At 44.2% G+C, this 288,358-nt stretch overlaps 1 protein-coding gene across 1 annotated transcript; it reads right to left on the minus strand.

Moving 5' to 3' along the window:
* Positions 1-32,899: 32,899 nt before the first annotated feature.
* Positions 32,900-211,243, minus strand: ITGA1 (integrin subunit alpha 1). The gene is made up of 30 exons (XM_068271771.1): positions 211,027-211,243; positions 156,231-156,351; positions 152,520-152,626; positions 145,255-145,343; positions 141,964-142,078; positions 139,834-139,961; positions 135,929-136,077; positions 133,467-133,617; positions 131,211-131,376; positions 113,441-113,514; positions 111,683-111,827; positions 85,098-85,240; positions 84,112-84,255; positions 77,107-77,337; positions 76,690-76,820; positions 74,101-74,267; positions 73,871-74,004; positions 68,507-68,617; positions 66,298-66,383; positions 65,654-65,789; positions 63,682-63,765; positions 62,557-62,633; positions 58,150-58,239; positions 56,000-56,102; positions 53,430-53,543; positions 53,183-53,287; positions 45,414-45,518; positions 43,024-43,116; positions 39,803-39,919; positions 32,900-33,889 (listed from the first exon to the last, which is right to left on the minus strand). Exons 1-30 carry the CDS (start codon positions 211,064-211,066, stop codon positions 33,845-33,847), a joined length of 3,501 nt encoding a protein of 1,166 aa, XP_068127872.1. The 5' UTR covers positions 211,067-211,243; the 3' UTR covers positions 32,900-33,844.
* Positions 211,244-288,358: the final 77,115 nt, after the last annotated feature.

The following is a 288,358-nucleotide window of genomic DNA, read 5'->3' on the forward strand; positions in this document are numbered from 1 at the left end:
ATCTGTGAGGAAACAAAGAAACGACAAGAACAAAAACAACAAATGTAAAACCACAAAAAAAAACTTCTTTTACAGGTGCAATGTGCACAAGTCACGTAGTGTGAAGTTATTCAATAAACTCAAATGCCAGCAAAAGAGAAGGAGAGATGGGCACAGCTGCATAAAATACCCTTTATTGTGGCTGGGTAGACACAATGGTTACAGCAGTGGGGAGAAAGGTGATGTCTGACAGCTGTTTTGAAGGGATTAACTCTGCTTCATCCCTGCAAAACGGCTGTCAGACATCACCTTTCTCCCCACTGCTGTAACCATTGTGTCTACCCAGCCACAATAAAGGGTATTTTATGCAGCTGTGCCCATCTCTCCTTCTCTTTTGTTGGAATTTGTAGACTTTTATTGGAGCACGCTGCAGGTAAGCCCAATGTGGTTATAATACTGCAGTTTAGTATTAAAGCAGGTGACCGGCTGCAGAGAGGCACTCTTCTCTTCTGCTTCCTGTGACGGCTGGCTTCAACCCTTTACTTTTATTTATGTCTTGTCATCTTATCTAACTGTATGCTGTATATATGTAGTCTAGATGTAACTTAGTATAGATAGACAGAAGATAAAGACTGGTTATCATTCACCAGTAATGTAGCCAAGAGCTATAACGCAAAGGACTTACTACACAACCATCTGCTTCGCTAAGATGTAACCACATGTACTGTATATCTGTTGACTGAATAAACTCCTAAACTTTGAGGACGCCTAAGAAGTTCTATCTCCTATGCTGTTGCTGTGCTGAGAGTCGAGTTCTCACACTTCCTGTGAGTTGCAACTCTAAGGAGTAGCTGGTGCCGGAACAAAGGTGTAGTGTTATTGCCAATAGCAACCAATGCATAGTTTCTTACATGCTACACATACAATTAATTATATCATAAGTTAATTTTCACTTCAGATTCCCTTTAAAGATGATAGTAACTGCTATAACTGCGTTTACATATGCATGTTTTTCCCCTTCAACATTCTATAAGGTGAATGAATCACACAAATCTGTGTATAGTACCAAATCTCAGTGAATCTTTGTTGAGTTACAAATCTTAGTGTACCTGTAGAGTACATTTTCTCTGGAGAGTGCCAAGTTTCTGTCAATCTTTGTGGTTGGCCAGCTGAACAGTTTGGGGAAGGAGTTCCTGTGTCTGGAAGTCCTGGTGGAGATAACCCTGTAGCGATGGCACGATGGGAGTAGATTGAGGTCGGATTTGCTGGGGTGGGTGGAGTCATAAACTATCCTGACAGCCCTAGATCACAGTCTGAAGGAGTAATGGAGGTGGGGGTTCCTGATAATACTATAATAAATACGACACTGTTTGCAAATTGGGGTGTCTATTTTTTTATGAAGGTATCTACTGAATATGAAACTGGTATGGTTGTGTAGTATTGTGTTTGTGCTCATGTGTGCTGCAAAAATCCTCATTCTTTCTTTCATATATTTTGAGATATTCAAGTTTTTATGAAGGTCAAAAGTTCACTCAGTCTCACTCAGTGTTTGGGATGTTGTAAGAGGGGCTGAGTAAATGTTTGACCTTTATAAAAACTGGAATATCTCAAAAACTATCAAGGATTGAACCAGGGCAGTTTCTTTGCTAAATTTCACACAGGACGAGGGTGTAAAAATTGCGCCCTCTTCCCCCCCCCACCCCTGTGGACTCGCGAACCCTTACTCTTTAGGGACAGTTACACAGCCACAGGTCACAAGTAGATCTGCCTATATACTAGTGACCATCCAGGAGGAAGCAGGGACCAGGAAAACACACAGGCGAAGAGAGCCCGGAAAGCCGACTCCTCCATAGGTGCCACGCACTGACAGTCTGCAGTACCGCAATAGAACATCAGGTGTCATCACACGTTGGTGACGTGATGATGATTTGCCATCTGACGCAGGTAGCCTAGAAGAAGTCAAGGAAGGTGATCGCGCTGGTAATCTTTCTTTTTCCATTTGGCTGCACCGCGCATCACCAGCTCCCTAGCGGTTATATCCTTCTGCCTGCGCCCCCCCCTTCTTCTACTTGCCGGTCCACGCCCAGGGCAGTCACCCTGCCCAAGAAATGGCCCTGGATAGAATAATGATTTTTGCAGCACAAATGAGCAGAAGCACAGAACTATGAATTTATATATTTATATATATATATATATATATATATATATATATATATATATATATATATATATATATATATATATATATATCCTTATTTATTTAATATATATGGATTTCCTTTTTACAATATTTCTTCAAATATTCACAAGCACAGTGCAGGTGGTTTACCACATATAAGTAAAAATCGGTGCGCATCTGGACCTTTTTTTCCCCTCAAGATCTCCACTGTATTATATACCTAATTATAGCAGATGCATTTATATTTTATGAAAAGACATTTTCATTAGCAGTGCCAAGAGCACGGAGGCCATATCAGTTTACATCCTCTTCATCCGTCACCTTTCAGTGTAAATGATCCATAATATACTGGGAGGCTGCAATTACAATGACCACTCTAACCACATAACTTATCCTCATAGTCGTGAGGAGGTGTTTATGAAAAATGATTAGTATTTAGAGTTTATATAGTGCCAACATATTTCGCAGGGCTGTACAGAGTATATTGTCCAGGGGTAGGGAACCTATGGCTCGGGAGCCAGATGTGATTATTTTGATGGCTACGTCTGGCTCACAGTTAGGGGTTGATTCACTAAGCTACACTGCTCAAGCATCGCAGTTTAGTATGACAGCGCAAGTAAAATTTTCAAAGTAGGCACGCTACTGCTGTAGCATGCACTACTAACTTTACTAACTTACTCGCGCTTCCCCCAAAACTAACGACTGCTCCAATTGTCCCACTTTGGACCCTGTCAGGTCCAGAGACTTTGTAGGATGAGATCCCTGCTCTTTGATTGGCCCAATAGGCTGCCTGTCACAGGATTTTTTCACTATCCGACATCGTGATCAGAATCCGTGATTGGGAATTGAATCACAGATGCGGTCGTTATTTCCTGTATTTGGCCCGTGATCACGGTCGAGTACATAGAAAAAATAGCCGCGGTTATAAGCTGAAAAGCCGCCGACTTCAGTGGTTAATAGCAAAGCCCAGGGCTGGATTTACCATAAGGCTCTGTAGGCACATGCCTACAGGCGCCTGATGATGAAAAGGTGGCTCCCTCCCCGAGTGCCTCCCTCCGGCCTTACCAAAGCAGAGTCCTGAACGAAGTGTAAATTAGAGGTTACTCACCTGGGTCTTGGCATTCCACTGACCCGATCTTCCTTCAGTCAGGGGCACCTCTAGCTACCTAATAGTGAGGATAGCTCTGGCTACCTAATATTAAGGGGCACCTGTAGCTACCTAATAGTGAGGATAGCTCTGGCTACCTAATATTAAGGGGCACCTGTAGCTACCTATAACCGGCTGGGGAAGTGAAGAAGTAACAGCTGGGCTAGCCAGCACACTTGGGGTGCAGTTTGGCGGGAGTTTGTAGGTACATGGCGGGTGAAAACTAAGGTGCCAGGACATCTGTGCCTATAGGCTCCGGTGGGGTAAATCTGGGCCTGGCAAAGCCCCCTTACACGAAATAAATACCAAATTTGCAGGATATGTTAAGTAGAACAGTGGAAACAAGGGAAAAAAATTCCAAAAAGACCTTATAGTTTTTGAGATAATTGATTTTAAAGGTTCAAAGGAAAATAGAATACATTTAAATGTGGTAATGACAGTTAATGTATTTACCACATTTACATGTATACTTTTTTCCTTTGAAATTTCCTTTGAACCTTTAAATTAGATTATCTCAAAAACGATAAGGTCTTTTTGGATTTGTTTTCCCTTGTTCTCACTGTTCTACTTAACATATCCTGCAAATGTGATATTTACAGTATACCATGTAAGGGGGCTTTGCTGTTAACCGCTAAAGTCGGCGGATTTTGGCAGGATTTAATCACGAATAGTTTTTAATTGGAAACTTCAAATTAGATGTTCTCAAAAACTATAAGGTCTTTTTGAAAAAAAAATTTAAGTTGTAGCCACTGATTACCTTTATAATCCATGCAATTCTGGGGATTGGGGAATGTATGGGTCTGTGCTATTAACAATAAAGTTAAGGATTTTAGAGGAGATCACAATGAAAATCAATCGACTCAAATCCGGAAGCCCACATAAAATCTGGCCATGATCACAGCATAGCCGGATTTGGATCCCCGCCGTGGCCAGATTCGTTTGAATCCGTGATCGGGGTGCATCTGAGCATCACTATTGTGAAGTACAAACAAAACAAGTTGACAGAAAAATCCCGGACACTTACTGAAGGTAAACCATCTTGGTGGTTTACATACTTGCTGCAGCCAAGTATTGTATCTGACAGAGCTTTTGTATCTGTACAGCGGTTAGTGAGAAAACATTCAAAACCTTGCGCAATCTGCGTCCTGGATACCTAAAGGGTTTCTTGCAACTGCATCACACCTCCCACAATCTTTGATCAAAAGGATCTAATAGCTTGGTCACCTCAAAATCTTTGGAGACAAAGCCTTCTGTCATGCTGCCCCTACACTTTGGAACTCCCTGCCACACCCAAACAGGAGATCTCCATCCCTGGAAGCATTTAAGTCCAAACTGAAACAGAAAACCACATGTTTAGTCTGGCATAGTGGCATTTACAAACACTTGTCTATTTCTTCTGTAACACAGTTCAATCTGCAACTACAGTATGTATTTATTCAAGACATATCTATGCACTTTGAGTCCTATGGGAAGAAAGTGGTTTACAAATGTTATTTTATTGTATATTACTGTATAGTACAAACAAGGTCAAACCAGAGGTCAGCAGAATAAGAATTAATTTTATTTACTTAAAAAGTTAATGTTAGCATCAATTTTGCTTTACTGTACCGGGTAAGGTTAACATTATAGTTACTGTAGGGTAGAACAATTTTGGGTAACGAGTAAAGTGTCCAGACCTAAGGGATTAGTTCAAAATGGCATGGGCCACATGATTTATTTGTAGTTATGCTTCTGCTCTGATGCATCTACAGTAGTCATACCAAGCAAGCAAAGCTCTGTTCCTTGCTCCGTTTCTGTTTACTGTTTTTAGGAAAAGGAGCAGGAAGTAGAAATTGAGCTGCAGTGCTTTTTATTCAAAAGGAGAAGGAAGTAGAAACTGAGGTGCAGCGCTTTTTATTCAAAAGGAGCAGGAAGTAGAAAAGAAGCAGGGAGTAGAAACTGAAGTGTAGTGCTTTTTAGTCAAAGCAAGGAAAAGGCAAATGATTGCATACCTAAAGTGGTTACTTCAAGAGGAACTGCAGGGAAAGAAACATAATGAAAAAATTGCTTATTTTTTACAATATTAATTAATAGATTAGATTAAATCACTTGTGCGGGTGGGTGAGGGTGGGGGTAATCTTACCTATCTGACGTCTTATTTGAATCGTCGTCCCACAGCGCCTCCCACGATGTGTTCCAAGCGTGTCACGTGACTACAAACACTTCCTCCTTTAACCCGAAAGGAGGAAGTGTTTGTAATCACATGAACGCGCGTTGGAACGCATCGTGGGAGGCGCCGAGGGACGGATCTAAGAAGACGTTTGATGGGTAAGATTAACCCCCCCACACACACACACACACCCTTGCCCACCCGCACCCTTGCCCACCCGCACAAGTGATTTAATTAGCAGGATGAAATCCGAATTCGTTTTTTTTTGAGCATCCCTGCTGTACGGAGTGTTCATAGATAATAATCAGTGATATACTGAAGACATAGGAAACCAAAAATTGCAAAAATACTTTTTCTTTTTAATTTTCAAAAAAGTGCAGAATTTTGTATACAAAAACTTTAATCACGTAAAAAAGTGCATATAACTGGTTGACAAAGGCAACAACATCGATTTGTTTCGGGTTGATGACCCTTCTTCAGGCCTATATAGAATGAACATCTGCACTATTGAATTACACAGTAGAATCTCATCTGGACAAGTATAAAGCCAGGACAGACCACCACAAGAGGCAGGGCCCCCAACCGCCCCGTTTTCGGCGGGACGGTCCCGATTTTGGGGGGCCGTCCCGCTGTCCCGCGCTGCCCCCCCCCCCCTGGTCCCGGCCGCTGGGGAGTGAGGGGGGAAAAAGCCGATCAAGGCACCAGCCCGCCCGGTATGCGGCATGGATGGCCGCCGCCGCCATCATTATCCTTCTCCCTCCTCCTAATATGTCCCCCAGTGTCCCCTTCCCCCCGCACAGTAATATGGGCAGCGGAGCGGGCAGTAAGTCTTACCACTGCCTCTCCGCTGCGTACCGGGATCTCCTCTGATCTTCCTGCTTCCTGTGATGTCACAGGAAGCAGGAAGATCAGAGGAGATCCCGGTACGCAGCGGAGAGGCAGTGGTAAGACTTACTGCCCGCTCCGCTGCCCATATTACTGTGCGGGGGGAAGGGGGCACTGGGGGACATATTAGGAGGAGGGAGAAGGATAATGATGGCGGCGGCGGCGGCGGCCATCCATGCCGCATACCGGGCGGGCTGGTGCCTCGATCGGCTTTTTCCCCCTCTCTCTGCCTGGCCACCCTCCTCCTCCTTCTCCTCACCACCACCACCCCGGCACCCTCCCATTTGGGAGTAATTTAACAATTATTAAAAAAAAAAACTTTTTTTTTTCCTGGGGTGGGCATGGCCAGGGGTGTGGCCTAATTGTCCCGTTTTGGGACATTGAAATGTTGGGAGGTATGCAAGAGGATTCAAACGAAGAGCCGCATGGAAGCAGGACATCCAAACAGGGTGGTGTTCATTACTGAGAGTTCTATGCACAGAGGGAGATATTGGCTTGGCAGTTGGAAAAAGCTGTTATTTCTCACATTGCATTGAGTTACAGACAACAAACTGTCAGGGACATGGTCATGACATCACACTGTGGGTAGGGTTGCCACCCAGCCGGTATCATCTAAAAAGCCGGCACCGGAATTTAATTATTTCCCGCATGTCATTTGCCGGTACAATTAGCCCCAGGGCCCAGGCTGAGCTCCCTGGCAACACAATTCCCTCCTCTGTCCTCGGATTGGCTGGCCAGGTACTTCCAGCCAATCACCAGCGTGGCTGTGTTTTTCCCGGCTGCAGAGGAGTGTGGGAGAAGAAGAAGGAGCTGACTGAGTGTGTGACATTATTGTGCCCCAAATATGGAGGTGTTGGAGTGCCCACGGCAGTGCCCCGAATGTTGGGAGACACTAGAGCTGCCTGCGTCTCCACTGTTGTCATGGCGCTGTGTCGCCACCATCACAGGCCTACTCTCTCCTGCCAGACCACAGAGTGACAGGAGCAGAACTACACAACCCCCTCTGCTTCCCAGTGTAACTCTGTCGCACGCTGCAACCTCACGCTTCCCGGCTCCCACAACACCACTGTCTCTTTACTGCTGGTGCAAAGTTGTCATTGCACCAGCAGACATGTATTGTGCACTGTGTAGCCCGGCTTTTCCTGCAGTCACAGTGCTGTGTAGTGCAGAGACCCATCCGGCTCCACCCCCGTCCCCTCATTCATCGGACTGGCAGCATCACAGAGTTTGGATGGGGCTGATGCTGTGTGACACACAGTGCATGCTGGAGGCCCAGGCAGACAGAGAAAGGACAGAGCTCTCTCCAGCTGTGTTGTGCAGTCTTTATGCATATAAAGGCAGATGTGTATTCATGTGCAGCAGTGCCATCGTATAACATTAACTTGTCAGCACTTGCTCCGATGGCCTAATATAACTAATGTAATAAAAGATTGATGTTTATTTTTATAAGTCCTCAATGGCCTGATTTGATTTGCTTTAAGGGTACCCAAGGCAAGGTTTTTGTCTAATATGGTGCATATAAATATGTGTGAATTGGAAGTGTGCTGATCCTTATCGCACCTCTCATTTGCTGCCGTCCCCCTCCATTATTCTTGTAAAAGGTCCCCTTTGCTTCTCCAAATCGTACAGTACTATGTATGCACCAGCCTGGCGGTGTGCATTGATCACACTTCCTTGGCCAGGAGCGCTCTGGGCATGTGCACTATGTTAAGCCTCAAAGCCACACATGCGCAGAACACTCCTGGCTATGGGAGCGCAATGAAGGACGCACGACGCAGGGCCCGGGGCATGTGCAGTTTTTCACAACTTGGCCGACTTGGAGAAGCGAACAGGCCCTTTTACAAAGATATGGAGGGGACAACAGCAAACGAGCGGTGTGGTAAAGATCAGCACAGATGAAGTAAAGAGGAGGATGTGGCGGCGGCTTCCTTTGGACAGTGGGCTCAAAACTACACCTGTGATGTGACACACTGTCTGGCTGTAATTATAAGTGTGCTGTTTTCTCCGGCCTGTCACTGTGAGCTGTAGCATGTCAGGACTGCGTCCTTTTCTTCAATCAGGCCTGCTGTCCCCTTGTGTGCTGTGTGGGGTCTATACGCTCTGTATGGTGTTAGGCCTGTTGCGCAGTGGGGTGTCTGGCCTATGCGCGCTGTGTGGTGTCGGGTCTGTACACGCTGTGTGGTGTTTATTATTATTAATATTATTTAGTATTTATATAGCGCCAGCATATAGTGTCGGCATCTTTAGTGATGTACAGGGTATTTTGTCTTGCCACTTAAAAGGAAACGAAAGGAGAGAGGGATATGGAAGTTGCCATATTTATTTCATTTTAAACAATAGCAGGTGCCTGGCAGGCCTCCTGATCCTGTGTCTCTAATAATGTTAGCCATAGACCCTGAACTAGCATGCAGAAGATCAGGTTCTCTGACTCAGCTGACTATATTTTTACTGGATTAGTCATATGCTTGTTCCATGGTTTGGACTCAGGCACTACTTATGGCAGAAGATCAACAGGGATGCCAGGTAAATGGCATTGTTTACAAGGGAATAAATATGGCAGCCTCCATATCCCTCTCATGTCAGCGGTTGTTTAAAAGGTCTGCAACAAACCACGCCCACTTTTAGGCCACACCCCTCAGGTCACACAAGCCGGTATTTTTTCACCCTAAAGGTGGCAACCCTAACTGTGAGAAGGGCTGCACCACAATATCAGCCATACAGACCCCCCTGGTGATCTATTCTGGAAAAGGTAAAGATTTATCATGGGAATGGGGGTATAAGCTACTGATTGGAATGAAGTTCAAACCATGGTTTAAAGCAGAATATAACCCAGCATTTCAACTTTGCTCTAAAACATTATTTACAGCATATTATATGCAACCAGCATTTTTTTTACTAGACAAGCATTGAAAGGGTTACACACAGAGCTTTAAAGTTCAGTGGAGACAAATGCTGCCGCATCCGAAGTTTAGATAGATACATTTAAGTAAACACAATGTAACAAGTGTGGAATGTGACTCACTCTGACTGTGCAGTAGCTCCCGGACACACAAAGAGAGAGAGAGAGAGTGAGTCACATTCCTCACTTGTTACATTGTGTTTACTTAAATGTATCTATCTAAACTTCAGTTGCTGCAGCATTTCTCTCCACGGAACTTTAAAGCTCTGTGTGTAACCCTTCCAATGCTGGTCTAGTAAAAAAAAAAATGCTGGTTGCATATAATATACTGTAAATAATGTTTTAGAGCAAAGTTGAAAAGCAGGGTTATATTCCGCTTTAAGTTCCTCTTTAAGGGCCAGTGCACACCAAAAACCTTTAGCAGAGGTTTTTGAAGCAGATTTTCAAAGCGCTTCTAGGCATGTTTACAGAGATTTTCTAAACATGCCTAGCATATTTTGGAGCGTTTTTGTGTTACAGATTTCATATATTGTTACAGTAAAGCTGTTACTGAACAGCTTCTGTAACAAAAACGCCCTGATATAGCGTTTTTCAGAGCAGTTTTCCACTTTCCTATACTTTAACGTTGAGGCAGAAATGCCTCAGAAATCTAAAAAATGCTGCAGCCCCAGAGTTTGCATTTGTGGAAAAAACAAACCGCTCTGGTGTGCACCAGTCCATTGACATACATTACCCAAGCACTTTTCAAACAGCTAGCATTTTTAAAAATGCTCCAGAACCACTCTGGTGTGCACCAGCCCTTTCTCAGTACAGAGAAGCCTATGGATAGTCTAGAAGCTTTCCCAATTGTCCTGTGGCCCACCCTTTCAGTGCTGTGAACCTCTAAGCATATGTGAAAGGGCTTGTCAAGTATGCTGTCGCAGCAATGCTCATATTCATGTATGAACATGATAATACTGGGCGTGCGCAAGTATGGTCCAAGCATGCCCAAGCATGCCCAGTGACACAAAGTCACTCATGCACAAAGGAAAAAGCTGTGCACAAGGCACTTTGTGCCACTGCACATGCGTGGACTGTACTTGCACCAGAGGTGTAGCTAGGGTTTTCAGCGCCCGGGGACAAAGACCCGGGGACATGTTTTTGCGCCCCCCTCTGGACAAAATGGGAGTGGCCACACATTAAAATGTTGTCATGGTCATGGGTGGTGTCAAAAGTTATTTAGATAGCTATATGTGCCCCCTCACTCCATTCAGATAGCCAGATGTGCCCTCCTTTAAATAGCCAATTTGTGCCCCTTTAGTTAGCCAGATGTGCCCCCTTTCACCCTGTTTAGTTAGCCAGATGTGCCCCCTTTCACCCTGTTCAGATAGCCAGATGTGCCCCCTTTAGATAGCCTTATTCTGCTGCTGTTAACTCTTCTGCAGAGGGAAGAAGAAAAGCAGGGGCCCTTCGGGCAGCCAGCTAGCCACCTCTCATGCACGTGGGGGTGCAATGGCTGTGCTGGGCGCCCTCACAGTGCTGCGCCCGGGGACATATGTTCCCTCTTGCCCACCCAAAGCTTCTCCATTAACTTGCACATGTGCAGTACAGTCACACTTGTAGACAAAATGGGAGCATGACCACGGAGATGAAGTGGGTCCTGGGCAGCAGCGGTGGGCTTGGGGAAGATCTGGGTAGCCTCTAAGTTTCTCTCCTCACAGGTTTGCTTTAAAGGGAATCCGAAGTGAGAGGAATATTATTATTATTTAGTATTTATATAGCGCTGACATCTTCCGCAGCGCTGTACAGAGTATATTGTCTTGTCACTAACTGTCCCTCAGAGGGGCTCACAATCTAATCCCTACCATAGTCCTATGTCTATGTATGTATTGTGTAGTGCACGTATCATAGTCTAAGGCCAGTTTAGGGGGAAGTCAATTAACTTATCTGTATGTTGTTGAGATGTGGGAGGAAACCGGAGTACTCGGAGGAAACCCACGCAGACATGAAGAGAGACACATACAAACTCCTTATACAATCTCAGAGGCTGGCGCTCACAGTCTCCAGCAAACCCCCACGTGTCTGCTGCGCTAAAACCCCCTGGTATAATTCACATATGTCTATATTGCATAGGTAAAGTCCATCATCTGGTCAAGTCACACTGTTTTTCACTCAAGGTGACATCTTCATATAACAGTCCCCATATGCTTCTCAATGCTTGCTGATTGTCCAAATGCTCCTCAATGCTGATCACACTTTGGATAGATAAAGCCACCACCACACCCCAGTGAGATACACTCACCGTGTGCTGAGACCCACAATCAGGTCTAATGACACCTTGGGACTGTTCTCAGGTCGTCCCCCACCACTCAGGCAATATACAGCTCCCCTCCAGCAAGTTTTCTCTCCAGCAGAATTACCTCAATAAAACAAACGCCTCACATAGCGTAATACAGTTTCTTTAATAAAAAGGTTTAAAATTCTATTACACTTACAATCTCCTTGACAAGTATAGGGCATAGAGTGTTTCCACGGGCTCCCCCCCGTTTGTTGGCCAGCTGGCAAGCTCGTCCCCCGCCGCGCGCTCGGTCACCCACGTCCTCCTCCGCCCGGGATCACGCCACTTCCCACGTGCGTATACTGTAGCGTCTTCCACGTCTAGGCCCCGCCTGACATGTTTCATCACTCTTGACTCATCAGAAGCTTCTGATTGCCCCCCTCCCTCCCCCCCCCAGCACTCTATACATGACAATTGATACGGCGCACCAAAACCTGCCAATGGCAACCACAGTGTCAGAGGTGCAAGAAGGGGATGGGGAGCAGTTTGTTAATGATTACCACTATTCAAAGCATCTATAGAAGTGATTATTATGAGCACAGGACCAATAGAGAGCTAATACTACAATTGAGGGAGGGACCCTCAGGGCCCCTCTGGTCCAAGGGCCCGATGCAGTTCCTACCTCTGCTCTCCCTATTGCTACGCCCCTGCAGTCAGACCAGAGTGAAAGCACCTGATCTGCATGCTCATTCTGGGCCAGTGACTGATAATATGGGGCAGAGCATCAGCACAAGTCATGCTACTAGTACTGTTTATTAGGGAGTGAAGATGGCAGCCAGATTATTATTATTGATTTATAATGCTGCAACATATTCTGTGGCGCTGTACAAAGTAAGAAACAAAACATGCGATACAAATAATACAGACAATGGTATACACCAATATACAAAATACAGAATCGGTACAAAATACAGAATTGGTAATTACAGTGACATAAGTAACATGAATAAATGTGTAACAAATTCCAAGACACGAAAGGTGAGAGATCCCTGCCCTTGTGAGCTTACAATCTAAAGGAATGGGAGGAAACAAGCGGTGGGGTAGTATACAGTAGCTGTACCTAGAGGAAGTGTGTTTTAGGTTATGAATAAAAATGAGACCTGGTAATCCTGCCATGTGTCCGATTCATTAATTCTGTATGCCAGGACTTCCCAGAAACGGCTCATTTGTGCTTCTCTGCTGTTGATGAGGTCACAGGACTGCAGCCCTGTACAGCCCCCTCATTATAATTCTCTTAGCAGAGGAGAAGTGAAGTCTGTCAGTGGGGCAGGCAGCAGACACTAGGTGCATTATGTGCTTATTAATAGACCATCACAAAGAGGGAATAGCTGCCTTCCAATGTCACAAAAAAATTCTCAGACAACTTCCTTTCCATGGAGAATTCCAAGCCCATGAGAATCCCAGCAGCATATGTGCATTTACATTTCTCTCATCACTGCTGTATGTATGAATCCATAAATATTACACAGTCAATCTCTCAGGGCACGTACTAGAGGACTGTGGGAAAAAGCACAACCTGTTCACTTGCAAAGCTGCTGGGCTTTCCACACTGCAGGGATCTTAGCAAATATTTTGCATACAGACCCTTGTGGTGATCTGAGTTTTTCAAAGCCATTGAAACACAGTATTATGCCGGTCATCATTGGTCCGCAGAAAAAAGCAGCAAAACCTGTTTTTCCCCCGCACTCAGAAAAACGCACATATCAAAACTCCGCTGCGAAGGTCTTATTTTTTACATTAACCACATCAGGACCACAGGCTTTACCCCCCCTAAAGACCAGGCTATTTTTCACAAAAATGGCCACTGCAGCTTTAAGAGCTCGCTGAAGGGCCGCACAGCTCAGCACACGAGTGATTCCCCCCCCCCCTTTTCTCCCCACCAACAGAGTGGGGTCAGATCGCCCCCCGGATGTTTGTTTTTGTTTGTTTATTTATTTATTAATGTTTATTTGTCAGTTTTTCAATACAATTATTATTTTTTTTTTTTTACTATTTATTTCTTCCCTTCCTCCCCCTGCCAGCCAATCAGCGTGATCGGCTGTCATAGGCTTCAGCCTATGCCCTTATGCTCTGCCCTATACTATGAGTCACTGTCAGGTCTCCCAGGGGGACAGCCGCGTGACGCGGTTGTGTAGTAGTTAATATGCGTTCTTTCCCGATTTCGCAATCACCTGTGATTCCCCCAAGTGTGATCCCTGCTTCAAGCTTCGAAGTCTACTTCAAATAGTCACAGGAAATAAAATACAGTAGAGGACTTTCTAATGAAAGGAGCTGCAGTCGCACAAACAAGAGGTAGGCATTTACTTTGATGATAAAACTTTTTTCTGGAGAAGAGTTTCATAAGTACAAATGCATATTGAAAGCTAACAAATATGCTAACAAAATGTATATAGGTTGTCATTATTTGATACTAGCTGATGGCCCGGCGTTGCCCGGATATGTATTTGGCTGGTGTTGGCTCCGTCTACTTTTTCTAACCCTAACACACCATTACTCAGTTACTCATTGACCAAGTTTGTGAGCCTTGCGGTCTTTGGCATCAATAATTTGCATTGAAATGAAACAAATCTGATTGGCTGTTTGTGGCTCCAACGTTTTCTGATTTTTAATCTAAGTCACCCAATGACCAACTGTACCAAGTTTGACACCTCTGCCATTAACAGTGCAAGAATAGCAGCGCTGACATATTCCTCTTGAAAATCAATAGGTGAATTTTGATTGGCTTTTGTAGGCTCCACCCATGTTTCTGACTATTAATCCCAGTCACCGAGTGACCAACTGTGCAAAGTTTGAGAACCCTGCCATTAACAGTATAAGAATGGCTGCAGCTTACATTTTCCCAGTGAAATTTGTATTGTTCTCCACCCACTTTTTGGTTATGGGGATAAAAAGTATCCTATACTTTATTCCAGGTAATGTACTATGTGTGTGCCAAATTTCATTCAAATCCGTTCAGCCATTTTTGTGTGATTGAGTAACAAACATCTAAACATCCAAATATCCAAACTTTCACATTTATAATATTAGTAAGATATTACGGCTGTAAAATGTAGACAAACAAGAACATACTTTAGTCTTGCACTTCTTTATACTCACTGTTACCTTTTGTGATCATTGTTTAATCTAGAGCTGTATCTTTTTGCTGTGACGTAGCAGTAGGGGATACACTTCTGTAGATCCTTTCAATACTGGTAATCAGTATTAAACTGTTCCCCTTCTTTGCTTACACCTCTCATACTGTTGATGTTGCGCCATATGAATTATTATGTATAGAATGCTTGGGGGGGGGGGGGCGCATGTAAAACTTGCACTGGGGCCCAAAGCTCCTTACCAACTCGACCGTCTTTTGGCTATACAATATATATTCCATTAAATGTATCATGGAAAAGATGATACTGTTATTACCAAAGCTGTGCCTGTTAAATTGGTTGTGGAAGTAAAGCAATAAGACTGCTCTGCTGCCATCTAGTGACAAGCATAGGATTTACAAATTGATTTTTTTTTCAATGTATTCTACAGTAGTTCTATACTGCCTGCTATTTGGTTACAATTTTGTGCAGAATATTTTTTGTGAGGGACAGAGGAGGTAGTGGAAAGATAAAGGGAGATGAATTTAGCAAAAGAAAAGATATGTACAGTATGTATACATGTATATAAAAAGTCTCACTTAGCAATTAAAGTAGCTACACCTCAATAAGGATCTACAGTTCAAACTATAACAACTACAGAGCCAGAGCTAGTTAAAAATGAAAACAAATTAAACTATTGCTGCTATTGAGCACTGCAGATTACACACACCTGCATCCAACAACCATCCACACCAAATGCACTGCCTTATCCGGCTAGACTATTAGTAGTTGGATATTGTCTATGGGGCGTTCTGTTTGTATGTTTTTCATACTATTTGATAGTTTTAATTTATAAAACATTTGACTAGCTCTGGGTCTGTGGTTCTTATAATGTTTGTGAAAAGATACGTATGTTGTCAGAACTGCAGGTCCTCTACCCTACCCTCCCGTATTACAACTTCAATAACAATGACACTATCAAACTCTGCTTATAGCGTGACTCATAGGCACTACTTGAGCAGGCCGAGACACGCAAAAGACATTATAACAGAAGTTTTTAAGCTGTCTACAATACAGGAATATGGTATAAGCAAAGAGGGATCCACAAGCCAGACCAGGTAGAAGAAAAAAGCTGAAGAAATCTTTATTTGCAAAATTCCACAAAACAGTGCAATAAAAGGAAGACAGAATAAGCTAACGCGTATTAGGCCTACAATCTGCCCTTAATCATCGCTAGTTCTTAGAAAATCTATAGGATTGCATAAGCAACTCCTATTTAACAATCTCTTGCAGCTATTTAGTTTGTCAAGCCTCCAAGTGGTGAGAATGATTGATACCACACTTTCAGACACTGTACAGAACACCTCGTGCATAGGCAAACGCAGGGGGGGATTACAGCTGCCCAGAATCACCCATCAGACCAGGGCCAGTGCAGTGTCTGGGGACAGGCACAAGGTGAGACATCGGAATAACTACAGGCATCCTGCAGCTCACAGCACCGCCCCCTTTCTTTCCTTGCTACAGTTGAATTTGGATGTAGCAGCAGCGTGTGTATAGAGCATGGAGCAGCAGCGTGTGTACAGAGCATGGAGCAGCTCTGGAGAAGTTACTTATACTGAGGAGAACCTCTCATTGCCTATACTGAGGGACTACTTATACTGGGGGGATACCTCTTACCACTTATGCTAAAGAAGGCTACTTATACTGGGGAGACATCTCTAACTACATATACTGGGAGGGCAACGTAACCATGGGTCTACTTATACTGGGTGAACTACCTCTTGCTACCTATACTATGGTGCTACCTCTGGTTACTTGTACTTGGGGATTAACTCTAGCAAGCAATACTGGGGAGACTTGTATCATTGCATTATGGGGCAAGGTGGGCTGATGGGGGGAGGGGGGGGGGCATTTTCAGTGTTTGCCATAGGCGCTATGTGTCACCCAGATACGCCCTATCTGTCCTCATTATTATCTGTATCCAAACTTCTCCTGATCGATCTCGTTGTCAGTCAGTCGGACAGGGAATTGCATTATGTGTACCCTGCATGATGTCCTACCATATTATTATACTGTGTTGTGCATGACTGAGGGAGACCTTTCAGGAATCTTCCCCTTGAAGATCCTGGGTTTGCCCCTGAAGCTGGGCTGGTTAAAGGTCCAATGGGGCCCTGGGGCAAAGGTAACCTGGGGGCCCCCTAAGCAAACTCAGCCCCCAGGCAGCCTCCTTCCAGCCTTCTTGGAAGATCTGTAGGAGGCACATATTTTCTGATAGTCTCCCTGCTGAACGTCACCCTACACCTGGTCACTAGGTTGGTTGGCGCCTTTGAGGGGATGCTATGTATTGCACTTTTTTTTTTAAACATGCACTCTTTATATTTGAATTTTTTTCTGTTGAATTTGGGTAAAATAACTGTTGTGAAACCAGTTGTGTGAATGCCAAGAACTTATTTGCACTGGAATTGGGAACTCCCATCATCGTTAAACACAAATATCCTGGAAAACTAATGGTCACAATTTTTGGAAGGGCCTTTTGTTTTCACACGGCACACAAATTATTTCATTGCAATTTGAAGTTCAGATTCAAAGGCTATCATTCATAAAGGAGCTGTCGGTAAGGGGAATCAATGCGGGAAAACACCGCTGCCGGTATTTTAGACTTCTGGGTGGGCATTCACAGAAAAGTATCCATGTGCGGTAGCAGTGCGGAGATTCCCTGAACTAAGCTGGCGGTAGGCAGGCGGTAGGCAGGCGGAGACACGGAAGCTGCTGAGTTGATACATTTCTCCGTGTTCTGCTCTGCTGCAGCTGCCTGGGAGGTCTGTGTGTCTCCATTCACTTACATTGGTATCGCCACATCAGAGGGAGCGGTACTTCCCGACCTCACACCGCTTGCGGTGTTCTTTATGAATTAACATTTTGCTACATTTGTTCCGATAATCACCGCACAAGGCGGTGATTTATCACTCTGCTCGGTAGTGTCATTTTTTCATGCGGAAAGAGCCTTTATGAATGCTGACTTTGCTAAGTGGTCGGTAAAGTCAGCTGTTTTAAGCATTTCCGCATGCGGAAATGCTTTATGAATGATAGCCAAAGAATCAAACATTTTTCAGAACCGAATATTCACCGGTCCATGCGGTTTACTACGTACAGCCGATCTACTTTGAGCAATGCCTGAAATAGGACATAGAGGCTTCTTAGTGCAAAAGCCACCATCTATCTGACCCATTTCTTCCTTACCCCTTCCACCTACCATGTGCCCTCTCCCCGCCACTGACCCATACTTTGGCCCAACCAAACTTGGGTTACGCTCCAACTTGATAGACTATGCAAGGTCCCATGTGTCCATGTCCTGCTGCTATCCCTTTGCATTGGGAGGGAGCACTATCGTAGTACTCAGCACTGCCACCACCTGGCTTTTCAATACCCCAAGTCCCACTCCTGTGTGGAGCTTCTGCTTACACAAAGGTTCAACAATTATCCAGGACATCCCCCTATATTTTTGGTTTCCACCATCAAGGAAAATTCTGAACATTGGTGTCTGACTTAGCTTACATGAGAATTTTTTATTTGCTTTTTTTCTGATTTACAATGACAGTAACCTAAAGTGAAGTCATTTCAGAATATTGGGGGGTTTGTTAATGTTTCTGTTTTGATCAGCAACTCCCACCTATTGTGTCAGCTCATAATTTTATTACAAGACAATAATATTAGTAAAAAATAAATAAATAAAGCCCAATTTGGATAAATGCTGCTGTTACAGACTACCCAGCAAGCTCATGGTGAACCAGAACTCCTAGGAGTGTGTAAGGAGCTACAAGTGATCAAAAAGTCCTCTTACTAAAATTTTAAGCAAAACAAACGTTTGCCTTCTTAAAACAGAAGGTATTTGCGATAATTCAGGTTGGAGTGAGCATAGGAGGTGTCCCAGTATGCATCACTGCTGAATATGCAAATCATCCTTTGTTGTCCTTGTAAGCTAACCACACCTCCAGAATGCAATGATGTGTCAGCTTGTTAATTGTACAGAGCCACATTAATCCAACATGCATACAGACTGTTTGGTTGATTCTCATCAGTGCATGGCATGGATTAATGCACTGAAGAGGATCGATCAATCCGAACCAGTCTGTATGCATGTTGGATTATTGTGACTCTGCAATATTAACAAGCTGACTGATCATTGCATTCCAGCGGTTCTGGAGGTGTGGTAAGCTTACAGGGATAACAAAGGATGATAAAATGATAAATGATGCTGAATTAAAGTTTTGACAGATTCATCCCACATTAGTAAAGACAGAGAAAACAATGTGGATTGATGATTATAATAATCCCAGAACCGGTTAGATTTCCTCCTGTACATTCTGTTGCCCTGTACATCTGCTAGCATCTCCTGTTTGAACACATTATTGGTAATTTGTCTGAACAGGTTCAGTTCTTTATGTAAAGATGATTATGAAACCTTTAAAAATGTGCTGCGAGTCCACTTAATACTTTTACTTTACATTAGTACTCAAGGCTAAAACACTATGGACTGTTTTATGCATATGGCAGCGCCTCATTAAACATTAACAGTTTCTAGGAAGTGACATAAGAGGCGTTTCAGCAAATTATTCAATTAGTTATTCAAATGCCTGCTCAGACAGTTCAGAGAATATTGGTAGTTTGCAAATAATGAAAAGTAAGACCTGACCATGCAGAAGTTTGTTGCATGCTAAAATGTTATATGATTGTTATGAAAAAGAAATGCAGAACTGTTATTGGATTCAATGTCATAGTTTTTTTTTTTTTATTGTAGAGCTAAAAGTAAAAAGTAATGGTGCCTAAGTAAAGAATTTATTTGGAAATTGTGCCAACTACATATGTTTTTGAGCCCGGATGACAGGCCAGGGATGCATGGAGAAGGGGATGTAGTAAAACTGCTCCACTCTGAAGAAGTCTACCACTATTGTGTAGACTAGACGGTCCCTGTTACCATGGCGATGTGTAGATGGTAGTAGGCTCTGCAGTACCATCATGGGGATAGTACAGGGGTCAGCCCTGCAGTAGTATGGCGGTAGCAGTTTTTAATGGCTGCAAGGCCAGATTTACCATATGGCACTGTAGGCTCGTGCCTACAGGCGCTTTATGTGGGAGAGGCGGCCCCCTCCTCGAAGGACGCCCTTCTCTACCCTCCCGATGTCTAGATGCTACTGCTGGGCTCCCTTCCCTGTGGTGTTACAGGCTCTGATCTGCACCTCTGATGCAGAGGTGCAAGAAGCAGCACTCACCCTCCATCTTGTATTTAGAAAAACTCTAAAACTACATAAAAATAGTGCAGAGTCTGGATAGTTGCACTGCTGCAGCATTTGATTTACTATCACGAGAGTAATTAGCAAAAAGTTCACGGTGCTTACAGAGACTCTGTAACAAAATTTTCAGCCTTATTTCTTCTATCCTATAAGTTCCTATAACTGTTCTAATGTGGTCTGTCTTACTGCAGCCTTTCCTAGTTGCACAGTGGCTGTATTATCTCTGTTATATAATCTAATCTTCTTTCCTTTGCCGGCTTTGTCTGCTCAGGCAGGAATGTGCTGCTCTGCTGTGATAGGATAGAAGTTATGCACACCCTCTCCACGCCCCCTGCAGGCTCTGTATGAGTCACAGACTGAGCTTCCCCTGAAACCTGCCATTGCATTTTATTCCAGCTGCTTTTTATTGTATATTAAAATCTTCCAGTGAGCTGTTCTGAACTGTGTGTGTGCCTGAAGTGGAGAGATCTTCACAGAGAGTGTTCCAGTTCTTTAAATACAATTGTAACAGAATGTAAACAAAGATACTGTTATCTCCAGTCTGGATGTGAATTTGAAGATGAATAGCCTTCCTATAGCAGGTCAAAGTGCTTTGTTTAACCGTTTCAATGATCTACTACAAAAAAAAATTCTGGGATAGCAGCTTTAAAGCTGTGAGGAATCTTTTAGAGCAAAGTAGAAGTGCTGACTTTCAGACCACTTTAAGATTACAAAAGGCAATTCCTTCTCATAATACAGACCCATGACTAGGAATAGAAATAGCACATTGTTCAATATAGCCAAGCACACAGACATAGAATATAGTTAGGTTATGTCTATTTTATTACTAGATTGTAGACCTGATTCACATTGACAGATACTATTACTGAAAAAATGTTTATTTTTTTTTTTATTATTCCATTTTTGAAGGCTTTACAATACTGAAACATTTCCTTATGTAAAGAGAACATATTAAAACAATTATCACCATTAGCTTTTATTTAGAAAATTGAAAGTGTCAAAACTAGTTGTGAATGTGTTGCAAATTGGCGAATATCAAAATGAATGGCAAAAATAAGTTACTAATTGTCTTAAAGGGAACCTCTGGGAAAGAGTGATAAGGTGGCTGCATAGTTCCTTTTAAACAATGCAAGTTGCCTGACTGTTCTGGCTTTTTTACCCATGTTTCTGCTCCCTAGTGCATGACACATGCTCTTCCAGCACACCAGCTAATCTCAATCTAGTCTACATCTAGTATCAGGGGGGCAGATTGGCCCAGGCAAACCAAGTGGCCGCTTAGGGCGTCATCATCACTCAAACACAGATATCAGATCAGCAGCAATGTGAAGAGGGAAGATTGGTGTAGTGACCATGGAATATACTTTGGATGTGGAAGTGAGGTCATAGCTCACTTCCTGTATTTTATGCCTGCTGCTCACTTACTGTGCACTGTTCTCCTCTCTCCCAGTGCTGGTCGTAATGGAGAAAGCTACGCTTACGGATTATTACGCGTAATTTTACGCTATTACGCATTACGAAATTACGCTTACGGCATAGACATTCAATTTCGGTACATGTCTATAATTACGCATAGCACTTACGCAATTACGCGTAAGTATACCGTAATTCAGGTTATTACGTTATAGGCTTACGCGTAAAATCTTACTAGCAATTAATGCGTAAGGTCATGCTGCCAAGCGGAAAAGTTGACGCATGGATCAATGTTAGGTAGCCGCCGACTTTAAGGGTTAATAGCAAAGCCCCCTTAAATGCTAAGAGCCTCAAATTTGGAGAATATATTAAGGAGATCAGAAGGAATAAGAGGAAAAAATTTTTTTTCAAAAAGACCTTATAGTTTTTGAGAAAATCGATGTTAAAGATTCAAAGGAAAAATATATACATTTAAAAACCCGCCGACTTTAACGGTTAATAGCAAAGCCTGCTTAAAATTTAGGAACACCAAATTCACAGGGTATATTAAGGGGATCAGTGGGAATAAGAGGAAAAATTTTTTTTTCAAAAAGACCTTATAGTTTTTGAGAAAATCGATTTTTAAGTTTCAAGGGCGAAAATGTCTTTTAAATGCGGAAAATGTCAGTTTTTTTTGCACAGGTAACAATAGTGTTTTATTTTCATAGATTCCCCCAAGTGGGAAGAGTTTTACTTACTTCGTTCTGAGTGTGGGAAATATAAAAAAAAAACGACGTGGGGTCCCCCCTCCCAGACCTCTTTAACCCCTTGTCCCCCATGCAGACTGGGATAGCCAGAATGCGGAGCACCGGCCGCGTGGGGCTCCGCACCCTGACTATACCAGCCCGCATGGTCCATGGATTGGGGGGTCTCGGAAGGGGAGGGGCAGCCAAGCTTTCCCCTCCCCCTCCGAGCCCTTGTCCAATCCAAGGACAAGGGGCTCTTCTCCACCTCCGATGGGCGGTGGAGGTGGAGGCCGCGATTTCCTGGGGAGGGGTTCATGGTGGCATCTGGGAGTCCCCTTTAAAAAGGGGTCCCCCAGATGCCCACCCCCCTCCCAGGAGAAATGAGTATAGAGGTACTTGTAGTACCCCTTACCCATTTCCTTTAAGAGTTAAAAGTAAATAAACACACAAACACATAGAAAAAGTATTTTAATTGAACAAAAAACATAACCACGAAAAAAGTCCTTTAATATTCTTAATTAACCATTAATACTTACCTGTCCCTTTAAAAGCCAGTTCCCACGCAATATCCTCGGAAATATACTAATCAGTTACAATGTAACAAAGTTATTACAATGTAACAACTTTGTTACTTTGTAACACCACCGCACCCGACGTCACTCGCCGCTCACCCGCCGGCCGCCGCATACACGCTAGTCCCCGCCGGCTCCCGCCGTCCACTCTGCCCACACCTGTCACTCATATACATGCTGGCACCCATGGGTGCCAGCATGTATATAGGTGACATGTGGGAGAGGCGGGGAGGGCAGCGGAGCCGGCGGGGACTTAGCGTCCCTTCACCCGACAGAGCTCTGAGCTATATTAGCTCAGAGCTCTCGAAAGCATCTTTGTATTTGGGCTCCAAGGAGCCCCATTGGTCCTTAGCAGACCAATGGGGTTCCTTCAAATCAGAAGGAACCCCATTGGTCTGCTAAGGACCAATGGGGCTCCTTGGAGCCCAAATACAAAGATGCTTAGAGAGCTCTGAGCTATAGCTCAGAGCTCTGTCGGGTCCTGCAGCACAGACGCGGCGGCGGCGGTGAGTGACGTCGGGTGCGGCGTAGTTACAATGTAACAAAGTTGTTACATTGTAATAACTTTGTTACATTGTAACTGATTAGTATATTTCCGAGGATATTGCGTGGGAACTGGCTTTTAAAGGGACAGGTAAGTATTAATGGTTAATTAAGAATATTAAAGGACTTTTTTCGTGGTTATGTTTTTTGTTCAATTAAAATACTTTTTCTATGTGTTTGTGTGTTTATTTACTTTTAACTCTTAAAGGAAATGGGTAAGGGGTACTACAAGTACCTCTATACTCATTTCTCCTGGGAGGGGGGTGGGCATCTGGGGGACCCCTTTTTAAAGGGGACTCCCAGATGCCACCATGAACCCCTCCCCAGGAAATCGCGGCCTCCACCTCCACCGCCCATCGGAGGTGGAGAAGAGCCCCTTGTCCTTGGATTGGACAAGGGCTCGGAGGGGGAGGGGAAAGCTTGGCTGCCCCTCCCCTTCCGAGACCCCCCCAATCCATGGACCATGCGGGCTGGTATAGTCAGGGTGCGGAGCCCCACGCGGCCGGTGCTCCGCATTCTGGCTATCCCAGTCTGCATGGGGGACAAGGGGTTAAAGAGGTCTGGAAGGGGGGACCCCACGTCGTTTTTTTTTTATATTTCCCACACTCAGAACGAAGTAAGTAAAACTCTTCCCACTTGGGGGAATCTATGAAAATAAAACACTATTGTTACCTGTGCAAAAAAAACTGACATTTTCCGCATTTAAAAGACATTTTCGCCCTTGAAACTTAAAAATCGATTTTCTCAAAAACTATGAGGTCTTTTTGAAAAAAAATGTTTTCCTCTTATTCCCACTGATCTCCTTAATATACCCTGTGAATTTGCTGTTCCTAAATTTTAAGCAGGCTTTGCTATTAACCGTTAAAGTCGGCGGGTTTTTAAATGTATATATTTTTCCTTTGAAACTTTAACATCGATTTTCTCAAAAACTATAAGGTCTTTTTGAAAAAAATTTTTTTCCTCTTATTCCTTCTGATCTCCTTAATATATTCTCCAAATGTGAGGCTCTTAGCACTTAAGGGGGCTTTGCTATTAACCCTTAAAGTCGGCGGCTTTTTTATATTATACGGGAGCGTAATATTACGCGATTACGGCAGACTGTCTAATTTCAATGGGAGTTTACTGTCTTACGCGTAATTTGTTACGCGTAAAACGTAACCCTACGGTCTACGCGTAATTAATTACGCGTAATAACGTAACCTTACACGTAACGCTTACGGTGCATTTGTAGTGAATTACGATACGTTATTACGCTAATGCGTAATTTCGGTCCAGCACTGCTCTCTCCCCACTGATCTGCAGGTCTGTGAGGGTTGTAGATAGGGAGGCAGCAGGAAGCTACATACCGCCACTGACAACAACGAGTTATATGGTTGATTTGTCCAGAAGCCACATGCGCCCCGATTTGCCTGATACCCCAAAAAATGGCTAATCACTTTCAGGTGGCTCCACACTGGCCTATCAGCAGGCTGGGGAGGAGCCTTGCCCATGCTGTGGTGGTCAGCTGCAGAGCAGAGACATGGGAAGTCACAGAGCTGCTCATGCTGGTCGTTCTTTGTTGCTGGGCTATCTGAATGACTGAACTAGACAGAATGACTGAACTAGAAATGTGTTCTGTTGACTGTATGACTATTAATCACATATTTAAATATGTGCCTTGGGTTCATTCTAGTAGTGTAAGTATGTCAGACCTGTTTGTTGTTATTATCCAGCAGATCATGTACACTACATTATCCTTGTGTGTTAGTAGAGTTAACATGAAGATAGTAATAAAGAACAACAACTTACAATATATAACAGTTTACTAAAATATAAAGTGCTTAAAAGTGACAAAATGTAACATGACAAAACTATGTATCGTATATACAGAAAAAACGAAAAAAAAAGTCCAATGCAGGTGAAAATTTTGTACAGTGTATTAGACCAATCACAATTTTTGCTAAATAAACATGACAGCTAACTTGAATGTACAGATAAAGCCAGCATTGTACCATTTCATGTGAGATATAATACCAAGCATGTAAGCCTTTACACAAAGCAGATTTGTGCAGATATAAGATGATGAAAAAGGGATGGGGGGTAGGGGGCTGCACATCCCAAAATCGGACATGCCATTTCTGAATGGTTAACCAATCAGGTGTGCACCACCTCTAACAGGGTAAATACACACTTTGCATACAAACAGATGCTACATTTATTTAAACTATGGAGGATGTTAGCTTCCATAAACAGTTTGCACACAAAATATTCAGTACTGGACCCTTCCACCACGCTGAGGCCATCCCCTTAGAAGCGGGGAGCTCTCCGAGCTTAATCACGAGTAATCACGAGTGATTACTCGTGATGCAAATGAGGTGTAATTACAGCAGGTGTGCGGCGGGGAATGAAAGGGTTATTTACCCATAATTCCGCCGTCCGCCCGGCCTGCGTCCTGAGAATCCGTGCTGTTAGATGGCTCGTGTTCCAAGTCTCGCTGTCGTCACTTCCTCCTTCAAGCCGGAAGAAGGAAGTGACAGCAGCGAGGCTTGGAACATGAGCCATTTAACAGCACGGACTCTTAGGACGCAGGGCGGACGTCGGAATTATGGGTAAATAACTCTTTCATTCCCCGCCGCACACCTGCTGCAATTACACCTCATTCGAATCACAAGTAATCACTCGTGATTAAGCTCGGAGAGCACCCCAGCTTAGAAGAGACCCTAACCGCTAGTTAAAATGACCTGGAAACATATGTATGAACCTGGGAGCAGCTAGGCATCAATGTGTAACTTACAGTACTGTAGCCGGCTCTCTCCTTACTATGTCGGACTATAGCAGGTGGCATCTGATTGACTACCATGATATAGGTATCACCTCTAAAAGGCTAACTGCAATACAATAGTCTGGTGTCCTTGCTAAAGATAAGCTAAATAGGCTTTCTTCTGCAGCATCTTACAATGTTGTCATTCTTGGTATATTCATCAAACTATTCATTTTGCCAGGTTTCTTTATGCTTGGGCTTGTTCACACTGGCAGTGGTGCTGTGTAAGGATGCTCAATGAGATACTAATTGTGCTAGGTTGGTGCAAATTTTATGCAAATACACACATCCTGGAAATGAACTAAATGCAGCAACTGCTTAAAGGGAACCACAGACAAACGCATTTTAAAAATGAAAAAAAAAGATGTTATACATACCTGCGGCTTCCTCCAGCCCCATAAGCCAAGATCGCTCCCACGCCGCCGTCCTCCTCTGCCTCTTTCACCCGTACTGGGTCCCGTCACTTCCGCCGGATGCGACCAGTTGTACGCAGGTGCTCCCTCCGGCTCTGTACGCATGCACCTGCGCAGTATGGAGGGAGCGCACTGCGCTTGCATTGACTGGCTCGACTGGCCAAAATGATGGGACCCGCTACCGGCAGACAGAGGCAGCAGAGAAAGGCGGCATGGGAGCGATCCAGGCTGATGGGGCTGGAGGAAGCCCCAGGTATGTATAAATATGTTATTTTATTGTCTCTGGTTCTCTTTAATTTCCAAGCAGTGCAAATTTGGAAAAAATTTGCGTTAACTCAGAATGAGTAGCATCTCACTGACCATTCCTACTACTGAGTGATGGACGTCATACATCATTGCCCCTGCATGGCCTCTAGTGATAGCTGGTGACCGCATTATACCTGCGACCGAAACAAGTGCACACGCCCGGCCCCATCTTCCCATTTCAATCATGCACCCGGCACCGGGACTCTGCGCACATGAGGGTAATTCTTTTGAGAACTGCGCATCTTGATCGCACTGCGGGTTGCGCTCCTGGCGATGGCAGCACGATCAAGACGGGTCTGCAGATGGTGCAACACGTTGGGCACTTGCCACAACTCAAGTTTGGGTTGCAGGTATAATGCGGTCGCCAGTGAGAGAACCGTGGTGGGTCAGAGGATGCCGAGGGACCCCACAGACTACAGGGGGCTGGAAGAAGCCCCACGTAAGAAAAAGTTCTGTTCAGATTCACTTTAAGATGAAGTTGGGGCTAGCCTCCACCAGGCCCCTAGAATCTCTTCAGGCCCTGGGCAATTGTGGATGATCCAGCACTGACTGTATGAATTTGTGAAGCAGGTCTCTACCTTTTTATTTGGTTAAATCAAAAGGTTTATTTAACATAATTGCTATAAAATACCATTCTGTTAAATGCACATTGGAAATTGGAGCTTTAAATATTTCCTATCAAGGCCTAAGTAAGCAAGACAAGCAATGGGTACTGCTTTATTTACTATGCTGATCATGTTATGTCCTCCTTAGCCAAAAAAATAAAAAAAAAGTGATGGAGTTACCCCAAGAATCCCCCTCAAAAAATAAAATAAATAAATCACAATTTAATGCATTGAGGATTCCTATATTGCATAAATGCAATTATCAAATGTTACTGATAGTGAGTCATCTTCACTGAATATTTGCACCTAAGATCAGTGTTTGCATCTAGCACCTATGCAAAATCCCATTCATTTTCTGTTTCTTTCAGTCTGTCTCCACAAAATAAAGGTAAAACAAATGTATATAATAATAATCTGATCATTTGTATAGCGCTTTTCTCCTATCGGCCTCAAAGCGCTCAAGAGCTGCACCCTCTGAGACGCACTCAAGAGGCCACCCTGCAGTGTTAGGGAGTCTTGCCTTGAACTCCTTACTGAATAGGCACTGACCCTAGCCAGGATTCAAACCCTGGTCTCCCATGTCAAAGGCAGTGCCCTTAACCAGTACACTATCCAGCCACTGCATCTATACATACACACACTATATACAAAAATAAAAATAATAAACAGAATGTATTCATTTAAGCCTGACCCCTGATTTTAGTCTGAATACCGGTATTACTTTGGAGCTGTCAATGATCCTCATTACCATTTTAAGAAGACACCTAAAGTTTATTTCTTATTGGTTGTTAGTAGATTAAAGCTGGACATATAATTCCCAATATGCCCATTGACCCCACTCCAAATAGGATTTGATCAGATAGTGACCGAATTCCTATACAGTACTAATAGCATTCAATTTCGGCAGATTTTAGCAGAAATCTTTTGAAAGAAAGCGTTGAACTGCTCGATGCCCTGCAACGTCATGTGGCCATCAATCGTCTGCCAATATCGCAACACTCAATATGCTGGGTGCAATAGATGTCCCTCAATTTCAGTCAGAATAATCACATTGGTCAGAAAAATCACTACGAGTAAGCTCAGCTTCAGACATATATTGCCAGAGACACATGGCTAAAAGCACCTCTATTATTCTAGCATTCTCTCCATAGTACATACAGTACATATGTACTGCATACATATACAGTGGGTTGCAAAAGTATTCGGACCCCTTGAAGTTTTCCACATTTTGTCACATTACTGCCACAAACATGCATCAATTTTATTGGAATTCCACATGAAAGACCAATACAAAGTGGTGTACATGTGAGAAGTGGATCGAAAATCATACATCATTCCAAACTTTTTTTTACAAATCAATAACTGCAAAGTGGGGTGTGCGTAATTATTTGCCCCCCTGAGTCAATATTTTGTAGAACCACCTTTTGCTGCAATTACAGCTGCCAGTCTTGTAGGGTATGTCTCTACCAGCATTGCACATCTAGAGACTGAAATCCTTGCCCATTCTTCTTTGCAAAACAGCTCCAGCTCAGTCAGATTAGATGGACAGTGTTTGTGAACAGCAGTTTTCAGATCTTGCCACAGATTCTCGATTGGATTTAGATCTGGACTTTGACTGGGCCATTCTAGCACATAGATATGTTTTATTTTCAACTATTCCATTGTTGCCCTGGCTTTATGTTTAGGGTCATTGTCCTGCTGGAAGGTAAACCTCCGCCCCATTTTCAAGTCTTTTGCAGTCTCCAAGAGGTTTTCTTCCAAGTTTGCCCTGTATTTGGCTCCATCCATCTTCCCATCAACTCTGACCAGCTTCCCTGTCCCTGCTGAAGAGATGCACCCCCCGAGCATGATTCTGCCACCACCATATTTGACAGTGGGGATGGTGTGTTCAGAGTGATGTGCAGTGTTATTTTTCTGCCACACATAGCATTTTGCATTTTGGCCAAAAAGTTAAATTTTGGTCTCATCTGACCAGAGCACCTTCTTCCACATGGTTGCTGTGTCCCCCACATGGCTTGTGGCAAACTGCAAACGGGACTTCTTATGCTTTCTGTTACCAATGCCTTTCTTCTTGCCACTCTTCCATAAAGGCCAACTTTGTACAGTGCATGACTAATAGTTGTCCTATGGACAGAGTCTCCTACCTGAGCTGTAGATCTCTGCAGCTCGTCCAGAGTCACCATGGGCCTCTTGACTGCATTTCTGATCAGCGCTTTCCTTGTTCGGCCTGTGAGTTTAGGTGGATGGCCTTGTCTTGGTAGGTTTACAGTTGTGCCATACTCCTTCCATTTCTGAATGATCGCTTGAACAGTGCTCCTTGGGATGTACAAGGCTTTGGAAATCTTTTGTAGCCTAAGCCTGCTTTACATTTCTCAATAACTTGATCCCTGACCTGTCTTGGACCTGTCTTGTGTGTTCTTTGGACTTCACGGTGTTGTTGCTCCCAATATTTTCTTAGACAACCTCTGAGGCCCTTACAGAGCAGCTGTATTTGTACTGACGTTAGATTACACACAGGTGCACTCTATTTAGTCATTAGCACTCATCAGGCAATGTCTATAGGCAACTGACTGCACTCAGATCAAAGGGGGGGCCGAATAATTATGCACTCCCCACTTTGCAGTTATTTATTTGTAAAAATGTTTGGAATCATGTATGATTTTAGTTCCACTTCTCATGTGTACACCACTTTGTGTTGGTCTTTCATGTGGAATTCCAATAAAATTGATTCATGTTTGTGGCAGTAATGTGACAAAATGTGGAAAACTTCAAGGGGGCCGAATACTTTTGCAGCCAACTGTATGTAGGGATTTGAAGGCTGCAGGGTCATGTAGTTGCTTTTAGCTCTAATTTTTCAAGGCATATTCAAATGGACACCTGTTCGTGTTCTAGAAAACATCATTTAAAGAGCAACTTCTATAGTTCTAAATACCAAGACACTTCTTGATGCATTTAATACCATAATTCCATCACTGCTGCACAGCAAGCTCTCCCAGCTACACATACCTGAATCCCTCTGCAAATGGATAACCAACTTCTTAACCGACAGAAGACAGCGTGTTAGACATGGTAAACTCGCATCAAGCTCTCTGACAGTCAGTACTGGTGCACCCCAGGGCTGTGTGCTTTCCCCACTGCTGTACTCACTTTACACCAATAACTGCAACTCCACAGATCCATCTGTTAAGGTTCTGAAGTTTGCAGACGACACAACAGTTGTTGGTCTCATTTAAAACGGGGATGAGTCCGCATACAGGCATGTGGTGGGACAGCTTTCCTCCTGGTGCAGCAGCAACAACATGGAACTAAATGCTCTCAAAACCATGGAGATGATAATAGACTTTAGGAGATCTCCCCCCCAGCACCTCCCCTTAACCATAAATGGATCCACAATAACCCAAGTAGAGTCATTCAAGTTTCTTGGGTCCACGATCTCAAACGACTTAAAATGGGACAACAACACCGCCACTATTGTCAAGAAAGCACAACAGAGAATGTACCATCTGCGGCAGCTGAAAAAGTTTGGCCTACCTCAAAATCTAATGGTGCAGTTCTACACTGCAATCATCGAATCCACCATAACATCATCCATGACTGTATGGTTCAGCTCCTGCTCAGCATTAGAAAAGGGGAGGCTGCAGCGCATCATCCGATCAGCGGAAAGGATAATTGGCTGTAGCTTATCTTCCCTGCAGGATCTTTACACTAGCAGGTGCAGAAAGAGAGCATCCAAAATTGCCTCTGACCCCTCTCACCCAGCTCACTCCATCTTCCAGCGCATGCCTTCAGGAGTAAGATTCTGGTCAATCGCTACCAAAACCTCTAGACACAGGAACAGTTTTTTTCCTCAAGCGGTAGCCATACTTAATGCTGAACCACGTTAGAGCTGCTAGGACTGAAAGTAATCAGCACAGAACTAAACATGAACAATTCTCACATTGCTTACTGCCACTATACTTATAATGTCCTTAACTTGTAATATTCACACTGTCTGTCCTTGTATTGTTTTTGTTTGTGTTTGTTAAGCAACTGCCAAGACAAATTCCTTGTAGGTGCAAACTTACTTGGCGAAAATAAATTGATTCTGATTCTGATTCTTCTATGTACATCTGGATAGTTTAAATATACATTAATCTGGACATATGGCTAGAGTAAGTGGATTACTTGAACATATAAGTATCTATAGCAACCCATTACAGCTGAAGAAGGTATTCAGTGATGAAATGTTTCCTTGAAAAGGAAAATGTGTCCAGTTAAAGCAACCTAAGCTGAGCATCTCAAAATTGCAATTACAGTTAACTTCTCTTCAGTGCTACAATGGATAATACATTCTAAGAACAAACCCTTTTACTTTCTTGAAGGAGTTAATAGGTTGAGGACCTGATTTACTAAAGCATCTCCAAGCATCACCAGTGGGGATGCAACAAGTAGTTTAGCAAACCTGGACTTGGATTAAAAGGCACTGTAATGACGTATAGTAGAATGCGGTGAATTCTTCAGGATACCCACTTTTACGTTGATTATCCTAGCTCCAACATCAGAAATTCAGAATTTTGGGCGCCACGGAAAATTTGGCCCAGGAAAACTGCTGATAGTAGAAAATCGGTACATTTACGGATATTCTACTTTTTAAAGTGTTAATTTTCGATAGGAAAATATCTGTGATTGTTATTAATATTTTACTATAGCTAAACCTAACCCTAGCTACCACCTCCCCCCCCCACCAACACACTTCATGATGCCTAACCCTAACCACCCCTCACCTGCACAAACCTCCTTCCCAACGCCTAACTGTAACGGCCCCAACCCTCCCACAAACACCTTTCCTGATGCCTAAATGTGCCCCCAGCACAAATCCCCTTCCCAACGCATGATCCTAACTGCCCCTCCCTACTCGCAAAAACACCATTCCTGACGCCTAACCCTAACCAATCCCCCTGCGCAAAAAAACATCAAAAAACAATAATAATCTGGTGCCGACTGATACCTAAATTTCTCCTTTGTTGCAGGCTTAAAGGGACTCCGAGCTCACGAAAAAAAGAAAAGTTGTACTCACCAGGGGCTTTCTCCAGCCCAGTGCTGGTCGGGAGGTCCCACGCCGGCGTCCTGGCTCCTCTCCTTCTCCCCGCTCCGGTATAGCTGACAGGCCGCAGCCCGGGCGACACTCGGTGGAGTGTCGGGCTGCAGCTTCCGCGTATGACGCGGATTACGTCACACGCCGGCCGCCTCGCGTCATCACGGCGGCCGGCGTGAAAGTACTGCGCATGCGCGATTAAAGCGCGCATGCGCAGTACTTTCACGCCGGCCGCCGTGATGACGCGAGGCGGCCGGCGTGTGACGTAATCCGCGTCATACGCGGAAGCTGCAGCCCGACACTCCACCGAGTGTCGCCCGGGCTGCGGCCTGTCAGCTATATCGGAGCGGGGAGAAGGAGAGGAGCCAGGACGCCGGCGTGGGACCTCCCGACCAGCACTGGGCTGGAGAAAGCCCCTGGTGAGTACAACTTTTCTTTTTTTCGTGAGCTCGGAGTCCCTTTAAAAACAAAGAAAAAAACCCACAAAAAACTATAATTATCCCGTGCCACCTGGCACTAAAGTAAAGCCTAACGACCTGTTGAAATAGATCTGCTTAATTCCCTGAATATTATGTCCTATACTACAAACTGAAATCCTTGTTGGTACATACTTGGATCCTCTACAAACCAAAATTACCTGTAATCTAGTCACCCGATCGACCGACCTCCTCAACCAGACTTATTTCATTTGCTTCTGAAACCTGGCACATTGGTGGGTACATTAAAGCCCCTCCCTAAATTCAAGTTTCATTTGTCCACTGCTTTTCTACCTCTTCCTATAATGCGCTAAGATATTTTTTAAAATAGCTGTTAATATCTTAAATTTTTTCGTTAGCAGGGGGGTCACCTGACCACTTCACTTTTGTTTCCATGCATGGAATGGCAGGACTCCAACCCTCTCTGCAGTCTAAATTACTCTTCCTCCATCCAGCCTAATGGGGAGGGGTTTTGAGTGGCAGCTTTGCCACACCTCTCTGCCATGCTTTGATTGGAAGGGTGTTTATTGGCCCAACCTCTTTTTCCTAGATGATACTGCATCTTTACGGAGCTACAGTGAGGTGTAATGAGTCATAGTGTTGGTCATGTGATCAAGCTGCTAACATTGAAAATTAAGGCGTCTTCTTCCCATAATTTGTAGAAATGTATTCTAATCTCAGAGCAGTTCAGGGAATAGGAAAAAAATCAGTGAGCAATTAACCTGTGAGCCTACACAAAGGACATTAACTGGGCTTAAATTGCATGCATAGTTTGGAAAAGGAATTTTGGTACTTTTGTCTCCTTGTTGACAGGCTACCAAACAAACTGTCCCATTCATTTTTATAACTGCTAAATTCAAGCAAGTCCATTAGTCAATAAGATTGTTTATAAAACCCTAAGAGCTAGAAGTACAAAAAATATGAACTTTGTTTTCAGTATTCCGACACAGATAAGCCTGAGACGATGTTCAAGTATTCACAGAATGCAGTTAACAAAGATTCCTTCTCATTTTTCCATCTTCTCTTTCAAAGGTCTTTTGAAAAAGCCGAGCTGAAAATAAAAATGTTAGATGTTAGTTTCTGGTAAGAAAAAGATGTACATTTAAAGGGACCCTGAACAGAACGTAAAAATGCCATACTAAACTTACCTGGGGCTTCCTCCAGCTCCACATAGTTCGTTTGGTCCCTTGCCGTCTTCTGGGCTCCCTCCGATTTCCCGCTGGCAGCTCCGTTAGCCACCGACTTGGCCAGAAGTAAAGCGCAATGGTGCATGTGTGGCCCATCCACCTGGCCCGTCATTCTTTTGAGAACCATGCATGCACAATGCGCGGACAGGCTGTGAATGACTCCCGGCCAAGTCGCGCACTAATGGAACCACCAGCAAGAGAACATAGGGAGCTCAGAGGACGCCGAGGGACCTCATGAACTACGGGGAGCTGGAGGAAGCCCCAGGTAACTTCAGTATGGCATTTTTACAGTGTGTTCAGAGTCCATTCAAGGATGAGTTTTATTTTTCAAGTCTCTGCTGTGTATGGGCCCTTTTCTACTAGTGGAATCTGCTTCGAAAAGCAGATTGCAACCGTTTTGCCGATTGTAATACCACCATGATTTACATGTAAATTGCGCTGCTTATTCTCCACTAGCACACGTTGGGGTTGAGTCATCAAATGAAATAGCGTGAGCAACCTCCTGTTGCTCGTGCTAATAAAGCAGTGTGACTTCATTTTATTTCCCTGCACGCTACATGCGCTAGGGGCAGCATAGCGTGCGTAACTAAACAACGGCCGCTGCTTACAAAAGCCATGCGGTAGTGATGTATTGCTACCGCCATACTGCACTGGTGCAGCTGCTACTATGTTAATTACCGCCCATTGCTCGCGCTATTTCATTTGATGGATCAACCCCCTTAGTTTTTTGCCTGAACACTATCACTGTCCTCTGTGATTCTCAGTGCAATCACTCTTAATTTCCAACGACTGCACAGCGTAATCTCGCCAAGTGGGAAAAGCAGCTTCCTCGATTGGAAGACCCGTGTGGGGGTATGTGTTTAAACATCAAAATGTTACCATGGTAGCTTTTTTTCTAGCACTGTTGTACCAGACAATTCACAAAAATAAGGAACTAATAATTTTAAAAAAGCAAAACAAGGGATTGAGGATCAGCAGCAGCAGACCTAAAAAATGATCAGGCATTATTGTTCAATCAACAAGTTGACAGGCATTGGAAGACACTAGTGAAAGCGATATGGAGGCTGCCATATTTATTTCCCTTTTAAATGATGCATTTATTTCCCTTTTAAATGATACAGATTGCCTGGCCGCCCTGCTGATACTCTTCCTCTAATACTTTTAGCCAGAGACCCTGAAAAAGCATCAGATGTTTCACTGAAGTTTGACTTGATTAGCTGCATGCTTGTTTCAGGGGTGTTATTTAGACATTACTGATGCATGAAAGTCAGATCAACAGGATACCAGCCAACGGGTATTGATTAAAAGTAAATATATATGGCTAAGGAAAGGTGGGGGGGGAAAGGCTGCGCATCCCTAAACACATGCTGCAATTGAATGGTTAATCGCACAGGCATACACCGCCTCTGCCAGACTGAAAAATGCATGCCCTGCATCCAAGACAAGTGCTAACATCTATTAAACTAGGAGGAACTTTAGCTTCCAATATGGTTTGCATGCAAAGTATATTATACTAGACACTTGCGCCACGGTGAGGCAGACCTTCTACCAAATGTAAGTTACACATTTTTTTCTGCTTAGCTGCTCCCGAGGTTTTAAATTTAGGTTAGGTCACTTGCCCGGAGGTTTGCCTCACCGTGGCGCAAGTGTCTAGTATAATATACTTTGCATGCAAACCCTATTGGAAGCTAAAGTTCCTCCTAGTTTAATAGATGTTAGCACTTGTCTTGGATGCAGGGCATGCATTTTTCAGTCTGGCAGAGGCGGTGTATGCCTGTGCGATTAACCATTCAATTGCAGCATGTGTTTAGGGATGCGCAGCCTTTCCCCCCCACCTTTCCTTAACTTTGTAACTATGTAACTGTCAGGTTAGCTGCTCCCAGCCCCTCCTCCTGAGTTTCCTGTTTGCATGATAAGTAGTAGCAGATTTGCATATGATTTGCATCTGAATTGAATGCGAAGTGTGTAGAAAGTCTATATAGGTGCTACACACTGAGCTGGTGGTCATTTCAGATGCAGCCTAAGTGGTATGCGCTGGCGTTCTCCTCGCTGTTCTACCAAATGTAAGTTACACATTTTTTTCTGCTTAGCTGCTCCCGAGGTTTTAAATTTAGGTTAGGTCACTTGCCCGGAGGTCTGCCTCACCGTGGCGGTGGCACAAGTGTCTAGTATAATATACTTTGCATGCAAACCATATTGGAAGCTAAAGTACCTCCTAGTTTAATAAATGTTAGCACTTGTCTTGGATGCAGAGCATGCACTTTTCAGTCTGGCAGAGGCGGTGTAAGCCTGTGCGATTAACCATTCAATTGCAGCATGTGTTTAGGGATGCGCAGCCTTTCCCCCCCAACTTTCCTTAACTTTGTAACTATGTAACTGTCAGGTTAGCTGCTCCCAGCCCCTCCTCCTGAGTTTCCTGTTTGCATGATAAGTAGTAGCAGATTTGCATATGATTTGCATCTGAATTGAATGCGAAGTGTGTAGAAATTCTATATAGGTGCTACACACTGAGCTGGTGGTCATTTCAGATGCAGCCTTAGTGGTATGCGCTGGCGTTCTCCTCGCTGTTCTACTAAATATGAATGGCAGCTTCCATATCCCTCTTAGTTCAGGTGTCTTTTAGCCTCTTGCCCTCCCCCGGAACTAGTATCTACGTCCCTGCAAAACACCACTAAATCCCGCAGGGACGTAGATACTCGTCTCTTTCCGCTGCACACTCCCGCTCACTCCTGCATGCATTCTTGCCACCGATTGTTAGAGGAGAGATGAATGAGAATGAAGTTCCCATTCATTAATCTAAGTCCCTGTGTCAATGATCGCCGGCAGATGCCTGCAGTCATTGTAACTAGCGGAAGTTACACATCCATGCATTACTTCCTGTTAGTGTACTAATAGTATGCCCAGGAAAGTAATGCATGAGGACATCTTGTGGCCAAATAGTAAAATTACACCTACACACATTTCTTTAAATAAAAAGTCCTACACATACATTTAAAATTAACTCCTTACCTCCCACACTCTCCCATAGTTACCCAAATAAAATACATAAATAGTTACGTTAGGGACTGAACTTTTTTTAATATGTGTGGCAAGAGGGTATACTACTGTTATTTTTTAAATGATAGGCTTGTCATTATTGAGGAACACAAAACTCAAAAAATGTACCTTTATTTCCATAAATGTCGCAAATGGGCAAATGAAATGTGTGGGTTTTATCCACAGTAAAACATTTTATTTTAAAACTATAATGGCCAAAAACTGAGAAATAATGATTTTTTAAAAAAATTATTATTCCCACTATAATCAGGGCCGGCCCGCCCATGAGGTGGGGTGAAACGTTTGCCTCAGGCGGCACTTCTGGGGGGGCGGCACCCGCCCGTCCGTGGGTGTGGAGGGCCACCCGAGCTGGAGGGGATAGCGGGCAGGAAGGGGGTATTGGGCCTAGCGGCGGGGAGTAGGGTCGGACCCCCCCTCCCTCGCCTGGGTCCCCCGTCCTCCGCTCCCCTCCAGCTTGTTACGTCGCTGGCTGCAGCTATAAGAGGCAACGGGCGGGGATCACTCACCTCTTCCTCGTTCCAGCCTGCGCTCCACTGACGTCACTTCCTGCAGCGTAGCAGGAAGTGACGTCAGTGGAGCGCAGGCTGGAATGAGGAAGAGGTGAGTGATCCCCGCCCGTTGCCTCTTATAGCTGCAGCCAGCCAGCGACCTAACAAGCTGGAGGGGAGCGGAGGACGGGGGACCCAGGCGAGGGAGGGGGGGTCTGACCCCCCTCCCCGCCGCTAGGTTCAATACCCCCTTCCTGCCTGCTATCCCCTCCAGCTTGGGCGGCCCCCCCACATCCACGGCTTGGGGGGGCGGCGGCGGCGATTTCTTTAAAGTTTGCCTCAGGCGGCAAATGGTCTAGGGCCGGGCCTGACTATAATGCACTTAGAACAAAATAATGCTTAGCAAAAAGTACCACCCAAAAAAATCCTAATAGGTGGCGAAAAAACAAGATATAGATCATATCAGTGTGATAAGTAGTGCTAAAGTTATTGGCAGATGAATGGACGCAGCGCTGAAATGTGAAAATTGCTCTGGTGTTTAAGGGGGAAACCCCCTTAGAGGTGAGGTGGTTAAATACTCTCTGTAAAGGTGCTTGAAACAATTACAAGTGGTTGAGATATGCAATCAAAGTTGAAAGTGTGGACAAGCTCTTAGTCTTTAATGTTTGAATTATGAGAAACTATTGTTGAATTACACTTATCTATAATGACTTTTTAAACTACAGCAAATAAATCAAATTAAATAAATTAAAACATTTAAATACATAATTATATTGATGCCTGACCTACCCAACACACTAAGAAGAGCCCCCAAACTCTCCCATACTCAGGAAGGCCCCTTGATGCATCAGCAATTGTCTCATATGGAGACAACCCGAAACACCATCTTACCATAATATTACCCCGGCCTCCATCTGGCATGGCCGTTCAATATGTACCTTTACCACTACTGGATGAAGTTATGGCTGTAACAACCATTACCAAGCTTCTAAAAACCTAGTCAATGAAGGGTCAATGGAAGGGTGCATTGCAGAAGTCATCATTTCCATTTAACTTTCTCCCTTTCGCCCCTATGGGGTATCTCATTCTAGTTTACATAACACCAGGGTCAATATGCAATTCACTTTTTCTGCTGAGTTTTCTCCTAGGTGATATTTTCAAACACTGTCAATAAGATGCCTTTTAAACTACCAGCGAGCAACAAAATACTCAAAATAACGTTGATAGTACTTTCTCACCTACATTTTCATACTTTTTCATTTGCAAAGTGTTGACAAGTTATTTTAAATAGAAGATGAAAAATTATCTCCTTGGAGAAAGCTTGCGAGAAAAGATCAATTGCATATGGGTCCAGGATCCTTATTCCATTCATTTTTTCTCCTTTGTTTTCTCGTAGGTGATATTTTCACACCTAATCAATAAAATGCCTTTTAAGTCACCAGCAAGCACGAAAATGCTATAATAATTTTGACAATACTGTTTCACCTACCTTATATACTCGCATATAAGCCTAATTTTTCAGCACAAAAAATGTGCTCAATAGTTATCTCCTCGGCTTATATACAAGTCAGTGGAGCAGAACGGATGGTGCAGCAGGTTTTGTTACTGGCAGAGGAGCATACGGATCTTGCACTAGTGATCCTGCTTTTGCCAGCTGGTTCCCTGCTATGTCCGTACCCCCCATTCCCTGCACCATGGTATGCATAGTGCGCTGTTCAAGACTACCTGTGTCCCCTGGCTTGTGGAGCGGAGCGTGCAAGCAATGTGTCAGCGGTGCAATGATCGGGGATTCTTCCTGTGTGACAATTGCTTTGTCTCATATTCATGACGCCATCCATCTAGTGGCGTCTTAAGACACAGCTGTATTATCCTTGGGGCACATCTGGCTATGGGAAGAGGGGATGACTTGTACTGGGGGCACATCTGGTTACTGTGGAGGGGGCTTATATGTGAGTCAATCACTTTTTTCCTGGTTTCTGAGGGAGAAGTTGGTACCTCGGCTTATACGCAGGTCAGCTTATATAATAATACGAGTATATACAGCACTGTTTGGTATGTTTTCAATTGTAGAGTGTTAAAAAGTTATTTTAAACAGAAGATAAAAAATGATCACCAGGGAGAAAGCTTAGGAGAAAAGAGGAATTGAATAAGGGGCATGGTCTTATGTAAATATATGTGGCTATAACCTGTAAATAAAAATATGACATATTATAGTGCTACAGATAAACTTACCTTCCACATTGCAAATATGATGAGTGCTAAAATAAGTAATCCTATAATTATGCTTAATGGAATGACCCAGATTGGCACCGTGCCATGCTCCAACTCTTTGGAAAGTTTAATCATTGTCTGCAAAGTACAATAAAAAAGGAGATTTAAAATACAAACATACTAAACTCTTAAGACATTTATATATCAAATGTTAATTGCTGGTTGATTACTACAAGTCTGGAGGTTGGGACCAGGTAACAGCTGACATCCTATATTAAACACTAATTCATTAGGCAGCATGGTGGCCTAGTGGATAGCACTCTCGCCTTGCAGGAGGAAACTAGAGAAAAGGGATAATATTGGGGCTTGCTGGTCTCTGGTTCAAATTCCAGCCAGGGTGCTACCTGCATCGAGTTTGTATTTTCTCCTCATGTCTGCGTTGGTTTTCTCCGGGCACTCCAGTTTCCTCCCACATCACAAAAACATACAGATAGATTAACTGGCCTCTTCCTAAATTGGCCCTAGACTTCAATGGACATATAAGTATGGTAGAGATTAGATTGTGAGCTTCTTTGAGGGACAGTTAGTGACAAGACTATTCTGGCCTCAATTCACTAAGATCATGCTGAAGATAATAAGGCAACCACCACACAATGAGAGCGTTATCTTATCTCTTCATTCCTTAAGTTACCACCTCTGTAGTTAAGTTACCTCCTCTGCAGTTAAGTTACCTCCTCTGTAGTTATTTTCACATGCAGTTAATTAACAGCCTGTCTAATTCTGTAGTTATTTTACCCACTTTGCATCCAGACCTTGTTTTCCCCTTATGGACCAGAGCCGTTTTGACATTTTAGCCATGACTAGTTAATCAGCAATAACTTTATCCCTACTCATGACACTTAAATGATCTATATACCGTTTTGTTTCTAGAGAAACTAGGCTTTCATTGGGGGGTATTTTGTACTAAGAAAATAGTTGTTTTCTATTCATTTTAATAGGAAAAAAAGAGGAAAAAAATAAAATGCATGATTTTTCAGTTTTTACCAGTTCCAGCTTAAAAATAAAAAGTGCTACTGTCATAAAAACCATGCCACTAGTATTATGTCCCCCAAAATAGATAGCCAGATGGGTCCACAGTATCAGCCCCCTCCCCCCCCCAAGATAGTCAGATATGACCCCAATATAAGCCCCTCCAGTATAGTCAGATGTGTCCCCCGCATTTGCCACCCCCAGTATAGATCGACAGATGCGCCCCTAAGAATAGTGCCCCTAATTATAGCCAGATGTGCCCCCCTGGGATCAGCATTCCCCCATTTTAGCCAGATATGCCCCCAGGATTAACACTAGCCCCCCATCATAGCCAAATGTGCCCCCGGTATTAGGTTATCCCCCCCAAGGTAACCAGATGTGCCTTACTATTAGACACCCCCCAGTTAGCCAGATGTCCCCCAGTGATCTTAACATCCCCCCTTTTAAATACCCCCTCCCTCCAGGATCGATAGCCAGATGCGCCCCCCCCCCGCCTCAGGCAGCCCCCTCCGTGCGCAAATCATTAAAAAAATCCTCCGGCAAGCAGCCTCACTCACCTTACCTTGTTCCTGTGACTATCCTGAAGCCCGATCCTCCGATCCCCGCTCTGCAGTCAGCCCTGCTATGCCATTATCAAGCCGGGACCCGGATATTCGGCATAGCGGGGCTGAATGCAGAGCGGGGATCGGAGGCTCGGGCTTCAGGATAGTCGCAGGAACGAGGTAAGGTGAGTGAGGCTGCTTGCTGGTGCATTTTTTAAATGATTTGTGCCCTAAGGGGGACAGATGAAGGATCGCTGCAGTTGACTACTGCAGCGATCGTTCATGGGAGGGCGATGGACTAATTGGCTACAAGGGAACATGTTCCCTTTCGCCAATTAGTAATGCAGCTGACAGTGTCGGGGGGTGCGCTCTGCAGCGCACCCGATCGTGCACAGCAGGGCTGCAAGCAAGTCAGTATATCTATGTCATGGTGGCTTGGAGGAAGCCACAGCTGACGTAGATATACTGAGCTGTGGAGTAAGTGGTTAAGGACTGAAACGTTAACCCATTCAGGTTCCGTGGTTTTCACGTGAGAAATGTTCACCTCCCATTCATTAGCCTATAACTTTATCACTACTTATCACAATGAACTGATCTATATCTTGTTTTTTCCGCCACCAATTAGGCTTTCTTTGGGGGGTACATTTTGCTAAGAGCCACTTTACTGTAAACGCATTTTAACAGGAAGAATACGAAAAAAATGGAAAAATTCATTATTTCTCAGTTTTCAGCCATTATAGTTTTAAAATAATACATGCCTCCATAATTAAAACTCACGTATTGTATTTGCCCATATGTCCCAGTTATTACACCGTTAAAATTATGTCCCTATCACAATGTATGGCGACAATATTTTATTTGGAAATAAAGGTGCATTTTTTCCATTTTGCATCTATCACTATTAACAAGTTTAAAATAAAAAAAAGATACAAATATTTCATCTTTACATTGATATTTAAAAAGTTTAGACCCTTAGGTAAATATTTACATGGTTTTTTTTTTTTATTGTAATGTTTTTGTTTTTTTTATAGTAAACATTTTATTTGGGTAGTTTTGGGAGGGTGGGAGGTAAACAATAGATTTATAATGTAAATGTGTGTTCATTTTAATTTATTTTTATTTTCAGTTGTAGTATTACTTTTTGGCCACAAGATGGCGGCCATGAGTTTGTTTACATGACGTCACTCTAAGCGTAACACACGCTTAGAGTGACGCATCGGGGAGGGAACGGCCAGAAAAGGCGCAGCTTCCGAGAGAAGCTGTCGCTTTTTCAGCGGGGGAGAGGAATCAGTGATCAGGCACCATAGCCCGATACATTGATTCCCTGGCTACCGAATCCGCGGCCGGGAGTGCGCGTGCACACGCGCGATCGGCCGCGGGAGCGCGCGGTAGCGTGCATGGTTCCTGGACGTAGTTTCTATGTCCAGGAACCAAAATAGGTTAAAGACAGAAGAGTTAACTTTAGGTTTGCCTGAGGTAAAATGTTTCCTGAATACTTCATGCCTTATCACTATGGTGACAGCTCTAGAGACAGGAGATAAGCTTAGTGAATTGAGGCCATTATATACTCTGTAAAGCGATGCGGAAGATGTCGGAGCTATATCAATACAAAATAATAATAAGACATACAGTACATATTTCTAGAGGATTTCCAGAGGGGCCTGTACTCACCTCATAATTTGCACTCTCACTTTGTAGGATTACTATGTCACTCTCACTTTTCAGCACAGCATTTAAAACTAGATTCAGACTATGAATACTGGCCTGTAAAAAAAAAAAAATAATAATGCAACGTTTCATATGCTTCAGGACATTATATCACTGTAATTTTTCTGACACATCATCCCAGCTGATTTTGTTTTGCTTTAGTCCACAATTGCTACATTCCATTGCAGTGTGATTATTTTACAATCGCACCGCAATGGTCAGGAAATGTCACGCTGCACTTGCTGCTACAGTATGACCACACAGTGAAGCATACATTACAATGAAAGTATGCCTCACTGACAATGTAAACACGCTTGTCATATTGTTAATGCCCTGCATGTGCTGCGTTACTGTGTCGAGTCCCACTGCACCGCAATCAATATGATACTCCCATAGTACAATGCGACACAGCAAGTGTAAAAGGAGCCTAAAAGGCCTCTGAGGAGAAGCTTATCTTATGCATAAACACCGTTTCTGATAACCATATGGCATGACTTATTACAAACACGTTTCCCGGTCACATGCGACACTTTAGGGCTCTTTATTTTACAAGAAAGATCATCTACAGTTTCAATGACAGTATGCTTATACTTAAAACAAACCTGAAGTAAAAATAACCCAATAAGATTATTATTATTATTATTATTTATTGTATTTATATAGCGCCAACATATTACGCAGCGCTGCACAATAGATAAAAGGGTTAACATACAGGTAGGACATACAGGAAACTCACAACAAAACAAGATCATGCAAATGATTTGATAATACAGTGTCATAGGGCAAAATAGAGACTGTTCTAGTCCACAAGAAGGGTGATTGTCAGTAAAATTGCATAATCAAGCTGGAAACACTAAAGGAGATGGCCCTGCCAGAGGCTTACAATCTAAAGGGTGGGGGTGGAGACAATAGGTGCATCTGTTGAGAGGGTGTCTAACAGAACAAGATAAAGATAAACAACTGTATCTAAACTTCTGCTCCTAAATAGGAATTTCATAATTATTTTGCATTTAAAGGGGCACTATGGCGAAAATTTTTAAAATTTAAAATATGTGCAAAAATATACAAATAAAAAGTATGTTTTTTTCCAGAGTAAAATGAGCCATAAATTAGATGGACTAGTCCAAAACCTGTCACTTCTGTAAGAAAAGTAATTTATGGTTCATTTTACTCTGGAAAAATACGTACTTCTTATTTGTCTATGTTTGCACATATTTAATTTTTTTCACCATAGTGCCCCTTTAAAGGTTAAAGGAAAGCTGATACCAACAAAAAGAAATATACCTGGGGCTTCCTCCAGCCTCCTTCAGGCCGTGGGCTTCCTCGTAGGAAATGCCAATTTACGATTTTGCTGAAAATCCGCATTCCGCCATTGCTAGTTACCGCTACTGCTACCGATTTCGCTTTCCCCTACCAATTTCCGCCGGAAATCGTGGACATTTCTGCCGACTTTAACATTGATTTTCTCAAAAACTATGAGGTCTTTTTGAAAACTTTTTTTTTATCTTATTCACAAGATTCTGTTTAATAAACCCTGAAAATTTGGTGTTTCTAGGACTTAGGGGAGCTTTGCTATTAACCGCTAAATTTGGCGGATTTTTACTGTAATGTAAAAAGCAGAAAATCCGCGTTATCCGATATGCAGTAATTTTAAGCCAATCAGAAAACTCAGAATGAATAGGCCAATCAGAGAATGCTGAAATTTCCACCTTAATCCCCATTCTCTGATTGGTTTATTCATTCCGAGTCTTCCGACTTAAAATTACCGCACATTACATTACAGTAAAAATCCGCCGACTTTAGCAGTTAATACCTACCGCACTTGTATTACCCATTTCCGCATTCTGATGCGGAAATGCAATTTCCGATTGGAAATGCAGAAATTGCATTTCTGCGGAATCCGAATGAGCAACCCTAGTGCTCCTGTGCTGCCTCGATCCGCCGCTTTCCATCTCAGTAAAACCTGCAGTCACCACTTACTGCGCATGGGTTGTATGAGCCTACTGGTGATGACTGGAGGACTTACCAAAACGGAAAGCTAAGGATTAATAGCAAGGATCTAACAAACAACTGATTCTTCATGACAATGGCAGCTGTATAATTATCTATGCTTGCATTATCTGCACAATGATAATAATGGGCAAAGGAGGGCATCTGCAGTTTGTTTCTCTGGAAGAGCAGGGGATAAAAGCAACTTCCTAGAAAAATCTGGCCAGGTTGGAGCCTGAGGAGATCCAATTTTGCCAATAGGCATGCAGTTGCTTCCCAACCAACCGGCTGAGGTCATGTGGGGATATCAAAGCATTTCGTATCATAGTAAAATGCCAAACTGAAATAAAAAAGAAAATAATTACCTTAATGAAAGTTGCTTTCCATACTCTTAGTGTCATGTTTATGTGGGTACTGTTAGATGGCTCAACCGTGCAGTTAAAGGAGGAACACTTCATTCTCTTGCAGTCCTGTTAAATAATTATAGTATTGTTAAATAGGTTTCAGTGTCACAGTAAATTCTATACACTGTAGTCGCATCACTGGAAGATCTAAAGCAGGACTGTCCAAATAGCGGCCCATGGGCCACATTCGGCCCGCGGGCCACCCCAAGAGCACTTGCTGAGGCCAGGCTGTTTGCTGTGTCGCCCCACTTCCTTTCACTACTTCTGCCATGCCCACTGCTTTCTCTCTGCCGCCCAAAGCCTGGACATTGCAACTCTACCCCTCCAAATAACATTTACCATGAATACCTTTACGAGGTACGAATTATGAATACAAGTTTTGTATAATTTGCAAAAATGTATGGTTTTGGCTATCATAATGCATCCAGCCAAGAGAGAGACCAGGGGCCACATGCAATTCACTTTTTCTCCTGAGTTTTCTCCTTGGAGATAATTTTTCATATTGTATTTAAAATAATTTTTCAGCGTTTTGCAATTAAAAAAGTACCAAAAACTGGAGGAAAAAGTACTATCAAAATTATCTTGAGTATTTTCTTGCTTGCTGGTGGTTTAAAAGGCATTTTTTGCCAAGTTGTGAACACATCACCTAGGAAAAAACTCAGGTGAAAATGTTAATTGCATATGAGCCCTGGGGCTATATGGAATTCACTTTTTTCACCTGAGTTTTCTCCTAGGTTATAGTTTCACAACCAGGGGCAGACTGATTATTCGGGCATAGACCGAGGCCCCGTGGTCAGGGAGGGGGGCCCGCCAGAACACCCTGAGCAGGAAGGGAGGCGACCAGTGAACGGGAGCGATAGGCACAGCGGCGGGGAAGTGGGGATGTCTCCCCCCCCTCCTTCACTTTGGGGCCCCCCTTCCTGGCTCTCCCCTCTGGAATGTTTAAGTGTCAGCGAAGCGGCTGACAGCGGGCGGAGACTTACTGCTGTTACAGCCTCCAGAGGGAGTTTGATCTGTGTGCCACTAGTCTGGTCTACTCAAGACCAGACTAGCGGCGCACATAGCAGAGCTCCCTCCGGCCGCTGGAAGAACAGCGCTAAGTCCCCGCCTGCTGTCAGCCACTGCGCCGACACTTAAACATTTCGAAAGGGACACCTACAGACCTGGCTACATATACTGGGGACACTTAAAGGCCTGGCTGCATATACTGGGGACACCTATTGATCTGGCTATACTGGGGACACCTATACACCTGGCTGCATATACTGGGGAAACCTGTACACCTGACTACATATACTGGGGACACTTATACACCTGGCTGCATATACTGGGGACACCTATAGATCTGGCTATACTGGGGACACCTATACACCTGGCTGCATATACTGGGGACACCTATAGACCTGGCTACATATACTAGGGACAGCTATACACCTGGCTACATATACTGGGGACATCTATACACCTAGGTGGATATACTGGGGACACCTATACACCTGGCTACATATACGGGGGACACCTATACAGCTGGCTACTTATACTGGGGATACAGTACCTATAGACCTGGCTACATATACTGGGGACACTTAACGGCCTGACTGCATATACTGGGGACACCTATACACCTGGCTGCATATACTGTGGACACCTATACACCTGGCTGCATATACTGGGGACACCTATACACCTGACTACATATACTGGGGACACCTATACACCTGACTACATATACTGGGGACACCTATACCTGGCTGCATATACTGGGGACACCTATAGATCTGGCTATACTGGGGACACCTATACACCTGGCTGCATATATTGGGGACACCTATACACCTGACTACATATACTGGGGACACCTATACACCTGGCTACATATACAGGGGACACCTATACAGCTGGCTACTTATACTGGGGATACAGTACCTATAGACCTGGCTACATATACTGGGGACACTTAACGGCCTGGCTGCATATACTGGGGACACCTATACACCTGGCTGCATATACTGTGGACACCTATACACCTGGCTGCATTTACTGGGGACACCTATACACCTGACTACATATACTGGGGACACCTATACCTGGCTGCATATACTGGGGACACCTATAGATCTGGCTATACTGGGGACACCTATACACCTGGCTGCATATATTGGGGACACCTATACACCTGACTACATATACTGGGGACACCTATACACCTGGCTACATATACAGGGGACACCTATACAGCTGGCTACTTATACTGGGGATACAGTACCTATAGACCTGGCTACATATACTGGGGACACCTATACCTGGCTGCATATACTGGGGACACCTATAGATCTGGCTATACTGGGGACACCTATACACCTGGCTGCATATATTGGGGACACCTATACACCTGACTACATATACTGGGGACAGCTATACACCTGGCTACATATGCTGGGAACACCTATACAGCTGGCTACATATACTGGGGACACCTATAGACCTTTTAATCCACCAGGAAGCAAACAAAAAATCTCAAAATAATTTTGACAGCACTTTTTCACCTACTTTTTTGTATTTTTTCTATTTAAAAGTGCTAAAAAGTTAATTCAAATTGACAATGAAAAATTATCTCCTAGAAGAAAATGCAGGTGAAAAAGCTAATTCCATTTGGGCCCAAGGCCCATAGGCAATTCAATGTTTCACCTGAGTTTTCTCCTAGGTGATATTTTCACAACTTGTCATAAAATACCCTTTAAGACAGCAGTAAGCAAGAAAATACCCACAATAAATGTATTAGTACTTTTACACCAACTTTTGGGTACTTTTTCAATTGTAAAATGCTAAAAGGAAGTATAAAGAGAAGATGAAAATTATCTCCTAGGAGATAACTCAGGTGAAAAAGTTAATTGCATATGGGCCCAGGGCCCAAATTCAATTAACTTTTTCTCCTGAGTTTTCTCCTAGGTGATATTTTTAAATTTGTCAATAAAATGCCTGCTAAGCCACCAGCAAGCAAGAAAATACTCAAAATTATTTTGATAGTACTTTTTTACTTACTTCTCTGTACTTTTTCAGTTGAAAAGTGCTCTAAAATTATTTTAAATAGAAGATGAAAAATTATCACCTAGGAGAACACGCAGGAGAAAAGTGGAATTGCATATGGGCCCAGGTGTCAGCAGATCAATCTCACCTAAAGCTACATGGGATACTTTAGTTATTTGATACACATTTTTTTGAATCACTTTGATTAGCTGTCTCTAATTGTGATGATTATGACTAATATTTCACCACTTATCTTGAGGTATTCCCAAGAGATGGAACAGGCCAAATGGAATTTTAAAAAGACCCTGGGCCATATGCAATTTATTTTTTCTCCTGAGTTTTCTCCTAGGTGATATTTATAAACTTGTCAATAAAATGCCTTTTAAGCCACCAGAAAGCAAGAAAATGCTCAAAAAAAATGTCATACTTTTGTACTTTTGACCTACTTTTTGGTACTTTTTAAGTTGAATAGTGCTGGAGAGTTATTTAAAATCGAAGATGAAAAATTATCACCTGGGAGAATTGCATATGGCCCCTTGTCTTAAAAGGCTTTTTAAACCACCAGCAAGCAAGACAATATTAAAAATAATTTTGATAGTGTAACAATTAGTGTCAGCAGGATAACAGAATTCTGATTATGTGGTGATCTGCAGTATCACCAATAATACAGATAGTATATCTGATTATATGGTGATCTGCAGAATCACCAATAATACAGATATAGTAAGCAAATGGAGTGTAAGACATGACAAAAGTCACTAGCTTTATTGCACAAAGTGTAGTGATTGGTGCAAACAGTAAGTTTCTGATAGATTCTCAGCGGTAACCTCACCAGTGGCAATGGAGGTTACAGATAGAACCACAGCGGTAACCTCACCAGTGGTGATGGAGGTTACAGATAGAACCACAGCGGTAACCTCACCAGTGGTGAGGGCCCACTGGTGAGAGAGAATAGTCAGACAGATCAGGTAGGCAACAGACGGGCAGATAAGGTACAGAATCGACAAGCAGAATCAGAGTGAAGTTCAAGCAACAGTCGGCAACAAGATCAGATGGGCAGAGGTACAGAATCACAAGGCAGAAAGAATAGTCAGAGCAGGCAAAGAGTCATACACAGATAAATACAATTGGTATGTTTTTCACTACTGATTACAGCTATCAAAGGTCTAAACGCGCACACGAAGTATTCACAACAACAGACAATGAGCAAGTGACATCTCCCAGCTTAAATACAGAAAGCAAATTCAAGCCGCCCGCCCAGAGGGCTGAACCAATCAGCCGCTTGTGATTGGCAGGCTGGTGTCAGCTGACCGCAAGATCAGCTGACCCGTCTCCTCAGATTATAAAGGTCCTGCCTCCCCGCCCGCGAGCGTGCTGACCTAATCTGATGTGCAGAGGAGAGACCTGTCCTGCCAGGGGCTGTGCAAGATGTCTGAGAGGATGCGGCCGCCGCCGGGATGATGTCAGACGCGGAAACGCCGGCCGCAGCACTCTCCGCTGGTGAGGTAATACTGCTATACCTGACAGATAGTATGTTTTACCAACTTTTGAAAAATGTTTAAAAAATTGAAACATTGCTTTTTCAATTGTAAAATGATTAAAAGTTATTTTAAAGAGTATAAGAAAATTATCTCCTAGGAGATAACTCAGAGAAAAAGTGATTTACATAAGGCCCCTTATATTCAAAGGAATGTGCAGCCTTCCATATTGTTCCCTTTTTAAGAAAACATTTTTCAGTGCTTTTTATATTAGTCTTTAAACTCAGTAGTAATTGAGTCACACCCAAATAAACATTCAGCCATTGGAAACAAAACACCTGACCTTACAAAATCCTCTCTAATAAACACCTATTTCCTGTCTAGTTCACCACTTCTCATCAACAGTAACCCCATTTACATCATATTTAAAGCAGTTTTAGTTTTGATGGTTTGCATAACTTTTTTTTTTTTTACAAATTGCTTCTCACCATATTATGGTAATTGCAGTACTGGGGCGTTAAATGAATGTAGGTATGCACACCTTCCAACACAGCAAAGAACAATGAACACGTGGGTGCTACAGTCAGTAAACCAGACCTACTTGAGGTCTTACAAAATCATGAATATACAAGAAATGACCGGCACACCAAGCTGTTGTATTGCTTAAATATTGTACTGTATAATATAATCACAAAAATCACAGATTTATCACAAAATGCAATGGGCTGTGGACAACAGATCACAGCCCAGCAAATGTATACAGTGATAGTGGTTACAATGATAATACAAAGCTGATCAACAAAGGCAAGTACAATCCGTGGATCATTACATGTAGAACATACAATCACTACATCAAACTAGCAGCAGCTAGAAAACGTGCAAAGAGCATGTGCAAAGAGCAAACACTGACTCTAATCTGACTAGTGACACATTGAGCTCTGGCAGCAATCAAACAATCATGCAGTGATTGTCAGAAGGAATGTCTATATTTACCCTGACAGCGCTGTTTAGATCTCTTTGTCAAAGGGTATAGGAAGAGTCCCCAGGTAGTGCTCCGCTCCATGAACTGGCAGGGAATGAACACGCATGCGCGCGGCCGTTCACTGGGAAACTGCAGCTCCAGAACTTGATGCCAATTGGCGTTAGGCAGTCCTGGGGCTCCCGCTGCGGTCACGCCCATGGGTGTGATGCAGTCGTTATGTAGTTAAATGTCTAAATGTAACTAGTGTTTGTCATGTTTTTTGAGCTGTTTGGAACCATCTTCCCGTAAGGGTGCATTTTCGAATTTGGAGATAAGCCCCAACCAGAGCCCGCTCATCCACAAGGCAACCCTAGGCAGTTGCCTAGGGCCTGGGGAATGTCTAGGGGCCCCCACTAAATCTTACTAAAAAAGCCAGGCGATCATCAGCGATGGGCAAAAAGTGCTATCTTGCCTAGGGCTCCATTTCATCTTAATCCTTTTCTGGCCCCAACACTATTGACCATATCTCCAGCCTATCTCAGTCTACTTCCTGTGTCTGAGTGAGTTCTGGTCCTGTCTTCAAGAATTGAAGTGGCCACACACCATACAATTTTTCACCAATTACGATCGGTTGTCGTGAAAAATCAAGAGCTTTTCTTTGTTTTCGATCGAGAAATCCAATTGGATTTCCCTTTTTTTCATTTTTTGGAGAAAGGACATGTTGGACATTTCAGATCAACTTTATCAAGAATTGTATGGTGTGTGATGGATTGAATTACTTGATGTACAGTTCCAATCCAATTTTTTTCTTAGCTTTAAATCATTTTATTCATGAGAAATGAAAATGAAAAATTGAAAATAGGTGTGTGGTACATTTGTCAGATTTTTTAATTGTTACAATCAGTCAGAAAAATTGAGTGCTATTTTTAAATTGAACAGATATTTAAAAAATTGTAAGGTGTGTGGCCACCTTTAGACTCTATGGCCTAAATTCACTAAGCATTACCGCATTCGGTAATGCAGAAAACCGCTGATTTTACCAATCATCTTCCCAAATTCCAATTCACTAAACCTATCACCGTACAGAAAATTAGAATCACCAACTAGTGAGGTAAATTACCAACTTGTGCGGTAAAAAAACCTCAAATGTAAAGAAATTGCAAAGACATTCACAAAGATTAACGCATTCGGCAAATCAAACAAAAGTGTTTGGCATTTCTCTCCAGCTCTTAGCAGCCGATAACTCACTCTCTCCATGCTCTCTCTGTGCGGTAACATTGACAGACTGCCAATAGGGAGAGCCACACAGCCCTGCTTCTCATTTTCATTTGGTCCGATACTCTGGGAGGCAGGACTTCACTGTAGCAGAGCAAGGGAAGGTGGCATTTTTTGAGGCTTTTCTGCATCTCTTTAAGCAGTAGGATTAGCCTTACTATGCCAGGGGAAAAACACACATACAAGTAGATAAATACTTGATCTACGTACATAACACATGTATTGTACTGTCCACATTTTGATTTCAGTGAATGCCATAAAGTAAATGAAGAGAATTCTGTTCCTGGTGGGGGCCATGTCTTTTTCTCTCAGTTTGAGGCTAAATCCTGATGCCATTTCTTCCCTTAACTTTTTTATTTTCTCCTCCAATCGCTGAGTCACCTCAGCCTTGCTTGTAAACACAAGTGAGCAGAGGATCATGTTTTAGCTAGGCAGCTTCACACTGCAGTCTGCTCAGCCAATCAATGGGAAGCAGGAAGTTGGAAGGGGAGAGGACAAGCCTCCCTTCTCTCACTGTGGTTGGCGATGGCACAGAAAAGAGCCTGGGGGACTGAGAGAATATAATACCAGCAGATAGATTCCTGAATAGATTGGAGAACGAGTACTGCAGGGTGAGATTTCTGGCAGCATTTTAAAAACACTGCAGTGTTTAAATAGAATTTGGTTTTGTGGCTGGCGATCCCTCTTTTACATGTGGATATCTGTATTCTGGCATACAGAAGAGCTCCCTCTTGTGGCTGCAGCACGTCTAAAGGGATGACATGATGCACTGCACAGAAAACTTCAACTCATACACACAGCATCCTGCCTCACCGCTGACCTGCTCCACAGCTGGTGAGACTTACCGAGCAGGGCTTAGTGAAATATACAAAATACAGAATGCAGTATTTTACCAAGCAAAATTATTTTACCAAACTACCCTTAGTGAATTGAGGCCTATGAGTCAACATTATTACACAGCTGCCAATTTCAGCAAGCAGAAAACTTACCAATATTGTATCTTTCATACTTTCGTGAAATTTGGGCAATACATAAGTGATTCCTGAATTAATTCTAAACGGATCCAAAAGTTGATCAGCTCTGCAGTTCACGTTCTGGAGAAAACAAAATGGCATATTAAATAATTGAGTATGTTTTCTGTATGATGCAGATCTGCTCTGTGATGGATTTGTTTCATGTTCATATTATGAATGTTTGTAGGACACTGAGTAGTGAAACAGGAATAGGAAAACCTACTTCAGAAACTGACATGTTGGTCAGATAAAGAAGAACATTGCCATCTGGAGATGAATGGGGGATTGAAAGCTGAAATGTGACGGTTGGCATAGGAATATAATCAGTCTTTCTAATCTGTGAAGAAACAAACAAACAAAATAAATAAAAACAACAACAAAAAACAAAAGCGCATTTAAAAATAATTCATGAAGACAAATTGAATTTATTGTAACTGTTACTAATTTAAAAGATATCAAAATAATCTCTATCTTATTTGGTGGCTGTCTTGATACATTTGTCCCTGGAAATGCCTGTTTTAATGCACGGCAGATTGGACCAGTGGAGGTCCGACATTTTGCATAGAAATTCGCAATTACGCGTTGGAATCGTAAAGCAAAATTTCGGAGAAAATCGTAATTCATTTCATATTTAATACTAATATTTCATAATTTTGCATAATTTTCGCCAAAGTTTGCATAATTTTGTGCCGACTTTAGTGGTTAATAGCAAATCCCCCATACATGCTATTGCTATTAAATTTGCTACACATGTTAAAGCAGTATAAAACCCTGACATAATATTCAATAAAAACATGTTTTCCTACTTTTTATATGCCATTCGGTTAGCATATTTGCTTTTGTGCATAAGTATTATTATTCATTTAGAAATTATACGTTCCTAAAGTACACTTATTTTACTCTGAGAGCTGACTTTGCATTTTATTTATAACTGCTTTATTCATCCTCTAACTTAATCAGAAAGCATCAGAAAGTATTTATGCTTGTCTGACTTTGTTCAGGGGACCCGGCAGTGTGAGAGAAGGCTTTGTTTACATTTCTCACTTGATACCATTAAACACTAGATAACATTATGTAAAGTTCGGAAGCGGCCATCTCTGCTGGAAGGGAAGCTTCTAAAGCCTGTGTTAACCCTTTGAATGCAGTTCTAGTAAAAATAAAAAATGCTGGTTGTATATAATATGCTGTAAATAATCTATTAGAGCAAAGAAGAAATGCTGGGTTTCATTCCGCTTTAAGGAGAGTAGTGGGTACAAGTCAAAAAAAGGTCAAAAAGACCTTAGTTTTTGTTTTTTGTTTTTTTTAAATCAATTTTAAAAATGCAAAGAAAAATGGTTTTTAAACTGTCATTTTTCTGAGCTAAAAAAACATTTTTTCTTTGTATATTTAAAATTGATTTTCTCAAAAAGTTCTTTTTGTCAAATTCTTTTTTTAACTTATACCCACTATTCTCCTTAACATGTGCAGCAATTTTGGTGTCAATAGCATGTATGGGGGCTTTGCTATTCACTGCCAAAGTTGGCACAACATTACGCAAAAAATACTTGCAATTGTACTCGAAACGACTATATGAAATCAATTAAATGTACAAATCGTAATTATGTATAGGCGAAATTGCGAAAACGTGGGTAATCGTAATTAGCTGATTACGATCATCACTGGATTAGACCAAGAAACGGATCTCTTTCTGATCAAATCCAAGAGATCATTTGGCTCCCTATACAGCACAGGCCAATACCCAGTCAATTTCAGTATAAAATCTTTAGGGAATCAGCCTTGTGACTCCGCCTCGCCATACCTGGCTGTTCTCCCCCCAAACGTCAGATGTCCCCCGGTGCCCGTGCATGTAAATACTACGCTTGCCGTTGGCTCCGAACGTCCATCTGCCCTTGAATGTCCATTGTACATTTACATTGGTGCCCCACATGACTGCTGGCGTTATAACACGTCACACACACACACAGCCCACGTTCTTATATGCTGGTAGTCACGTGGGATGTGAATGCGGAAGTATGGTGGAGACTTGGGAGGGACACATCTAAAATTTGGGAGGACAGCGACCAGGGGCTCCCTCACATTCATAGAGATGTCGTACGCTGTAACCATTGTGCAATCATTGATCGGGCCTGCCTGTGGCAGCACTGATTCAGATGGTCATTTGGCTGCCGTAGCGGGAGATTTATGGCCTTTTTAAAGGGGCACTATGGCAAACATTTTTACAATTTTAAATATGTTCAAACATAAACAAATAAGAAGTCTGTTTTTCCAGAGTAAAATGAGCCATACAGTAAATGACTTTTCTCCTATGTTGCTGTCACTTACTGTGGGTAGTAGAAATCTGACAGAAGCGACAGGTTTTGGACTAGTCCATCTCTTCATAGGGGATTCTCAGGGATTTATTTATTTTGAAAAGCACTTAGTGAATGGTAGTTGTTCTGTTCAACTGCCAAAAAACTGTGTAGCAAGCAGGGAAGCTGGCCAGCATCATTGTTTAAATCATTTTTAGGGAATATCTTCATAAAGAATAAAAGCCTTGCTGAGAATCCCCTATAAAGAGATGGACTAGTCCAAAACCTGTCGCCTCTGTCAGATTTCTACTACCTACTGTAAGTGACAGCAACATAGGAGAAAAGTAGTTTATGGCTCATTTTACTTTGTACTTCTTATTTGTCTAGGTTTGCACATATTTTAAATTTTACAATTTTTTTGCCATAGTGCCCCTCTAAGATCTAATTTCCCTAAACTCATATACAGTATATCTGATAAAATAAACTGCAAACAGACAGAACTTACCAGATAACTCAGACTGACTTCTGGGCCAATCAAATCAGTGGAATTAATTGCAGTAGGTATGGAATCGTTAGCAGCAATAATTACGTGATATTCCTTTGCAGAGCTGTGGAAAACGTAACCACAGTGTTCAGTTAACAAACGCACAAAACATAGATATGCAAATGAAATTATTATGAGGTTGCGTTTCCATTGGGGTGCTGCATCCATTTCAGCATGGCTATGGGGATTTGGATGAGTTCTGCAAAAAGATGCAATATGCATTTTTTCAAGTGCATTTTTTTTTTTGCGATTTGGGTACTCAGGGAGAAAAGCGCTTTACAAATGTCTTGTTGTGTTTTGGATGCAGCCTATTGATTTCAATAAGCTGCATTTCTGCATTCGAAATAGTGTGTGGGAAATAGACATATGTAGTGGAAACGGGCCCTTGCTGTAAGATATTGAGTTAGCAGCAGGTAAAATATAAAAAGACAAACATTATGGATACAGGTATAACAGACAGACGTTATGGATACAGGTATAACAGACAGAAAATATGGATACAGGTATAACAGACAGACGTTATGGATACAGGTATAACAGACAGACGTTATGGATACAGGTATAACAGACAGAAGATATGGATACAGGTATAACAGACAGACGTTATGGATACAGGTATAACAGACAGATGATATGGATACAGGTATAACAGACAGACGTTATGGATACAGGTATAACAGACAGATGATATGGATACAGGTATAACAGACAGACGTTATGGATGGAGGTATAACAGACAGATGATATGGATACAGGTATAACAGACAGATGTTATGGATACAGGTATAACAGACAGACGTTATGGATACAGGTATAACAGACACACGTTATGGATGCAGGTATAACAGACACACGTTATGGATGCAGGTATAACAGACACACGTTATGGATGCAGGTATAACAGACAGATGATATGGATACAGGTATAACAGACAGACGTTATGGATACAGGTATAACAGACAGATGATATGGATACAGGTATAACAGACAGTCGTTATGGATGCAGGTATAACAGACAGATGATATGGATACAGGTATAACAGACAGACATTATGTATACAGGTATAACAGACAGACGTTATGGATACAGGTATAACAGACAGATGATATGGATACAGGTATAACAGACAGACGTTATGGATGCAAGTATAACAGACAGATGATATGGATACAGGTATAACAGACAGACGTTATGGATGCAGGTATAAAAGACAGAAGATATGGCTACAGGTATAACAGACAGACGTTATGGATGCAAGTATAACATACAGATGATATGGATACAGGTATAACAGACAGACGTTATGGATACAGGTATAACAGACAGACGTTATGGATGCAGGTATAAAAGACAGAAGATATGGATACAGGTATAACAGACAGACATTATGTATACAGGTATAACAGACAGACGTTATGTATACAGGTATAACAGACAGATGATTTGGATACAGGTATAACAGACAGACGTTATGGATACAGGTATAACAGACAGACGTTATGGATACAGTTATAACAGACAGACGTTATGGATGCAGGTATAACAGACAGACATTATGGATACAGGTATAACAGTCAGACGATATGGATGCAGGTATAACAGACAGAAGATATGGATACAGGTATAACAGACAGACATTATGTATGCAGGTATAACAGACAGAAGATATGGATACAGGTATAACAGACAGACGTTATGTATACAGGTATAACAGACAGATGATATGGATACAGGTATAACAGACAGATGATATGGATACAGGTATAACAGACAGATGTTATGGATACAGGTATAACAGACAGACGTTATGGATACAGGTATAACAGACAGACGATATGGATGCATGTATAACAGACAGAAGATATGGATACAGGTATAACAGACAGACGTTATGTATACAGGTATAACAGACAGATGATATGGATACAGGTATAACAGACAGACGTTATGTATACAGGTATAACAGACAGATGATATGGATACAGGTATAACAGACAGACGTTATGGATACAGGTATAACAGACAGACGTTATGAATGCAGGTATAACAGACAGACGTTATGGATACAGATTTAACAGACAGACTTTATGGATACAGGTATATTCTTACCCAGTAAAGGTCAGGCCAGTCTCATATTTCACTGGAAAGGTGAGGTGTTTTATGTTGTCGTGTAAGGTCGTGTTCTTTTCATCACTGTCACTACAACATGAAAAAATATTTTTTGTTTAATAAAAAAATATTTGTGCCACTTTTTGAATTTCCATAGAGGTACTGGAGGCCACTGTAGGCTGTTCTTCCCTTGTTCCTTAACATAAGGTCTTTTTCCATCCTTTGTACTCATATGACTATAAAGGAGGACCTATCTGTTCCCCCTCTACAAATCTCTTTCTTGATCATATTCAGGCTGGATTCTACTATCTTTGTGGGATCGCTCCGAGTAAAATTAAAAAATATCAACTGACTGCAAAACCTCCAGAAAAAAAACACTTTTTTGTTTCTTGTGAAACCTTTAACCCTTTATGGCAGCCCTGCCCAAGTTATCTTGTGTTAGAGAACTCAGGACAGTGCTGCCACAGCCGGTTATTCTTGTGTCATGCTGCCTTGCCAAGCCTAAATGCAGAGTAGCATAGGAAGCAATTTGAAATTTAACGGATCCAGACGCAGGATCCAGAGCCATGGCGGTTTATATGGGTGTCCTCCTTTGGGTCCCAATCACATGCCAAATCATATGATTAGGACCCAAAGGAGGATGCCCTCATAAAGCGCCCCTCCAGGGTGGAAGAAGAGACTTGATCCGGCATCAAGATCAGGTACCAAGATCAGAAGGGCTACCTGCACTACTCTGCTTTTAGACGGGAAGGCAGGACTATGCACTGCCACAGCGTATAGTGAAAAAAAAGGGGGCAGAGGAAAGGTTAGTATGCGTAGGGCTAGTATGCATGAGCTGAACATGAGCCAATATGAGCAGATCATAATTTCACTAAGTTTCTTTATTGTGATTCATTGGTCACAGCACCAAAACAGCATAAAAGGTGTGCTTGAAAAAAGGGCAGCGTGAAAAAAGGGCCCGGCTGGATAATGAAATCTGATAACGAAAAACATCGTTGTTAGACTTGGTTAACAATAAATACCATTGTAAAAACAGATGAGAAATAATAATGAAGAATCGTTACGTAATTCAACAATACAGCTTAACCCAACCCTACTCCCCCCCCGGTGGTGCCTAAAACTAACCACTCCCCTGGTGGCACCTAACCCTAACCACCCCCCCGGTGGTGCCTAACCCTAACCACTCCCCCTGGTGGTGCCTAACCCCCCTGGTGGTGCCTAACCCTAACCACTCCCCCTGGTGGTGCCTAACCCTAACCACTCCCTCTGCAGAAACACCCTTTTACACATAGAAACGATAATATCTTTGAACATGTAAAATCTGTACATACAAACAAAATAATATGACAAAAACTATAATGTTGCAAGCTTCTAAAATGATAACATACTTCAAAGGCTTAAATGTTCTAATGTTGTTAATGATATTTATCGCGGCACCCTTTTTTCTGCTTTTTTCGCCATATTAACAATAACTGCTTTTCGTCCACCCTCAGCCAGTGCCCTTTTTTTCCTGCTACCCACAAAAGTATGTTCCCTGAGGTTCCTGTTACATAGACCTTGGCACGTGTATACAGCAAAACGTGCACTGGGGACTGTCAAGATTTGCCAGAAAATCCAATTACTCAATGGCCAAAAGTTCACTTATTAGTTATTTTTATCAGACTGCGAGTAAATTCACTTCTGATGGATGAACAATGTGATCATATTGAACGTTTACCATTCACTTTAAGTGAATTCCCACACCATCTTCTGTCTTTGCACTCTGTTGGTGTACCATAAGGTTTTGATTTTGATTATCTTCTCTTTCTAAACAGTCTTGGCTCGGTGATTGGTTCATTTTGTATTGTTGATATTTCTGCTTTTTTTTTTACTTACTATCTTCTATTTCACCTGTCTTATCCTTTGAGTTTCCTAATGTTAAACTGAATAAAATGGGGCATGTTCTATTATCTTACCAATCCTAACCTGACATATTTACAATACAGTTTATGGTAACCCATAACTCTTAGTTTCCTTGTTTGGGGGGGGGGGGGGGGGAAGTAATACACATCATACCCTCCTGATGTCCTGATTATATTTTTGTAATTCTCTACAGTAAACATTACAAGTCAGAAAATATTAATTAAAGCAGGATTAAAATCTGACGTAATATTCAACCAAAATGTTTTCTTTCTTTTTGTTTCACATACAATTATCGTATTTGCTTTTTGTGAACAATTATTATTGTGCATTTACAAATTACAGTTTATCTACTCTGAAAGCTGCCATTGTTTTCTATTGCATAGCTGCTATGTTTATCTATATATATATAATAGAGTAAGTGCCTCAACCTTCAAGCAAGAAGAAGAAGTAGCGCCCTGCCCCCAGGGCCGGTCCAAGCAAGAAGAAGGGGCTGGTCCAAACAAGAAGATGAAGAAGTAGTCTATATATATAATAGAGTAAGTGCCTCAACCTTCAAGCAAGAAGAAGAAGTAGTGCCCTGCCCCCAGGGCCGGTCCAAGCAAGAAGAAGGGGCTGGTCCAAGCAAGAAGAAGAAGTAGTGTCATATCAAACCAAGGGCAAAGAGGGATAATTTGCATATTCAGTAGCAGTGCATTGTGGGTAACCACAAATGTTCACTTATAGCTGAATTATTGCAGATTTGCTTCTGTTTTAAGAAGGAAAATTACACCAAGCTTTGCTTTTTTTAGTAGGAGTACTTTTTTGGTCTCTTTTATCCTCCTATACATTCTTAGTAGTTTGGGTCACCCTGAGCTGCTTGGTTACTCTGTTGTACTGGTCCAAGCCCTATCTCATACAGCCATATCAATCCCTGCTATGTACTGATGAGGTCCAAACGTCTGAAATAGGCTGTCACGTGTGGGTTTGATATGACTGTGTAAAACTTAAAGCTATAGGCTTGCTATACACCAGTGGCTCTGGATCCTTGCTTGGCTTACCAAGGGGGAAAAGGGGTAATTTGCATAATTAGTAGCAGTACATTGTGGGTAACCACAAATGTTCACTTATAGCTGAATTATTGCAGATTTCCTTCTGTTTTAAAAAGGCAAATTACACCAATACAGTGTGCGGCATTGCAGGAAATGACGACAGTGGAACGCACGATGGAACACGGAAGAGGTGAGTCATCCCCGCCCGCTGCCTCTTACTAATAGTGGCGGCTGCTACTGTGCTTAAGCAGGAGAGGGAGCACACATGGGGACCAGGGGGGGGGGGCGTGTTCCTTGCAGAGCTTAAAGGGAAGGTTCAAGGACTATCCCAAAAAAATAAAAGTCCCCATCCACTTACCTGGGGCTTCCTCCAGCCCGTGGCAGGCAGGAGGTGCCCTCGGCGCCGCTCCACGGGCTCCCGGTGGTCTCCGGTGGCGCGCCCGACCTGGCCAGGCTGGGCTTCTTGTGTGCTCCAAAATGCGCCTCACGGCGGCTCGCTGGCGTCATCGGACATCCTCTGGGCTGTACTGCACAGGCTCAGAACTACTGAACTACAGTACAGCCCGGAGGACGTCCGATGACGTCAGCGAGCCACCTTGCGGCGCATTTTGGAGCACACAAGAAGCCCGACCTGGCCGCCGGCCTGGCCAGGTCGGCCGTCCACCGGAGACCACCGGGAGCCTGCGGAGCGGCGCCGAGGGCACCTCCTGCCTGCCACGGGCTGGAGGAAGCCCCAGGTAAGTGGATGGGGATTTTTATTTTTTTGGGATAGTCCCTGAACCTTCCCTTTAAGCTGAAGGGGGAGTGCACATGGGGGACCCAGGTGAGGGGGGGGGGTCCTGCTGAGCTTAAGGGGGAGGGGGGTCCTGCTGAGCTTAAGCTGGAGGGAGAGTGCACATGGGGGACCCAGGTGGGGGGGGGTTCCTGCTGAGCTTAAGCTGGAGGTAGAGCACACATGGGGGACCCAGTTGAGGGGGGGTCCAACCCCCCTCCCTACCGCTGTGCCCAATACCCCCTTCCTGCCCTCTACCCTCTTATGCGGAGTATGCTACACCGCGGGTCGGCTAGTATATTATAATGTTTCTAGTGAGATTTCTCTGCTGTTTTATCATCTCCTATCCATGCAATCTCAAGCACTGCCAGAGATGTTTACTAATTGTGGCTGATAAGGAAACATAAAAAAGATAATGTAATTACTTGATTTCTGATTTAAGCTTCCAACTTTGGATCTAAGCTTCTTACTGAAGAATTAAGTGCTATGTTTTAAATTTTTGAATGCTGTTCTGCTACATTTTATTTCCTGCTATAAATAATTTTTTACAGCAAAGAAGAAATGCTGAGTTTTATACTACTTTCATACCACTTAAAAAGCACTGTTTTTTGTTTTGTTTTTCAAAAGCTCTGTTTTTGTATCAATAAGTGACGCATGTCAGCCAGCCAAGTCAACCAGGCATTCAGACCAGCACACAGGCATTACCTTGCTGCTTGAATAAATATAGAAGCTGTATCCAGGAGGTTTGACACATTGAACTGGAAGGTTACTGCAAATGTAATCTAAAACAAATAATAACAATGTTGGTAAAAAGCAATTCAAAGGTATATTAAGAAGTGAAAAGCTCGATTTTAGACACAACGGGCCATATGCAATTCTCTTTTTCATCTGAGTTTTCACCTAGGAGATAATTTTTCATCTTCGATTTTAAATAACTTTCCAGCACTTTTCAACAAAAAAAAATACCCAAAAGTAGGTGAAAAAGTACTAATACAATTATTTTAAGTATTTTCTTGGTTTCTGGTGGCTTAAAAGGCATTTTATTGACAAGTTTAAAAATATCACCTAGGAGAAAACTCAGGAGAAAAAAATAATTGCATATGGGCCAACATGTAACTTTTTCACTCTCCAGTTAAAATGATTAGAATTCTGGATATGTTTTTTTTACTCTTGTCATTGTCACTTCTGTTTCCATAATAACTGTTGCCTATTTTTAAATCACTTCTTTGTAAGGTTGGACTCCCTTCATCTAGCTCTAATAGCACCCTATTCTAATGACCTATGTGGCTATATATCGTACATGTTATAAAGGCGTCTTAGTGTTCTCCATTGAGTGCTTAGTAGAACATTATCAAATCAACTCCAAACCATCATACAATTCTATACTTTGCACCAATTCTGTACTCATAGGACCATATGCAATTAACTTTTTCTCCTGAGTTATTTCCCAAGAGATTATTTTCATCTTCTCTTTAAAATAGCTTTTAAGCACTTTATATTTGAAAAAGTACCTAAAAGTTGGCGAAAAGTACTATCAAAATTATTTTGAGTATTTTCTTGCTTGCTGGTGGTTTAAAAAGAATTTTACTTACAAGTTTGAAAATATCACCCAGGAGAAAACTTAAGCGTAAAAGTGAATTGCATATGGGCCATAATCTGCTCGGTTGCCTTTACATTGTGAAAATCAGCTTTTGATTATATTGGAAAATGTTGCATCTGATAGCCACTGCTTCCCCAAGACACAGTCAGTATAATTTGGGTCCTAGTAGATATTTTTAGAACAGGTGAATAAGCCTTCATGAATGGGCATTTTATATGCAATGAATTTACCATTTCATTTTTCCTTAAGAACGGATATCCAACTCTACACACAAAGTCTTCACCAGAGTCATCACAGCTGACTTTCGGCTTATCCTGTGGAGTAAAAGCACAGGGTTGTAGTGGTGAAACGGGTCAATAAATTAAGGTTAAACAATAACTATTAAATATCCTTCAAACAGAGTTAATTGTTCGGCTGCAATAGATCTTATTATTAACCTGGGTAGCGTACTGGTCAAGGTTGCTGCCTTTGTTGCAGGGTTTAAGACTTTGACCAGGGTTTGAATCCTGGTCCAAGTCTTTGGGCATGGATCCTGGTTAATAGATTTCTAATAAATAAGTTAATATTCCATATTTATTTCATTCACTTGGGAGCCAGTTTATAAAACTTTGATAAGCAATAAATGAAAGCTGTAAGCTGTCGTGATGTTACCGCACTTCCTGCATTTATTGAGATATTGATGAAACCTGATATAGGAAAGTTCAGTGATGAAGCCTTGCAATCCAAGCAGGAAATTTGGGGCATCTGGCAGCCATCTGGTAATTTGGGCGCTGCATAAACTGCCCCCAACTATTAACCTTCCCTTCCTCCAATAAAAAGTTCATTCAGATCAGGCATTGTTTTTGGCTACACCTGATCTGGGTGTGGCCACAATTGTTTTATGACCCTTTGCAAGATGGACCCTCAGACTGTGATGGTCACCAGGGGTAGGGAAAGGGTAGGAACATTGAGGGGACCCCATCAAAATGTTGCTGGGAGGCCCCATGATTTGTAGTTATGCCTCTGCAGTGTACAGTACAATTTGGGCACCAAAAGCACAGCCCCAACCATGCACATCCTCCTCAATCACACTCCCATAGCCAGGAGCATTCTGCCCATGTGCAGTTTTTATAGATTTGTAACTGCACATGTGCAGAATGCTCCCTGTGTCAGGGGCAAAATGTAGGCAACCAGGAGGAACCTGTGGGACCTGATAAACTGCAGGGGGCTTTTTTAATCCCTTTGCTGTAGTAGCATCATCACACTCCTCACATGTGAGTGGAGAAATTGAGGGGTCCTTCATGTTAATGCTGCTGAACAAACAGTTACTGGTTTTGTGATGGGTCAGAGTTCCAGAAATATATGAATATATGAAATATATGCACTACAAGATACACACATAGACATATGACTATAGTAGGGACTGGATTGTGAGCCCCTCTGAAGAACAGTTCGAGACAAGAGAATATACTGAGTAATATGTCGGCACTATATAAATGCTTAAAGTGAACCTCCAGACTAAAAATATATACGGTACTCAGCAGCACTGAAAAGGCTTGGTGTTTCTTTAACAGTTTCACAGCATTAGAACTTTGTTTTTCTTACCCAAGCCTCATTTTTAGCTGCACAGAACCTTAGCTCCGCCCCATCAAAGAAATCTGCCCAGGCATTTTTCCCCTGATGCTGTGCAAAGCATGATGGGATTTCTGATGTTGTTGTTCTCATTCTGCTGTTTATGCGCAATTTTTTTTTTTTAATTTTTACTTTGAAGCCTAGAGGTGCAGCTGGGAGGGGCTATCAAAGGACAGTTGGAGCTGTGTCTCATGCTCCCTGTCACCTCCTTTCAATCAAAAAGATGGCTGCCCCCATGAAATCACAAACATTTGCCTGTTCTTTTAAAACAGGGTGGGTAAGAGATTATATTACCTATCTATTTTAATGAACATGTTTGTTTAGGCTGAAGTTCCTCTTTAAATAAGTAAATAAATAAAATAAAAATACATTTACTATTATTTATATTTAATTATTTCCTGCATTTATAGCACATTGAGATTTTACCAAAAATGTACATAGCAAATCTGCAATCAAACTTTATGTTTGATTGCAGAGGGTGTAGATCTCAACTTTCACCAGCAGGGGTCAGCAATGCTAAACAGGTAAAAGAGGAATAGTAGATTTCATTGGCATAAATGATGCTGGATATTTGGGGGAAAGGGCACTCACCTCGATTTTAGCTCGTATAACATTTGAAGAATATTTCATTGATATCCTGGCATTATAAGCACTGTCTCCGTCATTCCTCAACGTTATCATGACATTAAACTTGTCATTGTCATGCTGTACAATCATCTGTTCAAAGCTGTAAAATATGTATAGACAGTAACCAGGCTGGCATAATACAACACATTTCCTACTAAGGTTTTCTTTTCACAATATATGCTCCCTTTCTCCTTTCTGAATGATAGGAGATGAGAATATAATCATTTCGTCATGTAATTGTATAGGAATGGAGTAATACGGCACAATGCAAACCACACCACTAAGCTTCAGATGGGTGTATAATTTCACATATGAAAGAGGAGACTGAAAATGGGGAGTAACACATGAAAAAAGGAAACTGATGCCCAAGGGAGCTGTACATGGAAGAAAGGGCCACCAGTACATGGATGATACACATGGAATAGGACGCTGCACATGGAATGGGAGGAACGCTGTTGCACATTAAAGGGGAGCCACAACTTACTAGGGCCACACAAAGCATAAATCCGGGCATGCCAACCTAAGTAGGCACAAGTCTATTTTTTGTCAGGTGAGGGGTGTGGCTTTGAAACCTGCCTAGGATAGTTCTGCTCTTTAAAGAATGTTACCTTTGCTCTCCAACAGTTAACTGAGCATCCAGCACCAGGTCACTAATACATTTCTTATGAGCACCACAATCCATAGTGAAGGGGATCTGTGAAAAAAAATTAAAAACAACAAATGTTTACTATTTTAATTAGTACTTGTGTTTAGTACTAACCTGCATCTTCAAACAAAATCATGTTTAAATTAGGAATGGTCAATGAGATGAAAAGAATGTAGAGTTGATGCAGGATTATGCAAATTGTACTGTATATGTACATTATGCAGGTAAAAAAAATGCATTAAAGTCCCCCTTGATTTGATTGGTCAGTTTTCAAGCTGCATACATTTGCATACAAAATGTGCATACTCCACCACCAACTCTATTATCTATAATTGAATGAAATAATTAATATGCATTACATTTAAAGTGGATCCGAGATTAACTTTTACTCATTGCATAATTGTGTTCCTTTCCTATTGTTTATAGGGCATTCCTCAAGCCAAATACTTTTTTTTGTTTTAATACTCTAATTTCCTATAAACTAAATAAACCATGCCCACAGGCTTTCAGAGAGCCTTGGCAGTAGCAAGGGCTCATGGGAGCTCAGTCTGGGCAGGAGGAGGAGGGGGTGTTACTAGTCATTGATTTCAGAGGCAGAGGGAAGGAGGGAGGAGGAGGGATTAGGTTTTTTTCACAGACTGAGTGCTCAAGATACAGATAAGCCTGCCTCTGTGTAATGTTTACCAACAACACGGCTGCTGTCATTGTATCACAGGAAGAAATAATCATTTTCTATTAAAGCTGTTTGCAGCTATATTTGCTGTGACACTATCTAAACTTTAGATAAGATATATAGACAAGTGACTTGTTATAGTTAGTTTTTCATCTCGGATCCGCTTTAACCAGCATGTGTAGCTCCAAACAAACCCCAAATTAAAATAACAGCCTGTGTGTACCAGCGTTCAGCTCTAAAATCAGATGACACATTCTGCAGATTGAGGGGTTAAATTATCACGGCTGATGAACATTGGGGATTTTAAGTGAGCCAGAAAATGTGTAACCTCTGAAAAAAGTGAGAACACTATTTTCATCCCAAAATCAAGTAACGTGAAATCCCATTGACCAACCCCACATTTTAATTCCCTAACTGACCCAGGTAGGAAAAGTAATATGATCATTGATCAATTAACCCAAATTAACTTACCACAAGCTACAGGCTTTGATTTGCTAAATCTAGTGCCACCCCCCCCCCCAACCCCAGCTATGGAAATTGTTTGTTAGAAGACATTTTGCTCATCAATAGTTTTTGTTTAAATAGGTTTATTTAATAGTCCACAAATTACAAAAAATTATGGGGAAAGTAGAATCCTTTATAATATTAGCCCTGTCGCTGTATCCTCCGGTGTCCATGTGTTGTGCATGGCGCACATGCGTGACGTGCGGACGGACTTCAGACAACAAAGAAGACGGGCGCAGGACGACGGGCGGGCATGTGTGTTCGTGTACGGGGGAAGGTCATGGCCAAGGCCTAGTACCCATTTTTTAACGGGCAGGTCTTTTTAACTAGTACTGGTATAATTACCAGTTTTTTACTATCGGGGATAGTAGTACGGTATGTCTGTAAAATTAAAAATATTCTGCTCTCAGCCCATTTTCCCTTGCACTTTTTCTTTTCATGTATGCATTATCACATATATTGCCAGGATATTTTCAATGTAACACAAGTGACTGTGCTGAAGACCCCCAGCAGAATAGATATGTTGTGTGTGTGACATGGGGGAGGAGTAACCAATATCAGCTGCAACCACAGGTTCACAGACTGTGGCAGGCAGAGTTCTATGCAGCTCTTGTTTTCTAAGTGTGCATTCACACTATGGGCTTGATTTTGTGCGCGATCGCGAATTATTGATCGCGAAATATGAGTTATTACGGTTTAGTAAATCAAGCCCTATACATGCTGCAGTGTGTATAACAAAATGTTTAATCACACATCAATGCACTGCAATGGTCCCACAATTCACATTGGTGCTTTGGCTTTGCATTGCTTCAGGTTCTGGCATAATAGTATGAGCAGAGCTGTGTCCTACCGGACAATGCACACATTACGTTATTAATGAACGGTGAGGTCTGAGGTGTTGGGGTGCACGTGCTTCCGGAAGCAGCTAATTTTGAGATCCATTAGGCTATGCCACATGCACACCTGATTAAAATGTTACTCAGTCTATACTCACATAGCCATTTGCACTGTTTGGATGGTCACTGCTGAGAACCGGACCTTGTTCAGGGTCTTTAAATTTAAACTCTACTGAAACATTCACAGAGTTCAGAAAGTCTGGTTTTTCCTAGAATAAAGCAGAAGAACTACATTAATAACTCAAGTAGTAGTTTTGTAGTTAAAGTGCATCTAAATTCAGGAAGATTTTTACCTACTATTATGTATGGCTGGGTGGATTTATCGTGCAAAATGTGGACTTGCCCATCAAATTCACACTGGTCTCCACATTTGGATCAGAAACCTAAATTGATTGTATTGATTTCTCCTCTATGAAACATACTTGTGCTGTTTCATTTACCGGTAGTATAAATCTGTTATTCTGTCTCTGCTATACCTGTTATGACATTCCTAATCATTCCTAATCAAACCAATCTTTCTTCAGTGCTGCCAATCATTTTTTATGGAAGTAGACTATTTAGGCAGTTTTGAGAGGATTACATTTGCCCGTTACTGATCAGGACCATCTTGCCCATTATATTAACAAAATGCATTAGTCGTTGCAAATTGTGGCCTTTCATTGATACTTGAGTAAAAATAAACTGGTGAGTTAAATTGTATCTATCCTCCTATTCCTAAAAACGATTTTTAGACATCCAACATGTTTAAAAAAAACTCTATAAAAAAAAGCAGATTTATTGTTTTTTTTCTCAGCTCACTGATTGTCTGTCTTGTGTCTCAGAGAGCTCAATTATATGAACCATCGACCTATTTTATTTTACACCTGCATTCATAATCTTCCAGGAAAGTGTTTTATGGCTGAGATTCCTTATCAGTGAGGGATGCTATAGTCCTCAGGATCCCTAATGGAGAAAACTTGTCAGTTGCATAAATGGAAGATAGTGACATATTGCAGAAGGATCTGGATAGGATGACCATATGGGCACATAAATGGCAGATCAAATTCAATGTTGACAAATATAGTCATGCATTTTTGTCGTACCAATGGTCTAGCACCATATGAAATAAACGGGATGCAAATGGGGACATCAAACTTGGAGAAGGATTTTGGGATCCATCAAAAGATAAATAAAAACGTGGAATGCTAGCATAATATTGCCGCTGTTTATCTTTCTAGTAAGGCCACATCTGGAATATGGAATTCAGTTCTGGGCACCGCATAAGAGGAACGATATTGCAGTAATGTACGACCTTTTTTTTAAATGACATGTTTTTAATGCTTTTTTATCTGTGGTGTTGTGACATATGAGTCACAGCACCATCCTCCCCCTTCAGCGCCCCCTGTCAGCCTGTGTCCCCCATTCTACTCAGCCGTAATGCAGAGCTCAATGATGGGCAGGGAGGAAGTGTCAGTCCCTCGCCACCAATAGTTCCTACATGCACAGCGCACTAGGGAGCTGGGCTGTGTGTGGTCTTGAGGTAATTTAGCTCAAAACGATAGTGTACTAATACAGCTATTAGTGCACTATCGTTCCGAGCTAAATTACCACTAGACTGCACACAGCGCAACTCCCAAGCATGCTGTGTTTATAGGAACCATTAGCAACAAGTGGAGGGGGCATTCCTGAGCACGGGCAGAGGAGAGGGAGTCCAATTTTTTGGCTGAGCAGAGCGGGGCACAGGGGAGCACTGGATGGTGTTATAATTTAAGTAGGCCTCAGTTATTTGGACTGAGTTAGTCAAAAAGGCTTGGGGAGCAGACCTGCCCTTTAAGGGGATTTTCTCTTAGAGAGAAAATCTGCAGTTTTGTCAGCAGAACCAGAACATACCAAGAAGCTGTTCTATGGACAAGGCCACAGGTCTCCCTGACCTGTGCATGTACACCACTAGAACAATAAACATCAGCCATATTTACTAAACACCAAATTCCATGTATGTATGTCAAAAGCCTCATTAAATATTAATCGAGTAGGTGTGTATGATGACACCACGAGGGGGTCCACCAATAGTCTGATCTAGGGGATGGCGAAGATGAGATCACAATTAACTCTTTCCTAGTCGGTATTAATAGCCGGACGAGCTGAAAAAGGCTCTCTCTCTGATTCCTGCTATGCTTCAATACTGACTGGAGCCTCTAAGTATTTTTCATTCTATATGTAATCTGATATAATGTATGCTGTACATAGGTAGTCTGGTGTAACGTAGGTTAGAAAGAGGAAGTCTAATCAAGAAGCTTGTAACGCAACATGAAGATTGGCGTGGCTAGGATGGGATGAACTGTATCTATCTGTATTTCTGTTTCCTGAATAAATAACGTGAATATTGAGGAAGCCTGAGAAAGTCTATCTCCTGCTTGCTGTGTAGAGAGTCAAGTCATCTCACAGTCCGTGAGACGCAACTACAAGAAGTTGCTGGTGCCGGAAAAAGGTGATTAGAACAGATTATAACAGATGGGTAGGAAGGTGCTGTGACATTATGTCACAGCACCACAAATAAAAAATCATTAAAAGTATGTGATTTTAAAATGAGTTCAGGTGTACTTTAAAGGAGATCTAATTAACATGTATAAATACATCAGAGAGCAATATAAAAGTTGGGCAGATAAGCTTTTTGTCCCTAGGACCAGAACCAGAACATACCAAGAAGCTGTTCTATGGACAAGGCCACAGGTCTCCCTGACCTGTGCATGTACACCACTAGAACAATAAACATCAGCCATATTTACTAAACACCAAATTCCATGTATGTATGTCAAAAGCCTCATTAAATATTAATCGAGTAGGTGGGTATGATGACACCACGAGGGGGTCCACCAATAGTCTGATCTAGGGGATGGCGAAGATGAGATCACAATTAACTCTTTCCTAGTCGGTATTAATAGCCGGACGAGCTGAAAAAGGCTCTCTCTCTGATTCCTGCTATGCTTCAATACTGACTGGAGCCTCTAAGTATTTTTCATTCTATATGTAATCTGATATAATGTATGCTGTACATAGGTAGTCTAATGTATCGTAGGTTAGAAAGAGGAAGTCTAATCAAGAAGCTTGTAACGCAACATGAAGATTGGCGTGGCTAGGATGTGATGAACTGTATCTATCTGTATTTCTGTTTCCTGAATAAATAATGTGAATATTGAGGAAGCCTGAGAAAGTCTATCTCCTGCTTGCTGTGTAGAGAGTCAAGTCATCTCACAGTCCGTGAGACGCAACTACAAGAAGTTGCTGGTGCCGGAAAAAGGTGATTAGAACAGATTATAACAGATGGGTAGGAAGGTGCTGTGACATTATGTCACAGCACCACAAATAAAAAATCATTAAAAGTATGTGATTTTAAAATGAGTTCAGGTGTACTTTAAAGGAGATCTAATTAACATGTATAAATACATCAGAGAGCAATATAAAAGTTGGGCAGATAAGCTTTTTGTCCCTAGGCCTTCTCTAAGGACTAGAGGACATGATCTGCGCATGGAGGAAAACAATTTTAGCCATTTATTTAGGACCGTTTACAGTAAGAGTGATTAAAATGTTGAATGTATTACCACAGGAAGTAGTTATGGCAAATTCTATATCTGCGTTTAAGGATGGTTTAGAATGCTTTCCTTCCTTTGATAGACATCCTTGACTATAATTACTAGTTAATTCCCAGTGATGTTGATCCAGGGATTTTATCCGATTGCCATCTAGAGTCGGGAAGGGGTTTTTTGGACAATGAACAATGCCTTGTAAGGTTTTTTGTCTTGCTCTGGATCAACAACAGTGAGGGTGCAGGCGATTGTTGTACCTTTTTTTCTGATTGAACTCGATGGACCTAAGTCTTTTTTCAATCTAAATAACTATTTAACTATCAATATTAAGACTTTCAGACAGGGAAAGAAGAAAAGGAGCACAGCACAGATATTTGTATGCTTGCCACTGTACTTACACATGTCTATCTAATCTGATATCACATGTCACATAAGGTTTCTTTCAAAGTGGGAGGGATCCCTCAAGCAACACTGATATGACACCAAGACCGCACCTTCAGGAGCCCTACTGTTCTTATGCTGCTACTGTTTGCTTGCTAACCCACCTCCAGGTCTCCACTGTGATCTTCCTCACCACAATCCCTGGTACATCAAGGGCACAGAACATGCAATCAATGGGACCATGCAATCAATGGGACTATGGAGGACTCTCAGGTTTTGTTTTTTTTCTTTTCAAAAGCATTCCCTGAAAGGCATGCATTTCAGAAGGTTATCTCTACTGAATGTTTAAATTCAAGGAAATGTCATGGATTGCTCTTTAAAACACTAAGCAAAGATATTACTACAGGATCCTGACAGCATGGCCCTATGGGAAGGAACATGGAAGATGAAATGTAAGGTCATGTACCTTGGGCATGCCAACTGTAGAGCATCATATAGGAGAAATGGCATACAGCTGGGAACATCAGACTTGTAGAAGGACTTGGTAATACTGGATGATAAGTTAAGCAACTGTATTCAATGCCAAGTAGCAGCAACTAAAGCACCTCAAATTCTGGGATGCATAAAATTAGACATATAATCATGAAATGCTAATATACTACTCCATCTGTATAAATCACTTGAGGGGCCACATATTAGGTTTGGGATACAGTTTTGGGCACCACACTACAGGAAGGACATTGAATAGAGCAGGTACAAAGTTGGGCAACTGAATTAATTAAAGGGATGGAAGGTCTCACTAACCAGAAATTTTAGACAAACTGGCCTTATTTCCCGTGGGAAAAAACAACTGAGAGGTGACCTGATTAACATGTATAAATACATTAGAGGGCAATGCAAAGCTTCTTTTTTTTTCTCCTAGACTTGTACAAAAGACAAGGGGGCATGATCTGCACATGGAGGAAAAATGTTTGTGCCATCTATTTAGAAAGGGGTTCTCATTATGGCAAATTATGGTAATTATGGCAAATTCTTGGTGTTTGGATACTTTCCACCCATTGAAGGATTTCAATGACTATAATTCATTAATAGGTAATTCTAAGTGGTGTTGAATCAGGGATTTTATCTGATTTCCATCTGGAGTCAGAAAGGAGTTAGGAATTGGCCCAAGCCTTGTAAGGCCTGGAACCCACTAGCATCGCTTTCTAAGCACCAGTGATTTGAAAAAGTTCTTACTAATGCTATGCTATGGGAGATTTTTAAAAATCCCTCAAGTGGGATCACACACATAACATGAACAAGAGCCTTTTAAATTACAAGTGCTAAGAAAAGGCTTAGAAAAGCGCTGCTGGCGGGTTCCAGGCCTGAAGGTTTTTTTTTTCTGGTTAAACTGGAACATGAGAGGGTGCAGGACAATGTTGTTCTGGCTGAACTTGATAGGCAGATGTCTTTTTTTCACCCAAATTATATAACTGTCTAAGAAATGGCAGTAAAATTTCCCTGTAAAGTATTACTTGCCACCATATAGAAGTTGTGTTCAACGCATTGCTGACTTTTAGAGATTTGACCTTGTACACTCCTTCCATTGCTTTCAGTGAAAAGACTTCGGGATAGAAATCTGTGTGAGTCAAGTGTGATTTTATACTCTAGATCTGCAAAGAAAAACAAACAAAAAAAACCCTCTAAAATATGTTTTAGTTTCAAATAAAAGAAATTCAGTTTTATCTCAGTAGACATTGCCAACATACCAAATGTCTCCTGCTTGCTTTCACTGGGTTTAATGACGATCTCGAAGCAGTATGTCGCATTGATACACACTGTTTCTCTGTTATTGATTTTACAATTTCTCTTTTCCATATTTATTGTATCTGGCTCGAACGTCATTGCTACTGTCACTTCTGCAACATCCCGAGACCTAGAAGAAAGAAACCCCCGAAACACTTTATTAGATACCCATGGGAGTACGATTGTACAACATAACTGAAGACAATATTAGTAAATTGGGAGCAAGACCATGGTTAGTAAAGTTCAGGTTCATAAACCCATTTGGGCCTCACCACCTTGGTGTTTTTCCTACTTTGGTGGTACGTGGGTGCTGATTGGTTGGCACCCTGGCTCTATCCATCCCTTAAAGCAGGGCAGGGGGTGTGGCTATAGACTTGTGTGCTGATTGGTCAGCACTGGGTGGCACTGTTTTTGACTCTCGGAAAGGGTTCATTTGCATTTTACTTTTCAGACTTCCATCAGGTCCAGTGCTTGTTGCTTATTCTAAATCCATCCGCTGTTCAATGATGTGTATTATAATTGAGCGAACTTTATTATGCTGTAGTATATAAATAGCTAGGCTAACATCCTGCATTTATTTAGCTGTTAAGCTCGATAAAGGGTGTCTAGACTAAAACAGTGGGCTGTTGCTTCATGTCCAGCTGTTTACATTGGATCTAGCTGGCTTGCTTTTTTTTAATAGGTCTTGCATAAAATAAGTTTTTTTGTTGTTGTTGACCAAATCTACTACACTTTAGTCTTTGCTAGTCTGTGCCCCATGAAGTATTGAGGTATCGGTCTTGACACGCAACCATTGTTTCAAATTTCCTATTACAGGGGATCTAATACATTCTTCATTTAAGCTAAAATATACCCATGGAAGACAGCACCATGGGGCATAATGATGGCAGAGGTGTCTTATACTGAAGAATAAGCTAATCATATTTTATCAACTGTGGAGCTTCCTACAGAAGCCATATGTGAGACCCTTTGAATGGGCACTGGAAAAATCAACAGAAACCATATCAGTTTTGATCTACATGATAAACCCTAGCAGAATCCTGCAGTGTGACAAAGATCCCTAGGGTTGTACTTGCAAAGGTACACTTCATAATGTTTCCAAAGGATACAGCATTTTGCAATATTTGGGAGAAAATATGGAATAAAGTGACTTTTAATGCCATGTTGCATATGATAGTCAAAATCCTAAAATAATTGCTAGTTATGGAGAAGAAAATATAGAGATTGGAAAAACCAATACCAAAAATTCAATGAACAGGCTTTAGCCGAGATTCATACCCTAGCTGAAGGCTCAAATCCTACATCAAAGGCTTAACCGACATACACTCCAACTGTCCAGGAGTAGAGATGACACTATAAGAGCAAAGTCTGAGCTTAATGTTTCAGACTATATGTCGTAATATGTATATACCTCACAAAAACAAACTTTTGGCTTAATGAGAACACATATGGCAAACATTGAAAATTTAACAAGAAACAGAAGCCCGGAATAATGGCCCTACTACTGAAATAGAGCCTTCCATATCTCATTTTTTGGTCTTCATAAAGATAGACATCTCCCATGACAAAAAGCCAGCACAACCAGAGAGGAGAGACACTACAAACAAATGCAGCAAAAGTGGGCCTTGTGCCAGAGGAAGGAGACACCACACTATAAGTTGTTAACATTTCACAATTTACTTAGACTCCTGAGGCACAGGGGGTCTTGAACCTATCATTTTGCCCCACTCATGCTCCAGACTTTTATCAATTAGACTTGGAGACCTTCTGGCCAATATGCAATTAACTTTTTCTCCTTGGTGATATTTTATACCTTGTCAAAATAATGCCTTTTCAAACCACCAGCAAGCGTAAAAAAACTCAAAATAATTTTGATCGTACTTCTTCACCTACTTTCTGACACTTTTTCAGTTACAAAGTGCTAAAAAGGTATTTTAAAGAGAAGATGTAAAATTATCTCAATAACCTCTGCCTTTGTTGTGTGGACCTCTCCTCGCTTGTTTAGAAAGAAGATCTGCCACTTGGAACACCTGTTCCAATAACAGATGTCAAAATGACATGAGACATTTTTTTTTACTGGGCAGTAAGCGCACTGCGTGTCCAACCACTGAAACGTGTGTGGTTTATACAGTAAATGTTACTAATTGGTTTGGCTGCAATATATTGCAACCAGATGGCACCCACTCCCAGCACTTGGGCAGCTAGATGGCTTGTTAAACACATCTGAAAGAGGCCTAAATCAGAGCCTGAGGTTCCATCCATATGTACAGTGTAGGCTTTATATATGCTTTCTAATGTACCTAAAGTGCTTCTAGTGTGCATGAACTTATGTTTTCAAAATAAAAAAATACCCTTAAATAGATATAAAAATAAAAAATGTGCAATATAAAAATATTTTGCAGTGATTCTCCATTGAAATCTGATAATTTGAACATGAAAAGGAACTAAAGGGATGGATGTCTTTTTTCAACCAAACCAGCTATGTAATAACATAACATGCTAGAAGTTGCATCTAAAACAATCATCGTTCACTCTATTGGTTAAACACATACCAAAACGACAAGGCCCCTCCTAGCCCTCCAATGGTTACATCCGTCAGTCCATCTCCATTCAAATCCATTTTACCATCAATGGACTGACCAAAAAATTTTACTTTTTTCCCATCTCCACCTGATGGTATATGCTGTTAAGGAAAAAAAGAATAAAATAAAAATGTCAGGTACATGTATTTTTGTTAAAACAACCATTAGTGAAAAAAACAAAAAGCACAAGCACACCCATTCCAAAAATTGGCAAGCACAGGTATTACGAGACATGACTCACCTTTACCTTTGCTCTGTTTCTTCTCTGCCAGACCCAGAGGAACCTACCATAAATTGGGTGTGTCTGCATGTGAGCTGTGATCTGATCTGAGGCATAATCAACAGGCAGCTTACTAGGCTCTCTATGAAAAGAATTTTAACACCTACCTGAGCATAATCTTTCTTTATTGTTTTTCCACTTCCGTGATAAATATACACAGCCCCGCGATGATCGCCTTCTAAAGGAGCCCCTATGGCTACATCATTATAGCCATCCAGGTTGAGATCCGTCACTGCTGCAATGGCAGTGCCAAAGCGAGCTCCACATGGCTCATTCTCCGCATCTTCCTTGCAGGTTTGGTTAATTGGCTGGAGGGTCATCTCCTGTTTGAAGGTCTCCTGTGAGCATAATACATACAGTAAGACGATGCTTAACAGACTAGAACAAGGACATATTAGATCAGACAGGTTGTCGAGTAACAGGTCCTGATTTTCAATTTGAACAACTTTTCAATAAAAACTGACCACCAAGCAACAATCCATACCATATGCTTCTAAGGGGGTTTTCCTGGTGTTTCGATTTACAATATTCAGTTCCTGATGCTGATCACAAGGGCACCTTGATTAGCAGTAATCACAGTGCACTTTCCCCACTTGTACGATTTGAGCCTGAACATCAACCCATTAGATGTTACATTTTTCCTGCATTGGCATTTAGGTCAAGTCAATGGGACTGTAAGAAATTTCCATAGCAATTGTGGTGCTATACAATTTTCTTGTGAGCCAACAATTTACAATCGTTTACCATGATTTTTTTTCTCCTCCTCTGGCGGAAATCGCTGTACACCCATCCAAATGTGTGATAACCGGGTTGTACTGCATGCACCATCCACAAGCATAGATAAAATTGCAATTGCATCGCAATGCATTTGCAATCAGCATTTTAAAATGGTCTGTAAGTCAGCATTTCTACTTTGCTCTAAAAGATTCCTCACAGCTTTAAAGCTAATATGCCAGAAAATGTTTTTTGGCAGAACATCACTGAAATGGTTAAACAAAGCATTTTGTCCTGCTATTCAGCTTCAAATCTGCATCCAGACCGGAGATAACAGTATCTTTGTTTACATTCCGGTGTTGATACATGTGTCTGTAACAAGTAAAAAACACTGTCTCTGTTTCAGGCACACACAGAGCTCAGAACAGCTCATTAGAAGATTTTAATATATAATAAAAAGCAATTAGAATAAAATGCAATGGCAGATTTCAGGACAAGACAAACTACACTTTGGAAATGTGTAATTTGTAGACAGACAATACTACTTATGCACAAAAGCAAATATGATAATGGTATGAGTAATAACAAGCAGAAAAACACACTTTTATTGAATGTTATGTCAGAGTTTCAGACCACTTTAAGTGGAAATGTTAGCTCAGATCAGAGGCGGACATAGGTCCATGCAGGCCATACAGCCACACAGGGGCCCCATGCCCTCTAGGACCCATTTAGTTGCACCACAATTAAGGCGAGATTATTCTATAAGCTTTTCTGTGTGTATTTCTCTCTGAAACCCAAGAGGAACAGTGATATTTGCTTGTGGCACTGGCCCAGTCATACACAAGTATGCAATGTGTGCTACATTAACACAGTGCCTACAGAATGTAACCTAGATTCATGCACCTCTATGTTATTGACATTATTTGGATCCAACCATAATCTTTTATGATTATGACCACTCACACGGGCCCCTTCATTTCTTTTGCACTAAGGACCACTGTTGGCTTTGTCCACCACTAGCTCAGAGCTGAGTCCACCACAAAGGAAGCAGAGGAATAAGGGCATAACAGTAGACAATTTTTTAACTGATTTGATAAAGATATTGGATGCCATTGTTAACCACTTCAGGACCTTGGCCTGAAGTGTTAGGAGTAGACAGTCTGTAGGTTAGCATTAGGAGGGGGTTAGTGCTAGGAGTATACAGTCTGCAGGTTAGCATTAGGAGGGGGTTAGTGTTAGGAGTAGACAGTCAGTAGGCTAGCATTAGGAGGGGGTTAGTGCTAGGAGTAGACAGTCAGTAGGCTAGCATTAGAAGGGGGATGGTGTTAGGAGTAGACAGTCAGTAGGTTAGCATTAGGAGGGGGATAGTGTTAGGAGTAGACAGTCAGTAGGTTAGCATTAGGAGGGGGTTAGTGCTAGGAGTATACAGTCTGTAGGTTAGCATTAGGAGGGGGTTAGTGTTAGGAGTAGACAGTCAGTAGGTTAGCATTAGGAGGGGGTTAGTGTTAGGAGTAGACAGTCAGTAGATTAGCATTAGGAGGGGGATAGTGTTAGGAGCAGACAGTCAGTAGGTTAGCATTAGGAGGGGGTTAGTGTTAAGAGTAGACAGTCAGTAGGTTAGCATTAGGAGGGGGTTAGTGTTAGGAGTAGACAGTAAGTAGGTTAGCATTAGGAGGGGGATAGTGTTAGGAGTAGACAGTAAGTAGGTTAGCATTAGGAGGGGGTTAGTGTTAGGAGTAGACAGTCAGTAGGTTAGCATTAGGAGGGGGATAGTGTTAGGAGTATACAGTCAGTAGGTTAGCATTAGGAGGGGGTTAGTGTTAGGAGTAGACAGTCAGTAGGTTAGCATTAGGAGGGGGTTAGTGTTAGGAGTAGACAGTCAGTAGGTTAGCATTAGGAGGGGAATAGTGTTAGGAGCAGACAGTCAGTAGGTTAGCATTAGGAGGGGGTTAGTGTTAGGAGTAGACAGTCAGTAGGTTAGCATTAGGAGGGGGTTAGTGTTAGGAGTAGACAGTCAGTAGGTTAGCATTAGGAGGGGAATAGTGTTAGGAGCAGACAGTCAGTAGGTTAGCATTAGGAGGGGGATATTGTTAGGAGTAAACAGTCTGTAGGTTAGCATTAGGAGGGGAATAGTGTTAGGAGCAGACAGTCAGTAGGTTAGCATTAGGAGGGGGATATTGTTAGGAGTAAACAGTCTGTAGGTTAGCATTAGGAGGGGAATAGTGTTAGGAGCAGACAGTCAGTAGGTTAGCATTAGGAGGGGGATAGTGTTAGGAGTAAACAGTCTGTAGGTTAGCAGTAGGAGGTGGTTAGTGTTAGAAATAGACAGTCAAAAGGTTATCATTAGGAAGGGGATAGTGTTAGGAGTAGATAGTGAGTAGGTTAGCATTAGAAGGGAGTTAGTTTTAGGAGTAGACAGTCAGTAGATTAGCATTAGAAGGCGGCTAGTGTTAGGAGTAGACAGTCAGTAGGTTAGCATTAGAAGGGGGTTAGTGTTAGGAGTAGACAGTCAGTAGGTTAGCATTAGGAGGGGAATAGTGTTAGGAGTAGACAGTCAGTAGGTTAGCATTAGGAGGGGGTTAGTGTTAGAAGTAGTAGACAGTCAGTAGGTTAGCATTAGAAGGGGGTTAGTGTTAGGAGTAGACAGTTAGTAGGTTAGCATTAGGAGGGGGTTAGTGTTAGGAGTAGACAGTCAGTAGGTTAGCATTAGGAGGGGGTTAGTGTTAGGAGTAGACAGTCAGTAGATTAGCATTAGGAGGGGGATAGTGTTAGGAGCAGACAGTCAGTAGGTTAGCATTAGGAGGGGGTTAGTGTTAAGAGTAGACAGTCAGTAGGTTAGCATTAGGAGGGGGTTAGTGTTAGGAGTAGACAGTCAGTAGGTTAGCATTAGGAGGGGGATAGTGTTAGGAGTAGACAGTCAGTAGGTTAGCATTAGGAGGGGGTTAGTGTTAGGAGTAGACAGTCAGTAGGTTAGCATTAGGAGGGGGATAGTGTTAGGAGTAGACAGTCAGTAGGTTAGCATTAGGAGGGGGTTAGTGTTAGGAGTAGACAGTCAGTAGGTTAGCATTAGGAGGGGGTTAGTGTTAGGAGTAGACAGTCAGTAGGTTAGCATTAGGAGGGGGATAGTGTTAGGAGTAGACAGTCAGTAGGTTAGCATTAGGAGGGGGTTAGTGTTAGGAGTAGACAGTCAGTAGGTTAGCATTAGGAGGGGGTTAGTGTTAGGAGTAGACAGTCAGTAGGTTAGCATTAGGAGGGGAATAGTGTTAGGAGCAGACAGTCAAAAGGTTATCATTAGGAGGGGGATAGTGTTAGGAGTAGATAGTGAGTAGGTTAGCATTAGAAGGGAGTTAGTTTTAGGAGTAGACAGTCAGTAGATTAGCATTAGAAGGCGGCTAGTGTTAGGAGTAGACAGTCAGTAGGTTAGCATTAGAAGGGGGTTAGTGTTAGGAGTAGACAGTCAGTAGGTTAGCATTAGGAGGGGAATAGTGTTAGGAGTAGACAGTCAGTAGGTTAGCATTAGGAGGGGGTTAGTGTTAGAAGTAGTAGACAGTCAGTAGGTTAGCATTAGAAGGGGGTTAGTGTTAGGAGTAGACAGTCAGTAGGTTAGCATTAGGAGGGGGTTAGTGTTAGGAGTAGACAGTCAGTAGGTTAGCATTAGGAGGGGGTTAGTGTTAGGAGTAGACAGTCAGTAGGTTAGCATTAGGAGGGGGTTAGTGTTAGGAGTAGACAGTCAGTAGATTAGCATTAGGAGGGGGATAGTGTTAGGAGCAGACAGTCAGTAGGTTAGCATTAGGAGGGGGTTAGTGTTAAGAGTAGACAGTCAGTAGGTTAGCATTAGGAGGGGGTTAGTGTTAGGAGTAGACAGTCAGTAGGTTAGTATTAGGAGGGGGATAGTGTTAGGAGTAGACAGTCAGTAGGTTAGCATTAGGAGGGGGTTAGTGTTAGGAGTAGACAGTCAGTAGGTTAGCATTAGGAGGGGGATAGTGTTAGGAGTAGACAGTCAGTAGGTTAGCATTAGGAGGGGGTTAGTGTTAGGAGTAGACAGTCAGTAGGTTAGCATTAGGAGGGGGTTAGTGTTAGGAGTAGACAGTCAGTAGGTTAGCATTAGGAGGGGAATAGTGTTAGGAGCAGACAGTCAGTAGGTTAGCATTAGGAGGGGGATATTGTTAGGAGTAAACAGTCTGTAGGTTAGCATTAGGAGGGGAATAGTGTTAGGAGCAGACAGTCAGTAGGTTAGCATTAGGAGGGGGATATTGTTAGGAGTAAACAGTCTGTAGGTTAGCAGTAGAAGGTGGTTAGTGTTAGAAATAGACAGTCAAAAGGTTATCATTAGGAGGGGGATAGTGTTAGGAGTAGATAGTGAGTAGGTTAGCATTAGAAGGGAGTTAGTTTTAGGAGTAGACAGTCAGTAGGTTAGCATTAGAAGGCGGCTAGTGTTAGGAGTAGACAGTCAGTAGGTTAGCATTAGAAGGGGGTTAGTGTTAGGAGTAGACAGTCAGTAGGTTAGCATTAGGAGGGGAATAGTGTTAGGAGTAGACAGTCAGTAGGTTAGCATTAGGAGGGGGTTAGTGTTAGAAGTAGTAGACAGTCAGTAGGTTAGCATTAGGAGGGGGTTAGTGTTAGGAGTAGACAGTCAGTAGGTTAGCATTAGGAGGGGGTTAGTGTTAGGAGTAGACAGTTAGTAGGTTAGCATTAGGAGGGGGTTAGTGTTAGGAGTAGACAGTCAGTAGGTTAGCATTAGGAGGGGGTTAGTGTTAGGAGTAGACAGTCAGTAGGTTAGCATTAGGAGGGGGATAGTGTTAGGAGTAGACAGTCAGTAGGTTAGCATTAGGAGGGGGTTAGTGTTAGGAGTAGACAGTCAGTAGGTTAGCATTAGGAGGGGGATAGTGTTAGGAGTAGACAGTCAGTAGGTTAGCATTAGGAGGGGGTTAGTGTTAGGAGTAGACAGTCAGTAGGTTAGCATTAGGAAGAGCAGTAAAGTGTTGTACCGTGTTAGCCATGAGTAAAAGCAAGAAGTTTTGAATCAGGATGATACCATTTATTGGCTAACATAGAGATGGATAAACAGTGAGCTTTCGACTTATAAAAAGCCTTCGTCGGAGGGGGATAGTGTTAGGAGTAGACAGTCAGTAGGTTAGCATTAGGAGGGGGTTAGTGTTAGGAGTAGACAGTCAGTAGGTTAGCATTAGGAGGGGGTTAGTGTTAGAAGTAGTAGACAGTCAGTAGGTTAGCATTAGAAGGCGGCTAGTGTTAGGAGTAGACAGTCAGTAGGTTAGCAATAGAAGGGGGTTAGTGTTAGGAGTAGACAGTCAGTAGGTTAGCATTAGGAGGGGGTTAGTGTTAGAAGTAGTAGACAGCCAGTAGGTTAGCATTAGTAGGGGGTTAGTGTTAGAAGTAGTAGACAGTCAGTAGGTTAGAGTTAGGACTGTGTAAGGGGAGTTAGTGTTAGGCGTAGATTGTGGTAGGTTAGTGTTAGGAGTAGGTAGAGGGAGGGTCTGTGTAAGAGACAGGTTAGGTGAAGCAATAGTAGTGCATAAAATTAGCTATATTCTACAGTCGGCATTAGCCAGCGCCCAATAGTATTATATCAGTAATATTACAGATATTCTACTGGCAGCTTCACACGGCGCCCAAATGACCAGGCGCCATTTTTTAGGGTATGCCTCTTATTTGTTTAATTAACTTTAGTGTTATATTTAGTAGTACAAATGTGTTTTATTACCTTAATTATGAAAATATGAATACAGTACTAGCAGCTGCTATGATATGAACTTCCCAGTCTGAGTGTATCTATTAGCTTTAGCTGAGAGAGGTAATTGCTCATTAAATAGAACCTGAGGCGGCAGAATACTTACCTAGGTGGAGGAAAGCCTCAGGATAATCCAGAGGCTTCCGTGTCCTCCTTGCCCACCCTGTTGACAGGCATGACCCATGTGAACATATCCCACAAAAGCTTGTACTCTGCCTGCACAAATATGGCTGCACCTGCACAGTAAGCCGAGGAAGCTCATCCACAGGCAGCTGCGTGCTACTGTGCAGGTGCAGCTATACTTGCGCAAGTATGGTACGATCACACTTGTCCAACAAGGGGAGTAAGGCTTTGAGTTAAAAGAGGGTCCGTGGCAGTAAGGTTGACTAGGATGTGATACGCCTCTGGATGATCCATCTTTATAGATACTGTAAGTATATAACTTTTTGTTTTCAGCTGCCTTGGTGAAATAATCACAGATAACGGCAGTACAAACAAGACCAACCACTAGAGGGCACTTAAGCCATTTGAATTATCCTTCAAGATTTTACATAATGTGAGACCTGAAGCTAAAAAAAATAAAAAGACTCTTCTCTTTCTAAATCCTGTTGGGAATACATATAAGCAGCAGAAGCGTTCGACTTATTACCTCCTGAATGCTATAGACGTACACTTTTCCTTGCTCTTGTTTTTCACTTCCCATGAACATCGGGGCACCAACTAGAAGAATGTCACTGATGGAGTCCCCATCTACATCCACTGTGGTGAGGACACTTCCAAAATACGACCCAATCTAAAATGAAACGATACATAGAGAACATATACACCTTTTTTTTTTTTTTTTTTTTAGTAAAGATTGTCTTTTTGATCAGGTTATTCATTGCATTGCATGAAAACAGAGCAGCTGGTGGACCCAATCATTTCTGAACGATTGCAATATCAATTGTTTCCTTAAAGGGAACCTGGAGTGAAAGGGATATGGAGGCAGCCATATTTATTTCCTTTTAAACCTTTTTGTGTTTCCTTTTTGTGTTTTGGTTTTTTGTTGTAAAATCGGTTTTCATGATAGTGGTCCTTTAACCTTTAGATGCCACCAGACCTTTCGAACAGTTCTGCAGAGAAATGTGCGCAAGAAAGTATCTATATCGAGCAGCACGGTAGCATAGTGGGCAGCACCGTGGCGTAGTGGTTAGCATTCTCCCTTGCATCGCTGGGTCCCCGGTTCGAATCCCAGCCAGGTCAACATCTGCAAGGAGTTTGTATGTTTTTCCCCGTGTCTGTGTGGATTTCCTACAGGCACTCCAGTTTCCTCCCACATGCCAAAAACATACAGATAAGTTAATTGGCTTCCATCTAAATTGGCCCTAGATTACAATACATACACTACACGATATATACATAGGACTATGGTAGGGACTAGATTGTGAGCCCCTCTAAAGGGACAGTTAGTGACAAGACAATATGTCGGTGCTATATAATTACATTAAATAAATAATAAATACATAAATAGCTATAGAAGAGACAGCAGCTGCTATAGGGCCTGGTCATCCAGTTATGAAAAGGTATGCCCATGAATAGACACCTTCTGCTCGGTAACCAATAGGCTTATTAATAGACATGGCTATGGTAATTTACCTGTTCTCCATACAATGTTTGGATTATTTGAATATCTGTTCCATTCATTTCATAGATGATGACTTGTCCTGTGTGGTTGTAGCGCGGCTGCCCTGCTATGTAGATCTCTTTTCCTTTCACAGAAGCAGAAGTTACAGAGTAGCCTGAAATATCAGCAAGTGAATAATGTTGGGAAATTGTAGACAAGCACAGAAAAGTAACAAAATATTATAGCAAGTACTCCCCTATCATACTCATCAAATTGAGTTTCCTCTGAAACTTCCAATTACGGGTAAGATAAAAGTTTCATATTTACACTGTGGAGCCAGTAACAGGATTTCTATCCTACAAAATAAATCTGCCAGAAAATAAATCTGATAAACTTACTACAGTTAAACATAATATTTCTCATTCCTGAAATACAAGTCTGAGTTGAGATTTAAACTTCAGTCGTCTCTTCTTGAAACTCGGAAACATCCATGTTTTTTTTTTTAAAGCAGATCTACTTGGCTGTGTGAAGTTGGCCCCCTACAATTAGCACAAATACAAATTCTAGCATGTTTGGTTAGTGCTACGTTTGTGCCACAACAATAAAGATTTTTGCTGCCTTTGTTTTGAAGATAATAGCAATTATTTTCTTCCAGACGTTGACATCACCCAGCTCACCCACAAAAGCGCATGGACATTAAAGTGGTATGGTTGCTTAGCGCTGGGTTTGTGCCTGTTTGTGCTGCAGAAATCACTGTTCTACCTGTTATCGGTTCAAGGTTTTTATGAAAGTCAAAAGTTCACAATAAACTTGTGGGGCTGGCCTCTTTTAAAAGTGAGTGTTGCAGATTCCCTGGAGAGCCAAATTCGCAAGCAGAAATAACAGCAGTATTTATTAGTAACATTTGCCATTTCTTCCGGAGGCACATGTGGTATCCATCCCAGCGTTTTTCCGTGCGCGCGGCGGAAACGGAGGGGGAACACTGATAGAAGCCTGCCAGCCTGGCCACCATACGGGGGAGAGCCCGTGTTATAAATTACTCAAACGCTGATTTTAACTGAAGACCATGTGAGTGCAATTGCTTTTTATAAATAAATAGTTTTTAACAGTATTACGCTATGGGAGCTTTTTCTTACTGAGGTACTCATCATATGAAGATTATCATCTATCATCTATTGGTGGACACTGTGTTGCTGGAGTGGTGGGGGACGACCCGGGAACGGTCCCAAGGCTCATATAGACCATTGGTTGGTCTAGGACAGGGGTGAGTGGCACACAAAGGGTGCTGGTGGAGGTGACCTGTTTTGATACTGCTGGAAGCCAATGACTGCCGCTCCTGAGGGAATTTATGCGAAGACTGTTTTTCACTCGATTTATATGTTGATTCTAGCCTGTTTTAATGTTTAATTTAAGCTGAGTAGATTTTAGGTCCTGGAAACTTGGACTTTCAATCGCATAGGAGCACACCCATATGGTCCTGAGGGATTTATATGTGAAGACTGTCGTTCACTAGACCTATATGTTGATTCTAGCCTGGTTTAATGTCTAATATAAGCTTAGTAGATTTTAGGTCCTGAAAACTTGGACTTTCAACTGCATAGGATCATATTCATATGGTCCAGTTTTTTAGCATATCAAGGAATATATTGGACATTAATGATATCTACTGAGACCTAAGAGGACTTAATTGGTCTTTTTTGCATTTGAGAGGATTGTAATTTTTATGGTTGTAATGTTCTTAATCCTGGTTTGCATGTAAGGGTATTCTGTCGAGTCCCTAATTTATCAGGGTGGGTTGATCGCATACCGTGAGCGCTATCTCTTGTGACACACATCTTCCTGGATTAGCCTACAGCGAATCCGAGGGCAGATTTATAACCTGCCGGTCACGCTTAATCAATATCAAATATAGACATATTAACATGTGTGGTCAGCAAACGCTGAATAACTCAATTTCCATAGCCCCTAGAAGGGTCTAATTTGGACTATACGTTATCCTGATTTTTAGAAATGTGCTGAGATATACATAGCCCCCAACCGTCCCGGATTCGTCGGGACGGTCCAGGGTTGGGGGAGGGGTCCCGCTATCCTGGGCCACCCCCCCCCCTTGTGTCCTGGCAGGCAGAGGAGAGAAAAAAAAGATCAAAGCACCAGCCGCGGACGGCCCCTGAAGTGTACTAATGCGGCGGGGAGCAGAGCCAACATCACTCCTCCCTCCCTCCCTCTCCATCATGGCCCCCCTCATTAGTCCCCTAGAAAATGTAGACATCCTGCGCAGCAGGCGTTTAGTTTACCTTACAGTTCGGTGACTGGTTTCTTTCTACTTCCTGCTTCCCATGACGTGAAACAGGAAGTAGGAAGCCGGCCGCCGGAACGGTAATGTAAACTAAACGCCCGCTGCACACGATCTCTGCATTTCCTAGGGTCTCACGAGGGGGGCCATGATGGAGAGGGAGGGAGGGAGGAGTGATGTCGGCTCTGCTCCCCGCCGCATTAGTACACTTCAGCGGCCGTCTGCGGCTGGTGCCTTGATCTTTTTTTTTTTCCTCCTCTGCCTACTGGCACCCTCCAATCCACCCCCCACAGAGTGCCACCCACCCAGAGTGGCACCCTCCAATCCACACACAGTGGCACCCTCCTACCCAACCACTGGCACCCCTTATACCCACTCACCCACAGTGACACCCTCCTCTCCACTACCAGAGTGGCACCCTCCTACCCACCCACCAATAGTGGCACCCTCCTAACCACCCACTCACCCAGAGTGGCACCCTCCTAGCCACCCATCCAAAGTGGCACCCTCCACCCACCCACCCAGAGTGGCACCCTCCTACCCTCCGACCCACCCAGAGTGGCACCCTCCTACCCACCCACCCAAAGTGGCACCCTCATATCCAACCACCTAGAGTGGCACCCTCATAAGGGAGTGGCACCCTCCTCCCCACCCAGAGTGGCACCCTCCTCCCCACTACCAGAGTGGCACCATCCTACCAACCCACCCAGAGTGGCACCCTTCTAACCACCCATCCAAAGTGGCACCCTCCTACCCACCATCCCAGAGCGGCACCTTCCTACCCACCCATTCAAAGTGGCAGCCTCCTACCCACCCAGAGTGGCACTCTCCTCCCCGCCCAGAGTGGCACCCTCCTCCCCACTCAGAGTGGCATCCTCCTCCCCACCCACCCACCCAGAGTGGCACCCTTCTCCCCACCCACCCAGAGTGGCACCATCTTTCCCAACCACTGACACCCTCCTCCCCACCTACTGGCATCCTACTCCCCTGGCAGTGTGGCACCTTCCTCTCCACCCACTGACACCCTACTGCCCACCCACTGGCACCCTCTTCCTACCCACTAGCACCCTCCTCCCCACCCTCGTAACGCCAATTGTCACCCTCTCCCACCCTTCTGAAAAATCTAGGGTGTGGCTTAAGGCCGCACAGGGGGAGTGGCTTAAGTGTCCCCCTTTCTCATCTTACAAAGTTGGGAGGTATGGATATATGTCTTTGGTCTGCCATAATCCCTTCTCGAGATATTAATAACTGAGATTTACTTATTGTCTACTTCAAATTCTTGGAGGGAACTTTTAGAAGGAGATGGGGGTTGATTCACAAAGGTTACTTATTTTTCTACTTAACTGTAAGGAGTGCTAATGCAGGAGATAAATAAGGAGAGATAATTTATGAGATATGTCAAATAAAGAGCTAAACCATGAGTTAAGGTAGATAAGGAGAGGAAAATCATGAGTTAAGTCATGTAAGGAGAGATAAATTGTGAGCTTAACAAATAAGGTGAGATAATGTAACAGAAAAGCTTTGTGAATTAGGCCTATTGTTATCTGATATGCCCTGCACTGATTACTGCTACATGAGAAGTGTTCCTATTCAGGGATGGGGGAGAAAGGAAAAAGTTTCTAAGTACATTTAAAAATAAAAATGACAGTAGCTCTGCTGGACAATATGGAAATCGGTCGCAATTGTGCACAACTTTTCGTATTGTTCATGACAGCAGCTGCACTTTAAGGGGGCACGATGGCTGGCTGGTGAGGCCCATTTGGGTAATCAAAATTGATGTTTGAATGGTGAGTTTAAATATGTTTTGCCTAAATCAGGTGATAGGCTAACTAGTTCAGCAATGATTGAAACCAACTGTAAACATCACAAACTGCACTCAGAGGCTTTTGAGTAGAGCAGATTGTCCAAATGATGGTGTTATTATTGAAGAAAAGTTAGGAGTAAGGAGGAGGAAGGGGGGAGGGGGCACTAAGGGGGGAACAGTGATCCCCAGGCCAGGGGGGCAGTGCCCCAGTGTAGCACCACCCATTGTGTGTGTGTGTGTGTGGGGGGAGGGTTGGGGTATGTGATATCACCCCTGACTGACTAGTGACTGACAGCCTATGGATAAGTCACTAGGGAGTTGTGGCTGTGGCAGTCTCCCCTCCAACACACATTCCATTAATGATGAAGCCAATGCTGGGGGCTGGGTTTAGTGGGCCAGAGGTGGAGCATGTAGCAAGGAGCAGCAGCAGGGGCGAAGCAATAGGGGTTGCAGAGGTTGCGACCGCATCGGGGCCCTTGGGCCAGAGGGACACTAAGGGACCCTCCCTCAACTGCAGTATTAGCTCTCTATTGGTCCTGTGCTCATAATAACCACTTCTATAGATACTTTGGTTAGTGGTAATAATTAACACACTGTTCCCCATCCCCTTCTTGCACCTCTGACACTGTAGCTGCCATTGGCAGGTTTTGGGGCGCTGTATCAATTCTTATGTATAGAGTGCTTGGGGGGCCCCGTTGTAAAACTTGCATCGGGGCCCACAGCTCCTTAGCTACGCCACTGAGCAGCAGATTCCAGTCGGCAGATGGTCACCTGTGATCAGTTGGAGCAGTGAATTTAGAATTTCATGTTGCAGAATCTTAAATGCACATGTTGTTTCTATAAAATGCAAATGATAAATAATGAACCTGAAGGAGGCCTTTAAATGAGACCTCTTGGATTGTGATGTAGATTGTTTGGTCTCTCTCAGACACTTGTAGGAAGCACCCCCATTGACCTGTAAGGCAGAGTGCATCCTGCCAGCGTCTGACACTCTACTTGCCATTGTTATCAGGAAATGCAAACCGTCACTTGCTAAGAACATCAGTTCAAAACAAACACCACCAGGCCAGCCCCCCCACAGACACAACACTGCTCCTGTTGCTTGCAACTAAGTCATATTATGCTGAGTTCCCAATGGAGCTAAGAACTAACATGGTTTGTCCGTACCCTGCTCATCACGAAACGGACAGTGAACTGATTCTATTTTATAAATAGAAGCCATTCACACTTGTCACTCTGAAAGGGATCTGATAGATCCATTGCGGTTAGCAGACTACACTTCTGTGCAGTCTGTGATAATCCAGGGCCAGGCGGATGCGTTCCCCTATATAGCCAATGTGGGAACACATCTGCCCCAGGTTACAGCTGGATCACAGCGGACCATCGGAACGGACCCTAGACTGGCTGCTGGCCACATGTGATCCAGCTACAGATGGGATCAGAGCCTTCAGCCCCGTTTACACTTGGGGCCTGTTTCCACTACACATGGATTCTGGATGCAGAAAAACTGACTCCAATGAATGCCTATGGGCCTGTTTCCACTAAGCGTGATTTTTCTGATGCAGATTTCCCAAAGGCATTCATTGGAGTCAGTTTCCTGCATCCAGAATTCGTGTGGAGTGAAAATAGGCCCTTAATCAGTTGCTCTTAGTTATAACTGAAAGGACAACAGATTTTTAAAGTAATGCCCATGTTTCCCAATGGCTCAGTTCACACTGTACGCATTTTAACTGAAATCTTTTTCACAATGCACTGCTATGGAGAAGAAAAAAAAACGCGTACCAACTGATTAAGTGTAAACGGGGCCTTAACGTCTGACGCATGCTGACCTTTGAAGGCATGTACAAGAAAAGGTAGAGAATGGGAAGGACGGAGCCAGGTGCGGCTGATGTCACTAGAGAGCGAGGAATTTATTGAGGAGGATACCAGCCAGGCTTTACTTACGAACGGTCCTGCGTGGCTACCTATGGTGGTAAAGGGCCACCAGAACCATTAGTGGAGGGCAGACATCGCTGGGCAGATTTGATAGGCCTTTGAACTACTGATGCGCGGGCAGCTGATCAGTTTTTATCAGTTTACCCTATGATGGTTTTTATATTTTGGTGAGCTGCTTTTTTGAAGGGGAAGATCAGTGTGGATTGACATGATGTGAAGCACGTGGCGTTCACTCATTCACTGGTGGCGTGCTGTGACTGTAGTGTGTAACAGTAATGCACTATGTCCAGGATTTTCTCTTGCAGATGAAGGATCATTAACAATAACAATAACAATAATATTAATATAGCGCTTTTCTCCCTGGGGACTCAAAGCGCTGTGACCCTGCATTATGCAGTCTCAAAGGCTCGGGAAAAGAGGTGAGTTTTTAAAGTGGATGAGTGCTGTCAAACTTTATTATTAATCACAGAATGCAAAGTGTTTGTTGAAATCAAGTTTATGGACTCCAGGATACATAAACTTGAAGGAGTTGAAAGCCAGATCTCAGGATTGCATTAAGTTTTAAGATAATTGCATTTGTGAGCAAGTGAATCCGAGATGAAAAACTAACTATAACAAGTAACTTGTCTATATATCTTATCTAAAGTTTTTTTTTTTTAACCAACAAAGTTTATTGAAGCATATAGAGTAAGTACAGGCAACAATGCATTGATAACAGGATGGAAATTGAAGAACGTGCAGGGATACAGCCATACAGAGTTATTGTAAACAATGATACATTACAATGGGGTATTAACATTACGCAAATTAGCTATTTGGCAAGGTGCAAGTTGCTGCAGGTAAGGGGATTATGCGCAATAAAAGAACCACACTACATGACTTACTACAGCGGGTACTGTTATTTACTGCAATTCAGAATATTGAATGTCATGCAGTGTTCTGCATTGTTGAGGCAGACATGTGTTAGCAGCAGTTGGAATTATTTCCTATTTTCCCATTGGTCCCATATGAGATGAAATTGGGTGGCACGGCCCCTGTGTGTATAGACTAGTTTTTTGTATGCCAGACCATCATCTAATCTCATTATCCAGTTAGAGAGAAGTGGGGAGGCAGGGGACAGCCATCTCAAGGCTATCTCCTGTCTTGCCGCAAATAGAGTCTCACGGATAAAGGATTTAGTACACGGCCGCATGTCTTCGTCTTGGATAACTCCTAGAATGCATAATATTGGGTCCAGTGTTACTGGGGAACCCATCTTGTCATGCAAAAACTTTATTACTTGCTTCCAAAAGGAAGAGATGTGGGGGCAGCTCCAGATTAGGTGGTAAAAGGAGGGGGAGTCAAGGCCGCATTTTGGGCATAGTTTACTAGCATTGGGGTTATATTTGACCACACGTGAAGGGGTCAGATAGGCTTGATGCAGGATATAGAGCTGGGTAGCCCGGTCTTTGATGCATAGGGAGACCCTTTTTACAGCTTCTAGGGCGTCATCCCAGTCATCTTCCTCTAGCCGCAGCCCCTCCGCAATCCATTTTCCCTTGGACCCGAGGGTACGATCACATGCTTCTTTTGTTATTAATTCCTTATAGATATCGCCTATTTGATGTTTGGTCGGGCCCTTTTCGATCAGATGCAATATGTTATGGGGCTCAATGTAGACTGGTGCATTTTTAAATTGTGCAGTATAAGCGTGTTTCAATTGTAGGTATCTAAAAAATTGGGATGCAATTTCAGGGTGGTGGTTTTGAAGGGAGGTAAAGGGGGTGAGGGCTTGCCCAGTTATTACATTACCTAAAAATGTAACACCAATTCTTTCCCAAAAGATTGGGTCTGGGATGGAGTTGAATTCGGGAAAATGCGGATTGTGCCAGAGAGGGGTGTGAAAGTCATAGGTGGAGGATGTGTACAAACCACCTACCCGTTTCCATACTTTAAGGGCCTGGACCAGAATTGTGTTGCTTGATTTACTGGGGGGAATATATTCACGTAGAAGATCAAGGGCTATGCTTTCTTTTGATAAGTCGTTGTTATAGCCTAGGGCTTCAGGGTTGTAGAGGCCCTCCGTGAGGAACCAAGTGGCCATGTGTTGGAGTTGTGCCGCTAGGTAGTAGTGTTGTACTGAGGGGAGAGCTAGGCCTCCAAGGCCATTTGGGTTTATTAGGAGAGAGTGCTTAACTCGAGGCCTCTTGTGGTTCCAAATGAAGGAGAGGAAAATACCCCTAAATTTTTTGAAGACTGATTGGGGTATGTAAATCGGGGAGTGGTGTAGGACGTACAGCAATTTAGGTAACAGGACCATTTTAATTAGATTTATTCTACCCACTACAGTTAAATATAGTTTAGACCAAGCCTTACACTTCGCTTGTGCAAGGGAAATAAGAGGTATAATTTCTGCTTCCATGTATTGAACAGGATTTGGGTGGATCAATACCCCCAGGTACTTAAAGGATTGCACCGACTGTAGCAGATTAGATGACTGGGATTGTGCTGAAGAGGAAACATCTAAATGCATCTGGACTGATTTGGTTGCATTCAGTTTAAGGCCGGAGTAGTATCCGGACTCTTCTATCGTGTCCAGAGCTGCCTTCAAAGAGGAGTCCGGGTCCTCCAGATAGAGGATCGTGTCGTCGGCATAAAGGCTGATCTTTTCTTCTGTGTGCTCAGTGCATAGCCCGCGTATCAGGGGATTAGTTCTTATACGACAAGCTAGGGGTTCCACAGCCAGAGCATAGAGCAGGGGAGAGAGCGGGCACCCCTGCCTGGTCCCTCGACCCAATGAAAAGGGGGCCGAGATCCACCCGTTTGTACCCACTCTTGCCTTAGGGGCCTGGTAGAGTAGCTTTACCCAATTACAGAAAGCCTCCCCAAAACCAAACCTGGCAAGGACCCCCTGTAGGTACGGCCACTCGACAGTATCGAAGGCTTTGGCCATGTCTAGGGAGGCGATGACTCTGCGGCCCGAGTTTAAGTGATTGGCTTGTAGGTTTGTCATCAACCTGCGAATGTTTATTGCAGTGTTTTTGCCAGGCATAAAGCCGGTTTGATCAGGGTGGATTAAAGATAGAATTACTGAGTTTAATCTAGTGGCCAATACCTTCGCCAGGATTTTGATGTCAGTTGTGAGAAGCGAAATCGGGCGGTAAGAGTCACATAAAAGGGGGTCCTTGCCTGGCTTGGGTAGCACTATAATGAGAGCCTCCGTCATAGAGGAGGGAAGACGACCTGCCAGGAAAGCCGCTTCAAAGGTCTGGAGAAGTATTGGTGTTATGGAATCCGCGTATCTTTTATAAATTTCTATGGGAAGACCATCAAGACCAGGGGCCTTTTTATTGGGAAAACTAGCAATTGCTGTAGTCAGTTCATCTTGGGTGATAGGGGCATCAAGTAGTAGGACCTGATCTGGGTTTAATCTAGGTAGAGTGATCTCTGAGAGAAAGATTTCAGAGTCTGTTTGCGTGGCAGGGGTTTTACTAGTATAGAGAGCCTTGTAATATTCAAAAAAGGTGTTATTTATTTCTGCACATCCGGAAACTGGGGTGCCGGAGAGGTCTTTGATGTGTGTAATAACCGGGGGAGAGGTGTAAATTTTGGAGATCTTAGCTAGTAGTGTGCCCGCTCTCTCGCCCTGCTCAAAATGTGCCTGTTTGCTGAAGAAAAGTTTGCTTTTGGTAATTTCTTCCAGCATAGTTTTGTGCTGGCGTTCTAGTACCTGCCATGATGATAGAGTGGTAGGAGACGGTTTATTTATGTATTGGGCTTTAGCCACATCAATTTTTTTAATGAGGTCATGCTCTCTTTGCTTCGAGTCACTCTTACAGGCCGAAACAGCCTGGATCATTTCACCCCTGACAAATGCTTTAAACGTCTCCCATATCAGGAGCAAGTCTTCCTCCTCTCTGTGGTTAAACATGAAGTTTTCAAGGTGGGTAGTAATTTGGTCATGTGTTTGTATTAGATCTAGCCAAAAGGGGTTTAATTTCCAGAATTGAAAGGGTAACTTCTGGCCCCAGTTCACTGTAAGGGTTATTGGCATGTGGTCAGATACTAGACGCGGCAGCGCTCCAACCTCAACCACATCCTTCAGGACCAAGGGAGTTACTAGAAAATAATCAAGTCTGGAGGAAGATTTAAAGGTGGAGGAGTAGCATGTGTAGAGTTTACCCTGCGGATTAAAGTGGCGCCAGACATCTATTAAGTCCATTTCTGCTGTGAGATGGGCAAACGAAGTGGGTTTGTCTATACGAGGTGGGATTCTATCAAGAGAGGCATTGCAAACGGTGTTAAAGTCCCCCATCCAAAGTGCCTGGGCACTAGGGTACAGAGCAGTAAATTTTGCTCCTTCCTGAAGAACTGAGGCACTATATGGAGGAGGGATATAAATGTTCAGGAGGAGCAGTGGAATGCCATTAATTTTGCAGTGTATAAACACAAATCTGCCTAACTGATCACATTTGACGTGCGTTGGCTGGAATTGGAGCGACTTTTTAACCAAGATGGAAACACCACGTGGGTATTGAGAAAAAGTAGAATGGTACGACCAACCTACCCAGCCTCGTTTTAATGCCATTATTTTGCTACCAGAGATGTGCGTCTCCTGGAGCGCCACCACGTCCGGTCTATGTCTGCTTAAGTAATTGAATATCATGTGCCTTTTCATCGGGTCATTCATTCCCCTTACATTCCAGCTGATGAATTTAATTTTAACTGGTTGCATTAAGAGTAAAAAAGATGCTTGGTGGGATAAGTGGTGCGTTTATGGCAATACCTTTGCCAACGTCCTCTGTATCTGGTATCTTGTTATGCAATAAATTACATTTGCAGTGCGGCCCGTACATTGTAGCGCTTTTGTGCTTTGAAACTTTTATAAGCATAAAACTAACTTAACCCTAATACCCTTACTAATACTACGCTTAACCCACCCTGGTCGGCCCAAACTAGGCAGACCCTTGTACCCAAAACTGACAACACAACTAACAACAGCTAGTCAGAGTACTGACCCTTGCTGTTGGGGGGAAGCTATAGGAACCCTTATATTACCCAAAAGTAATAAAAAGTAGTGGTACCGAACACACAACAAACAGTTGAATAGTTACCTATGCTGTAGGGGGGTGGCGGGGAAAAGGGAGATAGCCCCTTACAAAGGAAAGGGCTCGCTCCTATTTCCCGGCCCTCCCGCCCAGAACGGTATAATGCGGTTAATTCCCAAAAATACAATTTTGAAACCCTGAGAACAGTGTAAATATCGTCAACCTGTGTGAGGCCTGGCCCAAGCCTGCAGGTCTTTATAGCCTGTGGAGAGAAAGGTTAATTAAGGCAACCGTGGAGCAACTTGTATCCCTCAACCACGGAAAACACCAGTCATGAAGAAATGACAAAAGTGCATCATAGCTGGAGTCAGCAAGGAGTGGTATTGTACAAGCGGAGTAGGTGGTGTTGCACGTGGCGATGCATAGAGAGAGTACTTGGCTGTATGCTAAAACGCATAGTCTTGTGGGTACCGTTCTATTGTAGAGCATAATAAAAAGAAAGAAACTCCGCTTAGGATTAGGTGCTCCATATGTCTCAGGTGGCTATATCATGGCCTTACAGTAGCTGTGTTTAGAGGGAAGGCACCAAGTCCTCACATTTGGCTTGCGTCATAGCTGCAAACGTATATTCATCCAAAGGTGCTGTGACATAAAATGGCCGTACATGAAAGTGTAGTGATATTAAAGTCAAACTTAAGCGTTCTTTTGTACAGATTTAAGCAACAAGGAGGGGATCTGAAGAAATGGGGGAAAGCAGAGGCGCAGGGAGAGCAGCAGTTCTGGCGCCAGGAGGACAGTCACGGACTGCACCGGTAAAAGAGGACCGGTGTGGAGGAAAATTTAAGTAGGGCTATGTTGTACTCACTCATCTGGAGAGCCTTGGCTGCGTGCTGGAGAACGAATGGTGGCTGGGCGGGTGTCCAGCCAGTCTGCGGCAGCCTCCGGGGTATTGAAGAAGTGCACGCGGTCGTTTTCCACCACTCGCAGCTTTGAAGGGTAGAGCATAGCATACATTAGGCCTCGATCGCGGAGCTTCTTTTTAACGTTGATGAAGGTTGCTCTGTGCTTCTGTAGTTCAATGGAGTAATCCGGGTAAAATAAAATGCGTGCATTTTCGTAGATAATATCACCTTTAGCTCGGGCCTCTTTAAGGATCACATCACGGTCACGGAAGTTTAGGAGCTTCATAATAAATGTTCGCGGCGGTGAGCCCGGTGGTGGAATCTTAGGAGAGATGCGATGCGCGCGCTCAATAATGAAGACGGTGGAGAAGGCCTCTCTGCCGAAGACCGCTATCAGTAACTTCTCCGCAAATGCCTCCGGGGAGGTTCCTTCAAGCTTTTCTGGTAGCCCCACTATGCGGATGTTAGATCGCCTGTTGCGATTCTCTAGGTCATCCTGGCGCTCACGCATGGTCTTAACCTCGGATTGGGTCTGTGCAACGTCACGCTGGATAGGCCGCATACGGTCCTCGAGGCGGCCAACTCTTTCTTCTGTCTCCGACACACGGGTACGAAGCGTTTGCATATCTGCTCTAAGGAGGGAGACATCTGACCTCACCTCCTCCAGCTTGGTGGTAATAGTTGTTAGGGCAGCTTGGCAGGAGGATATGCCTTGCATGATTTGCTGAAGTGACGGAGCAGACGCTTCTGTGTCAGAGGCCTCGTCGCCATCTTGATTTTCATGGCGGAACTTCGCCAGCTTGGCGGCTGCTTCAGAGCCCTTCCTTGTCATGTCTGGAAGTATGTAGGTGTACACCAGCACACGGCGGTTCACAGGGGTCGGTTTATAGGCAGGTGGAAGCGGGAAATACCGAGCGGATAGCGATTGTCGGAGGATCAGGCGGGAGCTCTCGTCTTGTGCGTCTTACTCCATCCGCGTCCGGCCACGCCCCCCCATCTTATCTAAAGTTTAGATAGTTTACACAGCAAATCTGGCTGCATCCAGCTTCAACAGTTTATAATGATTTATTTCTGTGATACAATGAGAGCGGCCATGTTCTGTTTATCATCATTACACAGGTAATCTGCAACTGCATCTCCACCCCTCAGCCTGTGAAAAATTCACTCCCCCTCCCTTTTGCCTCTGAAATCTCTGGCTAATAACCTCCTCCTCCTGCCCAGACTGAACTCCCATAAGCCCTTGTTACATGGGTCTGAGTGCCTTGGCTTTTTGGAGAAGATGTGGGTGAGGCTTGTTTATTAAAACAAAAAAAAAGTATTTGGCTTGAGGAATGCCCTATAAACAATAGGAAAGGAACACAATTATGCAACGAGTAAAAGTTCATCTCGGATCCACTTTAAATAACATTGACTTGCATAGCATGCGTTTTCCAAGCAGCAATTATCTAGGTAACACGGCTCACGCTAATTGTACAACCAGTGATGTAGTAATGGGGATGACCTCACCAGGGCCCTTGGACCATAGTGGCCCACTAAGGGATCTCCCTCAACCACCATATTAGCTTTTCTTCAATAGTGCTACGCTGGTAATTATCACTTTTAAGTTCTATATATGCTTTAAAAAGGGCTCATTACTAACAAATAGAGTTGAGCCGAAATGTTCGTAATTTCGCATTACTATAATTACGCATGCGAAATTTGCGATTACGATGCGAAATTACGGTAGCGTAATTGCCATTAAAATCGTAATTGAAAATACCGTAAGCGTAATTTTCAACGCGTAATTTCGCGTTTCGTTCATGCCGTAATTTCGCATTAAACGCTACCGTAATTTCGCGTTGAACCGCAACGCTCCGTATAATATAAAAAAGCCGCCGACTTTAAGGGTTAATAGCAAAGCCCCCTTAAATGCTAAGAGCCTCAAATTTGGAGAATATATTAAGGAGATCAGGAGGAATAAGAGGAAATTTTTTTTTTTCAAAAAGACCTTATAGTTTTTGAGAAAATCGATGTTAAAGTTTCAAAGTAAAAATGTATACATTTAAAAACCCGCCGACTTTAACGGTTAATAGCAAAGCCTGCTTAAAGTTTAGGAACACCAAATTCCTAGGGTATATTAAGGGGATCAGTGGAAATAAGAGGAAAATTTTTTTTTTTCAAAAAGACCTTATAGTTTTTGAGAAAATCGATTTTTAAGTTTCAAGGGCAAAAATGTCTTTTAAATGCGGAAAATGTCAGGTTTTTTTGCACAGGTAACAATAGTGTATTATTTTCATAGATTCCCCCAAGTGGGAAGAGTTTTACTTACTTCGTTCTGAGTGTGGGAAATATAAAAAAAAACGACGTGGGGTCCCCCCTCCCAGACCTCTTTAACCCCTTGTCCCCCATGCAGGCTGGGATAGCCAGAATGCAGAGCACCGGCCGCGTGGGGCTCCGCACCCTGACTATACCAGCCCGCATGGTCCATGGATTGGGGGGTCTCGGAAGGGGAGGGGCAGCCAAGCTTTCCCCTCCCCCTCCGAGCCCTTGTCCAATCCAAGGACAAGGGGCTCTTCTCCACCTCCGATGGGCGGTGGAGGTGGAGGCCGCGATTTCCTGACGGGGGGGTTTTCATGGTGGAATCTGAGAGTCCCCTTTAAAAAGGGGTCCCCCAGATGCCCACCCCCCCCCAGGAGAAATGAGTATAGAGGTACTTGTACCCCTTACCCATTTCCTTTAAGAGTTAAAAGTAAATAAACACACAAACACTTAGAAAAAGTATTTTAATTGAACAAAAAACATAACCACGAAAAAAGTCCTTTAATATTCTTAATTAACCAATAATACTTACCTGTCCCTTTAAATAAATGATCCCACGCAATATCCTCGGAAATGTTCTATCAGTTACAATGTAACAAAGTTATTACAATGTAACAACTTTGTTACATTGTAACTACGCCGCACCCGACGTCACTCGCCGCTCAGCCGCCGCACGGACCCGACAGAGCTCTGAGCTATATAGCTCAGAGCTCTCTAAGCATCTTTGTATTTGGGCTCCAAGGAGCCCCATTGGTCCTTAGCAGACCAATGGGGTTCCTTCTGATTTGAAGGAACCCCATTGGTCTGCTAAGGACCAATTTGGCTCTTTGGAGCCCAAATTCAAAGATGCTTAGAGAGCTCTGAGCTATATAGCTCAGAGCTCTGTCGGGTCCATGCAGGACGCTAAGTCCCCGCCGGCTCCGCTGCCCTCCCCGCCATGTGGGTGACATGTGGGTGACAGATGTGGGCGGGGTGGACAGCGGGAGCTGCGGGGACTTAGCGTCCTGCACGGACGCATAATTGCTGCGGCGGCTGAGCGGCGAGTGACGTCGGGTGCAGCGTAGTTACAATGTAACAAAGTTGTTACATTGTAATAACTTTGTTACATTGTAACTGATAGAACATTTCCGAGGATATTGCGTGGGATCATTTATTTAAAGGGACAGGTAAGTATTATTGGTTAATTAAGAATATTAAAGGACTTTTTTCGTGGTTATGTTTTTTGTTCAATTAAAATACTTTTTCTAAGTGTTTGTGTGTTTATTTACTTTTAACTCTTAAAGGAAATGGGTAAGGGGTACAAGTACCTCTATACTCATTTCTCCTGGGAGGGGGGGGTGGGCATCTGGGGGACCCCTTTTTAAAGGGGACTCTCAGATTCCACCATGAAACCCCCCCCCCCCCAGGAAATCGCGGCCTCCACCTCCACCGCCCATCGGAGGTGGAGAAGAGCCCCTTGTCCTTGGATTGGACAAGGGCTCGGAGGGGGAGGGGAAAGCTTGGCTGCCCCTCCCCTTCTGAGACCCCCCAATCCATGGACCATGCGGGCTGGTATAGTCAGGGTGCGGAGCCCCACGCGGCCGGTGCTCCGCATTCTGGCTATCCCAGCCTGCATGGGGGACAAGGGGTTAAAGAGGTCTGGGAGGGGGGACCCCACGTCATTTTTTTTTTATATTTCCCACACTCAGAACGAAGTAAGTAAAACTCTTCCCACTTGGGGGAATCTATGAAAATAATACACTATTGTTACCTGTGCAAAAAAACCGGACATTTTCCGCATTTAAAATACATTTTTGCCCTTGAAACTTAAAAATCGATTCTCTCAAAAATTATAAGGTCTTTTTGAAAAAAAATGTTTTCCTTTTATTCCCACTGATCCCCTTAATATACCCTAGGAATTTGGTGTTCCTAAACTTTAAGCAGGCTTTGCTATTAACCGTTAAAGTCGGCGGGTTTTTAAATGTATACATTTTTACTTTGAAACTTTAACATCGATTTTCTCAAAAACTATAAGGTCTTTTTTTAAAAAAAATTTTTCCTCTTATTCCTCATGATCTCCTTAATATATTCTCCAAATTTGAGGCTCTTAGCATTTAAGGGGGCTTTGCTATTAATCATTAAAGTCGGCGGCTACCTAACATTGATCCATGCGTCAACTTTTCCGCTTAGGACCATGGCCATACGCATTAATTTCATAATACCCACTGTAATGCGAAAATTACGGTTACGCGAAATTTCGCGAAATCCTTCTTCATTACGATTATGTACTTACGGCCATAATCGTAATTACACGAAATTTCGCGAAACCGTAATTACGTCATTACGCTCATCTCTACTAACAAACTGTTCCCATCTTCTGCCTATACCTCTCATACTGTGGATGTCCTTGGAACGTTCTGTTGTGTCATATGAATTGTTGTGTATAGATAGAGTAATTGGGGACCCAGTGTAAAACTTGCACTGAGGGTCAAAACTCCTTAGCTATGCCACTGTGTGCAACACATGCTACTTTATCACTATTTGATGTCTGTGCATATGTCTGTGCTGATTAACTGCGTAGACCTGATTACCTGCTCTGGCTCATATGGACTGTGTTGCCCTGTCTACCTGTACTGGGGCATATCGACTGCATTGTTCTGATTACCTACACGGGGGCATATGAACTGTTAGCTCTGCTTACCTGCACGGTGGCACTTGGGCTGTGCTGATCTGGTTACCTGCACTGGGGCATATGGTCTGGGCTGTTCCCTCTCACTCCCGGCCATGCCACCCCCCAGCAGCCAATGGCGCTCCGCCATCACCCCCGTTCGTCGACTCAACGTCAGCTGCGACTCTGCTCCTATTGGTCCACTGCCCTGTCGCATCTCCCATACCAGATCCCAGCTCCTTCAGTGGGAAGCATCCGGTACCCCATCCCACGAGGGCACGCAACTATATGACTCTGTCTGGAGCCACGTCCATCTAATCTCAGCTTCTGCTCCAAGGTTCCACGAGGGACAGAGGCGTAGAGGCTGTCGCTCAGGTGCACTCGTGAGGCTAAGGAGGAAAGGTTTAAGGTCAGCCATTCCCTCAATCCTCCTAGCAAACGTTCGCTCCCTCCCCAACAAGCTGGACGAACTGCTCCTTCTCTGCGAGAGGAGCAATCTCAGTGTGAACACTCCAGTCCTTTGCTTCACAGAGACTTGGCTCCACAAGGATATCCCCGACGAGGCCATTCAACTCCCGGGTTTCAGCCTCACCCGAGCTGACCGTGACACTGTTCTGTCTGGGAAAAAGAGAGGCGGTGGCATCTGTTTCCTCATCAGCTCGGCATGGTGCCCCAACATCACAGTTCTAGCCAGGAAATGCTCCCCAGACCTTGAGCTCCTCCTTGTCAACTGTAGGCCAATATACTCACCAAGGGAATTCTCTTCATACGTCCTTGTCGGAGTGTACATTCCACCAGATGCCAATGTCAAATCTGCCTTGCTTGACCTGAGCGACTCCATTTCCCAGTGGGAGGCGTCCCTCCCAGACTCGTTGTTCATAGTTATGGGCGACTTCAATAGAGCCAACCTCCGCCATGAACTGCCACGCTATCACCAGCATGTTGCCTGCCCCACCAGAGACTCAGCCACACTCGACCACTGCTACACCGTCCTGAAGGATGCATACAAAGCTGCCCCATGGGCTGCACTGGGCTCCTCAGACCACTGCCTTATCCATCTCATCCCTACCTACAAGAGGCGCCTGGAGTCAGCAAAACCGGTCCTCAAGTCCTCCAAAGTCTGGTCAGCTGAGGCCAAGCTCCAACTTCAAGCATGCTTCGACTGTACAGACTGGAAGGCTCTAGAAGCACCTAACCTGGATGAGTGGGTGGAGAACGTTACCTCGTACATCAGCTTTTGTGAGGACTCCTGTGTACCAACCAAATCGTACAAAGTATTCCCGAACAATAAGCCATGGTTCTCCAATAAGCTGCGGCAACTACGGAAGAGCAAAGAAGCTGCGCATAAGTCAGGCAACCGTGTGGACTACAGGAGGGAGAGAAACAACCTTAACCGTGAACTGAAGGCTGCCAAGCGAGAGTTCGCTGAGAGGATGAAACAAAACCTCTGCTCAAACGATTCACGTGCCGTATGGAATGGCCTTAAAGCTGCCACCAATTACAAGTCTCCCCCACAACATGCCACACCTAGTATCGAACTCGCTGAGGAACTCAGCAAATTCTACTGTAGGTTTGAGTGCCAGGACTCACCTGCGGGGCATCTGTCACTGTCCGATACCCCTCTGACCCCAGCAGACCACACCTCTAGTCTAAGTCCACCCCCGCTGGTAGTGTGTGAATCCGACGTCAGGCACCACCTGTCAACACTGAACCCCAGAAAAGCCTCTGGCCCTGACGGTGTGTCCCCTGCCTGCCTGAAGTCCTGCTCACAGCAACTTGCCCCCATTCTCACCACCATTTACAACAAGTCACTTCAGTTGGGCAAAGTTCCTGCATGCCTAAAGAGGTCCACCATCATTCCTGTCCCCAAAAAGCAGGGAGTCACTGACCTCAACAACTTCAGGCCTGTGGCACTAACATCTGTTATCATGAAGACCCTTGAAAGAGTTGTCCTGTCCTTCCTGAAGTCCCTCACCATGCCCCTACTTGACCCATTCCAGTTTGCGTACAGAGCAAACAGGTCCACCGATGATGCCATTAATATCTGCCTGAAGCTCATTGGCGACCACCTGGACAGGCCAGACTCTTATGCCAGAATACTCCTCCTGGACTTCAGTTCGGCCTTCAACACCATCTGTCCATGCACACTGCAGGAGGGTCTGGCAGCACTCGGGGTACATCCCACCCTACGCCTTTGGATCACGGACTTCCTATCCAACAGGTCACAATCTGTCAAGCTGGGTAACATCTCCTCTCTACCACAGACCACCAATATGGGGGCTCCACAAGGCTGCGTCTTGTCTCCAATGCTGTTCTCCCTCTACACGAACAACTGCAGATCCACAGCGGACTCTGTCAAAGTTATCAAATTTGCAGATGACACCACTATCGTGGGCCTTGTCACAAAAAATGATGAGAGTGCCTATCGTCAACAGGTAGACAGAATCTGTCACTGGTGCAGGGAGAACAAGCTGGTACTTAACACAGGAAAAACCGTGGAGATGATTATCGATTTCAGGAAGCAAGCTCTCCCACCACTACCAATCCAGATTGAAGGCACTGACGTGGCGATAGTTCCCTGTGTCCGTCTCTTGGGCACCACCATCTCAAATGACCTCAGATGGAAGGCCAACACTAACTCCACCCTGGCGAAGGCCCAAAAAAGACTCTTCTTCCTTTGCCAGCTGAAAAAGTTTGGCATGCCCCATCAGGTTCTCACAAGATTCTACACTGCCACCACAGAATCTATCCTCTGCTCTTCCATCCTGGTCTGGTACGCTGGTTCCTCCGCCAGTGACAGGCTAAAGCTCCAGAGGGTCATTAGATCAGCAGAGAGAACCATCGGGAAACCCCTCCCTTCACTTGACCTACTTTACAACTCGAGACTGCGCACTAGAGCGCTGAAGATAGCAAACGACCCCTCCCACCCTGGCCAGTGCTACTTCAGTCGCCTACGTTCAGGGCGGAGATTCCGGGTCATCCCCACCAGGACTACGAGGCACAGGAACTCGTTCTTCCCCTCTGCCGTCAACCTCCTGAACTCCTCCCATGTTCTGCCTTCACCCGCACCATCTTAGGTTCACAGACTGGCCCTGTCACAGACATTCTGTCTGCTCGGAACTGTAAGGGCCCTGGCTGCCCTTTTCCACACAGACCTCATAGACTGGCATCGTTACCCATAGTATTTTTTTTTTTTTTTTTTTTTTGTTAAATGCAACTGTATTATCTGGTTAATTGTGTTATCGTGTATGTCTCCTGTATACTGCACCACTGTCATGTTTGTTGCTGAGCTCTGTATGCGCCAAATCCAATTCCAGGCATGACCCTGTCATGCTTGGCGAAATAAAAATGATTCTGATTCTGATTCTGATTCTGATTTGGCTGGACGGTGTCCTGTATCATTTCAACGCTGTAATCTGCTTTGGGTCCCTGTTACAAGGACCCAGATGTGAGTGATCTTTTATTGTCTGTTTTTAACCAAACTGCTATTACATTTTATGCTGGGTACACTCTATGAGATTTTCTGGTCGATTTACTGTCAGATCGATTATTTCCAACATGTTTGATTTGCTTTCCGATCGTTTTCTGAGCAATTTCCGATCGATTTCCTATTAAAGTGCACGAAAATCGAACGGAAAAAGCTCGGAAATTGATCGAAAAGCAAATCGGACATGTTGGAAATAATCGATCTGACAGTAAAGCAACCAGAAAATCTCATAGTGTGTACCCAGCATAAGACTGATATGCTTAGATGAGTTTATTATTATCTTTTATGCTTGGTTTGTGGAATTGCCACATGTGAGAGCCTGTGAACTATTGTGGATACCTGTATTGGGAGAGGAGGCCAGCTGGGAAGATACCGGCCGCTGACCTTATCATGCTATGTTAGCCTCTACAACTCCGCTCTGTAAAGCACTACACTGGCTCCCCATCAGCTTTAGGATCAATTTCAAAATCCTGTGCTTGGCCTACAAATCAGTGCACAAGACCTGCCCGACCTACATCTCTGATCTGGTTCACAGGCACATACCAGCCCGCCCCCTCCGATCCTCCAATGACCTGCGCCTAGTCGCACCACGCATAACTCAGTCACACGCACGATTGCAGGACTTCACCAGGGCTCCCCTACTCTCTGGAACTCTCTCCCACCAGCCGTCAGACTCGCCCCCACCTTTAATACCTTCAAACAAGCTCTCAAGACTCACCTCTTCACGCTCGCATACCCCCTACACCAGCACCATAATATGTTCTGTTAGACCCCCTCTCAAAACACACACCTATTGTCTCCACCCCCACCCTTTAGATTGTAAGCCTCTGGCAGGTCCCTCCTCCCTAATGTATCCAGCTTGATTATGCAATCTTACTCACAACCACCCCTCTTGTAGACTCGAACAGTCTCTATCTTGACCTATGACACTGTATTGTTATCAAATCATTTGCATGATCTTGTTTTGTTGTGAGTTTCTGTATGTTCTACCTGTATGTTAACCCATTTATCTATTGTGCAGCGCTGCGTAATATGTTGGCGCTTTATAAATACAATAAATAATAATAATAATATGTTACAGACCCTGTAATTAAGGTCTGTAGCAATCTGGTAAGCGCATTTAGTTTTATGGTGCTTGTGGTGGTGGACTTGTTTAATTAGCGCTGAAGGTTTACACTGATCACCTCTGACCCACTGAAAGGGTCAATACTACTCCTAGATTAATGATGCTGATGATGACTCTATATATTGGACTATATAACATTTTATATATCCCAACAATTATGGGGCTGATTCACTACATTTATCTCATAAATTACCTCACCTTTTTTCCCTGCAGCTATAAGGAAACGTAATTTATTTTTAAATAAACAGATAAGGAGAAATAAATCATGAGGTATGACGGATAAGGGGAGATGAATAATGAGGTAAGACAGATAAAGAAAAATAATGATGGTTTATGGTTTGGAAGATAAACCATGAGTTGAGGCATATAAAGAGAGATAAATATTGTAATAAACAGATAAGGGAGTTGGTTCACATAGCTTACCTATTTTTCTGCTGTAGGGAGAGCAAATGCATAAGATAAAAGGATAAGGAGAGAACATTTATGAGCTAAGTCAAATAAGGAGAGATAAACCATGAGTTAAGTCAGTTAAAGGATACCCGAGGTGATATGTTTTGTTAAAGAGAAAAAAAGCAGTGTGACCGGCACTCAAAAATAGGGACTGGAAGCAGCACTGGATTCTGGTCACAAATAACACCGTGCTCACATCCATAAACCAAGGTAATACTTAAGAAGGAGAATGAAAGCAGATCTGGCACCGGCTGCAGTTAACCAATTTCCTTTAATCCAGTGGGTACAGCATACAGACAGGTAGTGAAAGGGTCGGCCTAACAGCCGTTTCGCAGGTCTCCCTGCTTCTTCAGAGGCACATAGATAGGGCACGTAAAAAGGCTCCCCCATATATATATACATAGTGTACTATAAACCTACCTCCCCCTCTGATTCCATAGCGCTAGTGGGAGACGCCTGCCGCGGCCGTTCGGGTCCGTCCCTTCCGGGAACGCCCCTCTGATGTCATAGAGCCTATTAGGCGGCGGTTTCCTCACCAATCAGCGCTACACAAAGGCCGGTATCAGCGGGGGACGGCAAGCTACAGAGGACAAAAAACTGTTGTAACCATAGTGATGACCACGCTGGGCGCATTTCCAAACAGCGTGGTGTCAGATCATTCCTCCGACTACACCAATATGGAAAAGCACAGTTATTTAAATGAAAAAACATTTCCTCTGTTTTATTACACCACAGTTACCATGAGTTCTATAATTTGCAAGAATAGCACATGATTTTACATGTATCAGGACCTATCAGGAACACCCAGTCCGGTATGTCCCATTATCCCATAAAGAACAGGTTATGTCCATAAGCTTTCGCCTAATCTCAAACTCAGCAAACTACAGTCCTCAGAGCAAGGCATAGAATTGATGCTGGTAGGTCAGCTTACCGACCAGAGTCCATTCAGATATCTTCATGCCCAATTACAGGGGAGCCTTCTGGTACCCTAAAGACAGGGACAAAAAACACAACAATAAATAATTATTATAAATATGAAAATTACAAACAAACAAGGTAAGTTAAAAACATTACAGTGAGGCATTCCTAAAAGGATTTTGGCAAGACACTTTCGTTTAGGAAAAAAGTTGGGATAAACATCCCATACAGTAGCATCAGAGACACGAAAAAATGCTCAATATTTTTCAAGAAAACAGTAAAGCTCATTCCTTTCGTTAAGGCCCAGACGTCCACAGGCCTTTGTTCTAGATATCCACTTAGCTTCTTCCTGTCTAAGAAGTTTTTCCCAGTCCCCCCCTCTCCTCGGTTGGTCCACTGCCTTTATACAAGTAAACCTTAAAGGGGAATTCACATTTTCATGGGCCTCTAGAACATGTTTAATCATACGTCCTGCTCCTTTCTTAGTTTTAAGCGAATTTACGTGTTCCTGAAACCTTGTACAAAGTTGCCTAGTGGTCATTCCAATATAAAAGCGATCGCAGGGGCAGAGTATTGCATATACCACATGTGTTGAACGACAGTGTAAGAAATCTTTAATCCGGATTGTTTCACCACCCAGTATAATGTGTTTCCCTGGCACAAATTTGAGACAGTGATTGCAATTCCCACATTTAAAACAACCTTTAGGTTTTAGACTTGTCAACCAATCCAACTGTTTCTCTGCTCTACATTCACTTCTCACTATGACATCCCCAATTGTTTGGGCCCTGCGGAATGTAATGAGGGGTTTCTCAGGGAGTTTTTTTCCCTAGAACAGGGTTTAATCTAAGGTCTCCCCAGTTTCTATGAATGGAATTTTTTAATTTTCTTGCCATAGGTGAGTATTCAAAAACCAAAGGTACCCCAGGGGCCATATCTCCTCCCTTCCCCTTCTTTTTCCTCTTTCTACTGAGCAGTTCAGTTCTCGATTTTTCATCGGCCCTCTTAAAGGCCGTGACAATGAGGGACAGAGGGTAACCCCGGGACAGGAATCTCCGTCCTAATTCAAAACTTTGTTCCAAAAAATCTGAATTTTTGCTGTTGTTTCTTTTTAAACAAATAAACTGGCTGTAAGGGATCGCATTTTTTACATGTTCTGGGTGATAACAGGAATAAAGAAGGATGTTATTTGTGGATGTGGGTTTCCTGTAGCCTTTTGTAATTAATTCCCCATCCTCCACCTTTGGTTTTTGAATACTCACCTATGGCAAGAAAATTAAAAAATTCCATTCATGGATTGGTTGACAAGTCTAAAACCTAAAGGTTGTTTTAAATGTGGGAATTGCAATCACTGTCTCAAATTTGTGCCAGGGAAACACATTATACTGGGTGGTGAAACAATCCGGATTAAAGATTTCTTACACTGTCGTTCAACACATGTGGTATATGCAATACTCTGCCCCTGCGATCGCTTTTATATTGGAATGACCACTAGGCAACTTTGTACAAGGTTTCAGGAACACGTAAATTCGCTTAAAACTAAGAAAGGAGCAGGACGTATGATTAAACATGTTCTAGAGGCCCATGAAAATGTGAATTCCCCTTTAAGGTTTACTTGTATAAAGGCAGTGGACCAACCGAGGAGAGGGGGGGACTGGGAAAAACTTCTTAGACAGGAAGAAGCTAAGTGGATATCTAGAACAAAGGCCTGTGGACGTCTGGGCCTTAACGAAAGGAATGAGCTTTACTGTTTTCTTGAAAAATATTGAGCATTTTTTCGTGTCTCTGATGCTACTGTATGGGATGTTTATCCCAACTTTTTTCCTAAACGAAAGTGTCTTGCCAAAATCCTTTTAGGAATGCCTCACTGTAATGTTTTTAACTTACCTTGTTTGTTTGTAATTTTCATATTTATAATAATTATTTATTGTTGTGTTTTTTGTCCCTGTCTTTAGGGTACCAGAAGGCTCCCCTGTAATTGGGCATGAAGATATCTGAATGGACTCTGGTCGGTAAGCTGACCTACCAGCATCAATTCTATGCCTTGCTCTGAGGACTGTAGTTTGCTGAGTTTGAGATTAGGCGAAAGCTTATGGACATAACCTGTTCTTTATGGGATAATGGGACATACCGGACTGGGTGTTCCTGATAGGTCCTGATACATGTAAAATCATGTGCTATTCTTGCAAATTATAGAACTCATGGTAACTGTGGTGTAATAAAACAGAGGAAATGTTTTTTCATTTAAATAACTGTGCTTTTCCATATTGGTGTAGTCGGAGGAATGATCTGACACCACGCTGTTTGGAAATGCGCCCAGCGTGGTCATCACTATGGTTACAACAGTTTTTTGTCCTCTGTAGCTTGCCGTCCCCCGCTGTGCGTCTATTGGCCGGCTGATACCGGCCTTTGTGTAGCGCTGATTGGTGAGGAAACCGCCGCCTAATAGGTTCTATGACATCAGAGGGGCGTTCCCGGAAGGGACGGACCCGAACGGCCGCGGCAGGCGTCTCCCACTAGCGCTATGGAATCAGAGGGGGAGGTAGGTTTATAGTACACTATGTATATATATGGGGGAGCCTTTTTACGTGCCCTATCTATGTGCCTCTGAAGAAGCAGGGAGACCTGCGAAACGGCTGTTAGGCCGACCCTTTCACTACCTGTCTGTATGCTGTACCCACTGGATTAAAGGAAATTGGTTAACTGCAGCCGGTGCCAGATCTGCTTTCATTCTCCTTCTTAAGTATTACCGAGGTGATATGTGACATGATGAGATCGACATGGGTATGTACAGTGCCTAGCACACAAATAACTATGCTGTGTTCCTTTTTTTCTTTCTCTGCCTGAAAGAGTTAAATATCAGGTATGCAAGTGGCTGACTCAGTCCTGACTCACACAGGAAGTGACTACAGTGTGACCCTCACTGATAAGAAATTCCAACTATAAAACACTTTCCTATCAGAAAATGGCTTCTGAGAGCAGGAAAGAGATAAAAAGGGTCAATAGTTCATAGATTTTTAGCTCTGGCATACTTCAATGAATGTGTCATTGAGCAAAAACAATAAAATAGTTAAAACTTAAAAAGTAGATTTAAACATAAAATAAAACTGTGGAATACATAGAATAGATACAATCGTTTATTTCATTAGTTTATTTTCGCCTCGGTTGTCCTTTAAGGAGAGATAAATCATGAGTTGAATTAGATAAGGAAAAATAAATAATGGGTTCAGTCACTTAAGGAGGGATGCATTTTGAGTTAATAAGTAAGGTGAGATAATTCAACAGAGAAGCATTGTGAAGGAGTCCAAAGGAAAGATAACAAAGATTATTAGATAAAAATAAGGATTTAGGGCCCTTTTAATTTAAATTGTTGGAACGCAATTGCTGGAGGGGAGCAGAGAGGTATGTGACTGGCAGCTGCTGTTTCTCCCCTCACAACTTTGCAATGCCCGAGTCTGTAGCCACCCCCCAGCAACATGCACAGAGAGCAGGGCAGCTGCGGACCGGGTCTGTGTATTGCTCGCGGCCAGCATATCAGGCTATTAACTAACCGAGTGCTGGCCGTCCCTTCTATCCTGCCACCCTTGGCCCGCGCTCATGTGGCCTTGCCACAAATTTGGACTAGGATATATATGTTGTAACAGGTTTTTAACAATCAGGAAGTTTTTCTTGAAGGGATATCATTCAAATGTTCTAGATGAATCTGTAAAGAAACAGAACAGTCACTGACCTAGGTAAGCAGCCAACGGTTCATTTCTTTCTTCTGCTCTTGTCTGAAATGAATTATTTCCGGGGTTGACAATAGCATCAGAATTCATCATGACAACGGTCCCGTTCCAGTCATAGGCTCCAACTGCGCCGAGCATCACCCAGTCCTGCATGATTACAAAACACACACTTACATTGGAGGAGATAGGCTGTGTTTATTTTCTTGCAAATCAGCAAGGGAGAGAAACAGTGAGTGTGCACCATTATATGCCTGTATGCCAATTATCAAAAAAGGCCACATCTTGGAAACATATTCAGCATCCTGCGGTGCAGCAACTGCATGCACAGTCTCTGTGGCGCAATTGTTTAGTGCAAAGGCAAGGCCATCCCTGGGTGGGCTTGAACCACCAACCTTTCGGTTAACAGCCAAATGCACTAATCAATTGCGCCACAGAGAATGTGCATGCAGTTACTGCTAAATAGCTATCTGGGGTTCTCTTCAGACAACTGTTGAACACAACAGGCAAGGCCGTCCCTGGGTGGGTTTGAACCAATAACCTTTTGGTTAACAGACAAATGCACTAACCAATTGCACCACAGAGATTGTGCATGCAGTTGCTGCTAAATGGCTATCTGGGGTTCTCTTCGGACAACTGTTGAACACAAAAGGCATGGCAAGGCCGTCCCTGGGTGGGCTTGAACCACCAACCTTTTGGTTAACAGCCAAATGCACTAATCAATTGCGCCACAGAGACTGTGCATGCAGTTGCTGCTAAATGGCTATCTGGGGTTCTCTTCGGACAACTGTTGAACACAAAAGGCAAGGCCGTCCCTGGGTGGGTTTGAACCACCAACCTTTCCGTTAACAGACAAATGCGCTAACCAGGAGGGTGGAGGGGGTGTTTTTCACCTTCCAAAACGGTTTTGGAAGCATTTTAAAGGGCACCTCCTTTTTTTTATCCAGATATCTGAATAGGTCGGATATCCGCGAATAATGCGTTCGGATATCTGCGTTTACGCGTATCCAGGTATAGGCTCCCCCAGTATAAGTAGCCAGCTATAGGTGGTGCCCCAGTATAGGCCAGCAAGATACAGGTGCCCCAGTATAGGTGTTCAACTATAGGTGGTTCCCCGGTATAAATAGGATGGTATAGTTGCCCTGAGTATAGGTAGCCTGGTATGGGTGGTGCACCAGTATAGGTTAGCCAGGTACAGGTGCTCCCAGTATAGGTAGCAAGCTATAGGCACCCCAGTATAAGTAGCCAAGTATAGGTGGTGCCCCAGTATAGGTAGCCAGGTACAGGTAGTGCCATCAGTAAAGGTAGCCAAGTATAGGTGATGCCCCAGTATAGGTAGCCAGGTATAGATGGTGCCCCAGTATAGGTAGCCAGGTATAGGTGGTTCCAGCCCCAGTATAGGTAGCCAGGTATAGGTGGTGGCCCTGTGTAGGTAGCCTGTAGCCAGATATAGGTGGTGCCCCAGTATAGAAAGTCTGCTGTAGCGGGCTCACTCATATGCTCCCCACTTTCAAGAGCTGATGTCACTCTTCTCTCAGTACTGGAACGCGGTGTGCTGGTTAGTGAGCCACAGGCCCGCAGCCAGCACATGCAGCCCTTCCTGCACTTTGGAAGGGGGCCCAGGACCCCCAGAAGACCTGGGCCCCTCACTACAGTGTCAGTTGTCCCCCCTGATGGCCGCCCTGAATATCTTTATTTAGCTAAAGAATTCTTGATGAATTTATAACAGGAAGCATAGCCTTTGCTTGTATACTGTATTTTACCTTAGCATAGTGAGCACTGAATCCAGATTGCGACATTTCCATTTCGAAGGACACTGCCTGTTGCTCTGTTGTAGCTGCAAAGAGGAAGAAAAGTTGTGTTATTATTTAAGAAGAGCAGTATGTCCAATTAGCGGTGTATTAGCTCTATCATCTGTAATTCTGCTAGTGTTTCTAGTGTTTCTATTACTGAGAAGACCTCTGAGGATTACATGCCTTATCTATGGAATGCAGCACAATTTACAATATGGTGTATTTCAAGTTGAGACAGCCAAAAGTTGCCCGGCAGAGTAGGGTTTTGTGTGGAAGCAGTGACAGGTTAGGTCATACTAACAAATATACTAACATGTATGCTACTTTCATGATACATCCTATTTTTTTAAGAGAAAATAACTGCTGCCACTGAGGGACCGTGCTGCCGCTGAGGGAGTCATCAGATACTCACTTTGCCACGATCCACACGCTGCTACAAACTTCTTCCTGCTCTTGTGTTCCCTAGGGGGCGCTCTTACTGTGAGCTGGAACGAAGCTGAAGACAGGAAGAAGTTTGTAGCTGCAGTGAGTGGATCGCGGGCTAAGTAAGTATCTGAAGACTGCTGAGCTGCTGCTGGTCTGTGCTGCTGAGTTCCCCCCTCCGCCTGGCTACCTATGCAGAGGTACCTATTCCTGACTATCTATACAGAGGCATCTAATCCTGACTATCTATACTGAGGTACCTATTCCTGACTACCTATACAGAGGCATCTAATCCTGACCATCTGTACAGAGGCATCTAATCCTGACTATCTATACAGAGGCATTTAATCCTGACTATCTATACAGAGGCATCTAATCCTGACTACCTGTACAGAGGCATCTGATCCTGACCATCTATACAGAGGCATCTAATCCTGACTATCTATACAGAGGCATCTAATCCTGACTATCTATACAGAGGCATCTAATCCTGACTATCTATACTGAGGCATCTAATCCTCACCATCGATATAGAGGCATCTAATCCTGACTATCTATACAGAGGCATCTAATCCTGACTATCTATACAGAGGCATCTAATCCTGACTACCTGTACAGAGGCATCTAATCCTGACTATCTGTACAGAGGCATCTAATCCTGACTACCTATACAGAGGCATCTAATTCTGACCATCTATACAGAGGTATTTAATCCTGACTCTCTGTACAGAGGCATCTAATTCTGACCATCCATACAGAGGTATCTAATCCTGACTACCTATACAGAGGCATCTAATCCTGACTATCTGTACAGAGGCATCTAATCCTGACTACCTGTACAGAGGCATCTAATTCTGACTATCTGTACCGAGGCATCTAATCCTGACTATCTATACAGAGGCATCTAATCCTGGCTATCTATACAGAGGTATCTAATCCTGACTACCTGTACAGAGGCATCTAATCCTGACTATCTGTAACGAGGCATCTAATCCTGACTATCTATACAGAGGCATCTAATCCTGGCTATCTATACAGAGGTATCTAATCCTGACTATCTATACAGAGGCATCTAATCCTGACTACCTATACAGAGGCATCTAATCCTGACTACCTATACAGAGGTATCTAATCCTGACTACCTGTACAGAGGTATCTAATCCTGACTATCTGTACAGAGGCATCTTATCCTGACTACCTATACAGAGGCATCTAATTCTGACCATCTATACAGAGGTATCTAATCCTGACTATATGTACCGAGGCATCTAATCCTGACTATCTATACCGAGGCATCTAATCCTGACTACCTATACAGAGGCATCTATTCCTGACTACCTATACAGAGGCATCTAATCCTGACTATCTGTACAGAGGCATCTAATCCTGACTATCTATACAGAGGCATCTAATCCTGACTACCTATACAGAGGCATCTAATCCTGGCTATCTGTACAGAGGAATCTAATCCTGACTATCTGTACAGAGGTATCTAATCCTGACTATCTGTACAGAGATGCTGACTACCTATACAGAGGCATCTAATCCTGACTATCCTGACTATCTATACATAGGCATCTAATCCTGACTATCTGTACAGAGATGCTGACTACCTATACAGAGGCATCTAATCCTGACTATCCTGACTATCTATACATAGGCATCTAATCCTGGCTATCTGTACAGATAGTCAGGATTAGATGCCTCTGTACAGATAGTCAGGATTATATGCCTCTGTACAGATAGTCAGGATTATATGCCTCTGTACAGAATCTGTACAGAGGCATATAATCCTGACTATCTGTACAGAGGCATATAATCCTGACTATCTGTACAGAGGCATCTAATCCTGACTATCTGTACAGAGGCATCTAATCCTAACTGTCTATACAGAGGCATCTAATCCTGGCTACCTATAAAGAGGCATCTAATCCTGACTATCTGTACAGAGGCATCTAATCCTTACTATCTATACCGAGGCATCTAATCCTGACTATCTGTACAGAGGCATATAATTCTGACTATCTGTACAGAGGCATATAATCCTGACTATCTGTACAGAGGCATCTAATCCTGACTATCTGTACAGAGGCATCAAATCCTAACTGTCTATACAGAGGCATCTAATCCTGGCTACCTATAAAGAGGCATCTAATCCTGACTATCTGTACAGAGGCATCTAATCCTGGCTATCTATACCGAGGCATCTAATCCTGACTATCTATACAGAGGCATCTAATCCTGACTATCTATACTGAGGCATCTAATCCTGGCTATCTATACCGAGGCATCTAATCCTGGCTATCTGTACCGAGGCATCTAATCCTGACTATCTATACAGAGGCATCTAATCCTGACTACCTGTACAGAGGCATCTAAACCTGACTATCTGTACCGAGGCATCTAATCCTGACTATCTATACAGAGGCATCTAATCCTGGCTATCTATACAGAGGTATCCAATCCTGACTATCTGTACAGAGGCATCTAATCCTGACTATCTGTAACGAGGCATCTAATCCTGACTATCTATACAGAGGCATCTAATCCTGGCTATCTAATCCTGGCTATCTATACAGAGGCATCTAATCCTGACTACCTATACAGAGGCATCTAATCCTGACTACCTATACAGAGGTATCTAATCCTGACTACCTGTACAGAGGTATCTAATCCTGACTATCTGTACAGAGGCATCTTATCCTGACTACCTATACAGAGGCATCTAATTCTGACCATCTATATAGAGGTATCTAATCCTGACTATATGTACCGAGGCATCTAATCCTGACTATCTATACTGAGGCATCTAATCCTGACTACCTATACAGAGGCATCTATTCCTGACTACCTATACAGAGGCATCTATTCCTGACTATCTATACAGAGGCATCTAATTCTGACTATCTATACTGAGGTATCTAATCCTGACTACCTGTACAGAGGCATCTAATCCTGACTACCTATACAGAGGCATCTAATCCTGACTATCTATACAGAGGCATCTAATCCTGACTATCTATACTGAGGCATCTAATCCTGACTATCTGTACAGAGGCATCTAATCCTGACTATCTGTACAGAGGCATCTAATCCTGACTATCTATACAGAGGTATCTAATCCTGACTATCTATCTATACAGAGGCATCTAATCCTGACTACCTATACAGAGGCATCTAATCCTGGCTATCTGTACAGAGGAATCTAATCCTGACTATCTGTACAGAGGTATCTAATCCTGACTATCTGTAGAGAGATGCTGACTACCTATACAGAGGCATCTAATCCTGACTATCCCGACTATCTATACAGAGGCATCTAATGCTGGCTATCTGTACAGAGGCATATAATCCTGACTATCTGTACAGAGGCATCTAATCCTGACTATCTGTACAGAGGCATCTAATCCTAACTGTCTATACAGAGGCATCTAATCCTGGCTACCTATAAAGAGGCATCTAATCCTGACTATCTGTACAGAGGCATCTAATCCTGACTATCTATACCGAGGCATCTAATCCTGACTATCTGTACAGAGGCATATAATCCTGACTATCTGTACAGAGGCATATAATCCTGACTATCTGTACAGAGGCATCTAATCCTGACTATCTGTACAGAGGCATCTAATCCTAACTGTCTATACAGAGGCATCTAATCCTGGCTACCTATAAAGAGGCATCTAATCCTGACTATCTGTACAGAGGCATCTAATCCTGACTATCTATACCGAGGCATCTAATCCTGACTATCTATACCGAGGCATCTAATCCTGACTATCTATACAGAGGTATCTAATCCTGACTATCTATACAGAGGCATCTAATCCTGACTATCTATACAGAGGCATCTAATCCTGACTATCTATACTGAGGCATCTAATCCTCACCATCTATACAGAGGCATCTAATCCTGACTATCTATACAGAGGCATCTAATCCTGACTATCTATACAGAGGCATCTAATCCTGACTACCTGTACAGAGGCATCTAATCCTGACTATCTGTACAGAGGCATCTAATCCTCACTACCTATACAGAGGCATCTAATCCTGACTATCTGTACAGAGGCATCTAATCCTGACTATCTGTACAAAGGCATCTAATCCTGACTACCTATACAGAGGCATCTAATTCTGACTATCTATACAGAGGTATCTAATCCTGACTACCTATACAGAGGCATCTAATCCCGACTATCTGTACAGAGGTATCTAATCCTGACTACCTATACAGAGGCATCTAATCCTGACTATCTATACAGAGGCATCTAATCCTGACTATCTATACAGAGGCATCTAATCCTGACTATCTGTACAGAGGCATCTAATCCTGACTACCTGTACAGAGGCATCTAATCCTGACTATATAAACAGAGGCATCTAATCCTGACTATCTATACAGAGGCATCTAATCCTGGCTATCTATACAGAGGTATCTAATCCTGACTATCTATACAGAGGCATCTAATCCTGACTACCTACACAGAGGCATCTAATCCTGGCTATCTGTACAGAGGTATCTAATCCTGACTATCTGTACAGAGGCATCTAATCCTGACTACCTGTACAGAGGCATCTAATCCTGACTACCTATACAGAGGCATCTAATCCTGACTACCTATACAGAGGCATCTAATTCTGACCATCTATACAGAGGCATCTAATCCTGACTATCTGGGGCAGCACGGTGGCGTAGTGGTTAGCTCTCTCGCCTTGCAGCGCTGGGTCCCTGGTTCGAATCCCAGCCAGGGCACTATCTGCAAAGAGTTTGTATGTTCTCTCCGTGTCTGCGTGGGTTTCCTCCGGGCACTCCGGTTTCCTCCCACATTCCAAAAACATACGGGTAAGTTAATTGGCTGCCCCTAAAATTGGCCCTAGACTACAGTACTTACACTACATAATATAGACATATGGCAATGGTAGGGATTAGATTGTGAGCTCCTTTGAGGAACAGTTAGTGACAAGATATATATATACACTGTACAGCGCTGCGTAATATGTCGGCGCTATATAAATACTAAGTAATAATAATCTGTACAGAGGCATCTAATCCTGACTACCTATACAGAGGTATCTAATCCTGACTATCTGTACAGAGGCATCTAATCCTGACTACTTATACAGAGGCATCTAATCCTGACTATCTATACCGAGGCATCTAATCCTGACTATCTATACTGAGGCATCTAATCCTGACTATCTGTACAGAGGCATCTTATCCTGACTATCTATACAGAGGCATCTAATCCTGACTATCTATACTGAGGTATCTAATCCTGACTACCTGTACAGAGGCATCTAATCCTGACTACCTATACAGAGGCAACTAATCCTGACTATCTATACAGAGGCATCTAATCCTGACTATCTATACTGAGGCATCTAATCCTGACCATCTGTACAGAGGCATCTAATCCTGACTATCTGAACAGAGGCATCTAATCCTGACTATCTATACAGGGGTATCTAATCCTGACTATCTATACAGAGGCATCTAATCCTGACTATCTATACAGAGGCATCTAATCCTGACTATCTATACTGAGGCATCTAATCCTGACTAACTGTACAGAGGCATCTAATCCTGGCTATCTGTACAGAGGTATCTAATCCTGACTATCTGTACAGAGGCATCTAATCCTGACTACCTATACAGAGGCATCTAATCCTGACTACCTATACAGAGGCATCTAATTCTGACCATCTATACAGAGGCATCTAATCCTGACTATCTGTACAGAGGCATCTAATCCTGACTACCTGTACAGAGGCATCTTATCCTGACTACCTATATAGAGGCATCTAATTCTGACCATCTATAGAGAGGTTTTTAATCCTGACTATCTGTACCGAGGCATCTAATCCTGACTATCTATACCGAGGCATCTAATCCTGACTATCTATACAGAGGCATCTATTCCTGACTACCTATACAGAGGCATCTAATCCTGCTATCTATACAGAGGCATCTTATCCTGACTATCTATACAGAGGCATCTAATCCTGACTACCTATACAGAGGCATCTAATCCTGACTACCTATACAGAGGCATCTAATCCTGACTATCTATACAGAGGCATCTAATCCTGACTATCTATACTGAGGCATCTAATCCTGACTATCTGTACAGAGGCATCTAATCCTGACTATCTGTACAGAGGCATCTAATCCTGACTACCTGTACCGAGGCATCTAATCCTGACTATCTATACCGAGGCATCTAATCCTGACTATCTATACTGAGGCATCTAATCCTGACTATCTGTACAGAGGCATCTAATCCTGACTATCTGTACAGAGGCATCTAATCCTGACTACCTGTACCGAGGCATCTAATCCTGACTATCTATACCGAGGCATCTAATCCTGACTATCTATACAGAGGCATCTATTCCTGACTACCTATACAGAGGCATCTAATCCTGCTATCTATACAGAGGCATCTTATCCTGACTATCTATACAGAGGCATCTAATCCTGACTACCTATACAGAGGCATCTAATCCTGACTATCTATACAGAGGCATCTAATCATGACTATCTATACAGAGGCATCTAATCCTGACTATCTGTACAGAGGCATCTAATCCTGACTATCTGTACAGAGGCATCTAATCCTGACTACCTGTACCGAGGCATCTAATCCTGACTATCTATACCGAGGCATCTAATCCTGACTATCTATACAGAGGCATCTAATCCTGACTATCTATACAGAGGCATCTTATCCTGACTATCTATACAGAGGCATCTAATCCTGACTATCTATACAGAGGCATCTAATCCTGACTATCTATACTGAGGTAACTATCCCTGTGTCAGAATTCTAGCGGTTTTATTTATGCAGGAAAATCTGTCATATGTGTATGTATATATAAATATTAATAATCAATATTTCTATATTGAGGTACTAACTCCTGGCGATCTATACAGAGTCATCTATCCCTGGCTTTCTATATTGAGTAATCTATCCCTGGCTTTCTATACTGAGGTATCTATCCCTGGCTTTCTATACTGAGGTATCTATCCCTGGCTTTCTATACTGAGGTATCTATCCCTGGCTTTCTATACTGAGGTATCTATCCCTGGCTTTCTATACTGAGGTATATATCCCTGGCTTTCTATACTGAGGTATATATCCCTGGCTTTCTATACTGAGGTACTGACTCCTGTCGATCTATACAGAGGCATCTAATCCTGGCTGTCTATACTGGAGGCATCTAATCCGGGCTCCCTATACTGGAGGCACCTACTCCTGGCTATTTAATGTAGGGTGGGGGTGGGGGGGGGGGGGGGGCGGGTCCAAATTCTGCATTGGGGCCCTGAGGTTTAAAGCTACACCACTGACTTTCACATTGAAAATTACTGCACAATCACTGCTATTGTGCCGCAATTCAGTTCCACCCTTTTAAGATGGATTTGAATTGGCTGCAGGACTTTTTCTCCTGTGTGAACTCGGTTTCCCCAGCTTCACATTGGTGGTGAGTTTATTTGCACCTTACAGTTCCTCTTTGATAGTCATAGACAGATTCTCTCTCTAACAATATGCCTAATGTATTGAGATACATAACAAAGCAGGCAAAACTAAAGCCAATACCTTTGAACACAAATTTCACAGCAGTGAACATGTTCCAAGAAATCTTCTGACTGACGGCTGTAGCAAAGCATTTACCAGAAAGCTTATGAAGCAACTTTGTGTTGGCTATGAAATACAACACTTTTTCACATCCAACACTGGCAAAGCCTCACTAGTGAAGCAACTTCATTTCTGCTAAGAAGAGAGTATAAAAGGGCCCGTTCTCACTTGTTATAGCAAAATGCTAGTGATTAGCGCTAGCATTTTGCACTGGTGATTTTTTCCACAATTAACAGTTAAATCACTGTACACTCTCGTGATTTTTGAGCGATCACAATTATCGCTTTTTAGCACTCTAATCGTGATCGCTCTTGCATCGTGGAAAAGAGCTGCATGTAGCATGTTTTGTGATTGCCGCTAATCACCGGCGATCGGCAGGAATTGTAGCAGTGAGATCACTGGCATATAGCTAGTATTGCGCTAGCGCCTTAAAAAGCACAAGCGATCGCCGGTGATTCAGCGAATAGAGCTAATCGCCCACTAATTGCCTCAGTGAGAAAGGGCACTGATTTTTTGCTGCGGTCCACAGAAAATCTTTAATATACAACAGGCCATTCACCTTCTACCACTGCTCCAGCTGTACTCCTTACTAAGGGCTCGATTCACAAAGCGGTGATAACCCAGTTAAAGACTTTAGGCGTGATAACCATTTTTATCATGCCTAAACTCAGTTTAGGCATGATAAGTTTAGGCATGATAAGTTTAGGCATGATAAGTTTAGGTGTGATAAGTTTAGGCATGCTAAGTTTAGATAAGTTTATTACGCGCGCAAAGTCCCGCACGCAAAGCAGCGCCATTAAACTCTATGCAAAGTGCACCAGACTTTGCTAGCGCAAAACTTTTGATCAGCTGTGCACTGCGGTGCTAACCCAGTTGGTGCTTAAACTTATCACGCCTAAAAACTTATCACACCTAAACTTATCATGCCTAAACTTATCACACCTAAACTTATCACACCTAAACTTATCATGCCTAAACTGAGTTTAGGCATGATAAAGGGCTTTTCACCAGGGTGCTAACTGTTAGCACCGCTTTGTGAATCAGGCCCCTAAACTCTGTTTAGGCATGATAAGTTTAGGTGTGATAAGTTTAGGTGTGATAAGTTTAGGCGTGATAAGTTTAAGCACCAACTTGGTTAGCACCGCAGTGCACAGCTGATCAAATGTTTTGCACTAGGAAAGTCTGGTGCACTTTGCATAGAGTTTAAGCGCCTGCTTTGCGTGCGGGACTTTGTGCGCGAACAAAACTTATCTAAACGTATTATGCCTAAACTTATCACGCCTAAACTTGCTTTTCACCAGCGTGGTGCAATGGTTATCACGCCTAAAGTTCCTAACTGGGTTAGCACCGCTTTGTGAATCGAGGCCACTGCCTCTAGGTATACATATATACATATGTACCGATGTCTATATCTTTTGTATACCATTGGCCAGGGCCGGCGCTACCATAGAGACAAAGGAGGCAGCTGCCCCAGGGCCCCAGAGCTCGTAGGGGCCCCCAGTGGCTACAAGAGGGGAAAAAATTCAAATCGACCTTATAGTTTTTGAGAAAATTGATTTTAAACTTTCAAAGGAAAAAAATACACATTGAAAAAACAGCCGACTTTAATGGTTAATAGCAAATCCACCTTACATTCTAGAAACCCTAAATTTGCAGGATATGTTAAGGAGATCATTGGGAATAAGAGAAAAAAACATTTTTTTCAAAAAGACCTTATAGTTTTTGAGAAAATCGATTTTAAAGTTTTGAAGGAAAAAAGTATACTTTTAAATGCGGTAAATGTCACTTTTAGTAGCAAACCTAAAGGTAGTGTAATTTTACATGTATCAAAAGAAAGAGCAATACATTTCCTGACGGGGTTTCCAGGGGGTCCATACGCAGCCGCAGCGCTTTGGCCAGGGATCGCTATACAGCCGCAATATGGCTGTATGAAGATCCCTGGCATTTTCTTCCTATTTTCCCAATTTTTTTTATGTTTAGAGTGTGGGAATTTTTTTTTTTAATTATGTGGGGTCCCCCCTCCTGAAACTTTTTAACCCCTTGTCCCCCATGCAGGCTGGGGTAGCCAGAATGTGGAGCTCCGACCGATTGGGGCTTCAAACCCTGACTATACCAGCTGCAAAAAAGGTCCCTTAATGCCAATTTTTGCTCCGGGGTATCTGTTGGTGGGGGGCCCAGGTTTATTTTGCCCTGGGGCACCATTGTTGCTTAAACCGGCCCTGCCATTGGCTGTATTATTATATGTACCACATGTTTGTTTCTTACTCTGTACTGCACCACGTAATATGTTGGTGCTTTATAAAATCAATGATAATCTTTCCATACCTATTGCTGGATTTTGCTGAATCATAATATATATTCATTTATTCAGGCCGCCCTCTAGGTAAATCTACGCCGCACTTGTGGCTGCCTAAGCTTGATGCGGTATAGTTTGAACACCGGAGCCTCCCTGCAAGGGACATGAGTGCATCCCCCGCAGGCACAGAGCAGCTGAGTTCTGTACCTCACCTCAGTCAGAGGCTGTTTTCATTGGCTCTTGATGCCCTGATCACTGTGAGCCAATCACAAAGTTTGACACCACCCAAGTACATTTAGCAGCTTTCTAATTGTATGAATCAGGTAACAGATGCATTGTGGGAACCTTGAATACATTTTTATTTAAGGCTTGCCTAAAAGATACTTACAGTAATTTTGTAATAATGATTCACACACTTTTCATATTTTAGGTTTTCATCTGTCTAGATTTGGACTTTTAGGACAGGTTTGCTTTTATTACTAAGGCACGGTTTTCCTAAATAAGGCCTTTAGCTGTTCTGTGGAGTTCTAAAGAAATAAGGAGCGTATAATATACTTTAATGTAAAAGATGGATTGGGATCACAGTCCTGCATATTCTCAGTATAAATAAACAACGCCCAACAGCTTCCATGAGAAGAGCTAAACTACAAATTTCTCAGAAGCCATCTGTTTATTTGTGGGAATAAAATCTTCCCCCACCCAAACAATGGCTGGTTATTCAGACACAGGGCTGTCAAGGAGCAGAGGCGTAGCAAGGCGGGATGCAGGGGTTGTGACCACATGTGTGACCACATGGGGCTCTTCTCCAGCCCCTGCAGTAGCTCTTTATTGGTGCTCTAGTGGTAATTATTAACTCCATGTGTGCTTTAAAAAGGAGCTGTCAGCTATCTCACTAAAAAACCCCAAATATATAAGTAGATAAATACTTGCTTTACTTACATAACATATGTATTGCACTGCCCACGTTTTGATTGTAGTGATTTTTGTACAGTAAAAAAAATCCTTCTTAGCATTTCCCACTTTAAGTTTGGCTATTGAAGCCAATCCTGAAGTCATTTCCTCCCTTACTTTTTTCTGCCTGATTTGCCCAATAATTTCACCGGTGGGACAGTGGTGGAATGAGGACCCACAGAGAGAGAGAGAGGCTCTATGGGTTCCAGAGCATTCCCTCTTTCTAGGTGAGTATCTAAGGCTCTATGGGTTCCAGAGCGTTCCCTCTTTGTAGGTGAGTATCTAAGGCTCTATGGGTTCCAGAGCATTCCCTCTTTCTAGGTGAGTATCTAAGGCTCTATGGGTTCCAGAGCATTCCCTCTTTCTAGGTGAGTATCTAAGGCTCTATGGGTTCCAGAGCATTCCCTCTTTCTAGGTGAGTATCTAAGGCTCTATGGGTTCCAGAGAATTCCCTTTTGTAGGTGAGTATCTAAGGCTCTATGGGTTCCAGAGCATTCCCTCTTTGTAGGTGAGTATCTAAGGCTCTATGGGTTCCAGAGCATTCCCTCTTTGTAGGTGAGTATCTAAGGCTCTATGGGTTCCAGAGCATTCCCTCTTTGTAGGTGAGTATCTAAGGCTCTATGGGTTCCAGAGCATTCCCTCTTTGTAGGTGAGTATCTAAGGCTCTATGGGTTCCAGAGCATTCCCTCTTTGCAGGTGAGTAGCTAAGGCTCTATGGGTTCCAGAGCATTCCCTCTTTCTAGGTGAGTATCTAAGGCTCTATGGGTTCCAGAGCATTCCCTCTTTGTAGGTGAGTATCTAAGGCTCTATGGGTTCCAGAGAATTCCCTTTTTGTAGGTGAGTATCTAAGGCTCTATGGGTTCCAGAACATTCCCTCTTTGCAGGTGAGTAGCTAAGTTTAGTTTTTTCCGCTTCACATTTCCTTTAACAAACAATTCTTTTTCCTCTGCTTACACTCCTTACACAGAGGAGTCCCAGGAAAGATGGAGCTTGTGGTCTGTATCATGCATTTATTATACATACCAGGCTTGCCACTGGGGGGAAGGAGCCGATCCAGGGCACTTGACCAGATCTATCCATGTGGTGCCCCAAATTTATATCCAAAAAGTGCCCACCTGCGTCCCCATATGTCGGAGGTAATGTTTGCCTTTATTTCATGTGTCGGATGTAACATTAGCTGCATTTATCATTTGATGGTCATAGTAGCTTTGGCATTTTGAGGGCTCATGATTAATAAATGCTATGCAAACTTTAAGGGTAATTATGTGAAAGGTCTTCGGGTGATGACTTTCGGCAAATGACAAAATCCATCACAGTCCTATGAGAGAAAAGAGCTTTCTAAAATGTTATTGTATTGCAAGCTGAACTGTAAGGCTCTCTAAAATGAATGGCTCGTGAAAAGTAGAGAAAAGTGCTTCCTTATCCTAAGCAAGCCAGGAACAGATCACCAAGCGATAAAAATCACCTCCTTTACCTATGTGAAGAGCACCCAATAGCATGCACACTCACTGTGTGGCCAGCATTACATTGGGTATTCAGAATGTCAAATGTAGGCAATTCTTTAAAAGGAAATACATATAGCAACCTAAATGTTCCTCTTACTGCAGTGCACCTCTATAGAGAAGACAATTAACTGTCTAGAAGTTTTTCGAAAAATCAGGAAATTTGGGCGCCTGGGGCTAAAGGACTATTTGGCCGCCCTTAGGTGCCAATGCAAAATATTTGCTATTGGGCGCCAAAGAAGACATTTGGGTGCCCAATAAATAGCAGGTGAGAATTTATCGCAAAAACAGTTTTTTTTTGTTTTGAGAATTAGTGTTTTGTAAATTATTATTTTGAACTTATATATCATAGAAATGTATCGCTTTTTATATTAACGTTATTTGCGGTGGAGAAAAGGGGTTTTAGGGTTAGGTGTCAGGAAGGGAATATTAGGCTTAGGCGTCAGGAAGGGGGGTTTTAGGGTAAGGCACCACCAGGGGGTCTTTAGGGTTAGGCACCACCAGGGGTGTCTTGGGGTTAAGCACCACCGGGGGGGTCTTAGAGTTAGGCATCGGTAGAGGAAGGGTTCTGTGCGAGAGTAGGGTTAGGTTTAGTTGTAGTAAAATTTCGTTTATATTTACCAATGTTTTACTATGCCTTTTACAACTGTAAATATATTTTTGTTTTTACTGTTATAGACAATATTTTGCTTAAAATATTAAAATTAAATATTTTATTTAACGTTATTTTAACATATTTATTATTCTATCTCAGATAAAGATACGATAAAAATATTGTTATAGACAATATCTTAAAATTTCGGCTATACCCCGTGCCTTTTTTCCTGGCGTCCTTATCTGATATGTGTGTTTTGCAACTCCACCCAGATAGTATTCCAACTAAAATCCAAACCTAGGATGCTACTTCTGCATGCTAAGCACATTTTTCTGACATCAGTGCAATGCATTTACTTGTTTTGGAGGTCATTGTTTTTTTTCTGTGCAAGCGGGGTCACACTTTAAGATCTTTACATGCATAATCATCTTTGCCCACAGCTGGCCATCATATATACATTTTCTTCAGCTGTACCATTTATCTTTGTCAGCTATGCATTGCCTGATAATTACTTGCTCCTGGTGTAGCAGAAATATGAGAGCAGTAGGATTTTGAAGTCCTCCACACCCTACACATTTATTTACCATCAGGAACGAGTTCCCAAGCCCTTCAGCTTCTCTCTTCCTCCTCTGACCTATACATTAGGAATTGCATAAACCCCAGGAGACCTGCGCTGAATTAAACATTGTGTTATCTTCCTCCTCAGTATAGCTCTGGCCCGCTTTACTGATGTCACCACAGGAAGCGCATTCACAATCTTTTGTGTAAAATAACATGTTTTATGCCGAGTTGTGCAGTTGATTTTTATTGTAGCTCTCTGAGGAAATATTCAGCTTCCCAGAAAGGGTAAAATACAGTAAGGGTCACTTAAAGTCCTTTGGATCACAGTGTGTAGAGCAGGGCCCTGAAATCTATCTCTGTTATTAACTACTTTACTACCATGCAGCATGCACTATTTTATTCTGGATGTTATTTCTTCTCCACAGTGCAGTACTGAAAAGGCATGTAAATTCTCAACCTAATGGTCTCCTCACCGCAAAACAATCATGTAGTCCATTGTTATGTTTTAAGTGTAACTGTCAGGAGAGCAGCTAGTTGCAGCCAAACACATGATCACTGTGTGACTGGTTACTACAGGTGTAAAAGAGAAAACAGACACTTAGGGCCCTTTTACACTTAATCAGTTGCTCTCAGTTAAAACGGAAAGAAAACTGATTTCCAAAGTAATGCCCATGTTTTCCTATGGCACCTTTCACACTTAACGCGTTTTAACTGAAATCTTCTCCCCAATGCACTGCTATGGAAAAAACACGTACCAACGCGCACTAACGCATACTAACGCACACTAACGCACACCAACTGATTAAGTGTAAACGGGACCTTAGGGTCACTTTTTTCCCTCACAGGTTTCCTTTAGGCCGGTTGCACACCTGTGCATGCGCAGTAACCCGTAGCTGTGCAGTAGCACTAAATGGTTTGTGCTACTGCACAGGTCCAAACCCACTGGTGCTTGCGCAGCCACAATCGTACATGGAGATGAGTGCGGCCACAAAGATGAAGACCTTTCCCTGCCATCATTGGAGGGGTCGTGGAGGATCACAAAGCTTTTGGATTTTGGAGCATGGATTCATGGCCTGGCAGTAGGTGCTCAAGCCCACTTGCGCATGCGCAGTAGCACGGAGCCAAAAGCACCAGTGGGTTTGCACCTGTGCAGTAGCACGAACGGCTTGTTGCTACTGTACAGGCGCGGGTTACTTGCGCATGCATAGGTGTGCAGCCGGCCTATAGGAAATCTGTGAGGAAGAAAAAGTGCCACTAAGTGTCTGTTTTCTCTCTACACCTGTAGTGTAGAAGAGGAGTAAAGATGGCCCGAACTGTTCGCCGGCTAACAGTGTTCTGCGAACATCGGCTATTCGCATTCACCGCGAATAGCGAACATTTGCCGTGCTATACATCATCATTAAGCTAAACTTTGACACCTTACCTCACAGTCAGGAGACACAGGGCAGCCAATTAGCTAGCACCCCATCCTGGACCCCCACCCCCCTATCAAGAAGCAGTTGCAGTGGCCATATTGTATTAATTCTCTGCTGGCTGCTGACTGTTAGTGAGAGCAGGGACAGACTTGCTGCAGATAGGTAAGGAAAGCATTAGCTAGGCCTGTGTCCTTGTTCCTCACTTGCTGTGAAAGCACTCCAAACAGCCCCTTTGAGGGGTAGCACATCGGTCTCTTGTGTTTTTTTTTGTGTGTGACACTCCACAGCCCACTGTGACTAAAAATCTACTCAGCAGACTAAAAATCTACTCAGCAGAACTTAACAGGTTCACAGCATCAGGACTTTGCTTTTCTTACCAAAGCATCATTTTTAGCTGCATTTTTAGCTAAGCTCCACCCATCAAAGAAACCTGCCGGAGCTTTTATTTCCCTGATGCTGTGCAAAGCATGATGGGATTTCCTATGTTTTTATTCATGTTGCCTAGCAACTGGGAGGGGTGATCATCACACAGGACAGTTGGAACTGTGTCTCATGCTCCCTGTCACCTCCTTTCAACCAAAAAGATGGCTGCCCTCATGAAATCAAACATTTGCCTGTTCTTTAAAACAGGGTGGGTAAGAGATTATATTACCGATCTATTTTAATTAACATAACTAATGTAACTTAATGACAGTATGCTTGTTTAGGCTGAAATTCCTCTATAAGTTGCAGGCACAGAACCATTCCAGTGCATTATTACTTCACTGTATTCTAATAGTACTATTGCATTTCTTTGTTTGTGACACTCCACAGCCCACTGACACCCAGAGCTGTGCATAATGTGATTTCTGCCCTTTAGGGATTAAAATCCTCCATAATTTTTGGTGGAACTTTTGGCATGGATACCCCTCCGGCATGCCCCTGTCCAGGTGTTAGACCCCTTGAAAAAACTTTTTTATCACTTTTGTGGCCAGAAACAGACTTTGTAGGTTTTAACATTCACCTGCCCATTGAAGTCTATGGCGATTCGCTTGTTTGTGAACCGTTTTCAGAAGTTCGCAAACAGAAAATTCTATGTTCGCGACATCTCTAAAGAGGAGCTGTGCGACCGTGATGTAGAGTGGGACCGTGCTCAGCAACCACTGAGGGAAGCCTCAATAAGATCCTGAGGCTTCCCTCTCTGCAGGGTAATGACTAGTTTTGAACCCGAGCTTTGATTGAGGTTAGTTTTAACTTCAGCCAATACCAGCCACCTGTCAAGGCCAGGGGTGTTTCTAGGATCCTAAGAGATCCGGGGCACTCCAGCTGGAAAACGGGTGTGACCATGCTTCAAATGTAGGTGTGGTCATGGGTGGAGCCAAATTAACATGAACTTAATAGCAGTCTAAGTAGGCATGCCCAGCAAAGTGTTGGATTAAGCCCCCCTCTCCATTAATACAAAAAATAATTATATACATTCAGCATATCACATAAATAGACAGTGTCATTTAAACATAACTAGGCAGTTACCTTGCTCCTGTGCTGGCTGGACTAGCTTTCTGCTGGGCGGGCTGCCAGGTTATCTGGCAGTTCCCCCACAGCATTCTTTGTCCTTCTATTGGACCCACTGCCATGCTTCCACGGGCCTCCCATTGAGGCACCACAACACACAACAAGCCCCATAAAAGGACCACAGCTCCCTGCTTGCCCCATAAATGCATCACAGCACCCAGTATGGCACCACAGCACCCAGCATGCCCCCATAGAGGCACCACAGCACCCAGCATGCCCGCATAGAGGCACCACAGCACCCTGCGTACCTCCGATTGACAGACCACAGCACCCAGCATGCCCCCATAAAGGCATCACAGCACCCAGCATGCTGGGAGCTGGGGTGTGTCAATCGGGGGGATTGACACACCCCAGCTCCCAGCATGCCCCCATAGAGGCACCACATCACCCAGCATACCCTCGAGTAACACCACAGCTCCCAGCATGCCCGCATTGAGGCACCACAGATGACTCTTTCTCTGGGACATCCGGGGCACCCCAGAATAGATTTGGGGCACGTGCCACTGATCTTTGCTGCTAGCAACGCCCCTGGTCAAGGCCAGGTAATCAGTGAGGCAGTAGCACATTCTCCCATTGCTCACCCAGGTAACATGAAGTTGCAGCTATCACATGACCCTGATCAACCAAGAAGATCAACCAATTAGGGGCTAGCATGAAGAGGAAGACTGGAGTATATATTGCCCATTGCTGTAATGTGCAGAGGTGTTGGGCAACATGTAGGTTTCACTACATTATTAATAGTTCCTATAGCCATTGTGAATAATCATACCATAACACATAACAGCTTCTATTGTTACTTTCCTTACCTTCAAGGGCAAATATCCTCTCTCCTACTGATTCCACAATAGTTGAAAGCGCTAGCTCATCTGACACGTTAAAGAAATGTTTGTCTTTTGGTTCACTCGCAATGGATAAAATTTCCTCAATCAGTTTCTCTGTGCTGACGTTCCCTCTATTGTAGCTTCCAAGAATCTAAAATGAAAAATGAATATTGTTACCCTTTGTCTATAAAGCATCTACTGTACGTATGACCCAATTAAATAAATGGTGTAAGTTACAAAAACAAGACATAGGGAAGGAACAGCCTCTCTTAAAGAGGACCTGAACTCAGAACTTCCTCTCTGCTAACCTTTAAAGAAAAACATTCATACAAATTCTGCAATAAATAAGCAGTGTGTCTACTTCCTGTTTTCATGGAAGCAGAAATTTTGTTAACATCTGGTGTTTACCTACTAGCTCTCTGCCATCGCAGTCAGCTGACATAGCGGATGCTTCAAATTACAACTTGTGATTAGTCACAGAGGAGGGGGAATTAGACAGGCAAAACTCTCTAAATACATACAGGGTGCGCTTCTCTATGTTTTTCTTCTGTCCTGTGCAAGAGTTCAGGTCCACTTTAAAGAGGAACTTTAACCCAGGATTCAGAATCAGTAGCTGATACCCCCTTTCCCACGATCATTCCCACCCCATACAGGGCTCTGTATGGCTGATATTGTGGTGAAACCCCTCCCACAGTGTGATGTCATGACCATGGTCCTGACAGTTTGCTGTCTGTGAACCTCGTTGCATTGTGGGAAATAATGTTTTTTTTCCAACTGACAAGCAAGCAACATTTCCCTTTTTGCAGACACTGACAGAGAGACACTATGCTGAAAGGATTGAAACATTGTAACTTTTCTTGTGTGTGTAACTGCCTGGACGGCATAATATCTCACGGCTCTTTTACACTAGAGCCTGTTTCCTGCATTTTGACGCAAAGTCGAACCTTTGCGTTAACCAAGGTAAAATGGAAGTCCATAGACTTTCTTTTTACCTTTTACACCCAACGCTGCATTTCGGTATGTTGCGGTTTGACGCACCCGAGAGCTTTTAATCTTCTGGAGCCAGTGTTTTACCGTCAGATGAATTAATAGCTACCGCCGCTGATTGCCTAACACCGCAGCACCCCGACGACACGCCGCAGGCTATTCATCACGTGCAGGTGAACGGCTCCTGCATGCGTTGTTAGATGTGAAAGAGCCCGTACTGAAAAGAGAGCAAGAAATGATTGATACTCGCCATGTAATTTGTTCATATAATTTGGGTGAGCCTGTAAGCCATCATCTTTACAACTGGCAGACATGAAAAAACAGACAACATTAATTGCCATTACCTATAACCACACCCATTAACAATGCAATAGGCTAAAAGTTTTTTTTTTTTTAAATCATATATATATATATATACACAGATGGAGATTCTGGTTTCTTGGCAGGCATTATTTTATCCCACAATGCAACGCTGTTCATAGACAGGAAACTGGTCCTGACATCACACAGTGGGAGGGGTTTCACCACAATAACAGCCATAAAGACGCCCCTGATGATCTCTTCAGGAAAATGTAAAGCTTCCTCATGGGAAAAGGGTTATCAGCTACTGATTGGATAAAGTTCAATCTTTGGTTACAGTTTCTATTTAAAGAGACACTGTAACATCAAAAATATCCCCATGGGGGGTACTCACCTCAGGTGGGGGAAGCCTCGGGATCCTAATGAGGCTTCCCACGCCGTCCTCTGTCCCACGGGGGTCTCGCTGCAGCCCTCCGAACAGCCGGCGACAGACCCGACTGTCAATTCAATATTTACCTTTGCTGGCTCCAGCGGGGGCGCTGTGGCTGCTTTCGGCTCCGAAGTAGACAGAAATACCCGATCTCAGTCGGGTCCGCTCTACTGCGCAGGCGCCGGAGACTTGGTATCGGGTATTTCTGCCTACTTCAGAGCCGACAGCCGTCAAGGGAGCCGAGAGCCGGTAAGGTAAATATTGACGTCACCGCTGTACGGAGGGCTGCAGCGAGACCCCTGAGGGATGGAGGACGGAGTGGGAAGCCTCATTAGGATCCTGAGGCTTCCCCCACCCGAGGTGAGTACCCCCAGGGGACGTTTTGACGTTATAGATTCTCTTTAAATGTTTAGAAGCTATTAGTGTGCTGATGCACATGTTCATTGCTATAGGATAGGCTTGGGGTGACACTGGATGTCCTGCCTAGGGCACACCTACATAAGTTCAGGCAGAAAGATACTCACTGCAATGCCATATCTTTCAATGCCATCATCTTCACAAGCAGCTACAACGCCTGGCAGTCTGTAATTATCATGAGATTCCCCATCTGTTACAACCAACATAACCTTCTTCACACCTCTCCGCGCCCCTCTTTCTTCTGTGAATGCTTCTGCTCTGAAATATACAATACAGGGTAAAAAGCATGGAACCATTATGTAACCATTATCATGTACAATTAATTAGTCATAACAGTCAGGGCAGTTCTGAACTTTATGTGTTGCTTACCTGGCAAAAAAGGTAACTGGAATAATTGGCCGATATGCTGTGTGTATAGTGGGCGGGAATGTGGGCGCCAAGTGAAGCTGCTAGTCTGCCAAGATTTTGTTAGAACTGAAATATATTATTTGCTGTCAGTTATATATCAGTTGCTGTCAGTTATAACTGAAAGGACAACTGATGTGCAAGGTAATGTCCATGTTTCCCTATGACTAATTTTTACAGTTTACCAGTGTGCTGACCAGGAATCTGTTATGGGGTAATGTCCATTTTCAAAATGGAGGATGGAGAATTCCATTGATCACAGTGGACAATCAGAAGGATGCAGGAGAGGAGAAAGCGATCGGTGAGTAGACTACACATACATATACAGTATGTTTGACGATTGTATGTTTGACTTTTAATTTTCAGTTCAGGTTTGGTTTAAAAATAGTAATAATTATAAAAATAATATTGCCCCTATGTCATAACTGAGCCTAATCTTCTTAGAAGCCTGGCATTCACATGCAGTCTTGGCTCATGGTACAGGACGAGCTTCTGTCCTCTTATATTCACATAATGACTATAGGAAAGAAATACTGCGGAGTATGCAATGCGTCTGGAATAACTCAACCCTGGAGAAATCCAATTAACTGGTGTGCATTCCATAGTGACAAGCCTTATAGAATAGATCATAATTCTGCAGGGATGTGGGTTTCCATATTCGGATGTGTGCTGCGAGCAGATAAAATATACTGTATATGATATCTGCTGCATTTGCTTTCGCCAGGGAAGCTCTGTACCTATTGTATATGAAGTAGAGGAATGGAGTGGATACTTGCCCATTTAGTACACTTAGCAGGATTAGGAAAGGGGGTGGTCATAAAAAGCAACCTGAAGTGAGAGGAACAGAGGCAAATCTACAGTTTAAAGGCCCCCCCCAGAAAAACTTTGATGCGGCCTCACGATGTTCACACCCCTTCCCTTGCTTCCCCTTGGTGCACTTCACAGCCTTGGGACCGATCTCACAAGTGTGGCCATCATGATCTACAGTGTAAATAGGGGTAGAGAACCTATGGCTCGGGAGCCAGATGTTGCTCTTTTGATGACTACATCTGGCTCACAGACAAATCAGCAAGAGTTGATTCACTAAGCTACACTGCTCAAGCAGCGCAGCTTAGTGTGGCAGCGCAAGTAACATTTTCAAAGTAGTGAATGCTACTGCTGTAGCATGCACTACTAACTTACTCACGCTACCCCAAAACTAACGGCTGCTCCAATTGTCCCACTCTGAACCCTGTCAGATCCAGTGACTTTGTAGAGCGAGATCCCCGCACTTTGACTGGCCCAATAGGCTGCCTGTCACTTGACAGGCAGCCCATTGGGCCACAGTGTGGGGATCTCGTCCTACAAAGGGGATCAACCCCCAAGCTAATTGTAAAAGCTGTTAGTCGGTATTTCTCCTGTCTGGCTCTCGGGGGAAATGGCTGATGTTGCTGAAACCCAAGAGAAGCTGAAGACGTGTCTGACACTTACGCTGCCTGGCGGATCAACTGTATACACATCACTATGGCAACAGGGGTGTGAGCCCTACTGTCCCAGTTTGAAACATTATGTGTCATTTATGGCTCTCTCAGCCAAAAAGGTTCCTGTCCCAAGTGTAGCCACAAAAACACCTGATCTGGAGTATAATCCACTGTATCAGAGTAAGGGAAGGTTAGTAGTTGCCCCCCCCCCCCCAGCTCTGGACCCCCATGCGATCACAGGTGCTGGTCACCTCTTGTTACGCCTCTGGTGAGGAATGCGGAGACTGGCATTTTAATTCTCTAATAAACAATGCCAGCTGCCTGATCTCTGCTTATGCTCTGCCTCTAACACTTTAAGTCACAGACCCAGAATGAGCTGGTAATTCAAATGTTTCGACTCTGGTCTTACTCTACTGGCAGCACGCTATTTGCTGATGACCTTGCAAGCTTGTTGAAGATGACCACCTATGTAGTCTTCCAACTTCAGGTTCTCTTTAAAGGACACCTGAAGTGAGAGGCATATGGAGGCTGACATATTTATTTCTTCTTTTACAATCCCAGTTGCCTGGCTGCCCTTCTGAAATCTTTAGCTTCAGTAGGGTTTGGATCACACACCTGAAACAAGCATGTGGCTCATCTTGTCAGAAACATCTGAGGCATACCTTTTTTTGCTTTGTACAGAAAGTCAATTTATCTGCACATACCTTGCTGTCTCGATGCCCAGAGCGGTCAGTGTCTGGCTTCCTCTTAGTTGCTTTATTTTGCTGGCTGCCTCCAGTGCGCTGTGCGTGGATGAGTGCGTGTTCAGGTAGAATTCATGGGTTACATTTTCTCCATACTGAACTATCCCAACCTTTAAAAAAAATTTGCACATTAAAATATAGTTTATCAAAACATGTTGGCCTTAATCGGTTAATCGTGGCTTGATGCTGACTGGTGTAAGGCTTGTAAACACGATGATCGTTCTTCAATGTCTTGCCTGAGAATCTAATAGGCATCCCACTGCGCTATTTGTTTCACAACGTCATGGAAAAGGACAGCAACAAACAAGTGCATTTTTTCACCCCCCCCCCCCCCAAGAAGTACCGAAGCTGCTCAATCGTGTAGGGAAATTTGGGAACACGGCTTGCAAGCCGCATTTTGCAGCTCCAAGCCATGTTCCCAAATTTATAATGACCGCAATTTGCAGCAAAAAAGTTAAATGTACCGTCTTTGTGATGGGGGTATGTTAAGGTAAGGAGAGGTGATTAAGAGAGTGTTAGGCATCAGTAGAGGAAGGTTTTAGGGTTAGGCATCAGTAGAGGAAGGTTTTAGGGTTAGGCATCGGTAGAGGGAGGTCTTAAGATTAGTCATCGGTACAGGGAGGTTTTAGGTTTAGGCATCAGTAGAGGGAGGTCTTAGGGTTAGGCAATGGCATCAGTAGAAGGAGGTCTTAGAGTTAGGCATCAGTAGAGGGAGGTCTTAGGGTTAGGCATCAGTAGAGGGAGGTCTTAGGGTTAGGCATCAGTAGAGGGAGGTCTTAGGGTTAGGCATCAGTAGAGGGAGGTCTTAGGGTTAGGCATCAGTAGAGGGAGGTTTGAGGGTTAGGCATTGATAGAGGGAGGTCTTAGGGTTAGGCATCAGTAGAGGGAGGTGTTATGGTGAGGCATTGATAGAGGGAGGTCTTAGGGTTAGGCATTGGTAGAGGGAGGTCTTAGAGTTAGGCATCAGTAGAATTAGGTTTTGGGGTTAGGCAATGATAGAGGGAGGTCTTAGGGTTAGGCATCAGTAGAGGGAGGTTTTAGGGTGAGGCATTTATAGAGAGAGGTTTTAGCGTTAGGTATCGGTAGAGGGAGGTTTTAGAGTTAGGCATTGATAGAGGGAGGTCTTAGGGTTAAGCAGTGATAGAGGGAGGTCTTAGGGTTAGGCATCAGTAGAGGGAGGTTTTAGGGTTAGGCATCAGTAGAGGTAGGTTTTGGGGTTAGGCAATGATAGAGGGTGGTCTTTGGGTCAGGCATCAGTAGAGTGTGGTCTTAGGTCTTTCTACTAATGCCTAGCCCTAAGACCTCCCTCTACTGATGTAGGAGGCATTGATAGAGGGAGGTCTTTGAATTAGGCATCAGTAGAGGGAGGGCTTAGGGTTAAGCATTGATAGAGGGAGGTCTTAGGGTTAGGTATCAGTAGAAGGAGGTTTTAGGGTTAGGAATTGATAGAGAGAGGTCTTTGGGTTAGGCATCAGTAGAGGGAGGTCTTAGGGTTAGGCTTCAGTAGAGGGAGGTCTTAGGGTTAGGCATTAGTAAAAGGAGGTTTTAGGGTTAGGCATTGATAGAGGGAGGTCTTTGGGTTAGGCATCAGTAGAGGGAGGTTTTAGGGTTAGGCATAGGTAGAGGTTTTAGGGTTAGGGATCAGTAGAGGGAGGGTTCTGTGTGAGAGTAGGGTTTGGCTAAGACATAGTAAAATATCGCCAAAATTTAGCTATATTATATTTTTGGAATTATGTAGAAGAATATCTGTAATTTTACTGATATTCTACTAGCTCCATTCCCATGTGCCCTTTTTTCCAGGTGCCTTTTTACATGTACACATGAAATGGGAATGTTTTTGACATGGAGGCTCCTGGCAGGGCTCTGATGTCATGAGGGAAAGTCCCAACTTTTATCATGGTGCAATCTACTAGAGTCTGCTTTGGGAGGAAGCATAGTGCACAAAGCAATCACACTCTCCCCTATGCTGGATTAAAGGTATGTGTGATTATAATAACAGCCATTAACTACCCCCTTCTTTTGTAATGAATGGCAGAGTACATTACTGTGGCATGAGAAAATGATGTAAGGGCTATGGCACTGTGGAATATGGATCTGTAGGTTTCTGGGTTGCACTGCAGGGTTTGTGTGAGTGGAGGAACTGCTCAAACAGCCCCCTATGCTTCCCCTGCAGGCTGGTCAACAATGCATACAGAGCTTGAAGTGCAGGCTGATGCTTCCATCCAGCCCCCCAGCCAGCTCTCGATACTCTGAGGGAGGTGACATCAGTGTAGCTCCAAGGGGATGAACGTGGACATGCTTAGCAAGGGAAAGAGGGGTGAGGGCCAGCCAGGCTTGCCAGGTAACTTTTTTTTTGGGGGGGGGGGGGGAGGGGGCTACAATCACTCATTTTTTTCGACTGAAAAACAAACATCAAGTGAAAATAAACTGGAATGATAAACCTTTGAATCGATGATCATAAGTCTAAATAGAACTTTTCAGGAATCCCATACACATTTGTTTTGTGTTTAAAACTAAAAAGACAAGTTTAAAGATAATGTGTAAGGAAAAAACCCATCTGGTGGATAATTACCTCAGGGGAAGTCTCTGGACCCTAATGAGGCTTCCCAGTCCTCTTCAATCCCGGCTATCCAGGGCTGGAAGTTCCTCAAAACCACAGCCCGTAAGGAAGTCGGCAGTGATACAGGCGCAGTAGTGCCTGCCATATTCACCGTCCCTGGCTCCAGCGCAGACACAGTCATGGCTTTCCGAACGGGTTCCGGCGGACATAGCCGAGCCCAACTGGGTCCGCTCTACTGCAAACACTCCACCGGTGTTCTGGACCTTCCAGCACTGCATTGCCGGGACTTAGAATGACGGTAGAAACCTCATTAGGATCCAGAGGTTACCTCCTCCCGAGGTAAGTATTCCCCAGGGTTTTTTTTACTTACAGATTTTCATTTAGGTTTTTATAATCTCAAATGAATGTTGATGTTTTTTAACCTCCCTGGCGGTGATCCTGCGTTGAGCTCGGGCTAGACGCTGGAGACTCAATGTAAGTCATTGGAGGGCAGCAGGAGCTTTTACTCACCTCATGGGCAATTCAGAGGTCGGTAGCTGTCCTTCTTCTTTTCCTCGGAGGCTCTGAATCACTCTGGTGAGATTGCCGTCATTGATCTCACCAAAGCGTTACATCGCTACCTGGAGGACGAAGGTAAAATTGCAGTGCTGGAGCCCAGGGAGGTGGGTGAGAGCTGGGGCTGCTGCTGGCTTTCTGGCAGTATGATGGTTTCCTGATTTTAGGGTCTGAAATGTTCAGAAAAGACTCTAAAACCTGGAAAATAATCATACCGCCAGGGAGGTTGATATGTTACAGCTCAGATCTTGATTTAATTACCTTTTTATCAATCTACTACACTCAAAATTGCTTCTCAGCAATCAACAAAGAGTGTTATTGCTTGTAATGACCTATTAGCGAGTGTTGTGATATGGTCTTACTCAAGTCTACATGTAGAGAAATGGTCATTTACACTGCTGGATTTGTATCCCTCAAAGTAAGAAAAAAAGCAAAAAAGGAATATAGCCTAGTTATATGTAGGGATCTGACTGCACATACACGATTATCTCATCCTGTCACATGTCACTTTACGCACCCTTTGAGTAAAAAAAAAGTCCCATATTGAATCTTTCATAGACATGGGGCAACTTTTCCAGGACTGGAGAGCACCAGAGAACATGAGTGTCCCAACTCCACAGTCTTCTGCTGTAGACATATTTAATATTTTCAAACAAACAAATGCATATTTTTTCAGGCAATACATTTCTGTAAGCAAACACCTTACAAAACAATTGCTCTGCTCTCTTCTGGTGTCAAATATCAGATTTACCTGCGTTTGAGTGGGGTGAATCGTTATTTTGCTTAACAGTTTTTTTAAAAAGTCATTCACACTGGGCCAGGGAAATACGCTGTCTGAGCCATCCAGGACTATCACCAGATCCAGCTGGGTGGAGCATTCTGGGAAAAAAAGATGATACACACATATAAGCGACCATTGTGGCTTAACACTACCTCCAATCCATGTTGGCCGACAGGAGGTGGTAATTCTGATGGCAGTAGGCATGGAAATAACAGCCTATGCCATTGAGGCCGGTTTTACATCTATTTTTTGTGTTGTGGTGAGGATGCGATGATCCTGCTGCATCTCACTGCAACGCAAGACATTACAAACATGACCATGTGGCAGAGTGTACCGACGGGGTCATATGCATAGCGCTGAGCCGCTGACCCTCCGCTCAGTGACATACTCCCTGCAGTGCAGGAAGTACGTCACCGGGATTGCCGTCGGTCCATGGCATGCATTTGCGCAATGACGCACCGCGCTTTGACGTTTACACTACAAACATCGCCTATAGACTACCATTACCCCAGCACCGTTCCGTATTGCGGAGCTTGCGGTAACTGGTAGTGCAGCCGCTATTGCAGTAAATGCAATAGTACACGGTCTAATATGTAAGTACCAATTGTGTCCAGACTTAATAAATAGGAGGCTAGTATACATTTTGGGCTTTGGGGTACATTTTACCCCTACAGCAAGTATGCTCACTTCCTGTCCCTGTGACATCAGAGTTAATTACAGGGACTCTTTCACGACGTAGAAATATTCTAGGATTATATTTACATCATCTAATGTAAGGGCAGCATGGTGGTGAAGTGCTTAGCACCCTCACCTTGCAGCGCTGGGTCCCCGGTTTGAAGTTTGGCCAGGGCACTATCTGCATAGAGTTTGTACGTTCTCCCTGTGTCTGTGTGGGTTTTCTCTGGGCATGCTGGATTCCTCCCACATCCCCCCCAAAAAAACCCATACAGATACGTTAATTGGTTTCCACCTAAATTGACCCTAGACTAAGATACATGCACTACACAATACATACATAGACATATGACTATGGTACGGATTAGATTGTGAGCCCCTCTGAGGGACAGTTAGGTGACAATATACTCTGTACAGCACTGTGGAAGATGTTGGCGCTATATAAATAATCTAATGAAAGAATTTTATAAAATAAATGGTGTCAGAAAGGACATCAGAGGAATCACATCTACTCCATAAGGGCACAAACGAATGCATTTCCGATTAGCAGTAGTTAGTTTACAGTTGCAGTAAGCAGGACATAAACTGTAAAAATAAATAAAACAATAAAGCTTTTGTTTAAAGATGAAATTAATTTTGTTTTTGTTTTTACTTTAGCGGTTCAAAACTCGGACAAAATTTTCAACAAAATTGTGTTTTCTTAGTTTTTATAACCCATACAATTATCATATTTGCCTTTGTGCAGAAGTATTAATATTCATTTAGATATTATAACTTCCCAAAGTTCAGTTAATTTACTTTGAAAGCTGCTGGTGCAATTTATAACTGTTGTAATTCTGTTGTAAATGCAGCCACCAGTGATATCTGACCTGTGTTTCACCCCAGGACTCATCAGCTGAAGTCCTGCACAGCCAGACAATGTTTACATAAATGTATCAAGTAAAGAATGTGTACACAAGATAAGATTATAAGCATTTCGGATGCAGGTTCTCCCTGCAGAAGAGTCAGCCCTGTGATGTAACCCTTTGAATGCTGTTTTACAAAAAAAAACAAAAAACATTGTGTTAGTATATTATATGCTGTAAATAATCTTTTAAAGCAAAGAAGAAATTCTGGGTTATATTCCGCTTTAAATTTTGGTCACGTGGAATCTAATGCCGGGAATGCCCGGCTCGATTTTGAGCCATTAAGATGTTTTGCCGCTCGAATCATCATTGAAGTAAATTTGAAAAAAGATAAGAAAAACGAGCGGAAGATAAGAGAGTCGAGTGGGCAAAACGATCGGGCTCAGAATCTAGCGCCAGAATCGACCCATGTATTCCCAGCATAAGAAATACCTGGATTCAAAAAGCCGAAAGTTGAGCCACTTTATTCATTAAACACTACTGAGAAGCATTAAAATACAGAATGCTGAGTGTACTGTACCTTGTACTCCAGGGGCGATTGAGTTTAAAACCTGAAATGTGGAACTAACATTTGAACAAATTCCAGTTGTATAGTGTAGACTTCCACACTTATATGCGTAGAGGGGTCCACAAGCCTTAAAAATAAAGAGAAAATGCCATGAAATTAATTCACATATAGCATGCTAATTAAAAATGCCATTTAAAGAGGAACTCCAGTGACAATAACATAATAAAAAAAGCTTCATTTTTACAATAATTATGTATAAATTATTTAGTCATTGTTTGCCCATTGTAAAATCTTTTCTCTCCCTGATTTACATTCTGACATTTATCACATGGTGACATTTTTACTGCTGGCAGGTGATGTCTGTGGAAGGAGATGCTGCTTGCTTTTTTGGCAGTTGGAAACAGCTGTAAACAGCAATTTCCCACAATGCAATGAGGTTCACAGACAGGAAACTGCCATGACCATGGTCCTGACATCACACTGTGGGAGGACTTTTACTACAATATCAATCATACAGCGCCCCTTGATGATCCGTTTGAGAAAAGGAAAAGAAAGGAAGTTTAATTCTTGGTTACAGTTCCTCTTTAAACATTCACATCAAATGTTGGTCCTGTTTTGCTTTTGGTGATGATGATATTAATCATACTAACAATAATGATAACATTATCACCATTATCGTCTGTGTATTTCCTGTTTTGTTTAGCATTGTGTACCATACTTTTGTATCGTCTGCTTCCTGTTTTACTGTGTTGCTCTGTAGTGCCTATTACAGAAGTAAAGTAAGAGAATTAGGGCACTGCCGTTTGTTATTATTTTTGTCATTTTTTTGTACATTATTTTCAAATCCCCAAAAGGACAGGCGCATCCCACAATGCAGTTCAGTTTCCCTGACTGTCTTGTGGGTGTTGGTAGACATGAATGGAAGCTTATCCCTGTCTACAGAAGAAAGAACTGTGCAAAAAAAAAAAAAAAAAGGGAACAGTTCTAGGATCAGAATAAGGATTCCCACTATAGGCAACATTTGAACTCTATCAATAACAACACTGGCCACATGCCATGTACCATTGCTAACATCGAAAACAGGGTTGCAGGTGCAGGCAATGGCCTCAATTCACTAAGATCATGCAGGAGATAATAAGGCAAGAGAAAACTTACCTCCACACAGTGAGAGGGTTATCTTATCTCTTCATTCCTTAAGTTACCGCCTCTGTAGTTGTTACCTCCTCTGTTAAAGAGAACCTGAAGTGGATTCTAAGAACACTAATTGCACACAGAGGCTGGGTCTGCATATGCTGCCCAGCCTCTGTTGCCATATCGATCCCCCCACAGCCCCCCCCCCTGCACTCTGCCCCCATAAATCATACGCCAAGCAGTTTGTCGCAGCTGGCTGTTTACCTCTGGATCTGTCAGTCTCTGCTGCTCCCCCGCCTCCTCCATAGCTCTGGTCCCCACCCGCGTCCCTTCCCTCCCCACTGATATGGAGGAGGCAGGGGCGCGGTGAGAGATCCAGAGGTAAACAGCTGGCTGCGACACGCTGCGTGTTGACAGCTCGGTGCATGATTTATGGGGGCAGAGCAGAGCGCAGGGGTGCCTGTGGGGGGATCGGTATAGCAACAGAGCCTGGGTATTATATGCAGACCAAGCCTCTGTGTGCAATTAGTGTTCTTAGAACCCACCTCGGGTTCTCTTTACGTTACCTCCTCTGTAGTTATTTTCACACACAGTTAATTAACAGCTTGTCTTTAACTTTCTGGGGTTATTTTAAGGATAGAAGAGTTAACTTTAAGAGACTCTGAAGCGAGTCTCAATTCACTTTTTTAACATGCAGCCATGTTAAGAACTATAACCCCTGCTAAAACGCCGCCATCCCGCGGCAAAACGAGGGGTTTATACCCTCCAACTCCCCCCTGCAAAATCCACAACTTTCTTGGTTGTGGATTTTGCTGCTCATGGAGGCAGAGCTTTCAGCTGCAGCTCTGCCTCCATGTGCATCAATCCCTGCGCAGAACTCCGCCTCTCCCCCGCCCCTCTCTAGCAGGGGTTATAGTTCTTAACATGGCTGCATGTTAAAAAAGTGAATTTAGACTCGCTTCAGAGTCTATTTAAAGACAGAAGTGTTAACTTTAGGTTTGCCTGAGGTAAAATGTTTCCTGAACACGACATGCCTCATCACTATGGTGATAACTCTAGAAACGTTATTACAGGACAGGAAATAAGCTTAGTGAATTGAGGCCAATGTCTATTTTCACACGGAGAAGAGAATGCACAGGTCAGACAATTTCTGCTGGGTTTGGCATCGGAGACATGGAGCCACATAAGCCAATAGACACTTTTATAGCTGTGTCAGCTCACCCCAGATGCCAAGCAGCTGTTCCCAGAGATGGATAAAGATGTAATGGGGTGCTTGACAAGGTAGTAAATTTGGGCCCCCCTTATGCCCCCTCGGGTGAGCTGAAATGGATATAGATCAAAGAAAGTGGCAGGCGGGCCCCTTGACACCCACTAGGCCCCAAGCACCTGCCTAAGTTGCCTTGTGGATGATCTTGCTCTGCCTGTCCCAGTAACCAGGGTCAACGCTTTTATAAGGATAAACTGGGCAATTTCCAAGAGTCCATGAGTTTTTTGGGTCCCCAAATCTCCCACCTTTCAGAGTCATTATAGCCGTGCGCACTGAAGGTAAAACAGAGTACACAGCAGAGTCTCATATCTTACCTGTCCGGCTGGCGATCTCCTCTTTCTTCCTTCCTAAGTGTGTCCTCCCGTCTCCATGGCTCACTGCAGCAGTATCTCTGTCCCCATGACCTGCCAGCATGGTACAGCAGTGCGTACATGCCTGGGAGGAACGGAGAAGAGATGGTGTTGGGGAGCCACAGGAGGCTGGCACGGAATGAAGAAAATGGATGAGGTTGTGGGATGCAAGCAGGTTAGATATGATGCTCTTCTCCGTGCATTGTTGGGGGTGGGGGCGGCATATAAAATTTCAATCTGAAATGGGAGGAGCAATAACGGCCATGACATACTGCTCTATGGGTAAAAGGGGGGAGCACAAAAACCACCAAATACCGGTATATGGGGAAGTGGAAGGTCAAGAGTCACCTAATACTGCTATCTGGGGGATGGAAGGGCCACATGCTCATTTTTGCCCAAGGCCCTATTTCACCTAAATTTGACCTTGAAGAACTGGAGTTTGACATCCCCTTATGGTGCCAGTTTATGCAGTGCAGGTAAAACGTCAGTAATTGTAGCCAACAACTCAGTTCAAGTCCAGAGGAATGTGTTCTCACTTCTCACTCCATGACTTACCATAAAACCACCTTTAGGATTTGTTACTAAAGTTGATCCCATGGTCATATTGTCTTTTACTTCGGTAACATCGGGAATGGTTGTATTTCCTAAAAGAAGTAGCTACATTAAAACATCACAAAAGAAAACTTAAATTGTAGTATTTCTGTTATGATAAACAAGAACAAAGTACACATGAACTAAAGAGTGGTGCCTTAACCCACAACTATGAATGTCACAACTCTGACCAATGAAGAAAAGCATGCTCTACCGCTTAGAAAAATACCTACAGGGCCTGATACAATTAAAAAACACAGTGAAAGGACAATGGTTGGCATCATTGTCAACAGTACTGGGACCTCAGCCACTCTACCACTCCTTGTCAGACTAGCGCTGTTATAGGAACAAGAGCACCGGCAAGGACATCTTTACATCCAGTGCTCCTTAATAGACAATTGATTGGACCAGTGAGACCCCCCTACCTGAGGAGGATTTTCATTGGTCACGTCAAAGGACCAACTCCCCGCCCGGCGGCAGATTAAAAAATGCTTTACTGGTTCTCTTTATCATTCCGGCAGTAATAGTAACAGTGGCAGGAGCATCTCTGCTGGGATTTCTGGATGGTCTGTGCACTGACCAATAGAATTACAATGGAAGTATACAGATAAAAATTAAAAAGAAAATAGATGATAGTTTTTTTTTTTACATAGTTACATAGTTATTTTGGTTGAAAAAAGACATACGTCCATCGAGTTCAACCAGTATAAAGTACAACACCAGCCTGCTCCCTCACATATCCCTGTTGATCCAGAGGAAGGCGAAAAAACCCTTACAAGGCATGGTCCAATTAGCCCCTAAAGGGAAAAATTCCTTCCCGACTCCAGATGGCAATCAGATAAAATCCCTGGATCAACATCATTAGGCATTACCTAGTAATTGTAGCCATGGATGTCTTTCAACGCAAGGAAAGCATCTAAGCCCCCTTTAAATGCAGGTATAGAGTTTGCCATAACGACTTCCTGTGGCAATGCATTCCACATCTTAATCACTCTAACTGTAAAGAACCCTTTCCTAAATAAATGGCTAAAACGTTTTTCCTCCATGCGCAGATCATGTCCTCTAGTCCTTTTGAGAAGGCCTAGGGACAAAAAGCTCATCCGCCAAGGTATTATATTGCCCTCTGATGTATTTATACATGTTAATTAGATCCCCTCTAAGGCGTCTTTTCTCTAGACTAAATAAACCCAGTTTATCTAACCTTTCTCGATAAGTGAGACCTTCCATCCCATGCATCAATTTTGTTGCTCGTCTCTGCACCTGCTCTAAAACTGCAATATCTTTTTTGTAATGTGGTGCCCAGAACTGAATTCCATATTCCAGATGTGGCCTTACTAGAGAGTTAAACAGGGGCAATATTATGCTAGCATCTCGAGTTTTTATTTCCCTTTTAATGCATCCCAAAATTTTGTTAGCTTTAGCTGCAGCTGCTTGGCATTGAGTACGATTATTTAACTTGTTGTCAATGAGTACTCCTAAGTCCTTCTCCAAGTTTGATGTCCCCAACTGTATCCCATTTATTTTGTATGGTGCTAGACCATTAGTACGTCCAAAATGCATGACCTTACATTTGTCAACATTGAATTTCATCTGCCATGTATGTGCCCATATAGCCATCCTATCCAGATCCTGTTGCAATATGACACTATCTTCCTGAGAGTTGATGATTCTGCACAATTTTGTATCATCTGCAAAAATAGCAACATTGCTCACTACTGCATCTACTAGGTCATTAATAAATAAATTGAAGAGCACTGGACCCAGTACAGACCCCTGTGGGACCCCACTGCTAACAGTCTCCCATTTTGAGTACGATCCATTGACCACAACTCTTTGTTTTCTGTCCATTAGCCAGTTCCCTATCCATGAACACAGACTCTTCCCCAGTCCTTGCATCCTCAACTTTTGCACCAGACTTTTGTGGGGAACAGTGTCGAAGGCCTTTGCAAAGTCCAAGTATATCACATCTACAGCATTCCCAATATCCATATTAGCATTCACTACCTCATAAAAATCTCCTGCAAAACACGCCGTGTTTTCCCCTTTCTTTAATAAAGTTAAAGTTTTACATTTTATCACTTTCTTCTATACATGGTAGGGAGTCAAAAATAACCCCCTTTACCCACTTACCTGGGACTTGGGGATGGACACCACTATGCTCTTTAAAACTTCAACAAACTTTTTTCTGCAACCACTCATTAAAATAAATAAACTAAGTACATACTAAGTACATGTACAGTTACATGTTATTATAATTCTACCCAACAATCACTTTTCCATAGATGTGTTAACATTACAAACCAAACCATACTATTTCCATCTTTTTTTTAAATTACACATATACACATACTCTTTTCTTAATTTTATCCTTTTTGTTATTTCTACAAACAATAAATAAAGTTTGGTACTGTGTGTCCTGATTAGTTAAAATATTATTTATTCAGGTTGAATACAATTTGACAATCTATTACACACGATACAATTCTTGGTCTGAATTTTGCAGCTTTTCAAAAAAGCTGCAAAATTTTGCATTTCAAATAAAACTGAAAATTTGATCAGATTTCTTGCATTTTTTTGTTCAATTGATTGTTTTCATCGAATTGCAGTAAAGTCAAACAGAAAAACTGTAACATACATGTCCAGTAACACAGCTTGAAAACTGCTGCATCAATGCATAGCCCCATTTCTCCTTGCATTCAAATTTCATGTACATTTATGCAGCTTAACCACTTCAATATCGCTCCACGCCAATAGGCGTGGACGTGGCGGCAGCCCCAGGACTGCCTAACACGCGTGTTTTGCAGGAGATCGCGTGCGTGCATCTCCACTTAATTGATGGAGCTCCGCTCCGCCATCAGTCTCCCAGCGGTGATTGCCGCTAGGAGACTTTTGGACTCTATTTACTCAATTGGACGCCATCTATTTACACTTTACAGCGTTGCGACCTATGGCAGCGCTGTCCCCTCTAGAGACACAGGAGTGATCATCCCCTCTAGAGACACGAGTGATCATCCCCTCTAGAGACACAGGAGTGATCGGCTGATGCCTATGACAGCTGATCATTAGAGTTGGGCCGAACCTCCGATTTTAGGTTCGCGAACCCTGTTTGCGAACTTCCGCGAAAGGTTCGGTTCGCGAAAAAGTTCGCGAACCGCCATAGACTTCAATGGGGAGGCGAACTTTCAAAGTTTTAAAAAATTCTATCAACTGGAAAAATGATAGAAAACATGTTTCAAAAGCTCTAATACCTGGAGCCACACCTAATTGAGTGAAATACACATCACTGCTGGAGGACCCAGCCACCCTCCCTCCTCCAAGCAAGGTCCTTTATACCATTTGCCTACCTACACTAATTAGTTATGGGACAGCTGCTACACTCTCTGCTAGGGAGATTTTAATACCTCCCACCTCCCCTTCTCCCCTATTCCCTCCTACCGGAGGGAGGAGGGTCTCTTCTGCCAGGGAATTATACTATTTTAAAAACCAGTATACATCATACCATAGCTGGTACATCATACCATAGCTGGGAATACATACATGAGTATACATCATACCATAGCTGGGAATCGAACCCAGATCTCACTGTGTGGTGGACACGTCACCCTAAGCACTGTACCACTACAGAAGTAAGTGAAACTAGCCTAAAATTTAACATTTATGCTCAATGCAATAGAACCATTAGGTTGCTTAAAGGAGAACTGTAGTGAGAGGTATATGGAGGCTGCCATATTGATTTCCTTTTAAGCTATACCAGTTGCCTGGCAGCCCTGCTGATCTATTTGGCTGCAGTAGTGTGAATCACACCAGAAACAAGCATGCAGCTAATCTTGTCAGATCTTACAAAAATATCAAACACCAGATCATACCATAGCTGGGAATCAAACCCAGATCTCACTGTGTGGTGGGCACGTCACCCTAAGCACTGTACCACTACAGAAGTAAGTGAAGCTAGCCTAAAATTTAACATTTATGCTCAATGCAATAGAACCATTAGGTTGCTTAAAGGAGAACTGTAGTGAGAGGTATATGGAGGCTGCCATATTGATTTCCTTTTAAGCTATACCAGTTGCCTGGCAGCCCTGCTGATCTATTTGGCTGCAGTAGTGTGAATCACACCAGAAACAAGCATGCAGCTAATCTTGTCAGATCTTACAAGAATGTCAAACACCAGATCATACCATAGCTGGGAATCGAACCTAGATCTCACTGTGTGGTGAGCACGTCACCCTAAGCGCTGTACCGCTACAGAAGTAAGTGAAGCTAGCCTAAAATTTAACATTTATGCTCAATGCAATAGAACCATTAGGTTGCTTAAAGGAGAACTGTAGTGAGAGGTATATGGAGGCTGCCATATTGATTTCCTTTTAAGCTATACCAGTTGCCTGGCAGCCCTGCTGATCTATTTGGCTGCAGTAGTGTGAATCACACCAGAAACAAGCATGCAGCTAATCTTGTCAGATCTTACAAAAATATCAAACACCAGATCATACCATAGCTGGGAATCAAACCCAGATCTCACTGTGTGGTGGGCACGTCACCCTAAGCACTGTACCACTACAGAAGTAAGTGAAGCTAGCCTAAAATTTAACATTTATGCTCAATGCAATAGAACCATTAGGTTGCTTAAAGGAGAACTGTAGTGAGAGGTATATGGAGGCTGCCATATTGATTTCCTTTTAAGCTATACCAGTTGCCTGGCAGCCCTGCTGATCTATTTGGCTGCAGTAGTGTGAATCACACCAGAAACAAGCATGCAGCTAATCTTGTCAGATCTTACAAAAATATCAAACACCAGATCATACCATAGCTGGGAATCAAACCCAGATCTCACTGTGTGGTGGGCACGTCACCCTAAGCACTGTACCACTACAGAAGTAAGTGAAGCTAGCCTAAAATTTAACATTTATGCTCAATGCAATAGAACCATTAGGTTGCTTAAAGGAGAACTGTAGTGAGAGGTATATGGAGGCTGCCATATTGATTTCCTTTTAAGCTATACCAGTTGCCTGGCAGCCCTGCTGATCTATTTGGCTGCAGTAGTGTGAATCACACCAGAAACAAGCATGCAGCTAATCTTGTCAGATCTTACAAGAATGTCAAACACCAGATCATACCATAGCTGGGAATCGAACCTAGATCTCACTGTGTGGTGAGCACGTCACCCTAAGCGCTGTACCGCTACAGAAGTAAGTGAAGCTAGCCTAAAATTTAACATTTATGCTCAATGCAATAGAACCATTAGGTTGCTTAAAGGAGAACTGTAGTGAGAGGTATATGGAGGCTGCCATATTGATTTCCTTTTAAGCTATACCAGTTGCCTGGCAGCCCTGCTGATCTATTTGGCTGCAGTAGTGTGAATCACACCAGAAACAAGCATGCAGCTAATTTTTCCTTTTAAAATAATACCAGTTGCCTGAATTGCCTGCTGATCCTGTGTCTCTAATACTTTTAGCCACAGCCCCTGAACAAGCATGCAGATCAGGTGCTCTGACTGAAGTCAGACTGGATTAGCTGCATGCTTGTTTCAGGGTGTGATTCAGCCACTATTGCAGTCACAAAGATCAGCTGGACTGCCAGGCAACTGGTATTGTTTACAGGAAACAGCCATATCACTCTCAGTTAAGGTTCCCTTTAAAGGAGAACTGTAGTGAAAGGTATATGGAGGCTACCATATTGATTTCCTTTTAAGCAATACCAGTTACCTGGCTATCCTGCAGATCCTCTGCCTCCAATACTTTTAGCCCTAGACCCTGAACAAGCATGCAGCAGATCTGGTGTTTGACATTTTTGTAAGATCTGACAAGATTACCTGTATGCTTGTTTCTGGTGTGATTCACACTACTGCAGCCAAATAGATCAGCAGGGCTGCCAGGCAACTGGTATAGCTTAAAAGGAAATCAATATGGCAGCCTCCATATACCTCTCACTGCAGTTCTCCTTTAAGCAACCTAATGGTTCTATTGCATTGAGCATAAATGTTAAATTTTAGGCTAGCTTCACTTACTTCTGTAGTGGTACAGTGCTTAGGGTGATGTGTCCACCACACAGTGAGATCTGGGTTCAATTCCCAGCTATGGTATGATGTATACTCATGTATGTATTCCCAGCTATGGTATGATGTACCAGCTATGGTATGATGTATACTGGTTTTTAAAATAGTATAATTCCCTGGCAGAAGAGACCCTCCTCCCTCCGGGAGGAGGAAATAGGCAGAAGGGTGGGAGGAGGGAGGAATTAAAATCTCCCTAGCAGAGTGTGTAGCAGCTGTCCAATAATTAATTAGAGTAGGCAGACAACTGAGTCAAATGGTATAAAGGACCTAGCTTGAAGGGAGGGTGGACGGGTTCTCTAACACTGAAAGCAGTGTGTTTGACAATAACATGTCTGCTGACAGTGAAATGGAGGCTAAAAATTTTGCTCAATACAGCATTATGGGGCGAATCGAACTTCCGCAAAAGTTCGCCTGATGCAGGCAAACGCGAACCCCCAAAGTTCGCCTGGAACCGTTCGCAGGCGAACCGTTCGGCCCAACTCTACTGATCATGGTGATTGGCTGGCGGGGTTTCAATAAAAAAAAAAATAGTACAATTTGTTCAAAAAGAAAGCTCTGTTGGTGGGGAGAAAAAAAATGGGGGGGATCACTTATGTGCTGAGTTGTACAGCCCTGCAGCGAGGCATTAAAGCTGCAGTGGCCTAATTAGCTAAAAATGGCCTGGTCACTAGGGGGGTTTAAGCCCTTGGTCCTTAAGTGGTTAAAATTGGATCAATCAGAATAACTTCCTGCCAATGTTTATTGGTTTAATTTCAAGCTGCATAACGTTTGCATGAAATTTGAATGCAAGGTGAAATTATTTAAATCTCATTGATCATCCCTTGTTGCAATTGTAGCAGCATTTTGCATCAGTCACTAATTGTCTTTAACAGTTGTTTGCTATTCACAAAGTTGTTGTAGTTACAATATAAGCACATGTATTTTTCAATAATACGCAGGATCCGTCAATGCAGTTTTTTAGCTACTCAGCAGATCATTTGTAACAACTGAGCAATCATAAAATTCAAATAAAAATGATAATGTTGCTGTAAATGATCCTGGGAACAGGAAAATAACAAAAGTTGAATAAACTGCTCATGTGCTACAAGCGTCAGTTAATTACTTCCCTCCAGTTCTGGTTCAAATACAGAAACCACTGCAAGTCACACATTATAAATATAAACTATATTTCACTTACTTGGCAAGTTAATCTTTGTACATTCTGTCCTTCCATCTGCTGGGCATTTATATACATCTCCTGTTTTGCGAGATGGCTGCCCCTCCAAAGGAGAACCAATCAGCACCCTAAAAATTCATAGTAAAGGATTAAACACAATAAAAAAACAAAAAACGAAAGAAAGACATATTTAATAATATCAAATTCAACAATATTAAAAGTCCTGGTTGTTGGATGGTTTTCGTTTTCATGATCACTGGGCCTGCAGGCTCTGACCCCTGAGACTTTTTTATATTTTTCCTTGATTGACTCACAGTGATCATGGAGGAAATGGCGGCATGGAGCTCAGCTTTCATTAAACAGCTGAGTGGGAGCGCAAACGTGGTGAGACCACAAAGAGCTGGGCTATTTAAATGTAGATCCTGGCAGAGATAAGGGGCTGCAAACATGGCATAGATTGCAATAGCCAGGACAGTGTCTAGGTGAAATTGCTCCTATAGTGAGGGTGTAAAAAATTGCGTGCCCCTCACCCCCTTGGGCGCCTATTAGCCAGCTATAGGTGCTCCAGTATAGGTAAGCCGGCCATAGGTGCCCCAGTATAGGTAAGCCGGCCATAGATGCCCCAGTATAGGTAAGCCAGCCATAGGTTCCCCAGAAAAGGTTTGCTAGCCATAGGTTCCCCAGTATAGATTAGCCATCCATAGGTGCCCCAGTATAGGATAGCCAGCCATTGGTGCTCCAGTATAGATTAGCAAACCATAGGTGCTGCAGTATAGGTTAGCCAGCCATAGGTGCCCCAGTATAGATTAGCCAACCATAGATGTCCCAGTATAGAATAGCAAGCCATTGGTGCCCCAGTATAGATTAGCTAACCATAGGTGCTGCAGTATAGGTTAGCCAGCCATAGGTTCTCCAGTATAGCCCAGCTACAGGTGCTCCAGTATAGGTTAGCCAGCTATAGGTTCCCCAGTATAGGTTAGGCAACCGTAGGTGCCTCAGTATAGTTTAGCAAGCTACAGGTGCCCCAGTATAGTTTAGCTGGCTACAGGTTTCCCAGTTTAGGTTAGCCAGCCATAGGTGTCCCAGTATAGTTAGCCAGCTACATGTGCCCCAGTATAGGTAGCTAGCCATTGGTGCTGCAGTATAGGTTAGCCAGCCATAGGTGCTGCATTATAGGTTAGCCAGCCATAGGTGTCCCCCTCTGTAGGCTGTGGGAATACAAAGAAGGAAGGGCGAGAACCGGCACAATAGGGAGGGGGGCCAACTCTTCATTTCCTCTCCTCGGGTTCCCCTCCGTGCTTCCCCTACATTGAAGGTATGTCCGGCAGTGACAGCGGGGTAATGCCAATAACTCACTTTCGGGGCACCAAGTGATGTTCACATGCTCTGTGTACAGTGTCGCTCACAGGAAGTAGTGTAATGCTGTACACAGAGCAGCCCGGCGGCACGTGAACATCACTTGGAGCCCGGAAGGTGAGCTATCGCTATCGCCGCTGCCGGACACTTTTTACCGATATTCTAACGATCGCCTCCACCCAGCTAACAGCAGAAGCAGCTGCATTTCAATATGTACTCATTACAACAACCTCAGGTAAGTCAGTACCCTAAAAAACAGGACTGGAGAATAAGTATGCAAGAAGGGGGAGGAGCTAGATACAGGAGTTGTAACGGGTACCTCAGAGTGAGCCATTGCATTAGTGCTAGGATTCACAAACTGCTGCAGGTTCTGATATATGGCAACTTACCACCTATTCAGTATGTAGTCCAGTGGAGGAAATAATTATTTGACCCCTCACTGATTTTGTAAGTTTGTCCAATGACAAAGAAATGAAAAGTCTCAGAACAGTATCATTTCAATGGTAGGTTTATTTTAACAGTGGCAGATAGCACATCAAAAGGAAAATCGAAAAAATAACCTTAAATAAAAGATAGCAACTGATTTGCATTTCATTGAGTGAAATAAGTTTTTGAACCCTCTAACAATAAAAGACTTAGTGGAAAAACCCTTGTTTGCAAGCACAGAGGTCAAACGTTTCTTGTAATTGATGACCAAGTTTGCACACATTTTAGGAGGAATGTTGGTCCACTCCTCTTTTCCAGATCATCTCTAAATCCCTAAGGTTTCGAGGCTGTCTCTGTGCAACTCTGAGCTTGAGCTCCCTCCATAGGTTTTCTATTGGATTAAGGTCCGGAGACTGACTAGGCCACTCCATGACCTTAATGTGCTTCTTCTTGAGCCACTCCTTTGTTGCCTTTGCTGGATGTTTTGGGTCATTGTCGTGCTGGAACACCCATCCACAACCCATTTTCAGTTTCCTGGCAGAGGGAAGGAGGTTGTCATTCAGGATTTCACGATACATGGCTCTGTCCATTTTCCCGTTAATGCGATTAAGTTGTCCTGTGCCCTTAGCAGAAAAACACCCCCAAAGCAAAATGTTTCCACCCCCATGCTTGACGGTGGGGATGGTGTTTTAGGGGTCATAGGCAGCATTTTTCTTCCTCCAAACACAGCGAGTTGAGTTAATGCCAAAGAGCTCTATTTTGGTCTCATCAGACCACAGCACCATCTCCCAGTCACTCACAGAATCATTCAGGTGTTCATTGGCAAACTTCAGACGGGCCTGCACATGTGCCTTCTTGAGCAGGGGGACCTTGCGAGCCCTGCAGGATTTTAATCCATTGCGGTGTTATGTGTTTCCAATGGTTTTCTTGGTGACTGTGGTCCCTGCTAATTTGAGGTCATTCACTAACTCCTCCCGTGTAGTTCTAGGATGCTTTTTCACCTTTCTCAGACCCATTGACACCCCACGAGGTGAGATCTTGCCTGGAGCCCCAGAGCGAGGTCGATTGATGGTCATTTTGTGCTCCTTCCATTTTCGATTTTCGAACAATCGCACCAACAGTTGTCACCTTCTCTCCCAGCTTCTTGCTAATGGTTTTGTAGCCCATTCCAGCCTTGTGCAGGTCTATAATTTTGTCTCTGACATCCTTGGACAGCTCTTTGGTCTTTCCCATGTTGGAGAGTTTAGAGTCTGCTTGATTGATTGATTCTGTGGACAGGTGTCTTTTATACAGGTGACTAGTTAAGACAGGTGTCCTTAATGAGTGTGACTAATTGAGTAGAAGTGTCTAACCACTCTGTGGGAGCCAGAACTCTTAATAATTGGTAGGGGTTCAAAAACTTATTTCACTCAATGAAATGCAAATCAGTTGCTATCTTTTATTTAAGGTTATTTTTTCGATTTTCCTTTTGATGTGCTATCTGCCACTGTTAAAATAAACCTACCATTGAAATGATACTGTTCTGAGACTTTTCATTTCTTTGTCATTGGACAAACTTACAAAATCAGTGAGGGGTCAAATAATTATTTCCTCCACTGTAGTCCTTGAGCAAGACTACCTAATACTGCCTACTGAGTGCACCCTTGTGGCTGCAGCTCAAGTGCTTTGAGACCGCCAGGAGAAAAAGACAATATAAATGTTATTTGTCTTGTCTTATGGACATGCTTACATAGGGAGATATTTTGAACCAATGATAGCAACATCTTCACTCAGTTAAGTAAGTTAACTTTTTTTTTTTCAAACAAGCATCCACAAGCTATTTCCTGTTAAGCAGACATTAATATAATCTTTTCAGTGCACTAAATCCTGCCTGTTTTATGTCTCTAGTCAAGTCCCAATAGTGCTCCAGCATAATAAGAACCAAAATTGATGACACAGCAGCTACATTACCATTTTCCTTCCTCGTTTTCAAACTGCTGCACAGTATATCCAAACATATCATCTGCCGAGCCACTGAAGGATAATCCTTTCTTGGTGTCCACATTGAAAGGCTTCCCGGTCTTCAGACATGCTATAATGACAAAGTAAGACATTCAGTCAGCAGTCATCGTCATAAGCAATTTGTAACAATTGGTGTTGCAACACAGATGTCTGATTATGTGTGATCTGGAGAATCACCAATAATACAGACGTTATACCTGATTATGTGGTGATCTGCAGTATCACCAATAATACAAGTATAGCAGGTAAGCAACGAGGTATGTAGTGCTTGGTGCAACAGTAACAGAATAGTAGCTAAACCTCACCAGAGGAGCTGGTGGGTCCTTATAGAACAGTGTAACTGAGTAGTTAGACTTAACCTCACCAGAGGAGCTGGTGGGTACTATTAGAACACAGTAACTGATAGTTTGTCTTCACCTCACCAGAGGAGCTGGTGGGTACTATCAGTAGAGCACCTCACCAGTGACAAGGGCTCACTGGTGAGTAGAGAGGTCAGACAAGCTATGATCAGTAACGAGCGAGCAGGCACAGTACAGAATGACAAGCAAGAGAATAGTAAGATATCAGGCAGGGTTCAGCAACAGAGTCAGATAGGCAGATGTACAGGAACGATAAGCAAGATCAGAGTCAGAGGGTAGCAAGAGTCATACACAGAATATCAATAACAGTATACAATCCTAGTCTTGTGTGAAATCCCTGGTTTCCTCCCAGATCAAAGCACACCCGATACTATCTAAGGTCTGAGTGCTAGCACATAAGTATTCGCAACAGCAGACAACTTGCGAGTGAACAGAGAAGGCTTATGAAGCAGAGGAGACCCCACCGCCACGCCCACAACAATCCGGAGGGCCGTGTGTCTCCTCCTCCCTGCATAAAGGTCCTGTCCCCGCGCGTGCCCGCGCCATACAGCAACTCCATGTGCAAAAGACAACCCCGTCCTCGGTGTACTAGACACCAGAAACACGGGCAATGTCCCTGAGCGGAAAGGCAAGGCGGCTGCAAAGACACCCTGCGTGCCCGCAGCCGCCGTTTCTACGCAGGGCCGGCCCTAGACTTTTTGCCGCCTGAGGGAAAATTTAAAAAAATCGGAAGGGGGTATTGGGCCTAGCGGTGGGGAGGGGGTCCCTCCCTCACCTGGGCCCCCCGATCTGCGCTCCCCTCCAGCTGTAAATAGTTAAGTACCAGCGTATAGATAAAGAGGCAACGGGCGGGGCTCACTCACCTTTTTCGCGTTCCAAAGTGCGCTCCACTGACGTCACTTCCTGCAACTCCGTCCACTTACAATACAGTGGGCGGCATTGCAGGAAGTGACGTCAGTGGAGCGCTCGCTGGAACGCGGAAAAGGTGAGTGATCCCCGCCCGTTGCCTCTTAATCTATACACTGGTACTTAACTATTTACAGCTGGAGGGGAGCGCAGATCGGGGGACCCAGGCGAGGCCCATCCCCACTGCTAGGCCCAATACCCCCTTTCTGCCCACTACTCCTCCAGCTCGGTGGGCGGCCCCCCACCCACGGACAGGCGGGTGTCGCCCCCCCAGATGTGCCGTCTGAGGCAAATGTTTCACCCCGCCTCATGAGCGGGCCGGCCCTGTTTCTACGGATGTTACACAATTGAATTTGGATCATTTTATATAGGTATATGAATAACCAAAAACTTATTGAAGACAACTGGAAATAAAAATAACTGATGGGATAAACCATTGTATCTATAGTACTTAGTCCTAAGTAGAACGTTCCTGGAACACCACAGTCTTATTTTGTGTTGAAAAGCTAAAAGTCAAATGTTTTTATTGTCTCATATTTACAGCAACATTTTTTTACATTTTTTTAATGTTTAATTTATTATTATTTTTTTATATTTGTTCAGCTCTTATACAGACACATTTTTTTTATCTGTTGCCTGCACTTAGAAGTATATCTAAGCCATGCAGGAGTTTTATGGCATGTAATTAGTTATCAGTGAGAGTTATGCTACAAATGAGAGCACAGAATTCATGCTCCTCACCTTCAGCTACGGCATTTGAATATGTATTAGGGAGGTGCCAAATGAGGTGTGGCAAATTAGTAAAAATGAGTAAGTCCTCTGCACACTCGTATGCAAATTCTCATACAAATTCATTCATGTGGATCAATCATACAGGAACCAAGACTATCCTTACAGCTAAGTTAAAAGCCTGGGTCTTCGTTACAAGAATAAAGTCTCTTGTATAGTCATATACACAGCATGGAGGTTCCCCTTGTATGTGTCCTAATTCTGTCCCTGTAACACGCATAGTACACAAATGCAAGCATTTAGTGCGGCAAACCAATCTGAAGACTAGGCACACATATCATCCTCTTCTGGAACAGATAAAGCATCAAACTAATTCCCTGAGGGAGCTACTGAAATATATGTATATGTACCATGTGCACAGACCAGCATAAGTTGTGTGTGCTGTCAATGGTCACAGAGAGGGGAAAATGGGAGAGCAATATATTACATCCTAGCCACAAGGATACATTACAAATAAGAACACAGGATCCATGCTCCTCACCTTGAGCTAGGACAGTATTAGGGAGGTGCCAAAGGGGGTGTGGCAAATAAAACAGCAAAATTAGTAAGCCCTCTGCACACCTGCATGCAAATTCATTCATGCAGATCAATACAGGTAATACTGTACTAGTGTTGGACGAACAGTGTTCGCCACTGTTCGGGTTCTGCAGAACATCACCCTGTTCGGGTGATGTTCGGGTTCGGCCGAAACCCCTGATGGTGTTCGGCCAAACTGTTCGGCCATATGGCCGAACTAAGAGCGCATGGCCGAACGTTACCCGAACGTTCGGCTAGCGCTGTGATTGGCCGAACGGGTCACGTGTAGTGTTGGGCGAACATCTAGATGTTCGGGTTCGGGCCGAACATGGCCGAACTCCGAACATAATGGAAGTCAATGGGGACCCGAACTTTCGTGCTTTGTAAAGCCTCCTTATATGCTACATACCCCAAATTTACAGGGTATGTGCACCTTGGGAGTGGGTACAAGAGGAAAAAAAAAATAGCAAAAAGAGCTTATAGTTTTTGAGAAAATCGATTTTAAAGTTTCAAAGGGAAAACTGTCTTATAAATGCGGGAAATGTCTGTTTTCTTTGCACAGGTAACATGCTTTTTGTCGGCATGCAGTCATAAATGTAATACATATAAGAGGTTCCAGGAAAAGGGACCGGTAACGCTAACCCAGCAGCAGCACACGTGATGGAACAGGAGGAGGGTGGCGCAGGAGGAGAAGGCCACGCTTTGAGACACAACAACCCAGGCCTTGCATGAGGACAAGAAGCGTGCGGATAGCAATTTGCATTTTGTCGCCATGCAGTCATAAATGTAATACAGATGAGAGGTTCAATAAACAGGGACCGGAAACGCTAACCCATCACAGATGTTCATTGTTCATGTTACTTGGTTGGGGTCCGGGAGTGTTGCGTAGTCATTTCCAATCCAGGATTGATTCATTTTAATTTGAGTCAGACGATCTGCATTTTCTGTGGAGAGGCGGATACGCCGCCGATCTGTGACGATGCCTCCGGCAGCACTGAAACAGCGTTCCGACATAACGCTGGCTGCCGGGCAAGCCGGCACCTCTATTGCGTACATTGCCAGTTTGTGCCAAGTGTCTAGCTTCGATACCCAATAGTTGAAGGGTGCAGATGGATTGTTCAACACAGCTACGCCATCTGACATGTAGTCCTTGACCATCTTCTCCAGGCGATCGGTGTTGGAGGTGGATCTGCACGCTTGCTGTTCTGTGTGCTGCTGCATGGGTGTCAGAAAATTTTCCCACTCCAAGGACACTGCCGATACCATTCCCTTTTGGGCACTAGCTGCGGCTTGTGTTGTTTGCTGCCCTCCTGGTCGTCCTGGGTTTGCGGAAGTCAGTCTGTCGGCGTACAACTGGCTAGAGGAGGGGGAGGATGTCAATCTCCTCTCTAAAGTCTCCACAAGGGCCTGCTGGTATTCTTCCATTTTGACCTGTCTGGCTCTTTCTTCAAGCAGTTTTGGAACATTGTGTTTGTACCGTGGATCCAGAAGGGTATAAACCAAGTAATTGGTGTTGTCCAGAATGCGCACAATGCGTGGGTCGCGTTCAATGCAGTCCTAGGCCGAAGAGGTCATAGCCTAGGGTCACAAAACCTGTTTATTTGGGCAATTTCAATGGTGGCGAGTCTGACGTACATAAATCGCAGTAATGGCCGTTAGCAACGTCTGAATATCACGAAATGTCTCATGCAGGTAGAAGACATATTGTTAGACTTGGGCTCCAAAGATGGGTTCCCTACATCTCTGCAAACCAGAGTTACAGGGGTCCAAATTTGGTAAAATCCCCCATAGGCTTTCATTGGGCCTCCTATTTACAGTTCCAAAATCTCACATCTTTTCAAAGGGCAATTACTCAGCAGTGGCAAATTGTCTAGCATTGTAGGGACCCTTAGGGGGAACATGACTGGTGAGTTTCGGGCCCCTAGGCCGAAGAGGTCATAGCCTAGGGTCACAAAAACCTGTTTATTTGGGCTATTTCAATGGTAGTGATGGTGGCGTACATAAATCTCAGCCATGGCCGTTAGCAACGTCTGAATCTCACGAAATGTCTCATGCAGGTAGAAGACATATTGTTAGACTCGGATTCCAAAGATGGGGTCCCTACATCTCTGCAAACCAGAGTTACAGGGGTCCAAAATTGGTAAAATCCCCCATAGGATTTCATTGCCTCCCTATTTCACTTTCCAAAATCTCACATCTTTTCAAAGGGCAATGGCTCAGCAGTACCAAATTTTCTAGCATTGTAGGGACCCTTAGGGGGAACATGACTGGTGAGTTTCGGGCCCCTAGGCCGAAGAGGTCATAGCCTAGGGTCACAAAAACCTGTTTATTTGGGCTATTTCAATGGTAGTGATGGTGACGTACATAAATCGCAGCAATGGCCGTTAGCAAAGTCTGAATCTCACGAAATGTCTCATGCAGGTAGAAGACATATTGTTAGACTTGGATTCCAAAGATGGGGTCCCTACATCTCTGCAAACCAGAGTTACAGGGGTCCAAAATTGGTAAAATCCCCCATAGGCTTTCATTGGGCCTCCTATTTACCGTTCCAAAATCTCACACCATTTCAAAGGGCAATGGCTCAGCAGTGGCAAAACTCACCAGTCATGATCCCCCTAAGGGTCCCTACAATGCTAGAAAATTTGGTACTGCTGAGCCATTGCCCTTTGAAAAGATGTAAGATTTTGGAAAGTGAAATAGGGAGGCAATGAAATCCTATGGGGGATTTTACCAATTTTGGACACCTGTAACTCTGGTTTGCAGAGATGTAGGGACCCCATCTTTGGTATCCAAGTCTAACAATATGTCTTCTACCTGCATGAGACATTTCGTGAGATTCAGACGTTGCTAACGGCCATGGCTGAGATTTATGTACGCCACCATCACTACCATTGAAATAGCCCAAATAAACAGGTTTTTGTGACCCTAGGCTATGACCTCTTCGGCCTAGGGGCCCGAAACTCACCAGTCATGTTCCCCCTAAGGGTCCCTACAATGCTAGAAAATTTGGTACTGCTGAGCCATTGCCCTTTGAAAAGATGTGAGATTTTGGAAAGTGAAATAGGGAGGCAATGAAATCCTATGGGGGATTTTACCAATTTTGGACCCCTGTAACTCTGGTTTGCAGAGATGTAGGGACCCCATCTTTGGAATCCAAGTCTAACAATATGTCTTCTACCTGCATGAGACATTTCGTGAGATTCAGACTTTGCTAACGGCCATTGCTGCGATTTATGTACGTCACCATCACTACCATTGAAATAGCCCAAATAAACAGGTTTTTGTGACCCTAGGCTATGACCTCTTCGGCCTAGGGGCCCGAAACTCACCAGTCATGTTACCCCTAAGGGTCCCTACAATGCTAGAAAATTTGGTACTGCTGAGCCATTGCCCTTTGAAAAGATGTGAGATTTTGGAAAGTGAAATAGGGAGGCAATGAAATCCTATGGGGGATTTTACCAATTTTGGACACCTGTAACTCTGGTTTGCAGAGATGTAGGGACCCCATCTTTGGAATCCAAGTCTAACAATATGTCTTCTACCTGCATGAGACATTTCGTGAGATTCAGACTTTGCTAACGGCCATTGCTGCGATTTATGTACGTCACCATCACTACCATTGAAATAGCCCAAATAAACAGGTTTTTGTGACCCTAGGCTATGACCTCTTCGGCCTAGGGGCCCGAAACTCACCAGTCATGTTCCCCCTAAGGGTCCCTACAATGCTAGAAAATTTGGTACTGCTGAGCCATTGCCCTTTGAAAAGATGTGAGATTTTGGAAAGTGAAATAGGGAGGCAATGAAATCCTATGGGGGATTTTACCAATTTTGGACCCCTGTAACTCTGGTTTGCAGAGATGTAGGGACCCCATCTTTGGAATCCAAGTCTAACAATATGTCTTCTACCTGCATGAGACATTTCGTGAGATTCAGACTTTGCTAACGGCCATTGCTGCGATTTATGTACGTCACCATCACTACCATTGAAATAGCCCATATAAACAGGTTTTTGTGACCCTAGGCTATGACCTCTTTGGCCTAGGGGCCCGAAACTCACCAGTCATGTTCCCCCTAAGGGTCCCTACAATGCTAGAAAATTTGCCACTGCTGAGTAATTGCCCTTTGAAAAGATGTGAGATTTTGGAACTGTAAATAGGAGGCCCAATGAAAGCCTATGGGGGATTTTACCAAATTTGGAGCCCTGTAACTCTGGTTTGCAGAGATGTAGGGAACCCATCTTTGAAGCCCAAGTCTAACAATATGTCTTCTACCTGCATGAGACATTTCGTGAGATTCAGACGTTGCTAACGGCCATTGCTGCGATTTATGTACGTCAAACTCGCCACCATTGAAATTGCCCAAATAAACAGGTTTTGTGACCCTAGGCTATGACCTCTTCGGCCTAGGACTGCATTGAACGCGACCCACGCATTGTGCGCATTCTGGACAACACCAATTACTGGGTTTATACCCTTCTGGATCCACGGTACAAACACAATGTTCCAAAACTGCTTGAAGAAAGAGCCAGACAGGTCAAAATGGAAGAATACCAGCAGGCCCTTGTGGAGACTTTAGAGAGGAGATTGACATCCCCCCCCTCCTCTAGCCAGTTGTACGCCGACAGACTGACTTCCGCAAACCCAGGACGACCAGGAGGGCAGCAAACAACAGAAGCCGGAGCTAGTGCCCAAAAGGGAATGGTATCGGCAGTGTCCTTGGAGTGGGAAAATTTTCTGACACCCATGCAGCAGCACACAGAACAGCAAGCGTGCAGATCCACCTCCAACACCGATCGCCTGGAGAAGATGGTCAAGGACTACATGTCAGATGGCGTAGCTGTGTTGAACAATCCATCTGCACTCTTCAACTATTGGGTATCGAAGCTAGACACCTGGCACAAACTGGCAATGTACGCAATAGAGGTGCTGGCTTGCCCGGCAGCCAGCGTTATGTCGGAACGCTGTTTCAGTGCTGCCGGAGGCATCGTCACAGATCGGCGGCGTATCCACCTCTCCACAGAAAATGCAGACCGTCTGACTCAAATTAAAATGAATCAATCCTGGATTGGAAACGACTACGCAACACTCCCGGACCCCAACCTAGTAACATGGACAATGAACATCTGTGATGGGTTAGCGTTTCCGGTCCCTGTTTATTGAACCTCTCATCTGTATTACATTTATGACTGCATGGCGACAAAATGCAAATTGCTATCCGCACGCTTCTTGTCCTCATGCAAGGCCTGGGTTGTTGTGTCTCAAAGCGTGGCCTTCTCCTCCTGCGCCACCCTCCTCCTGTTCCATCACGTGTGCTGCTGCTGCTGGGTTAGCGTTACCGGTCCCTTTTTCTGGAACCTCTTATATGTATTACATTTATGACTGCATGCCGACAAAAAGCATGTTACCTGTGCAAAGAAAACAGACATTTCCCGCATTTAAAAGACAGTTTTCCCTTTGAAACTTTAAAATCGATTTTCTCAAAAACTATAAGCTCTTTTTGCTAAATTTTTTTTCCTCTTGTACCCACTCCCAAGGTGCACATACCCTGTAAATTTGGGGTATGTAGAATGTAAGAAGGCTTTACAAAGCACAAAAGTTCGGGTCCCCATTGGCTTCCATTATGTTCGGAGTTCGGGTCGAACACCCGAACATCGCGGCCATGTTCGGCCTGTTCGGCCCGAACCCGAACATCTAGATGTTCGCCCAACACTATACTGTACATATTCAGCTTTTAATTTAGCATGTTTGATCTGCATGAATTAATTTGCATAAATAAGAATTTGCATGAGTGTGTGCAGAGTACTCACTAATTTTGCAGCGTTATGCTACAGTCCTATTGCAAAGGGAGTGCCATTTACAGTCCTGAATTCTTAACCCTTGCAGTCAGAAAAAGAGGAGCACAGCCGTAGCACAGCCTATTTCTGAGGGGTACTGTAATATTCTATGTAGTATTATCTCATCATCTTATGTGTTACTTCAGTTACTCTTAACCTCCTGGGGACCGCCTAACGCCGATGGGTGTGGCCACGGCGGGAGCCCCAGGACCACCTAACGCCGATTGGCGTCAAGTCCTGGGGCTGCAGTTTCCCAGGGAACGGCCGCGCGCATGCGCGATCGTTCCCTTCCACTTCACGAAACGGAGTTCCGTGATTAGCCTGCTAGCCGCCGATCGCGGCTAGCAGGCTGCTTGTAAACTAAAGGGGAAAGAAATCCCATTTGTTTACATGCGTACAGCACTGCGGTCCCCGGCAGCGCTGTACGAGACCGGCAATTCCCGGCCTCTGACTGGCCGGGGAGCACCGTCCTCTCAGGCTGATGCCTATGAGAGGCGGAACAGGACCGATCGCCGTCCTGTTCCAAATCAGATACCGCAGGGGAGGAGGGAAGGGGAGGGAGGGAGAAAAAAACAACAACAAAGTGCTGCAGTGATCGGACCCCTCCGGCGGCATGTCCACTTAGGGACAAAAAAAGAAGGTGAGTCCGATTGATGGGCTCCCAAGCTGGGCTGTGCAGGAGGCTGAAAAGCCTGCACAGCCCAGCAATGCATAAAATCACCTGGTCTTTAGGGAGGGGGGGGGGGGGGGTTAGCACTGTGGGCGTGAAGTGGTTAAAGGACACCCGAAGTGAAAATAAACTAATGAAACAAATGATTGTATCTATCTTCCTTCTCCTAAAAATGACTTTTAAAGATATTCCACACTTTCATTTTATGTCTAAATCTACTTTTTAAGTTTTAACTGTTTTATTGTTTTGCTCAGTAACACATTCATTGAAGAATGCCAGAGCTAAAATCTATGAACTATTGACACCTTTTTTCTCTTTCCTGCTCTCAGAAGCCATTTTCTGCTAGGAAAGTGTTTTATAGTTGGAAATTCTTATCATTGAGGGTCACACTGTAGTCACTTCCTGTCTGAGTCAGGACTGAGTCAGCCACTTACATACCTGATATTTAACTCTTTCAGGCAGAGAAAGAAAAAAAGGAACACAGCATAGTTAGTGTGTGTGGCACTGTACATAACCATGCCTATCTCATCATGTCACAAGTCACTTCGGATATCTTTTAACCACTCTACGACTGCCTAACGCCGATCAGCGGCCACAGAGTGGCTCCCCCAGGACCGCCTAACACTGATTGGCGTCAAGTCCTGGGGGAGGAGATTAGCAGGGGTTACGTGCACATCCCGGCTGAATGACGGAACTCCACTCCGAGATAAGCCTGCCAGACCGTGATTGTGGCTGGCAGGCCGTATGAAGAAAAAGAGACTGTTAATTTCATTGTAGAGTGCTGCCGCAACCCTGTCACTTGGCTGTCCCCTGGAGTGGCAAGAGAAAAGATCATTCTCATAGGCTGAGGGGGGGGGGGGGGGGGGATGTAAGCCTGTGCACCTCACACCACTGAATATTCAATTGCAGGTGAAACTTGAAAAATTAGAATATCGTGCAAAAGTCCATTTATTTCAGTAATTTAACTTAAAAAGGTGAAACTAATATATGAATTAGGAACCCTTTGCAGGTGTTTTGGATTAATTAGCTGATTAGAGTCTTGCACTCTGAGCCTAGAATATTGAACCTTTTCACAATGTTCTAATGACCTGAGATTTTAATTTTGGTGTTTTCATAAGGTGTAAGCCATAATCCTCAAAATTATAACAAATAAAAGCTTGAAATATCTCACTTTGTATGTAATGAGTCTACTTCATATATTAGTTTCACCTTTTAGGTTGAATTACTGAAATAAATAAATGGACTTTTACACGATATTCTAATTTTTTCGGGTTTCACCTGTAATGTTCTCACAGGGTATTATTCTCTGTGTTGAGAGAATGATAATTCACTAATGCATTTCTAATTTACTAATGCAGTCCTATGGGCCTGTGCATTCTTTTCACATGTCTGTCTTCTGCCTCAGCACCCTCAGATGGTGATCAATCAGTGTAGTCTCTTGTCATTTGATCACCACTGACCACTGCCTTAACTACATGGTGGTGATTAATGGTAAAATGTGTCTTTTAAAGCAAAATTTCTCTGGTTAGTTAAAAGACAACTGTAATGAAAGGGGTATGGAGACTGCCATAGTTATTTCCTTTTTAAACAATACCAGTTGCCTGGCTATCCTGCTGATCCTCTGCCTCTAATACTTTTAGCCATAGACCCTGACCAAGCAGATCAGGTGTTTCTGACATTATTGTCAGATCTGACAAGATTGGCTGCATGCTTATTTCTGGTGTTATTCAAACACTGTTGCAGTCAATATCAGCAGGGCTGCCAGGCAACTGGTATTGTTTGAAACAAATATGGCAGCCTCCATATTCTTCTCATTTCATTTGTCCTTTAAGTTAGAACTACTTGTAGCAGAAAGGGTTAATATTTACATTCATAATTAAGCCTGTATTTTATGCCATTTAGTTACAATCCTATGGCCTCAATTCACTAACCTTAAAGAGGAACTCCAGTGAAAATAATGTAGTAAAAAAAAGTGCCTCACTTTTTACCATAATTATGTATGTGTTTGCTCATTGTAAAATCTTTCCTCTCCCCGATTTACATTCTGACATGTATTACATGGTGACATTTTTACTGTGGGCAGGTCATGTAGCTGCTCCTAGCTGTTTTGGCTCTTAGAGACAGCTGTAAACAGCTAATTCCTGTCTGTGAATATTGTTACATTGTGGCAGTTTGCCCAGAGTACCGCGGTACTCAGAGCTTCTTGTGGGAGGGATTTCAGCACAAAATCAGTCATACAGTGCCCCCTGATGGTCTGTTTGTAAAAAGCATTATATTTCTCATGTAAAAGGGTGTATCAGCTACTGATTGGGATAAAGTTCAATTCTAGGTTGGAGTTTCTCTTTAACTCCTGTCTTTAATAACTCTTCTGAGCTGTTTTACAGTTATCACCAAGGTAATATAATTGTGATAACTGTAAAACAGCTCAGAAGAGTTATTAAAGACAGGAGTTATGCTTAGTGAATTGAGGCCATTCTTCAAGACCTATTTCAAGAAAAAATAAGTAAAAAAATTGTTTTAGTTAGTGATGGAAGGGGATATAACATATTTTAATGTTCCCATTGCTGCCTGTCTCTCCAATTGGACAGACTGTTCCCTAAATTCCTTGCACGGCAGCCATGTGACATTGATGGCCCTTGGGACAAAAACATGTGGGAAAGGATTACATTCGGTGGGAGTCCCACTGTTTTATTTCTTGCTCTTACTCTGTTATAGAAATGTGTTAACTTTCTAACTGCTTTCAATACTCACTAAAGTTAAATATTACATGATCTGAAATAAAATTCTTATTCATTTTTTATGAACGTAATTTTATTTAAAAGCTGAAGAAAAAAATATCCTTTTTAATGGGCCATTTTAGAAAATCTGTTCCCTCTTGTCTTGTCTATTTTTTTCCTAGTTTCCTATTAATAGACTTTGTCTGCGAAGTGGGCATCTCTCAAGACAGGCCTGTTTACAATGACTGCAGATACACATTCTAAGAATTCCTCCATTACTTTCTCACTGCTTCTGCAAGGAAACATTTTCCGTGACCTTACAGTGTGACCCAAGGAAAATGTCATGTTTTATTCTGTATACTATTCAGAGCTCACAAATGTTGGACTATGTCTTCCAGCAAGCAGACAATGATTATATTAAGAAACTCTTCTACTGATTACTTTTGATAAAACTATAGTGAAAAAATAAAATGAAATCAAAAAGTTTTCCCGTAGTTGTAGCACAATTTATTCGTTAATTTTGTAGCGTTGAAATTATTCCGTTTGTTGACGAACTGAAATTATACCTACACCATCGGACAAAGGTTTTAGAACAACCCAATTTTTCTAGTTTTTTTATTTAAATTCAGGCAGGTTAAGTTCAATTAATAGCTGGAAATGGTACCGTATTTTTCATACCATAAGATACTCCTGATCATGACACGCACCCAAGTTTAGAGGACAAAAAGTAGTATAAAAAAAGAATATACTAAACCTGGTGCATGCATGGTGCAGGGGCATCTTCTGGATCTTCTCCCCTCAATCCCTACAATTATTATGTCCCCCTTGTATCCACCCTGTTCCTTCTTTGCACCTCTTGTGTCAATCTCTGTTCCATCCAGTCCCCCTTAGCATGGTTCCAGCTTACCTGGAGTCGCGTCAGCCTTAAGGCGCCGTGCGGCCAATCAGGGTGGAGTGCTGCAAGCCAATCATTGTCTCTCTCATTGGCCGATCACTACACTCGCTGCAAGCCAATCATTGGCTCCGTCATTGGGCCAATCACTGCACTCGCTGAATAGCAGTAGCATTGGCCCAATGATGGAGCCATGGTCCCGCCTCCAAGACCATCACTGATGCAATTCCAGATCAGTTGGAGCCACGGTGAGGGGCTACTGGATAGCTGCATGGAGATCCTGGAGGTTAACACCTGTAATATTATTGTGGCAAGTAAATAACTTACCAGAAGGACACAGGGGGGCCGGGTGGTGACACAAAGGAGGACACTGGGGATACAGGAGAGCACGGGGGCAGCTGACACACAGGAGACACCGCATGGGGATACCAAAGACACAGGGCAGCAAAGGAGGACAGAAGGGGCACTTATGAGGGACATCTATGGACCATAAGATGCACTGACTTCCCCCCCCCCCCCCCCACACACACTTTTAGTGGAGAAAAAGTGTGTCTTACGGTTCAAAAAATACAGCAAGTGGTAAAATGAGGTTTGAAAAAAAACAAGGTTAGGTTACCTGAAAGGCTGAAACTAGAAAAAAATTTGCATTTCAGAATCAAACAAAGTGACCTTTTGCAGTGAGAAACAAAAAATACCAAAAGGTCGGTGAAAACGTACTGTAAAAAATATTCTGTATATCTTTTTGGATGCTGGTGGCTTTAAAGGCATTTTATTGATAAGATGTGAAAAATACCACATAGGAGAAAACTTAGGAGAAAATGTTTAATTTTCTCTTTAATATAACTTTTCAGCACTTTGCAATTGAAAAAGAGTCAAAATAATTCTGAGTATTTTCTTGCTTGCTGGTGGTTCAAAAAGCATTACATTACACTAACAGTGCATGTTTTGTGGACATCCACAGAGGTAGATAATTAACTCTGCTGAGACACTAATTACCTCACCTGTGCATGCCTGTGGTTTTCTGCAAAACATGCACTGTTGGTGGGCCTTGAGGATAGGGTTGGGGAACTCTGACCTAGGAGAAAACTCAAGAGAAAAAAGTGAATTGCATATGGGCTATATACAGGATCTTCTCAAAAAATTAGCATATTGTGATAAAGTTCATTATTTTCTGCAATGTACTGATAAACATTAGACTTTCATATATTTTAGATTAATTACACTACAACTGTAGTAGTTCAAGCCTTTTATTGTTTTAATATTGATGCTTTTGGCATACAGCTCTTGAAATCACAAAATTCCTATCTCAAAAAATTAGCATATTTCATCCGACAAATAAAAGAAAAGTTTTTTTAAAACAGAAAAAGTCAACCTTCAAATAATTATGTTCAGTTATGCACTCAATACTTGGTCGGGAATCCTTTTGCAGAAATGACTGCTTCAACGCGGCGTGGCATGGAGGCAATCAGCCTGTGGCACTGCTCAGGTGTTATGGAGGCCCAGGATGCTGCGATAGCTCATCCAGAGTGTTGGGTCTTGCGTCTCTCAACTTTCTCTTCACAATATCCCACAGATTCTCTATGGGGTTCAGGTCAGGAGAGTTGGCAGGCCAATTGAGCACAGTAATACCATGGTCAGTAAACCATTTACTAGTAGTTTTGGCACTGTGAGCAGGTGCCAGGTCGTGCTGAAAAATGAAATCTTCATCTCCATAAAGCTTTTCAGCAGATGGAAGCATGAAGTGCTCCAAAATCTCCTGATAGCTAGCTGCATTGACCCTGTCCTTGATAAAACACAGTGAACCAACACCAGCAGCTGACATGGCACCCCAGACCATCACTGACTGTGGGTACTTGACACTGGACTTCAGGCATTTTGGCATTTCCCTCTCCCCAGTCTTCCTCCAGACTCTGGCACCTTGATTTCCGAATGACATGTAAAAGTTGCTTTCATCCGAAAAAATTACTTTGGACCACTGAGCAACAGTCCAGTGCTGCTTCTCTGTAGCCCAGGTCAGGCGCCTCTGCCGCGGTTTCTGGTTCAAAAGTGGGTTCATGCTTCCATCTGCTGAAAAGCTTTATGGAGATGAAGATTTCATTTTTCTGCACGACCTGGCACCTGCTCACAGTGCCAAAACCACTGGTAAATGGTTTACTGACCATGGTATTACTGTGCTCAATTGGCCTGCCAGCTCTCCTGACCTGAACCCCATAGAGAATATGTGGGATATTGTGAAGAGAAAGTTGAGAGACGCAAGACCCAACACTCTGGATGAACTTAAGGCCACTATCAAAGCATCCTGGGCCTCCATAACACCTGAGCAGTGCCACAGGTTGATTGCCTCCATGCCACGCCGCATTGAAGCAGTCATTTCTGCAAAAGGATTCCCGATCAAGTATTGAGTGCATAACTGAACATAATTATTTGAAGGTTGACTTTTTTTGTTTTAAAAACACTTTTCTTTTATTGGTCGGATGAAATATGCTAATTTTTGAGATAGGAATTTTGAGTTTTCATGAGCTGTATGCCAAAATCATCAATATTAAAACAATAAAAGGCTTGAACTACTTCAGTTGAAGTGTAATGAATCTAAAATATATGAAAGTCTAATGTTTATCAGTACATTACAGAAAATAATGAACTTTATTACAATATGCTAATTTTTTGAGAAGATCCTGTACATGTTTCTCACATGTATGGGGGAATAATTACACCAGCTGGTTGTAAGAAGCTGTGAACTATATCACTGCTGGGCTATCTTAAAGCAGACCCAAACCAAACATTTTTTTAATTCAAAATATTTAGTTGCACCACTCTGACACATACAAACATAAATAAACACTCCTTCAAGCCTATGAGCATTTCAGTGCATGCTTTTCACCCTTCTATTTTCATTGCTAGGGTTATACAGGTGGCAGCCATTAGCAATTCCTCCTTTGCCGGACACCACCTACTCCAGCATTTTGCCGGATTCTGTCCCGGCAATATGAAAGGAAGGGAGGGGTTCCTCCAATAAATGTAAAATATTTTATATTTGTCATCATGCAGCTGAAAAATGGCTGCTATTTATTATCATAATTTAGAAAATAGATTTTATTCCTGAAATCTTGTGTTTTTAATTTGGGTCCACTTTAACTCGTACTGGTTGTGGTCAGTAATACCACAGATCATTACCTGGGAAAATAAGCAGATGATTGGGAGGATCTCCTATGTGGCAAAATCATGTCGAAGGACCTTGATAATTGACCATCTTTTTTTGTTTATTCTTAGTAAGGCTACCCTTAGAATATCTGTGTGTCCTTTCATTATGACTACTTGCACAAACGCAAAAACAGTGGCCACTATAATCCCTACTATAAGCACTAATATCTTGTAAAACTTACAGCTGAATTAAGTTGCACAAAATGACTTATGGGACTATTAAAAGGAACTATTTTTCCCTTTTAATAATGAAATAAAAGTTCCAGAGCAGTCTGCTGGAATGTATCTTACCAACCACGTCTTTGTTACCAAAAGGTTAAAAGTCTTGCAAAGTACCAATGAATGAGCTAAGTCACAAAAGTCATCTTATTCTGCAGAAGAAATAGCTGATTGACCACAGTCTATAAGAGGCTTGGAAATGCTAAATTTCAAATGATTTTACTGTGTTGAGTTACAAATCCGTGCATCGTCAGAGAACAATATGTACAGTCCATATCATTGTACTTGCCACTGCATAACATGCAAAGCAGCAGATCTGACTGTGGAGGGTGACATAGCCCCAGGGCCTGTAAGGTCCTGACAAGGCTCCAGGGCTCGTGAGGGCCTGTAAGGTCCTGACATCTGAAGGCCTAGGCATTAATATTCTTCCCCCATATTTGCTAAATCTTTGGGTAGATCATTTTTAAATATAATTTACCACAAAGTTCTCCTCACTACATGTAATTTTTCATGTTGTGTTACCAGCTGTCTATGTGGGCAGTATCTTGGCCTAGTCACATTTTATTTTGAAAAAAGGGCTGAACTGGACCCCAGAGAGTAAGTGATGAAGAATCTTATTCATATTTTTCTGTAAGCTCCACAGATTGAATTTGGTTATTCTTTGTTGGGGAAGGAAGTGAGTGCTATTATATATTTCTGTCCTGCTTTTATCTCTACGTGGGCAGCACGGTGGCGTAGTGGTTAGCTCTCTCGCCTTGCAGCACTGGGACCCTGGTTCGACTCCCAGCCAGGGCACTATCTGCAAAGAGTTTGTATGTTCTCTCCGTGTCTGCGTGGGTTTCCTCTGGGCACTCCGGTTTCCTCCCACATTCCAAAAACATATGGATAAGTTAATTGGTTCCCCCTAAAAAAATTGGCCCTAGACTACAGTACTTACACTACATAATATAGACATATGGCAATGGTAGGGATTAGATTGTGAGCTCCTTTGAGGGACAGTTAGTGACAAGATATATATATATATACACTGTACAGCGCTGTGTAATATGTCGGCGCTATATAAATACTAAATAATAATAATAATAATACTTAAACGTAAAGAGGCACTGTAGTGGCATATAGTAGAGCGCAATAAATGATTTAGGATTCCCCCTTTTACAGTAATTTGACTGTTTTCAGCATCAGTCACAATGAATGTAGCCCCACCCTCCTAGTGATGCTTAGCATAGATTGTTTAGCTTTACTACAATTCCTCTTTAAGTCACTCTAAACTTTGAAATGTTTGAAACCACCTGTCACAAACTGCATAAGCTCCTTCAAATTGTACTGAGCACATTTGTTCAATTTAACACTAGTGATAAGCACAAATTTCACATACTGTATATACTCAAGTATAAGCCTATTTTTTTGGCAACATTGGGGGCCTCGGCTTATACTCGAGTCACTACCCTTTGAATAGCCCCCACCATGCCCCCACTATATGCAGAGTGGTGCATCATCTGAGGGAGACCGCACACTTGACGTTTCCATGGGAGGTCCAAGCTAACCTCATCTCGAGTTGTAGCCTTGGAAGGCATACAGGGACAATGTCTACTGAGTGGTGAGAATCTTTGCATTCCTATAGCATGACTTTTCATAGTTGTGGCCGGCTATGGCTATGAGTGGTGTTGTGGGTGTGGCTTTTGCCACATCCGGTTTATACTTGGGTTAAGCATTTTTCAAGTTTTTTTAAGGTAAAAGTGGGGGAGGGGGGCGGCTTATACTCTGATTGGCTTATACTCAAGTATATATGGGTAATTTTAATTTTGCATGGTAATTCGCAGTTACGATGCAAGATCGCACTGCAAAATTATTGTAATTATTTTTACATGTAAATCTCTGAAGAAGGACAGATGTCTGAACCACAGAGTGAGGTCAGTGTAACCCATATATATATATATATATATATATATATATATATATATATATATATATATATATATATATATATATATATATATATATATATATATATATATATATTATATATACAGTGAGTTGCAAAATGTCTCTACCAGCTTTGCACATCTAGAGACTGAAATCCTTGCCCATTATTCTTTGCAAAACAGCTCCAGCTCAGTCAGATTAGATGGACAGCGTTTGTGAACAGCAGTTTTCAGATCTTGCCACAGATTCTCGATTGGATTTAGATCTGGACTTTGACTGGGCCATTCTAACACAAAGATATGTTTTGTTTTATTGATGAACCATCGCCCCAGTCTCAAGTCTTTTGCAGTCTCCAAGAGGTTTTCTTCCAAGTTTGCCCTGTATTTGGCTCCATCCATCTTCCCATCAACTCTGACCAGCTTCCCTGTCCCTGCTGAAGAGATGCACCCCCCGAGCATGATGCTGCCACCACCATATTTGACAGTGGGGATGGTGTGTTCAGAGTGATGTGCAGTGTTAGTTTTCCGTCACACATAGTGTTTTACATTTTGGCCAAAAAGTTCCATTTTGGTCTCATCTGACTAGAGCACCTTCTTTCACATGGTTGCTGTGTCCCCCACATGGCTTGTGGCAAACTGCAAACGGGACTTCTTATGCTTTCTGTTAACAATGCCTTTCTTCTTGCCACTCTTCCATAAAGGCTAACTTTGTACAGTGCATGACTAATAGTTGTCCTATGGACAGAGTCTCCCACCTGAGCTGTAGATCTCTGCAGCTCGTCCAGAGTCACCATGGGCCTCTTGACTGCATTTCTGATCAGCGCTCTCCTTGTTCGGCCTGTGAGTTTAGCTGGATGGCCTTGTCTTGGTAGGTTTACAGTTGTGCCATACTCCTTCCATTTCTGAATGATTGCTTGAACAGTGCTCCATGGGATGTTCAAGGCTTTGGAAATCTTTTTGTAGCCTAAGCCTGCTTTAAATTTCTCAATAACTTGATCCCTGACCTGTTTTGTGTGTTCTTTGGACTTCCCGGTGTTGTTGCTCCCAATATTCTCTTAGACAACCTCTGAGGCCCTCACAGAGCAGCTGTATTTGTACTGACATTAGATTACACACAGGTGCACCCTATTTAGTCATTAGCAATCATCAGGCAATGTCTATAGGCAACTGACTGCACTCAGATCAAAGGGGGCCGAATAATTATGCACACACCACTTTGCAGTTATTTATTTGTAAAAAAATGTTTGGAATCATGTATGATTTTCGTTCCACTTCTCATGTGTACAGCACTTGGTATTGGTCTTTCATGTGGAATTCCAATAAAATTGATTCATGTTTGTGGCGGCAGTAATATGACAAAATGTGGAAAACTTCAGGGGGGCCGAATACTTTTGCAACTCACTGTATATATATATAATATATATATAGTGTATACTTTATATCTACAGCGTTCACATTACATACTGTATACACAACCGTGTTGCAGCAGATTTTGGCGGTGTGTGAGATTGCTATTTATATGTGTCATAGGAAATTGTTGGCCATCCTGGCAGAGTGTTTTATTGTAACATTGTATTGTAGACTATATACTTCCTGCATTACTGTGGCGCTAACTGCCTCGTCCTGTGTTTTTAATTGTTTTTATATGGGATATGTCCCTTCAATAAAGATGATTGATTACCGTATATATTATGTGAGGTGGTGCAATTTGTTGTATTGATTTGCCATGGATGCCTGAATTTATAGAAGTACCCACCAGCATTATACACAACTGCTGGTCCCATTTACAAAGTGATGAATAGAAATCAAAAATCCTAACACCTAAATAGGCAATGCTGATTAGCAGAACAAACGAGGTAGAATAGGTGAACAGCATAACAATGATAATACTTGATCTACTTACATAACAGATGTATTGTACTGTCAACGTTTTAATTTCAGTGAATTTTATATAGTAAATGAACAGAATTATGTTCCTGGCAGCCTTCATCTAATTTTACCACAGACTGAAGCCAAATCCTGATGTAATTTCCTCCTACTTTTCCCCTCCAATCTTTAGTGTCATCTCTGGCTTGTTTTCTAAACAACTGTAAAAACAGGATCAGGTTTCAGTTCAGCCTGTCACACTAAACTGTGCTCAGACAATCACTGAGGAGCAGGAATGTGGGAGGGGTGATGACACGCTTCCCTCTCTCACTGTCTTTGGTGATGGCAAGAGACTAGAGCCTGGCTGACTAAGATAAGATAATTACAGCAGAGACATTTCGGAATAGATTGGAGAGCTTGAACTGCAGGGTGAGATTCCTGGCAGCATTATAAACACAGAGCTGTGTTTAAATGGAATTTGAATTTGTGGCTGTCTGACAATCCTGCTGTAAAGTGCTAATCAAGCAGTAATTGTTTTAGATCATCTATATTGATTGGTGCAACTCTTCTGTATTTCTAGAACAACAGTTATACACAGTTGTGTGTGTGTGTGTGTGTGTGTGTGTGTGTGTGGGGGGGGGTAGCGGTGGAAGTTGGGTGTATGCAGGGAGGGGAAAGGGGAGGAAGAAGTGGAAAAGGTGTTTTTCCTATGGCACATGAGTGGGACAACATGCTGCCACCAGGTTGGATTACACAGCAGCCAAATATCGCTCACTGCACGGCAGATTAGTGCCTGCGCCAAGAAAAGAAATTGCAGTTCAGGCATCAGTGTGAACGTAGCCTTCTAAGTCAGCAACTGCAGCGTCAGAATCTCCTAGGATGGGGCCCCTTTAAGACGTTACCCTTTAAAGTGAACCTAAAGTCACAAAAAAAAAACGAGATGAACTCACCTGGGGCTTCCCTCAGCCCCCTGCAGACGATCGGTGCCCTCGCAGCTCCGCTCCGATGTCCCAGGACCCGCCGGCGAGCACTTCCGGTTTGGCCGTCACCGGCCGACAGGCATGGGAATGCCAGTGATTGTTCGCGTTCCCAGCCTGTATATCGCCCCCTATGCGGCTGAGGGAAGCCCCAGGTGAGTTCATCTCGTTTTTTTTTTTTTTACTTTAGGTTCTCTTTAAGAACCCCGGGACACAGCATACGTTTCATGTCACCGTACATCCCAATGTGATCCTCTGTATCTTTACCACTCAAACAAAAACCAAATGGCCTGCAGAAATTCAGACATGTTATCTGTGTTTTGTTAATAAATAGGAGGAATGTGTGCGGCTCACAAGTAAAAACCATAAGCAGCTGTGTGTTTTTTGTCAGCCAACATTTTTTTTAATACATAAAATTTACTTCCAATAAAGAAAAATGTACTAAAAGAGAAAATCCTAGAAAATTTCTCATAGGGTGGGCGCCCACGACAGGACACTATCCGCAATTGCAATCACTTTTTTTTTTCAGCGTTTTTGCAAGCGCTTTGTTGTCATATGATTTTAGAGTAACTTACAGCATTTTTTAAAGAGAATCTGTACTCTAAAATTTTTACACTAAAAAGCATACCATTCTATCCATTATGTTCTCCCAGGCCCCTCTGTGCTGTTTCTGCCTCTCCCTGCTGCAATCCTGGCTTGTAATTGCCATTTTTATCCAGTGTTTACAAACAAAAGACATAGCAAGTGATACCCTGAGAAGAGCTCAGTGTGTGAGTCATACAGAGTGTGCAGGGGGCCTGGAGAGGGTGTGTATAACTTCTAGCCAATCACAAGCAGCACATCACATTCCACACATTCCAGCCTCAGCCCGACAGAGCCGACAGAGGAGAGAAGATTAGATCATATAACAGAGATAATACAGCCACTGTGCAAATAGGAAAGGCTGCAGTTAGACAGAGCACATTAGAACAGGTATAGGAACTTATAGGATGTAAGAAATAAGGATGAAAATTTTGTTAGAGTCTCTTTAAAGTTTCTCTTATGTGCTTGTACTTGCACAGCGATTGCAAAAGGATTTTACAGCCTTTGTATCTTTTCTATTGTAGCACAATCAATCCAAAAAAGCTGCAGGACCTGGATGATCCAGAGGCTTCCCATGTCTTCCTCAACCCCACGACCACTGGCTGCGTCCTCTCCTTCTTTGTGGCCGTGCTTCCGTCTGTGTACAAGTGTGGGCTTACTACATGGGTGCCAGTATGGTCCATACAATAGCACAAAGCCACTTATGCACGGAGGAAAAAGCTGTGCACAAGCGGCTTTGTATTGCTGCTAAGGCACAGTCTGTACTCGCTCATGCACAGTACAGTCGTGCTCCTACACACCGACCACAGCCATGAGAACATATTCAACAAGCTCTTGTTTAGAAGGTCTATGCACTGGATTGGTCGGTTCAAGGAGGATAGGTGAAGCCTTAAGGCTATCTAAAGACGTCCTTCTACTGAGGTAAGTACGATACCTCTGGGTCAATCCTAATCCCAGGTCTGTGAGCATCGAGTAAACAAGGATTCTTATCTCAGCTAACAACCTCTAACCCCATTTAGATAGTCTGTTTGAATTAAGGCATCTTAATGACATGTATGCTTAAAAGAAATATCTGTTTTCCCTTTTGATGTTGCATGTACAGTATAAAGCGGTCTGTATCGCACCAACCTGCAAACTAACAGGATATAAGTCAGACGAAGGCTGCAAGGCCGAAAGCTTGCTTATTTTTATTCATTTTTAGTTAGCCAATAAATGGTATCAGCCTGATTTATAACTTCTTGAGGTAAGTACGTATCTACCTTTTACTTTTTTCTTGCCGACAGGTACACAAGTACAAGGCATTTCACCACAGAGGGATCAAGACTCAATCCATGAAGCAACAGTAAAGGGCTGACTCTGTACAGAACTAGCAACGCATTCTGTAGCTAGACGGGGGAGAAGGCCAGATGTGAAGTGTCATGCGGTGGGAGGGGTGATCGAGGAGAACAATACCCTGGGCCACCGCGCAGCCATAAATGGGTAATCTTTAAGGTTAAAATCCGAGGCTCTAAATGATAGTTTCTCTGCAGTAGAACTGTAGCTGACACTCACTGATATAACTAATTAGAGGTAATAAAACTCCTGTGTAGCTTAAAAATACTTCTGACTGAGTAACCATTAAAAACTGTTGTCATGGAACTGAGAAAGTCAAACCTTTAAAGGACAACTAAAGCAAGAGTGATATGGAGGCTGCCATATTTATTTTCTTTTAGGCAATACCTGTTACCTGGTTATCCTGCTGATCCTCTGCCTCTAATACTTTTAGCCATAGACCCTGAACAAGCATGCAGCAGTTCAGGTGTTTCTGACATTATTGTCAGATCTGACTAGATTAGCTGCATTCTTGTTTCTGGTGTTATTTAGACACTACTGTAGCCGAATGCTGACAGGCAATTGGTATAATACTTAAAAGGAAATAAATATGGCAGCTTCCAAAACACTCTCACTTCAGTTGTCCTTTAAACCTAGATTTCAAGTAAAATCCTATTTAGAATTAGGACTACGAAGTACGGATACAATTATTGCCTCATCAGCTTACTGTCAGGATTGCTTTTTGCTTATCTTGCTCTGAGAGTTTACTTTTGCTTTAAGATGCTTGCGCTGAGTTTGTGGCAGGGCTCTTTCAGATTGATCACACTACTGCCTCAGTTAAATTAATGATTTTTCTTGTACCTACCCTGTTCTACAGCAGCTATAAATAACTTATTGTTTGACTGTTTGAGCATATTTCAAAATAATATTGTGAGAAACAACAAGAGTCTCCCTAATCTATTGATGTAGTGGAGCAGGATGTTCTGTGTCATTGTGGAAGAATTTGAGATAAAACACTGAACACTTAAACTCTTCACCTCCAGCTCAGTGGCAGGATACAGTGGCGTAGAAGTTACGCAGCCATATCTCACAAGGGATTTGGGCCCGATCCCTCAAATGGTAAACTCTCTATGGCAGTCCTGCAGGTATCTAGAAAAGGAGCCTTTACTTGCCTTTAAATGGTCATTTGTGGCGTTTGTATAATTCTGCTTTAATCTTACGGTTTTATATTGCATGTGCTGTAACATCACAATGTGTTGCTATGTTTTCCAGCGGGGGGGGCTATGTCACATACTGAGCATATCTAATGTCACACATTAACCACTATGAGGGATGGCCGAATACGTTGCACGCTAAAGATGCTTCCTGTGAATCAATTGTGGTAGAAGCAGAGTTTTTTAAAAGGAAATTCTACATTTCTTGTGAATTTGCCATAAGCATAGACTGTACCTGCCCAAGTCATTTTGTTCTTTCATTGTATTGTATACTAGTTGCCCTAAGCTCATTTAAAAATGGTCTCTAAGTCTGTCACGGCCGCATGTCAGCGCATATGCACGCGCGCCCACTATTGGCACACACGCACCGGCCGTGCACACACACGCCCGCCCGTCTGTCCTCGTCCTGTCCCAACGGCTGGCTCCCAGTACGGCACATGCGCAGTAGCGCAAAAGCACTGACACAGGGACATGAGACTCAGAGACACAGACACATCATTATAGGATTACCGTTATTCCATCTATGCATTTTCAAAACTGAATGTAAGCTAAACCAGCACCTCTCTGCCAAGAAGACTTCACTTATAATGCAGATTATTCAGAAACTTCCTCTCTGATGCATGAGTCATTAGCTGAACAGAGCAGTAGTCAGTGTTAGTTTTACCTCCCTGCAGTATCATATTTCCAGTTTTTGTTGCCTTGGTTAGGGGCGTGTGCACCTCTGTGGGTCATCACATTGGTTGCTGCATGCTCACGCAGTTACACATGTGCAAGCACGCACGTGCACACGCACGCACGCACACGCACGCATGAACGCACACACACACACACACACACACACACACACACACACACACACACACACACACACACACACACACAAAGAGCTTGATTCACCAACTGGCACTAAGTTGGTTAGTGAGCCTTAAGACATAGTGGGCCTTATTGGTGCCTTAGCAGAGTTAACGGGTCTTATCAGAGTAGCATAGCGAGCGCTACAAATTATGCCTGCTAATTGGCAATGACAAGAGCTCCACTAATCCTGCCCTGAGCTCCTGCGGCTCCAATCACTTTAAAGGACATTATGCCCGCACTTTGATTGGCCCAATAGGCTGCCTGTCACTTGACATGCACAAACAACCTCAAGAATCAGAAGTCCTGACTGACTCTCACTACTCTGTGTCTCTCATCACTTCACTTTGGTTCCTGCTCCTATTCTCTGCAGAAGTGGTTTCCTCTATAATACTTCTTAGTGATACTTTCTGTTGCATTATATTCTTGGGGATACGCTGTATAGGTTCACACTGGCCCTTTTTGTCTATATTGGCCATATTTTTGCGCTAGCACTTTCATTGGTATGCTTCACTCTAAATACTTTTTCACATTTTTGGCATTATTTATGGTGTTATCTCCCTTACACCAGCGCCATGTGATACCTATGAATATTAACAATATTGCACTGATCTATGCATATTTTTTCAGCATTTTTATTGTATGCTTCACTGAAAATATTTGTATATTTTTTTCTGTTTTTGCAATCTGTTCTTGAGAGATCGCACATTTTATAGTTATATTATATATATACTGTTTATGCCATTAGTATTACTAGACATTTGGCATAGTTTATTATTATGTTGTATATGACCAATGTAAGACTAAGGAAACAGGAGGAAATAAATTATATATAAAAGTACAAATTTTATTAATGACCAAAATACAAACACATATATATGTAAATCTATTTAAAATTTACCAGAACACACAGGTGGGCCACCATGTCTAGGCCAGATGGAAAGATGTAGGGGATCCCCTAAAAAAAATATTGATAGTGCGCAATCCATCAAATATCTTAATGCAAAAAGAGGGGGAAGCGACTCCTAGCAGGTAACAAAAAAAAAAAAAAAAGTTAGAAAATAGATTTTATTTCTGAAATCTTGTATTTTTAATTTGGGTCCACATTAAAGGGCACCGGAAATGACATGTGACATGATAAGATAAAAGGGGTGATTAGAAAAGTGCTTTGCTATGTAACCCTATGAGGGTCATCCCACTGCATGCACCATTTTCCAGAGCGATGCAGCTCAAATGAATGTGCAAAAATACACATTCCTTCAAAAATTGTATTGCAAAAAAGGCAATTGCATTTTATCCTATGAGCTAAGTGTCATGGATGCATTTCTGGTCCTGTTGTAATTTACCCTGATCAGGAGCCAAGCCAGAAAGGGTTTAGCTTTTGTTACCATAAATGTTAACAGTAGGGAGATGGAGAATTGCAAGCAGGTCTGGTTTTACATCACAGGAGCAGGGCTGGTTTTAGCAACAATGGGGCCCCAGGGCAAAATAAACCTGGGGGGCCCTCAACAGATACCCTGGAACAAAAATCGGCATTAAGGGACCTTTTTTGCAGCTGGTATAGTCAGGGTGTGAAGCCCCAATCGGTCGGAGCTCCACACTCTGGCTATCCCAGCCTGCATGGGCGACAAGGGGTTAAACATTTTCAGGAGGGGGGACCCCACCTAATTGTCCCAAAAAAAATTCCCACACTCTAAACATAAAAAATAAAAAAAATTAATAAAAAAAATGGGAAAATAGGAAAAAAATGCCAGGGATCTTTATACAGCCATATTGTGACTGTATAGCGAAACCCTGGCCGAAACGCTGCGGCTGCGTATGGACCCCCTGGAAACCCTGTCAGGAAATACATTGCTTGATACATGTAAAATTACACTACCGTTAGGTTTGCTACTAAAAGGGACATTTACCGCATTTAAAAGTATACTTTTTTCCTTCTAAACTTTAAAATCGATTTTCTCAAAAACTATAAGGTCTTTTTGAAAAATTGTTTTTTTTCCTCTTATTCCAAATGATCTCCTTAACATATCCTGCACATTTAGGGTTTCTAGCATTTAAGGTGGATTTGCTATTAACCGTTAAAGTCGGCGGGTTTTTAAATGTGTATTTTCTTTCCTTTGAAACTTTAAAATCAATTTTCTCAAAAACTATAGGGTCTTTTTGTAGCCACTGGGGGCCCCTACAGGCTCTGTGGCCCTGGGGCAATTGCCTCCTTTGCCTCTATGGTAGCGCACAGATGTTCTGGCACCCTAGACTTCACCCTCCATGAACCCATAAACCTCCGCTGAACTGCATCACAAGTGTGCTGGCTGGCCCAGCTGTCACTTCTTTTTTAGTTTCCTAGGTAGCTACTGGTGCCCCTTAGTATTAGGTAGCCAGAGATAGCCTCAGTATTAAGTAGCTAGACTCAAGGGAGATCTGGTCCCTGGAGTGCCGTGACCTGGGAGAGTAACCTCTCATTTACACTCTGCTTGGGACTCTGCATAAGTAGGGCAGGAGGGAGGCACTTGAGGAGGGGAGTGAGCTGCCTTTCCATCACCAGGCGCTTGAAGGCACGTGCCTACAGTGCCTTATGGTAAATCTGGCCCTGATTGCATGACCTTAGTGATATGACCAGTGATCCTGAAATAGTGTGAGTGTTAACGTACCTGCTCTGAGCATCCACATGCACACTCGCACACATGGGTGTAGCTATGTACTGCTGTGGCTACAAGTTTGTGCATGTATGTTGTAATAGCCACAAGCCGCATGCATGTGCCAATGTGCTAACACGTAAGCACTGCATGCATGCATGTGAGTAATTCGGGCAACAACTGTGAAATGAAAAGTTCCAGGCTGTGGAGATCAAAACGCTTGCCTCTCTCATGCAATTACTCTGTTTGCCGCTGATGTCCTCAGCCAGATCCTCACCACAGCAGGGTGCAGAGATGATCACATCCTGTAATGTCATTTTTAGGTTTTGAAAATAAACAAATATTTTATTACATCATCAGAGCTCTCCTTTCCTATCTTTGTAGATGTCCAGAGCCCCACACTATTTGGAGCAGCAACTTTGGTTTATCTACACCACATGTGTCAAACTCCAGGCCTGGAGGGCCAGATCCATGCCAGTGTTTAGTATGGACTGAGAAAGAAAGGAATGTGTTCTACCTGATGGACCACACCTTTCCTGATTCAGACCCATCAATTCATTTAAGCTGTATCAAAAATGTGTGAGGATCTCGGCCCTCGTAGGACCACACAATACAGATATTAGAGGCGCCCTAGTGTGGTATAAAAACATCTAAAAACAATTTAAATGAGAAAATGATTTTCAGTTAGCTTACCTCAATGACGAAAAACTCTTTGTGTTAGCAAAGGTTTTTATTAGTAGCACAGGCAACGCATTTCGCGGGTCTGAGCCCGCTTCCTCAGGCCAATAAAAGTGCCAAACTAAATGAAAAATCTAGCAAAGGGAGCCTCTAGATCAAGCCTTTGCTAGTCAAAATCATTTTCTCATTTAAATTGTTTTCAGATGCTTTTATACCACACCAGGGCACCTCTAATATCTATATTGTGCAATTATACCCCCATACCTCACCCGTTTGAGGGGTGGAGACAGAACACACGTGGCCTTGACCACGGTGGTTATCTGCCCCCTTTCTTTCACCAAGGAGAGCGACCACAGCCAGGTCCCCAGTGACCACCCCGAGTGGAGTCGGGTTTATTGTCTCCACCTGCTTCCTGTGGTCGGTTGCCCTCCTGCAACCCACCGTTGTGAGTAGTATTTAACTTTTTACCATTGCCAATTGTTTTGACATACTATACCATTGGGCTCCTACTTTTTTCTCCTGTGCCTTTTTTCTAGAGGGGGCCCCCCCACACCCACAACCCACAACTTGTAGGACCGGTTTGACATACCTGATCTACACCGAGCATTAGGTTGGTGAATCTACACCAAACCATATGTCTGTTTAGGTTTTTCCATCTAGTTCCAGTTGCAGGGCAGGGCTGTCTAGCCCTCTATGGTTGCCCTTTGCTAGGTACACACTGTCATGGACGGTTGCGTGGCCCGCAGACGGCATCCTTGAACCGCCCGTGAAACAATGCGATCGCAATCGATTTTCTGCATCGATTGCGATTAAGATCGATAGAATCTGGATTGGTTGTGTAGGGGCTATCTGCAGTCAATCTGGGCTCTCTTTTTCTCTCAGAAGAAATAGCAGTAACTTAGGTGCAGGATGTCTTTTGATTTGCTAATGAACAGGAATAAACGCTTGTGTCCAAGAGGCTAGTGTTTACTTTTAATTACCTCAGGACATAGGGTCTGCACTCTGGCAGGACCTCAGATAGGTGTCAAATTGCTCCACCATTTGGTGAGCCCAGCCAAGGGAGCTTCCCTCACAGTTGGGGGCCAGACTGGCTGGCTCCAGCAGGGACAGATTAAAATGCATGTGTTATATGATTTTTTGCATATTTACGGAATACCGTAAATAGGATAGTTATGAGAGCGGTATCATTGGATTTGTAGAGTCGTGCTGAATCTCTTGATACCAGTCTAGAGGGGCAAGAGGCCCCTACAACCAAGTTATTAAACTTCTCAGGAACTGGACCCTATACCCTAATCAAGTCTGATGTTATAGGAATTGTCATCATCTGAGGAATATTGATCAGTTATCAGCACCAATGTGGCATTTATCGGTTTTGAATTACAGTGTTTCATAAGTTTAACCCTAAATCTCTCTCAGAGGGAATGAACTGTGATTGGTTTGTAGTTCAGAGGGGGCATGCGTGGCCACACCCCCAAACCAGCTTCATCAAAAGCAGATTGCTAGCAGGCGGACTTCAGTCCTTCACTTTGAACATCATCCTGATTACATTCTTGCCAGCTTGAGGACATGCTGGGACCTGGTTTGTTTGGACTTTGCTACTGAACTGAACTGAACTGAACTGAAACCAAGAACTTTATGAGTTTTCCCAGAAGGACATATGTCCACAAACTCTAAGTATTTTCTCCCTTTTCTTTTCATACTGGCTATTAATGTTTCTATAATTGTTGATTTTAACGATTTTCTGTATATATTAATTATTTATATTGCATTTTAATAAAACGATGCTAAATCGTCATTTTGTTTATTCAGCTACCCTGCTATTCAGCCGCACAAACTGAACCTGGTCTCTGAAGAGTCGCTACTATTGTTGCTAGCTAGACAGAATAGAGTGTGTTTAACCGTTTTTATTTGCAGGTCTAGACTCAGCCAGTCAGTGGGCTCCTCTGTCCCATGGTAACAGAGGTGGTGGCAGTTATACCCTGAAATAGTGTGTAATTTGTAATTAGCATAACTCACAGGCTCCCTTTTAGCCGGTCTGCTGCCAAAATTCTAGCGGTTTCTGCACACCGATTGCGACCACAGCTTGCATGGTCTGTGTGCTGAAACCGATTGGAAGGCATTTTGCGGTCCGGCCACTAGGGGCCCTGTGACACACACTATACAATTTTCTGTTAGATTTTCTGTTAGATTTACCTGCAAAAATCCATTTGGCAGGTAAATCTAACAGAAAATTGTATGGTGTGTACCTAGCAGCCTTTGATGAATTGATGCCCACCATACAAATTTCTGTTAGATTTACCTGCCATGTTGGGAAAAATCTATCTGGCAGGTAAATCTAACAGAAAATCTAAGGCAGGGAACACACTTGACTGTTTTCGTGCAAGTTTTCTGCACAGAAAAACTGAGAACTCATGTTAATCAATGGGCTAGTTCACACTTAATATGTTTTTCGCAGAAAAAAAAAAATGACTTTCTGCATGATGACTCTTCACATTTTGTCAGTGTTCTCTATCAATTACATCGGCTGCTGTGAAAAAATGTGCGTGTTTTCCTGCATAGAAACACACTCGGTGTGCAGAAAAAGTACGCAGAAAAACATGCATAGAAAACTGAACGACAAGTGTGTTCCCTGCCTAACAGAAAATTGTATGGTGTGTACCTAGCATTTGTCTGATTGCCTTCTGCAACGTCAGCCTGTTCACCGACTCTGCTTGGCTGCCACCTGTCCTCGACCTCAGCCCAGCCTAATCATCAACTCTATTTTTTCTGCTGCTTGCCCCTAGTGTTTAGCCTGTTTACCATACTAGATCCTGTCCTATCTCCTCCCACAGCAGACTCGGCCTAGCTGCAGGGCATCCAAACTCAGCACACAAGTGACCCTCCCCCCTTTCTCCCCACCAACAGAGCTTTCTGTCGGTGGAGTCTGATCGCTCCCCCAGTGTTTATTTTTTATATAAATATTTATATTATTTATTTTTCAATAAAATTGCCTATTTTTTTTTAATTTACTTTCTATTCCCCCCTCCCTCCCCCCGCCAGCCAATCAGTGTGATCGGTTGTCATAGGCTTCAGCCTATGACAGCGGATCGCTGTAGTGCCCCCCAGGGTGACAACCATGTCACACAGTTGTCTCCAGTACAGCGCTGCCTTAGACCGCAACGCTGTACAGCAATAAAAGACGGCGGTTTTGCCGTCTAACAGGCAGCTCGAATGCTGAAGGCGGAGCGGAGCTCCGTCCTCAGAGCTGCTCCCGCAAACCACGCCCCAAGGACCTTACGCCCATTGATGTGACGCGATCGGCAAGTGGTTAAAGGTGATCAAGATGGGATAGTGCTCTATTGACAGGTGTAAAAGCATTATTACCTGTCGTTATTTTTCATACAGTGTTGCTTTTACTGGAATAATAATACAATTACATTTGAAACTATTACTTACTGCATGTCCATCAATTTTTAAAAACACTTAACCATAATTAACATTTGAAGCTGGCAGGAAAGTTCATTCTGAGACAGGCTGTGGCTTGTGGTCTGTGTCACACTTATCTTACTCTGTGGTAAATAATGTTGTTGCTGTGGAAAGCATAGCTGCAGTTTATAAAATATATAGCTGTGTCATTTAGAGAAGTTATACCAGATGCATTCCTTAAAAATAGCATTGTTCAAGGATTTTGCAATGTCAGTCATTAAGTTACAGACATTAACCGTCAAAGTCGTTTTATAAGCATAAGTCTGGTCAAAGATAACCGTTGTGCAACAACCATTGACAATGCACAGTGGTAATCTATTCCCTGCAAGTCTCGAATAATATTCTGAGGTCTGCTGGACTAAAGTCAATGAAAAAAGCACTACAGCATATAAGTCACATATTGTCCAGTTGTGTCGGTGACCATGCCTACTGCAGCAATGTACCCTCCTCCTGGACATCTCTCTCTGGCCTTTCTTCAACTCACTTTTCTCCTAGTAGATATTTTTTTTTCATCTTCTCTTTAAAATATCTTTTCAGGACTCTGAAATTGGAAAAGTGCCAAAAAAAGTTGGTGAAAAACTACTTTCAGAATTATTCCGAGTATTTTCTTGCTTGCTGGTGGCTTAACCAGTTCACCCCAAGGGTTTTTACCCTAACGGACCAGAGCAATTTTCACTTTTCAGTGTTTCTCCCTTTTATTCCGTAATAACTTTATTACTACTTATCACAACAAATTGATCTATACTTAGTTTTTTTTCGCCACCAATTAGGCTTTCTGTGGGTAGTACATTTTGCTAAGATTTTTTTTTATTCTAAATGCGTGTTAAGGGGAAAAATAAGAAAACAATGGAAAAAAATTATTATTTCTCAGTTTTCGGCCATTATAGTTTTAAAGTTAAACATTTTTCTGTGGATAAAACCAACACATTTTATTTGCCCAGTTGTCCCGATTATTAAATTGTTTAAATGATGTCCCTATCACAATGTATGGCAACTATATATTATTTGGAAAGATAGGTGTTAGTTTTCTGTTTGTTTGTTTTTTTGTCCAGTCCATAATTACAAGGCCCTTTGTAGTAAAGTAAAAGTAATAAAATAAATAAATAAATAAAATAAATAAATAGTAATAAAATAAAATATAGATTAAAAAAGCTTAGTCCCTAAGGCAACTATTGATGTATTTTTCTTAAACGGACTATTTTTTTTACAAGTCTTTTTTTTTGGGGGGGGGGGGGGGGGGCTTTGGAAGTGTCAGTTATTAATTTTATTCATAATGTGCCTGTATGTGTAATTTTACTTTTTGGCCACAAGATGGTGCTAGTAAATACTTTCCGTTATAGGAAGTGTTCACTTTTTTTTTTACATTTTACTAACTGTGTCTGTTTCCTGTTTTTGTGAATGAACGTGGCCGCTGTTTTTGGTCACGTCCATTCATTCCAGGTATTGCAATTAGGTAGAGGACCGCTCAGTCCTTTTCCCCAATCACTGAACAGGGAATCCCGATGGAAAACGGCATTGGTGGCAGCGCACACATGTGTGGAGCGGCGGCGGGAACGTGCAACTTATTAAAATGTCCTGTTGCCGCTAACAGGCACAAACAGGACGTTTTAATAAGTCAGAATACCGTTAAATGATTTAAAGCAAACCTAAGCAAAAATAAAGCTATGAGGTAATGAATTGTATGTGTAGTACAGCTGAGAAATAGAACATTTGTTGCAAACCAAAGAGTCTCATTTTGTGTTCCAGTACAGGAAGAGTTAAAGAACTTCAGTTGTTATCTATGCAAAATAGATTCTCTGCGCTGTTCGAACCACTGGGTCAAATACAGTCCTGTTTTCTGAAACACTTAAAATGCCAAGAAACAGTGAGAGAGAGCTTGATTTAAGGCTGTACTGCAGGAAGTTCAAAGGGTCATTATTTCTGCTATGTTGTATAGCTTAAAAGACAGAGTGTGGTTTTAAAACTGAAACTGTGACTGTATGATGCAATGTTATAAAAAAGCTATGAAACTGAAAATAAAAATATGTGACTCTTTTCTTTGCTACAAATGTTCTATTCATTATTCAGACTGCACATACAATTTGTTATATAAGTTGTTTTTTTTCGCTTCAGGTTTGCTTTCGAAGACTTTTTATTGATGAGATGTAAAAATATCACCTAGGAGAGAACTTAGGAGGAAGAGTCAATTGAAAGGAAAATAAAATAAAATAGGGGCCTCTCTCTCTATGGCCTCAATGCACTAAGCATAACCACATTCAGTAATGCAGAAAACAGTTGATTTCACCAATCACCATGCCAATTCACTAAACCAATTACTATCTCCAGCTCTAACCAGCCGGTAACTCACAATCTCTGTGTGGTAAAAGTTGATAGATGTAGCAGACAGCCAATAGGGTGAGCCAGGCAGCCCTGCTTCTCACCCCATTTGATCTGATACTTTGGAGGGCGGGACTTCAGAATAACAGAGCAGGAAGGGGGTACATTTAAAAAAGGCTTTTCTGTATCCCTTTAGATGTGCATATCTGTATACTGATACACAGAATAGCTCTCTGCACTTAGCACAGATGCACATCTAAAGGGATGCTGGGGATGCACTGGACAGAAAATAGCAGAAGCTGGGTTGGTGGCGTGAGGGCCCGCATGTTTTGCTTGCGGTCTGAGGGGGAAAAAAAGAGGGCTGACAGAGGAACTGCAGCAAGGGACACAGAGAATGCTTGCGGTTAGAGGAGCTCGAGGTCAGGGGTCCCCAAACATTTTGCGTCAAGGGCCGGGTCAACATACTTCAGACTGCTCGGGGGCCGGAACATACATAAAATGATGTTGAAAAACATTACATTGAATCTCGGTATTGATTCCCCTCCTATCATGCCCAGAGGAGACCTCCCAGCAGCAGAAATACATTCATGTGGCGCTCGAAGACATAGTGCACCAGACAATGAAGCATACCAAGGTGTCACCTGATGCAGATTTGGATTGAAAGCCAGCGAATGACTGCTCGCTGGGTACTACAGTATGTGGATGGGTGGTGCCAGCACTGCTACTCTATATGCAGGCCGCCGATATTTAGAGGTGCAGTGGGCAGCATCTATAAGTTATACATTTTGTGTTTGGAGGGCCAGTGAAAATGCCTCAGCGGGCTGCATTCAGCTCACGGGCCTTAGTTTGTGGACCACTGCTCCAGGAAATAATTTAAGCAGGCCAGCCTTTGCTATGTCTCCTGTTGCATTCCTATTCCATAAAAAGGACCTAGGCTCTCAGCATGTGGTATGTTTATCCCAGAGGTACTTTAGTAGGGCCCAGGAAGTACTTAGACTCGTCATCGTCATATTCAATCCATTATAGTAATTTTTAGGACTTTTAAAATAATCACATCAGTGCTGAAGCCCCGCTTCTTGACAAGGAGTTCAGGAAGTGGGAGTGCCCCCCCCCCCCCCCCCCAGGGAGCTTGCCCGATTGAGAAAGAGGAATGACAACTGAACTAGTAGTCAGCAAGCTTCTGGAGAGGGGCAGCAGCCCACTGTAGACCAGAAGAAAACTGAGTGTTCTAGTAGACCATGTGGGGGGCTGGAAGAAACCCCAGGTAAGTAAATGCAAACTTTCCTCCTGACTCAGATACCCTTTAATAATAATACTTGTCCATATGCTATTGATTGGACAGCTTGTGAATTGACAAGTGTTTGAGTTTTCTGCTTCCCACGACCCTCTCCATGGCAGAATGGCAGAGAGCAGAGCAGCCGAGCTGAAAACTGATTGTGGATCAATGATGACACAAAGTAACCATTAAAGGTCATTTTGCATGATAGTCATACATGACTTCTAAATTAAGTTCATTATGCTTTCTACTATTGATGAGTATACTTTGTGAGATTGTTCAGTTGATGTTATCTTTAAAGTGAGCCTCCGGACTAAAAATCTACTCAGCAGAACTGAAAAGGCTTGGTGTTTCTTTAACAGTGTCACAGTATCAGAACTTTGTTTTTCTTACCAAAGCATTATTTTTAGCTGCATTTTTACCTAAGCTCCACCCATCAAAGAAAAAAAGCTCAGGCTTTTTTTCCTTGATACTGTGCAGAGCATGATGGGATTTCCTATGTTGTTATTCACGTTGCCTAGCAACTGGGAGAGGTGCTCAGGACACAGGACAGTTGGAACTGTGTCTTATGCTCCCTGTCACCTCCTTTCAACCAAAAAGATGGCTGCCCTCATGAAATCAAACATTTGCCTGTTCTTTCAAAACAGTGTGAGTAAGAGATTATATTACCTATCTATTTTAATTAACATAACTAATGTAACTTAATGACAGTATGCTTGTTTAGGCTGGAGTTCCTCTTTAAAGCAGAACCTCAGCCAAAACCCCTTGAATGAGGAACAGGAAGAACAAATGCATAGCTACTAACTGTTCCTCCTTCATAGAGAATGCTGAACTCATCAAAGTTGAATTCACCCTCCAAAAATTACATTTGTAGAATTTTTTTTGCTTTTTGCATTGAGTTTTATGGCATTAACGTTCCAAATTACCTGCATGCCCCCACACATGCAGTATTCAATAAATGCAATACCCAATAGTGTCTGTAGATTATGTACCCAATTAACTTTGTAGCTCAAGGACAAACAAGAAAAATCTCAGCTTTGTGGAAATGTAGGGCTTTGGCAATAAAAAAAATAAAAAAAAATGAATTTGGAAGGGGGTAGAATGGTTGTGTGACCATCCTGATGATGCCAGTAACCTTATTCACTCTTAAAGCAAACCTGAAGCAAAAACAACTTATGATATAAAGAATTGTATGTGTAGTACTGATAATTAATAGAACATTAGTAGCAAAGAAAAGAGTCTCATATTTTTATTTTCAGGTATAGCTTTTTTTTTTTTATAACATTACATCATTCTGTCACATTTGCAGTTTTAAAACCACACTCTGGCCCATATGCAATTAACTTTTTCGCCTTGATTTTCTCCAAATTGGTATTTTCACAACTTGTCAATAAAACACCTTTTAACCTTTTCACCTCCAGCAGCACGAGCATCTACTCCCTGTATTTACACACATATAAACAAATACAAACACTTGGTTTTGTTTCTATTTTTAGAACACACTAACTCTGTATCTCCATCTTGTGGCCAGAAAGTAAAACCACATCCAAATACCCTAGTATACACCTTCCCATAGAAAAATGAAATACATTTTCATTATTTTTAAAAACCCTTCGAGGTGGTTAAACCCCCAGCAAGCAAGAAAATACACAAAATGAATGTGATCATACTTTTTCTAATACTTATGGTGATTTTTGAAATTTCAAAATGCTGGGAAGTTATTTTAAAAAGAAGATGAAAAATTATCACCTAGGAGAAACCTTAGGAGAAAAAGTAAATTGCATAAGGGCCTCTTTGAACCTGCAATAAAACCGTATCTCAAGCTATCTTTCACATTTTCTTGGCTGTTTAAGTCAGTGCTTCAGAAAACAAGACTGTATTTGATCCTGTGGGTCAAGTAGCTCAGAGAAGCTCTTTTGCATAGATAACAAATTGAAGTTTTTTAAAAACGTAATTTTTTTTTTGTTGCAAATTCTTTTCTTAGCTACTAATATTCTATTTTTTAGCTGCACTACGCACAATTCACTATCTCATAAGTTTATATTTTCAGGTTTGCTTTAAAGTCATTGGGAACAGCTTTATAAAAAAAGAAACTAGATACTTACCTAAGGAGAGGGAAGGCTCTGGGTCCTAATGAGGCTTCCCTCTCCTCTGCCGGTGCCCTCGTTGCAGCGATGGCTCCCCCATTCAAATTCCTCATTGTGGGGGACTTTCGGAAGTCTTCCTGAGCCGAGTCCTGCCAAAGACAGGCGGCTCCATAACGCACATGAGCGATTGCACAATAGAGGGCCCTCACGCGTGCGCAGTATGGAGCGTCCCGTCTTCGGGAGTACTCGGGATCCTGAAGACTTTTTGAAGTCACCTTCGCCGGCGGAAGGAGCGGAGTTTGACCAATTTAGTCAAATATTCTCCCGGGGACAGCGCGGCACCGCGGGCATCAGGAGAGGAGAGGGAAGGCTCATTAGAACCCAGAGCCTTCCCTCTCCTTAGGTAAGTATCTGATTTCTTTTTTTAAAAGGCGGTTCCAAATGACTTTAAAGTGTACCCAAGGTGGTGCAGCATGGGGAGGGAGGGGGGCAGATGGGACACAGAGACATGTTCCCTGCTGCAGGACACGCCTCTGTGTCCCCCCCACGCCGCTCTCTACCCCCCCCCCCACCGGCACGCTATCACCCCCCGAAATTAGCGACATGCAATTGTCACCAATCTAGAGGGGAAGGGAGGAGAGGTATTGCCTGCTGAAACACCCACAGGAGGCGTTCTTGCAGGCCTCTCACGGCCACTCCCGCTGCTGCTCCCTCGCTTCCCTGCATGCTGCTCTGTGTGTGAGACACAGAGCAGCTCTTCCAACTTTGTGACCCCAGGAGTAACACAAATGAAACTAAGAGGATCTGAGGTGGTTTGAGGTGGAACTGTGGTTCTATTGGGCAGGAGTGGTAGAGACATAGACATAGGACTATGGTATGGATTAGATTGTGAGCACCTCTAAGGGACAGTTAAGTGACAAGACATGGCCTCAATTCACTAAGCTAATCTCCTGTCTTTAATAACGTTTCTAGAGTTATCACAATGCAGGGCCGGCGCTACCATAGAGGCAAAGGAGGCAGCTGCCCCAGGGCCCCAGAGCTTGTAGGGGCCCCCAGTGGCTACAAGAGGAAAACATTTTTTTTCAAATCGGCCTTATAGTTTTTGAGAAGATCGATTTTAAAGTTTCAAAGATAAAAAAATACACATTTAAAAACCTGCCGAATTTAATGGTTAATAGCAAATCTACCTTAAATGCTAGAAACCCTAAATTTGCAGGATATGTTAAGGAGATCATTAGGAATAAGAGGAAAAAACTATTTTTGAAAAAGACCTTATAGTTTTTGAGAAAATCGATTTAAAGTTTCGAAGGAAAAAAGTATACTTTTAAATGCGGTAAATGTCACTTTTAGTAGCAAACCTAACGGTAGTGTAATTTTACATGCATCAAACGAAAGAGCAATACATTTCCTGATGGGGTTTCCAGGGGGTCCATACACAGCCGCAGCGCTTTTTCCAGGGATCGCTATACAGCCGCAATACGGTTGTATGAAGATCCCTGGCATTTTTTCCTATTTTCCCCAATTTTTTTTATGTTTAGAGTGTGGGAATTTTTTTTGTTTAAATTATGTGGGGTCCCCCCTCCTGAAAATTTTTAACCCCTTGTCCTCCATGCAGGCTGGGATAGCCAGAATGTGAAGCTCCGGCCGATTTGGACTTCACACCCTGACTATACCAGCTGCAAAAAAGGTCCCCTAATGCCGATTTTTGTTCCGGGGTATATGTTGGGGGGCCCCCCAGGTTTATTTTGCCCTGGGGCCCCATTGTTGCTTAAACCGGCCCTGTCACCATGGTGATGAGGCATGTAGTATTCAGGAAACATTTTACCTCAGGCAAATCTAAAGTTTACCCTTCTGTCTAAAGTTAACTCTTCAATCCTTAAAATAACTCCAGAATTCTAAAGTTAAAGACAGGCTGTTACTAAGCAGCATGTGAAAATAACTACAAAGGAGGTAACTTAAGATACATACACACGTCGGATTTTCACAAAAGACCCGTCGTTTGGACTTCAAATTGGGCGTGTGTACAGTCTGTCGTTCAGCTGATAAGACTGGACTTGAGCGATCCTCTTGGCGAATCGCTCAAGTCCAGTCTTATCAGCTGAACGACAGACTGCACACACGCACGATTTGACGTCCAAACGACGAGTCGTTTGCGATAATTCGACGTGTGTACGAGCCTTTAACTACAGAGGAGGTAACTTAACTACAGAGGAGGTAACTTAACTACAGAGGAGGTAACTTAAGGAATGTAGAGATAAGATAACTCTTTCACTGTGTGGTGGCAAGTTTTCTCTTGCGTTGTTATCTCCAGCATGATCTTAGTGAATGGAGGCCATATACTGTACAGTGCTGCAGAAGATGTTGGCGCTATATAAATACTAAATAATAATAACGTGAATTAAGAGGATTCTGGAGGTTGACATTTTTAACCTTTTAAACGATGCCAGTTGCCTTGCTGCTGATCCTCTGCCTCTAATACTTTAAGCCATAGACCCTGAACAAGCATGCAGCAGATCAGGTGTTTCATGACATTATTGTCAGATCTGATAAGATTAGCTGTATGCTTGTTTCTGGTGTGATTCAGACACTACTGCAGCCAAATAGACCAGCATGGCTGCCAGGCAACTAGTATAGTTTAAAAGGAAATAAATATGGCAGCCTCCATATCCCTCTCATTACAGTTGTCCTTTAAATATACTGGCAGTTCAGATAATAGTGGTGGCAGAGCTAAGCCCCTCGGTCTGCTCATGTATAGTAGTGGTGCTCAGCAGAGCTCGAATATTCGAGTAGCTCGAATATTCGAGCTCTTTTCCAGCTTTTCGAGCTCGGTATTCGAGCTCCGAATAGCTGCAGCTATTCGAATGGGCTATTCGAGTAAACGCGAATAGCCCATTCACTATTCGAGCTATTCGAGCAAACGGCGCTATTCGAGCTCGAATACAGAGCTCGAATAGCGTCATAGCCCAGATTGATGTCCTTAGAGCCAATCAGAGGGCTCCCAGGCCCTCTGACGGCAGCCAATCACAGAGGGGGACCCTGGCCAGCCCCTACCCTATAAATAGCGTCCGCCATGTTCCGTTTCTCCGTCCTTGCCTGAGACTTGCATAGAGAGAGAGTTGCTCCTTTGTGCTTTGGCTTAGCAAGAGCTCTATTGTGGTCATTTACCTAGCGTTTTTGCTCACATACACCTCCTATACACACCTATATTGTTGTTAGTTAGATAGACATTGTATTTTAGTTAGTAGCTTTTGTGTTACATAGAGAGAGACTCAGACAGCTGCTGCAGGCTTACAGCTTTAGGCCTCAGGGCCTTGCCTGTGTGGGCAGCTGTCCTCCTGTCCTCTGTTAGTTTATTTCTCATTAGTATTTAGACAGTATTAGATAGTATTAGACAGTATTTCTGCTGTCCTTTACTACTTAGTGATTGTATTTTGTATTGTAGTTATATACTGTAACTGTACTAGGACACTCACTGACTGTCACTGTTCATAGGCTAGCTCCTGCGTGTGCTTGCACTCAGTGTCTGTGTACACACACTCTATTTCCTTCTGAATAGTTATATACTGTAACTGTACTAGGACACTCACTGACTGTCACTGTTCATAGGCTAGCTCCTGCGTGTGTGTGTGCACTCACTGTCTGTGTACTGTACACACACTCTATTTCCTTCTGAATAGTTATATACTGTAACTGTACTAGCACACTCACTGACTGTCACTGTTCATAGGCTAGCTCCTGCGTGTGCTTGCACTCACTGTCTGTGTACACACACTCTATTTCCTTCTGAATAGTTATATACTGTAACTGTACTAGGACACTCACTGACTGTCACTGTTCATAGGCTAGCTCCTGCGTGTGCTTGCACTCACTGTCTGTGTAGTACACACACTCTATTTCCTTCTGAATAGTTATATACTGTAACTGTACTAGGACACTCACTGACTGTCACTGTTCATAGGCTAGCTCCTGCGTGTGCTTGCACTCACTGTCTGTGTAGTACACACACTCTATTACCTTCTGAATAGTTATATACTGTAACTGTACTAGGACACTCACTGACTGTCACTGTTCATAGGCTACTAGCTCCTGCGTGTGTGTGTGCACTCACTGTCTGTGTAGTACACACACTCTATTTCCTTCTGAATAGTTATATACTGTAACTGTACTAGGACACTCACTGACTGTCACTGTTCATAGGCTAGCTCCTGCGTGTGCTTGCACTCACTGTCTGTGTAGTACACACACTCTATTTCCTTCTGAATAGTTATATACTGTAACTGTACTAGGACACTCACTGACTGTCACTGTTCATAGGCTAGCTCCTGCGTGTGCTTGCACTCACTGTCTGTGTAGTACACACACTCTATTTCCTTATGAATAGTTATATACTGTAACTGTACTAGGACACTCACTGACTGTCACTGTTCATAGGCTAGCTCCTGCGTGTGCTTGCACTCACTGTCTGTGTAGTACACACACTCTATTTCCTTCTGAATAGTTATATACTGTAACTGTACTAGGACACTCACTGGCTGTCACTGTTCATAGGCTAGCTCCTGCGTGTGCTTGCACTCACTGTCTGTGTAGTACACACACTCTATTTCCTTCTGAATAGTTATATACTGTAACTGTACTAGGACACTCACTGACTGTCACTGTTCATAGGCTAGCTCCTGCGTGTGCTTGCACTCACTGTCTGTGTAGTACACACACTCTATTTCCTTATGAATAGTTATATACTGTAACTGTACTAGGACACTCACTGACTGTCACTGTTCATAGGCTAGCTCCTGCGTGTGCTTGCACTCACTGTCTGTGTAGTACACACACTCTATTTCCTTCTGAATAGTTATATACTGTAACTGTACTAGGACACTCACTGACTGTCACTGTTCATAGGCTAGCTCCTGCGTGTGCTTGCACTCACTGTCTGTGTACACACACTCTATTTCCTTCTGAATAGTTATATACTGTAACTGTACTAGGACACTCACTGTCACTGTTCATAGGCTACTAGCTCCTGCGTGTGTGTGTGCACTCACTGTCTGTGTACTGTACACACACTCTATTTCCTTCTGATTACTGATTGATTATTGTAAATTCTACTTCCTGACAGTTACTACTTACTTACTGTAGTAGGGACACTCACTCAGTCACTGTTCATAGGCTAGCTCCTGCACGTGTGTGCGCGTGCGTGCACTCACTGTCTGTAGTGTACACACACTCTATTTCCTTGTGATTACTACTGATTATTGTAACTTCTAGTTGTACTTCCTGACTGTTACTACTTACTTACTGTACTAGGGACACTCACTCACTCTCTGTTCATAGGCCAGCTCCTGCGCGTGTTTGCACGTGCGTGCACTCACTGTCTGTAGTGTACACACACTCTATTTCCTTGTGATTACTACTGATTATTGTAACTGCTAGTTGTACTTCCTGACTGTTACTACTTACTTACTGTACTAGGGAGTCGGGACACTCACTCAGTCACCTCACCCACCAACCCACTCCATTAAAGTACCCCACTTTTCACCCGCCCTTTTCAAAAACTTTTGTGTTTACGCCCAAAACATCGAAGATGTCTGGAAGTGGCAGCCAGCGCGGTTTGGGCAAGGGGAAGGGCAGCAAGGGAATCAGGAGGAGAGGGAGCAGCATTGTGGCAAGCCGCGGGCGCGGCCGCGCCACCATGCACAGTTCTGCAGCAGCAGCAGCAGCGTCAGTGGCTAACATTCCTCCCATAGCCACTGGCCGTGGACGCCTTGGGCGCCGCCCAGCAGAAGCATCTGCAACTCATGCTGCAGAGACACAGCAGCAGCAGCAGCGTGTAGCACCTGCTCCGATTTTCCTCCAGCCGGGTCGGAAACGTCCCATTGAGGAAAAGGATGTTGACACTGTGGTGCAACTGATGACGGAGGATGAGCAGCCCGCCATCAGCTCTGCATCCGAGGCCTCCACCCTCACCACCACCACCACCACCCCTGTTCGCAGCAGCCGCCCAGCAGGGCCTGGGGAGGAGGCCAGTTCACCGTCACTCGCCGACCTGTCATTCAGCAGTCTTTTGACCCCAGGCATCATGAGTAAATTGTCTGCTGTTGTTGGCGATCTTGAGGAGGAGATGCTGATGGGCACTTTGGGGGATGAGGGATTGGACAGCAAGACTGTGGCGACAGTCAAGCAGCCCATCCATGCATCAGGAGAGGAGTTTGGGGGGTCATCATCCCAGCAGGACATGTTTCAGGAGGGGGAGGATGATGATGACACGGTGACAGACAGAGACTGGGTGCCACCAGCTCCAGGGGATGTCGTCATCAGCAGCTCTGAGGAGGAGGAGGAGGATGCGCTTGTGGGCCTTGCAAGGAGGCGCATCATTGCAAGCATTGGCAGCAGTAGGCAGGTCCCCCAGCCTGCTGGTGTCTCAGGCTCAGCAGCAGCAGCAGCAGCATCTGCCAGTACCACCACCAGCCGCACCCAAGCCCCCCCCCCCCAACCACCACAGGGAGACAGGCAGCAGCGGTTCCATGCCGTAGGGGGTCGTTTTTGTCACCAATCTGGCGTTTTTTCACCATGCCCACAGTGTACAGCAAGTACGCCACTTGCAACCACTGTCAGCGGAAGTTGAGCAGAGGTGCAGACCCCTTAAAGTTCAGCACCAGCTCACTCATCAACCACCTTGCTGCAAAACATTTCCACCAGCATGAGGAGTTCCAGAGGCTGAAGGCATCTGGTGCTGGCAGTGGCACCACACCCATCACTGCACAGCCTTCAGCAGCAGCAGCAACAGCAGCAGCCACCCGCCCTCCTGCTCCTCCAGCAGCACCAGCAGGAGTGCGGAAACGCACTGCTCCTCCCCCCTCTGCAACTCCTGCCGCCGACACTGAGGCCTGTTCTGGCAGCCAGTCCTCAGTGGCCTCCTCTGCTGTGTCTGCTGATTCCCGTGCCAGCAAAAGGCCACGCCAGAGCCTTTTGAGCGAGTCCTTCCAGGGGGTGGTTAGGGCTCTGCCTCCCAGCAGCCATCGCGTGCGGCAGCTGAACGGCTTGCTAGCACGGGCCATGTGCTCCCAACTCCTGCCGTACACGCTTGTGCAGGAGGGGAGCGACATGCATGCGCTGCTTGCTTGTGCAGCTCCAGACTGGCAGCTCCCCAGCAGACACTTCTTCGCCCGCAAGGCCATTCCTGCACTGCACCGCTTTGTGATGGCCAATGTGGAGCGAGGGCTGGAGCACGCGGTTGGTGAAAGGGTCCACGTCACCATGGACTCCTGGAGCAGCCGCTTCGGGACAGGCCGCTACCTGTCCTTCACTGTCCACTGGGTCAGCTTGGTGGAAGGGGGTGAGGATGGGAGAGCAGCAGCGGGCACAGCAGCAGCAACACAGTGGGTGGTGCCCCCCCCCCCCGCAGGGTCAGGGGAACTGCAGCAGGTTCCTCCGATCCTCTGCCATCCTCCGGCACACCTGGCCAAACCCCCCGCCTCAGCAGCAGCGTGAAGGCCCGCCACTGCCAAGCGCTGCTGCACTTGGTCAGCCTTGGGAAGACCAAGCTGACGGCAACCCATGTGTTGGCCAAACTCCAGGAGCAGGAGAGGATTTGGCTGACCCCCAGAGGCCTCAGAGTCGGAGAGGTGGTGGCCGACAATGGGGCCAATCTGGTTGCCGCAATAGACAGGGGAAACCTGACCCACATCCCCTGTCTTGCCCATGTGCTGAACCTGGTGGTGCAAAAGTTCTTGCGCACCTACCAGGGGATGGGCGAACTGCTGGAAACGGCAAGGAACGTTGTGCGTCACTTCCGGCGCTCGGCTGCAGCCTGTGCGAGCCTGGAAGACGTGCAAAAGGAGCTGGAGCTGCCACGCCATCGGCTGATCCTTGACGTTCCGACTCGCTGGAACTCCACCCTGGCGATGTTGGAGCGTCTGGTTGAACAGAAGCACGCTGTCAACCAGTACCTTGCCCTGGCCACTGTTTCCGCCGCTCGGAGAAGGGACAAGACCAGCAACATCCCGTCCATCGTCCCCGATGATGACTGGAGGCACATGCAGCAGGTGTGCTTAGTGCTGGCTCCCTTTCTGCAGGCCACTAACATGGTGAGCAGGGACCATGCTATGGTCTGCGAGTGGGTGCCCCTGGTTTGTCTGCTGAACAGGGCCCTCGATGCTTTGCTGGAACAGGGAGCGGCAGCCTTGGACCAGCAGGAGCGGCAAGCAGCTGCACAGTCCACCTCTGAGGGGGAGGAGGAGGAGGACTTGGTGGAGGTCCCTGACCTTGCTGCTGATGAGGGGGATCAGCACAGCGCAGCTGAGTTGGTGCGGGGGTGGAGAGAGGATGAGGCGGCAGAGGAGGAGGATGAGGAGGACAGCACTGCCGTCGATGTGCCAGCACACGTGGCCCGCCTCTTCCCAATGGCAGCGCACATGCTGGCGTGCCTGCGCAAGGACCCCAGGGTGATCCAGATGAAGCAGAGGGAGGACATCTGGATCAGCATGATGTTGGACCCACGCCTCAAGGGGAAGTTGAGCCAGTTCCTGCCGCCTGCAGGAGGAGACCCAGCGCAACAAATAAGGAGCTTGCAGCAGGCCCTTGTTGAGCGCTTGGAGGAAGCCTTCCCCCAGCCTTCCACCCCCACTGTCCAGCAGCCAGCACAGAGGCAGCAGCAGGTGCCTGCATCCAGCAGCAAGCGCCCCACAGACCTGCTGTCTCTCAGCCACGAGCTCTACAGGACTGTAGAGGCTCCGGCAGCAGTGACTAGAGAGGAGGTGCATGATGCAGCAGCATCCTCCTCCGGTCACAGCCAGCGCCTGACCCGCATGGTGGCTGACTACATGGGGTCCTACAGCGGGCTTGACAGCGATGCCCCTGTTGATCCCATGGAGTATTGGGTCAAGCGCCTGGAGATCTGGAGCGAGCTGGCGCAGTACGCCCTGGAAGTGCTGTCCTGCCCCCCTTCCAGCGTGCTGTCCGAGCGCTGCTTCAGTGCAGCTGGTGGCGTGGTCACCGAGAAACGCTCACGTCTGTCTCACAAGTCTGTGGACAGACTGACGTTTCTCAAGATGAACCAGGCGTGGGTGGAAGGCGAGTTCCTGGCCCCTGTTGTCGGCGAGAGGGGGACATGAACTGGCTAAGAACCATCGTTAATGTGCCTTACCACCCTTTACCACCTCCTGGCTCCTGCTCACTAAACCAGCCTGGTTCAGTTTGACTATTACGTCGCCTGCAGCCACACATTTTACACCTACAGTGGGCTGCTGTGTACTGCCCTTCTGCTGTCTGTCTGTGTTTCCCACTGCCAGGGTACACAGAATTACATTCTGCTGCCACTCTGCCACCAGCTATTACGTCAAACAATAGCTATATATCTGTGTAATTGGTTGTACAAACAAAACCAAAAAACCATTAAAAAAAAAAAAAGGTTTAATTTTTCTGAGGTGCCCGGGTTGAAAACTGTGTTGTCCCAGTTGTGTATTGGACACGATGTGGGCTGCATGACCGCTGTCTGGGACCTCCTGTTGTGTTTATTTACAGCCCTGGTATCACCGCTAGGTACCAGGGCTATTATGTCACGCTGCCTGCCTGCTGCCACACTCACACTACTCCTCCATTCCTCCTGCTGCTGCTGTCTGTCTGTGTTTCCCACTGCCAGGGTACACAGAATTACCTTCTGCTGCCACACTGCCACCAGCTATTACGTCAAACAATAGCTGCTCACATTACTCCTCCATTCCTCCTGCTGCTGCTGCTGTCGGTCTGTGTTTCCCACTGCCAGGGTACACAGAAATTGCAGAATTACATTCTGCTGCCACTCTGCCACCAGCTATTACGTCAAACAATAGCTATATATCTGTGTAATTGGTTGTACAAACAAAACCAAAAAACCATTAAAAAAAAAAAAAGGTTTAATTTTTCTGAGGTGCCCGGGTTGAAAACTGTGTTGTCCCAGTTGTGTATTGGACACGATGTGGGCTGCACGACCGCTGTCTGGGACCTCCTGTTGTGTTTATTTACAGCCCTGGTATCACCGCTAGGTACCAGGGCTATTATGTCACGCTGCCTGCCTCATTGACTGCCTGCTGCCACACACTCATCCTCCTCCTCCTGCTGCTGAATTTACCTCCTGCTGTCTGTGTGTTTCCACTGCCAGGGAGCACATACAATGGCGCTTCCAACATGCGTGCGCCACCAGCTATTTGTTACGCTCAAAAATAGCTGCATTTCTGTAAAAAAAAATTGAAAAGAGAAATAAGTGAAGAAGAAGACGATATAGAAGAAGATGAAGAAGATGAAGATGAAGAAGAAGAAGAAGAAGGAGAAGAAGAAGAAGATGAAGAAGAAGAAAATGAAGAAGAAGATGAAGAAGATGAAGAAGAAGAAGATGAAGAAGAAGAAGAAGGAGAAGAAGAAGAAGATGAAGAAGAAGAAGAAGAAGAAGAAGATGAAGAAGATGAAGAAGAAGATGAAGAAGATGAAGAAGAAGAAGATGAAGAAGATGAAGAAGATGCAGAAGAAGATGAAGAAGAAGAAGATGAAGAAGATGAAGAAGATGAAGAAGATGAAGAAGAAGAAGGTGAAGAAGAAGAAGAAGAAGATGATGATGAAGAAGATGAAGAAGATGATGATGAAGAAGATGAAGAAGATGAAGAAGAAGAAGAAGATGAAGAATAAGAAGAAGAAGAAGAAGAAGAAGAAGAAGAAGAAGAAGAAGACAATATAGAAGAAGAAGAAGATATAGAAGAAGATATAGAAGAAGAAGATATAGAAGAAGAAGATATAGAAGAAGAAGAAGATAGAAGATAAAGAAGAAGAAGAAGAAGAAGAAGAAGAAGAAGTATATACAGTACTGAACAAAATTCTGGACACAACTTCTCTTTTCACCTTTTTTTTTTTAAAGGAACATCCCCACATAATCACTTGCTGTTGTTACTTGGAAAAAAAGATGTTTCTTGCATCATTCACCCTCAAAACAAGTGTTGGAAGCTATTTAAGGCCAATTCGAATAGTCAGCTCGAATAATGAGCTCGAATACCGACTCGAATAGTGAGCTCGAAGTCCGAGGTCGAATCGAATAGTAAAAATTATTCGACTCGAATATTCGACTGACCTCGAATAATTTACTATTCGAATTCGACCAAACTCGAATTTTAAAAAGGGGTATTTGAGCACCACTGATGTATAGTTACTGCGAGTTTCTGTGCTATCGGGACTTATAGCACACCAGCCTTTTTCCCTCCTTGAAAATAATAGTGTATCATTTCTGGACAATTTCTATATTTGAACGGCAGCCAAAGTCGTAAAATATGAACATTCCATGTATGGTCAACCAGACACATCAATTTGACCACAAACATTTAGAGTCAAACAGTTCTAATATCATGACAGACAAAACTACTAAACGGTAAATACAGTCTTGGGACTTCACAGAAAACCAGTCACAAGTGGGTCCATTGAGGACTCTGAAGAGGCATCATTATCATCCAGCAGGTTTCTCATGGAAAAAAAATCTATATTAGCTCACTTACTCAACTTTACTTAGTTAATAAATATGACTCTTCAGCTGATAGTTAAAGTGTACCAGAGCTGTGGATAAAAGAAGATTTGATACGCACCAGCGGCCTCCTCCTGCTGCATGAACCATGTGCCCCACGCCATCCTCATGAGGTCTGCCGTTCAGCCACGATCAGCCCCAGTAACAGGCTCAGTCGGGTCCAGTCTGGGTCTTCTGCGCTGCGCAGTACACTCTGGACAATGTGGACTTGATTGACAGCGGCGCTTGCGCAGGCGTAGTAGAGGACAACCTTGAGGTCGGCTTCTGCAGCGGCGAGGACCCCAGGCCGGCGACTGAGAGTGGAGCTGCAGCGTCGGACATGTTGGCTGCAAGGGGTTGGGGAAAGCACCAGGTATGTAGAGTGGGGGAGGGGGATTTGCCTGACATTTCCTTTAAAGAGAGTCTGAAGCGAGAATAAATCTCGCTGATCCTCTTCCATATAGCAGGGGCATGTTTGCCCCTGCTAAAACGCCGCTACACCACCGCTAAACGGGGGTCCCTTATCCCCCGAATCCCCCCCTGCAAAATCCACGACCAACTTGGTCGTGGATTTTGCTGCTGCTGGAGGCAGGGCTAATGGGCGTAGCCCTGCCTCTCAGCGCGTCTATCAGGTGGCAGATCTCCGCCTCTCCCTGCCCCTCTCAGTGAAGGCAGACTGAGAGGGGCGGGGAGAGGCAGCGATCAGTGCTGACAGATGCGCTGAGAGGCAGGGCTATAGCCGTTAGCCCTGCCTCACCAGGAAGAGATCCCCGCGCTGCACGGAGGGGATTTGGGGGTAAGGGACCCCCGTTCAGCAGCGGTATAGCGGCGTGTTAGCGGGGGCAAACATGCCCCTGCTATATAGAAGAGAATCAGCGAGATTTATTCTCGCTTCAGACTCTCTTTAAGCAGGGTTCCCACATAATCTGTACAGTTGTGCTCCAGTCCTGTCCCGTCCTGCCACTTGCATCGGTTTATATCAGTTTTCTATCAGTTTTACCTAACAGGAATGGAACTGTAAGGCCAATTTCACACTTATAACCGGCGTTATATGTGCGCTGCGCTGTGCTGCGATGATCGCATCGCACCACAATGCTAAAAATAGCCTTTGGAGGATTCCACGGTCATGCTGTAATCTCCCTTCTAGCTGCAAGCCAAGCAGAAAGGGAGGTTCTCTAGTGCTCACTTCCTGTGGCCGAAATTAGAATCGTGCTTATTAATACGCTTTTGGGCATGCGCACCGCAACGCAAACACTAAACATTTTAAAATCTCTGGGTCGCCATAGATTTAAACCACGTCCGGTCGCTGCATGTTTGCATCGCATTTGATACTTCCAGCGCATCGCATTGCACCACGGTAGGTATGAGAGGCCCCATAAGTTTTCCTTGCTATAGTGGTAAAAAAGGGTAACACAACGCAATGAAAACGGGCCAGTGTGAAAGGGGCCTCAAAGGTTTATGAGTGAACCCAGGCCAGTCATAGAAAACACTTACAAAACTGACAGGACTGGAAAGAGAATGCACACTTTATATGTGTGAAGCCAGCCTTACAGTATTTCTATTAGGCACTTTTCAATTCAGAAGGCAGTTGTCCTGTCAACTGTCTGATTTCATGCTGAGAAATGCTATCAAATTAAAAAGATAAAAAAGAGGCTTGTAGTACTTTTTTTTTTTTTTAATGAAAAGACAGGTTGAACTGTAATTTTGTGCACACTATAGATGGCTTCATACAACTAGAAATCCTACCCATACTTGTTCATCCTTGTTTGAAATACAAATTAGAGGATAGAGATTGGTGCTCCTCTCTGCAACGAGGACTGCGAATGTCTTTAGATGTCCACAGCCTTTCATTTACTCCTGAGTGTTTGGCATGGTCAGTGGGGTGGCATTTACCTCTGCATGCCTGTTCAAGTGCAGGTGTGGTAAGATGTACACTGGCACAGGTATAGTTACAACAAATACAGCCATTTGGCTGAATTAATCTGCTACCGGCAAGCACCCTTTGGCCAGGAGAGCAGAACCGTCTAGAACAGTGTTTCTCAACATTTTATTGGTATGTACCCCTTTTAAAACCCTGTACCCACCAAGTACCCCCTAGCATAGTAAACCGTATCACAAGTACCCCTTGACAAATATATATTTAACCACTTAACATCTCAGTCGTTTTCAGCTTATGCATCCGAGCAATGTTCACCTCCCATTCATTAGCCTATAACTTTATCACTACTAATCACAATGAACTGATCTATATCTTGTTTTTTCCGCCACCAATTAGGCTTTCTTTGGGGGGTACATTTTGCTAAGAGCCAACTTACTGTAAATGCATTTTAACAGGAAGAATAAGAAAAAAAATGAAAAAATTCATTATTTGTCAGTTTTCGGCCATTATAGTTTTAAAATAATACATGCCTCCATAATTAAAACCCATGTATTGTTATTGCCCATTTGTCACGGTTATTTCACCATTTAAATTATGTCCCTATCACAATGTATCGCGACAATATTTTATTTGGAAATAAAAGAGCATTTTTTCCGTTTTGCATACATCACTATTTACAAGCTTATAAAAAAAAAATAAAGAGAAATATTTCATCTTTACATAGATATTTAAAAAGTTTAGACCCTTAGGTAAATATTTATGTTTTTTTTTTTTATAGTAATGTTTTTTTTTGTTTTTTTTTATTAAACATTTTATGTGGGCATTTTTGGGAGGGTGGGATATAAAAGTGTTTTATTTGGGGAAATATTGGTGTTGTGTAATGTTTTTGGGTATTTGCTTGTAGTTTTACTTTTTGGCCACAAGATGGCAATCTCGATTTTTTTTACATGACGTCACTCTAAGCGTACAATGTACGCTTAGAGGGACACAGCTTCAGAAAGAGCGAAGCTTCCGAGAGAAGCTGTCGCTTTTTCAGCGGGGGAGAGGAATCAATGATCGGGCTCCCCAGCCCGATACATTGATTCCGTGGCTACCGACTCCGCGGCCGGGAGTGCGCGTGCACGCGCGCGATCGGCCGCGGGAGCGCGCGGGAGCGCGCCTGTCCTCCTTGACGTTTTTATACGTCAAGGAGGACAAAGTGGTTAATCGTAGTACATGATAATTGGTTCTAAACAATTTCCTAGCATTTACTATTGCTTTTAATTAGCTAAAATACTACTTTTGTGTTGTTTAAATAAGTTTTATAATATTCTAAAACTCGAAATTTGTTATTCTTGGTTAAGTATGTCAAGCCTGAGTACCCCCTGGAACCATCAGAAGTACCCCCAGGGGTACGCGTACCACACGTTGAGAAACTAGGGTCTAGAAGAGGCCTCAGAAATCTGATTAGAACCAGTCATACCCAAAACTATGCCTGGAGTTACACTGCTTGCCACAGTGTTGTATCACCATTCATGTTCAATCCACGGCCATTACAATACAGATGTTCTTCCACTCCTGATTAGTGTTAGTGTTCAAATTCAAACGCCTGTGAATATTAGTGATATCATTGTCATCTTTCCACAGGAACCATGTGGTCCACCTCTGTCCATGACAATTGTCTTCCATAGTTTTGTCTGCCACTGTACTGAGGTAGATGGCTAGACAGCTCTCTGGTTTGGTCCCATTCCAGGGGTAAAGAATCTTCAATATCCTTTCCTTCTTATACGAATGCCTACTTTCATTCCTACCGCTGCTTACAGGATCGGAATACCAAGCACAGCATTAATAATGTCTGTATGACTCGTGTACAACCTGCTACCACTGAACAGGTGTATCCAGGCATGACTCATGTTATGTACAACCTGCTACTAGCAGGTTCAGGTTGTACATAACATGAGTCATGCCTGGATACACCTGTTCGGCTACCACTGAACAGGTACCTCTAGGCATGACTCGTGTACAACCTGCTACCACTGAACAGGTGTCTCCAGGCATGACTGTGGCACGCTGTTGTTTGCTCCCTGTATATGTTCTGTGTTTAGCTTGAAATATAGCATGATCATGGTTCTGCAAGTGTTGTTGAGGTAACACCTATTACAAAAGTAGCATTTTATTTGTGCAATATAACATGGGTCACACAAATTGCGCAGCGGAGGTCCTGCGCATGCGCAGAAGACCACGACTGACGCAACTGAGCCAGTTACGGGGCTGATTACGGCTGAACCGCAGACCGCGAGAGGATGGCGAGGGACTCACACGTGCTTATGGGGCTGGAGGAAGCCCTTGATAAGTACCAATTCTTTGTTTTTCCACAGCTCTGGTACACTTTAAAGAGAAATCGTAACCAAGAATTGAACTTCATCCCAATCAGTAGCTGATACCCACTTTCCCATGAGAAATATTTTCCTTTTCACAAACGGATTATCAGGGGGCTCTGTATGGCTGATATTGTGGTGAAACCCCTCCCACAGTGTGATGTCAGAACCATGGTTCTGACATCACACTGTGGGAGCCTTGTTGCATTGTGGGAAATAACAGCTGTTTACAGCTGTTTCCAACTGCCAAAAAAGCAAGCAGCATCTCCTTCCACTGACATCACCTGCCAGCAGTAAAAATGTAACCATTTGATAAATGGCAGAATGTAAATCGGGGAGAGGAAATATTTTACAATGGGCAGACACTTACTAAATTATTTATACATAATTATTGTAAAAATGAAGCACTTTCCGTATCAGACAGGTGCATAACCTTGGGTGCAAAGCAGATATCCCACGTACAATAGACAAGTCCAAAGATCGGTTAACACACCAGACTTCTCATGAGCAAATAAACCAAAGCTTAATTTCTTCAAAGCATGTGTTAAAACACCATAGGTGGTTGTGCCATGGATGGTAAGAGCGGATGCACTGTTACTGTCCACAACATGAATCTTTTCTCATTTAAAATTAGATTGGGGTGTTGCAATAAATAGGAGAACAGAGAAAGAACACCCCTACCAAAAGGAGCACCACCACTGAGTGCACTGGGTTCCAGCAGAGTAACACTGTCCACTGGGGTCCCAAGAGAATAACACTACACACTTGAGTCCTAAAAGAATAAAAATACTCTCAGGGGTCCATTACGGAGTAATAATGCCCACTGGGTCCCAGCAAAGTAGTGGGGTCCCAGGAGAATAACATCACTCACTAGTTTTCCAGGAAAATAACACTGCTCCCTGGGTCCCAGCAGAGTAGCACTGCCCACTGGGTCCCAGAAGAGTATCACTGTCCACTGGGTCCCAGCAGAGTAGCACTACCCACTGGGGTCCCAGGAGAATAACACTGCCCACTGGGTCCCAGCAGAGTAGCACTGCCCACTGGGGTCCCAGCAGAGTAACACTACCCACTGGGGTCCCAGGAGAATAACACTGCCCACTGGGTCCCAGCAGAGTAGCACTGCCCACTGGGGTCCCAGCAGAGTAACACTACCCACTGGGGTCCCAGGAGAATAACACTGCCCACTGGGTCCCAGCAGAGTAGCACTGCCCACTGGGGTCCCAGCAGAGTAACACTACCCACTGGGGTCCCAGGAGAATAACACTGCCCACTGGGTCCCAGCAGAGTAGCACTGCCCACTGGGGTCCCAGCAGAGTAACACTACCCACTGGGGTCCCAGGAGAATAACACTGCCCACTGGGTCCCAGCAGAGTAGCACTGCCCACTGGGGTCCCAGCAGAGTAACACTACCCACTGGGGTCCCAGGAGAATAACACTGCCCTCTGGGTCCCAGCAGAGTACCACTGCCCACTGGGTCCCAGCAGAGTACCACTGCCCACTGAGGTCCAATGAAAATAACACTGCCCACTGGGATCCACAGAAAATAACACAGCCCACTGGGGTCCTATGAGCATAATACTGTCCACCGGGGTCCCGTGAAATTAACAAATCAAGCTAGAGATCTAATTCACTAAAACCTACAAAAAAGAAAAACGTAAAAAAGGCAATTTTGAATGTCAGGACATGTATCAGAAAGTAAAATGTAATTACCTGTCAGTAGGCAGAAGCACACTGCTGAAGTCCAGGACATTGCTGAGCTTAGTTCTTGTCTACAAGTATCTGAAAGGAAAAGTTTCCGTACGCTCCAGCGGTGGGAGAAGAAAAAAGTGATTTGGTTTATGCTAGGCAGAAACTTCCTAAAGTAATTTTTCAGCCTGTCCAGCACAGCGCAGAGAGTGACTGCACACTCCAAACTGTACAATCTGCAAGCATCTCTGTGAGAAAATCAGCCTGAGATTGCAGTGAGCGCTCTCCAAGGACCAATAAGTCAGCTTCATTTAATTCCAGCCACTGTGAAGAATTGGTCAGCTCCACCAGAGAAACCCAGGCTGGCTATACTTCGTTTTCTTGCCTTCTTCCTCTTGTTTCTTGGTAGGGTGCAGAGCAAATAAATAGTTGTGACAAACGTGACCCTAAGTAGGCTTAGACACATAGATGTCTTAGCAGGAGCAGAAGAAGACTGCGGTTGGAACAGATCAAAGAATAGTCACAGATTCACAGACTACACATTTCCTGTTTGCAAATGGGAGTTGACATTTCCTTGCTTTGCGATCACTGTCCCTACACCAACCTCCTTCCCCCCCTTTCTTGTATAGAGAAAAAAAAACTAACTCTGGACTTTTATTAAATATTATGATTTAGAGAAGAACTCCACCAACTGTTGTGTAACAACTGTATGAAACAGAGTATGATATTGCTTTTAAACGAAGAAATATTTAAAGACAACTGTAACGAGAGGGATATGGTGGGTGTCATATTTATTTCCTTTTAAACAATACCAGTTTCCTGGCTGTCCTGCTGATCTATTTCGCTGCAGTATTGTCTGAATAACACCAGAAACAAACATGCAGCACATTTTGTCAGATCTGACAATAATGTCATAAACACCTGATCTGCTGCATGCTGGTTCAGGGTCTATGGCTAATGCTGGGAATACACCGTGAGGTTTTTTGGCAGATAGATGGCTCAATACATCATTTCCAACAGGCCCGATCTGATTTTGATTGTTTTTCTAATCAATTTTCTCATAGAAGGAATGGAAATCGATCAGAAAAACAATCAGAATATCATTCGGGATATCGATTGGACTGTAAATCTGCTGAACAAACTCATCTTCTATTCACAGCATAAGGCAGAAGATCAGTAAGATAGCCAGGCAACTGGTCTTAGGAAATCAGAGATGAACGCTTTGGCACAAAATAAACATTTTCCCCAATAGATTTTACAAAATAAATACTATACCTGGTATTTTTGCAAAAAAAAAAAAAAAAAAAATAATAATATATATATATATATATATTTATATATATATATATATATATATATATATATATATATAAAATTCAATATACCATAACTCATTCCTCGGCAGCAGCAGCTCCTCCCATCTCATCACAGTTCTCTGTGATGCTGTGAGTATACTGAACAATAAAGCACAGCCAGAAGGGGGCATGCTTGGGCTTGAAAAGACATCAGAGAAGACAGACTTAGCTATAAGGATTCCAGAGCAAAGCCAGACTGAATGCTCAGTCAGGGATTTTATCAGGGCTGATAACAAGCAGGCTGAGCAGTGAAGGATGAAACAGAGAGAAGGGTAGGTGTTTTCTCTAATGTTGCCACTGATATTTATGGTAAAATACATGAGAGTGCTTCGTCTCTGGTTCATTTTAAAAGGAAATAAATATGGCAGCCTCCGTATCCCTCTCGTTTTGACTGTCCTTTAAAGTCACTGTTTTTAAGCCAGTTCTAGTCACAATGTTTCTTATGCTAGTCTCACACACACAGATTTTAATGGAATCCTCTTTAGTTTAAATTATTAGTTTATTGATTTTTAAAATATCACAATCCTTCCCCCTTTCCTTTTGGTATCTGATTCCACATCATCATTACCCTTTGGCTCCAGGCAGGGATGTGTGATCTAAAATCACACACACACAGTTTTTAGTTTTGCCCGCAGGAATCGGCAAAAAGCCATATATGAACAGCTTTATTCTACTGGGCATGTGCCAAACTAACTTGCACATGCTCAGTCAGGATGCACTTCTTCATGGCCAGAAGTGCAGCCAGGAGAAGCTCAATCAATGGGCTCCAGAGTCCAGTCTAATAAGTTTAGGAAGACCATTTGCTAGAATGGCGAGGTTTAAAGTGAATCTGAGCTAAAAAAAAACAAAAAACCTTTGACTATAGTGCACCAGCAGCATTCTAAATAACTATCCCCCTGTCCTCATGTGACTCAGTGTCTGTGCTAGCTGCCTAACGCACATGTGTGGCATGCGTGTGGGCTTCAGGAAGTGGTTGTGGACAGGCAGGGGGCATGCACAGGCATGCGTGCAGGTCATGGCCACGTGGTTTTGCAGCCGTGCGTGTGTTTGGGGGGTCATGGCTGTGCACGTGAGATTGTGCACTACTCCTGTGTCCCTGTGTCTGTGCCAGCTGCCTAACGCGCATATGCGGCATGCGAGCTTCAGGAAGTGGTCGTGGATGGCTGCGGGGCATGCACGTGGATTGGGGCCATGTGGTTTTGCAGCTATGCGTGCATTTGGGGGGGTCAAGGGGGGGGTCATGGCCATGCGCGTGAGGTCGTGCACCATGCACCCACTTGCCTAGCACCCATTGTATAAATGGGTGGGGCTTTTTTAATAGTTATAAATAATAAAATACAACAGTAATACCTAGCTCAACCTCAACCACTTTTAGAAATTTCTGATGAATGGGTACCTGTATCAAGTTCAGCCAACCACCATCTTAAACTCGCAAAAGGCAAACGCAGAATCAAAAAGCAAACGCAAAAAAATGCAAATGCAAAAATGCAAGCACAACCTCAAAACGCAACCTAAAAAAATCCAAACCACAAACACAACCTAGAAACTCAAACACAAAATATAATCGCAACCTCAAAAATGCATCCTCGCAAACAAATGCAACTTAAAAATTCCAAAACGTAAACGCAATATAAAATGCACCTTAAAAAGTTGTTTGTTTGTTTGCGGGAGTGGTGCTCGCTGGAGCACTTGTGATCTTGGAACCAGGTGAGCCGCAGAAGTAGATAGATGAGGGGGAGAGGCTAATTACATTAGATGGTGATAGGAGAAGGCGAAAACAATGTAGGGTATAAAATTGACATTAATGATGACCCCAAATTTGATCTCTGATCCACTTTAAGAAGCTATGGGAAGCCTCCAAACTATCCAGATATTACTACTAAAGCACATATGCATTTTTTTATTTTTTAAACCACTTCAGGGGTATTCTAAAGCCACACACAATATAATATAATGTTTAATCTTGTTTTTTTTCCTATAAAAATTATTGGCTCTATAGAGAAATTGAATGCTTTCAATTTTATTTTTGAATGAGAAATGTGATCAAATGTCCCATTTTCTCGATATTCAGCTGTTTTGCAAAATCCTGATTCATTTTTTTTTTTTTTTAGAAAATGAAATTGTGTTGGATAGGTTGTAATTGAATCAAAAAAATAAAATGTGTATCTTTTGTGGCCACCTTAAAGAGAATCTGTACTCTAAAATTCTTACAATAAAAAGCATACCATTCTATTCCTTATGTTCTCCTGGGCCCCTCTTTGCTGTTTCTGCCACTATCTGCTGCAATCCTGGCTTGTAATTGCCAGATTTAGGCAGTGTTTACAAACAAAAAACATGGCTGCTAACCAGCATGTGATAGGCTGAGAGAAGCTCAGTCTGTGACTCATACAGAGCCTGGAGGGGGCGTGGAGAGGGTGTGTATAACTTCTATCCTATCACAGCGGAGCAGCACATTCCTGCCTGAGCCGACAAAGCTGACAAAGGAAAGAAGATTAGATTATATAACAGAGATAATACAGCCACTGTGCAACTAGGAAACAGCCACTGTGCAACTAGGTAAGAGACCACATTAGAACAGGTATAGGAACTTATAGGATAGAAGAAATAAGGCTGAAAATTTTGTTACAGAGTCTCTTTAAATCGGCCAAACATTTTCTGCTGAATTTAAAAATAATCAGTAGGATCTGATCAATTGAAGATGAGAGGGGGCAGGCTGCATTATATTTACGGAATTTGCTCCAAATCACTCATTTCACACTGATTCCAATAGCACTGAGCTCTGTAGGCTTTACTTGATTTCCTTTGGGCTGGTTTACAAATTTGGCTTAGCAAAAATTCCCCAGCATGCTGTCTAAATATAAAATTTGTTTATTAAAAAATTGGACTGTCACAGTATGGGCACCATAGGATAGGGTGGCACCTTTCAAACTAAAAACTTAGATTTTAATTTCATGATTAAAAACTGAACTCATAGTTCAAAATGTGTCAACCAATCCTACGGCACCTGTAGTGTGACTGTCTGAGCATACTGCAGACACTTGCAGACACAGCTGTCACTTCTCACTTACTTACCTTGCCTATCATCTGTAGCTACAGGTGTTCTTTAACATTAGGTAGCCAGAGGTACCCTCAGTATAAAGTTGCCTCTGACTGAAGGAAGATCTCATCAGTGAAATTCCGACAGCAGGGTTAGTAACCTCTTATTTACATTCCTCTCAGGACTCTGTATAGGGAAGGAGGGAGGGAGGCACTCAATGAGCAGAGTGAGCCGCCTTTCTATCATCAGGCGCCTGTAGGCACGTGCCTTCAGTGCCTTATGGTAAATCCAGCCCTGGCAGCCAGTGCACTGCTTCCTTCTTCACTGTCACTAGATATAGGGGATAGCATTGGTGGGTAGACTAGGACTCCTCACATTTATAGAAAACTTACCAAAACCACACTGCTCTATAAGGTGTAATTTGACTTTAAAATGTTGTTTGGATAGACAAGACAAGACAAATAACACTTGTATCACGCTTTTCTCCTGGCGGACTCAAAGCGCCAGAGCAGCAGCCACTAGGGCGCGCTCTATACACAGTAGCAGTGTTAGGGAGACTTGCCAAAGGTCTCCTACTGAATTGGTGCTGGCTTACTGAACAGGCAGAGCCAAGATTCAAACCCTGGTCTCCCATGTCAGAGGCAGAGCCCTTAATCATTACACCATCCAGCCACCATGGATGGTGATTTAACATGTATAAGTACATCAGAGGGCAATACAAAAGCTTGTCAAATGAGCTTTTTGTACCTGGGGTTGTACGACGGCCAAGGGTACATGATTTGCGGGTGGAGGAAAAAAGTTTTTGCCATCTATTTAGAAAGGGGTCCTTTACAGAGGGAGGTAAAAATACAGTATATATAATCAATCAATGCACTGCAAAGCGAGAAAAAGTATAAGACACCAAGAAATTATTGATGCTCACTATGTTGTTTGTTCCTCCTTAATCCTGCAAGTCAGCATCTTTACTACTGGCAGGCATGAAAGTAAAAAAAATGTGCAGCACCAACTGCCCTTATCTATAAACCCACCCAAATAACAAGGCAAATGACGGAGGACCAGAGTACAATGAGGGAAGCCTCAATAGGATCCAAAGGCTTTTCTTTCCTTAGGTAAGTATTTGATTTTGCACTCAAGCTTTGACTCGGGTTCTCTTTAATATTGGATTATACAGTATAAGGGTAAAAAGACAATCACTTCTCTGTGAGCATAATAGGACATTTGCAACACAAGCATGTGAGTCATCACTGATTCCTCCACTAAGTTCTCAACCACATACAAGTCTGATATGAGAAGGCACTGGTAGTACTGGTAGACCAAACTATAATTAGACATGGCAGTAAAGCTGACAGGTTCCTGTTACTACAGACTGTAGCTGGGGAAACAATGCTGCAAGACATTGCTAGCACTAGAAAAACATATATTAGCACATGCAGTTCAGCAGTCTATTGTGCCTGCATTGAAACAAGAAACTGGTGAACAGGCAAAATTATTACTGCATTTACCCCAAAAACTTTACAGCGGAAGATGAAAAAACTAACTATAACAAGTAACTTGTCTATATATCTTATATAAAGTTTAGATAGTTTGCACAGCAAATCTAGCTGCAGACAGCTTCAACAGTACATGATTATTTCTTCCTGTGATACAATGACAGCAGCCATGTTCTGCTTGTGATCATTGCACACATGCAAGCTAATCTGCATCTCCAGTCCTCAGCCTGTGAAAACTTCACTCCCTTCTCCTCCTCCCTCCTCTCCTCTGCCTCTGAAATCTCTGGCTAGTAACATCTCCTCCTCCTGCCTAGACTGAGCTCCCATAAGCCCTTGCTACATGGCGCTCAGAGTGCCAAGGCACTGGAGAAGCTGTGGGCAAGGCTTGTTTAGTTTATAGGGAATTAGAGTATTTAAAAAGTATTTGGCTTGAGGAATACCCTATAAACTATATGAAAGGAACTCAACTATGCAATGAGTAAAAGTTTATCTCGGATCCACTTTAAGGGAGTGCTGTGGAATGTGTACCCAAATAACAGCAAAAAATTAAACTTTCCAAGCTTCCAAGCAAAATCAAATTGTATTAATCATATCAAAACACATAAATTTTCCCCCTAACATCAATCTCTCTGTTAAAAACATTGCTGGCTTGAAAACATTCGTGCCCCTCACATCCAAACTCTTCAGGAGCACTCCAAGGGCCTGATTCACAAAGCGAAGCAAAGTGTTTGCACGCCAGTGAAAAGCCCTTTATCACGCCTAAACTCAGTTTAGGCATGATAAGAAGAAACTCGCGCAAATTTTGCGCGCGCAAAGTCTTCCGTCCATTAAGCCCTATGGGACTTTGCGCGTGCGCGGTTGCGCGTGCAAAACTTTGCGCGCGGGAGCTTCGCGCGAAGAGCAGCACAAATCGGTGATAACTAGGTGGTGCAAAGGTTATCACGCCTAAAGTCTTTTAGGCGTGATAACTGAGTTATCACCGCTTTGTGAATCAGGCTGCATGTGTTTAAGCTGGCAATGTTTTTAACAGGGAGATTGATATTGTTGGTATTATGACTGTATTGGAATTTTTTTTATCACAGAATATGCTTATTATGCAGAATTTCTATAAGGTCATGGCAATTATGTATGGTGATGACCTCATTTTTTATAAAGATCTACTCAACAATGAAGACAATAAATAGCTTTTGAGCATGATTATTCAATGATTAGCACAAACTCACCTCTTCTAAAAGGTTTCATTAACCTTATTATCATACCTCCCAACATTTTGTGATAACAAAGAGGGACACTTTTAAGACATTCCCTTGCCACTTCCCTAGCCACGCCCCCACTACACCTCTATTTAGGAATGCCATCAATAATTCATAAGTAAAAGATGTAATTTTAAAATTGAAACCACATTTTTCCTTCTTAGGCTGGAAAGACATCAGAAAGCATTTTTGGGTTGTTTTCGTTTAAAAAAAAAATGTTCTGATTGACTTGCATTCAAAGTGCTGTAAAATAGCAGCAAAATAGCCACGGCCCACGGTCATGATTTTTCAACAATCAGGAGAGATAAATCAGGTCCCCCCTCCCAGACCTCTTTAACCCCTTGTCCCCCATGCAGGCTGGGATAGCCAGAATGCGGAGCACCGGCCGCGTGGGGCTCCGCACCCTGACTATACCAGCCCGCATGGTCCATGGATTGGGGGGTCTCGGAAGGGGAGGGGCAGCCAAGCTTTCCCCTCCCCCTCCGAGCCCTTGTCCAATCCAAGGACAAGGGGCTCTTCTCCACCTCCGATGGGCGGTGGAGGCCGCGATTTCCTGGGGGGGGGGGTTCATGGTGGAATCTGGGAGTCCCCTTTAAAAAGGGGTCCCCCAGATGCCCACACCCCCTCCCAGGAGAAATGAGTATAGAGGTACTTGTACCCCTTACCCATTTCCTTTAAGAGTTAGAAAAACTTAGAAAAAGTATTTTAATTGAACAAAAAACATAACCACGAAAAAAGTCCTTTAATATTCTTAATTAACCATTAATACTTACCTGTCCCTTTAAATAAATGATCCCTCGAAATAGCCTCGGAAATGTTCTATCAGTTTCAATGTAACAAAGTTATTACAATGTAACAACTTTGTTACATTGTAACTACGCCGCACCCGACGTCACTCGCCGCCGCCGCCGCATACGCGTCTGCGCTGCACGGACCCGACAGAGCTCAGAGCTATATAGCTCAGAGCTCTCTAAAGCATCTTTGTATTTGGGCTCCAAGGAGCCCCATTGGTCCTTAGCAGACCAATGGGGTTCCTTCTGATTTGAAGTGTTTGTGTGTTTATTTACTTTTAACTCTTAAAGGAAATGGGTAAGGGGTACAAGTACCTCTATAATCATTTCTCCTGGGAGGGGGGGTGGGCATCTGGGGGACCCCTTTTTAAAGGGGACTCCCAGATTCCACCATGAACCCCCCCCCCCCCCAGGAAATCACGGCCTCCACCTCCACCGCCCATCGGAGGTGGAGAAGAGCCCCTTGTCCTTGGATTGGACAAGGGCTCGGAGGGGGAGGGGAAAGCTTGGCTGCCCCTCCCCTTCCGAGACCCCCCAATCCATGGACCATGCGGGCTGGTATAGTCAGGGTGCGGAGCCCCACGCGGCCGGTGCTCCGCATTCTGGCTATCCCAGCCTGCATGGGGGACAAGGGGTTAAAGAGGTCTGGGAGGGGGGACCCCACGTCGTTTTTTTTTTATATTTCCCACACTCAGAACGAAGTAAGTAAAACTCTTCCCACTTGGGGGAATCTATGAAAATAATACACTATTGTTACCTGTGCAAAAAAAAAATGACATTTTCTGCATTTAAAAGACATTTTCGCCCTTGAAACTTAAAAATCGATTTTCTCAAAAACTATAAGGTCTTTTTGAAAAAAAAAAAATTTCCTCTTATTCCCACTGATCCCCTTAATATACCCTGGAAATTTGGTGTTCCTAAACTTTAAGCAGGCTTTGCTATTAGCCGTTAAAGTCGGCGGGTTTTTAAACGTTTACATTTTTCCTTTGAAACTTTAACATCGATTTTCTCAAAAACTATAAGATCTTTTTGAAAAAAAATTTTTTTCCTCTTATTCCTCCTGATCTCCTTAATATATTCTCCAAATTTGAGGCTCTTAGCATTTAAGGGGGCTTTGCTATTAACCCTTAAAGTCGGCGGCTTTTTTATATTATACGGAGCGTTACGGTTTAACGCAAAATTACGGTAGCGTTTAATGCGAAATTACGGCATGAACGAAACGCGAAATTCTGCGTTGAAAATTACGCTTACGGTATTTTCAATTACGATTTTAATGGAAATTACGCTACTGTAATTTCGCATCGTAATCGCAAATTTCGCATGCGTAATTTTAGTAATGCGAAATTACGAAAATTTCAGCTCAACTCTACCCATACTCACGGGCTACAATTGTCGCCGCAACACGCGGCACGCGCGAGTTGCGGCGACAGGTCGCCCGTGAGTATGCGGCGCACCCCGAACTGTCGCCCGTCGCTGATGTCGCCAGGCGATTGAAAGTTTCAATCGCATGGCGACAGTCGCCACCGCAACTCCGCCGCACCTCACGCGGAATAGCGACAGCAACCTCCATTGAAGTATATGGAGCTTCCGGCTGGGGGAGGAGGAACGTCGGGGACAGCTTCCGTCGCGCCGCTGGTCCCTCTTCCGCGTGTGTACGCGGAGGGACCTGGCGACGAGCTGTTGCTGGCCTGTCGCCCACACGCTCACGTGTGCTGGTGACAGGCCACTTTTGCAGCCCGTGAGTATGGGCCATAAGTGACAGCAACAGCAACATAGGAGAAAAGTCATTCATGGCTCATTTTACTCTGGGAAAAAAAAACGTACTTCTTATTTGTATATGTTTGCACATATTTTAAATTTTACAATTTTTTGCCATAGTGCCCCTTTAAGTCATTTAGGAAACATCCATTTGAGTTAATAAGTGAGGGGAGATAATTCTTAAGGTGGCCATTAATGATACAATTTGCTGAACGATTGTTTACAAACATTTCTTTGTATGAATGATTAAAAATGATTGTTTGGGACTAATAATGGAAAAAAATCTTGTAACCAATCCAATCAGATTGATCCGAAGACATAACAAAAGTTGTTTAGGTGATACCTTTCATGACTAATTGTAAAAGATTTCTCTGCAAGCTTTCAAAATTCTTCAGGCATGTTTAAGAGCTGGATCAGAACCATATTCAGTACTTTGTATGGTTCTGATGCAGTTTCTGAAACATGTCTAAAGAACAAAACTTAAAGTTCTAACTTCTGATAAAAAAATAGGTTTCCCGTCCTCCTTATGCTTCCTGGAAGCGAGCACTTTGCTTCCAGGACTAAAAATGAAAGTTTCCCGTCCTCCTTATGCTTCCAGGACTAAAAAATTTTTTTTTGACTGTGGCCATCTTGTGGCCAAATAGTAAAACTACACCTACATACATTTTTTTAATGAAATAAACACACATTATTACATTTAAAATTAACGGTTTACCTCCCACACCAAAAATTACCCAAATAATGTTTTTAATGAAAAAAAAAATTACAATAGAAAACAAAAAACTAAAGAAACATAAATAGTTACCTAAGGGTCTGAACTTTTTTAATATGCATGTGAAGAGGGCATATTAAAAATATTTTTTAAATTATAAGCTTGTAAATAGTGATGGACGCAAAACTGAAAAAATGCAAAATAAATAAATAAAATAGTGGCACCATACATTGTGATAGGGTCATAATTTAAATGGTGTAATAACCGGGGCAAATGGGCAAATAAAATACATAGGTTTTAAAGAGCAACTGTTAGCTCTAAAATGCCCCCCTCAAAAAAACACATATGTAAGTAGATAAATACATGCTCTACTTACATGACAGATGTATCGTAGTGTCCACGTTTTGATTTCTGTTATTTTCATGTTTATATATTAGAAGGCTCCTGTTGCTGGCAGGGGCCATCTTGTGTCCGGCTAGATCTTCTTCCCCCCCCCCGCATCCCCCTCCTCCCCGCACTGACTCTGAGCACAGCGGGGAGGAATAAATGCAGCAGCCACACACAGACTCACCTAATAATGGATCCAAGCGCTGTCGTTCCCATCTATTCTCTGCACTAGTGCATAGTGTAGAATACTGCAGCGCCTGGAACCATTATTCCGGGAGTCTGTGTGTGTGCACCACCTTTATCCTTCCCCAAAGCTCAGTGCGGGGAAAAAGGAGAATGCGGCGGCGGCGGGCGGCAGAACGGCGGGGGGGGCGCGGACATGCCACTGGAGGAGGGGGGCAGAGGACAGTGACAGGATATAGCCTCTGGCCCCCCTCCGTGCGCTCTAACAGCAGCGGCGACCAGGCAGACAAGGGGAGACCAGGCGGCCAATCGCAGTGCAGAGAGATGAGTGACAGAGGCATCAGCCAATCAGGCTGATTCAGCATGCCTGTCACTTCTCTCTGCGGCTTGCGTACACTTTTAGAGCCTGGGGCATGAGGAGAGAAATCTACAAAAGTAAGAATGATTTGAAACTTTTACATTGCCTGGTTAGCATCCTTTCTACTGCTCTATTAGCATGCAGTAGAGAACTTATTGTGTATTTTCTGCCTAACAGTTACTCTTTAACTGTACGGTAGCATGTATTATTCTAAAGCTATAATGGCCAAAAACTGAGAAATAATAAATTTTTTCATTTTTTTCCCTTAACCACTTAAGCCCAACTGGACGAGATTTCTCGTCCAGTTGGGCTGCGCGCACTCCCGCGGGTCGCGCGCGCTCCCGCGGGCCCCCCCCGTGCGCGCCCCCGCTGCTGGCCGCTAGATTACCGATCAGTGAAAGGGATTATAAATCCCTTTCGCTGATCGGACCCCCCCGGAGAAAAGCCGACAGCGTCTCTTCAGATGCTGCGGCTTTTCTGAGCTCTGGGCTCCTTTCTTCTGCCTGGGAGCGAGATCGATCGCTCCCAGGACTTTTTGATTCTGGCCATCTTGTGGCCAAATAGCAAATTACACCTGTAAAAAAAAAAATTCAAATTAAACATATAAATATATTAAAAAAAAAACCTGTTTACCTCCCACACCAAAAAATACCCACATACAAGTTTAAATTAAAAAAAAAAAAAAAATTACAATAATAAAAAAAAAAAAAAAAACATAAATAGTTACCTAAGGGTCTAAACTTTTTAAATATGCATGTCAAAGGAGTATATCAATATGATTTAATAAATTATGGGCTTCTAAACAGTGATGGATGCAAAACGGAAAAAATGCACCTTTATTTCCAAATAAAATATTGTCGCCATACATTGTGATAGGGACATAATTTTAACGGTGAAATACCCGGGGCATATGGGCAAATACAATACGTAAGTTTTAATTATGGAGGCATGTATTATTTTAAAACTATAATGGCTGAAAACTGAGAAATAATGAATTTTTTCCATTTTTTTCTTATTCTTCCTGTTAAAATGCATTTACAGTAAAGTGGCTCTTAGCAAAATGTACCACCCACAGAAAGCCTAATTGGTGGCGGAAAAAACAAGATATAGATCAATTAATTGTGATGAGTAGTGATAAAGTTATTGGCAAATGAATGGGGGGTGAAAGTTGCTCGGATGTAAAAAAATGTCAACCCTTCGGGCTTAAGTGGTTAATATACCTGTGAAAATGCATTTAGAAAAAAAAAATCTTAGCAAAATGTACCACCCAAAGAAAGCCTAATTGGTGGCGAAAAAAACAAGATATAGATCAATTTATTGTGATAATCAGTGATGAAGTTATTGATGAGTGAATGGGAGGTGAAAATTGCTCTGATGCATAAGGTGAAAATTACCAGCGGGTTGAAATGGTTAAAGTGGATACAAGATGAAAAACTAACTCTAACAAGTAACTTGTCTATATATCTTATCTAAAGTTTAGATAGTTTACACAGCAAATCTAGCTGCAAACAGCTTTAATAGAAAATGATTATTTCTTCCTGTGATACAACGACAGCAGCCATGTTGTTTGCAAACATTACACAGAGGCAGGCTTATCTGTATCTTGAGCACTCAGCCTGTGAAAAAAACCTAATTCCCCCTCCTCCCTCCTCCCCTCTGCCTCTGAAATCAATGGCTAGTAACACCTCCTCCTCCTGCCCAGACTGAGCTCCCATGAGCCCTTGCCGCTGCCAAGGCTCTCTGAAAACCTGTGGGTGTGGTTTATTTAGTTTATAGGGAATTAGAGTATTAAAACAAAAAAGTATTTGGCTTGAGGAATGCCCTATAAACAATAGGAAAGGAACACAATTATGCCATGATAAAAAGTTCACCTTGGATCCACTTTAAACAGACTCCTAAAAACATGGTTCTTGAAAAGAAATTTGTCTCTCAAAAGAAATCTACCCGACTATTAGTCAAGAAATGTAGGACTATCTGTGGCTGCTATGGCACTGGGCAGGCTGCAGCGAGCGTGAGTGAACCGCCTGCAGTAAATATCCCCCGCAACCCCCTGAGCAGCAGCCACCATCGTGCCCTTTCCATGTGTAATCGTATGCACAGCCACCGGAAGGAAGAACCTTCCACTCATGAATCTAGTGCTGTCTGCAGCGTCCTGTCATCTCTCTCTCTCATGCTGGTCTGCCTATATAGCGCTGATCCGGCTTCGTAGCCGGAGCTACGCTGATAGGAGCTAGATTCGTGAGCAGCGGCTGCTTCCTTCCGCCGGCTGTGCAAACGATTGAACATGGAAAGGCATGCTGGCCGCTGCTGGCCGCTGCTGCTCGGGAGGGGGGGGGGGGGGAGTTGTGGGGGATTGTTACTGCAGGCTGTACACTCACGCTCACTCCAGCCTGTCCGGTTCCTTTGCAGCCACAGATAGCATCTCTGTCCTGACTCAAGATGGCTTTAACCTCAGATTTTGGGTTTGCTATGAGGTATAGGGGGCGGGTCGAACTGGCTATGTGTTCGCAGTTCACTGTGAACGCGAAGAGCAGAAATTTGCACAAACAAGTTAGCCGGCGAACCAATCGGGCCATCTCTAGTCCTGAGTTGTCACAAGTGTTGGGCGAACAGTGTTCGCCACTGTTCGGGTTCTGCAGAACATCACCCTGTTCGGGTGATGTTCGAGTTCGGCCGAACACCTGATGATGTTCGGCCAAACCGTTCGGGCCACATGGCCGAACTAAGAGCGCATGGCCGAACGTTCCCCGAACGTTCGGCTAGCGCTGTGATTGGCCGAACGGGTCACGTGGTTCGGACTCGAACGTGCTCTGATTGGCCGAACTGTCACGTGGTTCGGGTAAATAAATACCCGAACCACGTCATATCTCCGCCATTTCTCTGTGGGTTTAGCTTTGAGTAGGCAGGCAGGGTAGTTCGCACTCCAGCCACGCTAGCCAGGGTCCCCCCAGTCATTGTGTCGCTGCTGGGAATAGTAGTACACCACTCGCTCAGCCACACTATATAGCATTGTGTTTACTGCCACTCTGTGTACCTCGCTCAGCCACACTATATAGCATTCTGTTTACTGCCACTCTGTGTACCTCGCTCAGCCACACTATATAGCATTCTGTTTACTGTTCTGTGTCTGCTGGGAATAGTAGTACACTGCTCGCTCAGCCACACTATATAGCATTCTGTTTACTGCCACTCTGTGTACCTCGCTCAGCCACACTATATAGCATTCTGTTTACTGCCACTCTGTGTCTGCTGGGATTGGAATAGTAGTACACTGCTCGCTCAGCCACACTATATAGCATTCTGTAGGGCTAGAAGAGGTAAAAAGCACAGGGACACCGGGAGCCCGATATCGTGTATTATCGTTGTGTGAGTCGAACAGTTAAAGGATAACAATTATACTCACAATTCTGGGTTGCTGTTTAGGCAACCACCATCTGAACATGTGGAGAAGTACCGTCTCCACTCGGCCTTGCTCGGTCGCTGCTCCCAAAAAAACACTACTATAATAAATTACAGTAGATAGGCCCCCACGTAATGGGGTATTTAGTATCAAAAACACACTGTAGGAGGCGCCCTTGTATCTTATTATAACATACAATCAGTAATTTGATAAGCGTAGTGTGTCTCACCTGTTATGAAGGTACATACACACGTGAATCATAAAATTGGGTTTATTATAGCACAATGGACTGGACAACGCGTTTCGCGACCCCAAGTCGCTTCTTCAGGTCAAATACAGTGCTGTTAGCCGGAGGTTAGCAGCGTGGGCGCCATGACCTGAAGAAGCGACTTGGGGTCGCGAAACGCGTTGTCCAGTCCATTGTGCTATAATAAACCCAATTTTATGATTCACGTGTGTAGGGCGCCTCCTACAGTGTTTTTTTGATATATAGCATTCTGTTTACTGCCACTCTGTGTCTGCTGGGAATAGTAGTACACCGCTCGCTCAGCCACACTATATAGCATTCTGTTTACTGCCACTCTGTGTACCTCGCTCAGCCACACTATATAGCATTGTGTTTACTGCCACTTTGTGTCTGCTGGGAATAGTAGTACACCGCTCGCTCAGCCACACTATATGGCATTGTGTTTACTGCCACTCTGTGTACCTCACTCAGCCACACTATATAGCATTGTGTTTACTGCCACTCTGTGTCTGCTGGGAATAGTAGTACACCGCTCGCTCAGCCACACTATATAGCATTGTGTTTACTGCCACTCTGTGTACCTTGCTCAGCCACACTATATAGCATTGTGTTTACTGCCACTCTGTGTCTGCTGGGAACAGTAGTACACCGCTCACCCGCCACTGTATAGCATTGTGCTCTGTGTCGCTGCTGGGAATAGTGGTACACCACTCACCCGCCACTGTATAGCATTGTGCTCTGTGTCGCTGCTGGGAATAGTGGTACACCGCTCACCCACCACTGTATAGCATTTCTGTACTGCCACTGTACTGCTGCCAGTCAGCGTGTACTTTAAGGATAAGTGAAATGAGGAAGAAATCCGGTGAAAGAGGGAGAGGCATGGGAAGAGGTATTTCCCCTGACGGTTCACGTACAGGCCACAGGGGAGCACCCAAGAAAACCCACTCAATACCGCCCATGTTGTCCAGGACAACAACCCTCACAAATCCAAAAGAACAGGACCAGATAATTACTTGGATGACCTCTCAAGCGTCCAGCAGTGGGTTAAGCAGCACCAGCACATCACGCACGAGGTCCGAGTCCTCAGCCAGTTACAAGGAGCCAGTGGGCACAAAGCTGACACAACCGGCAGCGACACCACGCACACAACTGCCAGATAACCAGTCCGATGAATTACCTCAGGACACAATGGGGTATTCGCAGGAGCTATTCCCAGCCCAACAAACTTCCACCTTTCAAAGGTCAATGGAGGAACAGCCAGAAATGTTGTGCCCGGATTCACAACCATTAACTGTGGGAAATGCACCGCGCACTGAAATACAAGGCGAGTCCGAGGAGGACTCGGAAACCCAAATCCCAGAGCAAGTTGGGCAGGAGGGGTTGCAATTGCAGGAGGTCGGCCGACATCTGGAAGACGACGTTGGAGTGAGCTGCGCAGAGGTTGTTCTGGGGAGCTCTACTCCACGGCCGCGGCCCCCCACAATGACATATGACGAGTTTCAGGAGATGGAAGAGGAGGGTATGGACAATGTGGACATAGACCCAGATTTTGTTTGTGAACGAGAACATCGCCGTCGTAGCAGCAGCACAGATGAGTCTGTTGAAGAACCCACTGCTGCACGAGTTCACCTTGTGCCACAAGGTAGGCGGCGCGCAATTTCAGGCACCACAAGCGTGGAAGTTCAAGTGAGAGGCAAAAGAGGCGCAAACAGAAATCGCCAGCAAGGCAGGTGCTCCAAAGTCTGGGCTTTCTTTAAAGACTGCACTGAGGATGGTACTATGGCGATTTGCAAGGTGTGCAAGACCCGCCTGAGCAGGGGGAAAAGTATTAACAACCTCTCCACCACCAGCATGAGCCGCCACATGCAATCCAAACATCCCACTCTGTTGGCAAACGCGGCAGGACAGGGTACCAGCAACACTGCCTCCCTTGGGGTCACCAGACTCACCACCAGACCCGCCTCAGCAGCAGCAGTAGCCCAGCCATTGCGTGGTTCACAACATTCACAAACATCAGACGCTGACACTGTCACTTTCCGGAGTAGTGCTCTTGAGGTCTCCCAGTGTTCATCAAACACAACAACCAACAGCCCTTCAGTGTGCAGCCCTACGATTCAGTTGTCTGTCTCGGAGATGTTTGATCGCAAGAGGAGATTGCCAGCAAATGACCCCCGGGCCGTGGCAGTAACAGCCAGCATAGCCAAGCTTCTGTCCTGCGAAATGCTGCCATATCGAGTGGTGGAGACAAACAGCTTCAAGGGCATGATGTCAGTGGCCATTCCACGTTACGTGGTTCCCAGCCGCTACCACTTTGCGCGCTCTGCAGTGCCTGAGTTGCATGAGCACGTGGTCAGCAAAATAACCCGAAGCTTGAAGAATGCCGTTGCCTGCAAGGTTCACCTCACCGCTGACACCTGGACGAGTGCGTTCGGCCAGGGTCGATACATCTCCCTTACCGCGCACTGGGTGAACCTTGTGGAGCCTGGCAGCGATTCCTCACCTGCTACGGCGCGGGTGTTGCCCACGCCGCAAACAGCTACACCGCCGTCCCTCCCACTGGATAACAACAGCAGCACCTACCTCTCTGACTCCTTCTCCTCCAACGCATCTCAAAGCTGTACCTCATCCGGAAACGCTAACCCAGCAGCAGTAGGATCGTGGAAGCAGTGCAGCACAGCTGTTGGCATGCGTCAGCAAGCGTTGCTGAAGCTGATCTGCCTTGGCGATAAGCAGCACACAGGGGAGGAAATTTGGAGGGGAATAAAGGAACAAACGGATTTGTGGCTGGCACCGCTGGACCTGAAACCGGGCATGGTTGTGTGTGATAATGGGAGTAATCTCATTCGCGCTTTAAGGTTGGCTAAGCTGACACACATCCCTTGCCTGGCGCACGTGATGAACCTAGTAGTTCAGCAGTTCCTGAGAACATACCCAGGCGTGGCCGATCTTCTGTTGAAGGTGCGACGAGTGGCCAAACATTGTAGAAATTCCAGTACTGCTTCGGGGGCACTCGCCAAGATGCAAGAGCGCTTCAATCTCCCCCACCATCGCTTGCTGTGTGATGTCCCTACGTGCTGGAATTCTACGCTGCACATGCTAGCCCGCTTTTGCGAGCAGAAGAGTGCAGTGGTCCAGTACATGACGGCGCAGTACCGAGGCGCATCCGGACAGCTGCCAAGCTTCTGTGGATCCGATTGGGCCAACATGTTGGACCTCTGCCAAGTCCTCCAAAATTTTGAGCAATCCATGTTGCTTGTGAGCAGTGACAACTCTTCAGTCAGCATTACCATACCACTGCTGTGTTTACTGAAGAAGTCAATGTTGAAAATCAAGGAAACAGCTGTCATGATGCAACTGGGGGAATCTGAAGGTGAAAACGATCAGCGTGATGGTACCAACATCAGGCCATCCGCCTTAGGAAACGCTGGCCCCAGCAGCTATGACGAAGAAGAGGAGGAGGAACAGCTGGAGTTGGAGCAGGAATTTCATGCCACCACTGACGAGGGCCAGAGCGGTGCACGTTGGACTTCCACAATTCAGCGCGAATGGTTAGCAGAAGCAGACCAGGAAGAAGGTGACGACTAAGAAGCATCACAACAACTATCACAACGCTCACAAGAGGATGATGAGGATTCTGGCAGGACTCTGGCACACATGGCTCAATTCATGCTAGACTGCATTGAACGCGACCCACGCATTGTGCGCATTCTGGACAACACCAATTACTGGGTTTATACCCTTCTGGATCCACGGTACAAACACAATGTTCCAAAACTGCTTGAAGAAAGAGTCAGACAGGTCAAAATGGAAGAATACCAGCAGGCCCTTGTGGAGACTTTAGAGAGGAGATTGACATCCTCCCCCTCCTCTAGCCAGTTGTACGCCGACAGACTGACTTCCGCAAACCCAGGACGACCAGGAGGGCAGCAAACAACACAAGCCGCAGCTAGTGCCCAAAAGGGAATGGAATCGGCAGTGTCCTTGGAGTGGGAAAATTTTATGACACCCATGCAGCAGCAGCCCACAGAACAGCAAGCGTGCAGATCCACCTCCAACACCGATCGCCTGGAGAAGATGGTCAAGGACTACATGTCAGATGGCGTAGCTGTGTTGAACAATCCATCTGCACCCTTCAACTATTGGGTATCGAAGCTAGACACCTGGCACGAACTGGCAATGTACGCAATAGAGGTGCTGGCTTGCCCCGCAGCCAGCGTTATGTCGGAACGCTGTTTCAGTGCTGCCGGAGGCATCGTCACAGATCGGCGTATCCGCCTCTCCACAGAAAATGCAGACCGTCTGACTCAAATTAAAATGAATCAATCCTGGATTGGAAACGACTACGCAACACTCCTGGACCCCAACCAAGTAACATGAACAATGACCATCTGTGATGGGTTAGCGTTTCCGGTCCCTGTTTATTGAACCTCTCATCTGTATTACATTTATGACTGCATGGCGGCAAAAAGCATTGCTATATCCGCACGCTATTTGTCCTCATGCAAGGCCTGGGATGTTGTGTCTCAAAAAGCGTGGCCTTCTCCTCCTGCGCCTCCTCCTGTTCCATCACGTGTGCTGCTGCTGCTGCTGCTGGGTTAGCGTTTCCGGTCCCTGTTTATTGAACCTCTCAACTGTATTACATTTATGACTGCATGGCGGCAAAAAGCATTGCTATATCCGCACGCTATTTGTCCTCATGCAAGGCCTGGGATGTTGTGTCTCAAAAAGCGTGGCCTTCTCCTCCTGCGCCTCCTCCTGTTCCATCACATGTGCTGCTGCTGCTGCTGCTGGGTTAGCGTTTCCGGTCCCTGTTTATTAAACCTCTCATCTTTATTACATTTATGACTGCATGGCGGAAAAAAGCATTGCTATATCTGCACGCTATTTGTCCTCATGCAAGGCCTGGGATGTTGTGTCTCAAAAAGCGTGGCCTTCTCCTTCTGCGCCTCCTCCTGTTCCATCACGTGTGCTGCTGCTGCTGCTGCTGGGTTAGCGTTTCCGGTCCCTGTTTATTGAACCTCTCATCTTTATTACATTTATGACTGCATGGCGGCAAAAAGCATTGCTATATCCGCACGCTATTTGTCCTCATGCAAGGCCTGGGATGCTGTGTCTCAAAAAGCGTGGCCTTCTCCTCCTGCGCCTCCTCCTGTTCCATCACGTGTGCTGCTGTTGCTGGGTTAGCCTTTCCGGTCCCTGTTTATTGAACCTCTCATCTTTATTACATTTATGACTGCATGGCGGCAAAAAGCATTGCTATATCCGCACGCTATTTGTCCTCATGCAAGGCCTGGGATGCTGTGTCTCAAAAAGCATGGCCTTCTCCTCCTGCGCCTCCTCCTGTTCCATCACGTGTGCTGCTGCTGCTGGGTTAGCGTTTCCGGTCCCTGTTTATTGAACCTCTCATCTTTATTACATTTATGACTGCATGGCGGCAAAAAGCATTGCTATATCCGCACACTATTTGTCCTCATGCAAGGCCTGGGATGCTGTGTCTCAAAAAGCGTGGCCTTCTCCTCCTGCGCCTCCTCCTGTTCCATCACGTGTTCTGCTGCTTGTGCTGGGTTAGCGTTACCGGTCCCTTTTCCTGGAACCTCTTCTCTGTATTACATTTATGACTGCATGGCGACAAAAAGCATGTTACCTGTGCAAAGAAGCACAGACTAACCAGCAAGCTCATGGTGACCCAGAACTCATTGGGGTGTGTAAGGGACTACAATGGTCCTAAAAGCCCCCTTACTAAGATGTTAAGAAAAACAAAAGTTTGCTTTCCTAAAACAGAAAGAATTTGCGATAATTCAGGTTGGAGTGAGCTCGAGATGTCTCCCAGGCACCACTGCTGAATATATGCAAATTAACCATTGTACCCTTAGAAGCTAAACACACCTCCAGAACCGCTGGAATGCAATGATGTGTCAGCTTGTTAATATGTACAGAGCCATAATAATCCAACATGCATACAGACTGTTTCGGATTGTTTGATCCTCATCAGTGCATGGCATGGATTAATTTGGCTCTATGGAGTAGGGCTTGTAAATCCGAGAGGCACAGACTAACCAGCAAGCTCATGGTGACCCAGAACTCATTGGGGTGTGTAAGGGACTACAATGGTCCTAAAAGCCCCCTTACTAAGATGTTAAGAAAAACAAAAGTTTGCTTTCCTAAAACAGAAAGAATTTGCGATAATTCAGCAAATTATCGCAAATTCTTTCTGTTTTAGGAAAGCAAACTTTTGTTTTTCTTAACATCTTAGTAAGGGGGCTTTTAGGACCATTGTAGTCCCTTACACACCCCAATGAGTTCTGGGTCACCATGAGCTTGCTGGTTAGTCTGTGCCTCTCGGATTTACAAGCCCTACTCCATAGAGCCAAATTAATCCATGCCATGCACTGATGAGGATCAAACAATCCGAAACAGTCTGTATGCATGTTGGATTATTATGGCTCTGTACATATTAACAAGCTGACACATCATTGCATTCCAGCGGTTCTGGAGGTGTGTTTAGCTTCTAAGGGTACAATGGTTAGTTTGCATATATTCAGCAGTGGTGCCTGGGAGACATCTCAAGCTCACTCCAACCTGAATTATCGCAAATTCTTTCTGTTTTAGGAAAGCAAACTTTTGTTTTTCTGTGCAAAGAAACATGACATTTTCCACATTTAAAAGACAGTTTTTCCTTTGAAACTTTACAATCAATTTTCTCAAAAACTATAAGCTCTTTTTCAAATATTTTTTTTCCTCTTGTACCCACTCCCAAGGTGCACATACCCTGCAAATTTGGGGTATGTAGCATGTAAGGAAGCTTTACAAAGCACGAAAGTTCGGGTCCCCATTGACTTCCATTATGTTCGGAGTTCGGCGCGAACATCCGAACATCGCGGCGATGTTCGGCGAACGTTCGCAAACCCGAACATCTAGGTGTTCGCACAACACTAGTTGTCACCATGCCAGTCAGTAATATAATTATGTCATGCTGCCCGAGTTTGCTAGGCTCCCATAACCTCCCTGCCCACAGTACCAACCTTGTATGCCCCAGTATTATGCCAAAACCCTATGCCAGTTTCAGATTGCTCTTTCAGATCATAGCATCCTTACTCATCAAACCTTTTGCCCAGGCATACTGCTGTCCAATCCCATGTGTCCCCAATTCCTCAGCCTGGTGAGACCTTTACACCACCACCTGCTACCTTCATGGCAGCACATGTGCATATCCGGAACATGGGCAGGCAGCACATGTGCATATCCGGAACATGGGCACCCACCCGTCAGCAGCCCTGACACCAGTGCCCCGATATCCATGTATGGAGAGAGAGTAAGGTCTTCATTAGTCTTCATGAGTGAGAAACCGTCCAGCCCCAGGGGTATTTTACTACAAAACACTGACCATAGTGGAGGGGGAGCGGGGGACACATTGGCTAGCCTCAGTGGAGGGGGAACAGGGGGACTGGGCACATTAAAGGGGGACACAGAAAGATACACAGTATGGCCACAATAATAAGTGAAGAGGGGGATGCAGACACGGGCAACGCTGAGGACAGTTTGGAGGGTTACTAGCTGCATGTCAGGGGCCTGGAGGAGTTATCGGCTGCACTTGGGGAGCCAGGAGGGGTTAATGGCTGCAGTACTTTATGCAGTGTAGCCATTAACCCATCCTTGTCCCCAAGTGCAGCCATTAACTTTGCTGGATAGACTTATACTTGATATACAAGCATTCCATAGGAACTCAACCCTCAGCGGAAACTTTTCCAATGCTTCACTTTATTTATGCTTCATTGTGGTATACACAGTATAACAAAACCAGCACAACGTTTCGGGCAGAATGCCCTTTATCAAGTGAAGCACTTGATGAAGGGCATTCCGCCCGAAACGTTGTGCTGGTTTTGTTATACTGTGTATACCGCAATGAAGCATAAATAAAGTGAAGCATTGGAAAAGTTTCCACTGAGGGTTGAGTTCCTATGGAATGCTTGCAAATCGGAGTTGATTTTGGAGGTGTTATGACCCTCTTGACCAGTGGAACTCCCCGCATTACAGTGTTCATACTGAGGCCCGGAGACTACCTTTATGCCATGGTGATAGACTTATACTTGAGTCATTAAAAAATTCCAGCTCAAGAGGGTGAAATATTGGGGTTGACTAATACATGAGGTTGACTCATATTCGAGTACATACGGTAATCATTGTATTGCTGATCTTTGGCTCTTTAGACAAATGAATTTGCAGACCACTGGGCTAGTGGAAACCGGCTCCTAGGCCTCTTTCACATTGTTCCTACATGAAAATATTTTGTTTTCAGTGGCCAGGGGTATACATTTGCATCATAGCAGCTTCATACTTGCACTGTAAGCTGTGAAATCCTGGAAAATGCACACAGAAACACTTGTGTACCATGCAAAATGACAGGGCTGGATGTTGCTGCTGCTGTGACATGATGACTATAACCATAGCAGGATGGAAAGATTCTCACTATAGCTTTGCTTTATGTTGCTAAGGCCCACAATCTCATACTGAGATGTACTAATATAGTAAGATCTCGCAGACAGCAGTGTTTACAGCTGAGACTGTGGAAAGGATAAACTATCTAGGACATCTGCACTTTATATAACAGATGATACAACTATAACGAGTACTAAATACACACAGTTACTGCTGCTGGAGGAAAAGGTCTCTGGATTTGGCACGCTACATACTTTGATGAGTTTCTTTATACACTTTTATGCAATTTATATCCGTGTTTTACTTTAAGGTTTATTGTTTTTTGTTTTACATAAGAAAAGCAAGCATATATTAAGTCAGTGTCAGGGTAGGCAGGACTTTGAAGAGGGGATTTCATCTCTGCCTTCTACAAATATAGCCACACTGGCTGTACGTAGATACTGGAAACCAGGGCCGGATTTACTATAAGGCACTGTAGGCACATGCCTATAAGCTGATGATGGAAAGGCTGCTTACTCCCCTGCCTTAGTGCCTCCCTCCCTCTCAGCATTCCACTGACGAGATCTCCCTTTAGTTCAAGGCACCTCTAGATACTTAATACTGAGGTTCCTCTAGCTACCTAATGCTTGGGTGCACGTTTAGCTACATAAAGAGGAGCTGTCAGCCATACTATATCAGAAAAAAAAAACCACATATATAAGTAGATAAATACTTGCTCTACTTACATAACATGTGTATTGCACTGTCCACGTTTTGATTTTAGTGATTTTTCTACAGTAAAAAAAAGAGAAAATCCTTCTTAGCATTTCCCATTTTAACTGTGGCTATTTTGAAGCCAATCCTCCCTTACTCTCATCTGCCTGATTGTGTATGCATTGCCCGCCCTCCACTATAGAAAGTGCATTGTCTCAGCATGAGAAATATTGGCCAATCAGAGAGGAACAGAGGTGTGGGAGGGGAAAACAGGAGGGAAAGAAGCTTCAGACAATCAGGCTGCACTAGCTAAGTCTGAGGGGAAGTAGAGAAGCAAAAAAGAACAACCCAGCATGCCCTGCAACTTCCTTTTTGTGTACCAAATTTTGTGCGTACCAAATAAGAGTCACGTAAACTGGGGAATGATCATTTATCAACAAGAAAAGTAATTGTGATTTTAACTTTTGGATTGCCTGGTTAGAATCCTTATTACTTGTTTACCAGATAAAAATTAAGATTTTTGATTTTATGCCCGACCGTTACACTTAATATTGATGGTGCTTCTGGCTACCTAATTCTAAGGGGCATGTGTAGCTAGCTATGATGGGCAAGGGAAGTAAAGGAGAATTAACAGCTGGGACATCCAGCACACTTGTGGTGCAGTTTGGGTTAAGGTTTGTAGGTTCATGGAGGGTAAAGTCTCAGGTGCCAAGGCATCTGTACCTACAGGCTCCTGTGAGTTAAATCTGTGCCTGCTGGAAACTTTAAATAAACTATGGCCCCTCTCACACTCTCTAACACAAATGCAATTGCAGTGATGGTGATTTTGCCATGTGGTGTTCCCTGATTGTTGGGAAAGTGATACGTGCAGCATGTTTGTGATCATTGGAAATCGCAAATACACTGCAATCGCTGCACTGTGTGAGTAATTTCATAGGATTACTTGTGCAGCAATGCCTTGATGATCGCATGCGATCAGCAAAGCATGAATTGCGATCAAAAAGCGCCTGAGTGTGAAAGAGCACTATGGGTATCATTCATAAAGCATTTCCGCATGCGGAAATGCTAAAAACAGCTGACTTTACCGACCACTCGGCAAAGTCAGCATTCATAAAGGCTCTTTCCGCATGAAAAAAAGACATACCGAGCAGAGTGATAAATCACCGCCTTGTGCGGTGATTAACGGAACAAATGTAGCAAAATGTTAATTCATAAAGAATACCGCCAGCGGTGTCAGGTCGGAAAGTCCCGCTCCCTCTGATGTGGCGATACCAATGCAAGTGAATGGAGACACACAGACCTCCCAGGCAGCTGCAGCAGAGCGGAACACGGAGAAATGTATCAACTCGGCAGCTTCCGTGTCTCCGCCTGCCTAACGCCTGCCTACCACCAGCCTAGTTCGGGGGATCTCCGCACTGCCACCGCACCTACACACTTCTTTATGAATGCCCACCCAGAAGTCTAAAGTACCGGTTGCGGAGAAGAACGGTGTTTTCCCACACTACCGACAGCCTCTTTATGAATGATACCCTATGTGTGAACAACAACAGGACAAATGAGGCAAGTGATGTCACTAAAGCATGATAAAGTGAGTGAGGTATTGGTCCTGAGTTAGTCGTGTGGAAGATTTGCTGACATTAAATGCTGATTCAGGTTATACCTTCTAAGGAAACCCGAGGTGACATGTGACATGATGGGATAGACATGTGTATGTACAGTGCCAAGCGCAATAACTATGCTGTGTTCCTTTTTTTTCGTTCTATACCTGAAAGGTTAAAAATCAGGTATGTAAGTGGCAGTTCCTGTCTGAGTCAGGACTTGGTCAGACTACAATGTAACCGCCAGTGATAAGGAATTACAGTCATATAACACTTTCCTAGCAGAAAATGGCTTCTCAGAGCAGGAAATAGATAAAAAGATTCAATGGTTCAATAGATTTGAGCTCTGGCATACTGTGATGAATGTGTCGTTGAGCAGAAACAATGAAACAGTAGAAACTTAAAAAGCAGATTTAAATATGAAATACAACTGAGGGAAATCTAAAAAGTAATTTCTAGAAGAAGGACGATAGATGCAATTGTTTCTCTTATCAGTTTATTGTCACCTCAGGGTTCCTTTAAAAGACATCTGTATACAGATATACAGTATATACATCACCAGGGCCAGTGGCGTAACTTGAATTCATGGGGTCAGTGTTGATGATACTGGCAGATGCTGTTTATTCCTATCTGTTATTGCCTGATGAAGCGGGTTTTTATCCTGCGAAACGCGTCGCACTTTATTTGGAGTATCCAATAAAATTGTTTTGACTGAAAATCCACAGTCGTATGTTCTGCTTGGAGGAGGTAAGTCCACCACTACCTCCTCTATTTCAGGACACGTTTCAAGATTCTATGCCTGGCGTATAAATCTGTGCACAAAACCTGCCCTACCTACATCTCGGAGCTTGTTCACAGGTATACACCAGGTCACCCACTCCGTTCCTCCAACGACCTTCGCCTCACCACCCCACGCATTTCACACTCCCATGCCCGCCTGCAGGATTTCTCAAGAGCTTCCCCCACCCTCTGGAATGCCCTTCCACCACCCATCAGACTTGCTCCCTCTTTCAACACATTCAAGCAAGCCCTCAAAACCCACCTCTTTATGATGGCCTACCCACCTCCTACCACACAGTAACTCTCTAAGGAATATTTAACAGCCCCACCTAGTGTTTCCACCCCTCCCTTTATATTGTAAGCCTCTGGCAGGGTCCTCCACTCCCTAGTGTAATCTACAGGATCATGTGCTCCTGTCCTATGACAGCCTGTACTTGTATTACTGGGCCTACCTAACCAGCCCATATTGCATGATCATGTATTTTGTACAATTTGCATGTATAACTTTGTTCTATGTTGTATAACCCTATGTCTGTCATCCTTGTATCATTGTATATATTTATTGTCCAGCGCTGCGTAATATGTTGGCGCTTTATAAATACAATAAATAATAATAATAATGATAATATTACCAAGATGGGTTTTTAAGTTCTTTTAGTGTTTTTTATCCTGTTGGCACCTCTGTTACCCTATTATCCTCATGGGGTCCCCCAGCTAAACTTTGATAGGGTTCCCCAATGTGCACACCCCTTCCCCTGCCTCCCCTTGGTGCCCTTCATGGCCTTCGGTCCCTTCTCACAAGGGTTGTGTAATGATCAGTGGTGTATCTGATGATCAGAACAAGCTCTAACAGCACAGTAGTCAGTATTTTATTCAGAGTGTGATTACACGTGTTAGGTGCACTGCACAGTAAAACACGGGAGTACTCCTATGTGATAGCCGTTGGTGGTAGGGACTATTACTAGATACAGAATGGTCGTACAGGCAATGTCGGTAACGGGTCAGTCAGGCAGCGGTACAGAAACGTCAGGCAAAATCGTAGTGAGTATACAGGCCGAGGTTGGCAACAGATCAGATGGACGAAGGTACAGAATCAGAAGACTAAATCAGAGTAGAGGTTGAACCGAGGTCGGCAACAGATCAGATTGGCAAAGGTACAGAATCAAGAGGCAGAGAGTGATCAGAGATTCGGGCAAAAGGTCATACACAGTAAATCAATATACAATAAAAAAAGCTGCAAGTAAAAATGAGGTCATAATTATGGGCGACTTCAACTTTCCAGACATTGACTGGAGTATTGAGGCTACCCATTCTGGTGAAACCAGCAGATTTCTGGCAGCACTACAGGACAATTACTTGACTCAAATGGTAACTGAACCAACTAGGGGGAATGCGTTACTGGATCTGATCATTTCTAATAGACCAGATAATGTATCAAATGTGCAGGTTCAAGAACATTTGGGAAATAGTGATCACAACATGATAACGTTTGATCTGGTGACTGATAGGCCACGGGGCAGCGGGACCACTAAAACTATGAATTTGAGAAAAGCAAAGTTCAATCAAATTAGGCAGGCACTAAGTTTGGTGAACTGGGGTACTACAAGGGGAAGACACTGAAGGGAAATGGCAAGCTTTTAAACTTATACTCAATCAATATTGTAGTATGTATATCCCATATGGAAACAAAATATCTAGGAATAAAAAAAGGCCTCTATGGATGAATAGAAAGGTTAAAGATAAAATGAAGAGGAAAAAGAATGCCTATAAGGTCTTAAAACAGGAGGGGACCGAGGCTGCACTAAGCAATTATAAGGAGTGCAATAAAAATTGTAAAAAAGAAATTAGGCAGGCAAAGATTGAAGCTGAAAAACAAATCGATAGGGATATCAAATCTAACCCAAAAAAGTTTTACAAGTACATTAACTCTAAAAAAAGAAAGGTTGACTGTATAGGACTCCAAAAGGATGAGGGTGGGAACTCAATGGTGGATGACCAAGGTAAGGCAGAGTTATTAAATGCTTTCTTTGCTTCTGTCTTCACAAAAGAAACAGCACTGTTGTAAACTACAGAGGCGGAAGAGTCTCAATCTTCTAACTGTAATATTAAATACTTAACGCAGGAAGAAGTGAAGGCAAGACTAAATAAATTAAAAATAGACAAGGCACCTAGGCCGGATGGCATGCATCCTCGGGTCCTAAGGGAATTAAGTTCAGTTATAGATAAACCCCTTTATCTTATCTTTTGTGACTCTCTTGCAACTGGCAGAGTCCCAGTGGATTGGCGTACAGCCCACGTTTTCCCATTATTTAAGAAGGGCAAAAAATCAGATCCAGGAAATTATAGACCTGTAAGCTTAACATCAGTTGTATGCAAACTATTTGAGGGGTTACTAAGAGATACTATACATGACTTCATAGTAGAAAATAATCTTATTTCTCAGCATCAACATGGGTTTACTAAAGACAGGTCCTGTTTGACTAACATGCTCAGCTTTTATGAGGTAGTGAATGCTAATATGGATATTGGGAATGCTGTAGATGTGATATACTTGGACTTTGCAAAGGCCTTCGACACTGTTCCCCACAAAAGTCCTGTGCAAAAGTTGAGGATGCAAGGACTGGGGAAGAGTCTGTGTTCATGGATAGGGAACTGGCTAATGGACAGAAAACAAAGAGTTGTGGTCAATGGATCGTACTCAAAATGGGAGACTGTTAGCAGTGGGGTCCCACAGGGGTCTGTACTGGGTCCAGTGCTCTTCAATTTATCTATTAATGACCTAGTAGATGCAGTAGTGAGCAATGTTGCTATTTTTGCAGATGATACAAAATTGTGCAGAATCATCAACTCTCAGGAAGATAGTGTCATATTGCAACAGGATCTGGATAGGATGGCTATATGGGCACATAAATGGCAGATAAAATTCAATGTTGAAAAATGTAAAGTCATGCATTTTGGTCGTACCAATGGTCTAGCACCATACAAAATAAATGGGATACAGTTGGGGACATCAAACTTGGAGAAGGACTTAGGAGTACTCATCGACAACAAGTTAAATAATCGTACTCAATGCCAAGCCGCTGCAGCTAAAGCGAACAAAATTTTGGGATGCATTAAAAGGGAAATAAAAACTCGAGATGCTAGCAAATATTGCCCCTATTTAACTCTCTAGTAAGGTCACATCTGGAATATGGAATTCAGTTCTGGGCACCACATTACAAAAAAGATATTGCAGTTTTAGAGCAGGTGCAGAGACGAGCAACAAAATTGATACGTGGGATGGAAGGTCTCACTTATCAAGAAAGGTTAGATAAACTGGGTTTATTTAGTCTAGAGAAAAGACGCCTTAGAGGGGATCTAATTAACATGTTTAAATACATCAGAGGGCAATATAATAGCTTGGCGGATGAGCTTTTTGTCCCTAGGCCTTCTCTAAGGACTAGAGGACATGATCTGCGCATGGAGGAAAAACGTTTTAGCCATTTATTTAGGAAAGGGTTCTTTACAGTAAGAGTGATTAAGATGTATAATGCATTGCCACAGGAAGTCGTTATGGCAAACTCTATACCTGCATTTAAAGGGGGCTTAGATGCTTTCCTTGAAAGACATCCATGGCTGCAATTACTAGGTAATGCCTAATGATGTTGATCCAGGGATTTTATCTGATTGCCATCTGGAGTCGGGAAGGACTTTTTCCCTTTAGGGGCAAATTGGACCATGCCTTGTAAGGGTTTTTTCGCCTTCCTCTGGATCAACAGGGATATGTGAGGGAGCAGGCTGGTGTTGTACTTTATACTGGTTGAACTCGATGGACGTATGTCTTTTTTCAACCAAAATAACTATGTAACTATGTAATAATATGTTTTTCCTAAGCTAAGTGTGAATCCGCTGGGTCCTGCCTTATCAAGCACACACGCATCTGACTAAGGTCTGAGAGCTTTCACTGCAAAGTTTCAGCAACAGCAGACCACTAGCCACTGACAAACCAGGGCTTAAATACAGACAGGCAATTTCAAACTACCCGCCCAGCGAAACCCAGCCAATCAGCAGCAAGAGTCAGAACACTGCTGTCAGCTGACCAGCAGGTCAGCTGACTCGCCTTCTCAGGGCATAAAGGTCCTGTCTCCTGGTGCACGCGTGCACTACTCTGCTCTGATGCAACCTGGGGAAACCTGTACTGCCGGAAGGAGATGTCTGTGAGGACGCGGCAAGATCCGCGATGACGTCAGGCGCGGGAGCGGTGGCCGCACCGCTCCCCACTGCAGAGGTAACTAAATCACTCCTAACATTACCCCCCCCTCGAGGCGTGGTCTCCGGACACACCCCCGATGCGCTTTCAGGATGTGATGAGTGAAACTGTTGTTTTAATTCCTCAGCATGAAGATGATGAGCTGGGACCTATGACCTCTCCCCAGGACCATACCCTCTCCAATGGAAATACTGTATTGAATTCCGCACCCTGCGAGAATCCAAAATTTCCTCCACTTTGTATTCCGGTTCTCCATCAATAACCACGGGGGGGAGAGGAATCCACATACACAGCCAGTTTAAGCAAAGACACATGAAAGGACCTTACGCCCCTCATGGTAGCTGGGAGAGCAACTCTATACGCTACCTCATTAATTTTCTCTGTAATAGGGCATGGCCCAATATACTTAGGCCCCAACTTGGCTGAAGGCTGTCTCAAGGAAATGTGACGCATGGAGACCCATACCATATCTCCTGGGGTAAAATCCCATTCAGGTGAATGCTCCCTATCAGCCTGTTTCTTTTGAACTTTGAATGCTTTCTCCAGATTGGCTTTTACCAATGACCAAATTCTCTTACACGAGTTCTGCCACCCCTCTAATGCGGGAAAGAGAGAATTGGTCACTGGCAATGGACAAAACTTTGGTGACTTCCCTGTGACCACCTGAAATGGAGAAAAAGCCAGAGGAAGCGTTCCTGAGATTGTTGTGGGCAAACTCAGCAAAAGAAAGAAACTTTACCCACTCATGTTGAGCATCAGCCACATAGCAACGAAGAAATTGCTCTAATGATTGGTTCATTCTTTCAGTTTGGCCATTAGTTTGGGGGTGGTAACCCGAGGAAAAGGACAAGGTCAGGCCCAAATGTTGACAGAATGCTCGCCAAAATTTAGATGTGAACTGTACTCCCCTGTCAGAAACTATATTTACTGGTATCCCATGCAAGCGAAAGATGTGAGTAACAAAAAGGTCCGCTAGCCCCTGGGCCGAGGGGAATTTTTTCAAAGGCATGAAATGGACCATTTTACTAAAGCGGTCCACTACCACCCAGATCACAGCTTTCTCTTCTGAAGAAGGGAGTTCCCCCACAAAATTCATGGAGATGTGGGTCCATGGTTCTGTGGGTACTGGCAAAGACTGTAGTGTCCCCACAGGAGCCTGTCTGGACTGTGAGCACAGACTGTACAGGAGATCACGAACTCCCTGCAATCGCGTTTCAGTGATGACCACCACACACTACGGGACAGTAGTTCTTCCGTTCTGTTTATACCAGGATGTCCTGCATTCTTATGACTATGAAACATCTGTAGGACTTGAAGACGCAAGTGTAACGGAACAAACAGGACACCATCTGGCTTTCTCTCCGGAGCATCAATCTGAAAAGGCTTCAGAGTGATTGTCAGATCCTCCATGGGTTCCGTAGCGGCCACCACTATGTGCTCTGGCAAGATATTAACAGGGAGTGAAGGCTGGACTGTCTCAGGTTCAAAGCAATGGGACAGTGCATCGGCCTTGATGTTCTTTTTACTAGGTTTGTACGTGATTGTGAACCTGAATCGGGAGAAAAAGAGTGCCCAACGAGCTTGTCTCGGGTTGAGCCTCTTCGCCCCTTCGATATATTCCAGATTCTTATGGTCTGTATATACCGTAATCACATGCTCTGCCCCCTCCAACCAGTGTCGCCACTCCTCAAACGCCATTTTTATGGCTCACAGTTTCCTGTTGCCGATGTCATAATTCTTTTCCGCTGGGGAAAACTTGCGGGAAAAGAATGTGCATGGATGCAACCATCCCTGAGTTCCAGAATATTGAGACAGTACAGTCCCCATTCCTACCTCGGAGGCATCTACTTCCACAATAAATGGACGTGTAACATCCGCATGATGCAAAATGGGAGTAGTGTCTTAAGCTGGGAAAAGGCCTTACAGGCTTCCTCAGACCAATTATAGGTATCAGCCCCATTTTTGGTCAGATTGGTAAGGGGAGAAACCACCGAAGAGAACCCCTTAATAAATTTTCTGTAGTAGTTTGCAAATCCTAAAAATCGTTGGAGTGCCTTCAATCCAGCGGGTTGTGGCCACTCCAACACAGCGGAAACTTTCTTGGGGTCCATTGACAGACTGTTGGTGGAGATGATGTACCCCAAGAATGCAACTTCTGACACCTCAAACAAACATTTTTCAAGTTTTGCATACAAGCAATTCTGTCTGAGTTTCTCTAATACAAATTTAACGTGCTCCCTGTGTTCCTTGAGACTTTTGGAGAAGATCAGACTGTCATCTAAGTAAACGACAACAAAATGTCCCAAAACGTCTCTAAAAATTTCATTCACGAACTCCTGAAACACCGCAGGGGCATTACACAACCCGAAGGGCATCACCAGGTATTCGTAATGCCCATCGGGTGTGTTTAAGGCCGTCTTCCACTCATCCCCCTGTCTGATACGTATCAAGTTGTATGCCCCTCCCAGGTCCAGTTTGGAAAAAACTTGCGCCCAGAGACTTGTGAAAACAAATCCTTTATCAATGACAAGGGGTAGTGGTTAGGAATGGTCATCTTGTTCAAAGCTCTATAGTTGATGCATGGACGAAGTCCACCATCTTTCTTTTGAACAAAGAAGAATCCTGCCCCTGCTGGTGATTTGGAAGGACGGATGAAACCTTTCTCTAGGTTCTCCTTAATGTACTCCTTCATGGCTAACTGTTCTGGACCTGAAAAGTTGTACAAATTTCCCCTGGGAGGTATGGTACCAGGTCTTAAATCAATAGGACAATCAAATTCCCTGTGAGGGGGGAAGTTTATCAGCAGCTCGAGGGCAGAAAACATCAGAATAGGCTACATACGGAGGAGGAACACCTTCAACATGAACCTTAGTGGAACACAGGGTGACTTTCTCTAAACAAGGGTTCTGACTAGCTGGAGAGCAAGCCAACAATTGCCCGGTGTTCCAGTCAATCTGGGGCGAATGTTGGCGTAACCACGGGAGCCCCAGGACAATCATAGAAGATGACATTTTTAATACATAAAATTGTAATACCTCTCTATGCAGAACTCCAAAGGGACAGGTGAGGAGAGGAGTTTGTGAGAGAGGTTGCTTGTTCTGTAGTGGGGAATCATCAATAGCGGTGACATAGATCTGCCTCTCCATGGGAAGAATGGGAATTTTCCACTTAGAGGCTAGATCTGAATCTATAAAGTTTGCTGCGGAGCCTGAATCAATGAAGGCCTGAGTGCAGAAAACTTGATTCTCCCACGTAATAGAACACGGTAACAACATTTTAGAGATCTTTGGAGGTAAAACAGGTTACAGTACCTCCTACTACACCTAGGCGGAGAAGTTTTCTGCCTTCTTACTGCAACTTTGAATGAGGTGACCTTTTTCCCCACAATACAAACAGAGGCCCTCTTTCCTTCTCCTGGTCTTTTCAGACTCTAAAAGTTTCGAATGGCCTATCTGCATTGGCTCATCCGAAGTAGTCGTGACCGAGGAAGTGGAAAAACTTGTTCCGTGAGAAGCACGTAACCTGCCCTGTTTATGATACCGTACCCTGCGATTTATCTTAACAGCCAATGCAATAGCTTCAATAGCTTCAATGCAATAGCTTCATCTAGGGTCTTAGGTTCAGGATGACTGATCATGATGTCTGAAACTGACTCTGATAATCCCGAGAGAAAACAATCTAGTAAGGCGTAAGGTTCCCATTGGGAGGAGACTGCCCATTTTCTAAACTCTGAGGCATAATCCTCCACAGTGCCATGCCCCTGGCGTAACCTTTTTAAATTTCTCTCGGCCGTGGCGGCAATATCAGGGTCATCGTATATGACTGCCATGGCCTTAAAGAAAGCCTGAACAGACCCTAAGGCTTCGTGACCGTCAGGAAGATTATAGGCCCAGATTTGCGAATCCCCATGTAAGAGGGTTTTAATCAAGGTTACCCGCTGCAATTCAGTGCCTGACAAAATGGGCCTCATTTCAAAATAAGACATACACCTGTTTCTGAAATCTCTAAAATCTGACTTATGACCTGAAAACTTCTCAGGAAGTGCATCTTAGGTTCACGGACATGTGAGGGAGGGGATGATGATGCAGATCTCTGTGGGCTGCTTACAGTCTCAGACAATAGATTCAACTGAGCCTGCTGAGATGCAACAGTAGCAGTTAACTGCTCAACAGCTACAGTTAACGCCTGAACCTGCGCATTTAAAGCCTCCATAGTAGTTTTTGGTCTGCTGTTATGTAATGATCAGTGGTGTATCTGATGATCAGAACAAGCTCTAACAGCACAGTAGTCAGTATTTTATTCAGAGTGTGATCACACGTGTTAGGTGCACAGTAAAACACAGGAGTACTCCTATGTGATAGCCCTTGGTGGTAGGACTATCACTAGATACAGAATGGTCGTACAGGCAATGTCGGTAACGGGTCAGTCAGGCAGCAGTACAGAAAAATCTGGCAAAATTGTAGTGAGTATACAGGCCGAGGTCGGCAACAGATCAGATGGACGAAGGTACAGAATCAGAAGACTAAATCAGAGTAGAGGTCGGGCCGAGGTCGGCAACAGATCAGATTGGCAAAGGTACAGAATCGAGAGGCAGAGAGTAATCAGAGGTTCAGGCAAAAGGCCATACACAGTAAATCAATATACAATAATATGTTTTTCCTAAGCTAAGTGTGAATCCCCAGGGTCCTGCTGGATCAAGCACACTCGGATCTGACTAAGGTCTGACAGCTTTCACTGCAAAGTTTCAGCAACAGCAGACCACGAGCCACTGACAAACCAGGGCTTAAATACAGACAGGCAATTCCAAACTGCCCACCCCGCGAAAACCGGCCAATCAGCAGCAAGAGTCAGAACACTTCTGCCGGTCAGCTGACTAGCCTCCTCAGGGCATAAAGGTCCTGTCTCCTGGTGCGCGCGTGCGCTACTCTGCTCTGATGCAACCTGGAGAGACCTGTACTGCCGGAAGGGAATTCCTGAGGTGACACGGCGAGATTCGTGATGATGTCAGGCGCGGGAGCGGTGGCCGCACCGCTCCCCGCTGCAGAGGTAACTAAATCACTCCTAACAGGTTGTAAAACAAGTGTGGCCATCATGATCTTCACACCCATAACAAGTGTAGCCACAATAACATCTGATCTGAAGGATGGTCCCCTGTATCGGAGGAAGGGAAGGTTGGTAGTTAGGGGCCCACACATCTCTGGACCTCCTGCGACCGCAGGGGCTGCTCCCCTCTAGTTACGCCCCTGACCAGGGCCGGGCCGAGGCATAGGCTGGAGAGGCTCCAGCCTCAGGGCGCACTGTAGGAGGGGGCGCAGAATTCATTCAGCTGTCATTCCTAATTGTGTTTGAAGCAGAAAGAAATAAGAAAAGGGGATACATAGCAGTGACTGCAAGCCAGATAACTATAGATTAAGGTGTTGGGGAGGTTGTGGGCCCTGTGGCGCCTCTTAGTCTAATAGCAATCAGTGTGTGATGGCTGGGTTGGGAGGGATGGAGGGGCGCACTTTGGTGTCTCAGCCTTGGGTGCTGGAGGACCTTGTCCCGGCTCTGCCCCTGACCAGGGTATCTCCGAACACCTCTATATATATATTTATTGCACAAAATAAACTGAAGTCTAGGCAATCTCACAGTTTAATTCCATGGAAGCAACAGCCCTGCCTTTCATTTTCCCGCTCTCCTTCCTCATCTCCCGAACACAGGAGGGTTAAGCATTAACATATAACAGTGAAGGTCCAGAGAACTTGTAACATGGCCCCTGACAAGAGTGCGGAAATCAGGAAAATCATTTCAGTTTCTTCCTACTGCCACCATCGAGGACAGGTGAGATTTTTTTTACTGTTTAACCCATAGGAGTTGGTTTTCAGAGGTAACCTCCCCCCATTAGGGTTTCCCCCTCCTTCAACATCTTCAAGAAGTCTTCAGAACTCATTTAATATAAACACATGACATACCTGCTAATGAATATTACATACTTACCTCGCCATCAGTTCCTCTCAGAGTAGGAACACACTAGGCAGAAAGAATTGCATATGCGTTTTCCATAGCACATTGTGGAAAACGCATATGCAATTCTGCCTAGTATGTTCCTACCCTCAGGGTTCTAATTCTATGTAGGTTTAGATGAAACATGAAGGAATCGTTAGAAGAAAATGGTTCTGAGGCTAGGAAGGAACACACTAGGCAGAATCGCATATGCGTTTCCACTATGTGCTATGGAAAACGCATATGCGATTCTGCCTATTGTGTCTACCCTACCCTGAGAGGAACTGATGGCGAGATAAGTATATAATATTCATTTGCAGTTATGTCATGTGTTTATATTAAATAATTTTACTCGGTTCAGGTTCCCTTTAGGAAAACATGTCTCCATGAGTGTGTTTCAAGAATATATGGTATGTATGACCACTTCTTCCATATGTATGCAGCTGTCTGCTAAAATGTACAAGTTCATAAGTCTGATGTCAGCCCCTATAAGGCTGCTTTTTGATGGTCTTGACTCCCACATTTCTGTACGCCGTAGGATAATTTGTTACACATAGCAGACATTTCTGAAATGCTGCCAGCTGCTCTGTAATGTTATTTGATCTAAAAGTTGGCCATATAGTATATGAGAAGCTATGAGCATCATCTTATCCTGCAGAATAACAGACTTCAATTCTTTCCATCCACTCCTTCAAGAGGTAGTGACATACTGTATAGGGGAATGTAGTAAATTATTCAGATACCCACTTTTATGTTAATTATCCAGGTTTAAGTCCAGTGATGCCACAGCCTGGGCTGTTTTGCTCTACAGAATTCTCCTCCCAGAGCTTTCTGGGAGGCCATTTTTTTCCAACTGACTTCAGAACACAGAATAAAAAAAAACATTCAGCAGTGATGCACCTGCCAGCAATAAAGATATCACCACCTGTGATAAATTTCAGAATGTAAATCAGGAAGAGAAAAGATTTTAAAATGGTAAAAAAACTGACTAAATCATTTATAAAGTAAAAAGTAAATGATTTTATTTATTACATTATTTCCATTACAGTTCCTCTCTAAGTCCTCATTTCATCACATGCCCCCCCCCCCCCCTCCTCTGTACCTATTTTATTATTTTTTCTAAATTATTAACAAATTATATGTAGCAGCCATTCCAGCTAATGTCTTAAAGTGGACCTCTGCTGTAACGGCAAAATTGATAAAGCGCCAGAATGACACTTACAATGACTGCCCCAACCCCTTTTCTGCCTAATACAGCACTGGCTGGCTACTTCATTAGGCAGCAGGGAAGCATTGTGGCAGCTCTGTAATGTATCATACTGTGACTTCTCACTTTGCTTCTCGTCTCTGAAACAGGCTGACTCAGTGGCACCGGTAGATGCAGAAAACCTCTCAGGCCACACTATGAGGTACCTCCCACCTGCAGATGACGCAATCTCGTAGCTTTGCGTCCACCACTATTTACAAGCACATAATGTAAAAAAATAACAGTAATATACCCTCTTGGCATGCATATTAAAAAAAGTTCAGTCCCTGAAGTAACTTTGTATTTATTTTTATCTTTTTTTTTTTTAAACGCAAAAGTTTTATTAGGGTATCTATGGTAGAGTGGATTGGAAGTAGTTATTTTTAAATTATTTGTAGCTCTTTTTATTGAAAAAAATGTATTTGGGTGTAGTTTTACACATTTTCTTCCTTCCACGTACTAATAGTACGTGAACAGGAAGTAATGCATGGATGTGTTACTTAAGTAGTTACAATGACCACAGGCATCTCATTGATGCCGGTTATCATTGACACAGGGACTTAGATTAATACGTGAGAAATGCGTTCCCTTTCAATCATCTCTCCTCTAACGATCAGCGTCGAGAAAGGGCATGGGAGCAAGCGTGAGTGTGCAGCGGCAAGGGACGAGTAGCTACGTCCCTGAGAGCTGTAGAGGGATTTTGCAGGGACGTCCTGGGGGAGGGGAAGTGGTTAATGTAGGAAGTGGTATGTAAATAGATACAGTATTAGAATTATACTTCATAACATTGATATGTATACTAAAGTAGAATTTCTTTATAGTAAATTCCAATGCACTAGGAAATGTAGTTTACTATATCAGAAGTTTACTATATCAGAATAGGTCATACATTGCATATTTATACAGACACGTTTGCTGGGACTTGAGGACTGAGTTTAGTATATCCAGAGGTTAACTATTTCAGAGTTTACTATAACAAGATTTTACCGTATATACACAGGCTGGTAAGAAACTGGTGATTAATAATGTAAAGCATTTGATGAGTATTCACTATTGATGAGAGTGACTAAAGTCCATAGATCCATAGAGATTACTATGTATCACACAGAGAACTGGTGAGTGACAATTCTCAGTGTTTTGTCTTGGGAGACTTTTGTAAAGCTTCTTACTGTCTGCTTACTTTATTCGGGTGGAGCCGGGTTTTAGAAGCAACTTAGATATATCACAGGATAGACACAAGGGGACTAAACGATCCAGCAAGCAGCTGCATAATGGAATAGCAGAGGTCTGCTAAGAACTGTGAGGCAGTGGAACATCACTTTTTCGTGCTATGTTATGGACGCATAACGGAACTATAATGCAGCAACACTTGATTGCACAATGCAGTCTGCCGTAGGACGTTAGATCACAAAAGCATTGAGGAGAGTGATGTTGTAAATGTGCGATGCATGCGCACTTAAATAGTCTCTGTAACAAAATTTTGAGCCTTATTTCTTCTATCCTATATGTTCCTATAGCTGTTCTAATGTGCTCTGTCTAACTGCAGCCTTTCCTATTTGCACAGTGGCTGTATTATCTCGGTTATATGATCTAATCTTCTCTCCTCTGTCGGCTCTGTCGGGCTGAGGCAGTCAGGCTGGAATGTGCTGTGCTGCTTGTGATAAGATAGAGGCTATACACACCCTCTCCAGGCCCCCTGCACACTCTGTATGACTCACACACTGAGCTACTCTCAGCGTATCACTTGCTATGTCTTTTGCTTGTAAACACTGCATAAAAATGGCAATTACAAGCCAGGATTGCAGCAGGGAGAGGCAGAAACAGCAAAGAGGGGCCCAGAAGAACATAATGAATAGAATGGTATGCTTTTTATTGTAAGATTTTTACAGTACAAATTCTCTTTAAGCAGACTGAGCTAATTGGTGCGTACTGATCATAGTAATTACTCTGCACCTGCTGCCGAGTGCCGACTTCATGGCGCATGTGCAAACATCATAACGTTGGCAAAAGGTATGTTCACACTCTGCATGCTGCGTTAGGTAAAAGTAGCCAAGACATAGAACATTTATATTGCGCTTTTCTCCTTACGGACTCAAAGCGCCAGAGCTGCAGCCACTAGGACGCGCTCTATAGGCAGTAGCAGTGTTAGGGAGTCTTGCACAAGGTCTCCTACTGAATAGGTGCTGCCTTACTGAACAGGAAGAGCCGAGATTCAAACTCTGGTCGCTAGAGATGGCCTGAACTTTTCGCTGGTAGACAGTTCCCGGCAATCATTGGCAGTTCACCCGCCGGCAAACACATGGCGTGTTTGATTACCCCCCACCATACGTATGCATGGAGCCAAAAATTAACCACTCAGAGTTAGCAGCCACATGGCAGCAGAGGCGTATCTAGAGGGGTGCAGGCATGGCTCTTGCCATGGGCGCCACAGCACCAAGGGCGCCATGCCTGCCACTGTGCTGCACCGCTATGTCTGCCCCTGTGACTCACATTTCATATCAGATTAATTCTCTTTTCTGAGGAACATGGGTACTTAATTTATATATGTAGGGTGCACTTTGCTTGTGTTAGAAAAGAGGACAGAGAGAGGGAATAAGAAGAGATATTTCCAAAAAAGTAACTTCAGCAATATCCCGAGCCAAAAACCACAGGCAACCATAACACATGTACGTGAGAAAGGATGCTGTTTTTAGATGAGAGGGGGGCTCTGACTGTAGGGGGGGGGGGGCGCAATTTCAGTGTTTGCCATAGGCCCTATATTACCCAGATACGCCCCTGCATGGCAGCCAATCAGGTATCCTTCCATCCTGGACCACATTCCCCCTATAAAAACGCCAGCACAGCAACCATTTTCCAGCCTGCCTGTGTGCTGTGTTAAGCAGTTTAGGGAGAGCTGTGCTGTGCTGACAGGGATAGGGTTAGTTAAGCCTGTGTTCTCTCTGTTCAGTGCAGTTTCTTTTCTTTTTTAATCTTTTTTAATCTTTTTATTGATTTCAAACAATAACAATTCTAAACCCCATCCATTGACAGCAAAATTGACAAAATTACATCTGGCCATAACATAGAGACATACAATAGGGGTTGCAGAGGTTGTGACCGCATCGGGGCTCTTGGGCCAGAGGGGCCCCGAAGGGCCCTCCCTCAACTGCAGTATTAGCTCTCTATTGGTCCTGTGCTCATAATAAACACTTCTATAGATGCTTTCAATAGTGGTAATCATTAACAAACTGCTCCCCATCCCCTTCTTGCACCTCTGACACTGCAGTTGCCATTGGCAGGTTTTGGTGCGCCATATAAATTGTTATGTATAGAGTGCTTGAGGGGCCCCATTGTAAAACTTGCATCGGGGCCCACAGCTCCCTAGCTACGCCACTGGAGACACACATGAAAATAGTACAATCAATGAAACAAAATATATACGTACAGGCTCACAATAATATCCAGAATCTATAAAAGACTTCTGAAATCAATCGGAAATTATCAGAAATACGTATTACACAGAGAGAAACACAGTTCTAGACCAGTGATCTGCAAATTTGGCTCTCCAGCTGTTAAGGAACTACAAGTCCCACAATGCATTTGACTTTATGAATCATGACTGTGGCTGTAGTGTGGGGACACACTTTCCCACACATAAATACTTGAACCGTAAAATCGGAAACAAGTTGTGCTGGGCATATGTAGTCTTTATACCAATATACCAATATGTCAATTATTATCTACTAGCCGACCCGCGGCGTAGCATACGCCGCATAAGAGGGTAGAGGGCAGGAAGGGGGTATTGGGCACAGCGGCGGGGGGAGGGTTGGGAGGCAGCCTCAACTGTGTCCCCCATGTGTGCTCTACCCCCAGCCTAAGCTCAGCAGGAACCCCCCCCCCTCACCTGGGTCCCCCATGTGCGCTCCCCCTCCTGCTTAAGCACAGTAGCAGCCGCCACTATTAGTAAGAGGCAACGGGCGGGGATGACTCAACTCTTCCGTGTTCCATCGTGCGTTCCACTGTCATCACTTCCTGCAATGCTGCACAGTTTGTATTGGTGTAATTTGCCTTTTTAAAACAGAAGGAAATCTGCAATAATTCAGTTATAAGTGAACATTTGTGGTTACCCACAATGCACTGCTACTAAATATGCCAATACCACTTTTCCCCCTTGGTAAGCCAAGCAAGCATCCAGAGCCACTGGTGTATAGCAAGCATATAGCTTTAAATTTTACACAGTTATATCAAACCCACATGTAGACAGCCTGTTTCAGACTTTTGGTCCTCATCAGTACATGGCAGAGATTGATATAGCTGTATGAGATAGGGTTTGGACCAGTACAACAGAGTAACCAAGCAGCTCAGGGTGACCCAAACCACTCGGAATGTGTAGGGGGATAAAAGGGACCAAAAAGACCTCCTACTAAAAAAAGCAAATCTTGGTGTAATTTGCCTTCCTAAAACAGAAGGAAATATGCAATAATTCAGCTATAAGTGAACATTTGTGGTTACCCACAATGCACTGCTACTAAATATGCAAATAATTCCTTTTCACCCTTAGTAAGCCAAGCAAGCATCCAGAACCACTGGTGTATAGCAAGCCTATAGCTTTACATTTTGCACAGCCATATCAAATCCACATGTGACAGCCTGTTTCAGACTTTTGGTCCTCACCTGTACATGGCAAGGATTGATAAGGCTGTATGAGATAGGGCTTGGCCCAGTACAACAGAGTAACCAAGCAGCTCAGGGTGACCCAAACCACTTGGAATGTATAGGTGGATGAAAGGGACCAAAAAGACCTTCTTCTACTAAAAAAACAAAGCTTGGTGTAATTTGCCTTCTTAAAACAGAAGAAAATCTGCAATAATTCAGCTATAAGTGAACATTTGTGATTACCCACCACAACGCACCGCTACTAAATATGCAAATTATTCCTTTTTACCCTTGGTAAGTCAAGCATTTGAAGTTTTACACAGTCATATCAAACGCACATGTGCCAGCCTATTTCAGACATTTGGTCCTCATCAGTACATAGCAGGAACTGACAAGGCTGTATGAAATAGGGCTTGGACCAGTACAACAGAGTAACCAAGCAGCTCAGGGTGACCCAAACTACTAAGAATGTATAGGAGGATAAAAAAAAGAGACCAAAAATCCCTCCTACTAAAAAAAAGCAAAGCTTGATGTAATTTTCCTTCTTAAAACAGAAGCAAATCTGCAATAATTTAGCTATAAGTGAATATTTGTGGTTACCCACAATGCACGGCTACTGAATATGCAAATTATCCCTCTTTGCCCTTGGTTTGATATGACACTACTTCTTCTTCTTGCTTGGGCCAGCCCCTTCTTCTTGCTTGGACCGGCCCTGGGGGCAGGGCGCTACTTCTTCTTCTTGCTTGAAGGTTGAGGCACTTACTCTATTATATATATAGATAACCAGGATACACATAAACATATAAAAGTTTTTTATTATTTTCCTATACACAGGTAAAGCAACATGAAATAATAAAATGATTATTAGATAAAGGCCTTTTATGCAATCCGTTGAAAAACAATGATTGTTAATACCTCTTGATTCATAGGCAGTGCATATAATCACAATATGATAGTTATCACATATCGCTGTCACATGCAATCACTCAGACGTACATAGACCATTCAATGGGCCTGATTCACAAAGCGGTGCAAAGTGTTTGCACGCCTGTGAAAACCCCTGTATCACGCCTAAACTCAGTTTAGGCGTGATAAAATGAAACTCGCGCAAAGTTTTGCGCGCGCAATCGCCCGGCGCACGGTGCAGTTCGCGCGATGTGCCCATTAAAGCCTATGGGCGCTGCGCGCGGAATTGCGCGATTGCGCACGCAAAACTTTGCGCGCGGGACTTTGCGCGCGATAAAGAGCAAAAGCGGTGCTAACTCAGCATTGCACGGCTTATCACGCCTAAAGTCTTTTAGGCGTGATAACTGAGTTATCACCGCTTTGTGAATCGAGCCCAATGTGTGCAAAAATGGGATAAAAAAATGAGATAAAAAAGTGGGATAAAAAATTGGGATGTTGGGTGGGATAGGGGGAGGGATAAAAGTAAAGACCGCAGCAGGTCCCTTTGTGAGAGCAATTTTCTGTGGGATTGTATCGCTTTTGGTGGTTACAGCTCCTTCTGGATTGTTCACAAAGTTAGTAACTTCACTGTACCTAAATTGCTGTCCTGTTACAACAAAGTCACTGAAGGGTGTATAAAGTTCATCTATAAATAGTTACCTCTGTAATCAGTGATGTCCTGTTGTAGTATACTGTGCGTGCAGTTTGGCATATACTCACGCTCCCGGTTGGTCTATCATGACTGGGCATACGGTGGTAGTTCAGTATGCAAGTTAGAGCTCCAGCCGGCAGCTCAATAACTCATATCAGCTCACTCTTCCCGTGTAGATTCAATCTGCACTCCAGCAGTGGGGCATTGTGCTTCCGGGTGGCAGCTGGTTCACTTCCTGGTGACGTCACCTACGTCTCGCGTCTCCTGTTGCCTGGTTACCACTACAATGCGGTTTTGCTTGAAAGCTGTATTAGGTGCTCCAAAGCGAATATAGCGTCTCTATTGCTGCCACTTCTGACGTGGGATGCGTAAAAGTGGGCTAACGCTTTTCAGCGGTCTCGGCTGCCTTTCTCAAAGCCAGTGTCATTCAGTTCCCTAAACTAACATTTTTTTTCAAAACAAAAACCTTTCACACACACACACACACACACACACACACACGCACGCACGCACGCACGCACGCACGCACACACCTGTCAGAGTCCTCTGGCCTCTGCTACTGTGGATATAACATAACAACAAAATAATTTTTGAAAATTACTGTTATCTGTCCAGTACTGTCCTGTAAAAACATCACGGGCAGGGCCTTTTTTGGGTGCACGTTGTTGAACATTGCATAAACCTAACTGAGTCTGTCACTTGAGTTAAGTGTCATTCAGTTCCCTAAACAATTTTTTTTTTCAAAATCAATACGTTTAAAAAAAAATAAAAAAACGAGCGCTTGATCATGCTGTAGATCAGAGTGAGCAGGAAGAAGAGGAGGAAGAGTTGTGGTCGCAATCACCACCAAAAGGAGCCTTGTCACCTCCTGTACAGCGGCTGTAACAAAAACTTTTTTTCTTGAAAGATAAGCCATTTTTGTTTGTAATGTATATGCCACCCAAAATCGTTCTGGCCTCTGCTACAGCATCTGCAACAAAAATGTTTTTTAAAAAAAAAAAATAGATTAACAATTTTTTTTAACTGTATATGTCATGCCAAAATATTTCTGGCTTCTGCTACAGTGTCTGCAACAAACAGTTTTTTTCACAAACAGATAAAATTATTCTGGCCAGCAACAAAGTGGCTGCAACAAAGCGGCTGCAACAAAAACTTTTTTTTTTGAAAGATAGATAAACTAAAGATCTTTGCTGTTGTTTGCGGTGCAGTAAATGCTGCATTTGGTCTGTCAGTGTGAACCAGGCATAACCCTTACACTACCTGCTAGACCTATACACAAGCCAGACATTTTAAAGCACTTTATTCCACAAAATTAGGAATGTAATGTGATTTCTGCCCTTTAGAGATTAAAACACAACTATGCGTAAACTACATAATTTTTTGTGTAAGTTTTGCCATGGATCTCTCTTCGGCATGACACTTTTCAGGTTTTAGGTCACTTGAAACAACTTTTCCATCCGCTTTTTGTCCAGAAACCGCCCTTATAGGTTTTAGAATTTGCCTGGCCATTGCAGTCTATAGCGGGTCGACCAGTTTGCTCATTTGCGAACGTTTATGGAAAGTTTGCGAACCAAAAATTTGATCAGAATCAGAATCAATTTATTTTCGCCAAGTAAGTTTGCACCTACAAGGAATTTGCCTTGGCAGTTGCTTAACAAACACAAACAAAAACAATACAAGGACAGGCAGTGTGTATATTACAAGTCAAGGGCAGTATGTGAGTATAGTGGCTGTAAGCAATGTGAGAATTGTTCATTTACAGTTCTGTGCTGATTACTTTCCAGTCCTAGCAGCTCTAGCGTGGTTCTGCATTAAGCATGGCTACCGCTTGAGGAAAAAAGCTGTTCCTGTGTCTGGAGGTTTTTGTAGCAATTGACCGTAATCTTACTCCTGAAGGCATGCACTGGAAGATGGAGTGAGCTGGGTGAGAGGGGTCAGAGGCAATTTTGGTTGCTCTCTTTCTGCACCTGTTAGCGTAAAAATCCTGCAGGGAAGGTAAGCTACAGCCAATTATCCTTTCCACTGTTCGGATGATGCGCTGCAGCCTCACCTTTTCTAATGTTGAGCAGGAGCCGAACCATACAGTTATAGATGATGTTATGGTGGATTCGATAATTGCAGTGTAGAACTGCACCATTAGATTTTGAGGTAGGCCAAACTTTTTTCAGCTGCCGTAGATGGTACATCCTCTGTTGCGCTTTCCTAACAATATCGGCAGTGTTCTTGTCTCATTTTAGGTTGTTTGAGATCGTGGACACAAGAAACTTGAATGACTCTACTTGGGTTATTGTGGATCCATTCATGGTTAAGGGGAGGTGCTGGGGGGGGGAGATCTCCTAAAGTTTATTATCATCTCCATGGTTTTGAGGGCATTTAGTTCCAAGTTGTTGCTGCTGCACCAGGAGGAAAGCTGTCCCACCATATGCCTGTATGCAGACTCGTCCCCGTTTTGTATGAGACCAACTACTGTTGTGTCGTCTGCAAACTTCAGAACCTTAACAGATGGATCTGTTTAGATGCAGTCATTGGTGTAAAGTGAGTAGAGCAGTGGGGAAAGCACGCAGCCCTGGGGTGCACCAGTACTGACTGTCAGAGAGCTTGATGTGTGTTTATCAAGTCTAACATGCTGTCTCCTGTTGGTTAAGAAATTGGTTATCCATTTGCAGATGGATTCAGGTATGTGTAGCTGGGAGAGCCTGCTGTGCAGCAGTGATGGAATTATGGTAATAAATGCAGAGCTGAAATCTATAAATAAAATCCTGGTGTAGGTTCCTGGGGTGTCTAGATGCTGTAGTACATAATGCATACACATGTTCACGGCATCGTCTGCGGATCTATTAGGCCTGTAGGCAAATTGCAGAGAGTCCAGCAGGGGATCTGTGATAGATTTCAGATACGCCATTATGAGTTTTTCAAATGCTTTCATGACCAATGATGTCAGGGCAACAGGCCTGTAATCATTTAAGCATGTAGGTTTTGTTTTTTTTTGTAATTGGTACAACAGTTGAGCTTTTAAAACAGGCGGGGACAATTGAGAGTTCCAGAGATGCTTTGAATATGTCTGTGAATACAGGCGCTAATGCAGACTCGTCCCCGTTTTGTATGAGACCAACTACTGTTGTGTCGTCTGCAAACTTCAGAACCTTAACAGATGGATCTGTTTAGATGCAGTCAATGGTGTAAAGTGAGTAGAGCAGTGGGGAAAGCACACAGCCCTGGGGTGCACCAGTACTGACTGTCAGAGAGCTTGATGTGTGTTTATCAAGTCTAACATACTGTCTCCTGTCGGTTAAGAAATTGGTTATCCATTTGCAGATGGATTCAGGTATGTGTAGCTGGGAGAGCCTGCTGTGCAGCAGTGATGGAATTATGGTAATAAATGCAGAGCTGAAATCTATAAATAAAATCCTGGTGTAGGTTCCTGGGGTGTCTAGATGCTGTAGTACATAATGCATACACATGTTCACGGCATCGTCTGCGGATCTATTAGGCCTGTAGGCAAATTGCAGAGAGTCCAGCAGGGGATCTGTGATAGATTTCAGATACGCCATTATGGGAGTTTTTCAAATGCTTTCATGACCAATGATGTCAGGGCAACAGGCCTGTAATCATTTAAGCATGTAGGTTTTGTTTTTTCTGTAATTGGTACAACAGTTGAGCTTTTAAAACAGGCGGGGACAATTGAGAGTTCCAGAGATGCTTTGAATATATCTGTGAATACAGGCGTTAATTGATCGGCACAGAGTTTCAAGCATTTCGCAGAGACAGTGTCTGGCCCCATTGCTTTCCTAGTGTTTTGTCTTTTGAAGAGTCTATATGCATCTGATTGGCATATTGTTAGAGCATGCATGTCTAAGGACAGGTTAGTAGATTGTGTCTGGCCTCCTGTGTTGTGTAGATACTGAGGCACCGCAGGAGGTGGAGACGTTGGCTGGCTGGAGGAGTGCTGAGGCACCGCAGGGGGTGGAGATGATGGCTGGCTGGAGGAGTGCTCAGTTTGCCTGTTTCAGAGATGCAAATTATTCAAATTGACTTGGTGTGTTTGGCTTTTGATGTTTGCTACATCACTACTGGTCGCCTGCATCAGGGTCAAAGCCCTGAACCAGTCCACTGCTGGATAGCACAGCGTTATATGCTGTAAATGCATAATAATAAATGGCAGTTTATGACTAACTAGTTGACCTAACCCCTTTTAAAAATGGGCTCTAGGTCTTTTCACGCTGCCGCCCCCAGTCAGTGAGCATGCACATGCACTCGTCCGCTGCGCATATGCACCCTTCTGCCGCCGCACGTGCACCCGTCCACCCAGCTCCCTGGCCCTGTCCCTCTGTCCCAACGGCTGTCTCTGCTGCACACATGAGCAGTGGCAAAGAACATGGACACGGACAGTTGGGCGCAGCGACAACAGGCATTTTATTAGATAGGATAATGGTCACCGCACTACACTGTATTGCCTAAATAGCTGTAAAGCCACAAGTTCCTATAAGTTAGTGCATAGCTGCATATATTGGTATAGCTCTTTGGTTTAAAATAGATACATGACTTCTGCTTCCGTAGCTGTCAGGAACTAAGTATTATTCCAGCTAGCAGTGCATTAATAGACCCATCAATGGGGTTCCATATGCTACAAGCACAAGAGAAGTGACATCTTTGGCAGGCCTGGACTCTAATGATAGAGATGTGCTTATATTTCTTCCACTCAGTCTAAAATGGAAACTAGTTCTTGTTTAAAATTGCATAAAAGATAATGTCAAATGCTACTGGAAATAAAGTGAAAGGAAAAAAAAAAAGAAAAAGAAAAGTAAATGCAAACAGTTGGATAGAGTTATAGTCATGTAATGTCTGTTTGCAGCTATAGGTACGGTAGCAACCATGGGCACTGGAAAATGAGTGCTTATTCTAACTTAAACAGTGGATGTCATTTGTATATCTAAAAAGGAACTCAGATGGTTGTCTCCACATATCATATGAAAAGGCATACGCACAAGCTGAACGTGTATCTTCGGTAATTTCAACAAATAGGGGCATGCCCCACCAATAAAACCCTAGTTCAGTCTCCTATTTTTTTAAATACATATGTTAACAACTAGCAAAGCTCAATATGTTATAGACAAGACACAGAATATTTATGCTGCACTTTTCTCCCGGCTGACTTCAAGCGCCAGAGCTTCAGCCACTGGGCGCGCTCTATATGCAGTAGTAGTGTTGGGCACCCTTGCCCAAGGTCTAGGTACTGGAAAAAACTTTTCAACTTGTTTAACACCTTATCCACACATGCAGTCATTATAACAATAGGGAGAGACCAGACAGATGTTTGCCCACGGACCCTGAGTCCAGGCAAGCTCTGCATCATGCTGTGCCTATTTACCAGCTTGCCTGCCCTCTAATTGCATCATGTCTGACACTTCTGTGCTGTGGAGAGTGGGGGACTCCATGTCACAGGAGCCCCACTGGCCGTGAACACGCAAAACCTTCCGATCCGATTCTAGCACACAGATTGAGAGCTATGGACGCAATCTGCGTAGAATTGGCGGAGTTTGAGCGTCACGACGCAGTAGGGAGCCTGTGAGGTTACGAAAATACACTTTTACTCCAACCCAGGGGTAGATCTGCCACCATCTCTGTTTTCTATCAGCCCAGAGAAAACTGCTAACTGGCTATAGACCTGTGAAACAAAAAAACGGTTAAAACTGTGCAATTCCTATCTATCTATCAAAACAGTAGCGTCCCTTCGGAAGTTTAGGTCTCGTCTGTGTATACTGAATAGCAGGTTTACTGAGAGGTAAAGACCTTTTAAGAAGCCTTTATTTGTTACAATATAAATAATTAATATATACAGACAATCGTGAACAATTAAACGATGAGAGACAGTGATAACACAGTACATAAAAGAAAAAGGGATAAAAAGAACGAATACTTATGATTCTGTGGAAAGTCCGTTCGGGAAAAGACAAAGTTCCTTTGTTGCAGTCCGTTCGCAATATGGCCGAACCACACGGCCGTTGCTCCGCCTACAAGATGGCCACTGCTATTTCCCCAAGCAGTGGCAGTCTTTTCGGTATGATGGAAAGTGGGGGAAAAACTCTGGGAGTCCTCATGCAATCAGTTTTGAGCACTGACATTTCTGGGCGGAGTCTCAAGCTCAGCCCAGGGGCGTGTCAGGCAGTGAGTTCTCTGGGGAGGAACTTCCAACCATCCACAAAATATGTCCAATTTCATATCCCGCCGGGGGTTTGTCGCACATGCAAACCGATTTCATATTCAGATTGGGCTGAAAATACACGTTCATAGGACATCAAACTTGCAATATTTGGGGCGCACGGGGACCCCATTATTCATATCTCAGCCCCTGCTCGGGTTACCTGGCTATGTCTAGTATCACCATCTTCTACAGAATTAGGGAAACAAAATTATGTAATTTTCATATTCCTCCCATGGATGGTATTTGCAAAATGTGACAAAGTTATCAACACCATGCATTCCATACTCAGTCTAGTCGGTGCCGTCAAGACTGGGAGGAATGTAGGTGTCAATAGACCTCATGCTGTGCTAGCTTCCCCTGTTGAATAGACTCTGTTGGTATTTCAGCTCTGCCCAATTAGCACATTAGTGTCACCAGAGCTTTTCCGGGAGCCTTAAAAGGATTTCTTGCTAAACCAGGTTGCTTTAGCAATATGCTAACGCAGGCCCATTCAGCCCTCATGGCAAAAGGGGGGGAAGGCAGGAAGGAAAAACTTCTATTTAAAAATAAAGAATGTCAGTTTTCCGATCACGGTTGCGATCGGACAATCGGCCGCGAATCCTCGGACGACTGGGCGTCGCCCGGCGTCACACCTCCCCCTTCCCGAGCTCTGCTCAGGGAGGTGTCAACAGGACACCTTCCGTAGCAGCTATTGGCGCTGTTGGGTCGGGTTCCCCCTGACACCGCGACAGCCCATCAGCGTTCTGGTGTCGGCTGCCTGCTTTGTGTTGGATCGTAAAGTCGTACTGCTGCAATGACAGGCTCCACCGTAGGAGCTTGCCGTTGGTTCCAGCAGTACGGTTTAGCCAACTCAGGGGATTGTGATCAGTGACGATCGTGAAGGAGCGGCCGTACAGATACGACTGCAGTTTCTGTAGGGCCCACACGATCGCCAGGCACTCCTTTTTAGTTGTGGAGTAGGCTACCTCTCGGGGCAGGAGCTTCCGGCTCAGGTAGAGGATAGGGTGTTCATCCCCCTTTCCATCCACCTGGCTGAGGACTGCGCCGAGACCGTAGTCAGAGGCATCGGTTTGCACCACAAACCGACGACTGAAGTCTGGGGCCTGAAGCACAGGGGCGCTTGCGAGGGCCTGCTTCAAGGCCTGGAAGGCATTCTCGCAAGCGGGGGTCCAGCTAACAACCTTGGGGTGCTTCTTGCTAGTGGCATCGGTCAGGGGCTTCGCCAGTGTACTATAGGCGGGAACAAATTTCCTATAGTAGCCGGCGGTCCCCAGGAACGCCTGGACCTGCTTTTTCGTGATAGGTCGAGGCCATGCCAGGATGGCGTCCACCTTTCCCGTGTCAGGTTTCAGGGTGTTACCCCCCACCCGGTGACCTAAGTACTGCACCTCGGTCATGCCAATCTGACACTTACTCGGTTTAACCGTCAGATTGGCCATGGCCAGCCTCTCTAGTACCTGGGACAGGTGTTTGAGGTGTTCTTCCCAGGTGGGGCTGAACACCGCAATGTCATCCAGATACGCTACAGCGAACCCTTGCATTCCCTCTAGCAGGTCGTTCACGGCCCGCTGAAACGTGGCAGGGGCGTTCTTCATCCCAAAGGGCATCATCGTGAACTCGAAGAGGCCGAAAGGGGTGATGAAGGCCGACTTTTGCCTCGCGTCAGGTGCAAGTGGTATCTGCCAATACCCCCGGCTCAGATCCATGATTGATAGGTACCTGGCTGATGCCAGTGTATCTAGCAGCTCATCAATGCGAGGCATGGGGTAGGCGTCTGTAGTGGTGATGGCGTTCAGTTTCCTGTAGTCTACGCAGAACCGAGTTGTCTGGTCCTTCTTGGGGACCAGGACAACAGGGGCTGCCCAGGCACTACTGGACTTTTGAACCACCCCTAACTCCAGCATCTCCCTCACCTCCTTCTGCATGTCCGCCTGTACCTCGGGAGAGACACGGTAAGCGGACTGCCTGATGGGGGGATGGGTACCTGTATCTACCCCATGCACCGCCATACTGGTCCGCCCCGGGATACCGGAGAAGGTGTGCTGGTACTGGCCCAGCACCTTCTGTAACTGCTCTTGCTGGGCTGAGGCGAGCTGTGGATTGACGTTTAGGTCGCCGTCCACATCTCGTACGTCAGCCAGCAGGTCTAACAGGGGGTCTGCCTCTCCCTGCTCTAACCGGCTGCACACTGGCAGCGCATACTGGGTCCTGTCATGGTGGGCCTTCAGCATGTTTACATGAAAGCTCTTCTGCTTCCTGCCCCCCATGCTCACTAGATACGTCAGAGGGTTTAACCGCTGCACTACAGTAAAAGGCCCCTCCCAGGCTGCTTGCAGCTTGTTCTGCCTCACGGGAAGAAGGGCATATACCTTGTCACCCACATCAAATGACCGCTCTCCAGCAGTGCGGTCGCACCATGCTTTTTGTTTGGCCTGAGCCTGGGCCAGGTTGTTGGTCACTACTGCGGACAGGGACTCCATTTTGTCCCTGAACTTGAGGACGTAATCGACCACGGAGACATCAGTGGGGTCGCCCTTGCCCTCCCATGTCTCCCGCATCAATTGTAAGGGTCCTCGGACATTCCTCCCATACAGGAGTTCAAACGGGGAAAACCCGGTTGACTCCTGCGGCACCTCCCTGTACGCAAACAACAGATGAGGCAGGTATCGTTCCCAGTCCCCACCTTGCGACTCAACAAACGTGGTCAGCATTTGCTTCAGCGTCCCGTTGAACCGTTCACACAGTCCATTGGTCTGCGGGTGGTAGGGACTGGAGACAATGTGCGTCATGTGTATCTTTTTGCACAGGGCCTCCATGAGTTCGGACATAAACTGGGATCCCTGATCGGAGAGCATCTCCGCAGGGAACCCGACTCGGGAGAAAATGTTAAGTAGCGCGTCTGCTACCTTGTCCGCCCTCAGGGAGGAAAGCGCCATGGCCTCAGGATAGCGGGTGGCGTAATCCACCACCGTCAGGATGTACCTTTTGCCACTGCTGCTGGGAGTGGGCAATGGTCCAATTATGTCGACTGCCACTCTGTGAAAGGGCTCACCTATGATTGGCAGTGGACACAAGGGAGCCTTGCGGGGGTTCCCAGCCCGTTTTACCTTTTGGCAAACAGTACATGAGCGGCAATAGTTGGTCACATCGATCCGCATCCTGGGCCAGTAGAAATGACCCTGGATACGGTCAAGTGTCTTGTGGATTCCCAAGTGCCCTGCCAGGGGAATGTCATGTGCGGACTTCAGCACATGCCCCCGGAAGGCACTGGGTACCACAAGCAACTTGGTACCCACACTTGTTTCACCTTCGGTGGGCTGTACAGGCTCGCTGTACAGCTTACCACCTTCCCAATATACCTTGAAGGTATCTTCATTCGTGAGGGGCTCAGAAGCCTGTCTTCTGAGTGCCTCGAGGCTAGGGTCAGTCTGGAGTGCTTGCACAAATGCAGCACTCTCGCTCTCAGCCAGCTGGCCCGTGGCATATGCAGTTAGTGGCTGAAGGCTACCATCCCTGTGGTCAGAGGAGGGGGAGGAGGCCGGAACCTCTTCCACCTGCTCTGAGCCCAGGTTCTGAGCAGCGCGGCTGCGTGTTACTGCCAGTACAGGTACACCTTCAGACTGGCACATACTGGCATTACTCACATCCTGGCTGCATGCATGAATTACAGTGACAGGTACAACAACATTTTCATCACAAACAATCGGTATATCAAACACAGGTACCTGTGACACAGGTACTATTGGACTCGGTACCCCTGGACTGGGCACATTCAACCCACCTCCCCCCTGTTCTTGCCCCTTGGTGCAAAGTACCTTAGTGTGGGCGGAGAGTCCGTCTCCCTCCTGGCAGTCTGAGGGGCTTGGGGCAGGTTCATAATAGGACACAAGCTTGCCCAGGTCGGTCCCCAACAAAACTGGGACCGGCAGTTGGTCCAGGACCCCAACAACCTTCTCTTGAACCCCCACCCCCCAATCGATGGACACCCGAGCCTGGGGAATGCGAGAAAGAGTGCCCCCCACTCCAGTGAGGGTAAGGTATTTGTCAGGGAGGATATTTTCCGTCGGGACCAGGTGCGCACGCACCAGGGTGACATCCGCTCCAGTGTCGCGGAAACCGGTAACAAGCTGGTCATTCACTGTAACCAGCTGGTGGTTGCTCGTAGCGGAGTGGATCCCTCTCCCACCTGCGAACATGACGTTGTTGGGTGCTCCCGGCTGGGGTGCCCTGGCTGGCGGCAGTTGCCGTGGGCGAGGTGTAGGTGGTGCAGGAGCTGGCGCTGTCTGCCTCCGCTCCGGGCAGTTAAACTTCATGTGTCCGGGCTTGCGGCAAAAGTGACAGGTGATGCCCTCTGTTACTGCAGGCCTGGACGCAGCAGCTGCGCTGGATGGCCTCTGGGGCGCACGGCTCACAGAGGTAGGAGAGTCTGCAAAATTGTGGGACTGACCTCCTCTCCAGCTAGATGGGGCAGTCCTGCGGGTCTCCGGCACCCTGGTCGTTGCAAAGGTCTCAGCGAGGTCTGCAGCGACCGTCGCTGACGCCGGTCGGCGCTCCAGCACAAACTGGCGTACGTCAGCCGGGCAAATGTTCAGAAACTGCTCCAGGACGATTAAGTCCTCCAGGACACCGTAAGACCCTTTAGTGAGGCCTAGCGTCCACTGGCGGAGTGTGGTGAGCAGACTGCTGACCACATCTTGATAAGAATCAGTAGATTTTTTCTGCCAGGACCTGAACCTTTTCCGGTAGGCTTCTGGCGTCAGCTGGTACTTAGTGATTATAGCCTCCTTTATAGCGGTATAATCATTGTCCTTTTCCACAGGCAACTCTGAGAAAGCATCAAGCGCTTTGTAGCGCAGCAAGGGTGTCAGATGTCTGGCCCACTGGTCTTGGGACAGACGATACTGACGGCAGGCCTTTTCAAAAGACCTCAAAAACAAGTCAATGTCAGTGTCTTTTTCGATAATAGCAAATTTAAATTTTGCACTTACTGGAGCGGCAGTCCCTTCAGCAGGGAGGCTGGGCGTTGAACTCCGGCTGGCTTGCTGCACTTTCGCCATGTTCAGCTCATGCTGTCGTCTCTCCCGCGCCTCTGCAGATTGGCGTTCCTCTCGCTTTTGCTCCGCCATGTACTGCAGGTACTTGTCCACATCAGTTTCCATCAGCTTTTGCAATGCCTGCTGCATTACTGGATCAACATAACTGGACAGTCCAGTACTGGCCGGTTCCAGGCGAGTACTTTCAGGGGTTCTGGGGTCGGGGATCACACTGACAGCCTCCTGCGTATCTGTTGCCGCATTGCCCGCGGGTTGCTCAACCTCGGTACGCACAGGATCTTCAGTCTCTGGTTCCCCTCGACTTGCGTTAGATGAGCCGGTGTCCTCCACAGTGGACACCTCCAGCGTCCGCAGATTCTGGCTATCCCATCGGTACAAGTCCGTTATCAGGTCCTGCTGTTTCTTGCCGCGGATGTCCATGCCTCTCGCCTCGCACAGACTCTGCAGGTCGGATAGGACCATGACCTTGTAATTCCCGGACATTTCCATGCCAAATAAAAGAAAACTTAGGGGAGGGGTACTGGTTACACAGTCTCTCTGTATATATGAAAAATATATTGCACTCAGTCACTACCAACGAATTAGTTCGTCTCTCGATAGGGCTAATTCGATAGCCCTACCTGAGATACTATCAGCACACACAGATCCCAAACGCTGCCGACCACTGTCGCAGGAGCCCCACTGGCCGTGAACACGCAAAACCTTCCGATCCGATTCTAGCACACAGATTGAGAGCTATGGACGCAATCTGCGTAGAATTGGCGGAGTTTGAGCGTCACGACGCAGTAGGGAGCCTGTGAGGTTACGAAAATACACTTTTACTCCAACCCAGGGGTAGATCTGCCACCATCTCTGTTTTCTATCAGCCCAGAGAAAACTGCTAACTGGCTATAGACCTGTGAAACAAAAAAACGGTTAAAACTGTGCAATTCCTATCTATCTATCAAAACAGTAGCGTCCCTTCGGAAGTTTAGGTCTCGTCTGTGTATACTGAATAGCAGGTTTACTGAGAGGTAAAGACCTTTTAAGAAGCCTTTATTTGTTACAATATAAATAATTAATATATACAGACAATCGTGAACAATTAAACGATGAGAGACAGTGATAACACAGTACATAAAAGAAAAAGGGATAAAAAGAACGAATACTTATGATTCTGTGGAAAGTCCGTTCGGGAAAAGACAAAGTTCCTTTGTTGCAGTCCGTTCGCAATATGGCCGAACCACACGGCCGTTGCTCCGCCTACAAGATGGCCACTGCTATTTCCCCAAGCAGTGGCAGTCTTTTCGGTATGATGGAAAGTGGGGGAAAAACTCTGGGAGTCCTCATGCAATCAGTTTTGAGCACTGACATTTCTGGGCGGAGTCTCAAGCTCAGCCCAGGGGCGTGTCAGGCAGTGAGTTCTCTGGGGAGGAACTTCCAACCATCCACAAAATATGTCCAATTTCATATCCCGCCGGGGGTTTGTCGCACATGCAAACCGATTTCATATTCAGATTGGGCTGAAAATACACGTTCATAGGACATCAAACTTGCAATATTTGGGGCGCACGGGGACCCCATTATTCATATCTCAGCCCCTGCTCGGGTTACCTGGCTATGTCTAGTATCACCATCTTCTACAGAATTAGGGAAACAAAATTATGTAATTTTCATATTCCTCCCATGGATGGTATTTGCAAAATGTGACAAAGTTATCAACACCATGCATTCCATACTCAGTCTAGTCGGTGCCGTCAAGACTGGGAGGAATGTAGGTGTCAATAGACCTCATGCTGTGCTAGCTTCCCCTGTTGAATAGACTCTGTTGGTATTTCAGCTCTGCCCAATTAGCACATTAGTGTCACCAGAGCTTTTCCGGGAGCCTTAAAAGGATTTCTTGCTAAACCAGGTTGCTTTAGCAATATGCTAACGCAGGCCCATTCAGCCCTCATGGCAAAAGGGGGGGAAGGCAGGAAGGAAAAACTTCTATTTAAAAATAAAGAATGTCAGTTTTCCGATCACGGTTGCGATCGGACAATCGGCCGCGAATCCTCGGACGACTGGGCGTCGCCCGGCGTCACACTCCAGAATCAACATTCTCTCACTGCAGGCTGCATCTTCTTGTGGGGGAAGCTTGGCTGCCTCTCTCATTCTATTAGCTGGAGGGAGGCACCAGAAGTAAGAAGGGAGGGAGAATGAGGCTGTTTATATTATGCGGGCTTCCCTGGCTGAATACACAGCTCAGTGCAGGGGGGGGGGGTTCCAGACACCCAGAATAGCCCCCTCCGCTCGCCAGTGGAAAAAAGTGGAGGCACTAGATATCCCAGCAGTGAGTGGTCTAGCAGTGGGGGGTTGGGTCCTGAAAATTCTCTCTCAGTCTTTCTCTCAAAGAATGTTCTGCGCATGTGCAGTAGCAATTTTTTTATCTTCCTGCACAAGCACAGAAACTCATAAACAGCTCTTTATTTCAAAAAATATTGATAACAGTTTAAAAATATTTGGGTACAGTCATGCTTAACCCTTTCGCAGCCAATTTCTTTAGGCTTGAAAGTGCTCTAGGTCAATTTATTTTAGCACTTTTTTTATTTCTTATTTGTTACATTAATTAGAACTGCTGTGGTGTGTGTTTATGGCCACTAGGTGGCAGTGTGAGACAGAGGACTTCTCTCAGTTTCTATATTTTCTGCTAGCAGAGAGAGATCAAAGCATTCTATGAATTTACAGCACGAGTTCTGCCGACAAAGGTCAAAGGCAGTGCACTTATCTCAAACAAGATATCTCTATTGAAGCTGCTAATGGGTTAAAGACAGACACTAAATGTTTTGTGAACATTTTTATGTGTATGCAAAAAATTCTTTTGTTAAAACTTTAAGGTGGTGAAGCATAACAAATTGGCAGCATGTGGTTTCTATTTTGCATGCACCGAGAAAGCTTTTTGGGAACCCCTGGCCTGACAGGCCACCTATGATTAGTCTAAACTCTTCAAGACTCCTAGAGGATGATCTTCGCCTCAAAAAGGCACTATTGCAGCAAAGACTGGGCATCACTTTGCTGATCCATTTACATGTACTGCTGTAAGGTTTTTTTCAGACAGACGGCTGAACTGCATGCTTGTGGGGCAGTTCAGCTTCCTATCTGCTCTCACAAGCACCATTGAGGTGCAATAAAAATGCAGCAAAATGGAAACATTTGTAACAATAATCCGAACATTTGTAACAACACACGTGTCAGGGCTTGACAAGAGGTCGCGTTACTTGGCAGCAGAGAACCACACCATGTTATGTCTGCGCATGGCTGCTGCCACACTCAGATGTGACTCCATGGGGAGGCCGCCTATCCAGCGCCGGTAACGAGCACAAAAAAAGTGCCCAACCAGTGCAGGAGAGCAGCTGACAGGTGTTGAATTCACCCGTCATCTGATTTTCTGAAACAGGCCTTAAGGGTGAGATGCTTAACCCTTAACTCTCCCTCTACCTATGCCTAACCCTTAACACTCCATCTAACTAAACCTAACCCTTAACCACACCCTCCGGTGGCGCCTGACACTTTAACCATCCCCCCCTGCTGTGTTACCTTAACATTACCACCTGACGCACATCAGCGGTTAGCGGCATTGGGTGGGAATCTGGGTGCCCTGAGTCTGCCTCTATGTAAAGCCACATTTTCCATAGCGGGAAGACTTGGCACTCACTATTTTATTAAGTGTCTCTGGGCACTCAAATTTCTGCACAATGCCGCTAATCGCAGCTTTTATAATGGGTGCCTATGGGGGTGTTCTTCTTTACAAGTGCCCTTTATACTGCCTTTGTGTGAGCGTGCCTTGCCTGGGGCGCCAAAATAGAAACAACCCTCACTGGACTAAATGGCAGTCTATGAGCTGTCCAGACTCCTCCCCATCCCATAATAACCCACAAAAGGTAGTTGGATAGGAGCTGTGAGGGGGCACAAGCTAGTCTTTCCTGTGATCACAGAGGTGACCCTGTCCACCTACTCACAGTGATCCATAGGAGAAAACAGAGGGAAGAGGTGGGAGAGGGTAAGATCATTGCGCTTTGTAGAAGAGGAGGCTTCCACTCTGCCCCTGCTGGCTGCTCTATGGTTTGTGTACAGAATTCTAGGTCATGTGACTAGCTTTTCAAAGGGAAGTTCTCAGAAACAGCTGCAGGCATCACATCTGTAATGTCTTTTGTAATCAGTTTTAAGTTGCCGACTGGGAAGATCCACCAGACACTGACGCAGATAAAGTAAAATTTTATTTTTAACCTAAAACAGGAACTAAAATGTAGTCACACAGAGAATGAGCTTTACAAACAAAAGAAAATTATCACAATATATATTTAGTCACAATTCTTCTCCCTTATAATCTCCCTTCTTCTCTATAGGTCTCTTTGCTGATGCTGAAAAAGAAGTTCAAATTAAGGAACAGCAAATAACAGTCCTAATCCCTGGTAAATACTTAAAACTATAAATTTTCACTATGTTAACATCTTGAATAGTCTAATAAATACACCTCTGTTTGTTACTGATAGATGTTTTATAAGACCGAATTAATAAAAGGGATGACAAGTTCTAGGATCTACCCTAACTTTTGTTACAGTTATAGTATTACACAAAAACCACTTTTGCTGATCAGCAAAAATAAAAAAAAATAAAAACTCGTCAGGTACCTTAAAACTTCGCAAAACCATGTTTATCCTAAGATGCAGGGGCGTAGCAATAGGGGGTGCAGAGGTAGCGACCGCACCGGGGCCCTTGGGCCAGAGGGGCCCCGAAGGGTCCACCCTCTATCACAGTATTAGCTCTCTATTGGTCCTGTGTTGGTAATAATCACTTCTATAGATGCTTTGAATAGTAGTAATCCTTAATACACTGTACCCCACCCCCTTCTTGCAACTCTGACACTGTGGTTGTCCTTGGCAAGTTTTGGTGCGCCGTATCAATTGTTATGTATAAAGTTCTTGGGGGGGCCCCATGTAAAACCTGCACCAGGGCCCACAGCTCCTTAGCTCCGCCACTGCTAAGATGTCCTCCTGAAGAAATAAAAAATTCTGCTCAACAATAGTTCTGGTTTACAAAAATAAATAAATAAATAAATAAATAAAGAGGTTAATTAATAACATGAATAAATAGGTTAAATCAATAAATAAATACATGAATTAGAAAACTAAAGAATCAGGGGAGGACTGGGACCTTTTGGCCTGGGGGGGAAACAGAAACTAGAGGCCCATGTTCATGGCAGCCTCAGCCCAAATGGTCCCCCCACACACACTTACTGTATATCCAAAGAGGGACTGTCCCTTCAAAAGAGGGAACGTTGGGAGCTATGATAGTAAGAGAGCAGACAGAGTTTTTTTCCCACAGACCCTCCAGGCAAGCCTCTGCTCTGCATCATGCTGTGTATATTTACTTTCCTGCTCTCTAATTGATAATTGGGCTTTTATTTCCCTCAGCCAACCTAGTGGTTCATATTGCCTTATACAATAACCTGAATGCAGCAGGCCATGCACCAGCCCTAAATCATTAAATGAGAGTCAGCCTGGGGGGAAATCTCCCCCCTTCCCCCCACAGTTCAAAATCCCAGTGAAAAAGGAATCGATAGTGAAAAGACCAATCACCTGGGGCCCGCTCATGGTCGTTTTGGGGGTGCAGGAGGGGTCGCAGCATGAGGGGAGAGCTTGGTAGCACGTCGGTGGGGAGGGGGGACGGTCCCGCCCCCTCACCTCGGGCGCTCCCCTCTGCGCTCCCCTCCTTCATCTATGTCAGTGTTAGCAGTGGCAGCAGCAGCTATAATTACCTCCATTCACCACCCGAGGTTGCCGATCTGCAAGGGCTTCACATTACTTCCTGTTAAAACAGGAAGTAATGTGAAAGTAATGTGAAGCCCTTGCAGATCTGCGACCTCCGGGGGTGAATGGAGGTAATTATAGCTGCTGCTGCCACTGCTGCTAACACTGACATAGATGAAGGAGGGGAGCGCAGAGGGGAGAGCCCGAGGTGAGGGGGGGGGGGGACCACCACCCCTCCCCACTGACGTGCTACCAAGCTCTCCCCTCATGCTGCGACCCCTCCTGCCCCCCTAAAAACGGCCATGAGCGGGCCCCAGGGTATAGTGGGGGCGCTCAAATTCTTGCAGGGGGGCCCGGGGACTTCTAGTTACGCCCCTGAACTGACATATTCCTTTCTTTCATATGGGGTATGTTGATAATAATTTAAAAAAAATCTGTTCGTACTCATCAAATTTAGCAATCTTCCTCTCTAGATGCTGAATGACTGACCCCCTTATGTCTGGAGACCCTATGTGTCAAAGGAGGGTCTCCACACTCTTTCTTTGCTCTCCTGGCAGCCCTGCAGAACTTCAAGGTTGGCTGTAAGAAGCTGGCCTGCGGATCCCCGGTCTCCTCGCCGCTGTCCCCTCCGGGCGTATCTCGCTGCAGCTCTCTCTCCGTGCCTGGCTCCTCTCCCCTCACCGCTGAACTGCGCAACACACTACAGAGAGAGCTAGTTATAACCATCTCTCTCTAAAGCTCAACACACACCATACAATCTTGGTTGTACAGATTTACCAAATCTTTGTAGTATAAGGACCAACAGATTGAAAATACCTTGAATGCTTGATTGGATAAGCTCTTATACTACATGAAAGTGGTAAGATTGAACAACCAAGATTGTATGGTGTGTGTTGAGCCTAACGGCTCCCTGCGCGCCCTTCTCTCCCTGCTCCTAACGCTCTCAGCGTGAGTGCCCCCCTTGTGCCTCTGGTCTTGCCGTACTTGCTCCCCGCCGCACGTTCCCCGTTGCCCGGCAACCTTGAGGAGTGCATGCGACGATACTGTCGCGTGCACTCCCCTGCTCCTCCGCAGCCCAGCATCTGACTGCCGTGGACTGTACCTCCTGAGCCAGCCCCCTAAGAGCTGATGCTCAGGCTACACTTCTTTTGCTAACATCATAAAATCCCAAAGGGTGAGCTAGAGTGGTGGCATTAAATACTACTCCCCCGCCGGCAACCGCAAGAGCCCCGAATTACCCTTATGCGCTCCTTGCAGCATTACATTGCTGCTATGGGGCACTGAAACCCCCTGCTTCCCTATTTATAACTCAACCAAGTCTGGGGACTTTGCTGCTACGTTATCTTATGTTTCTTTGGACCCGATGCACTAAATGGTGGCAAAGTTGCCATGCGATGGCAATTGTACCTATACTAATGCTGAGGGGAACACCGCCCATTAATGCCACACGCATTGCAGGGTTAATGCATGGTATTGTGTGCTACCATAGCCATTACTGCTGTTTTGTGCATTAAGGCCATAAAAAAAATAAAACAAATTTTGTAAAGCACTCTAAATTTCCTTTTAACATGTCTGTAGTGAAAACTTGTATTCTACTTCCACTTGTATTGTAAAGCATGAAACACACTCTCAGCAAAACATCGCTCACAACGTCACAAGTGAAATCCTGGAAGGAAGCAATTGTAACATAATGGCAACTTATGGAATCCTGCCAGCCATTAAATAGTGTCTGATAGACCAAACCCTGAAAGTTATAGTGAGTGCAAGAAACACTCCCTTCTTCCTGTTTAAGAATTCTGAAACAGTCAGTTATAGAGACTCTGATTCACAGTCATTTAAAAGCTGGTATTTCTTTATTACTGCACTTGTATTCCAGTATATCACAGGCTAGTAGGCTACGCTCTACTCTGAAGTTAACACATTTACTGTATAAAAAACACATTTCATACTGTTGTGCTCAGTACTTACTAATCACGGATGCAGTACAACTGGAACTAGGTTTATTTACAAGCTTCAGCAGCTCTCTATATGAAGCAGTGCTTTCCTCCATGTCAGCAATGTCAACAGGAACCAACAACGCACAGCAGTATAGATCATCTTATAAGAAATGCAAGTATCACAGTGCCATCTACAGGCCAGATGCATGAGCAGAGCACCACACAAACACATGTTCAGGCATAAAGTGACATGACACAGTGTCCAGTAAAGGGAAGAGATACATCATTTTGTAGCTTAATTATTCACAGCTTATTTTGAAAAATGGGTATAAACTTCCTGGTTCAAGTAGTATGTCCACGATTGCAACCAGTCATGCCTCATGCATTGGAATAGAGGATTACTTAAAGGATACCACAACCGAATGGTTGTGGTAAAATTGATTGCTGGACTGTGTAGGGGGTGATGAGCGCATACCTGCATTTCCTCCCGCCCCCCTCCGTCTGCCGCCGTTCATACGTTATACACTCCGGTGTGTGGCGACTTGCTTGACCTCTGCCCCGGACATACTGCGCCCTGTGTGCGCAGTATGTCCTTCCCCCTTCGCTTCTGGCCGGCGCATAGTGCCAGGCTCAGAAGCACGCTGTCCCCTTTTTGCTGCGTGTGCGCTCCATTACACCGAGCATCACATGCTAATCATGTGACGCTCGGTGTAATGGAGCGCACATGCAGCAAAAAGGGGACAGCGTGCTTCTGAGCCTGGCACTATGCGCCGGCCAGAAGCGAAGGGGGAAGGACATACTGCGCACACAAGGCGCAGTATGTCCGGGGCAGAGGTCAAGCAAGTCGCCGCACACCGGAGTGTATAACGTATGAACGGCGGCAGACGGAGGGGGGCGGGAGGAAATGCAGGTATGCTCTCATCACCCCCTACACAGTCCAGCAATCAATTTTACCACAACCATTCGGTTGTGGTATCCTTTAAATGGGCAACTGAAATTAGATGGATATTGAGGCTTCCATATTTATTTCCTGTTAAACAACACCCGTTGCTTGGCAGTCTTGCTGATCTATTTGGCTGCAGTAGTGTCTGAATAACACCATAAACAAGCATGCAGGTAATCTTGTCAGATCTGACAATAATGTCAGAAACATCTGATCTGCTGCATGCTTGTTCAGGGGCTATGGCTAAAAGTATTAGAGGCAGAGGATCCGCAGGATGACCAGGCAACTGGCATTGCATAAAAAGGAAATAAATATGGCAGCCTTCATATCCCACTTGGTTGAGTAGTCCTTTTAATCAGATAAGAGAGCAGGATGCGTGGTATGTCTTAAGAAACTATGCCTTGCCTGCTCACGTGAGAACAAATGTATTGGCTTTGTGGGTCATGGACATGCCTTTGGTCCAGTTACCCGACTACAAATCATCCGTTGATGCATGGTCAGTGGGGAATGTTCAAATCAAATCAAAGATAGCTTTATTGTCATGACCAAGCTCCATACAGGCATTGCCAACGCAGGAGGGGGGGGGGGGCATGGGACTAGGTGGGGTAGGGGTACAGTGGGTTAGCAGTATATAGACATTTTTGTCTTTCCAGCTCATTTATGCTCCTCTCAGTCTGTGGCATGCTGTGGCATAGTGTGCAGTTATTGTCACTGTGGATTCCTCTTCTAGTAGAACGATGAGTTTTCTCTCATTCTCTAATGTGTAAAAGTCTGGAAATAGTTCCATCAATTTCTTGAAGGATGTCTCTCCTGGTTGCAGTATATTTGGGGCAGTGCAGCAGGAAGTGGTTCTCTCGTCCTCTTCTGCTCACAGTGCTGGCTCCGCTCTCCCTGGGTTTATACGTCTGTCTGTGTCTCCCAGACTCTATTTCCAGGTTGTGAGCTCTCAATCTGTAGACACTCAGGATTTTCCTCTCTTGAGAGTTTTGGAGATTGACCTCCACTGCTATAGCAAGAAATTCAGCCAGTAAAAAGAAACGCTAACATTTTTGAATGCAGTGTAAGGTTGGCAAGTTATGGTAAGGTTGCACGGAAAACTGCCTTTTAGCAAAAACAAAGAGGCAGTCCCCCCAGTCAGGTGTATGGCTGATGGTAGCGGTGGGGGGGAGGCAACATAAAAAGTACAAGAAAAGGCAATCGTATCTCAGCTTCCAGAAAATGGCAAGAGTAGGGATGGTCAGAAATGCCAGGCTGAACCTGTGAGTGAGTAACACCTGAAGGTGGTAGTCACTACCAGGTCAGGAGACTATCTCTTAACGAGAGAGATAGCTCTCGAGGTCGGGCAAGCCAGGTCGGCAACACACAGACAGATAAGGTACAAAGACAGAAGACTGATTCGGTATCCTAAACGAGCAGGGTCTGGCAACAGGTAATCAGAAGTGCGAGGTACCGAATCAGAAAGCAGAGGGAAAGTCAGAAATGCAACAGGTCATAACAGATAACAACAATGCCTAGTCTTGGGTGTGAGGTCCAAGGTCTCTACACCCTGGAACTAGTCTGAAGTATAACAGAATGGTAACACAAATCCCTAGTCTTGGGTGTGAGGTCCGTGGTCTCGACACCCTGGAACTAGTCTGAGGTATAACAGAATGATAACACAAGTCCCTAGTCTTGGGTGTGAGGTCCGTGGTCTCGACACCCTGGAACTAGTCTGAGGTATAACAAAATGATAATACAGAGTCCCTAGTCTGGGTGTGAGGTCCGTGGTCTCGACACCCTGGAACTAGTCTGATGTATAACAGAATGATAATACAATAACAAACAGAAGTAATCTGGCTCAGTGTGAATTCCCAGGTCCTCCTGGTTCAAATACACTGTTGGATCTGACTAATGGTGGCCATACATGGTACAATAAAAACGTTCGATTATCCAGTTTATTCGATCTAAATGATTGAATCGAAAAGTTGAAAATATTTTTTTTTTTCCGATCAAAAAGTTCGAACGATTATCAAGTTTTTTCATGAAAAATCAGATCGGACATGCTGGAAAAATCTTTATATTTGATCTAATGGAATAATCTAACTAAATTATCTAATCGAAAAAAAATGAAAAATTGTACCATGTATGGCCACCATAAGGTCTGAGTGCTTCCACGTAAGTGTTCGCAACGGCAGACAACCTGAAAGTGCCCAGCAGTGACTATATATAGAGCAGCGCTCTCTGGCGCCACCCCTATGTGATCAACGAATAGTCAGCTGCCTTGAGATCAGCTGACCTCCCTGATCAGCTGATCCCTCAATGTTTGACATAAAGGCTCTGCCTCTCGCCGCGCGCGCGTATTCCTGAGCCTATGTGAACTAACAGACCCAGCCACACCAGACGCATGCCGCTGCGGAGAAACCGCCGCGCTGGACGCGGAATCAGCCGCCTTGCCGCTAGTACACGCGGCGGCTTTTCCGCGTTCTCTTACACAAACAAACAAAAAAAACAGAAATTGGAAAAACAAAGATCAGAAATTGGAAAAATGGAAAATCTTGTGATTGGTCTAATATTAACATTTTGCTGCAAGATTCTGCATTGTTTGATTGGTCCAATGCTTCTGAGATTCTGTGATTGGGCTAAAATGACTAAGTTGCAGTAAATCGGATTTCCGTGAATTTCCATTTTCCGAATTCTGCTCAGAAATGCGAAAATTTAAATTCCACAGAATCCGAATGTGCATCCCTAGGCAAGAGCACCTGTTGCTTAATGCAAACAAAGTCAAATAATGAAGTGTATATATCTCCAATGGTCGAAGTAGAAATCCACACCAATAAAGATACTTTAAAGTAAATGGGAACCGGATTTAAAAAAATGAGATAGATACTTACCCAAGGAGAGGGAAGGCTCTGGGTCCTATAGAGCCTTCTGGCTCCTCTCCTGGTCCCGTCGTTCCGGTGCTGGCTCGCCCGGTAGCAGTATTTGACTAAATTAGTCAAATACTGCTTAATCCGGCCGAAGGAGGCTTCGGAAGTCTTCAGGGAGCCTGAATGCTCCTGAAGAAGGGCGGCCTTGTACTGCGCTTGCACAAGCACGCTCTCTTGCATGCTCACGCCTGTGCAGTATGGAGCCGCACGTCTTCGGGAGGACACTGACGGCTCCCGAAGACTTCCAAATACCCTTTTGGAGGGGGATTGAAATGGGGGGGGGGGAGCCAGCATAGGATAGAGGGCACCTAGAGAGGACCGGGATGGCTCTATACGACCCAGAGCCTTCCCTCTCCTTAGGTAAGTATTTGCTTCATTTTTTTTTAAATGCGGTTCCCATTCACTTTAAAGGTCTGAACCTCTGACATAACATTCAATAAAAATGTATTTTCCTACTTTTTATTACTCACACGGTTATCATATTTGCTTTGGCACACTTAGGGCCTGATTCACAAAGCGGTGCAAACTTTTTCACGGACTTTTGCGCACACAAATTGCACGCGCAAAAGTCCGTGATCGCGCTAATCGCGGCACTTTGCGCGCGCAAAAGTCCGCGAAAAAGTTTGCACCGCTTTGTGAATCAGGCCCATAGTATTGTCTATCTACAAATTACAAGTTTCCAAAGTGTAGTTTATCTTGCCCTGAAAGCTGACATTGCATGCTAGAAGCAGAGATAGCTTCTCAGAGAGTGTTTTCAGTTTTTACACACAAATCTAACAACATTATATTGTAAACAAAGATTCTGTTATCTCCAGTCTGGAGGCAGATTTGAAGCTGAATAGCCTTTCCATAGCAGGACAAAGTGCTGTGTTTAACCATTTCAATGATGTTCTGCTACAATTTTTTTTCTGGGATAGTACCTTTAAAGCTGTAAGGAATCCTTTAAAGCAAAGTAGAAATGCTGACTTTCAGACCACTTCAAGTTTGTTGAGTCATCATGTAAAACAATAAAACAGCCACATGTGTGCATATACAGACATGCTAGACAAATCAAATTGGTCAGTTTAAAAGTTTTATCATGGGTGTTATTATATTGTCACAGTGGCACTTTTATGATTGTTTAAAGACAAGTGATGCAATAAACTCATTGCAAATCATTCAGTATAACAAAAAAAGCCATAATAAAATAAGCTGTCTGTAAGAGCCAATGACAGGGCTGCAATCATGGTGATATAGGCAGCACAGGCAGTATTCCAGTATTCCAGAACCTGTTTCAAAAGGGGAGCCCCAGAATTTTAACTTTGTATGGGTTCTCCAATAGAGGACCTGAAGGGGAGCCTTAAAGGACCACTATCACGAAAAAAGTAGGCAGTTAAAAAATGTGACAGATTACAGGTTTTGGGTCAGTCCATCGTTTTAAGGGGGATTCTCAGGGCTTTCTTTGTTTTCAACAGCATTTCCTGAACAGCAGTTTAACTGCCAAAATAGCAAGATACCAGCCGGCCTCCCTAATTACTTGCACACTATTATGTCAGTTACATTTTGCAACTGCTGTTCAGGAAATGCTGTTGAAAACAAAGAAAGCCCTGAGAATCCCCCTTAAAAAGATGGACTGACCCAAAACCTGTCATCTGTCACATTTTTAATTGCCTACTTTTTTTCGCGATAGTGGTCCTTTAAGGCTTCATTCGCATATTAAAAATTGTGCTCAGTCCAGTCCTGTCCGTTTTTGACAGTTGGCATCAGTTTTTATGTGTTTCTATGGCTGTGTTCACACACAAAAGGTGTACATTTCTGATCTAGTCCAGTCCCGTCAGTTTTGTATCAGTTTTCTATGGGTGTATTCACACACAAAAGGTGTACATTTCTGGTCCAGTCAGGAAAAACTGATTCAAAACTGACAGGATAGGTCAGGACAGGGCTGGACTAGACCGGAAATGTACACATGTATGTGTGAACCAAGCCTCATGGACCCATATAAAATGTATACATTCCAAGGGCGGCAACGTCTGGTGGGTTTGATAGGAAAGCAGTGGAGTTTTGGAATGGCAAAATTGCATCCACTCCATAGGCAAATGTAGGGGTGGATTACAGCTGCCCAGAATCCCCCCTCAGACCAGGGCCGGTGCATTGTCTGGGGACAGGCACAAGTTGAGACACCAGAATAACTCCAGGCATCCTGCAGCTCCCAGCACTGCCCCCTTTCTTTCCCAGCTACAGTTGACTTTAGATGTAGCAGCAGTGTGTGTGTGTGTACAGAGCATGGAGCAGCAGTGTGTGTACAGAGCATGGAGCAGCAGTGTGTGTATGGAGCATGGAGCAGCAGTGTGTGCACAGAGCATGGTGCAGCAGTGTGTGTACAGAGCATGGAGCAGCAGTGTGTGTACAGAGCATGGAGCAGCAGCGTGTGTACAGAGCATGGAGCAGCAGTGTGTGTACGGAGCATGGAGCAGCAGTGTGTGTACAGAGCATAGAGCAGCAGTGTGTGTACAGGGCATGGAGCAGCAGTGTGTGTACAGAGCATGGAGCAGCAGTGTGTGTACAGAGCATGGAGCAGCAGTGTGTGTACAGAGCATGGAGCAGCAATGTGTGTACAGAGCATGGAGCAGCAGTGTGTGTACAGAGCATAGAGCAGCAGTGTGTGTACGGAGCATGGAGCAGCAGTGTGTGTACGGAGCATGGTGCAGCAGTGTGTGTACAGAGCATGGAGCAGCAGTGTGTGTACGGAGCATGGAGCAGCAGCGTGTGTACAGAGCATGGAGCAGCAGTGTGTGTACAGAGCATGGAGCAGCAGTGTGTGTACAGAGCATAGGGCAGCAGTGTGTGTACAGAGCATGGAGCAGCAGCATGTGTACAGAGCATGAAGCAGCTCTGGGGAACTTAACAGAGTCAGGTATGAGTACATCCCTGTGCCCTGCTGTGTGAATGCTTCACTTTCCCCTTCATTAGCAATGTTGGCTGTCCTCATTATTATCTGTATGCACACTGCTCCTGATCAAACCATGTTGTCAGTCGGTCAGAGGGGAAATTGCAATATGTGTACCCAGCATGATGTCCCACCATATTTTTATACTGTATTGTATGTACATGGCTGAGGGAGACCTTTCATGAATTCCCCCTTAAAAATCCTGGGTTTGCCCCTTCTTCTCACATGTGACTGCGCCCAGCCCGTGCATCGCACATAGGTCATAGGATGACATCATGGGAAGAATGTGGGCAAGAACAGGATGCTCACAGCCAGCTGGGAAGTATCAGTAAACAAGCGAAAAATGCAGCTATGCTATTGATTCAAGCTTTTTTTGTTATTATTATTTATTGGAATTCATACCTGCTTTGAACCTAAACAGGAATTTTTCAAAAAAGTTTGAAAGGCAAAAGAGAGTCTTACAAGGGAAGGGTGGAGTTCAGACACAGGAGTAGCAGACTTACAGTCGCTGACTATTGTCCACTGAATATGTATAAACCTCTGTTCAGTTTGAGAACAGTTAAGCTGAACAGGTCAAATGTAGTGATGCTCAAATACCCCTTTTTAAAATTCGAGTTTGGTCGAATTCGAATAGTAAATTATTCGAGGTCAGTCGAATATTCGAGTCGAATAATTTTTACTATTCGATTCGACCTCGGACTTCGAGCTCACTATTCGAGTCGGTATTCGAGCTAACTATTCGAGCTGACTATTCGAATTGGCCTTAAATAGCTTCCAACACCTGGGTGAATGATGCAAGAAACCTCTTTTTTTCCAAGTAACAACAGCAAGTGATTATGTGGGGATGTTCCTTTAAAAAAAAATGTGGAAAGAGAAGTTGTGTCCTTAATTTTGTTCAGTAGTGTTACTGTATATACTTGTTCTTCTTCTTCTTTATCTTTCTTCTTCTTCTTCTCGATCTTCTTCTTCTATATCTTCTTCTTCTTCTTCTTCTTCTTCTTCTTCTTCTTCTTCTTCTTCTTCTTCTTCTTCTTCTTCTTCTTCTTCTTCTTCTTCATCTTCATCTTCATCTTCATCATCTTCTTCTTCTTCTTCTTCTTCTTCTTCTTCTTCTTCTTCTTCTTCTTCTTCTTCTTCTTCTTCTTCTTCTTCTTCTTCTTCATCTTCTTCATCATCTTCTTCATCTTCTTCATCTTCTTCTTCATCTTCTTCTTCTTCTTCATCTTCTTCTTCTTCCTCTTCTTCATCTTCTTCTTCTTTTTCATCTTCTTTTTCATCATCTTCTTCATCTTCTTCTTCATCTTCTTCTTCATCTTCATCTTCTCCTTCCTTTTCAATATCGTCTTCTTCTTCTTCACGTATTTCTCTTTTCAATTTTTTTTTTTAAGAAATGCAGCTATTTTTGAGCGTAACAAATAGCTGGTGGGCGCACGCATGTTGGAAGCGCCATTGTATGTGCTCCCTGGCAGTGGAAACACAAAGACAGCAGGAGGTAAATTCAGCAGCAGGAGGAGGAGGATGAGTGTGTGGCAGCAGGCAGTCAATGAGGCAGGCAGCTCGCCGTGACATAATAGCCCTGGTACCTAGCGGTGATACCAGGGCTGTAAATAAACACAACAGGAGGTCCCAGACAGCGGTCGTGCAGCCCACATTGTGTCCAATACACAACTGGGACAACACAGTTTTCAACCCGGGCACCTCAGAAAAATTAAACCTTTTTTTTTTTTTTAATGGTTTGTTTGGTTTTGGTTTTGCAACCAATATAGCTATTGTTTGACGTAATAGCTGGTGGCAGAGTGGCAGCAGAAGGTAATTCTGTGTACCCTGGCAGTGGGAAACACAGACAGACAGCAGCAGCAGGAGGAGGAATGGAGGAGTAGGCGAGCAGCTATTGTTTGACGTAATAGCTGGTGGCAGAGTGGCAGCAGAAGGTAAATCATCTGTGTACCCTGGCAGTGGGAAACACAGACAGACAGCAGCAGCAGGAGGAGGAATGGAGGAGTAGGCGAGCAGCTATTGTTTGACGTAATAGCTGGTGGCAGAGTGGCAGCAGAAGGTAAATCATCTGTGTACCCTGGCAGTGGGAAACACAGACAGACAGCAGCAGCAGCAGCAGGAGGAGGTATGGAGGAGCAGTGTGAGTGTGGCAGCAGGTAGGCAGCGTGGCATAATAGCCCTGGTACCTAGCGGTGATACCAGGGCTGTAAATAAACACAACAGGAGGTCCCAGACAGCGGTCGTGCAGCCCACATTGTGTCCAATACACAACTTGGACAACACAGTTTTCAACCCGGGCACCTCAGAAAAATTAAACCTTTTTTTTTTTTTATGGTTTTTTGGTTTTTGGTTTTGCAACCAATATAGCTATTGTTTGACGTAATAGCTGGTGGCAGAGTGGCAGCAGAAGTTAATTCTGTGTACCCTGGCAGTGGGAAACACAGACAGACAGCAGCAGCAGGAGGAGGAATGGAGGAGTAGGCGAGCAGCTATTGTTTGACGTAATAGCTGGTGGCAGAGTGGCAGCAGAAGGTAAATCATCTGTGTACCCTGGCAGTGGGAAACACAGACAGACAGCAGCAGCAGGAGGAGGAATGGAGGAGTAGGCGAGCAGCTATTGTTTGACGTAATAGCTGGTGGCAGAGTGGCAGCAGAAGGTAAATCATCTGTGTACCCTGGCAGTGGGAAACACAGACAGACAGCAGCAGCAGCAGCAGGAGGAGGTATGGAGGAGCAGTGTGAGTGTGGCAGCAGGTAGGCAGCGTGACATAATAGCCCTGGTACCTAGCGGTGATACCAGGGCTGTAAATAAACACAACAGGAGGTCCCAGACAGCGGTCGTGCAGCCCACATTGTGTCCAATACACAACTGGGACAACACAGTTTTCAACCCGGGCACCTCAGAAAAATTAAACCTTTTTTTTTTTTTTATGGTTTTTTGGTTTTTGGTTTTGCAACCAATATAGCTATTGTTTGACGTAATAGCTGGTGGCAGAGTGGCAGCAGAAGAAGGTAATTCTGTGTACCCTGGCAGTGGGAAACACAGACAGACAGCAGAAGGGCAGTACACAGCAGCCCACTGTAGGTGTAAAATGTGTGGCTGCAGGCGACGTAATAGTCAAAGTGAACCAGGCTGGCTTAGTGAGCAGGAGCCAGGAGGTGGTAAAGGGTGGTAAGGCACATTAACGATGGTTCCGGCAGCCAGTTCATGTCCCCCTCTCGCCGACAACAGGGGCCAGGAACTCGCCTTCCACCCACGCCTGGTTCATCTTGAGAAACGTCAGTCTGTCCACAGACTTGTGAGACAGACGTGAGCGTTTCTCGGTGACCACGCCACCAGCTGCACTGAAGCAGCGCTCGGACAGCACGCTGGAAGGGGGGCAGGACAGCACTTCCAGGGCGTACTGCGCCAGCTCGCTCCAGATCTCCATGCGCTTGACCCAATACTCCATGGGATCAACAGGGGCATCGCTGTCAAGCCCGCTGTACGACCCCATGTAGTCAGCCACCATGCGGGTCAGGCGCTGGCTGTGACCGGAGGAGGATGCTGCTGCATGCATCTCCTCTCTAGTCACTGCTGCCGGAGCCTCTACAGTCCTGTAGAGCTCGTGGCTGAGAGACAGCAGGTCTGTGGGGCGCTTGCTGCTGCTGGATGCAGGCACCTGCTGCTGCCTCTGTGCTGGCTGCTGGACAGTGGGAGTGGAAGGCTGGGGGAAGGCTTCCTCCAAGCGCTCAACAAGGGCCTGCTGCAAGCTCCTTATTTGTTGCGCTGGGTCTCCTCCTGCAGGCGGCAGGAACTGGCTCAACTTCCCCTTGAGGCGTGGGTCCAACATCATGCTGATCCAGATGTCCTCCCTCTGCTTCATCTGGATCACCCTGGGGTCCCTGCGCAGGCACGTCAGCATGTGCGCTGCCATTGGGAAGAGGCGGGCCACGTCTGCTGGCACATCGACGTCAGTGCTGTCCTCATCCTCCTCCTCTGCCGCCTCATCCTCTCTCCACCCCCGCACCAACTCAGCTGCGCTGTGCTGATCCCCCTCATCAGCAGCCAGGTCAGGGACCTCCACCAAGTCCTCCTCCTCCTCCCCCTCAGAGGTGGACTGCGCAGCTGGTTGCCGCTCCTGCTGGTCCAAGGCTGCCGCTCCCTGTTCCAGCAAAGCATCGAGGGCCCTGTTCAGCAGAGAAACCAGGGGCACCCACTCGCAGACCATAGCATGGTCCCTGCTCACCATGTTTGTGGCCTGCAGGAAGGGAGCCAGCACTAAGCACACCTGCTGCATGTGCCTCCAGTCATCATCGGGGACGATGGACGGGAAGTTGCTGGTCTTGTCCCTTCTCTGAGCTGCGGAAACAGTGGCCAGGGCAAGGTACTGTTTGACAGCGCGCCTCTGTTCAACCAGACGCTCCAACATCGCCAGGGTGGAGTTCCAGCGAGTCGGAACGTCAAGGATCAGCCGATGGCGTGGCAGATCCAGCTCCTTTTGCACGTCTTCCAGGCTCGCACAGGCTGCAGCCGAGCGCCGGAAGTGACGCACAACATTCCTTGCCGTTTCCAGCAGTTCGCCCATCCCCTGGTAGGTGCGCAGGAACTTCTGCACCACCAGGTTCAGCACGTGGGCAAGACAGGGGATGTGGGTCAGGTTTCCCCTGTCTATTGCGGCAACCAGATTGGCCCCATTGTCGGCCACCACCTCTCCGACTCTGAGGCCTCTGGGGGTCAGCCAAATCCTCTCCTGCTCCTGGAGTTTGGCCAACACATGGGTTGCCGTCAGCTTGGTCTTCCCAAGGCTGACCAAGTGCAGCAGCGCTTGGCAGTGGCGGGCCTTCACGCTGCTGCTGAGGCGGGGGGTTTGGCCAGGTGTGCCGGAGGATGGCAGAGGATCGGAGGAACCTGCTGCAGTTCCCCTGAGCCTGCGGGGTGGCACCACCCACTGTGTTGCTGCTGCTGCTGTGCCCGCTGCTGCTCTCCCATCCTCACCCCCTTCCACCAAGCTGACCCAGTGGACAGTGAAGGACAGGTAGCGGCCTGTCCCGAAGCGGCTGCTCCAGGAGTCCATGGTGACGTGGACCCTTTCACCAACCGCGTGCTCCAGCCCTCGCTCCACATTGGCCATCACAAAGCGGTGCAGTGCAGGAATGGCCTTGCGGGCAAAGAAGTGTCTGCTGGGGAGCTGCCAGTCTGGGGCTGCGCAAGCAAGCAGCGCACGAATGTCGCTCCCCTCCTTCACGAGCGTGTACGGCAGGAGTTGGGAGCACATGGCCCGTGCCAGCAAGCCGTTCAGCTGCCGCACGCGACGGCTGCTGGGAGGCAGAGCCCTAACCACCCCCTGGAAGGACTCGCTCAAAAGGCTCTGGCGTGGCCTTTTGCTGACACGGGAATCAGCAGACACAGCAGAGGAGGCCACTGAGGACTGGCTGCCAGAACAGGCCTCAGTGTCGGCGGCAGGAGTTGCAGAGGGGGGAGGAGCAGTGCGTTTCCGCACTCCTGCTGGTGCTGCTGGAGGAGCAGGAGGGCGGGTGGCTGCTGTTGCTGCTGCTGCTGCTGAAGGCTGTGCAGTGATGGGTGTGGTGCCACTGCCAGCACCAGATGCCTTCAGCCTCTGGAACTCCTCATGCTGGTGGAAATGTTTAGCCGCAAGGTGGTTGATGAGCGAGCTGGTGCAGAACTTTAAGGGGTCTGCACCTCTGCTCAACTTCCGCTGACAGTGGTTGCAAGTGGCGTACTTGCTGTACACAGTGGGCATGGTGAAATATCGCCAGATTGGTGACTTAAACATCCCCCTACGGCATGGAAGCGCTGCTGCCTGTCTCCCTGTGGTGGTTGGGGGGGGGGCTTGGGGGGCTTGGGTGCGGCTGGTGGTGGTACTGGCAGATGCTGCTGCTGCTGCTGCTGAGCCTGAGACACCAGCAGGCTGTGGGACCTGCCTACTGCTGCTGCCAATGCTTGCAATGATGCGCCTCCTTGCAAGGCCCACAAGAGCATCCTCCTCCTCCTCCTCAGAGCTGCTGAGGACGACATCCCCTGGAGGTGGTGGCACCCAGTCTCTGTCTGTCACCGGGTCATCATCATCCTCCCCCTCCTGAAACATGTCCTGCTGGGATGAGGACCCCCCAAACTCCTCTCCTGATGCATGGATGGGCTGCTTGACTGTCGCCACAGTCTTGCTGTCCAATCCCTCATCCCCCAAAGTGCCCATCAGCATCTCCTCCTCAAGATCGCCAACAACAGCAGACAATTTACTCATGATGCCTGGGGTCAAAAGACTGCTGAATGACAGGTCGGCGAGTGACGGTGAACTGGCCTCCTCCCCAGACCCTGCTGGGCGGCTGCTGCGAACAGGGGTGGTGGTGGTGGTGAGGGTGGAGGCCTCGGATGCAGAGCTGATGGCGGGCTGCTCATCCTCCGTCATGAGTTGCACCACAGTGTCTGCATCCTTTTCCTCAATGGGACGTTTCCGACCCGGCTGGAGGAAAATGGGAGCAGGTGCTACACGCTGCTGCTGCTGTGTCTCTGCAGCGTGAGTTGCAGATGCTCCTGCTGGGCGGCGCCCAAGGCGTCCACGGCCAGTGGCTATGGGAGGAATGTTAGCCACTGACGCTGCTGCTGCTGCTGCGGAACTGTGCATGGTGGCGCGCCCGCGGCCGCGGCTTGCCACAATGCTGCTCCCTCTCCTCCTGATTCCCTTGCTGCCCTTCCCCTTGCCCAAACCGCGCTGGCTGCCACTTCCAGACATCTTAAATGTTTTGGGCGTATAGACAAAAGTTTTGTAAAAGGGCGGGTGAAAAGTGGGGTACTTTAATGGAGTGGGTTGGTTGGTGAGGTGACTGAGTGAGTGTCCCCTAGTACAGTAAGTAAGTAGTAACAGTCAGGAAGTACAACTAGCAGTTACAATAATCAGTAGTAATCACAAGTAAATTTAGTGTGTGTACACTCAGACAGTGAGTGCACGCACGCAGGAGCTAGTAGCCTATGAACACAGTGACTGAGTGTCCTAGACTCCTAGTACAGTAAGAGTAAGTAGTAACAGTAAGTAGAACTAACTAATTACAATAATCAATCAGCGATCAGAAGGAAATGGAGTGTGGGTGTGTGTACACTCAGACAGTGAGTGCACGCACGCAGGAGCTAGTAGCCTATGAACACAGTGACTGAGTGTCCTAGACTCCTAGTACAGTAAGAGTAAGTAGTAACAGTAAGTAGAACTAACTAATTACAATAATCAATCAGCGATCAGAAGGAAATGGAGTGTGGGTGTGTGTACACTCAGACAGTGAGTGCACGCACGCAGGAGCTAGTAGCCTATGAACACAGTGACTGAGTGTCCTAGACTCCTAGTACAGTAAGAGTAAGTAGTAACAGTAAGTAGAACTAACTAATTACAATAATCAATCAGCGATCAGAAGGAAATGGGATGTGGGTGTGTGTACACTCAGAC

This window comes from Hyperolius riggenbachi, chromosome 1, assembly GCF_040937935.1.
Source record: "Hyperolius riggenbachi isolate aHypRig1 chromosome 1, aHypRig1.pri, whole genome shotgun sequence".
In the NCBI taxonomy this organism is placed as follows: domain Eukaryota; kingdom Metazoa; phylum Chordata; class Amphibia; order Anura; family Hyperoliidae; genus Hyperolius; species Hyperolius riggenbachi.

Bases quoted from the DNA above. Each gene is read 5' to 3' on its own strand.
- ITGA1 (XM_068271771.1), bottom strand. From the start codon at position 211,066: ATGTCCTGGACTTCAGCAGTGTGCTTCTGCCTACTGACAG. The intron at 74,005-74,100 runs GTATGTTGGCAA...TTTTCTTTGCAG, and splicing joins AAGCAAGCAGGAGACATTTG to ATCTAGAGTATAAAATCACA. The intron at 58,240-62,556 runs GTAATGCCTGTG...TTCATGTTGTAG, and splicing joins ATATTTATTCAAGCAGCAAG to TGACAGTGATGAAAAGAACA.